The 288358-nt window shown below is 39.3% G+C and overlaps 10 protein-coding genes and 3 long non-coding RNA genes across 28 annotated transcripts; 6 read left to right on the top strand and 7 right to left on the bottom strand.

Moving 5' to 3' along the window:
* Window positions 1-33236: 33236 nt before the first annotated feature.
* LOC124876862 (protein sprouty homolog 3) lies at window positions 33237-69792 on the bottom strand. Of its 3 annotated transcripts, XM_047379884.1 has the most exons (4): window positions 68096-69792; window positions 67359-67849; window positions 64354-64727; window positions 33237-39450 (listed from the first exon to the last, which is right to left on the bottom strand). In XM_047379884.1, exon 4 carries the CDS (start codon window positions 39363-39365, stop codon window positions 38484-38486), a length of 882 nt encoding a protein of 293 aa, XP_047235840.1. In that variant the 5' UTR covers window positions 39366-39450; window positions 64354-64727; window positions 67359-67849; window positions 68096-69792; the 3' UTR covers window positions 33237-38483. The 3 variants fall into 3 exon arrangements, with proteins under 3 accessions (XP_047235840.1, XP_047235839.1, XP_047235841.1); XM_047379883.1 differs by having other exon boundaries at window positions 67359-69792; XM_047379885.1 differs by lacking the exons at window positions 67359-67849; window positions 68096-69792 and having other exon boundaries at window positions 64354-65515.
* A 20947-nt stretch (window positions 69793-90739) lies between these two features.
* Window positions 90740-146137, bottom strand: pof1b (POF1B actin binding protein). 2 transcript variants are annotated; one of them, XM_047379080.1, is made up of 13 exons: window positions 144997-146137; window positions 138818-138907; window positions 112697-112947; window positions 107789-107825; window positions 107461-107541; window positions 106776-106868; window positions 105448-105561; window positions 99586-99738; window positions 99101-99220; window positions 98590-98736; window positions 96918-96988; window positions 96474-96588; window positions 90740-94676 (listed from the first exon to the last, which is right to left on the bottom strand). In XM_047379080.1, exons 1-13 carry the CDS (start codon window positions 145543-145545, stop codon window positions 94656-94658), a joined length of 1842 nt encoding a protein of 613 aa, XP_047235036.1. In that variant the 5' UTR covers window positions 145546-146137; the 3' UTR covers window positions 90740-94655. The 2 variants fall into 2 exon arrangements, with proteins under 2 accessions (XP_047235036.1, XP_047235038.1); XM_047379082.1 differs by having other exon boundaries at window positions 90740-94631; window positions 144997-146134.
* Window positions 146138-151216: 5079 nt separating this feature from the next.
* Window positions 151217-163434, top strand: LOC124876544 (putative monooxygenase p33MONOX). 3 transcript variants are annotated; one of them, XM_047379430.1, is made up of 9 exons: window positions 151217-151371; window positions 153528-153649; window positions 154198-154263; window positions 156085-156260; window positions 156373-156487; window positions 156650-156777; window positions 158049-158149; window positions 158253-158443; window positions 162681-163434. In XM_047379430.1, the coding sequence occupies exons 3-9, from the start codon at window positions 154239-154241 to the stop codon at window positions 162884-162886; spliced, it is 942 nt and encodes a 313-aa protein (XP_047235386.1). In that variant the 5' UTR covers window positions 151217-151371; window positions 153528-153649; window positions 154198-154238; the 3' UTR covers window positions 162887-163434. The 3 variants fall into 3 exon arrangements, with proteins under 3 accessions (XP_047235386.1, XP_047235383.1, XP_047235384.1); XM_047379427.1 differs by having other exon boundaries at window positions 162678-163434; XM_047379428.1 differs by lacking the exon at window positions 151217-151371 and adding an exon at window positions 151739-151836 and having other exon boundaries at window positions 162678-163434.
* A 442-nt stretch (window positions 163435-163876) lies between these two features.
* On the bottom strand, window positions 163877-173757 carry LOC124876543. Its single transcript, XM_047379426.1, has 3 exons — window positions 173537-173757; window positions 169891-170823; window positions 163877-166731 (listed from the first exon to the last, which is right to left on the bottom strand). Exons 1-3 carry the CDS (start codon window positions 173740-173742, stop codon window positions 166491-166493), a joined length of 1380 nt encoding a protein of 459 aa, XP_047235382.1. The 5' UTR covers window positions 173743-173757; the 3' UTR covers window positions 163877-166490.
* An 11083-nt stretch (window positions 173758-184840) lies between these two features.
* On the bottom strand, window positions 184841-212191 carry LOC124876040. The gene is made up of 3 exons (XR_007040196.1): window positions 212061-212191; window positions 186720-186831; window positions 184841-186604 (listed from the first exon to the last, which is right to left on the bottom strand). It is a non-coding gene; the product is annotated as an uncharacterized LOC124876040 (long non-coding RNA).
* On the bottom strand, window positions 188903-190381 carry LOC124876041. Its single transcript, XR_007040197.1, has 4 exons — window positions 190105-190381; window positions 189582-189852; window positions 189305-189449; window positions 188903-189200 (listed from the first exon to the last, which is right to left on the bottom strand). It is a non-coding gene; the product is annotated as an uncharacterized LOC124876041 (long non-coding RNA).
* On the top strand, window positions 195244-212166 carry LOC124876039 (dual specificity protein kinase CLK1-like). 6 transcript variants are annotated; one of them, XM_047378518.1, is made up of 13 exons: window positions 195244-195328; window positions 199348-199448; window positions 201269-201351; window positions 203688-203847; window positions 207175-207241; window positions 207424-207537; window positions 209268-209434; window positions 209915-210009; window positions 210118-210247; window positions 210332-210414; window positions 210498-210577; window positions 211053-211143; window positions 212011-212166. In XM_047378518.1, the coding sequence occupies exons 2-13, from the start codon at window positions 199415-199417 to the stop codon at window positions 212164-212166; spliced, it is 1260 nt and encodes a 419-aa protein (XP_047234474.1). In that variant the 5' UTR covers window positions 195244-195328; window positions 199348-199414. The 6 variants fall into 6 exon arrangements, with proteins under 6 accessions (XP_047234474.1, XP_047234472.1, XP_047234476.1 ...); XM_047378516.1 differs by having other exon boundaries at window positions 212008-212166; XM_047378519.1 differs by having other exon boundaries at window positions 195265-195328; window positions 199348-199405; window positions 212008-212166.
* Window positions 212192-217246: 5055 nt separating the features above from the next.
* On the bottom strand, window positions 217247-221325 carry LOC124875885 (glucose-dependent insulinotropic receptor). Its single transcript, XM_047378288.1, has 2 exons — window positions 220866-221325; window positions 217247-217990 (listed from the first exon to the last, which is right to left on the bottom strand). The coding sequence occupies exons 1-2, from the start codon at window positions 221323-221325 to the stop codon at window positions 217302-217304; spliced, it is 1149 nt and encodes a 382-aa protein (XP_047234244.1). The 3' UTR covers window positions 217247-217301.
* Window positions 221326-238250: 16925 nt separating this feature from the next.
* Window positions 238251-258006, top strand: slc25a14 (solute carrier family 25 member 14). Of its 4 annotated transcripts, none has more exons than XM_047378976.1 (9): window positions 238251-238270; window positions 239054-239158; window positions 240939-241077; window positions 244247-244341; window positions 249597-249682; window positions 250009-250104; window positions 252214-252338; window positions 252440-252653; window positions 253802-258006. In XM_047378976.1, exons 2-9 carry the CDS (start codon window positions 239095-239097, stop codon window positions 253841-253843), a joined length of 861 nt encoding a protein of 286 aa, XP_047234932.1. In that variant the 5' UTR covers window positions 238251-238270; window positions 239054-239094; the 3' UTR covers window positions 253844-258006. The 4 variants fall into 4 exon arrangements, with proteins under 4 accessions (XP_047234932.1, XP_047234934.1, XP_047234931.1 ...); XM_047378978.1 differs by lacking the exon at window positions 238251-238270 and adding an exon at window positions 238339-238521; XM_047378979.1 differs by lacking the exon at window positions 238251-238270 and adding an exon at window positions 240269-240408 and having other exon boundaries at window positions 239042-239158.
* A 930-nt stretch (window positions 258007-258936) lies between these two features.
* Window positions 258937-263594, top strand: btg4 (B-cell translocation gene 4). 2 transcript variants are annotated; one of them, XM_047378981.1, is made up of 4 exons: window positions 258937-259363; window positions 261243-261362; window positions 262683-262944; window positions 263107-263594. In XM_047378981.1, exons 1-4 carry the CDS (start codon window positions 259191-259193, stop codon window positions 263308-263310), a joined length of 759 nt encoding a protein of 252 aa, XP_047234937.1. In that variant the 5' UTR covers window positions 258937-259190; the 3' UTR covers window positions 263311-263594. The 2 variants fall into 2 exon arrangements, with proteins under 2 accessions (XP_047234937.1, XP_047234936.1); XM_047378980.1 differs by having other exon boundaries at window positions 261225-261362.
* A 5494-nt stretch (window positions 263595-269088) lies between these two features.
* On the top strand, window positions 269089-274403 carry LOC124876876 (heterogeneous nuclear ribonucleoprotein A/B-like). Of its 2 annotated transcripts, none has more exons than XM_047379902.1 (9): window positions 269089-269235; window positions 271020-271203; window positions 271344-271512; window positions 271626-271784; window positions 272012-272143; window positions 272229-272316; window positions 272739-272885; window positions 273333-273423; window positions 273699-274403. In XM_047379902.1, the coding sequence occupies exons 2-8, from the start codon at window positions 271046-271048 to the stop codon at window positions 273401-273403; spliced, it is 924 nt and encodes a 307-aa protein (XP_047235858.1). In that variant the 5' UTR covers window positions 269089-269235; window positions 271020-271045; the 3' UTR covers window positions 273404-273423; window positions 273699-274403. The 2 variants fall into 2 exon arrangements, with proteins under 2 accessions (XP_047235858.1, XP_047235857.1); XM_047379901.1 differs by having other exon boundaries at window positions 272229-272331.
* A 994-nt stretch (window positions 274404-275397) lies between these two features.
* On the bottom strand, window positions 275398-282430 carry LOC124876877. The gene is made up of 3 exons (XR_007040391.1): window positions 282310-282430; window positions 277700-277790; window positions 275398-275986 (listed from the first exon to the last, which is right to left on the bottom strand). It is a non-coding gene; the product is annotated as an uncharacterized LOC124876877 (long non-coding RNA).
* A 4248-nt stretch (window positions 282431-286678) lies between these two features.
* Window positions 286679-287615, top strand: LOC124876887 (cornifelin homolog). Its single transcript, XM_047379915.1, has 3 exons — window positions 286679-286805; window positions 286952-287109; window positions 287217-287615. The coding sequence occupies exons 1-3, from the start codon at window positions 286700-286702 to the stop codon at window positions 287337-287339; spliced, it is 387 nt and encodes a 128-aa protein (XP_047235871.1). The 5' UTR covers window positions 286679-286699; the 3' UTR covers window positions 287340-287615.
* Window positions 287616-288358: the final 743 nt, after the last annotated feature.

The following is a 288358-nucleotide window of genomic DNA, read 5'->3' as shown; positions in this document are numbered from 1 at the left end:
TAATGTGATTATTTGGAAAGGACAGAAATTGTAGAGGTGAGAAATCAGCCCTTGACTACAGATGAAGATTTTGTTGACAATCTGAAGGCAGTTGGCACCACAGTCACCAAGACCACCATTGTTAACTTCATACAATATTTCATATTTTAATTTTACAGCCTCCTGCTATAAGCGGTACATGTAAGAACCTTGAACGGACTAAAACAGCACTTGGGACAAACTGATGTGGTTTTAGGAGAACAGGATTTGGTTTGGTTTGGCATAGACTTCATTGTATTTAAAGCCAAACACACAGGACCAAGAATCTTACAATCTTGCACAAGAGCCTTTTTCCTACATAGATAGGTCTTTGAGCAAGACCATGGCCCAAAATATTCCACCAAAGCAGCAAAGTTGTGGCTAAAAAATAATCATATTTAGGTCATGGAGTGAAACAACCAGTCTACATGTCTGTCTTTAAGAAATTAGATTTGAAGCTTTGAGTTGCCTACAACGAGTCAAAAAATGAAAGGATTCAGAATTTCTACTGAGGAATCAGCCAAAATCCCCCATGAGGTGTTTACAGAAAATGTCGCACTGGTATGATTGAAGTTCTAAATCATGTTTTGCCGAAGGGTCAAACAATTATTTTACACAGATTTATTTATTGATTAGAACAAGCAGAAATTAAAACTGAGTTTATGAAACCTGAAAATAATCTGCATTTCATAATATTAATCTAGTACGATAGCAGCAGGATTTAAATATCTCTGTTCCTTTTTTACTAACCAAACCTTTATTCAAACATTGCCTTTCAAAGAAAGACAACATATTTTTGTAAGATTTATACTTTAAAGTAAGGCAAGTTTATTTGTATAAAACATTTCAGCAACAAGACAATTCAAAGTGCTTTACATGATGAAAAAAGAACATTGCAGTGACAAAACAAAACATAAGGACAACATAATGGAAAGTACAGAAAAGTTAGACGGAAATCAATGAATGCACTTTTAGGCTCATATTTTCTTAACATAAAATCAAATATTTCTCTCTGGAGAGGAGGCAACTCTGTAACACTATATAGTTTTGCATTTTATGTAAATTAAAGTAAAATTTTAATAAACTTTAAAAAAAAAGCTATTAGTAGCTACTCACCTACTTTATGGGGAATATTTGCACTGTATGTGAGAGAAAACTAATGGTACCACCTTGATGTGATGTGATTATATTTCCTTATTTTTATAATTATTTCAGTTTTTTTAAACTTGAAATAAAAACCAGCAACACTTCATGTATGCGAAATGACTCTCTAACCTCTAAAAATGCAAGTAGAAAGTAAAACAAGTAATTGGTCATTAAGCCAGATTTGTTTTTAATAGTTAATATAAGCTGTTTTTTATTGTAATTATTTATGCTTCTCTTCTGCAAAGTCACTGGATGTTAGATTTAATTCTGGCTACTTATTGTCAAATAACGTTAGTCAAATTAGGAAATGTATGAGGTGCACAATTTTTGTTTGGTGCATGATGTCAAGCATTGTCAAGTCAAAAGGCTAAATTACAGGTGAAGTTATGAGTCACTAATGTTAAAGACCAAGTCAAGTTCCAAGCTTTTTATGATTTCTTCAAACACATCTAAATTGGGAAGTTTGATGTGTGAAGTCCGAGAAAAAGAATCTAGATGGTTTGATGAAAAAAAAAAAAAAGAAAAATGTGGAACTATTGAAACATCCAGAAACAATCTTCAGAAACTACAGAATCCTTCAGCCAAATTAGTCAAAAAGTGACTTAAGGACAGCAAAGCCTGTTTTAAAGTGGCCATCATAAAGCCCTGATCTGTGTCCCTTAGAACCTACTGGGAAGGCCTGAAAAGGTGTGTCTGAGCAAGGTGGAATATAAACCTGACCCGGTTTAACCAGTTCTGTCAGGAGGAATGGATCAGAACTATCTATGAAACACTAAGGAAATACTTGTAGACTTCTGAAAAAATGTAATAAAAAACTGATTAAAAACATCTGCAATCATTTTCAATATTCTTCTGTTTATCAGACAGAATAAATTTTAGGAATCCATCTGATTCCACCAGATACTGAGTGTGGAGCAGACCATTCCGGACTCCTTAATTATCGTCGTTGGCGACTTTAACAAAGGTAATCTCACCCACGAACTCCCCAAATATAGACAGTTTATAAAATGTCCGACCAGAGAAGACAACATTCTGGATCACTGTTACACCACCATCAGAGACGCTTATCCCGCCATCCCACGTGCTGCACTGGGCCAATCCGACCACATCATGGTCCACTTGATTCCTGCATACAGGCAGAAACTAAAGCTCTGCAAACCTGTTGTGAGGACGACAAGGAAGTGGAGCAGTGAGGCTGTGGAGAATCTCCAGGCGTGTTTAGGCTGTACGGACTGGGATGTGTTCAGGACTACTACCAACAGTCTGGATGAGTACACAGAGGCTGTGACTTCCTACATCAGCTTCTGTGAGGACAGCTGTGAACCATCATGCACCAGGGTGAGTTACAACAACGACAAACCCTGGTTCACAGCCAAACTCAGAAGGTTAAGACTGGATAAGGAAGAGGCCTTCAGGAGTGGGGACAAAGATATATACAGAGAGACAAAGTACAAGTTTGGCAAGGCAGTGAAAGAGGCCAAACGACTGTACTCTGAGAAGCTCCAAAACCAGTTCTCAGCCAACGACTCTGCGTCTGTGTGGAAAGGGCTCAGGCAGATCACCAATGACAAGCCGAAAGCCCCCCACTCCATCAACGACCGACGCCTCGCCAACGACCTGAACGAGTTCTACTGCCGCTTTGAAAGACAAAGGGACAGTCCTGCAACCATCCCCCACGACGCCCCCCAACAGCTGCAGCCACAATCCACCACCCCCATCTCTCCAACCTCGAGAGGGGCCTTGGCACCTCCAACCCCCACCCTGAAGTTCCCCCCCACCAGCCCCCTACCCACGCCGGGGACGGCTCTTTCCATCCAGGAGAGGGACGTCAACAAACTCTTCAGGAGAGGAGACAGAACCCCCGGAAAGCTGCTGGACCGGATTCTGTCTCACCAGCCAGCCTGAAGCACTGCGCTGATCAGCTGTCTCCAGTCTTCACAGATATTTTTAACTCTCACTGGAGAGTTAAGTCATTAAGCCAAGGACCACAGGGCTTAATGACTTCAGACCCGTCGCCCTAACCTCTGTGGTGATGAAGTTCTTTGAGCGCCTTGTGCTCTCACACCTAAAAGACATCACCGAACCCCTCCTGGACCCCCTGCAGTTTGCCTACAGAGCCAACAGGTCTGTAGACGATGCAGTCAACCTAGCCCTTCACTTCATCCTCCGGCACCTGGACTCCACAGGAACCTATGCCAGGATCCTGTTTGTGGATTTCAGCTCTGCCTTCAACACCATCGTCCCAGCTCTGCTCCAGGAGAAGCTCTCCCAGCTGAGTGTGCCCGACTCCACCTGCAGGTGGATCACTGACTTCCTGTCTGACAGGAAGCAACGTGTGAGGCTGGGGAAGCACATCTCTGACTCCCTGACCATCAGCACCGGTTCCCCACAAGGCTGTGTTCTCTCTCCTCTGCTCTTCTCCCTGTACACCAACAGCTGCACCTCCAGTCACCAGTCTGTCAAGCTTCTGAAGTTTGCGGACGACACCACCCTGATTGGACTCATCTCTGATGGTGACGAGTCCGTGTACAGATGGGAGGTGGACCATCTGTTGGACTGGTGCAGCCAGAACAACCTTGAGCTCAACGCTCTAAAGACAGTAGAGATGGTTGTGGACTTCAGGCAGAACCCAGCCCCACCTGCCCCCATCACCCTCTCTGACTCCACAATTGACACTGTGGAATCTTTCCGCTTCCTGGGAACCATCATCTCCCAGGATCTCAAGTGGGAGCCAAACATCAGCTCCCTCATCAAGAAAGCCCAGCAGAGGATGTTCTTCCTGCGGCAGCTGAAGAAATTCAACCTGCCAAAGACTATGATGGTGCACTTCTACACAGCCATCATTGAGTCCATCCTCACCTCCTCCATCACCATCTGGTACGCCGCTGCTACAGCCAAGGATAAGGGCAGGCTGCAGCGTGTCATTCGGTCTGCTGAGAAGGTGATTGGCTGCAGTCTACTGTCGCTCCAGGAACTGTACACCTCCAGGACCCTGAAGCGGGCAGGGAAGATTCTGGCTGATCCCTCCCACCCTGGTCACAGACTCTTTGAGACTCTCCCCTCTGGCTCGGACTCCTGCTTTACTTGCACTGCCATACCTTGCACAATGATCACCTGCACAGTTGTACCGCTCTGGCATCCTATACTGCTCTACATTTACTCTCACTCACTTAAAACTGTGCACATATATTTAGATTATATTGTAGATATGTTTATACTGTTTAATTTGTACTGTATTGCACCGACTACACCAAAACAAATTCCTTGTATGTCCAAAAACGTACTTGGCAATAAAGCTTTTCTGATTCTGATTCTGATTTAATGTCAGTGGGTAAAATAAAGTTTGTCTTTTTATGCAGTGTATGGACATATCTGGTTTCAGCTGTACAGAACATCTAAAGGAGATTTGACAAATCTTTCTTGTAATATTTTAACAGTGATCTATGCATATTTGTTACTTCCTTTGCCATACCGCTTACTATTTTTGATAGGAAGATTTGAAAAACTGTCTAAAAAGTTTCATCTTGCCATCATTATCGTTGAAAACTTCAGTCAACAGTCAGTCTCTTATCATTCTGCTCATCACTGAAACCATCCTCACCCTCTCCTGCTCCCTCTCTGCTTCCTCCTCCTTATTATGCCTCTTCCTTGTTGAGCCCTAAACCAAATTCACTTCGATTCCCGCTCTGACCTGGGAGTTATTGATCCGCCAGAGTGATAGAGGTGGGAGGTATGCTCACAATGCAGCGGGGGTCCAGCTGCCCGATCAATAACGGCTCCTTTTCTCCCCCTTCAAAGGTTTCCATTCATACAGACAAACACAGAGAGGTAGGAGGAGACATAAGGAGCAGGGAAAGGAGCGCGTAACGACGCGAGCTGCATTCCTTCTTTTCTTTCTCTTCGTTTCTCAACGGAATCGTCAGCTGGTCTGTGGGTCAGACCCAGGAGGGACATGAGGAAAAAAAGTGAAGGGCAAAGATTTTTAAGAGAGAAAACCAAAAAGTTAGGCAGAGGGTAGACAAGCAAGATCAAGATGTAAATGAAACTGAAACCGGTTCATAAATGACCAGAAGAGATAAAGGATGTAAAAGAAAGGGGGTAACAGATGGGGAAAATCCTAAGAAAGGAGGCATTGCAACGATTATTTCATGCAGTAAAGAAGAATCCTGAGGATGCTGAGGAACAGAAACATGGAGTGAGAGAAAGTTTGCCTTCAACGATGTGATAACCTTGAGAGTCTGCCACAACGTTATTACATCAGTTAGGCGATCTTTATCTTCCTGTATCATTCTATCATCTTTCAATGATTTCTCAACTTCTGCACCCTTCTTTAACACATGCATCTAGCCTTTTTCCTTCTACCTGCTCCCCTGTTGCTCCATTTTCATTTACATCTGTCATTCTAAGCTCGATAGGCACCGTTGCTGCTGTGTTGTCTGTGTCTGTATATATATATGTCTGTAAACACTAGTACTGTTATGCACGTGAAGTTTTAGACTGGTTCTGACAATAAAGGAATATTGTCATTGTATCGTGTTGGAATAATAAATGTCTTCAGCTATACATTTTCCTCTGACGATAAATATCAATAAACCCAAAACCGAGCTGGACAAGGTTACAGCTGCAAGGTTTAGAAGTTTGATCCATCCTTATCTTTGAGGCAAAGTTGTTTGTATTGATATATATTGATTAGATGATCCTTAAGCATCTGAATATAAATTTCTGTGTTGGCATATATAATGGTATAAACTCCATCTTCATTCAAACTTAAGCTAATTGACTGTGGTTTTCAAAATCCACAGATTTGTAAGTTAGTGGTTAAAGAAAAATACACTCAAAAATTCCTTGCAAATCAAGCGGAAAACAAGCAAATCTGTTAAAGAGAAAACCCTGATGTAGACCACATATTGCCTGACTTTATTAACAATTGGGCTTATATAAAAAATGTGTGTTTGCTGTGAAACAGATGCTACATTAGAGGTTGTTCATTTAAATTTTGCAGGAAAAAAGGTAAAGCTGAGGTATGATGCAGCATTATGCATAATTGAGCATATTAGTAATTATACACGTTTTACAGTCTCATGTATATACATTATTTTATTGACGTTGCTAAACATAGCCTTGACATGGAGTTACAGCAGAATGACAAGGAGTTCAGGTGATTTTGTGACAATAGTCATAAAGGGGTTAAAGTAGAACTGTTGAGAAAACTTTTTATTTACTTTCAGCATTCAGGTTTTTAGTAGGAATCTTTCAACATCTCTAACCTGGAGTTGGCAACATTTTCCTACTCTCCCTTGCAAAAGTTCTGCAAACCTCTTAGATATCTCTTATCCACTTCAGTCTTCAGTTAACCCCTTCAGTCAGATTTCATACTGTACTTAGGTCATTGCAAAACTTACATTTTCCTCTCAGTAATTATTTGTTGAAATCATCTTCATGCTCAGTGTTCCAGTTGACACTTGAAAGGTTTGAGTCAGAACTAACTGCTAATCCGACCTGGTCTTACTTTCATCCATCTTGACAAAAACCACAGTTTCATCTGAAGGAAACCCCACAGCATGATGCTTCCACTACCATCTTTCACCTGGAATTGATCTTATTCTTCTTGATTCAGTACTGTTTTTGTTCCAAAGGCTCAACTTTGTTTTCATCTGATCAAAACACAGCCTCCAAGGCTTTTAGTCACATTTTCCAAAGATGGTTGGAAAGGCTTCTGTCTTGCAACTCTACTCTTTAGTCCAGAAGTTTGGAGAATACAGGAGACTGTTGACACAAACAGGTTGAACACAACACTCTGGACGTTTGTGCATTACTGCTGCTATCTTTGCAGCTTCCATGACCAGTTTCCATCTTGTTGCAGTTTTATTAACCACTAGGCCACTGTGTATAAAGGCTGCTGAATTTTTTCTCCCTCTACCTTTTCTTTTTATACCTTTGTATAATAAGATCTCTATGATCCACTGTAACCTTTCTTCAAGCTGTGACTTTAGCTAATGGATAAAATTAAGAAAGAGTGAGGAAAATCCAACTAAGACAGCTGAACTTTGACTTATGTAGTCCACCTTTTATAATGTTCAATTGTTTCTCCAAAGAGATTTGATTTCTGTTGGATTGTACAAGATATACATCACATTAAAGGTGGAAAAGGTGTGGGAATTATTTATCATGACCTCTTTTATTACATCACAAAAAAACCTGGCATTTTAGCAGGGTGTGTAATTCCATTAGATCCACTATGTCTGAATGGAGGGTGTCTATCGAAGGCAAGGTTCTATCTGAACCAATGTACTTTGAAGCAAAAGGCTGGGATTTGTTAGGCTAAATCTTGCCCATTAACAAACAGGAAAAACAAAGCCTTGATTATTCAAACACTGATGCCACTCTGCAACCTCCTTTGGGAATTCTGATTCTGGGCATCAAAGACTTCCAGCTTGTTCACTGAGCTATTCTGCAGAGCACAACCTTTCTTCATCAGCTTCAGTGGATTTCTTAAACTATGACAGATCCAGAAAAGATGAAAACAATGCAGAGGAAACCATCTGGCCTCTCAAGCTGTTCTTCAATGGTGTAAATCAGTGGTATAGAAACAGGAATGTCAGTTGTTAGCTACAACAGTGTTGTCTGTAAACTTTCCATGAGAGCATCTCAGCTTGCAACGTTATCCAGGGCTCCAGGCATCACAGACAATTACACTTTGGTGATAGCGCTTCCTTTCTTCACCAGAGGTTTTTGCTAATTTGATGCTCTGGCGAGGAAGATTGTTGGCTTTAATACAAATCATGTTTCAATCGTTACTTGAAGACCTTAAGCCCCGGCGCCGGCTCTCCGGAGGGCCGTGGTAATGAGGCCTGCTGGGATTTCAATCATTTTTACATCCTTTGAAAAAAAGAGAAAAAGGAAAATAGCATAGAAAAATCAACTAACCCCACCCCCCTTCCCTTCATCTCCTCCCCTCTGTAGAAAAAAATATTTGTTTTGAGGATTGGTGATGAAAAAATTTTATAATAAGCTTCTTAAGCTTCTTTTTTCAAATTCCACTTTTGTTTTCTGCAAATTTACTTAGCCTCGAAATCTCCCAGCGCAGTACCTCAATGCTGAAAACTCCCCACACATTTCCTTAAAGCCCTCTTCTCTCCTTCCCTGTGTTCCTGAATAAATAAATCTTTCTGATACTTGGTTTCAGACACTTCTTTATCACACAAACCTCTCATTCTGAGGTTTATATGCTATTTTCCACCTCTGCATAGAAATATTAATTCACCCCTCCTTCTTTTCCTGAATTAACCCTGAGGTTTATTCTCCAACCCTACACTTATTTCTAGAACTACAACTCTAGCGAGGACCAAGAGAGAAAAAAAGAGCTAAAATGAACTAAGTTGTCTATAGGTGTTTGCATTCTGGGTTGACAAATTAACAATGTCCAAATTCTTTTGTCCATTTTTTCACAGTTGTGGAGTCTAACTTGGTCAGGGTGTCCCAGAGGATGAGAGTATCTAAGAAATCTACAGTCCTAAGCAGCCGAGAGGGGTCCCTGCAGCCTTACAGCTCTGATGTAAGGCTTGCAGGGTCAGCCGTGGTCTGTTTGATCACTTCTCCAAATGTCATCAGTTTTCTTTCATTTTTACTCAAGAAATACCATAAAGTTGTTAGAGGAGCCAATCAGATCTGTTTTTTTGAAGAGTTTTATGCCCAAAAATAATTTTTTTGTTTTCTGGAATTTGGTCATTCTTATTTGCACCTTTATACAGCTGGACTAATACGTTTGCATACCTGGTTGTTTGACCATTTTTCTACAAAAGGTTTTTGTAACTCATGGTTAGGAGTTGGGTGAAGACAACAGCAACTATCCAAATGACCCTGATCAAAAGTACCTATCCTGGTCCTTAACAGAATGTATTCTTCCTTTTTGTGGGAGTCCTGGATGAGACAGTTTATTTTCTCAGTTGGTAAAGCTGCCCCTTTTTGAAATAAAAAACCCTTCAGTTTCTATAACTTCTCTGTCTCTCTTGCATGAACTGCTGTTTGAGATCCATCCAAAGTGGCTTAATGATAGTGTGGTGAACAAGAAGGCCCGCTGCTGCAGAGGAGTTGATGAGCAGAAATTGAACTCACCTGTGGGGAAGGAGGTAAAAGGGAACAGGAGTAGAGACAGCTGAAGTTCATTTCTTGGTTGTAGGATCTCTGCTCCTCCCCTTCTGGTTGGTTCTGGCAGCTCATTGTCTGCATTCTCCTAATGAGCTCATGGGCTTCTTAAGGTAGCTGCTGATACAGACCTTTGCTGGAACATAACCTCAGTTATGTGGACTCCTGTCTGTCTGCCTATCCGTCTGCCTGCCTGTCTGCCTGTCGACCTGCCTATTGGCCTACCTGCCTGCCTGCCAACATCTGGTAATACTCCCTCCTAAGGACTGCACTGTAAATATTCTCATCACCAGTACTCTCTCTCTCTCCTTGGATTCCTGGGTTTACCTCCTCCTCCTCTGGCTTCTGGACAACTCCAACTCAAGATTCCTTAAACAAAGTCTACAGTAGAAATAAACCTCATTTAGCATCTTATCTTGTGTGCTGAGTCTGTTTCATCCTCTGGTTTTGTTCTACTTCGACTATTTAAGCAATTCATGATAGTATGTTCCAGCCATCTAACATGTCGAAGAACAATTCAGATGATGAACAGACTTCCTTAAAGGAACGGCTACAATCTACTGAAACCATGCTTCAACAGCTACTGCAACAACAAAGGACTACGGATTCTCATCTCACAGAACTTGGTGGTATGGTTCATGCTTTAAGCGAAATCATAACCAAACTCTCACCTGCCTCTTCCAATCCTCCAGCTCGTTTAGAGAATCCTCAGCCACCCACAATTCTATCTTCTGGGATCCGAGAGCCTGACTTCCGTCCGTCTGAACTGTTTGATGGTAATCCTAATAACTTTGGTGGTTTTTCTCTCCAGTGTGAATTAGCATTTAGTCGTTCACCCTCCCTTTTCCCTACTGCTGCCTCCAAGAAAACTTATATTGTTACCTCGCTAAAGGGATCTGCTCTGCGCTGGGCGCACGCCTATTTGGCATCTAACCCTGTTGAGTCTTTTAGTTATGATATTTTTTTCAGTCACTTCAAGAGAGTCTTCGATCAACCACTCCAGCAGGAGGCAGCGGCTAAGAAGATACTCACCCTCAAACAGGGAAGGAGAGCGTTGGCGGAGTTCGCCGTCGACTTCCGGGTGACAGCGCAGGAGGTGGGTTGGGATGAAGCGACACTCAAGGGTATTTTTGTTAATTCACTTGCAGATCAAGTAAAGGACCAGTTGGTTTTGAGAGATGAACCCGAAAGACTGGATGAATTAATCAACCTATCGATCCGCATTGACAACCGTCTAAGAGAGAGACAAACAGAAAGGAACTACAATTCACAGTGGCAGCACTCTCTGGCGCCTCGAACCACTTTCCTCGACGCACCCACTTCCTCTTCAGAGGGATCTGCGGAACCGGAGCCGATGCAGATTGGTCACACTCGACTCTCCCCAGAGGAACGACAACGTCGCTTTGAGGGTGGTCTTTGCCTATATTGTGGACGAGGAGGACATTTTATCGCAAATGCCCCAAGAAGGGAAAAGAGAGGGCTCGTCAATAGGTCAGGGGACTTTGGTGAGCATATCCCATTCTTCCCCTGTCTCTCGTCTGTGTTTTCCAGTCACTATTATTGTTGGCCAAGAGAAGTTTCTTATTGACACTTTTATTGATTCTGGTGCTGAACAGAATCTAATGTCCTCGGATCTGGTTGATAAACTTCAAATACCCTCTCAGCCTCTCAACCATTCCCTTTCTGTCACTGGCATCACTGGTCAAACCATGTCTCAAGTGAGATTTAAAGTGCCTCAGCTTCACATCATTACCTCTGGTAACCATCATGAATCCGTCTGCCTGCCTGTCTGCCTGTCTGCCTGTCGACCTGCCTATCGGCCTACCTGCCTGCCAACATCTAGTAATACTCCCTCCTAAGGACTGCACTGTAAATATTCTCATCACCAGTACTCTCTCTCCTTGGATTCCTGGGTTTACCTCCTCCTCCTCTGGCTTCTGGACAACTCCAACTCAAGATTCCTTAAACAAAGTCTACAGTAGAAATAAACCTCATTTACCGTCTTATCCTGTGTGCTGAGTCTGTTCCATCCTCTGGTTTTGTTCTACTTCGACTATTTAAGCAATTCATGATATTGGTTTTGTGTTGCTTGGCTTATTCTTCTTAGGAATAATACTACTCACCTTGGACATACTGTATGCCCACCTCCTGGTGTACCCTCACTATAAATGTGACTTCTTGGGCTAATGTTGGCACTCTGTCCATAGCTTGAGCTGATTTATTTTGTTACTGTGAAAGTAAAAATTTTTTAAATATTTTACCACCCTCCTGGAGTGGAGTTTACACATTAGTGAGGTTAGTCATTCCCATCACTTTGCTTGGACCAAATCCACTTTCCTCCACTAGGGTTCATCATCTTTCGAAGCGTTCATCTGATTTTGATTTGACGTGAAATACTCCCACTTACATAGATGCAATAGGCATTCCTCGTGGGGTACTGGATGAGTTTAAACTGGCCAGTCCTATTGCTAATGGATTTTAATAAATTTTTTTGTGGGTTACTCCTAATAAGAATGTTGACCGCATACAGTATGTTCACTATAATGTACAACATCTGGCCAACCTGTCTCAGGATCCCATAGCTAGGCTGTCTGAACAACTGGCTTCCATTTCTTTGATGTCAGTACAAAATCATATGGCTCTGGACATGTTTTTGGCAGAAAAGGGTGGTGTTTGTGTGATGTTTGGCCCAATGTGTATGTTTATTCCAAAAAATACTGCCCCTGATGGTTCTGTAACCCGTGCTCTAGATGGCCTTCGAACTCCGTCAAGTTCTATGACTAAATATTCTGGCATCGAGGATCCTCTTGGCGATTGGTTTACAGGTATGCTAGGCAGATACAAGGCTTTAGTTTTAGCAGCTCTGACTTCCCTTGCTGTGTTTGCAGCAAATTTAACCTGTTGTGGCTGATGTCTCATTTCTTGCCTGATAAATAGACTTATTACGACTGCTCTATCAAAAGAAAACAATCCTCCACCTTTCCAGATGCCGTTGCTAATGGGCTCCCACTTTGACAGCGAAACTGACTCTGAGGAGGAAATCACAGATGCGTTTATCTCACTTTTATGTTTATTGTTTGATATCTATCATTATGGTGTTATTACAAATTTGAAATGCGTTCATTTCCACAGTTTAGCTGGACTATGGAAGCCTAACTTCCACAAAGTTAGAGTTCCTGTTATAAAACATATTTCTGAAGGTGGTTCCTTATGGCCCGATGACTCTGGCAGCTTCAATAACTCATTATGATGATTTTTATTTCACCACTTTTTAATCTCCATTTCTTCAAACGATGATTTCCTTACTGTTTAACGAACATTACATTCATCATATTTGTTTTTTGTTTGTTTCTTGATTCTGATGTTGCTTCTGTAGGAGTAATAAACACACAGAGCATTAATGATTTGGGTATCATGTTTTTTATTGCATTTTTTTGTTGTTTCTTTTATTTCTGGTCATTCCTTTACCATGTTGGTGACCGCCTTGGTGGAGGCGTCATGTGAGTATTTTCCTGCCTGTTTGTTTGTTAATATAGAAATGTGTTTTAATTTCCATCTGACAGGTTTTATGTTCACACAGAGGATGACTGTATTTTTTTTTCTTATTATATTATTCAGTTTCTTCCTTTTATTCATTGCCTTTTTTATTATTATTATTTTTATTTTTCATGTTTCCTTTAATCAGTGTCGATCACACATTAAACGCGTTTCATTTATATCGAAAGGGTGAAATGTGATAGAAAAAGTTAAAATGCTTTTGTCCTTCTGAGGAGATGATCCATCTGACCTGACAATAGCTACCACCTTCCTTCCTGCTCCCTCCTGTTGGTCATCACCACTGCATTTACAAGCTAAAAGGAAATGTTTATCAGAGGAGTCGAGGTTGATTCTCACCTTTGCTCTTCCTGGAGGGGGGGCTGCATTGGGATTTTACAATTCTGAAATAAGTAGGTGTTTCCTCCTTGTCTTGTCAGAACGGTCTCAGCTCAGTAGCACGTCTGAGGCTGAAAACCTGTCTCCCTTATAAGGCTAAATTAATAAAGCTGATTGAATGGTTATCATCATTCTTTCTTTAGAAAATACACATTTTCTTCAACAGGTGTTTACTGTGTAAGACCGTGTAGTATAGCGGTCCGTTTGGGTGGTGGTGGTGTGCTGTGTAATAGCATGTGTGGGTCCCCTTTTTGCAGTGACTGTGTATAGTGATTCTGGAGAGGAATCCTGACCTGGGTTTACCTTGGGTGTCTGTTCTTTATGATTGCCATGCTGAGTTCCTCTTAAAAGATCTTAAATCCTTGTGTATGAAAAAAGATTTTATTCTTTTGATAATATCTGCTGCTTTTCTTCTCTTTCAGCTTGTGTTTGGTATCATTTCCGAACGTCCGAGTATATCCCGAGCACAGCTTTGAGGCTGAGATTAAATTCTCCTGCAGTATTTCCGGAAAACTTGCTGCATTTATGTTGCTGTCAATTTTGAACAAGTTCCCTTTGCCTTTGTTTCCCAAACAGTTTTGAGTCGTTTCATGCCCGACTTATTCCAGGTATAAAACGGTGTTATGTGCTGTTGTTTCATACCAGCTAAGCATCAGTGTGATGCTGCTGCTCTCCTCCCTATTTTCTGCCATCTTTACCTGTGCTGACTTTTCAAAAAGCAAGAACATGCGGTTTAGCCCACGAACACGACTGAGAGGTACGCGAGTCGGGAAACATTACACTGTAAGAGCTTTCTTGCAAGGCGGAATATGACAAAATTAAAGATGAAATCAGCATCAGTGTGACCACCCTCAATTAGAGCAGATGTTTCTATGGTGGATTCTATATAAGCTTTCCATATCCTGGTGATGGAAATAAACCCAGACCATGACACTTCCAGCTCCTTGCTTCACAGCTAATTTTTTTTTTTTTTTCTCTTGGAATGCTGTATTTGGGTAAAGCTAAACAAACGCGGTTTTCTTGTGTCAAACTAATTCAGTTTCAGACTCATCTGTTCAAAGAATATGATGCAGATGTCCGGATCTTTCTGTTTTTTTCTGGCAAGCTTTAGCCTGGCCTTCATGTTCCTCTTAGAGGAGAAGTTTCTTCTTGCCCACCAGAAACTGCAGGAAGAGCCTGCTGTGGCTTCCATGATGACATGTTGGGGTTTTTGCTTACAGTATGAACATGTCAGACCTGGGCATGTTGGTCATTCTCAGACTCATAAGCTGCTAGAACCTTCCTTTAAAATGTTCACATCTTGTGTACGATATGCCTGTGTGTGAATTCAGCCATTTTTGAAATAAATGTGGAAATGTACAACTTTATTCCTCACCTGAAATTTAAATGTTTCATTACATTAACATATTGGTTTTATAAGATTTATTTGTTCAGTTTTATAAGAACTTATATTACTAGGATATCTTATGATTGTAGTGAAATGAATAAATATCCATATGTCTAAATATGTTAAAACATACAGGCTTTTATAGGGTGTCCTGATTTTAATCCTGACTTTAACACACAACCTGGCAACAAGTCTTTCTTCATCTAAAATTAAATGTTCCAGCAAACAAACACATAAAAGTCCATTTAAAAAAAAAACGAATGTGGTTATTCCATAAAGTGTTTTTACATTAATTAAAGCTGTTTTTCTTGCATTCTTGAGCTAAATGTAATATTCTTTTAAATCGCTCCATCTTGGCAAGATCTCAGTGAAACCTGGCTGCTGGAGCAGCCTCTGAAGCCTATCTGCTGAGCAACACCAGGTAGCTCAGCTCTGGCTGCAGCCTCGTTTTGGATGAACTGAAGTTTGTGTTAACACTCGACCTCTACGGTGGATCAGAAGCTTCCTGCGGGGAGATAGCTTACCTCGACTCCGCACCATCAGAGCTGTTTCGCGCCTCCCTGGGAGCGCATGGCGGCCCTCTCCTTCCATCAGGATCCGACGGCTGCTCTCTGTTCAACTGATTTCTCTTGTGTTTGTTTTTTAGCTGCATCTCCTGCATCAGCTATTGACAGTCTGCTGGCTCTGCTTGTCACTTAGACCTCTTTTTCTATTTCATTGGTTCTCTTGGTTCACAACTGAGAAGTGTGTCTACTCCAGCTTCATATCTCAGTTGTCAGTTTGGTGTGACATCTCAACCCACTTGAGTTGCTTCTCTTTCCCATCTCCTACTGTTTTCCTTTAGCTTGACAGTAAAATCTCTCTTTCTGTTGCAATTGCACAGAAACAGATATTTCATAAGGGAAGTACACAGCTTCAACGTTGTTGTTACTTGGTTTGAGCCAAAATGACAAGGCTGCATGTGAAAACTAAGTGCACCCCTTGACTGATTAGCTTATAGGACCACCTTTACACCAATAACTCATTCTTCTCAAATCCAAGTCTCTGGTCTTTTGGATACAAGTTAAAATCAGTTAAATGTTACTTTACGTTATTTTGAAAATTAAAGCACAATTTATTTTTCATTGAGTAAATAAAAGAATTTGCTTTTAAAACCAAATGGTAGAAAGAGATTACATCTGATAGTGGTGGATTGCTGAATGAGGCAAGCAAAGCATTTTTCATTGTGACTTTAGGATTTTAACAGCTGTTAATCCCTGTGTCCTTATTGTCCAATCCTTCACTTTATACTTAATTGTACTGAGTTTTGGAGACATAAGATTTAGTCTGAAACTCAAGTCTTCATCTTTGGTTTCTGCACACTTCTTTTAATGTCTCAGCAAAGCATTTCAATCAGGTTTAGGTCCAAACTTTGACTGGGCCATTGCAACACCTTTATGCTGTTCTTTTACAGCCACTATGTTGTGTATTTGATTCTGTGTTCGAGATCATTGTCCTGTTGATGACACAATTCAGGCCAAGCTTCAGCTGTTAAACAGATGGCCTCATATTTGACTCTACAATGTTTGGTATACTTAGGAGTTCATGGTCAATTAAATGGGGTTCAGGTTGGACTAATTTTAGAAGTTGGTAAAGACCAGATATCATAACATCATAGAATTGCAAGAGGGTTCACCTTCTTTTAATTTTTTAGAACAACACTCTGTATCAACTTCACTGCATGCATGCACTTTGACCCAGCTGACCCAGCTCTCACAACATCTGGTGGAATTCCATTTATGGTTGCTTCTTGGTTCTGAAGGGTTTGTGGGTTTAATGTGATTTATTGCCTAAATAAATGTTAATGAGATAACCACAGACGCAAAAAATTATGAATATTTAAAAATAATAAACATGTCCTAAAGAGAACAATAAAAACCCAAAATGGCAACAACAACAAAAAAGAATAACAAAACAATATACAAATTGAATGAGCTGTAGGCCAAAAGAAATCAAATGTGACACGGCGAATAATTACCAGGGGAAAACTAGAAGCAACAGGACCTATGTGGGAGACTCTAAATGGAAAAAATAAAAGGACCAGGTTTAGAAAATAAATTGGGACATAAAGCAAAACAGCAAAAACAATAAAAAAGGACCAGAAACAAGAATAATACCAAGACAAGACAGAACACAAGAAAACAAAGAAATCAAACTAAAATCTTCACCAAATTCACAGATTAAGAAAAGAAACATGGGTAATAAAGGAGGGACACAAATAAACTGTGCTGCATCTCAAATAAATAGATGATTCTGCAAGCATGACCCCTCATCTGACAACATGTTATAAAGTTCAGTCAGTTAAGCAACGCTGTGACGAATCAACCAGGAGGAAGTCATGGAGAAGAGGTGTGGGAGGATTTATCACAGCAAAGCGTCAAACATTATTTGAATCTTTGCACCAAAACAACAATTTGCTTTTTTCAGCTCAGTCGCTTGGAAGAAGGTGATCACTACTCTCATCAGGTACCTTCAGGCAGCTGCCCTGTTTGAAACGATGTGCAAACTATGCCTACCTGGTGCACCAGTTTCCTGTCTGAATAACCAGTGGTCCACACCCTGCCAATCAAAAGTAAATTAAAAGTGTTACAGTTTAAAAGTGACTTGGAACGTCATCAAAAATGTCATTGTTCAGTCCATCGAAGCTGTAAGCAATCAGTGAAATAAACAGATAAGCAGACAGAAAAATACACTCTGTCAGTCAGTTCTGGTCTCGCAGGTTCTCTGCTTCCCCTCTGCAGTAGTAAGACTATGCAGGAGTGACAGCTAACCTCCCTCAGTGCTACTTATTGATCCGCCCTCGATGCTGCTGCTGCAGTGCATTCACGCTTCGCATGACATGCATCACTTTGGGTTCAGAGGTTGTAGTTTGTTTACCCATATTTGAACACCATGGTCAGCTCAACTGGTTGGTCTGCTGCAGAGCTGAAACTGATTTAAGTTTAAAAGTGTTTTCACCTTCAGGAATAACATTTTCATCTTGGTTAAAGTTGGGTTTTAGCTGTACAGAAAAGAATGAAATGCAAATATAGTTTTGATGTAATACAATGTACTGTCACTCGAATAGCTGAAAAAGTGCTCTAAATTAGATTTTTCTTAAAATAGTTTGGAAATGTGTTTTGACATGGTGCATTAGGTGATGATGGGATGAAAACACAACGGAAAATACTGGAAAGCCCAACCAGATGTTGTTAATTGCATCTTGAAATAAAAATAACCCTAGTTGTGTCGAATTCTTAAAGGATGATTAAATACCTTCATGTTAAAATGTTCAACGTTTGGTGATCTCTTCCTGAGCAAACTGATAAAGCTGTCTCAGGTTCGAAAGGTGGCGTCTCCATTTGCATTCTTCAGATTTTTCCATAGATGTTTAAGAGGATGAGGATCTGGACTGATGAAGGGCCATTTAAGAATATTTAAGCCATTTCTGAGTTCTGTTAGCGGTATGCTTTGAATATTTGTTTTGTTAGAGGACCGGTGAGCTGTCTAACGCTGGGCAGTATGTTTCACTGCAAGAGTTCTTGGTAGTTTAGAGACTTCATTGTTCCCTGCACATATTCAACCTTCAACAAAACAAAGCTGGTTCACAGTACCCATGGTTGTGTTAATTTTCAGTCTGGAAACATAGAGCTAGAATATTCCCCCAGAAACGTTTGGTCATACCAACTTGTATTTTGACAAATTCCAGTCTGTCTTTTATTTGTTTTATGATTCTAAATGGGACAGATGGTGCTGTCAGAAAGTGGGGTACCTTGAACTTGGAGTGGATTTTTCTCATAGGAATGTTAACCTATTAAAAGGTATGTCCATATTCGGTACAGTATAGGCATTCAATATTTGAGTGACCTCAAGCAGCTTGGATTCTGTAAGTACCCACTCTTTTTACAGACTCTGTGACTTTGACTTCCAAGTGAATGTCAAAATGTATTTTCATCTCAATGGAATCTCAGGACTTTGGACCACTGAACATTGGCAGAGTAATTTTTCTCCTTATCTCAGGTAAGAAATGTCTGTTTTTTGTAGTTCAGGAGTGCTTTAAGATAGACATGTGACAGCTGTAGCCTGGATAAGTCTGTGTGGGAATCTTATGTCTGTAAATGGTTTTTATTGAGGTATGTTTTTATTATTCTGTGTATGATGGTGTTTAGTCCTGCTGCTAGTCTTGGCCAGGTTTCTCTTGTAAAAGAGATACTTAATCTCAGTGAGATTTTCCTGTTAAAATAAAGGTTAATAATAATATAAATAAACTGAGTGTGTGTGTGGTTCTTGAAGCTCCAACTCCAGCTGCAGTCTACATCTTTGAAACTCCCCAAACTCTTGAAAAGGCTTTGGCTCACAATTCTCTAAAGGCTGTGATTAAATCTGCTGCTCTGCATCTTTTTTAAACACACTTTTCCTTCCACTTAATTTTACATTTACGTTCCTTGATACAGCTCCATGTGATCAGCAAGCATTTTTAACAATGACCTTTAGATGCTTAAACTCCTTTTGGAAGATGGCAGTGACTGTCTGCTGCACAATTGAAATGTCAGGAGCCTTTCCTATAATTATGTAAGCTAAACCATAACATTTTTGTATTAAAACTGTAAAACTCAAACATAAGTGCATTCATTCAAACTTTAAAAAATAACTTTCAATTCAATTCAATTCAAAAATACTTTATTAATCCCAAAGGGAAATTAAATGTTTTTGTAGCTCATTATTAAGGTTTCTTCAAAGAGCCGTTGTAGATGCTGATGGCTGTGGGCAGGAAGGATCTCCTGTAACGCTCCGTCTTACAGCAGATCTGAAGAAGCCTCTGACTGAAGACACTCTGTTGTTGTAGGACAGTCTGATGAAGAGAATGCTCAGGGTTCTCCATAATATTCTTCATTTTATGTAGAATCTGTCTTTCCACAATGATCTCCAGAGGTTCCAGAGGAGTCCCCAGAACAGAACCAGCCTTTTTTATCAGCTTGTTGAGCTTTTTTAAGTCCCTGGCTCTGATGCTGCTTCCCCAGCAGATGATGGCAGAAGAGATCACACTTTCCACAACAGATTTATAGAAGATATGCAGCATCTTGCTGCAAACACCAAAGGACCTAAGTTTCCTCAAGAAGTACAGTCTGCTCTGTCCCTTCTTGTAGATGGCTTCACAGTTGCATCTCCACTCTAGTCTGTTATCCAGGTGAACACCGAGGTATTTATACTCCTCCACCACCTCCACTTCTTCTCCCATGATAGAAATAGTTTAGATTTGTTTGGTTTTTTTAGATTTGTTTTTTGTTTTTGTTTTAGATTTGCTATAAGCAAAAATCTTAAAAATTATAGAAACAAAAGCTTGAAATAAACCACTCTTCATATAATCAGTTTACATATGTTCACTTTTTATATTGAACTACTGAAGTAAATTAGCTTTTCAATTACATTTGAATGTATTGAGATGCACCTGCATTATCTGCTTTCTGAGCTCTTCAGACAGTTCTCTGCTTTCCTTTTTCTGATCTAAGTTCACACAGCAATGCCAAACTTCCCAGCTACATGTTTGTTCTTTTAAAAAGGCTAATTGGCTGATGAAAAACTTGAAAACAGCTAGTCTAAGCATGACTCTAATATAAACATTATTAGTCTCAATAGGACCACAAACAAATCTGTCCATATTATTTTAGCTTATGTGACATAATATTGTTTCCCAATGTATTTCTTTCTTTAAAACTATCAACAATGTAGCACACAATGAAACTTGTTAAGCACCTTGTTTATTTTGTTTCCAGGATACTTCTCACTCATTTTTGCGTCATTGGGAGCATGTTCAAAAGTGTCATGCGTCCTCTGCAAAGTTTATATAATGGCTCAATACTGTCACCTTGTGTTCACTGAGAGTATTGCAGCTTCACTAATTTTTAACCTCACGCTTCCTCCACCTACCTTTTCACTCTGTGTTCCTCACCAAAGGTCGTTGGTCACCAACAATTCTACTTAAGACTTTCGTTATTTATTTATCAAATAATAAAATAAAAAATGAGTGGACATCCTTACAAAATAACAGATTAAGGCAAAGAAGCCATTATCTCCATGTGATGGACCAAGTTGAAAAGCAGGAGGAGTCACAGGATTTCTTTTATTTTAACCCAAAATGTTATACTTGAGCTCATAAAAGAGATCAAAGAAACAAAATTTTACTCAGGCAAATGTGAATAAACAAACCAACTGACTGCACAAACAGAGTCTTACTGACCTAAGAAAGAAATGACACATAATGGCTGATCAGACCATTACAACACAATAGGGGTAATTAAACAATACAATCACTAACTGCAAGAAACAACACAGTACAGTCAAAAATATTAAACTGTAAATATAAATCTTTAGTTAAATATAAAAAGAGACTTGAACTAAAGAAAATATAAATTCCCCCTCTCCAACAGAAGCTGGTGGTGTGGTCCAATTATTCCCTCCATGTATTTAGCGGCTCTGAGCTATTGCCGCCATCTTTTGTCTGGGCAAACACCCAAGTCAAGTCAAGTTTATTTATATAGCGCTATTCAGCAACAAGGCACTCAAAGCGCATATCATAAAAGGTAAGAAACCAGTAAAAGACACAAGAACACTAACCACAGGTGAGAAATTAGTTGATAAGGCATAAATAAGTTAGCTAAGAGGGCACGCTTACAAATAGAACAAATGTTTTTAACCCAATCAATAAGCTTGCAAACTAAAGTGTCAATAAATGAACAATAAATGAAGGTGCATGAGAGTTACCGACTTTACTGAAGTGCTGTGACTATGAATATGAATATATTATTTAATATTAATACCTTAATATTTTTTCAAATAATATGTCGGTCTGTTAAAGGTTGTCCTGTGAATACCAGCCCAGTAAGGCGATGGCATTAGGACAAAATAGAAAGGGATGAGCTGAGCTCTGACATTATTGAACAGCATAAACTCTGCACACATGGAATGAACTCACACAATTTCTTAAAATACAAGAATTTATTAACAAAAATAAGTCAGAATTAAAGAATAACGAAGACTAATGGGCTATGTACAATATAAACAAGTTGATAAAAGATTAATGGAAATCATGACTAAAAGAGTGATGCAACATTACCATGCAATGTTTATGTTTGAGAACCAAGGATTATCTTGAAGAATCTGGAAATGAAGTTAAGTTAGTCTTGGAACCAACTTAGACAACCATTCACAATGCAAGATCAGATAAAATATTATTTTAGCAAAATAATGTTTTAAAGAATGATCTGCTGAATAAAACCTACCTTCTGGATGACTAATTCTCAATGGTGTCTCATTAGCTGCCTTTGTTTATTAAAATAATATTTAAAGAAATATTATTAAGGAAATGGTCAAATATTTAAGGGAATATTTTGGAAAAGAGCCAAATCTTTCTGGAGAAATGGGTGTTAATGGTGTTTACTTAGTTATCAAGTTTAGTGAAATAATGTTAAGGGAACTATTATTTACTGGATTGAAAACTAACAACCTTCCTGGGTAGATTATCTTTAGTATGCAAGCACGTTTTCTTAGCTGTTAGCAGTTAAAGTTAACAAAAGAAGCTGATAGCTTAGCACCAGAATCAAACACATACCTTTAAAATACCGTTAATAAAAGGGTTAAAATGCATAAGCGTGGACGGCGCGTTATGATCAATCTTCTGTGTTTAAAATCACCATTTAAATAAAGTTTGTCTTAACTTTAAAAAACACACAAACACAGAACACAACCTGAACACGTGCTGAGCAGATAGCCTACTTGCACCAAGATAGCTGAGTTCAACACAAACAAAACCAAACTTCATAAAATGAAAAACGTTTAGATTATTTCATTCTAAATATCGCTCTATTACTCTGCCCAAACATCTAACCTTGTATGAACCATGCTGAGGAGTTGTCCGGGCAACGACGAAGTTTGAAGAAAGCTCTGTGAACAAACCGTAGCTGTGAGGAAGGCGGCTCGCTCTGCCGGCCGACCAAACTGCACAGTTGCTACGATAACCATGGTGACGCAGTCCCTGTTGTCCTCCTGTAAGACCGGGAAACTGCTTCAATGGGTGTCGTAGCGACAGCGTCTCTGCTGGGAAACTCTCTGGAAACAAAGTTTGCCTCTGTAGACCTCAGAGAGAAAGTCAAGCAACGCTTGTACCTTAATTATCCCCGTTCTTGAATGAAATACCAGATACACAAGCAATTCATTCGTACTTAACTTAGTGCATATGACCGCCTGATCCTGACACTCTTGGATTCAGTTTGAAGAGTTATGTCTGTTTGCCTGCAAAGAGACATTAGCGCAATGTGCCTCTCCTGCCAGCTCCGCAGAGGGTCTGGGTGGAAGAGATTGATTCATTGGAAAGGTGGGGGTTTTATACGGGCAGTGACCTCACGGGAAGTCCACTGTTACCCCCGCTTCCTAAGTTGTGCTGGAAGTCAGTTAATGCAATTTATTCTGAAAGTTCCAGAAAAGTTTATACCGGATTTCATGTTGTAATCCATGGCTGCGGGTCCCAACAGAAGTCTGTTGGTTGATGTTTGAATCTGCACCTGTTCGGTTAAAATGTGCCTCCTCTTCCCTCAGTATTCTGAGCAGAAGTGGGTAAAGTAGCCAAAAAAGTAGTAAAAGTAAAAGGTATGGTGCAGTAAAACTACTCTAAAAAGTAATGGGTTGTTTTTTCAACATTAACTGAAGAAAATGTGAGTAAATGCAACTCATAACTCTGTTCTTCACTGGGAATATTTTCTCTTTTCCTACCACACTTCCTACCTTGTTACTTGCTTCCAGAATGACCAGTTGGTCTGTGTTGGAGCTCTTTCCAGTGATGCAGTAAAATATGCTCAGGAACCAATCTAGGTTTTCCTCCCACCTCTGTTTCCATTGCAGGAAACCAGGGACAAATCAGACAAAGTTTTGTCTCTCAACCAGAAAAAGGTGGACTGTTCCCTACAGGTCAGGGGTCAATCTCTGCCTCAATTGGTGGAGTTTAAGTATCTTATCTTGTTCATGAGTGATGGACTGAACAGAACTTGCATAGCACTTTTCTAGTCATACCAACCACTCAAAGCACTTTTACACTAGAATCTAACATGAACATGCAAATTTGTAAGCAACTGGGGTTAAATACCTTGCCCAAGGTACACATTAACATAGGGTGGGGGGAAGCTGGAATTAAACTCTCCACCTTGTAATTGACAGATAACTAGTCTTTTCTCTGAGCCACCTCAGACTTTTTCTTATTGTAAAATCATGAACTCTGACCTTAACAAAGGCAAGTGAGGCCTGTGGTGTCTTAGAAGTTCAAGGTTTTCTTGTAACCTCTTAGAGTAATTGCACTTGGTCAACCACTCCTGTTCCATGTTTTCTACAATTGTGGAGAGTGGCTCTCCCTGTGGTTCATCGGAGCCCCAAATGCCTTAGAAATGATAGATGTTGCTGACTTTGTTTCTCATCTGTTCTTGAATTTCTAAAGACCGGGGCGTGATATGTTGTTTCCTGAGATCTTTTGGTCTACTTCATGTGGTCAGACAGGTTATGTTTAAGCAATTTCTTCCTTCTACAGGTCTGTAAAAAGGCTAGTAGAAAAGAACATACAGTATGTATAAACTCACACAGAACAATACAAAACTACTTAAATACATTGTCGCAATGTTTAAAATACAAAATAATTAAGAAAAAAATAAAATTTGGAACAAGAGCAAGAACTTTCTGTCATTGTTGCAAGAATTTTTAAACGAGTAATAAAATCACCCAGAGAAATTTGATCCAACGATTTTAGCTCCTGTTGAAGATGATTCCAGGTTGGAGGTGCAGAGTAAGAGAAGGTTGTTTTTCCTAACTCTACATACGAGGGAACACAAGGAGTCATGGCATCCTGGGATTGTAGACTGTAACTGGACATGTAAGAGAACAAATACAGAGACTATTAAACAAGAAAGGATTTATAGACAAAAATCTTCCAATGAAAAACTACATTGATGGGTAAGATAGGTAAGTAGGTACACATGTAGAAGGGATATGATGCTGCATTTAAGTAACCTTTGGAAACAAAATACTCTAGACTAAATTTGGCTACTAAGGTTTTATCTGTCACTGGTATCCCTGCAGTCTTGCTCAACAACTCATAAATGTGACCAATTGTTATTTTATAGTTGTATAGTTGTGTTGAATTTATTAAGTATTGAAATCTGAAAGTTAGTTGTACCTGGTTCCAAGAATGCATTTATGCTTGAGTCAAGTAGAGGGAGGTAGAACATCACAAATAAAGATGGGGCGTATCTTATCTCAGCCTCATGGTGAAATAACAGACTTCCTGCAGGCTTCAACCAACATTATGCATCAAATAGGTTTTATGGATACATAAAGTGCATTTTACTGAGGTCATATCATCCACATTTTAGTGTAAAATCTCCAACTATGGATGGATGGAATTATATATTTTTATAGACTTTTTCAGACTTCAAATGACCCCTTTCTTGCTGCTGCTAATATAATTTGGCATAATTCAAACCAAAATATCTCACTGCTGATGTTGCATTCAACCCCAGGAGTTGGCATTGAAAGAGCTTTACATGACTTTTTACATATGCCTTCTTTAGATTTATGAGATGCCAGAATAATTTATATTTCTGCCAAACCGATTGACTGAATTTGAGCTTCTTTAGCTTGTTTTGTGGTAAATATCTGCTGTTTGAGGGGATGTTTATAGTTGTCTGTGTTTTTTGGTGGGTTTATTACAGCCAAACCAGTTGCTTATGTTATTGACATTATAAACGGAAAAAGCCACAATCATCAATATTACAAGAAAATAAAGACTGTGTAATGAATCTATATAATATGTACAATTCACTTTCTGAAATGAGTGACAAAAGATAGTGAACTTTTTCACGATGTTCTGGTTTTTTTGAGCTGGACATACTATTTCCATGTCCGTTATAAGAAATATTTCTGATTGGCTTTGGGTATTTTTCCGAGAAATTGAACCTTGGGTTTTCATTAGCTGTAAGCCAGAATCATCAAAATGAACTGAAATATTTGAAATATATCCCAACGAATCTATAGAACATACTGCATGAACTTCTGTTTTCTTTTTAAAACCCAACTCAGATCAAGCAGAGATGTGTATGTTTAATTGAAAGAAGCTGTCCTCTATTTGTTCCCAGTGTTGCAGAAGTCTGGAGGTCCTTGTAGTTTTTCCTCTCCAGAATGGTGGGTGGTAAGTACTCAGAGTATGTTGATTAGTCCAACTGGATCATCCTTTCTTTATCTGTCAACTGAGCTCAACAGTTGAACATCTGGGCTTAAGTTTTAAACCATTTTGGCCTCCAAAAGCCTGGAGAACTATTGATGAAGACCCCTTTAAAAGATTATCTGAAGGAAAATCTGGCTGATTGGAAAAGAAATATAAAGAAATGATTGATGGCTCAAGACTTGCATTTGTTTAATACAGACCAGCAGAATAAATGTAGACAAGAAGGCCTTGGTATTTTTAGACAGGCCTGTCTGTGTGTTGAGAAGATATGGCGTTCGTGTGTGTGTTTGACCTCTACTTCCTGTGGAGTCTGTGGGTAGTCTGTTACCCAGAGTCCCTGGCGGGGCCAGCTGTCAGGGCCTTCGTCCAGAGTTGTCCAGCTCAGACTGTGGGAAAGTTGGAACTCTGGTTTGTCCCACAAGTCTCTCTAAGTCACATATCTTAACAACAACCTCCCCTTTTTCACCCTGCTTCCTGAACTAAGCATCTGAACATAACACTACCAGGGCTGTGAATTCCCCGTTTTGTCCCAAAATACGCAAGCTTTCACCATTGAGATTTTTGTTCCTTTTGTCAGCTGTTGTAGTAGCGTTTCTGGAGTATCCTTTAAAGGACTTCTGCAGATGGATCTACTGCATTTTCCAGGATATTTTCCCAGGTTACATGATTGTGAATTTAAGTAATCTAACAACATACCCAACCCTGATGGATCGACGGACAGATGATTGGTTGACTGGTTGCATGAATGGCTGAGCACACAAAGCACTTAACCCCATTGCTCAATACCTCAGCACCATGAGCCATTACTGTTCAGGAAATATGTTGAATTATTCAGTCACTTCCTCTCTGCATTCTCCAGAGGATGCAAACCTTCACAGGAAAATCCCAGAAAGCGTTTTGGCCTGTGTTTGTGCTTTTGTATCAATGATGCTCAGAATGGTGGTGACTGAGCTCTACAGCTCTGGTCATGATGTATATTAGGGTTGAAAATGTTGTACACTTCAAAGAAATATCTTTTTTATATCTAAAACCCATATATGATTATTTGTATTATTAAATATTAGCCTATATAAGGTGCTTTGCAAAAGGTTTTTCACCCCTTGAACTTATTTCACATTTTGTCTCATTACATTCACAATAGTCCTTGCATTTTAATTAAGATTATATGCGATTGAAACTAATGGGCCAGACAACAAGATTATTAGACAGAGAAGCAGCCAAGAAACTGACGTTAACTTTGGAGGAGCTGTGGAGATCCATTGCTCAGGTGGGAGAATCTGTTGGCAAGCTGAATCTGACCTTAATGGATGAGTGGGAGTTAAAAAAAAAGCCATAAAAAGTACTGGATCCACTTTTCCACAAGCCATGCAGGGGGACAACGGTGGCAACATGTGGAAGAAGGTTCTCTAGTCAGCTGCTTCTTGAGTTTTTGTTGATGTCTTTTTGTCTCACTGCATTAATTTGAAGCTTTTATTTCTTTGTAACTTCAAAGTCAGCAATGAATGCTTTTTTTCTCATTGTATATGTCAAAACTATATGAGCCATTTTTTAATGAATGGAGGGGAGAATATTTGATTCACTTGGTTTTTATAAGTCCCTAAACTAAGCTTTGTGCACTCCTAGCATCTGTGAAACCAATAGACTTGAGCATAGGAGGTTTTTATCATTTCATGTTTCAGAAGAGTAAATAAAATCCATTTTTAGTTAACCAAATTTGAAAACACAGATTTGTTAAAATCAAAGTATTTTCAATAAATTTTTCTTTTGTGCCTTAAATTCTGAAATATCCGAATTTGTGCTGGAAAAGAAGAAGACAGAAGTTTGAGAGGAATGAATGGGATGAAAGGGGGAGGATTGATGTGTTTTGCAGAGGGTAGGGAGATGAGATTTTTGTCATCCCAGCAGAAGAAACAGGAAGTGAGTCACAACCACTCTCCTGACCTTTTGACCTCAGCAGATAGCATTCCCACTCTCCCCCATCTGTGCGAGATGCACTAGGCCTTCCTTTGTTTCCTGGATGTCTTTTTGAGGTCCATCTCCCTGCCTCAGAATCTTCTAAAGGCCCACTGCTAAAGCTGAGGCTAAAATATTTTAGGCATCTTAATTGGTATTACTGAGGCTGTTCAAATTGTATTTCTTCTTCTCTTTGTCTTGCTTGCAACATCTTGGATGATGCCAGTTTTTTGGAGGTAGTGTGATTGTGTGGGGCGGCATCTCATTCACTGGAAAAATAAGGCTCTTCATTGACAGCAATTTCAAAGCGGAAAGATATTTGGATGGAATTCTGCAACCACACGTTTTCCCATATCTCCTTTGGAACCAAACTCTAAGATTCTTCTCAAGATCTAAATGCTTGCCCTCTGCAGAGTGGGATTTCATTTGGGAGTGGAGAGAATAAAATGTCTTGCCTGCAATCCTGATCTCAACCCCATTAAAAATGAAATGATCCACTTGGGCATGCTGTTTGTGCCAAAAGGACAAACAAAGCCACACTGGCTGACTTACAACAAATGGTGGTTGAAGAATGGGATGCCATCCCACAGCAGTGTGTGACCAAGCTGGTGACCAGCACAAGGAAGAAGGTGCCAGATCGATGGATTATCTGCAGTTCTTCCATGGACTGTTTGTTAAATGAATAGACTGTTAAATTGCCAGCAGGTCAAACTTCAATCATTCAGTCTTCTTATATTAACTCTTTTAGCCATAATACCTACTGGATGCAAAAAAAAACTGAGCTTCCTCCATAGGGTGGCAGGGCACTCCTTTGAAGATAGGGCTAGGAGCTCAGCCATCCAGAAGGGACTCGGAGTAGAGCCGCTTCTCCTCCACATCGATAGGAGCCAGTTGCGGTGGCTCAGGCATCTATACCAGATGGCTCCTGGATGCTTTCCTCGGGAGGTGTTCCAGGCACGTTCCACCGGGAGGAGGCCCAGGGGACGGCCCAGGACACGCTGGAGGGACTATGTGTCTCGGCTGGCCCGGGAAATGCCTTGGGCTCCCCCCGGAGGAGCTGTAGGAGGTGTCTGGGGAGAGGAAAGTCTGGGTGTCGCTACTGAGTCTGCTGCCCCCGGTCCCGGATGAAGCAGAAGACAACGAGTACGAGTATGATGAAGCTGGATTCTTTTGCACATGCTCATTATCAGTTTCTGCAATAGAAACCATGACAACAATGAAGACAGTTCTACTGGTTTTTCTACATCCTCCCCAGTTTGTCTTAAAATGTGTGCTGAAAAATGTGATGGAGGGAAAGTTTCAAATATTAAAAAGGAAGAAGCTAGCAATTGTGATTTTTGTCTTTCATTATGCTAACAAATTTGTGTTTATTTCAGAGGAAACAAAATATGGACTTAAAAAATACCAGTTGTGTAGTCAAGGCTGGGATCCACAGAAAATTGGTTCCATGGAAATCTAGATTAAGTTCAATGTTGTTAATAAAGAAAATAAATAATGTTGTCTCATCTGTGTTTGAAATAAAAATACTTACTTTATTGTTTTAACACTTTAAAAATGCAATATCTGCAAAATAGATATTTTTACCATTTGATTTGGGGAGAAAATGCATATGAAGTCCCAGCAATGGTTTGTGAACTAAAATTTCATTTGCTCATATCCAAGTAGAAAGACTTGAATTTCAGTATAAGGCTATAAGAAAAAGGTAAGAGAAACTAAACTGTCCCGTGAAGCACTTTGATTTTAGGTCATGAGCAAAGACTCTCAGGCTATAAGTTTGAATGAAAAACACAACAAACTCTTGTGTAATCCCATGTAAATGTAATTCTTCTATGACTTTTTGTGTTTCTGTAACACCCATCAATTTATATTCACTGCTTTAGGACGCCATTAGTCTGAGCCAGCCATGATTACTTATTTATGGGCCCAACAGAGCACCAGGATGGGGGAGCAAACTGTTGTTTGAATCCTCCCTTAGATTTTAACTGCAGATTAAATTTGTTCCCAACAGTGCCAGCAAAAACACCAACACACTCAATCCACATTGTATACAAATCTATAATTATTAGTAGAGCTGTCTTCATAAGTAGTCATTGCTTCAACTAGGCATGGGCAGGTTTTAATTTCTCACTCAACTTTCAACTTTGAGTAAAAATATAATTGTAAAACATATACAAAAAACACAATAATGCTTTATTTGAACAAACTGCTTTCAGTAAAAACAAAAAAAATCAACAGTTATTCCTATGGCTGCTAACTAGTTTCACATATTACATAAAATAACTTAAAAAACATTATATAAAATATTTAGTTTTACTGATTACATATAGGTTCTTGTTGAGCAAATAATTACACGTTTTTGCTGTTCTGCTCTATACATGAGCAGGGGTCAGCAACCTGCGTCTCTGGAGCTGCCTGTGGCCTTTTAGACCCTCTACTGTAGCTGTTGATAACTTTGGCCAGTAATGCTAAAGAAGTGAGCAATGTTTTAAATGTAAAGTTAGCAGGCTAAGAATACTAGCTTTAGCTTTACCTTTTTTCCTAGGTGTTTTTATGCAATATAGCCAAAACAGTATTACAAAGAACAAAACTAATGTAAGTAATATCCTTTTTTATGAAGTAATGCTGTATTTTTGTCATTGCAAACTACGTGCTTTTTTGTACTGAGGTACAAAAGTCAAAAAATTGAATGTCCTATTGAAGAAAGTATATTGAACCTTAAAACAAAAATCAAATTATTCTTTAATTTAAAAATCTAAACAAATTTCATAGAGTAGGTATTATAAAAACAAGCTATTTTGTTCAGATGAGTTATGTTGCTTTTGTAGCTCTAAACAAATGTTGTTTAGCTGAACCGAGGACATAACTGACTCTCAGGCTTGTAAAGGTTGCTTAGCCCTGGTATAGAGTAACATGTTTAATAAGTTGATATTGCTTGGGGAATTTGCTTGGGTTGCCAGCCTGTAGTCTGGTGTTATTTTAAAACAGTGTTACCTTAATGTAAATGATAGTTTGTTCAAATGTAAAAAGAAAAACATTGTCTTTCTTTTGAGCAACAGAAAAGTACAGCAGAATGTTTTTCAGTCAGATGACTAGCAGTGTGCAGCAGCATGTGGGGAAGGGGCAGTGGTCACCACAACACTTTCACAGGTATCACATTAAAAAGCACTGTGAAGCGTTGAACCATGATGCAACATTTTTGTGGTTTCGTAGCTGCAACCACTGTTCAAAAAATCTAGCCTGGATCCCACTGATATCCACCTTTAGCCATATTTTCAAGTTTTTCTTTTTCTCTTAGAAGTCTGAAGAAAATTCTGCCTATTTCTCAGTCTATCTGCGTTGCTGAAGGTTTTTAATGACATCCTGCTGGCTGCAGATCCTGTAATCCTAGGTAGGTATCTATATAACAGCTGCCTTTGTCAAAGTGGCTTGTAGTATTCTAGTATCTTTCTTAGAGCCTTTTGTAAGTAGTTGTGGGACCCCAGTCAAGTAGATTAGATTATGCCTGGCATTTTTTGTGTTAGCCTTGATGTGTTCTTATCCCGTTTCATGTGGGTTCCCTCAGGGCTCGGTTCTCGGGCATCTTATAGCGATTTTGTATTCCTACACTGAAGTTCTTTTCGCTGAAAGCAAAACATTGCTTTCTATTGTCACACAGATGAGACCCAGGTTTAAACAGAAGAATGTGCCGTGTACTACTGAATGATTATCTTGCAGAACAGAAAGCGTGGATGGGTCTTAACTTTAAATTTCAAATGAAAGAAGTGGGTTGTCTGGCATGACACATTGTAGCTAACCTGGGTTTTAAATGGACAGTGAATTTAAGTGGATGATTGCAGTGGTAAAATCCTTTTTTTTTCAGCTGAGGTAACTGGCCTAAATAAACAAAAAACATCCTGCCATAATTGGGATTGTTTCATCAGACCTGAGGGGTTATGTGTTGGATATCCAGGTGAAGAGAGAGGCAGACTTGTCAGTTGATAACCACCTGGTAATTCATTGGATCCAGTGACGGACAATGTTGCCAGACTGATCTGGTAAACCCAAACAAGAAGTACATGTGAACTGGGAGCATCTGGTGGGGCACCCTATTTGGGAGATGTTTAACTCAAAGCTCCTGGAAAGTTGCTCCCCTGTCTTGGGATAGATTAAGGACATGGGATCTGAATGTACCATGTTTGGGATCTTCATGGCAAATTAGTCTTCCAGGGGCTGTTGTCTAAAGGTAGCTAATTGTTGCAGGGTCAACCAAAGAACCTGCTGATTGACACCAACAGGGATGAAAGCTGTGAAGCTGAAGAAAGAGACTTTAAGGGCTTGAGTTCTTTTCTAGAGCAGGCAGCATTTGACCAGGGCTGACCCGTGTTAGTGATCCTGTCTGTTGTTTTCATGGACAGGATCTCAAGGAGTAGTTCAGGGGAGTAGGGTATGTGGTTTGGCAACTTCAGGCTCTCATCTTTACAGATGATGTGATTTAATAGAATGTAGTTCTGTTTATTTTATTTATATAGTGCCAATTCAAATCAAAAATAATCTCAAAGCATTTCACAAGACAAACAAACACAGATTCACATTTAACTATGTATATTCCAGTTCAATCATAGTAATAACAACTAAGGTGAAATTCAGTTCAATATGCAAATTGGTTAAAAGTTTTTAATCTAAGAGTCATTAATATTGCAGCAATCCCTCATACTGAGCAAGCATGTAGCGACAGTGGAAAGGAAAACTCCCCTTTAAAAAGAAAAGAACCTGACTCATTTTAGTAGCTCCATCTTAGGGGGTGTCAAACTCCAGTCCTTGAGGGCCGGTGTCCTGTAGCGTTTTGTGTTCCTGGTACAACACTTAAATCAAATGGCCTAATTATATACTCAGTATGCAGTCAAATTCCCAAGAGTCCTGCTAATGACCTAATTGTTTGATTCAGATGTGTTGACGCAGAGACACATCTAAAAGTTGCAGGACACCAGACCTTGATAAACAAGACACAACTGAACAAATACGCTTTAACCAGTGGTATAGTTTATGGGACTGGAGTGGTAGCAGTGCTTGTTTTGTAGACCTTTACCATGCATGTGAAAGGTTTGCAGCAAAGTGGCCAGGATGCGAATAACCCAAAAGCCAGACTCCTTTTCTTGCCTCGCCTGCAACTGTCTTGAGATCCCCCAGAATGTGCTGGAGGCACACCTGTTGCTGAGCATAGGGACCTCTGGGTTTCCCTACCACACCTCTTACCTCCATGACCCTATCTCAGATAAGAAAGGATCAATGAAAGTTATTTCAACATAGAGTCTGGCCTCATTGTTTGTATGGAACTGGTGTCTCCATTACTGGTAAGATGGAACAGCTGCATGATAAATCAGACCACATGAACTACACTTTTGTTTGAAAACTGTTCTTTTATTGGTTCGTCTTTTGCCAGGAGGGCAGCAGCAGCCACACCACACTGAGAGGAACAAATAAACTCAAAATACAAACAACATTGATGCTCTTTGCTTTCACTGAGTGCTGTAAAATAAATACAACATGGTTATTGTTAGCACAATCATTGCAACCTTTTAAATAAATGTAGATGAAGCGAAAACAGCAGTGGAACCATGTGTGAAATGCATATTGTTTTATATATAATATATTTATTTTAGATATATTTCTATATATATTTGTTCTATATACTCTCCCTAAATTCCTTTACAACTTACAAGATGCCAATTAGCACCAGAAATGATGCTTGCTATGACCAGAGGAAAAGTGGAGTGGTTACTGTGGTAGCCTTTGAACATATAGCAGCAAACAGATTCCTGACACGAGCGCAGGTCCTGGAGGTGACAATGTAGACAATGCAAAGGAGTTGAACTTGCTGATTCATACAGACACAGACAGAATCATCAGGTAAAGTGAGCCGTGGAGGATGAAGAGCAGTAATGCATGTCAACCAAAGCTCTTAAACTCAAAATTAGCAGAGTTTTTAGTCAATGCTTGGCCATTTTTAATTGTAAATTGAAACGTTCTTCATGAATTTACAGAAGATATTTGTATTCAGGTCAGGATTTAAATACAATACCTACAAATAGCAAAATCAGCAAAGAATGGAAGGAGGGAGGGAGGAAGGGAAAGGCAAGAAAGAAAGGAAAGAAGGAAGGAAGGAATAAAAAAAGAGTAAAAAGGATTTGTGGAGGAAAGAGAGAGGGAGAAAATTAGAGAGGAGGCAGGAAGCTATGATCAGGATGAGAGAAAGAAAAATGAAAAAAGAGGGAGGAAAAAGAGAAAGAAAATAGGGATACAGGGGGATTAGGAAGGGAAGAGGGTGAAAAAAGTCAAAAAAAGCAGGGAGGAAAGATGGTGGAAGAAGGAATAAAGTGTGAGTAAAAAAGAAACTGGGAAAAGGATAGAAAGATGCAGGAAAGCAGGAGAGAGAAAAAGGGAAAAAATAGAGGGCGATAGGAAGGGTGGAGGGATGGTGGAATGAAAGCTGGAGGGTGGAAGATTAGAAAAAGGAGGGTACGAGCAAGGGATGGAGGAAGCACAAAGAAAGGGAGAAAATAACAAAAAAAGAAAGAAATTAAGTAAGGAATGGATTAGGATGGAAAGAGTGCATAGGATTCAGACTTCATAGCATAATTATAAATTATTTTATATTCAATGATAACAATAGGTCACATCATCATATCAGCTTTTTAACCCACTAGTTTATGTTTAAGAACACAAACATTAGTTTGACAACTTTTCTGCCACGATGGAAGAAATATCTCTTAAAATTGTTGATTTAAATCGAGTTAATCTGGAGTTAAGTTTAGCTTTTCCTCCATATTTTACCTTTCTGTATGTTTCTGTACATAAAAAAACAGCTAAATAGTTCAAGCTAAAATGTATCCAGTGTGAAACAATTGTTCCTCACATGGTCTTCACAAGCACCAAGGTTTGACTGCAGGTATTCTGCCAGTGCAGGAGATTCTGTGCAGAATCCATCTGGGTCCACAATAATGAAGATGCATTTGAAAACAATTTAACCCAACATTCTTGTTTGCTTAATCAGGCACCCAAGCTGTTCTGCTGCTTTTGAAGCGTAGTCATTCACGGTTTCATGCATGTGCCAGCAAAGTATCGAAAAGTATGAGGAACCTTTTTTTATTTTCATAAAGCATGGTTTTATGTGTCTAGCATCTGAAAAATGGGTTCTCAAACTTATCTTCATTAATGTGGACATAACATTTAAGGATTAGATTGCCTTACTGAGCATCTGATTATGTTTTTGGTGGAGTATTTGCAATGCTTTTGCCATAGACAACACTAAAAGCAGAAAAAAGTTGCAATATTTTGATTAAGAAACCATACAAAAACATTTAATTAGTTGCCAACTCAACTTTCAGTGTAGGATCAGTGATGCACAGAAAAATCTAGGGCAACTCTCACACACAGCAAACCAGTCATGGTTTACTCCAGTATGGACCTTTCACTGGATCTGCATACTTCCTAGGTTTCACCCGCTAGATGCCATAATTGGTTAACAATCTCTCTTTTGTTACTGGACCTTGTCTGGGAAACTGATTTTACATTTAAGGAAATTCCAAAATTGTGAAAACACATCCTCTGATGTCCACAATTATATTTTTTAAATATCTCCAGTAGATCTAGGTTGTTTTGATATTGTCACTGGATGGTAGCCCTGATATTGGTGTTTACACAAAATTGAAACGATGATCTACCATCGTGTTTTTATAACAGAAAACCAACAATTACACATCAATCCATCAAGTGTCTATACCAGCTTGTCTGCTTTGATTCACAGATTAGAGCAAAAGTATAGAATAAACACATGCTAAATTTAGTTGAAGTTTTTGTGTGCTAAATGCACAGAATATTATCCCTGATGCTGTCTGCTATGGTAGCTGGGTTACAACTGGTTTGCCAACAGATATGCCTCTTGCAGCTTGCCAAATTTTTAAAACAGCATTACCTTAATAGGACTGATTTGAGGTGTTTGTTTAGTTTCTGCAGCATGAGTGTGGATGGCAAGAAATATTTTCAAAAAGAGGAATTTGTCTTTTTGTAAATGAGAGAAAATTGTACCACGCTAACATGTACATGTGGGGTCCACACAGCTGGAACATGGCTGAAAATGGGCCTCAGAAGAGACTGTCCACAGCTTACACACAATGGCTTCATCATAACTGCGTATATTGTAGAAAAGTATTTACTTCCTTAAGGTTTCTTTTGTTTTTGCTTTTGTGCCATACCAAAATGTTTGAGATAATTTTAATATCAGACTAAGATCACCTGAGTGAATGCAAAAAGTAGTTTTTAAACACTGATTTCAATTATCAATGGAAAAAAAAAACTTTACCAACATAGCCCTGTGTGAAAATATAATTGTCCCCATGTTAAATCATTACTTTACTGTTTTTTATCAAAGTTTTGGGGTTTAATTTCACTAGCCTGACATGTGCAACCATAAAATCAATAAACCTGCCTGACAACATGAAGTAGGCTAAAAATCACAAACATTAACACATCATGTCTTTGGGACTCTAGCCATAATCCACAAATGGGGGAAAGATGGAATTGCAGTAATCTTTCCCAGGAGTGTCCGGGATAATAAAACTACTAAAAAGTGCTTTAACGACTCATCCTGGAGGTCACAAAAACAACAAAGAAAGCTCTCTTTCAAAAGAACATGCACTTTTTAAAAAAGCCATGCCTTTCTGACAAGAGATCTGTGCAGCAAAAAGCTGGAAAAAAAAAAATTTTACATCATGGTGTGGAAATGAATAACTTGTGAGAGTTGCCCTAAACATTTCTGAAAAGATCACATGTGTAATAAAACAGGAAATGACTCTAATGGAAAACAATATCAGTGTCAGAAAATAAAACAGAATAAAATAGCTATACAGTCGAAGGTCCACAATTACATAAAAAAATGTAGCAAAGTAATATTTAACATATCAGGTCGGTGTGTATGTCTGTGCTTACACAAGTGCACAGACAAGCTGAAATGCATTCATCCCCCCCCCCCACACACACACACACAAACACAGAAAAACATATGCACACAATCCAACCTTCATACACATCCACACCCAAAATCACGTGACTGTTGTATTCATTTGCTTTTGATGCTCCCTTTTTTGAGACCGATTGTTGCATTTCTCCTGCACAGAAGCCTGAAGTGCTGAAATTAAAAAAGGATGACCTCATTGCAACATCAACCACCTCTTTCTTCCCCTCTTAGCATCCCTCGCTCCATCTGCCAAACACCACAACTCCTCACATCCTGCCCGCCCTCCTCACTCCCACACTCCGGTCTTCTATGCCCCATTAAGAGCTATCGTGAAGCTAATTGCCTGTTTGATCAACCCTCTGTGGACCTGGAGCTGGAGGCTTTTAGCCGTCTGAGCTTTAGAGGGAAGACAGAGGAGGCAGGAGGGAGATACAATATAAAAACCTTGTATCTACTTTCTAGCTGGATTGTTTCAGTCCTCTTTCATTTGTTTGTGTTGAGCCTTCGTCAGACGTCATTTCTACCAAAAACTTTTATTCACTCAGATCTAAAAGCATGCTCTTCCTAGGGTAATGTTGGTTATTCACAAAGCTAACCCTATCCTTCATGCACCAAGGTATTACCTGATTGGCGATTGAGTAGATTGAAAAGAAAAAGAGGAGTGGAGAAGGAAGATGGAGGTCAGTCAGCCGGGTGTGGCTGGCGACAGACTGACTTCAAGAGGAAACCCGACCAGACCCCTGGAACTTGAGTAAAGCAGCACAGCTAAAAATATGGACAAGGGAGGCTTCTTCTGCTGACAAAACAACACACACGCACGCACAGGTTGTTCAGTAGGAGGACACACAAACCCAATCGCACACTGCCTTGACACAATGGATGCATCCTCTCTGGTTAAATAATCCCCAGTTTAGTTCTGGGCAAAAAACATCATCCATCCACCTCACAGTGCTTGTCTTTTACGAATGAGCTTAATAGCATTTGAATTCACTTAGTCAGTACATGGTCCCATTTTTTGGTTTCAGATTTCGGCAACAGTCACTTTATGCCCTTTATGCTTTGCTTAGCCCTAGTCAAGCATTCGACGTAGCAAAAAGATTTTCTTTTTTCCCCTTTTCTCCTTAGATCATAATAAGTGCTCAGAACAGCATCGTAGGACTGATTTCAGTACTTGCTCTGAATTTCTGTTTCTGGAGGACAGAGCGCCTGTTGGCAAAGACTGTACACAGCGCCACGGGCCTCTTTCCTTCCTCTCTTGATCAGTCACTCCTGTCTGTGCTCTGCTCGAACTTTCTGAAAAGGGTGGGGAGGAAGGAGGTTTAACAATAAATAAATACATTTTATCACTCTGAGATAACGCGACAGAAGGCAAAGAGAGGATGTTCCTGTTTGAGAGTCTTATTTGAAGGTTAAACAAATTGTTTCTCCTTCTTAGAGCTCTTGTTTTCTGGCATTTAGTCTCCAACATGGACAGGCACAGTAAATTGTAGGTCCACCCTGAGCTGGAGATGTAAATTCAAAGTATATTAGGGAGAACAAAACTTCATGGTGGGTTTGTTGGGTTGGTATTTGTAAGCAGGTCAATCACAATGTCTAGACTTTGGTTTGGCTTTTTCTCAACTCTAAACGTGTCATAGTGATTGTTCCAGGTCTTTGCTTCGTAGCGGGGGATGACCGGCATTAGGATTGGAGGCAGAAATTTTGCGGCACACCGTGTTGGTGTTGCTGCACCTGCAGCCAGGCCGTGTTGCCCGGTCATGTGCACACTGGCATAGTGCAAGACACATCCTGGCAGGGGGGTAGCAGCAGAGGCAGGGCAGACAGAGCGCCAGCAGGGCCATGGTGCTCCAGCGAGCACAGGCATTAGCTGGAGTGCAGGAACATGGCCGATCGGCGCAGTTATCCTCATCATCTTGGGCAGAACAGTGATAGAAGAGGCCTTTAACACAACACAGGCATGTACAGTACTCCACGACACTCTCGGCAGAGCAAAGACAACGTTGTCCGCAGGCCCAGCATGAAGGGAGGCGGCGGGGGCTGCAGCACTCTTGACACTTACAGCGAGCACACCGCTCACAGATGAACAAATGTTCAGTCTCCTCATCCGTCAGCCCTTTACCAAAGAAACTATCGGACTTCAGTTCCCCTTTAGGCTGAGTGTGAACAACTGAACTAAAGCCAGAGTGAGATGGTGTCAAACCTGCCAGAAGCCGCTGGTTGGATGTGGCACTGGTCCGAGAAATTGAGGAACTTACGGTGCTGGAGCGGCTCAGGTGGGCCAAATGAGCATGCTGCTGCTGACTTTGACTGTGGGACAGAGCAGAGAAAGAAGAAGTCTGGGGTTGATGGCCGTATACTATGCGGTCCTCGTGGGCATAATAGAACCCAGACTGGGATGCTGGTTCCAGTGCCACCGGTCTCTCCACATAGTCATTGTTGGCCCGGATGGCACGGATCTCCTCAAGTGAGAGTACTGAGTCCAGCTCATTTCTCAGGGAATGAGTGTGTTCCATCCTGGTGAGCCAGCGATGTGGCACCAGGGCCGGGTGCCAGGGCCGAGGCAAGGGGCTCCCTAATCTCACGGGACGTCAGACATATCTGCAAACAGAAGAGAAGAGAAAGCTGCTTCAGTTTGTGGTGTTTACGCTATGTGAAAACATTTTACTCAACATTTAAAACAATGAACCCAAACATTTTTAATAACCACCACCTGTTGATGTTACTTTTGTTCACATAGCGAGTCCAAGTATAAACCGTAAACAGGAACCTAAATACTATCTTCAGAAATGTTTAAACAACATTTGAACAACAAAAATTCGTTTTGGCAGCAGAAGCTACAAACAATCATCCACCGTGTCACCATGACCGCAGAGGCTCTCCTCTTCTCAAACTAACAGTGTTATTAGCTTGCCAGAACCAGAGAGACACGACCCAGTAATTCAGCATCTGTTAAACACAGCTGCTGCTGCAGGAGAAGACTCCCATCTGCAGACTGAGGCCCAGTTCACACAAATTCAGGCACTCTCCAGGCGGTTCTCTTCAACTGGCTTTAAGTTCTCTTTCAATAGATAAGTGCTATTTGTCCTTATGCTGAGGTGTTTTCTGTAAAAATCTAAAGTGTAAGGGGTATTTTTATTTTTCTACCTTTGTATGAAACTGTGGTAAATGTTATGCAGGATCACTTGGGAAAAGTACTACTGGTTTTACTAGTAGTACAATGACACAAAGCTTAATTTTAGAGATACAATCCTGATAACTGCAGCTAATAAAATTGAAATATTTGGCATCAATAAATGTACAGGCAATTGTAAATATGTAGGCTTCTTTATGTTTAAATTTGTAGAACAAACAAGATGCACAACTTCTGTTTTTTTGTTTCCTTTCCTGGCAACTTTGGCAAACAGTAAAGTGGGTCTGGTTGCCTTGCAGTGTCACAGATTTTTTCTAAAAACTGGAGAACATGAAATATTCCTCCTGTTGCACTGTTGAGTTTATTGAATGAATGTCCTGAGAAGCCTTTTGGACATCATATACTGGCTTTGACTACCGATGACTTAAAGATTTAAAGAAATCTTCAGGGATCATGATGTCACATATTTTAATATCCAATGGGCCAAATTGGGATCAGGACCACAATTTGCAGAAACATGTTTAGAATAAAGTCATCAGAAAATGATAAGAAATTAAATCAAATTATACATTAGATTTGAGAATTTTAATTATCATTGTCATATATCTCCATAATTCATCAAAATTAACAGAGCTTCTGACGAAATGGCAACATGTGGGAACAAAGTTTTACAGTATCTGCCACTTCTGCTTCTTGGTGCACATCTGTATCTTCAGTTAGAAGTGACTGATTTTTTTCGCAACTTACCAATTTTGGTCATGTTTTCATTGTTTTCAGGGTGGACAAAGAACTTCAAATAGTTTATGGGACTTTTGGGTGTATTTTGTCAGCTAGTTTTGAAGGTAGATGACATTTGAGTGCAAACGTATATGGGACTAGTAAGCTAAACACACGTAATCAAGACCTGGCCTCTAGAAAAGGTTATGCAAAGTAACAAGAGTAGATCAAAGAGAATTGTGTGTATGTTTATGCATTTGGCAGACGCTCTTATTTAAACCAACTTAATTTTTTTTTTTTTTTTTGTGGTCCAACTATATTTCTAGAATGAAGGATTTTGGAAGTATTTTGGGAATTAGGGAAGTGGATGAAACTAGGGGTGAACCGATTGCAGTTTTCTGGCCGATCACTGATTACAGATCCAAAAACAGCCTGACCTGCCGATTCCGATTTTGGCCAATACCATTTTCTTTTATAACTGACACTGTCAGGTGTGACCTTCAACATTTCAATCTTACTTTGTTCAAAAACATTGAACAATATCCCTGGAACTATACAAACTTGTTTTAACTGCACATGAGGCAGTGCTCTCAAATATAAATGAAACGTTTAGAGCACTGCAGTTCCTTTAGTCTTTCATTTTCATATTTTAAAAAGAAACAAAACTTGCACAATAGGTTAGACAAGTAGATTAGACTGGTGAATAAGATTGGTTTCACATGTAAATATCAGCCGATCACCGATCTCCCAAAATTAAAGAAATCTGGGTCGATCGATCGGTGCACCCCTAGATGAAACCTAAGAACAGCAACTCATCACTGGAAAAGGAGGGTGAATAATTCATTAGCAGACTTGGGGACAAAAATACTGTTAAAAACTCTTCATTTAACCTGCTGTATTCAAAGACATACAGAACAAATTGCAGCATTAAAGTTTTTCTGTCATTCTGACTGGGTGTGCACAGTCTACTCCTTTGTTTTCTCCTTCCACAGGGCCAGCCATAAAGCAGCAAATACGGAGAGACTGTGCTGGTTGGACAAAGATGCATTTTTCATATTAGTTTGAGAGGAGAGGTCCTGGTCACTAATCTCATCAGACAGAGCGGTGGCTGCGGCTCACTAATAATCTGCTCACCTATCAGACCATCTAATTGTTAAAAGGGAAGAGGCCTGTCGTTCATTTTCATGACCTCATGTTTACTTACAACTGCTGCCACCCCTGAACATGGCTCAGATCCTGGAAGTCACGTGAGATGGTTCGACAAATTAGAAACAAACTCTTTTCAAGCTCTAAACTAAATGAGTGCTAATAGTTTGTGTTTTCACAATGAGTAATAGACTAAAGTAGGGTCTTGACTACACTTCTGCAATTTTGTTTGAAATATTTTTTTTTTAACCTAATGTTTGAAAAAAAAAAAAAAACTAATGACCACTGAGAAATGACAAAAAAGCTAACCATGAATAACCATGTCAGGCCAGGAGGGGGTGACAATTTTATCTCATTAATAAAACGTTTCTGCACAACCACAGTATAATAATGACACTTTTATCACAAAGATAGCTAGATGTATGAACAAATTGTAAAAAAGCTCTACTGCTGTTGTGGTCTGTAGCACATGTTCAATACTTTATTTCATTTAATCCATCCCTTTTAATCTGACTCAAAAATCCGACGCAAACAGCTGCCTTTAGAGTAAGGAAATAGAGTCCACCTGTGTGAAATTTAAGATGAGTATAAATCCATCTGTTCTTTGATTTGTTCTTTCGAGGTTTCTTAGGAAACATTAGTGAACAAACAGCATCACAAAGATCAAGGAACACAACGGACAGGTCAGATGTGGAGAAGTTTAAAGCAGGATTCATCTCACAGGGCACTGTTCCATTTATAATTCAAGATTACACAACTGCTAACCGTTTTTGTACATGACATCCTTTTCAACTGAGAGGTTGGGCATGGAGAGCATTAATCAAAAAAAAACATCCCATGGATACTGTGGAGGAGCTGCAGAGATTCATAACAGGTGGGAGAATCTTTTGACAGGACAACTATTTCATTGTTGCACTTGTCAAATCTGATCTTTATGGAGCACTTGAAAGTAGAATATCATTGAAGTCCCATTTGTAGTGTACTACAAGCCCAGATGGGCAGAGCCCCATCTTTATAATGAGCCCCAAAATGTAATGTTTCAGACAAAATGCAAAACACTATGTGGAGAGGAAAACCTACACTACACATCACCTTGAACACACCAGCCACTTGGTAAAACATGATGGTGGGGATGCTTTTCTTCAGCACTGCTGAGACAGCTAGACAGAGTTGATAGGAAGATGGATGGAGGTAAATACTAATGGAGGCTGCAAAAGACTTGAGGCTTGGGAAGAGGTTCACCTTCCACAAAGACAAACCGCAAACATTCAGCCTACAATGGAGTTGTGTAGTGTTCATATGGTATAGTCAAAGTCCATACCTGAAGCCAATTGAGAATTTGTGTAATTTAATAAAAAATGATGTTCACAGACATTCTCCATCCTATCTGACAGAGCTACAGCCATTTTGTAAAAGATGAATGGGCCAAAATTTCAGTCTCAGTCTTGTAAAACTGACAGAGTTGCAGCTATAACTACAGCAACGGTGGTTCAACATGGTACTCACTAAGGGGAGCTAAATACAATCTCTTTAAGGTTGTTTTTTCTTCCACGTCACAATTATGTGAGTATGCTTTGTGGTTGTAATCCAGTGGTTTCCAAACAACCCCAAAATAACAGTGTCAGAGATTGGTGACCCCTTAAAAAATACATTAGAAAAAAATACAAAAGCTGTTAAAGACTTGAATGCAACAGCAGGACACAGAATTTTATCAGAATGTTTAGGGGTGGCTAATAAGTGTTAAACAAATAACCAATAATTTTACAGTTTGTTTTTTTTCTCACTTAATAAAGTTTGGTCAAATGTATGTTAATACATTTATTTTAATAAGTCTGGAGTGTTTGTACAAAACAATAAACTAGACAGATTTTATTTTGTTTTAGTCATAATTTTGACTTTTTTGTCTGTAACCATATGGAAAGTTGTTTACAGTAACAATATACAGAATTCTACTTTTTATTTAAAATAAATTGTGATTAAAAACTCTTAATTATGAGGGGTCAAAGTAACAAAAATTAACTTGAAATGAATTGAAGGTGTGAAATATTGAACATGGTAAAACTGAGTGCTGTAAAAATCAACTTGTAATTAATATTGCCTTTGTGAAAATTAGAATGTGTGAATTTGGAGGTCATTAAAATGATAACATGGTGAATATTAATGTTATAAATATTCAGGTTATCAAATTTAACATTGCCTGTTTTCATTCACTGCCTTGATTTTAGCTCCTCCACTTTCACCACTTCAGATTTATCATTAAGTGTATTAGATGTAATGTTGCCCTTTTTCATTCACTGCCTTGATTTTAGCGCCCCCGTTTTTACCACTTCAGTTTTATCATTCATTGCGTTCACAGTGTAATTTTTGTTACTTCTGGTAGAAACAGCGGAGTACTTGTAGTCCATAGTCATTCGCATGCATTTTCAGTAGTAGGCACTGATGTCGCTTGCCCTTGTATGGGAATGGGACAATAAATTATTTTCTGGAAGTTCACCAGGGTCCACAACTCGGCACACAGCACTCTCAAAAATTGCCAATATAAGTGGAATGCTGTAGGATTATTTTCAGACAATGTGTGGTGACTATTTGTCAAAGGAAACAAATCAACCAAACTGAGGACTTAACTCAAATAATCACTGTTGTGCACGATGGGTTTGTGGTTTAGGCAGAAGCCTGTTATTCAAAAGAGTCCAATATACAAACAAAAGTATATATTTTCAAAGGTTTATTTCCAGGGAAAAAGGAAAAAGACATTCCACCCTTCCATCCAGTAGTAAAACCCAGTGGTAGGTTCAACACGATGAGCCGGGAATCAGGCGCCTTATCTTTTTTTTTTTTATTATTAACAAAGTACAAAACAATACAGAGCATATATAAACAAACATTAGAATACAAGCTAGGGGTGTGAAATAATGCTAAAAGAAATTAATAATTACACAAGAGAAGAGCAAGGCAGCTTAGAACAAAAGGTTCATAGGAATCTGTTGTGAGATGATTCTTGCAGTTTTCCATTTTTTAACTTAACTTAATGAATAATATTGTTTTAATTTGTTAATAAAACAGGGGAACAAGGGCTTATTACCTTTCCACTTACTGCAATGAATGGTATTTAATGAATGGTGGTATCTAGCTAAAAGAACAAAGCTGCGGGCTGCACACTGGCGCAGTTGGTAGCCCTGTTGCCTTGCAGCAAGAAGGTCCTGGGTTTGACTCCCAGCCAGGGGTCTTTCTGCATGGAGTTTGCATGTTCTCCCCGTGCATGAGTGGGTTCTCACAAGGTACTCTGGCTCCCTCCCACAGTCCAAAGACATGCCTGTTAGGTTAATTGGTCTCTCTAAATTGCCCTTAGGTGTGAACTGGTGTGTGCATGGTTGTTTGTCCTGTGTGTCTCTATGTTGCCCTATAATGGACTGGCGACCTGTCCAGGGTGTACCCTGCCTCTCGCCCGTAGACTGCTGGAGATAGACACCAGCTCCCCCGTGACCCACTATGGAATAAGCAGTGTAGAAGATGAATGAATGAACAATAACATTTATAGCATCTGAGAAAGCTGGACTTAAGTAATCCGCATAAAGTAAAATATCACAAACATCAAACGAAGAATGTTAAGTTTGAGATAAATCCAGTTTCTAATGTCCATCCAAAAACCTTGTGAAAAATTACATAGAAAAAACAGATGTTCCAGGGATTCCTCTGTTCATTTACAGAAAACACATAAATCAACATAAAAATTTAATTTTCTTTCAAGAAACACAGCTACAGGATAAATTGTATGTATTATTTTAAAATGGATCTCCTTCACTTTAGGAGAAATAGGCCATTATAAGAATTTGAAATGAGCAAAAGTCCTGGTTTTGTAATTTGTCTTCAGAGGTTTCTTGAAAGGATTTCTATTATAATCAAAGTAAATCTTTTGTCTCCTGCCATCATTAATAATCTTGTTACATTTAAAGTCAACTAAGCTACAGTCTTTTTTTTAAAGTGGGGATTGAAAAAGTTACTTTTGAATACCCCATGACATTTCTAATTAATTGAATCAACGCTATTGGGATTGCTTTACATATCTTCTTAAACTCTTAATAGCAACAAATAAGATTGAACTTCTAACAAAAGATGAAAAATCCAAGAGATCTCCGTGATAATCTAAAATATCCTTCACAAATATGACACCATTTTCATACCAGTTTTTTATAAATATTGACTTCCTACCAACTGTAATCGCCCGATTATTCCACAGAACTGATAGATGATATTTCAACATAACTTCTCATCCCATTTTCCAGAACTGGAGAACTTGTTTGTGGAAGTTAGATAGTTTTATTGGAATTTCAATCTGAAAAGACTCTCAAAGAGAGGGTTGGCAATTAGAAAAGTTTTAATGATGTGAAATTACATAATTATATCTTTTGCGCTCAGACCTGGGAGGAAGACAAGAATGCTGTGAATGATATGAGCTAAGATGAACATTTGTAAGGCTTATATTTAGAGATGTCTTCCCCCCGATCCGACACAGGTGATGGATTGGCGGCCATGGAGCGAGGAAGCCAGGAGTAGATGTGAAGGAAGATGGTGGAGATGGGGTGGAGGAGGGATGAGCTCAGTTGACAAGCGAGGAGGAACACAGCCGAAGGTCTTTTAAAAACCAGGTGTCGGAAGGTGATTGGATGATGAATCAGACGGACAGGATGCTGATTGGAAGGCCGGGAGACGCACGGGGAAGTAATTGGACGGTGGAGACAGCGAGGGTGAGTCTATCATTCTGAATTTTTGTTTAAACTCCATTTTACTGATCTCAAAATCACACTTAGCAAGGCATTCAATTCCTTCCAGCTGCTTAAGGATGAAATTAGGAATATGAAACCATATAGAATTTTGTTGCAGCTGGAACATTTTAAGCCATTTAGTCCTAAATGCACCGATCATGGCTTCAAAGTCCATTGCATTAATACCACCATTTTCATAGGTTTTAACTAATTGGGAGCTTTTAATGTAATGAGTCCTGTTTCTCTACAAAAACTGAAAAATAAAAGGATCAGTTTTCCTCATATTTTGAGGTGATATATACATAGAATGACATGGATAAATAACCTTTGAAATGCCATCTGCTTTAATTAACAAATTTCTTCCAAAACTGGTCAAGTCCCTTGACAACCAACGGCTAAGACTTTTTTTCAGTTCAACTAAACGATCTGAAATGTTAGCACCTTCTCTTCTTAATACATTTTTAGATACTAGTATTCCCAAATATTTGACTTCATTTTCAACTCTAATTGAAGAAATGCTTTGATGTGTACAATTATTAATGGGTAGAATCTCTCATTTTTATCAAGCACCTTCTCTGGAAGAAGGAGGGAACACTGCTCCGTTGGACAGCTGCTGAAGCGAGCTGGCGCCAAGAAACGCTGAACCTCTTTTTTTAAATTAAATAGAATCTTAATTAACCTAGTAGATATTTGAGTTAAAAAAAATCTACATTCTCGCCTAAAAACATCTTAAAAGTTTATGTGGGGTCACAGAAAGCGTATTATTTACAGTTTTTATTCACAATTTTTGCGACTATCACCTGCCATTGTTGCCCGAGCTCAACCAATGCGCTTTGATCCGCAATGACTCATGGGAAATTGTGAGTCACAAACTACAAAACTCCACGGTCGCGCCAGGGCTGCTGCTGTATTCCGATCTACCGGAAATAACAATTACACTGTGAACGCGATGAATAATAAAACTGAAGTGGTACAAGTTGATGCGCTAAAATCAAGGCAGTGAATGAAAACGGGCAATGTTAAATTTGATAACCTTTATACTTATAACATAAGTATTTACCATGTTATCATTTTAATGACCTCCAAATTCACGGATTCTAATTTTCACAGAGGCAATATTAATCACATGTTGGTTTTTACGGCACTCAATTTTACCATGTTCAGTATTTCACACTCACATTCAGTTCATTTCAAGTTCATTTTTGTCAGTTTGACCCCTCATACTTAATGGCCCTAGCTGCAGCATGAACACACAACTTCAGTCTGGCTTCAGTGATGGACTACGCCGAGTGTTACTGTTGTTTTGGCTGGTGCTGCTCAGTCTGGCTCTGCTGGGGAGTGTCTGTTATCAATCCTTGGTCCACAGCAGCTGGGAGAAGAGTTTGGGTGTGTATGTGTATGTGTGTGTGTGTGTGTGTGTGTTTGTTAAAGGATGTAGAAGGGTGGGGCAGGCAGCATCCTCCCTCTCATGTTACCAGTAGAGCTGAAGGATGTGTGTTTTTTGAGTCACATGTTTGTTATTGTCCGAGGATTCTGGAAAGCTGACTTCCCAAACATGTTTTCCATAAACACATCTTCCAGTAAAAGGGTGTGGGGTGCAGTCTGCAGCAGTCACTTAAATTAGGGTTTTGTGTAAACTTGTAACCAATTCTGGAAGTGAAAAGATTTTACTTTAATGTTTGACCTCTGAATAAAGATTTACCAATTATATTTTAATTAACATTTATGTTTTCCCCTGCCTGTAATTATAGACCTTACAAAATAAATAATTCTAGTTAGTTACTCTTGTATGCAGCAGGTAGCACTATAAAGGAAGACAGAACCTTGCTAACTATAGTACTCTGCAGCAATATATGTATACAGGCTGTTAACCACCCTTAATTTAGTATAAGATGCTTTATGAATCAGGTATGCTGAATAGTTTTTAATTTTACCCATTTCAGGAAAAAACCTGATGGGTGAGGTCCGTAGAAAATGTTTGCTGTTGCATTCATACCTACTTATACAGGTGCATCTCAAGAGTGTTTTAAGCACTGTTTCCTTTCACTCAACTTTCCATTGATATGTTTGGATACAGCACTCTGTGAACAGACATCTTTAGCATCAACGTTTTGTAGCTTACCCACAGCGTAAAGGGTCTAATTGACTGTCTGCTGGACAACTTTAAAGTTTGCAGTCTCCCCAACAACATGACCATTACATTGCTTCCCTGTGTTAAAAAGAATTTTTTCTTCATCTTCTTTATTTATCGTCTTTTGTAGAAATGTTTGGTCTGCTAGCTATAAGCTATAATCTTCAAATTTAACAAAAATAAACATCTGAAATATGGGTGGTGCCAATATATCCTGTCACTCTGTATGCAATGAATCCATATAAAATATAAGTTTCAGTTTTTGAATTGAATTACAGAAGAGCTACCTAAGCTTCACAAAATTGCCAAGAAACAAATTGGGATCAGTGTCACTCAGTAAAAATCTCATCAAAGACTTGAACTTGCATCAAGTCTTGAACTTGTAAGTTGCAAGTTTGCAACGATGGGTTCACTGGGGCTGCAGCTAATGATTAATTAGGTGAGTTGATTACTCAAAAATGATTTTAATCCATCACTGCTTTCTGTAAGGCGCACTTTCTTCGGATGTTTTGCTGCAGCTTTTCGAGTCTGTACTGATGTGCGGGTCTTTTCATTATCATAGAAATTGTCACAATAAAATGGAGATACTGACTAATGATTTTAAACTACTTTTAATTCTTATTTGATCAGCTCCACTTTACAATCTAAACTCAAACCTTAACTGAATTATTCATGTTATTTATTTTCCAGAATTGATGGTGGGTGTTGGTATCCTATTAAATGAGCTTCACACTGAACTGTGCTAGTAAACTTATGGTGAATGAATGGTTAAAATACAGATAGAAACAATTTATTAGCTTGACACTACAAGTCAGATACTAACTACTCCCAATATCAGCATGATCCTCAGTGGTAGACTTTTACACAAGAGGTGGCCGGAGGTTTTATCGGTGGAGAGGTCCATATTCTAACACAGTAAAATATTCTCTTTCTCTAACCTGGTACCTAAAGAATATACCTTTTTGACAACTCTCTATCTCTATTTGGCATTGCTGTGTGCATCTAACCTTCTCTCAGTTAGAGAGGACAGGCTTTGAGATTTGATCCAAAATGGTCAGAAAAATTGCCCTTATTGGTAGTTCTCAGATTCCCGATGAGCCCTCTGTGCAATGTTTTAAGTTGCAAAGTAGCACCTCTGCATGTTTTTCTTTTTTAAGCTCGAATTTTCCTCAATTTCTTTTTTCTACTTGCATTTAGAGAGTAACAAAATAACAGTAATTTGTTACTCTCTAAGGTCCGTTTGTAGTCACCCCAGGTATAAATGGCATTAATATGTTCTCATATAAATTCTCCATGTTTTTGCTCTAGCTGTCCTTGAGGCGCAGCTGAAGCACTGAAGTTCTTATGTTGAACAGTGGACGGTGCTGCAAATAAAATCTGAGGTGGGGGGACATGTAAATCCCCTTGTGACACCTGAGGTGCCCAATAAGGTTCCAGAGGTAGCCAGTCGTACCCTGGCCACCCCTCTAGCTCCACCGCCTCTGATGCTGTGTTCAGTTTGTACTTGAAGTCAAATTCTCTGAGTTCCTATTTTAAAATAAAAGAAGAAAGCCACCTGAAATTGGAATTCTGAGTTATAAAATCACAGATCTCCAAGTAACCGTCTGGCACGTATCGCACAGAACAACCTCAATTTGTGAAATTAGATTGTTATGGTCTTTTATGTCTACTTCTAGTTAGAAATTTATCAATGACCAAATCCCACTGTATTATCAGACATGGGACCAGAACATGCTCCACTCGGGTGTGATGCAATCCCTAAAAGTAAAATCATCCTGGTTTTCCAACCTGCACTTTGACCATGGTTTGACTGGGAATTACGTCATTCTGGGATCCAACAGAACACAAAAATCTAAGTTCAGAAATACGTTACTTTACATTGATGAAGGTTATGTACATGACGCATGTAACGTGAAAATAAATGGCACCGAACTAAGAGGAAAACTGTGACAGAGAGAGAGAGCTGATGGTTTCAGAAGCTGTCAGCAGTAATCTGATGATGGAGCTCTGGGGGAGTATCAGTAATGACTGAGCCTCTACCCTGGGACACCCTGACACACACTCTCCTCCATCACTTCTTGCCATAAAAACACCGTGTACACTCTCTCTTTGCTGCAACATCACTATTTGACACATCAGATTTAAAATCATTCTTCAGTGTGCGATATTTATTAACATGTATGTGTTAAAATAAAAAATACAAATATTTCCTGTTAATTCAGTGTGTCTTCTCTTTTGTCCTTTGTGTGTTCTGTAGTTTAATGTTATTGTTATTATTATTATTATTACTATTATTGCTACGTTATTCCTTTTCATCTGTAAGCTGAACAAACACATTTTCTGTCAGATGTGTGCTTGTTATGATGTTGTCTTTGAGACTACAGTTTATACTGCGCCTTTCCATTACATGCATCTTTGGAATTTATTCTCATATAATGAATTTGTGGTGGAATTTAGGATATTCTCACAATACAATTAAACATTAATGATTTTTTTGCATCTTTTATCATATCACTGTCAGGTTTGGTGTAGCGATCCTAGAATGCAGACGGGCAGGAAGCATAGTAGTGAGGTAGAACAAAAGATTTAATAACTTAAACTCACTTCAGCAGGTGGTGGCAAAAACAGGCATGGACAGGCAGGCAAGACAGTCTTGGCATAAACTTGACATGAGTCAAGATAATAATAGAGTGAAGTGATCCGTAATGTTTCCATGAGGAATGAACAGAATGAAGGTTTATAAATGGAGCATGGTACAGGTGAAAAACTGATTAACATGGTACAGGTGGACTGAATGAAGCTAATTGCAAACAGACAGGATAGAACCAAACGTGGCTGGTGCAAAACGGAAATTCAAGGATACAAACTGATCGGGAAAAACTGAAACACAGCCAGGAAAATAATAAACAGAAACAAGATCCAAAACGTAAACTAGAAATAAGAAAACCTAGAACCCAAACAAAAACCCAAATCCCCTCAAATCATGACAGTCACACCAGTTCTGGCCTCCCTATGCTGGGTTTATGATGATTTTAAGATCCAGTTTAAAATTTTATTGCTTGTCTTTAAGAATCTAAATGTTGTAGCACCAGAACGTTAACCCGTTACTCTTCAGCTGGAGCCTGGTGATCCAAGAATCTGCTACTTTTGGAAATTCCTAGATGAACAGATCAGCATAGTGTTGAAATCAAGCATTATTTAGTTATAGCAAGGGTAAATTATACCCTAGCAAACGTTAATTGCTCTTGACGTTTTTGGAAAAATATTGTAATAGTGTAAGAAATTTGACACTCCACAAACTAAAATTATCAGTCAAATGGTTCCCACAGTTAAAAGTCCATTTTAATTAAATGCTACAAAAACTGCCAGATTGACTGGGGTTTGGACAGAAAGGTATAATCTGATGTCTTGTTTTGCCTTGATTGAAAAACAGACAAATTCAAAAAGGTAATGCAATTAGAAAACAGCTACCAGCTAATAGCGGCTGGTAAAGCAGTGGACTGTGGACTGCGGGCTGTCTACCTGAGCAAATTTAAGCTATTAACAAGCTAATATCAGCTTGTTGGGCACTCTTCCTCTGCAAAAAGCAAAAAGGACAATATTATGCGCAATAAGAACTTAAAAACTACTACTAAATTAACATACTGCAAAAACGAAATGTTGATGTGGCTACAGTCAATAGGGCTATTAGGCCTTCTGACATCAAGGTCTTGAAACTCATCACCAAAGATAAACCATCAAAATTTCTGTGGAAACATGCAAATGGCTGGTCTATTATAAGAGGAATTGGATTGCTGCAATGCCAATAAAAATTTGCCCACTGATTTCTTAGAAGACTTGTTGTATTTGGCCAAATGGGGAAGTGGGACTCACAGACGTCAGGATTCAGCTGGTGCTTGGTTTTATTTGCTTTCTCACCAACAGGAAAAGTGAATTGAGCAACAATGGATTGCAGAGAAAACTATTTGCAAGACAAAAGTCTCCAAATCAATCAAACTGAGCTCATATCTACATTACAAAGACAGCACCAAGCCCCTGGCAGAGGAACTCTAGCACTTCCAGTTGACCGCCAAGCTGCGCAACTGGGACCTTCTACTTCAGGCTTTATACTAGAAGCTCCTCCTATAACATAAATACCCATTAATTTGTATTTAATCAACATAGCACAATTACAGACAGTGACAAATACACAAAATATTTAACAAAATACCAGTCTATTAGAACAACTTTTGTGTACTCAAATTTATTTGTTGCATCTAAATGCATTTGTCCTGCCACCTATAAGCAGTGCATTCCAAATGAAACATCCCATTATCAGCTTCTCTATGTAAGGCTTTGCAGACCTCCTGCTTTGGTCTGAAAGATGTTCATATTCATCTGTATTAGGTATGCTTATATGCTGCAGTGAGACTCTAGAGACAATGAGCTGAACATCTCATTACCAAGCAAAGTCTGTATTCATGACAACTGAAAATAAAGAACAAATATGTCATTTCAGAGTCTTTCATAATATTCAAAATCATAATATATTGTGCAATCAGGCATTGTTAAAAACACAAAATTAACAGATTTAACATTTTGAATTTTCTAATGACCACTGCATGCCAGTACAGGTCATCTGAAGGGCTGCTTCCAAATGCCCAAGTTTGCCCTAAAATATCTGAACTTCAACTTTAAAGCCACCAGAATCATTTGTTTACTTGCTTGTCCTTTAATTTTTGGAACTGCATAGTTTATACAGATGACAAAGTAACAGTAAAAGCAAATAATAAAGATTGAGTTTTATGTGCCTAAAATTTAGTCAGATTCTCTGAATATGACCTTAAGTAATTTGGGCATCATTAAACGAATGAGCTATATCTATCCTGCATTTACTAATACTAATTCAATTTAGCGGACAGAAATGATGAAAAAGAATCTCACTCCTCCAACAAAAAGGGGATCGCTTGTCTGACTTCCTCACTTTCGCTGAATCTGAACTCAACCTGCTGGACTGAAGTATCTCTCGCGGATGACATCATGGTTTTAGGCTATTTTAAAACCAACAGCAGTGACCGTTTGGAATGAGGAGGGGTTCTCCTCTCCTCTCCCATCTTTCTTTCCTCCCTTTCACTTTACCCTCAACTGCTTTTCTTCACATTCCCTTTTCAGCCATTCACTGCTGTTTACCTTTCCTTTACTGTAGCTTTTCTGGCCATTCTGTCCTGTTGTGGCTCCAGTTGTCTCTTTATCAAGAGGGAATAAATGAAATCTTGTAAATTCCAATGTTTTTCAGGAGTGAAGGTCGATATTACTTATATTTCAATGCCAGCACACCGCTGAGCCTAAACTGCACTGTCCAACATATTACATTACAGTAAGAAAATGTTCAGTTTTTACATTTCAGCTGTCTGCATTTTTCTTAGTTGCGGATTTCAAAATGTAGAAAACCTTTCTGTTAAACTTTATGTAGACATAGATAACCCAAAGTGTTTCAAATCAGCAGAGTTCATCAGGTCAAACAAACCCCATCAGTTCTGATTTTGCTGGTCTCAGTTTTAGTTGCTGGCTGTGTGACAGAAAGTAACACAGCCAACTAAGACTAAGACCAGTCTGGCGCTAAGACCCAGGGGCCTTCCTCCCAACGGCCTGAGGGAGCACAGCAGAATTCAATGACAATAAACTGGACAAGATACCGGATGTGCCGAATCTGACCCCAACGGAAAGACTGAAATAGACACTGCAGACCAGAGAGTCCAGGCAGAGGAAGAAGGAAACGAGGAAGAGGGAAGAGCCAGAGAATGAGACTATATGATACATGATGTTTATAATGATGAAAATGAGAGAAGTAGAGACCATTTAGATTCAAGTAAGTTAGAAGTATTGCACATAATTTTTTTAATAGAAATAAATAAAAGCTGGAATCAAAATACAACAATTGACCTATAGGAAAGAGGGAGACCCTGTTAGCCATCATCTGATTTTTGTGACTCAGATCACCAACTTTTTACAAGTCAAAAGCAGGAATATGGAATACCTTTTTATTTTAGTAATTTCTATTTCATTTTTGTTTAACCAGGTGAGACAACTGAGAACTTGTTCCCATTTACAAAAACATTTCTCTAGGCGGTCTAATTCTGAGATTTTACTTCAGCAGAACAATTTCACCATGAGGCTGTTTTTTTAAACATGCCAGATTAACTGGACGTTTAGGCTGAACTTTGTAAAATCCTGAAAGAAGGATGGTAAAGATGGATGTTATCAAACTAGTCAGCCCAAGTAGGAGATTGATTTTAGAGATGGAACCTGAAAATAATTATACATCATTTTACAAATTTAATCAAAACCTTTAGCGTCATACACCACTGACTTAATTGAACTCTTCTGAGCTCCTGGACATACAGAAAATAATAGGCAGCTAAGGAAGCTTTGTGAAGGTCAACAAATAACAACTAAGATAAAATTAGCCTCTCCCATACAAGGTTCCTAGATGGATCATTTGCTTCACATAAACAATGGTACGTTCTATGTCTACTCAAAGATGGATTATCTGAGTTACTCATCAGAAGTACCATAAGAACAAACCCATTAGACATTGAATTCTGACAGAGAAAGTTAGGGGGTCTCTCACCAACGCCGAGTTCGATATCCAATATGGCTGCCATGCATATAAAATGTAGTGAAAATAGTTAGCTGTAGCATCTCTGCATTTGGGGCCAGTAGGGCCTGGCCCCACCAGATGTCGCTGTGGAGCTCTATGCTCTCAATAATCAGCAGAGCAGGATCGTTTTTTATTGAGTAATATTTTATAAAGACTGACTCCTTTACCAAAGTTATATCCAAGTCTTTGCCAGAATACTGACAAGCTCAGCAGGCTAAATCCTCTTGAGGCACTCTGAAATTCGGGCCAGCCCATCAACGTTTGTTTAAATAAGGAACAAATTAATTCAATGTACGCATGCCCAACACGCTCTCAGTAGACAGCTGTGGGGCCAGAATACTATGGCCCTAAAGCTCAGATCATCCAAATAAAATACTGGAATTGCACGTTTATGTTCTGACGAATAGGGTGCAGCCATCTAGTGTTGGTTATCTTTGCTAGATACCAAGACAAAAAAAATTAACGAGGTACATTTTTTTGATTAAGGCTAAATTTAGCACTTTGCCACTTGAACAAAGATGAGAAATTAAACGTTTAGGACCTCATCAACCAGAGGATTTTAGCATTGTTCAAGCTGGAAAGGACAAAATATCCTCTTTCAACGAGTGGTTTAGGAGGAAAACATGGCTAACGGCAAGTGTTTGTAGAAAATTGCTGTTCTGCTTTCCTTGCCTGCTCTTTGGAGGGGATACTACATGGACTAATTCAGGATTCAAAGATTTGAAACATCTTTCAGAATGTCTGGCCAAACATGAGAGCAGTGGTTCACATGTTGAAAATGCTCCTAAACTGGGCTTGCTTGGCAGCGCTAACATCGCGGCACAGATAGATTCCACCCACAAACGTGCCATTGACCTACACAATCAACAGACTGAAGAAAACAGATATCCGGTTGGAAGACTTATCACATGCATAAAACTTTGTGGTAAATGTGAAATTGCTTTATGGGGACAAATCTGCTGCTTCAGTGAACCCCAGGATTTTCAGGAGCATTTTTGAGATTATATGTGAGGGTGAAATCGGCTCACAGCCCTACTGCAGAGGGACCTCAGCCACAATTCAAAATGAACGTCTGGAGTGTATGTTTAGTGTATATCAGGAAGAAGTTGCGAAGCAGGTTTTAGAGGCTCCCTTCATCGCTGTCCAAGCAGACGAAACAACAGATGTCTCCTGTAAATCGCAGATGGTAATTGTACTGCATTACATGACAGGGACAACAGTGAAAGAGAAGTTTTGGAGATTCATTAAAGTGAAGGATAAAACTGCACCTGGTCTTGCTAGTGTAATAAAAGAAGCCCTCGAGACGTTAAGTTTAAAAGATAAATTGCTCAAACTTATGATTAATGAAAGAGGTGTACCCAAATGCACAATTTTTGCAATGCTATGCACATCAGTTAAATCTGGTTCTCCAACAAGTTTGCTCCACAAGAATTTCTGATCTGAAAATATTCTTTGCTGATTTGTCTGCTTTGGTATTTTTTTCTCCAACTCCCCAAAAAGAACTGCCGCACTGTCTAAGATATCTGATCGGAGCATCCCAAGGCTACCAGCCACCCATTGGAGTTTCAGAAGCTGAACTGTGAATGCTGTTTGGGAGAACTTTGCAGATATCAAGAACTGTCTGGACAAAATACAAATAGAACCTGGATGGCCCAGCATTACCATTCGTGAGGAGGATGAGACGTTTTTATAGTTTTTGCAGTTTTTCTACCAGCTGATGCCCGAAGTGGACATTTTGTATAACATGCTACAAAAACGAAATGTCGATGTGGCTACAGTCAATTGGGCCATGGGCAGCTTCAAACACTGCACAGGCAACTAAGAGAGAAAGTGGATGACGTCGCAATAGAGAGAGAGGCAGCGCCATTGAAACAGAGGAAAAAAACATGGCTGCGATAATGAAAGGAGCCTGCAATACCGTGGTAGCTTAGTTGGAGGAGCGATTTTGCAAGAGTGATCACCTTAAAGCAGCACAACTTGTGGACTTGCACACTCTTCAGTAAGTTAGGGCAAATCATTTCCAAGTGATGAATTTGAATATGTAACCAAAATCTGGCCAACTGGAAATAACGTGACGCTCAAAACTGAACTGAAGTCACTGTACAGTCACTCAGAGTTGCATGCAGAAAGTGCCCAGTCTCAGCTGTAGTTGAGATTGATAACAACCTATAGGATGCTTTATCTGAGACTGTCACTGCTCAAAATTGTCATCACAACAACAATGACCAGTGCTGCGTCAGAGAGGAGCTTTTCAAAACTAAAACAGGATCAAGACATTTATACGGAGCACCATGGGGCAACAAAGGTTAAATGCACTGGCTATGCTGTCCATTGAAAACAAATTCATTCATGGATTATTGGACTTCAACAGAAGAGTAATGGAAAAGTTTGCCCTTTTAAAGTTGTAATGTCATGTATATAAAAGGTTTGATTTTTGAATTGTATTTATGTAAAATGGCATTTCTACAGTGTGTCAATTTGTGCTATTTTTATCTGGTTCATTGATCAGAGGCAGATTAACAGAAAAATTTATTGCTGCAAATAGGTTTCGAGTTTTGCGCCCCACCTAACTTATCATGCCAGAGATGCCACTGGTAGTTAGCATAAACCATTTATTAGGACTTCTGACAGTTGCATCCAGTTAGTGCTGAACAATCTGACTGCGAAAAATGTTTGAATGTACAGGTCCTTCTCAAAATATTAGCATATTGTGATAAAGTTCATTATTTTCCATAATGTCATGATGAAAATTTAACATTCATATATTTTAGATTCATTGCACATTAACTGAAATATTTCAGGTCTTTTATTGTCTTAATACGGATGATTTTGGCATACAGCTCATGAAAACCCAAAATTCCTATCTCACAAAATTAGCATATTTCATCCGACCAATAAAAGAAAAGTGTTTTTAATACAAAAAACGTCAACCTTCAAATAATCATGTACAGTTATGCACTCAATACTTGGTCGGGAATCCTTTTGCAGAAATGACTGCTTCAATGCGGCGTGGCATGGAGGCAATCAGCCTGTGGCACTGCTGAGGTCTTATGGAGGCCCAGGATGCTTTGATAGCGGCCTTTAGCTCATCCAGAGTGTTGGGTCTTGAGTCTCTCAATGTTCTCTTCACAATATTCCACAGATTGTCTATGGGGTTCAGGTCAGGAGAGTTGGCAGGCCAATTGAGCACAGTGATACCATGGTCAGTAAACCATTTACCAGTGGTTTTGGCACTGTGAGCAGGTGCCAGGTCGTGCTGAAAAATGAAATCTTCATCTCAATAAAGCTTTTCAGCAGATGGAAGCATGAAGTGCTCCAAAATCTCCTGATAGCTAGCTGCATTGACCCTGCCCTCGATAAAACACAGTGGACCAACACCAGCAGCTGACACGGCACCCCAGACCATCACTGACTGTGGGTACTTGACACTGGACTTCTGGCATTTTGGCATTTCCTTCTCCCCAGTCTTCCTCCAGACTCTGGCACCTTGATTTCCGAATGACATGCAGAATTTGCTTTTATCCGAAAAAAGTACTTTGGACCACTGAGCAACAGTCCAGTGCTGCTTCTCTGTAGCCCAGGTCAGGCGCTTCTGCTGCTGTTTCTGGTTCAAAAGTGGCTTGACCTGGGGAATGCGGCACCTGTAGCCCATTTCCTGCACACGCCTGCGCACGGTGGCTCTGGGTGTTTCTACTCCAGACTCAGTCCACTGCTTCCGCAGGTCCCCCAAGGTCTGGAATCGGCCCTTCTCCACAATCTTCCTCAGGGTCCGGTCACCTCTTCTTGTTGTGCAGTGTTTTCTGCCACACTTTTTCCTTCCCACAGACTTCCCACTGAGGTGCCTTGATACAGCACTTTGGGAACAGCCTATTCGTTCAGAAATTTCTTTCTGTTTCTTACCCTCTTGCGTGAGGGTGTCAATAGTGGCCTTCTGGACAGCAGTCAGGTCGGCAGTCTTACCCATGATTGGGGTTTTGAGTGATGAACCAGGCTGGGAGTTTTAAAGGCCTCAGGAATCTTTTGCAGGTGTTTAGAGTTAACTCGTTGATTCAGATGATTAGGTTCATAGCTCGTTTAGAGACCCTTTTAAAGATATGCTAATTTTGTGAGATAGGAATTTTGGGTTTTCATGAGCTGTATGCCAAAATCATCTGTATTAAGACAATAAAAGACCTGAAATATTTCAGTTAGTGTGCAATGAATCTAAAATATATGAATGTTACATTTTCATCATGACATTATGGAAAATAATGAACTTTATCACAATATGCTAATATTTTGAGATGGACCTGTATTAAATGGAGAGAAATGCAATGTTAAATGTGTTGCAACAAGTAGTTGCATCACAACAATTAACACATCTCAGATAATACTTTAATAGATTCAAGACCTAATCTGCAAGACAAATTGAACCCAGCTTAAGAGTAAGCAGCGTCCCCCAGAATGAGAAGGTACACAGGCATGACTAATAAAAGATGCTAGCCAAGATAAGGCTCGCTAAGATCAGGGGCTGGCATAACACCTTCAAAGCTCCCTACATAGAAAAATCAGCTGGGATACTTCCAGAGGTCCAAATTTTTTGTTTGAAACTTGGAGACTTCTCACTAACCTGACCTCAAAGTCCATTGTGGCTGCCTTATATCTAGAGTGCACAAATTCAATGTTCATTTCCACCTCAGTTTGTATCTTAATAAATCAGCCACACAACCTAAAGTATTGTTTCAGCTTTTAAACGCCTACAGTGCACAGAAATATGAGGCTGTTGTCTTTCAATAGAAATTGTAATTAGCACAACAGTTTCCAATTCTCTCTAGTTTACCAACCTGCAACTGGAACCACGGTAAGGTCGCAGTAGCGTCATTACCAGTTTTGAGTTCCAGTATCGAATAGCTAGCATAATATATTAGCTAAGGCAAAGATAGCTAGACCTTCACTCATTTTGGCTGCCATTTAATAAGTTAAAATATAAAAATGAATTTCAAATCCACATGTGTAGGTGAAAGGTAAACCACAATATTGCAGGATTTTACTGATGTTTTTCTTGCATAAGTAGTTTTTAACGTTTTTTTCCTACCTGTGGTTTCAGCTCCTGCACCAAACAGTTGAAAGGAAACTAAAAGGGAAGTGTAAAACAATGTCAACTCAAGTGTACTGAACTGGATGGACAAAGTTGACATTTCTGTGTTTATGCTATTCCACCTCCACTTTCTTCAGCCACCAAATATTGCCGTTGTTAATACTGTACCTGTGTAAATGTGCAGAGAACATCATAATGTGCCATTAACTTATTCCTGTAGATATTTCATTCCACATATTCTTATTATAGCTAAAAGCATTATCTTTAGTAAGATGCCTGTCTAATTTCCCAACAGAAGCAAAGTACTATTACATTTAAATCTGCGTTTTACGGTATATAATCCCTAAAGCGTTATATTATACTTATAATTATTCATCCATAAATACACAAATGTTAAAAAAAAAGTATGAGAATGAAAAACGAGTAAAGATGAATATTGCTAAAATGTCACAGAACATGTAAAACTTACTAAATACAGAATGGAATACCAATATACACTCACACAAACACACACTCTTGTCTTACTATGTTTTGAGGACCTCTCATTGACTGTCATTGCCTTCCATTGATTTCCATTCTTTTTCAACCCTTTCTATGGCCTACCCCTAAACCTAACCATTACCAGTACATATCTAACCCTAACCTAAACTCAATTCACACCTTAGTCCTAAACCTAACCTATAGTAAAAAACAAAGTTAGGACCATGAAAATGTCCTCCCTTTGAAACAAACGTTCCTCGTCATGCTGGTGAAACACGAAAAATGGTCCTCACTCAGATGCACAAACAGTAGCACACACACACCCACACACACATGCTCACACACAAACACCTGTTGACACATATAGCAAATGAATGCATTATACAAGTGGTGAAGACAACTTACTGAAGTTGAAACTGAGCATCATAATGGAGAAGAAAGAAAATTTAAATGACTTTGAACATGTCAAGGTTATTGGTAGCAGACAGGCTGGTCTGAGTATTTCAGATATGCTGGTCTACTGGAATTTTCATGCACACCCATCCCTCAGGCTTACAGTGGATGATCCAAAAAAGAGAAAATATCCAGTAAACTGCATTTGTGTGGACAAAAAGGCCTTGTTGATATCAGAGGACAATGGGCAGACACAGGAGGTAATAAGGCAACAGCAGCTCATTACAACCAAGGTATGCTGAACAACACCTCTGAACACAAAACACGTCAAACCTTAAAGCAGATGCAGCTATAGCAGCAGAAGACCAATGTGGCTTCCATTACTGTCAGCTGAGAAAAAGAAATTCTCAAAGGCTCACCAAACATATGTTTGAATCAGAAATATGCCACCAGTGGTCATTATTTTTCAGATTTTAGGAAGATCATCTCAAGATAACACAGACATTTTCAATCTACGCTTGGAAGTTGAAGATGTTGCCCCACAATTTTGTTTTCAGCAAAACAAAAATATAACTGGACAAGGATAAGTAAAATAGAGTAAATGGGACACACATACAGTGGGGGAAATAACTATTTGCCCTTCTGGTGATTTTCTAACTTTTCTCACTTACAAAAAGAGGCATGCTCTTTAAAGTTTTGTTTTAACGTGGATAGACAGAATATCAAGAAAAATGGATAATTGCACAACATAAAAGTTGAAAATTGGTTTGCACCTCATTAGGTGGAAGAAAGTATTTGACCATCTAGAATTCTGGCTCGCACAGATTAGTTAGGTGCCAAAGATTTATTTCTGACCTTGACTTGGTATGTGATGAAAACACAACTGTCCAAGATGGGGTGAGAATGATCAAGACAAAGTTGATGGATCAGCCCACAGCTGATAGCCTGTCTTAGTTTTCTCAGTGAACATCTAAATATTTCAAAGAATGTTAGGGAGAAAATGTAACTCTTTGCATTCAACTCAGCACACCTTGTTTGGAGGAAGACCTGAAGAGCATCATTATTAGAGCAGCAACTAACGATTATTTTGCTAATCAATTAATCTGTCGACTATCTTTTTTTTGATTAATCAATTAATAATTGAATAACAAAAGGTGCTTAATAAGATAGTTTTTAAAAGATTTGTACCTGGTGAATTTAAAGCTATATGCCATTTGAGGAGTTCTGGATAGACCTTTACAAATCTTGTCCTTTACAGACAAAGGAGAGTTTCAATTAAATGCAAATAGTATGTATTATTTGTAAAATATTTGCCTAATTACTGCTATGAGTGGGTTGTTCTTTCGGCAAATGGCATCTTTTAGAGTCTGTGTACTCCAGTTAACAAATATTCAATTACTAAAGTAGTTGATTATTTCAATAATTTATTAAAAATGATTAATCCAATTAATTGCTTCAGCCCTAATCATCTCTGCTGTCAAGCACAGTGGTGGAAACATTATGTTTAAGGGCTTTTTTCTGCTAGGGGTACAGAGTGACTTCATCGCATTGAGGAGCCATTAAAATGAGCCGTTTACTGTGAGATCTAGGATGAGAGAACCAAAGAGTCATGGATGAATCATTCAAGATGAAACCTGCTCAAGAAACACTTCAAAAACAGCAAAGAAGAAGCACTTTAAGGTCAAATCTCCAGAAAACTGTAGATAGAGCTGAAGGTCCGAGTTGCCAAGCAGCAGCCAAAAAATCTAAAACATTCAAAGTTTCTGTAAGAGCAGTGGGTCAAAATCCCTCCTGAAATGCATTAAAATCTGGTGACCAGCTGCTGAAAATGTCTCTTTGATTAGTTGCAATACTAACTTTACTCAATAACATGCAACCGAACATTTAACGTTTATGATCCACATTTATTCTTGAAATGTTTGTTAAAATTTGCTCTCTCTGCATAAATGAGAAGAGATCAAATATTTTTTGTTCTCCCAATGTAATTTTTGCTAGAACAAGGTGAGTTATGGAAGGAATGTTTTCTTCAGCACCTCCCAAAACAGTGGTGCTGCTATTTTTATTTCTGCCCTAGATCCATGTTCCATGCTTGCTGAATGAAATGTTGCCATCTCATATTTATGTTTTATTGTTGAACTTCCACTTCCAAACATCTGTCCATTTGTCCAACTATGGTGAATGCTTCTTCCCAACGTCCAAACAACCCCCTCCCTGCATCCGGTTCACTTTCTTTCTTTCCCTTCTTCCCATCAGTCCATCCCATCCTTTTCTCATCCACCCACCCCTCCAGTCCCAACCCAGTATAGATGGGTATTGACGTTCCACTTTCGACCTTGAGGACAATCAATCCCAGCCTCGCATGTCCCCAATACAGTTACATATATATTGCTCTGAAGTTTTGGTTTTAGAAGTGGTAAACCTGGAATAAAGACACCCTAACTTTATCCCAAAGTCCCTGAGCAGACACACATGAAAGCATTTCTGAAATGACAATAATATTTTGAGGAAACATTAAATTCATCTCATCATTAGCTTCCAATTCCAATCCATCCATCTGATTTTTAAGCCTTTTTCATTATTCATTAAGCCCATGTCAGATGAACAATATCAGAATCATGTTTAAGAAGTAAAATGGGCTTTTGCCCAAAAAGATTGCCCAAAACACAGACATGAGCAGGGTGTTACATTACAGAATAATGCAACTAGTTGTTTATCACCAAATAAAACAGTACATGCTTGTAGTTATGTCATTTTGGTTATTAAAAGTGTTGTAGATTTAAGCAGATATACTGTTATTTTAATTATTAAAAACTAAAAACTCTGAGACGTGCTGAAATATGCAAAGATAAACTTTAAACAAAGAGTAGATATTAAGATGCAAACTGTGCTTACACAATTATAACAAGGAGCTTAAATGACTGAATTTCCTGAAACATCCTAATTTAATTCTATCATTACAAGGTCAGGCAAATCACCAATAGATCCTGATGAGATCGAATGGCAACAGGATGAATTTATGCTTACCTCTGATTGGAGGGAGATCCATTCTGCAGCGGTGTTTTGGTGCCTCCCGGATGTGAGCGAGCAGTATCCCTACAGTGTGGGGAGTTTTAATGTCACAGCTGGGGTTTCTTTTTGAAAAATACCACTGTTGTTGTAGTCCTATTGGTATATGTTTCTTGGCTGGAAGGATGCTCTTTCCCTGTTCGAAGAACCCTCCTCTTTCCTGAAGCTTTTCTGGAAGCACTCTGATCCTGGAGGCTTCCTCTTCAGGTCGTCCCGCTCTTCACCTTCCAAAAATAAGCCAACCAGTCCTTTTGTGCAAAGTGCATAAAAGAGAGCTCCCCCCTCTCTGTCTCTGGTCAACAGAGATTCACTTTGGAACGGTGCTCCTGATGCTGGAATTGTGTCACACAAACAGGCACAGTTATGGCTTCAGTATATTTTATCTGTAGTTCTAAGAGCAGGAAAAGAAAATAGTTCTGAGATGCCTGAGAGAGAATCAGAAGTATCTCCACACAGCAGCTGAGGTTGGAGCAGCAGAGTAAGTGTGAGAAGAATTGATTGCAAAGAAAACAATGCAGCTTTTAAGTCTGAATGAGAGCAGATGAAGTCAGGATCGATAGTTAAAACATTGTCCTCTTTGGTTTTTATAAAAACTCTTCCTGCCTTTCTGTTGTTGTTTCCGCTCCTCTCTCTAAGAGATGAATGACTGAGAGCTGCATGCAGTCTCTCTTTCACACACACACATTCACTTCGGTCAGCCTTTCTCCTCCGCCTCCTCCCCTCCTGTCTCCAGCTCCTCCCTCTTCCATCACTGAGTTCAGCTCAATTCACCTAAGCTGTTTTAACATGACAGAGCAGAAGCTGAACTTAAACAAGCATGGGAAACACGTCACAGCGCAGAGGATGAACACTTCTGATTTCATTTAAACACAAAAATGTTTCATCAAAATTTCCAAATGTCAGTGGACCTGTTCCAAGGAAGGTTCAGAACATGTAATGTGAATAGATCCACTGTGGATGTGGGTTGCAGGAGCCGTGGCCTGAAGCTTGTTTGTGTTTGGCAGACCAGGAGCAACCTGGAATTCAGTCTTGCTCAAGGACACATCGACATTTGAAAGCTGGAATCAAGCTCACAACCTCCCTATTCCCAGAGTATCAATCTCTCCTGCTGAGCCCCAGAAAACAGACGAGTTTGAGAATCACAGGACTAGTCATATTGTGCTTATTCTATAAAAGCTTCTTGTTAGTGAAATAAAGATTATTCATCCACAGTTGTTTAGATTGTATAATATAGATAGCAGCTTCCCAATATTATTAATGATTACAGAAAAAATCCACTGGAATGTCCCATGAATAAATTCTGACTGAAAAAGTTTCATGTTTGGCTTCATCACCAAATTAGAAATGCAACATGGCTTATATTATATCACAAACAATTGAAACCGCATTGCTGAGCTATTTTTAATGCATTTCTGCTTTTCTACAGTGTTCACATAAAACAATTCATTATCAGCTATCCTGGTCACTGAGAATTAAGAGATCCCACTGGTTGTCCAACTTGAATTATAAAGAATTGAAGTTGGGTCTGACGACATTCACAGATCCGACCAGAACCAACTGCAATGCAGCAGAGCAGCATAATGGACTAAAGGCGTTTTGTTCAAGGCACCTGATTGAGTTTAAGTTTGTTTGTGATCATTTTTGCTGAGAATTTTCCCAAAGCTACTTTTCTGGTAGTAAAGAAATGATCACAGTGGTTGTTTTTACATGAGGTGTTATGGTCCATCAGTCCGTAGTAATAAGCCAAAACTGAGTGAAACTAAAATTTTTATTTTGTAGGTAAAACACGCATTTGCGGTGAACCCCGCCTTTTGTGTGTGCAGCTGTGTGAGAAAACTCATTCATGTATATGTTTGGGTGTGAATGTGAATCTAATTTAGCTTTTTTTGGCTTCTTTTAGTCTCTGTCCTTACTCAGCAAGACCTGAGCTACAAAAACATACACTATGTGCAGGTGCATGAACACACACACGCACACACAAATGAATGTAACTGGACACTGGTCCCTAATGGGGTTGAGGGGGAGCTCTGTTTCCTGTTGAGGAAAGTATCTGAGATGAAACAAACTGCTGATAGAGAGACATTAAGATGGGAAAAAGACAGAGACAATGAGATTATCTAAAAGAAACCAAATCCACCTTCAGTGAAGAAGTGCTCTGTCTTCCCAAGAAGTATGAGGCATCTTCTTAAAAAGACAGCTCGCAAAATTCTCGTTAACTCACCAGTTTAACAGAAATACTTTATAAACTTACATAATCTCGTTATCAATAAAATTTTAATACCCACTTATGCATCCATCCATCTTCTATACCTGCATCTTCCATACAGAGTTGTGGGACCCTGAGACACACAAGACAAACAACCATGCACACACCCATTCACAATTAAGTCATGGTTTTTCAACTGTGGGAGGAAGTACCTAGAGAGAACCCACGCATGCATGGAGAGAACATGCAAACTGCATGCAGAAAGACCCGCAGTCGGGAGTCAAACCCAGGACCTTCTTGCTGCAAGGCAACAGTGGTCTACCGTGTAGCCCTCAACTGAAGCTTCTCTCAAATACAAACATTTTCCATAAGTTTAATTCTGGTTTTAGATCAGACTAGAGCTGCACAACACATCAAACCCTGATAGTTTTTGCAATTTCAGTATGTTTAATATCACAATCATGAAGGCCTGCTTGGATACAATATTTGGTATAAGTGCTGTGCATTCACACCCTCTATGTCAATAATATATTGGGCCAGGTAAATGGACCTCAACTTTCTTTTATGCCCACACCTGATACATTGGTAAGCCCAAAATAATTCAGACCCCTAAATGGTTTAGATTTAAAATTGTTTTGATCAAACCAAAAAGTTTGTTTCCAATAGGAAAAGTAACAGGCATCTCAAAAACAATGTGAAAGTCTTTGGGGTAGGAACGCCTCCATATCACCCTAAAGTGGGAAAGAAAATGATTTACCGTGATTTTCCATCGAATCATCTGCTGCTTGGTTGTCCATTAGTGAATCACCATTTGGTCCACCTAATATAAAAAAAAAAAAAAAAACAATGACAGCCATCTGTTACAGGTAGTTCAAAGGACCCGAAATTTCAGCCGGACACAACTGATACGATTCAAAAGATTTATTGAGATCCCTGGAAGGTGTTTGACAGGAAACCACCAGCGGTAGGCACAGGAACCTCTGAGGACAAACAGATTAGTTAGTGGCTGAGCAGATAACTGAGAATAATGTCAAACTCAGATAAAGCCACTAACCTTTTCAAAAACCGTGGGAGACTCAGGAAACTTAATTTCAGCTCCTCAGTGTAGTCCCCTGGTGACAGCAGGTTTGCGTCACACCGGTTATCAGGTTTGCAAACCCAGTGAATGTGTGGAATGCAGTGGTCAGGAGACAGAAACAGGGTCAGAGCCGGGAGGACAGGATCAGGCAACAGGATCCGAGGGAGAGGCTTGAATCATTGGTCAAGGCACAAAAGCAAGGTCATGAACAGGGAGGCAGATTCAGGCAGACGGATCCAGGGGTTAGGCAGAGGACGGTAGTCAGGAGGCAGAGGCAAGGTCGATGTCCACAAATCAGAAGCCAAGAGAATATCCATCGTGGGCAGAGCAGAGAAATCCAGGGGGCAAAAACGAGATCAGAATCAGGCAGGCGGGCAAGCAAGGAAGGAAGGAAGGAACGCTGGACATTTACTCACACAAGGCTTTCGATAATCTGGCACTGGTTGTCTGTCAGAGAGCAGTATATACAGGCAGAAGCACAGGTAGAGTAGATGAGGAGTAAGTAGGGAGCTGGCTGGGAAGGAGCAGGTAAAACCAATCCTCCTAAAAGCTGCTGCACAGAGCAGACAGACAAGATGATGCAGACAACCAGTGCAGAATCATAACACCATCATTGTTACAATGCTGCGCTCTCCACTGACACAGAGTACCCGCCCCCTTCTCTCATATTGTCTCTGTTAGGTTTTATAGTTAAGTCCACCGAGAGTTAATTGGAAAGTTAACTGGTCAATTAATCTGAATCTGCCAGGATCCATGTTAATTCCAGGTCTATGCAGGGCCTTAAGCTCTGATATGTGAAGCTGACGTCGTCAAAAGTAGCCAAATTGGGTTAGAGGAAGCTGATCACCAGTGCCCCCTGACAAGACTTCCAAATCACTGGCGTCTAACCACTTTCACTCACTGACTGTCTGACGAGAAAATGAAGATGTTGAAGACTATCTTAGAATGTGTCCGGGCCCTGTGTCTTCTTGCTCTACACAAGTCACAACCAAGAATTTCCCTTGAGGTGGTGAGCAAATGAAGGACAGTGAAGCTGGCTGATTGGCACTGGGAATTAAGTTGGGTATTTTACCAGACAATAAAAGTGCAAAGTGAAGAATGCTGAGAAAATGTGACACCTAGGCATGATTATCTTTACTCTCTATTCCAGCCTTCAAGGAGTGAATAGTAATACGAAGGTGACCATGAGCCAGGTACTTATGGATAAATGGAAGGTTCATGCAAAAGAGAATTCAGTTTGGCCACATACCACCAAGGCGAACATCATATCCCATCTGCAAGAAAGTTATGAACTGTATCTAAAAAAGAACAACAACCTTAGGTTGAATAGTTTCAGGAGTTCAAACATCTGGTAATATTGTTAACAGCAGATCCACAACCAAACACAACTTCAGTTTTGAGAGGATCTCCACAGTAGTTGACCACTGAAGAACAAGTCCAGAAATGAGCACTGACTGATTACTGCGCTAACTCACGTGTCTGCCATAATCCATGTATTGGAGAATACAGTGCAAAGAACTGAGGAAGACTACGGCAAAATGAGGATGACCTGAACTGTTGGCACCTCAACCATGGTCAAATTAAGGTAAACTCCAAAAGAGCTGTAAAGTTTGCAACCACGTCACTGAAAGCCTCCAACATCCAGTGGAAACCACTGCAAGATATCAGCTGTGTGGAGGACTTTACTAACCAATTGTCAACAAGGGATCAAGAAGGGGAACCATGTGGAGCAAAAACTAGCTAATTGTCAAGTCAGTGGTGATTTATCATTCTGTTGTTTGCAACAGCACAGATGTAAGATTACTCGTAATCAAAATTTGGTAATCCACTTCTGATCAAACATTCTTTCTGTTGTTAACTTAAAATTACTTTTGTAACATTTAAAAACCTGTTACCTTCTGTAGATTGTCAATCATGGGTGCCAAGTAAGCAAAACTAATTTGACAGAGATGAAAGTAGTAGATGTGGAGAAATGTTCTAGGTCATACAGGGATCAATGACACGTGGCCTGATTAAGAGGATCCAGCTGACAAAGTCATTTATTTCTGCCGGCTCTCCTCTCTGCACACTGTACACGCTCAGTGTTTTTGTGTATCTGCATATGATGGAGTATGGAGGCCCGATCCTGACATAATTTTTAAAAAAAGCATATATATATATATATATATATATATATATATATATATATATATATATATATTGTTTTACCTTTTCCTTAGACATGCATTTTCATCAAGAAATTTATATATTTTCTTTTTCTTTTTCCTTAAACATGCGTTTTCATCAAGAAATATATATATTTTCTTTTTCCTTTTCCTTAAACACGCGTTTTCATCAAGAAATGTATATATTTTCTTTTTCCTTTGTTCTTTTTATATTTCCTCGTCTCTCTTTTTCCTTTATCGTATGCATTTCTCCTTCATTATGCAAATGAGGAGGGCTGCCTTCTTCTCTCCAGCTCCTCTACTATTGGTCAATAAACAGGAAGGAGGAGGGTCCATGTGCAGGCCGAGGGTGTGTCCCAATTCAGGGGCTGGATCCTTCCAAGTGCGTACTTGTGGGCTGATTACATCACAGCGCGGCGCGGAAGGTCTGTCAAATGCGGCAGACAAATGTGTCCTTCCTTTGCCCGATTTGAAGGATGCATTGTAAGTTTCCTTCGCTGTCCATCTTTTCCCATGACTCATTCCGGGTCGAAGTGAATTGGTCAACCAGGGGCAGCTATGGGGGCCCACAGTGGCAAAAGCTGTGAGTAAACTGTGAAAATTACACTTTCTGTGACACAAATGAACTTTTACAATGTTTTTAGTGCGGGAATATAACTGTGTAGACGTGAAAAATCTGCTTGATTCTGCTTCAAATGTGCTCCGACATGTTCGGAGTTTTCCGATCCGATAGTAACTGCCCGCTTGCCTCCGCCAGCGAACTAGACCCGGAGAGATCTGACCAGACTGTCGGCACTGAGCTCTCGCTGGCAGTCAGGATGCTTGGCATTTGCCAGAGAACACCAAGATTGGCAAATTCGCCACTGGTTCCCTGTGCTCTTCACAGATGAAAGCAAGTTCACACTGAGCACATGTGACAGACGTGACTGAGTCTGGAGACACTGTGGAGAGCGATCTGCTGCCTTTTGAATGTTGGTAGTGCTTTCACACTCGTGGTAGCATGAGACGGACTCTACAACCCACACAAGTGGCTCAGGTAGTGCAGCTCATCCAGGATGGCACATCAATGCAAGCAGTGTCAAGAAGGTTTGCTGTGTCTGTCAGTGTAGTGTCCAGAGCCTGAAGGTGCTACCAGGAGACAGGCCAGTACACCAGGAGACGTGGAGGAGGCCGTAGGAGGGCAACAACCCAGCAGCAGGACCACTACCTGCGCCTTTGTGCAAGGAGGAACAGGAGAGGCACTGCCAGAGCCCTGCAAAATGACCTCCAGCAGGCCACAAATGTGCATGTGTCTGCACAAACGGTTAGAAACCAACTCCATGAGGATGGTACGAGGGCCCGATGTCCACAAATGGGGGTTGTGCTCGAGGCCCAACACCGTGCAGGACGCTTGGCATTTGCCAGAGAACACCAGGATTGGCAAATTCGCCACTGGCCCCCTGTGCTCTTCACAGATGAAAGCAGGTTCACACTGAGCACATGTGACAGACGTGACAGAGTCTGGAGACACCGTGGAGAACAATCTGCTGCCTGCAACATCCTTCAGCATGACCGGTTTGGCAGTGGGTCAGTAATGGTGTGGGGTGGCATTTCTTTGGAGGGCCGCACAGCCCTCCATTGCTCGCCAGAGGTAGCCTGACTGCCATTAGGTCATTATAAGATCCTCAGACCCCTTGTGAAACCATATGCTTGTGCGGTTGGCCCTGGGTTCCTCCTAATGCTAGACCTCATGTGGCTGGAGTATGTCAGCAGTTCCTGCAAGATGAAGACATTGAAGCTATGGACTGGTCCACCCGTTCCCCAGACCTGAATCAGATTGAGCACATCTGGGACATCATGTCTCACTCCATCCACCAATGTCACATTGCACCACAGACTGTCCAGGAGTTGGCGGATGCTTTAGTCCAGGTCTGGGAGTAGATCCCTCAGGAGACCATCCGCCATCTCATCAGGATGCCCAGGTGTTGTAGGTAGGTCATACAGGCATGTGGAGGCCACACACAATACTGAGCCTCATTTTGACTTGTTTTAAGGACATTACATCAAAGTTGGATCAGCCTGTAGTGTGTTTTTCCACTTAAATTTTGTGTGTGTCTCCAAATCCAGGCCTCTATTGGTTAATAAATTTGATTTCCATTGATGATTTTTGTTTGATTTTGATATATATATATATATGTAGATATATAGATAACGAGAGAGAAAAATAAGTATTTGAACATCGTGCGACTTTGCAAGTTCTCCAACTTAGAAATCATGGAGGGGTCTGAAACTTTCATCTTAGGTGCACTTAGGTCCACTGTGAGAGACATAATCTAAAAAAAGCAATGATTTTTTAAATAATTTATTTGTGTGTTAATGCTGCAAATAAGAATTTGAACACCTGCCAATCAGCAAAAATTCTGCCCCTCAAAGACCTGTTAGTCCGCCTCTAAAAAGTCCACCTCCACTCCACTTATTATTCTAAATTAGAAGCGCCTGTTTGAGGTCGTTAGCTGCATGAAGACACCTGTTGGCCCATCTTCTACAGAATTGTCCTAAACAAGCAAAAGGAAAGAGGGAAAACCAAAAGAAGTATGTTAATCACTGGTTGGATATTTATGAAAGTTAGAAAGATAGGAGTTTTTGAAACTGGACAGAAACTGACTGCAAAGAATGTTGTTATTGTACCTCCAAGCCACGGTGGCTGAGTTTTTAGCTCCAGTAAAAAGGTGGTCATTCTCACCCCGTCTGCTCCTTTGTACCTAAACAACAAAAACATCAAAAAGAAACCATCTTGCTTAATATCAGTGTAAAAAAAAGTTTTTTTTTATTTTATATTTGTCTTAATTGGCAGAACATATTAAAATATTTCTATGCAAATGCCTAAAACAAGCTCTTTCCAACTTTTCACTTCTTTTCTGAGATTTGCTTGCATTTGAAAGTGTATTTCTCTTCAGCTGTACCTGGAATCACAAATTATAATGCTAGCTGAATTATAAACATCCTTTTAAAAACACATATAGCACATTTCTTCATCAAAAATGAATATTTAAAAGCTTATTTATTCTCAATCACACTCTCCAGCGATACGTTAGGAATACATAAAATCGTCCATTTATTCAGGTTAACTTTAATATCACCTGTAATGTCAAATTGACTTACATGAACAAATGACACAATACATTAAAATAATACTAACACAAACTGTTAGAAATTACTTGTGTTTAACGTTCACTGTGATGACTGCCAGCGGGAGCTCAATGCCGATAGTCCGGTCAGATCTCTCCGGGTCTAGCTTGCTGGTGGAGGCAGGCGGGCAGTTACTATCAGATTGGAAAACTCCGAACACGTCGGAGCACGTTTGAAATTAAGCGATGTCTTGATAAATCAAGAAGATTTTTCACGTCTACATAGTTATATTCCTGCACTAAAAACATTGTAAAAGTTCATTTGTGTCACAGAAAATGTAATTTTTCACGGTTTACTCACAGCTTTTGTCAATGTGGTCCGCCATGGCTGCCCCTGCTTGACCAAACAGCTTTGACCCGCAATGAATCATGGGAAAAGATGGACCGTGAAGGATACTCACAAAGCATCCTTCAAATCGGGCAAAAGAAGGACACATTTGTCTGCCGCATTTGACAGACCTTCTGCGCTGCGGACTTGGAAGGAACCAGCCCCTGAATTGAGACACACCCTCGGCCTGCACATGGATCCTCCTCCTTCCTGTTTATTGACCAATAGTAGAGGAGCTGGAGAGAAGAAGGCAGCCCTCCTCATTTGCATAATGAAGGAGAAATGCATATGGTAAAGGAAAAAGAGAGACGAGGCAATGCAAAAAGAACAAAGGCATGTGTAAGGAAAAGGAAAAAGAAAATATATACATTTCTTGATGAAAAAGCATGTCTAAGGAAAAGGAAAAACACAATATATATATTTCTGCTTTTATTTTTAATTTTGTCAGGATCGGTCCTCCATAACAGAGTTGCTTGTTATTTTGAGCAAGCAACCCTGCCATGGAGCAAACAACCGTCAACTTAAACAACACAGAATAGTGTCTATGTCATGTGACCAGAACTGCTCATATATTTTTGCACATACACAAACATTGTATTACTGGATGGTTTTATCTGGAGTGCCTAAATAAACTGTTTGACAGGAGGTATGGGTGAAAGTTAACCTTGTTAGGTGTGTCCCAATGTCTGTCATCAAATGTTGATGATGACAGGTTTGATGACTCGATAAATGTTTGGCAACTTGGTTAAACATTTTTTTAAACCAAGAAAATATTGCACAAGTTTGAAGTTAATGTGTTTTTTTTTACCAAATTATGCATGTCACCTTTAACATACACACGCGTACAATACATTTGGTTAAGTTGCACCTTGACCACAAACCTTTTGTAGCAATCAATTCTGCCTGGACTCGTTGGTGGAATTAGTTATGTTAAATGAAACTGGTTGGTTTCCTGGCACCGAGCCAGCTTTAAGGCATAGCTCACAAATGTTCAATACAGCTAAGGTTTGTCTGTTAAGACAGCCATTCCAAAGTCTTACTGTTAGCCTGGCAAAACCAGTTTTGAGGTGTGTTTGAGATCTTTGTCCTTTTGGAACACCTAGTTGTGTCCAGATTTCAACCATCCACTGTTGGATTTCGAATGAAGTTGAAGAAGTAGGAGGTTCTCCTCCTTCTTCATTATTCCAGCCACTTTCTTCAGCGAACCAGTAGCCCATGCATCTAAACAACAGCAGAATGCTGGCACCACCATGCTTCACACCAGTGTTCTTAGGTTTGAAATACCTACTTTGGATCTTGTGACCAAATAGTTCAGTTTTTGTTTCATCTCACTATATAACTTCGCTTGGTGAGGCATTTTGCTAAGTTTATGTGGTGGGCGTCAAATTCCAGTCCAATTTGAAAGTGTAAATTTTGAAAGAAGAGTTTTTTTTTTGTTTTTTTTTCTCAGCAACCTCTCAGCCAATGGCAACAATGCTGGAACACTGCTACCGGTGTTCAAGCTTTTGTGGTTTCAGGGTTATTCCTGGACATCCTAATCAGTTTCCTTTCATGTGAGGAAAACAATTCTGGCCTTTTTCCAGAGCTTGAGAAAGCAGTGACGCATCCAAATAACTTCCCCTCTGCCTGCTGTTCTTTTGCTGTATCTGTCCCATAAAATCTATTAGTGGCTCAACAACTTGTAAGAATTAAGGATGTAATCAGAAGGATACCAAAAGCTGATGATTTTATACATTTAGTGCACAGTGAAGTGAGGTATGTTATTTTTAGATGGCTGTATTTTTAGATGGCACCAGTATGTTTGTATGATTCACAGGATGTGCAACTTTGTTCTTCCAGTATGCGTTTACCCAACTCTTTCCAGTGATATCACCGTTGCAGTTAGTCCTACAGATAAAGTTTATCTCCCCAATGCCTGAATTTAATATCAATTAACAGTGCTTCCAAGACATTCATAGGAAACATATGCCAACTATGCTGCATTAGGACCATAAGCAGTTTGAGGCAAATTTGTAACAATAGTCTACGAGGAGTTAAAGTATTTACAAAATATCAGTCTTTCTTTGCTGAGACTTGTAATTGCCAGTTTATGACATCTATAATTTTTAACACAAAGATTTTGTGATTCTGTCAAAGTGCCAATCCAAGAATCCACATAATGTCCATTTTAAAACCTCCATGACCCTAAATATATCACAGTTTGAACCATCTCTAAATTGTTTTCATGATGCTTACAGCCCACCAGACATTCTTGAATCTTTTTAAGTAGTTTTGAACACTGGTTATTTAAGATTTCTTAAGATTTTCTTTGAATTTCGACTGCTTTGCACTTATTTTCTATCCAATCCTGGTATCTGACGATGACTGCATAATCTGTGCTCAAAGTAATGTGAAAAATGAACGTGTAAAGGAATGCAAAACCACCTACAGTCCATTAATGAAATCTCTCAGTCATGTCTTTGAGAAACAGAAAAAGCCCATCAAACATCTAATATATGACTTGAAATGGTAATTTGTCTGTCAAACTCTGTTACTTGTTACTAAGTGACTTAAACACAAAACACTTCTGATAATATTCCTATACTGAGATTAATTACAAAAGCAGCTGGAGCAAAAACTTTAAAGACCATTTAAACAAAACGAAAGCAGCATCTTTGTTAAACTGGGTTTTATTAACCAAATTAAGAGATGTTGTTTCCTTTATGTTTCCAACCCACTGATCTGTCTGTAGAAAGTTAGGTGAAAAAGAAGCTGGAGAGACTGAACCAGAACAAAGTTGCAGGTCCAAATGATCTCTATTTGAGAATTATGAGGGCTATTGCAGACCTGTGGGATTGTGCAGCATCTCTTTAACCTTAGCCTGACCCAGGAGAAGGTTCCACGGCTGTAGAAGACAACCTGCCTTATTCCAGTACCTAAAAAAGTTCCTGCATCAGCCCTTTACTCTCTTGTAGCTGTTTATTGTAGGATGGGTACCGAACTAATCTAGCAGACAACTAGATTGTTTCATTTTTTTTGCATGCATGCAGCTTACCACACATCATCTAACTGCTTCTGATATTTAGGTGTAGAGAAGAGCAGAGCCACTTATCCATTAACTGGCCAAGCAAAGCTTGATTGGCTCCGGACAATCCCCTTGAAATAGCATGATTGGCTGTCGGCCAACCGTCCATTTCCTGTGCGTCTGAGAGGAGCTCCAGCCACCGAGGCTCAAATGCATTTCCTGACAGTATAAAAGTTTTATTAATGACCTGGAGTGCATCAGCGGTAACACCCGCTCGTCCGTACTTATTCGCTCAGCTTCTCATTCACTAGCTCATCAAGGGAAAGAGAGAAAGAGGATGGAGAGAGGACAGGGTGTGTGAGAGGAGAGAAACAACAGACACTGATGGATGGTTTAGGAGATAGAATTAGGTAAGATAAACTAGGGTTGAGACATACAGGAGATACATGGAGAAGGAGAGATGGGGAGGGGATTTTCTTTAGGCTCATAATTTATTTTCCTACAGTTCATCAATTACTCTGGATGTTTCTGAGTTCACTTTTCTTCCACATGTGACAGACTGAAAAAAAATACATAAGTCATATGAAAGAATTTCGACACCCTATGAGAACCAATTTGTTAACATTATAGGATATTTGGAAATTTCTTGAAACATTTAAGTAATATAACCAAATCATTAAAACTAAAGAAAGAAAAGGTAAAACGTTTCTGAAAATGTAATAAAAAGGCAAATTTCTGATGAAGAATAAATTACGAATCACTAAGAATTTGCACTATTTCTCTCTGACTGTTGACATCGGAGTGAGCACCATGATCAGATCAAATAAGCTTTCAAAGACCTTCAGTAACAGCTCATGAGTCTGATAATAATTTCAAGAGGTCTCAAAGGAATTTCAAATCACTTATTCCACTGTACAAAAAGTAATGTACAAGTAGAGGACATTCAAACAAACTGCCAAATTTCCCAGGTCTGGCCGTCTGAGCAAGTTCATAATGAGAGCAGATTACAAGATGCTAAAAGAAGTCTCCAACGAATCTTAAAATCTCATCAGACCTACAGAAAGTTCTTGATACTACTAATATGAACATGCATGCCTATGCAATAAGAAACTGCACATGCTAAACTTCTATAGGAGATGTGAAACCTTTGCTTTCTAAGAAAAAGAGGAAGGTCAGACTAAGGTTTGCCAGAGAGAAAATGGACAAAGGGCAGGACTTCTGCAATAATGTTCTTTGGACAGATGGATCTAAAGTTCAATAATTATGACAGAGAAAACACGGCATTCCAGGAACAGAACCTCATACCAACAGTGAAGAATAGAGATGGACGTGTCATGGTTTGTGAAACCATCACTGAAACAGACTTGACCATCTCGCTATCAAAGAATTGACCAATTCTACCGTGTAACAGAAGGTATTTGGGGAAAATGTCTGTACAAAATTAAAGCTAAAGCAGAACTGGACCATGCAATTGCTATTAGGGTGCAGGGTGTCCTAACACTGCCACAGCTAAAAAAAAAATTTAGACATCAACATGTGAAGAAATGATTTCACATTGGGGATAGCTGTAGCCCTTATTTAGATCTGAGCATGTAAAAATAAATCTAAATCACAGGTCTTAAAAGTAGTTATCTGGGTGCCTCAGTACTGGATGAACTAGCCCAAATCTATCATAAAGGTAATATGGGCACATGATGAGGTCAGCTTCACTCATAGGAGAGCTCTACGATGGGCAACAACAAAATACTTTAAGAGCTGTAAGCTTGGAACATTCAACTGATCTGAATTTAATAAACAGAAATTCAGCTGATTTACAGGTCTCTGGCCCATCTAGAACCAGTTCCTCTGTATCAGTAAGGGGTCGGTCAAAAGGTACAGTATGTACAGCTAAGGCTAAAGAAGTTTCTGTAAGAATTATTGGTAATGAAGCAACTTTGTGTGATATAAGAGGATTGAGAGCCAACTTGCAGCAATGAGGTGTCATTTGAGGAGGAGTTGACTGAGGGCCAAGACAGAACAACCTCTAAAAGTAAGAACTATTGTGACGTTTAAGCATTATTATTTATTAATTGTGATAACTATGCTTTGCTGTTCTATTGGCATAATAACTTTATCACTGCTGTTGGGTTAATTAGAAATGTTCTTTTTACTCTGAAACTGACAAACATTTAAAACCTTCAAAATATCCCAGGTTGATTGACCAACTCCATCAGATGCTCTAACAATTGGTTTGTCTGTACAGTCAGAGGTTTTGTAAGCCATCATCTAAAAACCATAGATGTACCAGAGGTTTATGTTGCAGCAGGAAGAGCTGAGCTCATCCCACAATAAAATGTGAATGGAAAGCTTCAAATGTGTAGAGAGGAGGCTAATTACATCAAATGGATGAAAGATGAGAGCTGTCAACACTTTCCTGGCAGGGTGGGGAGAAAGAGGAAGAGGAAGAGGAAGAGAGTGAGGCAGAGAAAGTCGCGATGGCTCTGACTAAGGGAAAACTGAAAATGTGCAGACAGATTACATGCAGAGCACTGCCACAGTCTAATTTTAGACATCAACATGTGAAGAAATGATTTCACATTAGGGATAGCTGTAGCCCTAAGACAGATTACACACATAGCAGTGTAAAGTAGAAAACAGGTTTTAAAAAGTTTGGCTGTTTCTTTTTTCTGTATCTCTATACCATGATGCATAAGAAGATACAATCCAACAATTCTGTCAACCAAACAACTTCCGTGTTGCTATGCTAACTGCTAGCACACGTGTCAGTATGCAGCCACTGATGAGCTGACTCTACTTATCCTTTTTGTAATCTGGCTGTGAGGCTGGACAGTGGCCATAAGCTTGATGCTCAGGTCAGATCACTGGTCAAGTCCAGCTTCTTTTCAGTTAAGACAACTGATCCAGGGTTAAACCATTTCTGTTTAGGCATCACTTTGAGATTTTGATCCATGCTTTTATCTCAAACCATTTAGTCTACTTCGAAGCACTTTATGTCGGCCTGAGCCAGTCTTCACTCACTCTACTCCAGCTGGCTCAAAATGCTGCTGGCCGGCTTTTAATTGGTACTAGAAAACAAGAGTGTGTCACTCCAGTTTTAGGGTCAATACATTGGTTCCCAGTTTGTTTTTGGCTTGATTTTTAAGTTATTTCATTTGTTTTTAAATGCCTGCATGGTAAAGGCTATGGGAGTCAATGGTTTATTACATCCAATCTAATTCCAAATCAGTTTCATTAATAAAGCCCTTTAAAAAAACACTGTAAGGAAGAAATTTGCCATACAGTGCAAAACAATCAGCCAGACAACAATATCATATAAATATAATAGTAAAATCAACAAAAAAGGAGCTAAAAAGGCAATACAATAAAAAAATGCATTAATATAAAACACATATTTAAGATAAAATGGAAGCAATAACCATAAAGTCAACAAATTTAAAGGTAGCAAAAGCCATAGGGTATAAATGGGTCTTGAGATAAGTTTTAAAGCAGCTAATGAAGAGGCTTTTCTGTTAAGAGACAATAGGTCATTCCATAACTTAGGCCCCAACACAGGCTTAAAACGCCTCTGAGCTTAGACCCGGTTCATAGCATAAACTCATAGCATTTTTCCACCAAAGGAACTCTCGTTCTTGAACCGGTTCAGTTTGCGTGTCTTCAACTTTAGTATTTGGTGTTTCCACCCATTTTGGGAACCAAGCATGAGTTATCAATAGTGGTGCTTTGTACAAAGCGGGGGGAAACCATGGTAGAGAGACAGCAGAGCTTGCTGAACTACACGCAATGTTTGTGAGGACATTCTTTACAAAGGGCAGGAGAATGCTTAAAGTGAGACTGAGGGACCCGAAGAGCTGAATCAATGGCATTAAAAATAACTCTTGGGTTATGGTGGTTTTCCCAAATAAAGTCAGAAAAATATTTACTTTTAGCCTCTTTTATAGTTTCTGAAACTGATGCCATATGTCTCTTAGAGTAGAAAATGAGGTCTGTAGTTTATCCTTCTTCCACCTGCGCTCAGCTCTACGGCATCGAGTCAGGTCATTTAGCCATGGCTCAAGTCTTGCTTTAGGCTTCCTGAATTTCAGAGGAGCCACCAGATCTAAGACAGATCAGCAAGTTGAATCAAGCCAGGAACTATGCTTTTTAGTATCAAGGCCTTTGGGAACACCAATCCGTGTGAAAGCAGCTGGAAATCAAACAGCAGTGGAGGAGTTAATAACTCGTCAGAGACAAGCAGCAGCGTCTCCTTACACTGCACCCTGGCCCAACGTTGCCTGAAACAGCACTGGCTGATCGGAAAACACCACATCATGTATTTCAATGTTAAAAACAGGCAGAGCATGCAATAAAACAAGATCTAGAGTGTGTCCTCGCTCCTGTGTAGGACTAGAAACAAACTGCACAAAATTAAAGGATTCAAGAAGGTCTAGAAAGTCCTTCACAAGAGGCATATCAGGACAACAGACAGGAACATTAAAATCACTAGTCTGTGGAATCAGACTAGTGGGTTGTTTATCTCAGTCTTTGGACTGTGAACCATTTCTGTATTAAATTTGGCCGTTTGTTTTGGATCACTATCGTGCTGAAAGAGTCACAATAACCCATTTGCAGTGTTAGATGCCATCAGCTTTTTAATTTCTCCTGGTATTCAAAGTTATACGTGGCAATGCACTCTATCAGGATTCCACGGCCTTTGAAAGAGACACAACCCCACTACATCACCGACCCTCCACCACATACTTATTTGTTTCCATACCAGACCCACCTGGAGTGTTTGCTGGCATACAGTTCAATTGAAGTCCCATCTAACCAAAGTACACAGTTCCAGTTAAAGTCACAGCAGAGTCTAACAAACTCCATGTTTATCTTTGCGCTGGTAGGACAGAAAAGGCCTTTCCCAAGCATCACTTTCAAACAATTGCTTGTCATGTAAACATGATTGTTTACTGGTTGTTTTGGAGACCCCAAGATGCCACTGCTGGTGTTGTTTCCTGTGCATTGAAAACAAGCCTTCCCTCCTCCAGACAGGCTTTCCAATCAGAACCCCGACACAAAGTAAAACCCAGTTTAAACATGGGTCCCTGTTTGATTTAAGCGACGAGACACAAAATACCTGACTTTGTGTCCACTGTAAATTATGGAGAAAATGTGTTTTTGAAAAATCCGAAAATATTCTTCCCGATTCTCCAAACGAAGATCACTCTGACTGCTGTTTACAACTTCTAACTTCTCCATACAACCCCATTTAAAAAAAAAAAGCTATCCTTCTAACACACTGCTTTGTTACTAAGCACCAGTGTATAGGTTTCATCCTCTGCCTCCTCCTTGCTTGACTGACATCATCATGAGATTTAGCGCTGGCAGTGACGGTGACGAGTGGTTGTTTGATGTTTTACATTAATAGAGTCAATTAACAAAGTATAAACTTTAATGGAGTTATTAAGTTTGAAGTTGTGCTAATGTTACCTTGGGTCTGAACTTTCACTCTTTTAATTGTCCTTTTAAGAGCAATGCACATAGTTGACAAATTGTTCCTTTTTTTTCTCCAATACCCATATCACACTCTTATTCATGCCAATAAAACATATTGATCTCATTAGAGAGCGAGTGTAAGCGAGTGCGGCCGACTGGAGTGCGTAATGGGACAGCATTGATTATGCCTGATAACTCTCGCTGTTTGATGTGGATAATGCAGTCTCTCTCTTCCTGCCTACATGCTGCCTTTACACTCTAAAACCCCCGGGGCTCAGAGGATATTAGGTTTACTGAGAGCGAGACACAATAAGAGGAGTGCATGTGTTTGTGCATGGTGCATAAGCCCAAGCATGACATAAAGAGGTCCTGGAAAGTGGAAGGTAGGATGCAAGGCCACGCGTCCATATGTAAAAGACCTGCGTGTGAAAAAGCAATTAAAGTAAGAGAAATGCAACTTTTTCCTCAGTAGTAATAAAACATGCAATTGGGTCGTAAAAAGAGGGGACTCCTTGTTTGGGATCAGGGACATTTTTGTTCCAAGTCAAGTCAAGTTTATTTATAGAGCGCTTTTCAGCAACAAGGCAATCAAGGCGCTGTACATAAGGAAAAACATTACAATGATACAGAAAATCAAACAGAGGTAATTAAATAAAATAAAGAGAATAGAATAGAATGATGGATAAGAAAACGAAAGAAAAATTGGACTGTGTTTAGATAACACATTCAAAGGCCACTCTAAATAAATAAGTTTTTAATCTTGATTTAAAGCAATTTAGGATTTCAGCGCTTTTACAGTTTTCTGGGAGTTTATTCCAGATTAGTGGAGCATAAGAACTATGCTTCTCCATGTTTGGTTCTGGTTCTGGGTATGCAGAGTAGATTTGAGCCAGAAGACCTGAGAGGTCTGGGTGGTTGAAACAGAGTTCCAGAGTCATCTCCTCTGGAAATTAAGGGGAATATAGTCTGATCTACTAAATTTGCACAAAGAGGTCTAAATGGATGGAAGGGTCTTCAATTTTTTATGTCGGTCAGTTGTTGAAAAGCCTCTAATAGTTCAATAGTTCAATCCACATTTTTGTTTCACCATACAGAACCTCCTGCAGGTGGTGGGTCCAAAGGAGGGTGATCCCGTGTGGCTCATTTAGCCACAGTCAGTCACTAAAGGCCTGGTTTAAAACTGTGCTTCTGTCCTCCATGTTCTTTCATATTGGTCAGTCATGCACAACCCCATTTTTGTAACTATCTGTGTACAGGATGAGTGGCGCTCACAATACAGAGAGAGCAGCAGCATCAAGTCTGAAAGCATATGTATGACTGACTTTGAATGCAAACGAAATATTTATTGCAAGATGTTGAAAAAAACTGACCCTATTCAGCGCAACGTGTGTAGTTAAAATTGTACATTTATATACAGGGGTTGGACAATGAAACTGAAACACCTGTCATTTTAGTGTGGGAGGTTTCATGGCCAAATTGGACCAGCCTGGTAGCCAGTCTTCATTGATTGCACATTGCACCAGTAAGAGCAGAGGGTGAAGGTTCAATTAGCAGAGTAAGAGCACAGTTTTGCTCAAAATATTGAAATGCACACAACATTATGGGTGACATACCAGAGTTCAAAAGAGGACAAATTGTTGGTGCACGTCTTGCTGGCGCATCTGTGACCAAGACAGCAAGTCTTTGTGATGTATCAAGAGCCACGGTATCCAGGGTAATGTCAGCATACCACCAAGAAGGACGAACCACATCCAACAGGATTAACTGTGGACGCAAGAGGAAGCTGTCTGAAAGGGATGTTCGGGTGCTAACCTGGATTGTATCCAAAAAACATAAAACCACGGCTGCCCAAATCATGGCAGAATTAAATGTGCACCTCAACTCTCCTGTTTCCACCAGAACTGTCCGTCAGGAGCTCCACAGGGTCAATATACAGGTCCTTCTCAAAATATTAGCATATTGTGATAAAGTTCATTATTTTCCATAATGTCATGATGAAAATTTAACAGTCATATATTTTAGATTCATTGCACACTAACTGAAATATTTCAGGTCTTTTATTGTCTTAATACGGATGATTTTGGCATACAGCTCATGAAAACCCAAAATTCCTATCTCACAAAATTAGCATATCATTAAAAGGGTCTCTAAACGAGCTATGAACCTAATCATCTGAATCAACGCGTTAACTCTAAACACCTGCAAAAGATTCCTGAGGCATTTAAAACTCCCAGCCTGGTTCATCACTCAAAACCCCAATCATGGGTAAGACTGCCGACCTGACTGCTGTCCAGAAGGCCACTATTGACACCCTCAAGCAAGAGGGTAAGACACAGAAAGAAATTTCTGAACGAATAGGCTGTTCCCAGAGTGCTGTATCAAGGCACCTCAGTGGGAAGTCTGTGGGAAGGAAAAAGTGTGGCAGAAAACGCTGCACAACGAGAAGAGGTGACCGGACCCTGAGGAAGATTGTGGAGAAGGGCCGATTCCAGACCTTGGGGGACCTGCGGAAGCAGTGGACTGAGTCTGGAGTAGAAACATCCAGAGCCACCGTGCACAGGCGTGTGCAGGAAATGGGTGCCGCATTCCCCAGGTCAAGCCACTTTTGAACCAGAAACAGCGGCAGAAGCGCCTGACCTGGGCTACAGAGAAGCAGCACTGGACTGTTGCTCATTGGTCCAAAGTACTTTTTTCGGATGAAAGCAAATTCTGCATGTCATTCGGAAATCAAGGTGCCAGAGTCTGGAGGAAGACTGGGGAGAAGGAAATGCCAAAATGCAAGAAGTCCAGTGTCAAGTACCCACAGTCAGTGATGGTCTGGGGTGCCGTGTCAGCTGCTGGTGTTGGTCCACTGTGTTTTATCAAGGGCAGGGTCAATGCAGCTAGCTATCAGGAGATTTTGGAGCACTTCATGCTTCCATCTGCTGTAAAGCTTTATGGAGATGAAGATTTCATTTTTCAGCACGACCTGGCACCTGCTCACAGTGCCAAAACCACTGGTAAATGGTTTACTGACCACGGTATCACTGTGCTCAATTGGCCTGCCAACTCTCCTGACCTGAACACCATAGAGAATCTGTGGGATATTGTGAAGAGAACGTTGAGAGTCTCAAGACCCAACACTCTGGATGAGCTAAAGGCCGCTATCGAAGCATCCTGGGCCTCCATAAGACCTCAGCAGTGCCACAGGCTGATTGCCTCCATGCCACGCCGCATTGAAGCAGTCATTTATGCAAAAGGATTCCCGACCAAGTATTGAGTGCATAACTGTACATGATTATTTGAAGGTTGACGTTTTTTGTATTAAAAACACTTTTCTTTTATTGGTCGGATGAAATATGCTAATTTTGTGAGATAGGAATTTTGGGTTTTCATGAGCTGTATGCCAAAATCATCCGTATTAAGACAATAAAATACTTGAAATATTTCAGTTAGTGTGCAATGAATCTAAAATATACGAATGTCAAATTTTCATCATGACATTATGGAAAATAATGAACTTTATCACAATATGCTAATATTTTGAGAAGGACCTGTACACGGCCGGGCTGCTATAGCCAAACCTTTGGTCACTCATACCAATGCCAAACGTCGGTTTCAATGGTGCATGGAGCACAAATCTTAGGCTGTGGACAATGTGAAACATGTATTGTTCTCTGATGAGTCCACCTTTACTGTTTTCCCCACATCCGGGAGAGTTACGGTGTGGAGAAGCCCCAAAGAAGCGTACCACCCAGACTGTTGCATGCCCAGAGTGAAGCATGGGGGTGGATCAGTGATGGTTTGGGCTGCCATATCATGGCATTCCCTTGGCCCAATACTTGTGCTAGATGGGCGCGTCACTGCCAAGGACTACCGAACCATTCTTGAGGACCATATGCATCCAATGGTTCAAACATTGTATCCTGAAGGCGGTGCCGTGTATCAGGATGACAATGCACCAATACACACAGCAAGACTGGTGAAAGATTGGTTTGATGAACATGAAAGTGAAGTTGAACATCTCCCATGGTTAGCACAGTCACCAGATCTAAATATTATTGAGCCACTTTGGGGTGTTTTGGAGGAGCGAGTCAGGAAACGTTTTCCTCCACCAGTATCACGTAGTGACCTGGCCACTATCCTGCAAGAAGAATGGCTTAAAATCCCTCTGACCACTGTGCAGGACTTGTATATGTCATTCCCAAGACGAATTGACGCTGTATTGGCTGCAAAAGGAGGCCCTACCCCATACTAATAAATTATTGTGGTCTAAAACCAGGTGTTTCAGTTTCATTGTCCAACCCCTGTATATTCTGCTTCTGCTACCAGTGATAAATACAGACAGATTTCAGATTTATCTGCAACAATATCAGCTATTTAAAATGAGAATTGCCTGGGTTCAATTCCCGACCTTAAGACCTTTGCTGCATGCCCCCCCCCCCCCTTTACTGGCAATTTCCTGTCTGGTAACGGTCAATAAAGGCCACTAGTGCCAAAAAAAAGACAATTGCAGTGAGTGCTGTGTGCCTTAAGCAAAACTATAAACTTCAGAAGGACATTTTTGCAACCATCTGTTGTGCAAAGATATACCTCAGCCTTAAGAGTTCCCCCAGACCTGGCACCAGGATTAGGTTCTGGAATCACATGTTCAAGCAAGGTTGCTTAGTTGCTTTAATACCAAATTCATCAAAATGGTTTTTGGATCACATTAAGTTTAGGTTTTGACCACGAACCAGTTTTTCATAGAACACTTCACAAGGGCCAAAAGTGCCCTTGGTACTATTGCTTCCATGCTTTTGCAGCACCTCTACATCAGAAGTCTCCTACCACTGAGTCAAGGATCAATAAAAGTTCTTGGGGCTTTTAGTACCAGGCAACTGAGAAAGAAACATTATTTTTATTTCTGTTTTACTGAAAATCAAAGTCTAAAAGCTGATTTGTTTTGAAAAAATAAAACAAAAACAAACAAAAAAAACAGATAATCTTATTAAAATCAGTCTTTGACTCTTGTCCTGCTTGACATATCCCTCTGGGAGGTTGCTTCAGGAAAACCAAGGACTCCCTGGAGAGGATTCAAAATCCCCCCAGGTCAACTGATAGATGTAGCTGGGAAGGTGAAGGTCTGGAGGATGTCTGCTAAAGCTGTTTCTGCCCTCGACCCAGTTTCGGATAAGTAATAGAACATGGATGGTTGATTGGAAGGAACTTAAAATGCAGTTTGGAACATTTGTATCACAGATAAATATTACATACAAAACTACAGCTGAGCTCTACAAAAAACAGTTTGGTTTGGTAATTTTTAGGGGTGTAATGAAACTGAGTTAAACGAGATCACCTGAAGCTCTACAATATTTCTCATCAAAACAAAGACTTGTGGTAGTGGATTTGGTAGCAAGTGAAAAAAAGAACTGATGACAGAGTGGCAGACAAGCTACAAATGACTTGGAAATGCTGTATATATACTTTGACCAGCAGACTTTTAGCTGTTAATGATGCGAGGGCTATTTTACAGTTTTTAAGAAATCTAGGCTAAAGTTGTCCCCATCTAGTTTAAAATCTGAAATATTTAGATTGATTAAACTTGAATCTGATTTATAAAAACTTTCATTCTACATGTAAATACAAAAAGGCAGCCAAAAAGCATTAATTGTCTTTTAGCATCCTTTTTTGTCTCATGGAATATGACAAAAAAGCATAAAACTATAACTGGAGTAGTCAAACCTGCACTAAATTATCAAACTATTGATTCTTTAAAACGCAATTTGTAGTCTGTCAAACCATTAGCTATTTGTGAAAACAAAGCACAACAAATAGATTCTTATTTTTACAAATATATTATTAAAATATTGTCTCGACTTAATCTCAGTAACCCAATGTCATCTTTTGTATCGCCTCAGGAGCTCTATGCTGCTACAAGCTTAGGCTGTTGGAGGACATACTGATGACTTTTCCTTACTCTGCTAGTTTCTCCTACTGCTCTCCATCTGTAATTACTGGTGACATTAACTTTATGTTATCACTCCGTTTATTCACTGCAGAGAGGTTACATATGGGGAGGCATTGCTTAATGTGCTCTCAGTATACAATTTGAATTTGTCCTTCTGTATTTAACCTTGTCTATCTTGTGGACAAAACCATTAAAGAAGCTAATATGTGCTTTTCTTTATTCCAAAGATTGTACCAATGGTTCTGTTTAGCTGTGTTTCTCTCCTACATAAAGCAATTAAAAACTACTGCTGCCTTTACTGTGTTCAACATACAATGGAAAGTATTCTTAGACCAGTGCATCTTTGTATGTTTGCATATATGCTCTGTCTTCTCAAATCCCCAGTTGTCAGATGGCTGCTCCCACTGAGTTGGGTTCTGCTGGAGGTTTTTTACTGTTAAAAGGGAGTTGTTCCTTTCAAATGTCACCATACGCTTATTTATGAGTCACTGAGTCAATGCAATTGGCTGGATAGACACGTTTTTACTGTTTTGTATAATAAACTAAACCTAATTGCATGGTGTTATAACTAGGATTTAATCGGAGTGTATGTAATTTAATTTAAATCTGTGCATATGACTGCTGTTTTGGACTGGCGCTATATAAATTTTGATTGGTTTATGTCTGGTTACATCTATAGTAACTTTACAATGGAGATCCAAACCAAATATTTTAACAGTTCCTGAGATTTTTGTTAGAAACCCTACTTAGTAGTTACAAAATATTGTTTGCGAGTGTAGAACAATTTTTAATTCTTCAATTTCATCACATTTTATTACAGTCTTAAATTATCCAACACAAAATGTCAAAATGAGCTAATCTTTATATTTTCACTTAGTTATAAAAAAACAATCTGGCTGTGTCTGTCGACTTAAATATTTTCTCATGTAATCTGTTCGTTCTCAGTTCTGTCTTGCTGCACTTTGCAATGGTTTTTGCTGTCTATGCTCATGAGGGCTTTGAGAAATTTTGCTGAAGTCAAAATGGTTGACAAGCAGCCAACTGAGCCAAGCCCTACAGAGCTGCAATGACCTCATTCCCTGTCTCTTCGCTCCATCAGCTTCACTCGATGACCCCGAGATGAGAGTGAGCTGTAGAGTGAAGCTGGCTCCCTCCCTCTGCTGGAGAAATATGAGCAATTAGTAAAATTTTTTTGTATATGTAAGGTGTGTAGCACATTTAAAAGACTGCAAAGAGGCAAAATCTCAGGAGTGCATCCACACAATGTTCCCAAGATCGTCTGTGGTCCATGACATTTCTTGTGTTAACATAATAATGTCTCTGTAGAAGCAGCATGCACTCATCTGATATATGCAGAGTTGTTCTTTAATTCTCTTAATACAGCTCTGTTCATGGAGAACAAAGATGTTTCCATCTACGTGTTGTAAAACTGAAATGCATCCAGCTTCACCCTCTTTAGGTGTATTTCTCCATTAAGAGAGACCAAAAAGGCACCTGGGGTAAAATGGGAGAATAATTGTTTAAGCATGTTCAACAGACATATCTCTTTTGTTTAATCATCTTGTTCTTGTGCATACATAGGTTTTTACTGTTTTACTGTCAAAAATACAAATTCTTGTCTCCAAACTGCTCGTGTGTGCATGCATGGATGTCTTTTGATGGACTGGCAAACTAGTTGCTGATGACGGATTCCCGAACCTTTAACACCATGTGCTGCCAAAAAACAAACATTTACTGCTTTAAGAAGTGCACTTCTTTTTAGCAAAGAATTAAAAATGTTCATATTTAAGTCTCTTTTGTGATTCTGTTTTCAATCACTGAAATCAAGAACTGTTGCCCAAAAACACTTTTGAACCCTCCCAAGCTGATAGAAAAGTTTCATTTCAAAAAGTAATTAGTTAATTTGGATGTTCATTTTTTTAGGGAAGGGGGTCACTGGTAATAATGACCAACCTGAGAACCAGTAATGGTGTAGAAATAGTAGAGTTTTATTTGAGTGAAATCAAGGTCAATTTTGTTTGTTTTGCTATTTTTAAATTGAGTTCTAATCTAAGTTTGAGCCAGTGTCATTTGTCTTTGATAAATATGTTTGGACGCAGTTTGATGCATGTGGGATTTAATATTGTGAATGTCAGCATGCTTTACTGTGTTTCACACTGTCGTTCACAAAGACTGGTGCAGAACAACAAAAAAAATAGAAATGTTGCATTTAACAGTAATAAAAGTTTTTTTTTTAAATCTATTTAAATCAGCAAAGTCAATCTGAAACACACTCATAAGTAAGAAACATAAGTAGATATATTATCCTCTTTGCAACACAGACGTTGTGTGCATATTAAAATAAATGACAATCATATCCAAAAAAAAAAAAGACTGAACTAATGTGGTACAATCTGAAGTTTTTCTCAAAGCAATGCAAGAATGTCTGGCAAAGATCAGTATGGAAGCAAAATGTGTCAGAAGATTTCTGCTTCAGAAACGCTTGGCAACATCTAATAAACTGTTAAATTAACCCTACCCGACATTAGTGTCACCAGTGTAGTCCACATCAATGGTGACAGTTTAACAATTTACTTGCTTGTTTTTTATAAGTTATGAAACTCTGCATTGCCTTTTGTCTAAATAAGGAACAGCCAAATAGGTTTAGGATTATTTTCATAACAAGAGATACCTTTCCACTTTGGATTTAAATCAGAAAAACCTTTTATATGATTTTATTTTAAACTGAATTGCCCAAAAGATTGTGCTTTGCAATACATAGCTACTACCTTAGAGCCTCCTCCAACAAGGGTGGTTTGTTTTTCTGTCTGTTTTGGTAGGACCAACATTTAGCAGATGTTTCTTTTTTTTTTTTTTTTGTACTGAACTGTTACACCATTACACTTCTTATGTTCACATAAACCATAAAACTAAAATGTTCCAATGAGAATTAAGTCATTCTTGTATCTGTGCATTTATTGGGCAAATGTCTTTTAATGTAAAAACACAACAAGACATCTTGCAAAGATAGATTATTTTTAATAATTCATCATCAGCTGTCACATTTCTAAATGGAGAACAGCAGCTGCTGATCCTCAATTTAAGCTTTAAATTCTCCTTAAAAAAATAAAGAAAATTATATTTTATGTACTCTTTTTACCTATTAGCTACATCCAGTTAGCTTAGCTAAGCATACAGTATGCAGGAAAAATAAGAAGCAGGATTTTGTCTTCTTAAAGTTAAGTGTGATAACATGGAAGTAAAAACTTTTCTGTTTGCCCCGATAAATGATAATGTTGATTATGTAGATATTTTCTCCACCAACAGTTCCAGCAATTATGCTACCCTCATATTAGCTTGCTTACACAGCTAGAACATTAACAATTATCGGTTTAAAGGCTTTGTGTCCATTGAGTAGCTCTTCTTTTCTTAATGTTTATGGAAAAGTATTTTGAGTGAACTGAAACTTTAATGTCCTTTTTTATATTCAAAAGACATGAAAATATGATTCGTTGAACAATTATTAAAAAAATTCCACTTTTTAGAAAAGAAATAAGAAATATTGCCGTAATCCTGAATATTTTTGTTTTTTTCCAAACTTATTTAAACCAGGAAAAGAACGGGAATATTTTGTTACTTGAAATGGTTTCCTTCAGGCTTGGAACTGTTCTTTGTTGTTGCTCAGGGGTCGGAGTTTCAAACCTTCAATCGTTTGGAGCCTTATCCTACTGCATACATTTGTAACATTGCAATGATGCCAAGGTGGAAATTTTTTTATCCATTTACCTTTTTTTTTTTTAACATCACCTTGGGGCGCTGGTTTAGTCAAAGCATACTCCCAACCAAGCAGGTTGCATCCTGACATCTAAAGCTAATGAAGTTGTATGAGACCAAGGACTGAAGACTGACCTGAAAAAGGAAATCTTCAGAAAGACTTTTTCAAAGTTTGCTATTAAATCTGAATTTTGCAATAAAAATCATTAACCCTATAACCTCCTGATAATTCTTAGGTTTTAATCAGTTGACATATTTGTATTCTGAATGTTCATTTTCTATTCCAATTTAGTTCATCAGTAGTAATTTTAATTATTCTCTTTTTTTTTTAGTATTAATTAATCGTTTTGATTGATTTTAAATAAAGTTTGAATTCCTGGAATTGTTGACGGTTTGAGGACGATAACGGCACAGAGTGTATAGTTATTTCTATCTTTACTCAAGAAAGACTTTGAGGTGTTTGATTTTCAACCAACAGCTATTTACTCATTTTTTCGGCTGACACCAAATAACAATAGGCAAAAATGATACATAATAGTGTATGAAAACGTAACATAAAATATATATAAATTTGTTACCATAAGCCACAAAATAAGAACTGTACAGCAGAAGATGATGATTTAGATAACATTGATCACAGCCCATGTTCTACAGGATTCCGGTTACACAACCCCACCATATGTGCTTTCAATGCTGTGACTGATTGAGTGTAAAGCTTTTATACATTTATTATGTATACAATTCAGAAAATGCAGAAACTAATTCTTGTCAAATTCTTGGAAATTATGCCTTCAGAATCAGGTTTAGTGTATTTCTTACTGAAGTCTGTATGCGTTTAACGGATGGAGGAGACTGACACCTAGTGGACACAAAGCCTTCAACATGCTTGCAAAACAAAAACAAAATGATCATCATAGAGAACCAGGAAATATTAGTTTACAGTTTATATTATATTGTGCTTGAAAATTATTTCTTCCACCATCCTAAGTCTCCCCGAAAATGATGCCCAGTTCCACAACATTCACCCACATTATTGGTTCGCATCCATGCGGGTCTCATTCCCTCTCATGGATGATTGACATCACAAACTTAGATCCCACAGTGATTTACAAACACATCAAAGCTACATGAGAAGCCATGCTTGTTTGACTCAAATAAAACCTCAAAATAAAACAGAATTAAAGTAGAACTATCACACAGACGAAAATAAAAGCAAAACACCCAATGAGAACATTTATGATCAAAACCACATTTAGGATGGGATGCTCCACAGTCAAAACATTCACTGAGCATGCCCATCATTGTACAAATACACAAGAATATTTACATGCAGCAAGCAATCACAATGAGCTATCTACTTCCTTCTCCCCTGGGCAAAGCACGGCAGTGGTGGCTTAGTTATATGTTCATTTGCATTTGTGACAACTGGGAGATGAGCTCATTCGTTTGGTTTGCTCTTTAGCTCGACTGATAACTAGAATTAACAAATATTGGAGCGCCACTGTTTCAATGGTCAATGTAATAAAAATATTTAGATGCTTTTTTGCAGAACTAATAATGCAGAGGTAGAGATAAGCATTTAAGGGTTTGTGTTAAATTGAAATCCTATTTATATTATATGCATGTCCCGGCATATTATTCTGAATTGTTTGGCAGTACACCAAAGAGATAACTTGTTTAGTAATTCAGTAGCTTTCTCTGAACCGTCCAACTGTTATGAAATCTTTTACCAATATATTGTTTATATGATTTTACTTGCAACTACCAATAGACTGACTGCACTTTTCAAAGCCCATACAGATTTTTAAAGCCATTTTTCCAACAATATACTGTATGTATCCATATTTTATATATATATTTTTTTAATTTCTGTTTACATTTTTTTTATTTGACCTGTAACAGGCGTTTCCATCACCAACATTCTGTTTATGAACTGTATCTACCACCGTAGTTTTACACTAACCAGTCTACCAGCTGCACCACTCAAAAACACAATCCGTCCTTTTCCTGACCAGATGGACGAATTGGTCAACAATTAATCTGGCGAAAAGTTTCATAGTTATCTTCAGTTCAAGACAGCCTCCTATGTTTTAGTGTTTTGTACAACTTTAAACAGCAGACAGTCTATAAGAATTTCTAGCTACACAGCAGCAAGATGATCTAAGATCCAAAGCAGTTAACCTGAAAAGGACTAAAAAATCCAGGGTTGAAAGAGCTCTGGGTGTTTTTGACACAGGTGACAATAGTAGTCTAACTTTTTGATTTCTTTGATGCTGTTTGATCAGTTTTTTATTAAATAAAATAAAAATAAAAGGATTTATGAAATGATTGAAGTAAAACATGTCTCTGGGTCCAGTAAGGCTCCTCTCTAAAGGCACTGCAGTTTAGGCATTTGGGTGAAAAACAACTTGCAATCTATTGACTATAACTAAATTAGTTCTTCATGCAAATGATCACTTTAAAAAATATAGGTGGAATTAAAATTGGTCACTTGTACATGGTACTATCAAAAATTAAAATCTGTAGACAGCTAACCAGCAGACATATTTACCTACTATCAATGCAAAATTCATGTTTTCCTTTAAGGGTCTTTCATGCATCTTGCACTTCCTCTGACTTCCTTTAAACACCTTGTAGATTTGACACCCTGTGCCTTCTTCACTCAGTAAAACTACGGCAAAAAATATGTTTTGCTGTTGATCAATCCTTGCATCTCTTTTTATTTAAAATTATCTGGTAGTAAAATTCATCAATGAATCATGATGTAAAAACTCATTACACAGAGTTTAATTTCTCTTACTCTTTGGATTAGAAATCCCAAACGAAATCTCACCCAGTTCCCAGATGTCATGAGTTTTTAACCAATTGATATTTGGAATGGCTGTTGCATGATGTAACTTTTACATAGGTATAAGTAAAAACAATAATAATAGAAGCCAATAGAAAGCCTAACTAGATTTTAACCCCAACCAAACTGGCTTTGACTGAACCAAAGAACCAAATCTTAGTGGGAAGAAAGGGAGTGATTCCAAATTTTAACCACCAACAACCTTGGGATGCCCGAGGGGAGGGGGAGGAGCATGCACAGGGGTGAGAAGGGTGGGTGACATCAGGGTCTTCTCCACGTTCAATCATTCCTGTCGGAGAGAAGCAGTGTGTCTTTAAGGAGTAATAATGATTTCCTGTTTTAAAATAAAACACAGGTACAGGTGTTACTATCTGCAGGATTTTCCATCCAAATAAAGATTATATTTAGAATTTAGAAACTAGATTTGAACACAATTTAGGAGAGAAACTGTTATATTCTTCATTCTATTAATTGTCATTCTAAAGATATGTGTTCTAACAGTGGCAGAAGACTAATGAGACAGTTTGGTCCAGTTTGTTTGTTTATAAAAACGAGTTGATTTTGAGGAGCTATTTATGCTATTGGTTCAGGTATGTGACAGTGATAGTGTTGCAGTGCAGGACTGCAGGGTGTTTAACTGGAGCAGAGAAGCAATGTCAGTGGTGTGGTCGTTTTTTCACACTGTTGTAGTAGGGTAGTGAGATATATTTGATACAAAATATTGCTAAATAATTTTTTATTTTAATATCGGTGCATCCCTGATTACAATGTTTATCAGAATACTGCCAGAATATTTGTTTTTGAGAATTGTCACAAGCGATCAGTCTTTACTATGGAAAAAATGGTTGACCCCGAGTGCTTTTAAATCTTTTAAATGGATAGTGTGTCAGGTTGTTAGGTCTCCAAGCTACTGCTCTCACAAAACACTTCTGCTGACTTCCTCCTCCTCACTTGATAAATCACCAGATAAATTGTAAGGAAGTCACATTCAGGGTACTACTTTCTTCTTGGGTGGCCATTATGTCATGCATTAATGCCCAGGTTCAGTGTTTTGTAATTAATAACTTTTAGCAACTTTCTCATGCCTTGTGCTTACTTGCTTGTTTTTCATTTTTCTTTTCCATTTACATATTTCTCAATTTTGCACAGGGAAATGAATACAACTATCATGAGCAACAAGCCTGAACATAACAGAAAATGAAACTCAGTAGAAATGATGATATAGACCTTTTAATGTGATTTAAGGTCTACAGAGCGCTATATTTGAACAATTAAAAAATGTGATTATTGGTGAGTTCTAGAGGGGATTTTCCTATATCAATAATATGCTGGATCGTCAGATCATATGTAGTTTTTTGTCCACTTTATTGTCATTACATCTATTGACCAAAATCTCTTAACAAAAGGTCTGGCTGCTATGACACAAAATACAATAAATAGACAACGCTATATTAAGATATTTGTGTAATACAGTAAATGCCCTGAAAGTATTATTCATTTTTTTTCAAATTCAAGTTATCATTAGATTACACTAACAAAAGTGGGAATGGAACCATCCATTTGGATGATCATGCCATAGAAACTCAGACTTTCTGCAGTAGCAAGCTTCCGCCACAACGTGGAACCATAAAAGGTTTTTCTTAAATTCTAATAATGAAGCTGTCATTACCCTGACGTGTAGATCTATTGTGAATTAATAAGGCATACATCATTTCATAAAAGCATTGATTTGGGTTTAGGGCTAACAGAGGAAGATCTGTAGTGTTAAACATGCTCTCTGTTGCTCACATTTGGCTTGTTTAAAGATTCTGTGATCTTTCAAATTGTGCAGCCAAACTTTATTTTTAAGCTTAACTGCAAATTCATATACCTTAGCAACAATTCAAGAATCTTTTTTTTTTTTTTACTTAAAAAGGGTCATGGTTCTGTATACATTGTAGAATGTCCTTTATTTATTTCTATTAAAAATCCAGCCTTTAAAAAAGGTCTAATTAGAGCTTCCTTTCAGTACAGAAAAAACTGAGCCAAGCTAAGGGGAGTTTTCTGTTGTATCTACGAACTAAAACAGAATATAGCTTCATGCCTCAAAGTCTGCAGGTTTCTCAGTAGGCATCTCAGTACAACCTTATACCTGCTTGATTATCTGTCCTGTTCTCTCGATGATGATGGTTTTGTCTTCTTTAACAGGTGAAGTGACCTGGTAGTCGTCGCCAAGTAGGCCGAGCAATGGGTACTGGTTCCGGTACCTACAGATCCAAACAAATGGAAAGGTGTCTCATTATGGTGCGCTTAAGGTGTCAAACCATTATCAGGGACCTTAGACTATTTTCTAACATGTAATGAAAATAATATCTGCAATAAACATATTAACCTAGACTGTTAAATATGGCATAAAACTCCTGAACTTTAAAATGATTTAAGAGGCATTTAGGGTTTTGGTTTGAAGAAATTATTTCAGCGTTTGTCATCTTTGCTCAAGTCACTTTAGAAAAGGATAAAATACATCAGATGCACACTGTATGACGGGCCCGAACAACTGATTTCAGGTCAGCAGCGTGATGTGTAACCGCTGTACCTCTTGGTGATAATAGTCTTGGTGACGTTCTTGGAGCTGTCGTTCCTCTCCTTCATCAGTTTTTGGATCTCCTGAGGGCCGACAGAGCTCAAAGTCAGCTAAGTTCAATTAGTTTCAGAAAAATATGGCTGCACAAGAAACTCCCCCCACAGTAAATAACACAGGACACAGATGGCATTTGACTCTTGTATGTTTAAAAAAATCCCTCCTTATTTTCCAGTCACTTGTTTTCTAATTAATGTTTAGTGTGAGAAACCATAGAGCAGATAACTGCAGCCACTGCCTCGATAAGACAAATATTCATGCACTTTCATTGGCTAACAGAAACAAACAGAAACAATCAGTTGATGCTGTGCAGAATGGAGAAAGAATGCAGTTGGACCAGAGAAGCAGCAACAAATCTCTGAAATAATAAAAAACAAACCAGCTCACAGGTGTTACATTTATTTATCCAAGGTGGTAAGTTTTACTTCCTGCATTCCAGTCTGTTTATCAGCCTGCAGGTTTTTCTCCTATTTGTCTTATTGACATTAATATTGCACGTTGGTACAAAGACAGTAATCCTCACCAGATCTGTTTTAACATGAAATTTCCCTCCGCAGTAAACGTTTTACCCCCCATTCCAGAGGCAACTCCTCCATACTCTAGCGGGCTCCTGTGCCGGCAAGCAGCAGTTGAGTGGATCTAGTTGCGAAGTTCCATCAAGTTCACGATAATTCTGGTTTATTACAGCTATCTTTCTAAGGATTCACATTGTTGAATCTATAAGAGTATCAGAGAATTTGTGATTAAAATGAAAAAAATACCCTATAAATTCCAAAAAAGCACAATAACTAGGAAACTTCTGTGTTTGCTTTGTGTACATCAAGCCTATTTGTTCCAATGGGCCATTTTTCACCTGTTAAACGCAGCATTATTTAGCTGTAAATGGGGAAACTCCATTTTCGTTTTTTTTGTTGAAAAACGTAGGACTTCCTACAGCTAAAGCATTCACAATGAGACAACTTAGGTGCACACAGCAGCACAGTTTCTATTAGCCCACTTTACCTGAACAGCTTCTGCCGCTTTAAACAACAAGTACTGGTGAACAATTTACTTGCCAACGTAGAATGAGTGTGTTGCATTTATAAAATGAGGTATAATTTATTGTTGTCTAAGTAGCTCAGGACAATGATTCCAAACACACATTAGAACGGGTTTTGGAGTGGATGAAGCAGATTAACATTAAGCTCCAACCTCAACCCTACTGAAACATTGAAGAATTTGGCCTGGAAAGCAAATTTATATGAATGCTACTAATTCAAGATAACACTGGTGGAAATTTCAACTAGATTGGTAAAGCCTGCAGATACATCATATGGTTAGATAGAAAAATCCTTTGGAAAATTTTACCAAATATTAGTAGCGGTGTATGTATATATTCCACTTTTAGAGAACATTTTTGAAATAAAACTGATTTTAGAAATCAGGGTTTTAGCCAAACTCCTTTTCAAAGTTCCAAAGTGAGTCAAAAATGCATCCAATTCAGCCTTAGATATGTTTAAATGCTTCTAAGAAAAAAAAATCCTTGTTTTACAAGGTTGATCTCCAGTAGATTAGTTCAGTCCTCATTCTTTGAGGTGAAATATTAAAGTGAAAGAGGTGTTGCACAGAGAGGTGTAATGTTTCAAACCTCCTCCTTTTGATTGATGGTGATCTCCCGCTGCTCCAGCTTAGCAAGCAGCTCTGAGATCTTCAGCTGGAGAGTGCTGTCTGAGGATGACTTGGTAGTTGTGGTGGTGGTCGTGGTGATCTGCGTCTGCAACTTCGATATTTGGGACTGAGGCCCATCAAGGTAAGAAAGAAAGGACAAATAAGCAAAAATTTACAAATCTTATTCAAAGGTATAAAGAGCAAAAATTTTTTAATCCTTATTCCCTAACCCTATTCCAAGTACTTTTAAGTCCAAAGAAAGAAAGAAAGAACAGAAGGAAATTGTCCAACTTTTTAATTTGCTACTAAAAGTTGTAGATCTATTATGTTTTGTAGAGTTTCAACGAACTGTGACCCTAAATAATAAATCTATCTTCTAATCTAATAAATCTAACTTCTACACAAGTCTTCTAAGGAAGCTTCAGAGTTTAAACTGCTGTGACCTTTTAATAAGATGTTTACGTGTCTGCGTTGGTTTTGTTGCATCTTACTCTCAGTTTCTCTATCTCCATGTCTCTTTCTGTTTTCAAGGTCTGCAGCTGATCATTGTAGTGTTGCGCCAGCGCCTCCGTTTTGAGCTGCAGGTTGCCGTTGCTGGCTTGTCCAGCCAGCTGAAGGACAGATGGACGGAAACATGAGAAGGATACAGAAGAATAGTAAATCACCATCATCATTTACATACTACACCCCAGAAAACGTCCAGCACTGCTTGGATTAAACTTTATTTCAGTTGGTGCTTTCAATAAGGAAATAAAGCTGGTTTCACCAAATTTTTTTCAACACTGGCTTACCTTCCCTTTAGAGCACCATGAGATGACTTCTGTTGTGAATTTTATCTAAATATAATGAATCCGAATTATCTGAAAGGTAATTTTGGGATTTTCTGATGTCCTTCACAAGTGATGTGTCCACATTTAAACCAATGACATTTCCTTCCAGAATGATATTCCATATTCTGGAGCAGGTTGTTCTCTACCTTCTGTTTAAGCATCTCGTTTTCCTTCTCCAGCGCTCTCATTCTTCCATCCAGCTCTTTGATCTTGAAGCTGCTGGCCGAGTCGTTGTCTCGGCTGCTGATGACCTGACTCTCCAGGGAACGCTGGGCGGTGCTGGCTTCCCTCAGAGACAGCTGCACAGAGAAAGAAACACAAGAAAGCACAAAAATTCAGTCTCTTCGCTGTCAAATGTTATTAACACTTTATTTAGAAAGGTTACAGTTTAAATACAACTACATTAAATAAAACATTGCTTCAGGTCATTGAGATCTGCAGACACTCCTGCCTGCACAGCTCTCTGAAGGTCCCACTACAGGATTTCAAACATGTTGGGATGTGGACTTTGACAGGGTCATTGCATTATTCTTCCCATGCTTAATAGTTGATGTGAGGTTTATCTGTCCAAAGGTCAGTGTCCCAGTCTTATGGTTCATTGGGATGTTTTCCGCCCTCCGCCTCTCTGCCTGCTCAGACACTTTTCTCCTGAGCTCCCTGCTTGCTTGTATTCTTTTACTCCTAACTTTTTATCTCTTAGCCAAAATTACAGAAATATTGGACTTAAACATCTTCTTACCAGCGACTCCCAAGGATTATTATTATTATTATTTTATGCTTTTATTGTTTTTTATAGGAGTTTGATTTTTTCATAATCGAACTCGAAAGCAGGACAAGTTGATGCCAGCTAATCAGCACAAAATGCCTCCCTTCACCACAGAGGACTTCGGCAAACTTCTACAAAAATTGGCTGTTTTGGAGATGAAAATCCACCGACTAGAAGTGAATGTGGAGGTGAATATGGGATACAGCAATGATTCAACTCTGTCTGTGATCCCAAACAGTGACAGCCAGCTCAACAACTCAGCCGGCAATCAGAACACTTAGAATAAACCTACCGGCAGACCCCCCTGGCATGTTTTAGGGGCATGCCCAAAAAATCAAGGTGGACAACTCACTGGAAGATCTCAGCAATTAAATAAATTAGAATGGCCAGAATTACAGAGAAATGCCTCCGTTTCCCCTGGGAAAAGGAGACTTCGACAGCGAGCTGCTGTCACAACAACTGATAGGAGTGAGACAGCTGGAAATAATGGTATTCTCCTCCAAAACAGATTTGCTCCACTACAGAATGAAAACCAGGAAAATGATCCATCTTCTGAGAACAATAAAAGGTTTAAGAACAACTTTCATTATAAACAGTCTTCTCCTAAGCTGCCAGAGAAAAAGCGCCCCACCAGACCAAGAACCACAGCTGTGGATGGTATTAAAAACTTCTGCAACAAGAAAAACACAGAAGTTATGATTGGTTCCAGTAACGTCGTGTCCGATATCTCAGAGAATATTCTTGCAATCACAGAAAAGCGCCCGTCTCTAGAAAACCTTATTATACACTGTGGAGCCATGGATAACGTGGCTAAGAAAAAATCAGAAGGACTGAAGGAGGATTTCACTCGTCTTCTGAATATTGTTGGAGGTCTCAATATCAAGGTGTTTCTCAGCGGACCCTTTGCACCGATTTTCTGTGGAGATGAGATTTTTTCCAGACTTCTGATGATTAATAAGTGGTTGAAAAAAACATGTGCCACCACACCTGTGAACTTCATCGACAACATTAATATTTTTTGGGAAAAAAGACAACTCTTCAAGCAAGATGGTTTCTGTTTGAACAAGCCAGGAGCCAGACGTCTCACATCTAATCTCTTCTATTCAGTAAATAATCTGCCAGCAGCTTCGACCTTCAGCAGAGAACATGGAGTATCAACAGCAATGATAACGCTGCCTCCAACAGCTCCAGCAGAAACAATCAGCCAGTTGGCTGAGAAAGAGAGGTCATCACAAAAGATCTCCCCGTCAAAATCCCATCTCCCCACTGAGCCCGCTTTTTGCTTTACTGGATTCTGATAACATGAAAGGAGCTCTTAAAATCGGGACCCAAATGGCTCTCCATTCAACACCCCCTGTGGCCGAGGCCCTGCTACTAAACCAACATCTTCCAAATGCCGCAGAGCCCCACCACCTCCTAATCTATCTCCTCCTAATCAGGACCTTCAAATCACTTCTCTGTGATACAGTCTGGGCCCCAGTGGTAACTCTATCAGAAATGAGCATGTCCAGGAAAAACTTGGGTCCCTAATAGGAGATAGTTGTAAAATCTCTGTGCTTATACCTAACAGAAAGAACAAAGTCAAAAGGATAAGAGACAGTAATAAACAATCAACAAAAGCCATAAACTGTCAGGTACAACCAGACACAGTTAATATCAACAACTAAGTCACATAAACTGGCTTCATTGAACATTAGATCTCTGTCAGGAAAATCATTTTTAATCAATGACTTCATTACTGACCACGATCTTGATGTTCTGTTTTTAACAGAAACATGGTTTCATGAATTTAATGAAGCTGACATTCTGATAGAGGCGACGCCTCCGAACTACAATTTTCTTTGTGAGAGCAGACAGCAAAGAAAAGGTGGAGGGGTGGCCACTTTGTTTAAAGATTTATTAGAATGTAAAAAAGTATTTCTGGGCAGATCTGACTCTTTTGAATATTTGGCTCTCCAGGTAAAGAGCCCGGTCCTAACAATGTTCTTGAATATTTACAGGCCTCCTAAGTCCAAAACAAACTTTATCAGTGATTTTGATGAGTTTTTATCTGTGATATGTGTTGATTATGACTGTTTAATTATTGTGGGAGACTTCAACATTCACATGGACAATCCTGAAGACAGAAGTACAATAGATCTATGTGACACTCTTAGAAATGTTGGTTTGACTTAAACAGCAAACGCACAAACAGGGACATATTTTGGACTTGATCATCATTAAGCGTCTAACCATTTCCAAGGTGTCTGTAACTGATGTTGCCCTATCTGACCACTTTTCTGTTATTTTTGAGTCATCTGCAATGACTCAGTTTGCCAAAGAGACATTATAAGAAAAGGCATCTTTAAGGACAGTGCTGCTGAAACCTTTAACCAGATTTACTCTTCTACCTCCACTTTGCCCTGTAACACTGTAGATGAGCTGGTAAATAACTTTCATTCTAAAATCTCGGACATCATTGATTCAATTGCTCCAATTAAAGCGAAAGTCGTTTCAGGGAAGAAAATGTCTCCATCTAGAAGTGCTCTACCAGTCAGAAGTGAAAAAAAGGATTGTCGAAAAGCTGAACGCAGGTGGCGAAAGACTGGACTCCAGGTTCACTATATTTTCTATAAAGAGAGAGTATACAGATATAACCTACAACTGAAAAATGCAAGGGAATCTTTCTTTTCTGAGATCATCAGCAAAAACATTAACAATGCTCATGCATTATTTGCCACGGTTGACAGGTTAACAAACCCTCCTGTAACTGTAGCATCTGAACTCCACTCTAACAGGGCCTGCAATGAATTTGCTAAATTCTTTACTGAAAAAAACCAAAAGATCAGAGAGGCAGTCAGCACATCCACATCAACTCCAGTACCAATGTTGTCTCCAACTAGAACTGATTTTGACAAAATTTCCCAATTTCATCAAATAAACTACAAAAACTTAGAAGAAATCGTACAGCAACTAAGCTCTTCTTCCTGCTGTCTCGATTTTTTACCCACAGCTTTCCTTCAGAAAGCTTTGCCTGTAATAACATCTGATTTAACACAAATAATAAACACGTCCCTTTTGTCAGGCGTTTTCCCCCAGGCCCTAAAAACAGCAATTATCAAACCTCTATTTAAAAAGAGTAACTTGGACAAGCTGCTACTACAGAACTACTGGCCTATATCAAACCTCCCCATCATCAGTAAGATTATTGAAAAAGCTGTGTTTCAACAGTTAAACAACTTCCTAACAACGACCAACCGCTTCGATGTCTTCCAGTCAGGCTTCCTGCTCACCACAGTACAGAGACTGCTCTTGTCAAGGTGTTCAATGACATCCGTATAAATGCAGACTGTGGAAGAACCACAGTGCTGGTATTATTGGACCTTAGTGCAGCATTCGACACTGTTGATCACTCCAATTTATTAGAGCGCCTGGAAAACTGGGTCGGCCTTTCTGGTACAGCACTCAACTGGTTTAAATCCTACTTGAAGGACAGGGACTTTTTTGTGTCAGTAGGTAACTTTACATCAGAGACCACAAAAATCATCAGAGAGCACAAAAATGTGACGTTCCCCAAGGGTCCATCTTAGGGCCCCTCCTATTCAATATCTACATGCTCCCCTTAACTCAAGATTTTAATAAACAACAACGTAAGTTATCATAACTATGCAGACGACACACAGCTATACGTTACGATGTCACCAGGTGACCATGAACCCATTCAAGCGCTGGGTAAATGCTTAGAAGAAATCAATGCTTGGATGTGCCAGAATTTTCTTCAGCTGAATCAAAACAAAACTGAAGTAATAATCTTTGGACCAAAGGAAGAGCGTTTAAAAGTTAGCACACAGCTTCAGTTAATAGAGCTAGAAACCACCAGTCAGGCTCGAAAACCTGGGTGTAGTGATGGACTCAGACCTGAACCTTCAGAGGCACATAAAGGTAGTAACTAGGTCAGCTTTCTATCACCTAAAGAACATTTCCAGGATTAAAGGACTAATGTCTCAGCAGGACCTTGAAAAACTAATTCATGCGTTCATCTTTAGTAGAATTGATTACTGCAACGGTGTCTTCACAGGTCTGCCTAAAAAGTCGATCAGACAGCTGCAGTTGATCCAGAACGCTGCTGCCCGCATCCTCACTAGAACTAAGAAAGTGGAGAACATCACCCCGGTTCTAAAGTCCTTACACTGGCTCCCTGTAGCTCAGAGAATAGAGTTTAAAATACTTCTGTTAGTCTATAAATCACTGAATGGCTTAGCACCAAAATACATTACAGACTTGTTGTCAGTGTATCAACCACCCAGACCTCTCAGGTCTTCTGGCTCAAATCTACTCTGCGTACACAGAACCAGAACCAAACATGGAGAAGCAGCTTTTAGTTCTTATGCTCCACTAATCTGGAATAAACTGCCAGAAAACTGTAAAAGCGCCGAAACCCTAAGTTGCTTTAAATCAAGATTAAAAACTTATTTGTTTAGAGTGGCCTTTGACTGGGCCATTTAGGCATGATTGGTTGTTTTCAGTCCAATTTTCCTTTCATTTTCTTGTCCATCATTCTATTCTGTTTATTTTATTTTACTTTTTTAAATTACCTCTGTTTAATTTTATCATTTGATTTGTTTTTCTGTGTCTGTATCTGTGTTTATTTGCTTTGTGATTGTATTGTAATTGTATGTACAGCGCTTTGAGTGTCTCATTGCTGAAAAGCGCTATATAAATAAACTTACCTTACCTTACTATAAGAACCATCCTGCTATATTGAAGCTCTCCTTAATGACTGCTGTAGGACACTGCTGATGTCTTTCCATCTCGGCATTGTGCTAACACACACATCTTCTTGAGATATGTCTGTATCCACGCATTTACCAAATTGTTTTTGAAGTTTTATTTCCTTTAACCAGACAGGAAAAAATGTTTCTCTGAGGTCATTGCTGATGTCTTCCTGCCCTGGAAATATTTTAACACCTGTACGCTTCCAGCTCCTGGCTGCTATGCTCTTTCTGGAATCTTATTGAAGGACATTGAGATGGACTATTTTTTCCACAAGCTAGAACTTCTTTCATAGTAAGACCTTGTATGGACCACAGGATGATTGATTATGACGATTACATCGACGAACTCAAGCGCGCTATATTTGATATGACTTGAGTTTTATAAATTTGAACTTACTGAAAAAACTAAAAGAAAAACAAAACCAAAGCAAACTCTGACCTCTGATAAGTTTTTAAGGAAAAGATACAGCACTTAAATGACACAGTACCTGCAGCTGCCTGTTGTTCTCTCTAACGGCCTCTAGGAGGGAGTCATACTGCCGAGCCTGGTCTGCTTTGAAATTCAGATCTCTTTCCAAAGACTCCTTTTCGATTTCCAGACGCTGTGAACACACACACACACACACACGTATCAGTTTTTCAGCACATAAATGCACTTTGCTTTATAATCTAAATAAGCTGTAAAATTTTTATGTAATTCAGCATGATCAGTCACACTGCAGACAATCAGTTTCCTTGTTTGAAACAGAGATATTGAAGAAAAATATCGGCACACACTTCCACCCACACTAGTGTTGATTGGGTGACATGTTAACATGAGCTATATGAGGCTTCTGAGTCTGGCCTGAGGCGTGTACAAGCCTCGAACCTCCAACACTGAAGCTCTTATAGAAAAGCTCACAGCATAGAGGACATAATGTTCGGACTTCATACAAGCTTCTGCAAAGAGTTTTTTTTTTTTCCTTTAAATTTTGTGTTGCAAAACTTGATTAGCTGAAAATAAAACTGAACCAACAGTCAAAAAAGAAAAAATGTAAGGTTATACCCATTAAGGAGGATTTAGGCAAGTTAATGTTTTTATTTCCAGCTTTAGGGTAAAAAAAATTAAATAAGAATAAGAAATAAGTTTTAGCTGCACAGGTTTAAACACAACCTTTAGCATATTTGACAGTATGTCAAACATTTGCATTCAGATTTGCAATATTTTTTAAATTGGAGAACAAGTCATCTTAAAACATTGCATCTAATGTGCAACTTTGGATGAGTTTTGGATCAGTGTCATCATCACCATCATCACTTTCTTTTATGAAACTTAACTTTAGCGTTGTTTGTTTTGACGACCCATCCCGTACAAAAATAAAATATTACATTTTGCGCATCAACCTTCAGCATGCTACTAGGTATTATTAGTACAGTATAATTGTGTTTTATGTTAAGCTCAAATGTCTTCCACTAAATGTATACAATCTTGGGAATTTTAACCCTATGTCATTTCAGACCTTTCTAGTTACTAGTCACCAGAAGCAACATTGGTAGAAATTATCCTGCCACACTTTTAAACGCGCCTAGTTTTCTTCTTCTACCTACATGTTTGCCGGTTACTGCTCAAAAAATAAATCAAACATGAAGCTGGTTCTTTGTAAGGCTCAATTATGGCTGAGATTAGCAACCACAATCCTGATACTTAAAAATCTGCTTAACCAGCTCCTGAGTCCCGCTTTGCAGAGCATATGGTTTAGAATCTGCTGACTAAGGTCTCTCAGCACCTCTCAACCACGCAGCGAGGTTTGCTGTGCCTGACAATGATAGCTCTTACCCGCATGTCCTCAGACATCTGCATCAGTTCCTCTCTCAGACTGCTGAAGGTGGAGAGCAGCAGACGCATGCTCTTCTCTGCAGTGAAACGTGTCTGAAACAGAAACAGAGAGGAGAGTTAATAATGCAGACAGATCCTTTTAATTATTCTGCCCTGATGGAGAGCAAGACACTGACAGGAGTCTTTTTTCAGATAGAGGAATCAAGCCCCTAGCTATCCATGAAAATGAGTTATGTCTGTTAAATATATAGGATTTTGTCACAAGAGGTCATTCCCCACTTTGGCAAATTACAATCAGCTTGGGCTTGTCAGAGAGAGCATTTAAATCCAATTATAGGGTGCTGGTTTGTTGGGTCTCCAAGGCAGACGTTCCTCTCCTGAGCAAATAAATAGACATGTAATACTTCACCTTATTGACTCAAATTTAAGCTGCAGACTTTGTTTTTTTACTTATACAATTGATTTGACTTTTTTACACATTTAAAAATAAAACTTGCAAAAATTATATATGATATTTGAACAACTTCAAAAGGGCTGTATTTTCTTTTTACTCGGACTACATTTAAATAACTCACCTCTGACCCAAAATCTATGGAATAACTGGCTAAAGTGCAGTGCTCCCTTCATGTAAACCCAACAGCTTAGTATTTCTAAAATTTACTGGAATTATTTCCTTGTATCTCACCTGCAGCAGGTAGCGCATCTGTTGTTTGGTCAGTTCAGTGGCTCCTTTGGGAATCAGGGACTCTACATCCTGATTTTCCCCCTGCAAACGAACAATAATGAAACAAGGGACAAACAGAAGGTGACAAAACTGAACACACATCTTCATTGCCTCATACAAACAGAAGATTACATCACTATGGAAAGGATCCGATCAGATAAGGTCTAGAAGAGCTGTGTTGTTTAATATAACTGACGGATTGTCTTCTGTTAGCTATATAAATTCATCTTTATGGTATTTAACTTTCATCTCCTTACATCTGAAGGCTCAGTTCAGACTTGTCTCTCACCTTTGTGATCTCACTGGAGAGATTCCAACTGTGTTTCCTGTAACACACAGAGAGGATAAACGAATATTGAGGTAGGCAGCATAACCTGGGGTGTCAAAGTGAACGCCTGCACAGAAAACTGAGACTATTTCTCACAGCAGTCCGTGAACGTTTGTTAAACACAGAAGGGTGAAGATGATCATCTTTAACAGACTCTTATTGAAACGAAATAAAACAACTTGGTGTTAACGATATTAGCACTTTACAGGAAAACTGAAAACAAATAAGGTTTAAGACAAAACTGCACCACAGCTACATCTTGGAAGCATGCTTATGGGGAATTAAATATTATTTGACAGAATCAGAATCTAACTTTCTTGTTCATTTTATGAACAGACAAATTGTCATGATTTTATTTTATTTTTTTAACCAGAGGCAGCTAGAAAGAATCCATAAAACATTGGTGGTTATCCAGATGATGATCCAGAGCACATGTAACAGCCTGGTCTCTCTGCTAAGGTAACACTCCGAGTGTTTAACCTGAGTAGTCAAACATATTGTAACTGTAAGTAGTTTGTAGTTTTTGAAGTTGGAACACACATCCCCTGCCTGGATTGTTTTATGTTTGATTTCTTGTAACTTTACATGGATGGCTAAAGATATGGACTTATAAGTCAAATGATGCTGTAGATACAAGTCTTACCTACTACAGGTTCAAATTTGATAACAACACAAAACAAATTGTATTCTGGAGGTTTTTCTGTGCGTATGTACAGGTGTTTTCTCTTTCAATTTCTCAAATATCTTTTACAATTACCACTGGTGTGATTGGGTCTAGAGAGTCCATGGGGGGACAGAATTTGTTGAAAGAGTTGTCAATCGAAAGAAGAGAAGTTGGCAGCCATTTTGGCATATACCTATACAAGAACAAAGGTCAAAGACTAGAAAAAAAAAGGTAAATCATATTTATAAGTTCTATTGTATGGCAAGGTTTCTTGACGATTGCAGTAGAATTCCAGATCTAATAATCAAGAATGTGGAAAAAGAAAGGGGCCAATAAAAAATGTGTTAGTGTAAGGTAACAAATAAAGCTAGATATGTAAGACTAACTCCAAATTGTAGCTGAAGATCTACTGGTTCTGTAAGGTGCTAACAGATTTGTAGCATTTAAGTAATAGTGATACAAATGTGAATCTAAGTGCTGGTGGTATGTTCTCACAGTCAAAGAAATCAAATATCATAAAAGCGTTTGATAGTGTAGTATTGAAACTTTTTCATTCTTTACCTGAATTAGAGTAGCTCACTTTGTCAAGTAGCAATCTCTTGCATCAGTGACCCTATGTTGGGTGGTGGAGGTATACAGTCTTCATTGTCTTGGTCAAAATAAGACCATGAGGACTCTGCATTCTTCCTATTGCCTAACTCAGTACATTACAACAATCTAACTTGTGTGTACACTAGGGTGTGTTGAAGCTGAGTGATTCAGAGACTCATTTGATTCTCAGAGAGGTGAAAAGTTGAAAGGCATTTATGATCTTATGACTTCATTCCTCACAGACTCTCTTAGAAGTTAAATGGCACCACAGGAATCTAGGTGGTCATATAAAGTACAGCTACCACTCCCTGGCTGTCATTGGCTGCCAGAGATCACCTGACCAACAATTACTGAATGTTGCAATGATAATATCGACTACAAGTAACCCACATTTTCTGATTCATATCTTCCTTTTTATCATTTATTCCAATCTCCCCACAACTCCTTTTGAGTTTTAGCATAATGACTGCTAAAAAAATGCATCAAGGGCAGAGAAAGTCTTTCCAAGAGGCCAAATATATTATTGGCATGCACTTGAAATGTAGCATCCTTGTAACTACAATATTGTAAACATGTATATTGCAATGATAATGGCAATTCTATATATTGTGTATCTTTAACATAAAAAAAGAAAGACTTCTTGAAGAGTAGTTTTCCTAGGTTTTATCAGCTAAAGCCCTAAAAGACACAGATTAAGTCGTTTTTTTCTATTTTTGACAGGGCCAACAAAGCAATCAAATACAGTTTGTCATCAGAGCTCTTCCTTTTATAGATGATTTTGGGGGACATTTTACTTCACTCCTTTGCTCTATTTTGTAGGATGCATGTGCTTTGAGATGGTTGCATGCATACAATTTATCCATACCATTGAAGAGGGCTTTTAGTGTTCAATTTAAAGGCATAACCCTAGTCTAATAACCATTAGACTCAGCAAACTCTCAAACCTTCTTATTTCCAACATCTGTAGGTTGTCCATTGAAATAGACTTTATAGAGGAAAGTAAAATTTAGATATTTCCTTAGTTTGTTTGCTTTTCTTGTGATGATTTTTTTCTTAAGTGCATATAAATACTTTCTAGACTAGATTTTGCCATAGCTATAAGTAGAGAAAAATGCATAAGGAAAAGAAATCCAGAAACATTATCTGTAGACGTTCAGGAACGATATTGATGCAACAGCTAAGTAGAAATGCAGAAACAAATCTGTTTGGTGACAAATCAAAATAAACAAATATTATATTTGCATCACCCCAAGCATCACCAGGTGTCACTGACAACAACACTCTTCAGGGTGGAAGCTGTTACTGAGAGAAGGGGGCTAAAAGTTTAAATTCGTAGCTTTATTAATGAGTTTTAAAATAAAGTGTTTGAATTTAGGAGAAAGCTGTATTTTCTGCAACATGTTGAGACATATCTGCTTTTTATTCAGGCTGGAAGGGAGCAAGAGAGAGTGAGACTTTCAGTATATACCAGGAAGGCCTAATGTAGTACAGCATAGTTAATTTGTTTTATCCCTTTGAGATTTCAGTCACTCTGTTAGTCAACATGCTGAATTCATGTCGGCATCCTTTTGGAAATCTCAGTTGAGGTAAGGATCTACATTCTCCCTGGAAAACACACAGACTCTGATTTTAGTAATACTCCCTGATCCATGGTAACCATGGTAATTACCTAAATATGATGCTAAAGACAGAAAACAATGTCAACTCATTTTGTCTTTGTTGTAAATGGTAAATGGACTGAACTTATATAGCGCTTTTCCAGTCACCGACCGCTCAAAGCGCTTTACACTAGAGCCACATTCACCCAATTGCACTCACTAACACTCACACATTCATACACCGATACGCAGATCGGTAGGCAACTTGAGGGGTTAAGTGCCTTGCCCAGGGGCACATCGACCAGGAGGAAGCTGGAATCGAACCCACAACCTTCCGATTGCAAGACTGATTGCTACTCTTCCTACTGAGCCACAGTCGCCTATATATAATAGTATAATAGTAAAAATACTGTTTTCAGAGCAGCTGCTCGCATACACACAGCGCGATTTGCCACTACTTCTAACATATAACTAATGACCATTCAAGGCAAGATGCTGTTTTTATGTCTTATATTATTGTTCTTAACCTGGAGAATGGAAATCAATTACAAAACTATGATTGAGGCCTTTCTACAGTAAGGTCATTTATAACTATAAAGATGACCTCAAAATAGATCTCTGTGGTACTTCACATCTTATATTAGCACTTTTGTTGCTTAAAAGGCTTTGCTGTAGAGTGCAAAAGTTGCTGAAGTAGAATGTTGTGTTTGACTAAAGCAAATTATCCTCACTGACCTGTTTTCTTTTTTGCATAGTTTAAGTTTGCCAATGAATTCAATTGTAGCCATTTCTGTTAAAATATGTTTGTGATTTATTATTTGGAAATGATTGTAAAAACTAGTCTCTCAAGTATTGAGAGGAACCTTTTCAACACAAATCTGAACACATTACTGAACAAGATGCAGTGCCAGCGTTGTGGTTTTTTAGCTATTTAGTTGACTTTACGTACCCAAACCAATCAAAGCAAAACTGTAGCTTTCCTCAATATACCTCTAAGTTTCCCACACATCTCTTAGCAGCGGACTACTTGCTGAGTGTGCAGAAGAAGCCTCACGTAATGGCGGAATTTGACTCCAGCCCGTTTGAACAAGCTCCAGCTGAAACTAGTGCAGGCAACCATCCAAACCCACAGTCTGTCTAAAAGAAAGCTTCTATGGTTTTTACTTGGAAACGACTCAATTAGATGTCAACAAAATTAAACCATGATGTCAATGATTTTATCTGATCTCTAAGGTCACAAGGATTCTCTGCAGTGAATTAGATTTAAAAAAGAAAATGTCGTACCACAGAGGAAAGGCCGTATCTTGTAAGCTTGAGAACATTAGTTAAATTTATAGTTTCATGTGAAATATGTATAATGTCCTATTAAAGTTATTTAATAGAGCACACCAAAGGTTTTTTTTTCATTTTATTCTATTATTTATCGATTACTGAAATAATTGTCAACTATTTTAGTAATCGAACAATTGTTCACTGAAGTATACAGACTCTAAAACATGCCATTTGCTAAAAGAACAACCCATTCAGAGCAATGTTGTTAAGTGTTTTTTTTTTTGGTATGGTCACTTTTTTTAAATGTTATCTTAATATAAAAAGATTTCAAGCTTGTTTTTGGCGCAGTAACATCATCTAACTTTGTAGAAATGTTTTAAGCTTGTCTTGTAATGACCATTAAACTATCTTGTTATCTAAATATAAGAAATTCCAGTTGCTTTGCTGCGATCCCTGTTTAATTATCTTGTTATCTTGAGATATCAAGATTTGAATTCTTGAGATAACAGGGTAGTGTATTTATTTCAAACCAAACAAATGATGATGGCAGCAGCTAAAACAAAAAGAAAACAAAAGACCTTTCATAGACCAATGCATCATTAATATTCTAAAGATTATCCAAAACCCTCACAATTTCTTTTGTTTCTCAAAATAAAGTTTAGTTTATGGATTTATATTATTTTCTTGCTGATGGAAATTCTGAAATACATTTTTTGCAAACATAATCCTAATTTATGCACTTACTGTCCCCGGATCTTGGACACGTTTTCGGAGATGTAGGAGTGGATATCACAGTTCTTCCTGTAGATATCCGCCAGCAGTTCGCCAAAATAACGTGTGTCCAGCTTTGTTGGCTCCAGCACCTCCTTCTGCTCCGTCAATGAGACCCTATGCCTCACCGACGGGGCCTTCTGCTGAAAAACATTGACAATCTCCACTTCTTCAATCTCCACTGTTCCATGCTGGTCATCCTCCAGTTCCACTTGCTCTTCCTCCTGGAAAACACAAAACTGTGATCAACACCCCAGCAACGGTTCTCTGCAAACCAGAGAATAAATGTTGCCATGTATCATCCCTTTGCCATGGTTTGGAGGAAGACAAACTACAACTCTCAGATTAAACAAAGTTGGTTAGGACATTCAGGTGCAAGCTAGGAGCCATCAAAGATAGCACCTGCCATGAACTGGACATTGCTGGTATTTGACGTCACTGTTGACTGAGAAGGTGCAGACCCCGAAAAGAAGCCAGTGGAAGCTTCAGGCTCTACTGAAGTTTGAAGCTGCCTACATGCACAAGAAAAAAAGTAATCTGGAATAAACGTTTTAACAAATACAGAGATATTTAGCAAAAATGACTAGAAGTTAGTTTGGAGGAGTCAAGGAAAGACTTTTAAACCTAAGTATGCTATCCCCACTGTAAAGCATGGTGATGGTAGCATCATGATGTTGGGGAAGTTAACTTAATCAAGGAACTATTAAGTTGTTCCAGGAGTTATAATCATTAATGAATACTCTAGCTACACTAGGCAAAGCAAATTCATATGTATAGCAGTTTTTATCAACATGTAATTCAAAGAGCTCAACAGGAAAATAGAGGTACAGGGATAAGATGCATTAAAAACACAAAATAAATCAAAATCAGAATTAGCTTTATTGCCAAGTTTGTACAAACAAACAAGAAATTTGCCCCTGGTTCACTTTGCTCTCAGTGAGGATTTTTATTTGTTTTTTTTTTGGTTATTTGTTGGAATATATAATAGTGAAAATAAAGAAAATCTTTTAAATTTACATTTACACACAATTGACTTTGCAGCAGAATATGTGAGATCAGTCCAAATATGCATGGTGTTATTCTGGAACTCTGTCAAGTGTTCATCAGAGAAACAGCGTAAGGAAAGAAACGGTCTATGTGGCAGCTGGTTTTAGCAGACAGCGCTGACCTGAAGATAGAAGCCTAAACAGTTTATGTGCAGGGTGTGTGAGGTCTGCAGAGGTTTTAGCTGCCCTTTTCTTGACCCTAGACCTGTATAAGTCCTGGATAGAGGGAAGGTCAGCCCTGATGATTCTCTCTGCAGCCCTGATTGTTCGTTGCAGTCTGGACCTGTCCTGTCTAGTGGATGAGCCAAACCACACCGAGATGGATGAAGACATAACAGATTGAATTATGGCAGTGTAGAAGATGAAATGTAGCTCCTGTGGAAGGTTGTACTTCTTGAGTTGCCCCAGGAAGTACAGTCTCTGCAGGACTGTTGAGAATATTGTCTGTGTGAGGTGTCGAGAAATGGTGGTTCCTAGGAACTGGAAGTGGTCCACAGCAGACCCAGTGTTGTTGAAAATGGTTGTGGGGTGGTGTTCTCCAAAAGTCCACCATCATCTCCACAGTCTTGAGTGGGTTGAGTTCCAGGTGGAACTTAAACCACTCAACATTACAAGAAACATTACATATATGAAATACATCAAAAGAACAAGTTTAAAAGTTCAAGCATCTGCTCTCCTGTTTGTCTGTGTCAAACTCAGAGACACCACTCAGCTCTCAGCAGCCAGTTTGCAGGTAAGGAGTCAGCAGGAGGGCCTGATTAGCCAATCAAAAGCATACTTGGAGAAACATGGGCCACAAGTTGATAGGAACAAAATAAATTATGAGACAATAATGACAATTTTAATGTAGGAAAAGTTACAACTGTATAAAAGAAAAATACTTATTTTCAAAGTAGCTTTGTATTCGCTGGAGGATGGTCTAGTGGTTAACTTAGAATTCAGCTGGCAATCTGAAGGGAAGGTAGAACACAATCTCAGGATATGAAAGGCCAAATGCTTCATCCATGCCTGCTCATTTGGACTCTTTTGGACCTTTTGTCCACAAAAAGGTCAGAGTCAAGCTACTGAAATTTGCATCTACGGTTTCACTAGAGCAATACTAAGCAATCACTAATGTGTAGTCTTGACTAGCAGTCTGCATTCCTGGTCATCCCCCGAGCTAGCTATTCCAGAGGTTAAAGGTCGAAGCTTTAACCAATTAATTTCTTGCTTGCAAGTTACTCTGTGAAAGTCAGAGCAAAGGGAGAAATATCTATGGAAGGTCAGCCAACAACATAAATAGTTAGTGGAGGACTGATAAAGAAGATCTGTAAGGCTGATACAGATCCAGATTGGTTTCTATAAAAATTGGCACCCTCTAGTTCTTCTAGCGAATCATGGACTTGGCATGTGCATTGTGCATTGTAATGATGTAATTATAAAGGGCTTTTCCAAAACTGCTGAAGTAATACTGGAAGCAAAATGTTACATTGGAAGGAACATAAGTAGGAGAAAAAGAGTCCAAACCCTGAAAAAGACGACCAGCACGTAGAAGGATACGTTTTTCAGCGATTTACTGTGTAACCTTGAATCCAGACATTAGCCACATCCTACGCTTCACATAAAAACTGAAATCTAGAGACAAGAGAAAAACAGGCTTCAGCTCCCATTTAACAAGTAGCAACAGAGCTGAGTGAAACGGTCAGCTCTTATAATTGCTTTTACACTGCTCAAAAGAATAAAGGGAACACTCAAATAACACATCCTAGATCTGAATGAATGAAATATTCTCATTTAATACTTTGTTTTGTACAAAGTTGAATGTGCTGACAACAAAATCACACAAAAATCATCAATGGAAATCACATTTTTTAACCAATTGAGGCCTGGATTTGGAGCCACACACAAAATTAAAGTGGAAAAACAAACTACAGGCTGATCCAACTTTGATGTAATGTCCTTAAAACAAGTCAAAATGAGGCTCAGTATTGTGTGTGGCCTCCACGTGCCTGTATGACCTCCCTACAACGCCTGGGCATGCTCCTGATGAGACGGCGGATGGTTTCCTGAGGGATCTCCTCCCAGACCTGGACTAAAGCATCCGCCAACTCCTGGACAGTCTGTGGTGCAACGTGACGTTGGTGGATGGAGGTGAGACATGATGTCCCAGATGTGCTCAATCGGATTCAGGTCTGGGGAACGGGCGGGCCAGTCCATAGCTTCAATGTCTTCATCTTGCAGGAACTGCTGACACACTCCCGCCACATGAGATCTAGCATTGTCCTGCTTTAGGAGGAACCCAGGGCCAGCCGCACCGGCATATGGTCTCACAAGGGGTCTGAGGATCTCATCTCGGTACCTAATGGCAGTCAGGCTACCTCTGGCGAGCAAAAAGAAATGCCACCCCACACCATTACTGACCCACTGCCAAACCGGTCATGCTGAAGGATGTTGCAGGCAGCAGATCGCTCTCCACGGTGTCTCCAGACTCTGTCACGTCTGTCACATGTGCACAGTGTGAACCTGCTTTCATCTGTGAAGAGCACAGGCCGCCAGTGGCGAATTTGCCAATCCTGGTGTTCTCTGGCAAATGCCAAGCGTCCTGCACGGTGTTGGGCAGTGAGCACAACCCCCATTTGTGGACGTCGGGTCCTCATACCATCCTCATGGAGTTGGTTTCTAACCGTTTGTGCAGACACATGCACATTTGTGGCCTTATGGAGGTCATTTTGCAGGGCTCTGGCAGTGCTCCTCCTGTTCCTCCTTGCACAAAGGTGGAGGTAGCGGTCCTGCTGCTGGGTTGTTGACCTCCTACGGCCTCCTCCATGTCTCCTGGTGTACTGGCCTGTCTCCTGGTACCGCCTCCAGGCTCTGGACTCTACACTGACCGACACAGCAAACCTTCTTGCCACAGCCCGCATTGATGTGCCATCCTGGATGAGCTGCACTACCTGAGCCACTTGTGTGGGTTGTAGAGTCCGTCTCATGCTACCACGAGTGTGAAAGCACCACCAACATTCAAAAGTGACCAAAATATCAGCCAGAAAGCATCGGTACTGAGAAGTGGTCTGTGGTCCCCACCTGCAGAACCACTCCTTTATTGAGTGTCTTGCTAATCGCCAAATATTTCCCCCTGTTGTCTTTTCCATTTGAACAACAGCATGTGAAATTGATTGTCAATCAGTGTTGCTTCCTAAGTGGACAGTTTGATTTCACAGAAGTTTGATTTACTTGGAGTTATATTGTGTTATTTAAGTGTTCCCTTTATTTTTTTGGGCAGTGTATAATGTTGCATGAGCCGAGCTGCAGGCTGTAAAGACCCTTCCCACAAAAAGCACAGTGACTCTGTAAAAACAAACACTCTGACACCCTAAACTCACGGTTTTTACAATTCTTTCTCTCATCAAGTTTCTTTATTAAACCTGCAAATTTTTAATGTTTATCGGCAGGACACCAAGAATTACAACTTGAAATGTTTGTCTGCACGTCCTCACAAACCAGGGTTGCCAAGTTTTGAATGGAACTTGGGAGGGAGACGATTGCATGGGTGGGGGTTTGAAATAAAAAGGTGTATTGATATAAATGGCCACTTATTTTTAGGAAACAAGAAAATAAATTTCTGATCATTTCAGTTTGTCTTGAAAGCTCTCAGTTCTTTGCGGTTGGGTTTAACAGACTAATTCCACATAGTCTATTAGTACTGCAATCTAACCAGACAAAAAAGGAGTTTACTAAGATTTCTCTAACTGTCCTTATTTGAAAAGAAAATGATCCAGGCCAAGCAAGAGAGTTAGAAAGTGATCAAAAGCTAAAATGGTGCTTCAGTATGAATTCAGAAGTTGTTGTGGAGGACATAAATTCAAGCAGGAGCCAAGCAAAAGCATTAGCTAGTATTTATTAAATGATAAGGGGAAATATAAACTAACATGAAACTGGAGGCAACATTGCAAAAAACAATAAACAGGGAGCTAAACCAGTAAAATACAAGAAGCTGGATCTAAAAAAGGCTGCAAGCAAACCAGGAGAATAGGTACAAAAGACAGTGATGAGCACAACCATGAGCAGGTGAGTCTGATTAAATCAATGAGAAACAGCTGACGAGGAACATGGCCTGAGATGTTAAGAAAGGCGCAAACACTATTCTAAAAGCTCCCACATAGCCGAGCTCACTGTAAGCGGCGCGGAACCCGCTCGCACTGTCCGCGGATGTTTGAGGTTTTGTAGTCAAGCGTACCAAATTCCTACATTTCCCACACTTCGTGCCATGGTGTCATCACGCGAGAAGGAAGAGCTACTTTGCCTTGTGGCTTTGGAAAAACAAAAACAAAAGAAGGTGACATATAAGGCCATCAAACCAGACTAGGGACAAAGAAGGGGAACTGTGGCCTTGACACTACGTGTCCTTTCGACCAGTTGCTTTGAGTAGTGTGTCACATATTAAACAGTCTGACGTGCAGACTTTTTCTCTCTCTTTACGTCTCTTTTGAGTAGCTTCTGTTGGAAGCCAAGATTATTCTGCTTCTACAATTCACCTTTATGTCTTAATTAGGTTTATGTGTATCTTATAAATGTCTGATACCCAAATGTCTGCTGGGTACCAATAAAGACAACCCATTTAACAATTGTTCCATGACCCTGTTTAGTATTAATTCTAATTTTTTTGCATGTATGATGCAACAACAAGAAAGAATTTAGATGTGACTTCTTAAACATTCAAACTGTCTGCCCGAAGCGGTTCAACAGGATTCCACATGAGCTTGTTGGAAGATGACCTTTCTGAAGGGGATTTTCACACTCCATGGAGCCCTGCAGTGAGCAGATATCATGGTACGTTTTAGCTGAATACCGACATCTTTTCAGATGGATGCATCTAATTGCTCTTAAATAGAAAATAAGTTGTTGTTAACCTGGAAATTCAGAGATTGGAAGAGATGAGCTTCAGCTGTGCTGGGTTTTGACTATTTGAGTCAGGCATGTCCTTTAGTCATTGTTCATGGGGAAGACAGAACAATAATAACACTCTAGGAGTTTCCACAGACGTGAGTTACAAACCATTCATCCAGGTGGCTAAAATACCTGAGTGATTACATGTTTTGTTACAACACTGAAGCCAAACAAGCTATTAGTCTTGTGCTATACATCACCTAAAAGCCTTAAAATACATTCATCTTTTATTGCAGAGGCATAATCTCACACTAAAACTTCTAGAAAAATCCAAACTTTAATATGAGTACAATTATTCAATGAAGAAAAAAATTACCCATTAAGAAATCATCCACAATTGCTGTCGCCACTAAGAAGTCATATAAATTCTTAAAAATGGGAAAGACAAGAGAATGTGCATAGACGTAAGCAAGATATGTTGTGTGCTTCACAGAAAATGAATGATACAATAAAACAGACGGTGGCCTAAACTTGCCCATCTAGACCATCACACCTTGTGAAGTGCAGTTATTGCAATTTCAATACATGCAATATCTAAACTGCAAATTACAGTCTGGTAGCATTATGTGGTAGCCTATTATATGCCAAGTGCAAGTACACAATAATATACTTGAGCTATTGGATGGATTTTCTTGGCTTTCAATACCTTAACAGGATATAGATATAGTGACAAAGGGATCAAAATGCCAAAAGCTCAGGGACTGTCAGGGACACAATGATAGTGCACAAGACAGAAGGATAAGGACAGTCTGGCTTAATCAAAACCAATATATTTAGGGTAATTTTCAAAAGTAAGGCAATTGCATACTTTCCTCATATTGTGCAGGTCTAGTCAGAGCCAAAATTAAAAAGCGACAAACAACGCTGGACAAAGATCCAAGTTTGTCCTCCCACTATTGACGGTAGGAGGATAGAGCAGGGCAAAAAAGTTTCAAAGGTTACTGTTAGAGAACCGGTATCTCAGGGCTGCCATGTGTCCATAACAACCATTAAAGGCCTTAGACATGCAAACTGATTGTTTGGGAGCCATGTCAAGAAAAAGGCATTTGTGTACTACAGTCACATACATAAAATACACTACAATAAGATAAAGGATGCATATGTGGGAAAGCACCTTACGCTCACTATTAAGCCTGGTGGAGAATAGGTGATGCTGTGGACCTGATTCTTTTCCAAAGACCTTCTTGGAGCACATGACATAATGCACTACTTGAACTACCAGAGCAATTTAAATAAAAAATGTGGTACCCTTTGCCAGAAAACTAAAACAATGGGTCATCACAGGGTCTTTCACCAAGACAGAGGTCCCAAACTTATGACCAAATCAACACAAATGGTTCACAAATCAACCATCTTCTATGGCGTATCAGTGCCAAGATCTAAATCCAATAAGGAAACTGTACGATGTACTGAAGAACAGGGCCCATCTGATGTAGATCTAGAGATATTATCCGAAGTGAAAGTAAAGCCAAGACTGTAACGAGACACCAAATCTGCCGAAAAAAATGGACGACTTTTTATCAACTATCTGGTTGTTTGTATTTCTCTATTTTATATATTTCTATTGTTAGCTGTTAATGCCACAGTTAAATGTCTAAAAGGTAAGACTTCATCCCACTGGGAAACCATGTTTCTTTCATTTAAGACAAAACTTCTTCCTCGCTGTAAATCCTAACTACAGAAGACTTCATGAGTCTGCACACCTGTAAGGACCATGCCCACCTATTTGAATTCCCATGTCCTCCAACTAAATTCAAACAAAAACACGATGCTGATTGGTTGGCACTGCCTGCCTAGCTGTGGCTATCCAATCAGAGCAGACTGGGCTCCATACTATGTTGTGCTCTGAAACATGCTGATAGTAAAAGTTCTTAAAGCTATTTTCATTCATGGTGAACTACGTGCACATTAGCAACTCATTTATAAATTATGCAACCTCTTAAAAGTCCAGTTTACCTGAAGGTCATCATGGAAAGTTGACTCAATTGCCCATTTATGGCGCATCTGATTAGCGCAAACCAAAAACCCCCCTCAAAGGTCTGAATGAACTTTTTATGGAGATGAATATAAATAATTGACCACATATAAAAAAAATATTTTACAAACAGACTCCTGCACAGTGGAAGGTATCTGTATCAAGCTATCAAAACAGAACCTGTTCCCAGTGTTTCAACAAGTGCTTGGAACCAATGGTAAAAACTCCAATGACACATAGCTTTGGTATCTGACAGCTTACAGAGTCTTAACTCTGACTGACTGCAGAGAACATGGTGTGAAACCTGCTGCCTGCTTTAAAATCCTACAGAGCTCAAAGGTCGCGGCGTCAGGTTTAAAAACGAACACCTCTGTGATGCTTTGGAGTAAATGCAAACAGCAGAAGTGTAAAAAAACAAAGCCTATTTAAATGGATAAGCAGCATACATGGAGGTGGGTGCATCTTCTACACCAACATGCCTGTCATTCTCTCAGAAAAATGGAGAATAGAGATAAAAAAAGACACATGAACCAGTTTGCACACAAAATAGCTATAGGTTTAGAGCTTATTATCCAACCAGACAAACCAGTAGGTATCACAGTGACAATAGTAGGCGTTGTAAGTTTGTTTTTCACATTTATCCTAACTTTAAGGTCAACAGGATAAAAATAAAAAAATTCTGAAATGAAAACTATTATTGTAATTTTAGGCTTAGCTTGTCACAAAAAACAATTCTCGTCATCACTAGACACAATCTCAATGCAAAGAGAAATCAAGATGAAATTCTGCAATCAGTGGCAATCACATATACCAACTCTTAGGGGCCGACCTCTATTCTCTAAAATGTTAATTAACTGTGGAGAGCAAGGGATGGTCTACATAGAATCCCAACCTTAACTCCACTGAACCGCTTTTGCCAAAGTGACAAAGACACCAACATCGGGTGAGTCGCAACAAATGCTGGTCACAGAATGGGATGATATCCCACAGCAGTGTGTAACCAAGTTGGTGATAAGCATGAGAAGGTACCAGGTTGTTGTGATTGTCTACAGCTAAACCACACTCTAATGTCGCTCCCGTTTGTGAAATGAATGAAATCTGACATTACCAATATGTCTCGTTTCTTCAAACTTCAATCATCTAGTCTGATAAACTACACCAAACAAGAGTCAATAGCATAAATTCAATTCAATTTCAATTCAATTCAATTCAGTTTTATTTATATAGCACCAATTCACAACACATGTCGTCTCAAGGCACTTTACAACAGTCAGGTACATACATTCCAATTAATCCTAACCATTGAACAGTGCAGTCAAAGTTAGTTATTTATTCAAATTGGATAAAAAAAATGTCTAACTAAGGAAACCTAGCAGATTGCATCCAGTCAGTGACTTGCAGCATTCCCTCCTCCTGGATGAGCATGTAGAGACAGTGGACAGTGACTGGCGTTGACTTTGCAGCAATCCCTCATACTGAGCATGCATGTAGCGACAGTGGAGAGGAAAAACTCCCTTTTAACAGGAAGAAACCTCCTCCAGCAGAACCAGGCTCAGTGTGAGCGGCCATCTGCCACGACCGACTGGGGGTTTGAGAGAACAGAGCAGAGACACAAAGAGAACAAAGAAGCACTGATCGAGGAGTACTTTCTATGGGAAGGAAAAGTAAATGTTAGTGGATGTAGCTCCTTTAGTTGTTTCATCTAGGAAGAAAGAACAAATAAACTCTGAGCCAGTTTTCAAGGTTAGAGTCTGAAAGAGAGCACATAGAGTTTGTTACAATTAAGCTCAGTCAATCGCCATGTCTAGGAGAGAGAAAGGGTTAAACACTAAAAGACAGGGCTATGTGGATCATCGGTAGAGGGTGAACATTAAGTTGTTGCCAGCAGAAGCTCGGACGATTCCCCTCTCCAGAAAGGTGTCACAGGTAGACACAGAGCGAGGCCAGGTGTAGCTTCTAGGAAGAGAAAAGAGAGAACAAAGTTAAAAGCTGAAATAACAGCAAATAATGCAAAATTGGAGAGTAGTGTGAGAATGTAGCGAAGAGGGTGAAAGTGGTCGTAAAGTCCTCCAGCAGCCTAAGCCTATAGCAGCATAACTACACAGATAGTTTCAGTTCAGATTATTTAGTTAAACAGCGCTTATTTACGACAATGTCGTCTCGAGGAACCCCACAAAGGGTCCCACTGATGGTCATTGTTATACTAAAAACCACAAGGATTGGGATACCTCTCTCTGTCAGACTGAATATAACCATTGGAAAAGAGAAGGAGGTCATACAGGTAGCAGAAATGGAGGGTGTGTTTGCACCTCAACCATAACTGAGCCGGTTTAGGCTAAACCTGACTCCCCCTTACTCCAACCAACAAGGAGGGAGAAAGGCTCCCTCCCTGATAACCTAAGCCACTCTAACTATAAGCTTTATCAAAAAGGAAAGTTTTAAGCCTAGCCTTAAAAGTAGACAGGGTGTCTGCCTCACGGACCAAAAATAGCTTTTCGTCATTGGCAGAGAGGATCTGGCAAGTTCTTCATGGGCACAATCCACACATTCAACTCCGCTGCTGAACCACAAATGCATTTTCCTCACAGTTATGGCACCATTAAACTAAAACAGATAGGTTTTCCAACAGAATAAGATTTATTGCCTAGAAGATTTTTGTGCAAGTAGTTTTTTTTATTATTTTCTTTAAAAAAAATATATATATATATAGATATATATATCTATATATATATATATATACTTATATCAATTCTAGATGATTTAGGAAGTTGACTGTCCTTGTTTTAGAAATATAATCATGTCCGTATGGTCAGGATGAAGAATTTCACAGCATGTTGGATATTTACTAAAAAATCCTCCGGCAGAAAACGGATTTTGCACATTTTTCACCAGTCCAATGAATCAAAGTAAGAGGAGTTTTGGAAAAGAGGGTGAACCTCACCGGTGGTCAGGTTTCAACTTTTTATTTCTGTCAGTCAGTCATTTTCTACCGCTTATTCCATAGTGGGTCGCGGGGGAGCTGGTGCCTATTTCCAGCAGTCTATATATATATGAAAGCAGAAATCGAGTTGTTTCATATTTCTTTGTAGGTTAGTGTTATGGAAAGTCCTCGTCATTTCATCCCTTTCATCATTTTGCAGTTACAGTCATTTACAATGTGGCTTATTTTTTCTTTTAGGTAAAATAAGATTTTAGGGTGACTTTGGAACCATTCATTCCCACGATAAAGATGATTCATATGTGTTTTAACAACATATGCTTACAAGAACATTTTCTACATTATTTTACCATAAGAAAATGTTAAGCATCTCCAATCCACCAGGAGGGTGCTCAGTTGTTTTGCATTGATTAGAAATGCATAATCTCTAACAATTCATTATATTCCATCAGTAACCAATACCCATGTGAAATATCAAAACCTAGATGGGAAATTGCTTGCTGGAGGCTAAAATCAGACAAGTTTTAGCCTGATGGGCATTACTAGTGACCATCTGGTTCAACACTTAAAAAACATTTTAAATTGTTTTTTCTTTCCAGTTTGTGAACAAACCATAGCTAAGAACTCAAACATCAGATTTTCTTTCCCAGTCTTTGGGACGGGAGACTTGGGGTGTGATTCTGGCTCTCTGGACTTTGTGTGATCAAGTAACACTAGAGGTTGTTATGGAAGAGGAGTTCTCTTTCCACACATGCTCTTTGTTCAGGTCTCTGTGCGCTTCTTTGTCCTGGGGTTCAGTAAAACATCTCACTCTCATTGAGCTGTTTCAGTGAGGGTGGTCTTAATAGTTCCTCAAAGCTTTTTAAGCAAAATAAATTCTCCTTTCTACATTCTGTTACAGTTTTATCATCAATATGTAGTCTCACTGCTCTAACTTCAACTGCTTTTCTGCCAAAATCAAACGGGGATGAGAGGAAGACTCACCACAAATAAAAATATAGAAAACCTGAAGTCTTTCAGATTTCTTATTAAACGTTTTGGAGGTCAGAGGATAAAAAGTGAAATCACCCTTTAAAACCAGGCAGCCTGTCTGCTGTAATGATCATCTTTCCAGGAATTACATAGTGTGACTGCATGTTGCAGCCTCAGGCCTTTAACCTGCTCCTAAGCTACTACACAGTGAAGACATGCAGTGATCTGAGTAACATAGATATGACCCATTTGACTTGCAAAGCACATTTATAAAAACACATTTATTTAGTGACACTATAAAGCAAGGCCTTTGAGCTACAAACAAGTCCGAGTCTGTGTCGTAAAGTGGAGGAAAATCAACAAAAAACTTTTCAAACTGCACTTGATTTTAGGTTTTAGATATCGTTTTCACAGACCTATTTAGCTACTCAAGTATGTCCAATCTGAGTCAGCTGTTTATGATGCCATAAAATTAATAATGTAATTTTTGCACAGGTAAAATGGATCCAGTCCAAGGAGAGGCTCCGAGCCAAGTTCGGCACCTCTCACATCTGCAGATCTCCACTGTCAACAAAGCAAAACTTTGCTGATGGATCAATTATTAATGCACTAACTGTAAACAAAATAATTATCCACAATTACAAAACACAGCATTTAGTAAGTAGAGATTAAAAAGCCAAGATACAAAGATAGTGAAAGCAGATTAAACTAATTAACAGGCCAACAAATACATAATTACCCCACTAGCTTTAAGGGTGTGGCAGCAAGAAAACCAAATTTTAGGAGATCAAACTAATTCCAAATCAGTTGTCAATACTTTGAGTGTCTGAGAAATGCACCATTATCTGTTTGCAGAATAGGATTAAGTAACCAGTTTACTTAATGCAGCTGCAAAGGGACACAACGAGCAACAATGATGCATTTTAGAAGGAAAAACTGTTAATTCAGCAAATACTATTTAGACTGGCAAGCTTTTAATTATTGTATTCATTAGCAAAAGGTGAGTTTGTAGAGTTACACAACAACTTGATTGGGTGCAGAAGAAATGTTTAAAAAGAAGCTGTAAAAATCATTACGTTCTGCTAACTGAAGCAAAGCAGTACATTTAAAAGCAGAATCCTTGTTGGTTAAAAATAAATGAATACACTGGAAAGATTTATTTCCTGAGAGTAAACACTACAAACATGGCATTCAGTGTTCCCTTCCTCCCCACAAAGTCACACCCTCCTTTACTGTCCTATAATTTAGCCTGAATACTCTGCATACCCTCCAGAGGAATGTGAAAAAAACAGCTGAGCAGGTTAATGAAAGAAGCAAATGCCACTGTGGATCTCAGTTTACGAAACCCAAATAATCCTGGAATCTGAACGATGGGAGTGAAATCCCCGCAGGGTACTTCTCACTGCCGCAGAGAGAAAATCAAAGAGAAACAGTCAGCAGCCATCATTCTCAATTCCTATTAAAGTGACTTATTTGTCAGCAGAGGAATTTAAACAAAGTGTGACAGCTTTAAGCGGACCCCCCTAAAAACCGACGAGGACGTTCTCAAAAACATTCACAGGCTGCTGAGGTGCATCATCTGCCTTCAGGTGAGTTCTGCCTACAAGCAGGACAGCTACTCATCTTTTATCAGTAGTTCATCTGATTATTAAAAAAATGAACAAGGCCTTTATAAGCTATAGAAGAGAAAAAACAATCTAGAGCAGCGATTCTCAAAGACCAGATCAGATTAGAAGGCAAGCCAATCTGGAACTAGATCACACCTAATTTTAGGCCAAACTCTGCTGAGAAGAAACCTTAGCACAGAACGCTGCTATACCACTAGTCTATGGTCTTATATTTATGCCACCAACCTGAGCACGCAGTGAGACTGATGTGAGCGCATCTATCTGTGAACAAAAAATTAATTGTCGTCTTTGCGTTTAAATCTCGCAAGCCTCCTCGAGATGTGCTCTGGCACGTGCTCAACTCTGACAAACTCTTGCTACTCCTGCTCTGTGCTCCAAAAATCAACAGTGAAATAATGAAATATTTATTCTTGTTATAGTATATGTGTTCCTTTGGTAAAAACTAATGAGAATTTTGCATCACCTCTCAGGGGCTGGAAGAAATAAAGTCCTGAAAATGAGACAAAAGCATTTTAAACACGTCAGTAGCTCAAGAAATGTAGAAATATTACTTAAAATGCACAATGTAAGTCAGCATTTTTTATACTTAACTCAACATTCTTAGTCTACAAAATTCAATTGTTTATTTTATTATTTTCTCTTTTGTTTTTCTTAAATCCTACCATTAGTTTTGTATTTTCTGCTGCTTGAAGCACTATTTTGATTTGCTGGTTTTAATTGCTCGTTTTTCATTCAACCAAGAACAATATTTGCGAGGAATACTCCGATTGGTTGAAAAAGACCTGTCTGTGATTGGCTGTTGATGTGGTTCATTTACATACCCTTTGTCAACTTGCAAGCGCAGAGCAGGCGGAGCATGAGTTTGTCAGAGCTAAGCTCGTAACTGAACACGTATTGAGTGAGCGTGTGTGAGATTTAAACGCACACACCACAAATTCGTTTCTTCACACAGATTTATGTGCTCACATAAGTCTCGATGCACGCTTAGATAGGTGGCACAAATATAACGCCATACTAGTAAATAGTGTTCAGAGCCTAGTTCATAAAACAGGAAAGCACCTCCTTCTCTACCTGGAACTGTAAAAAACATATTTGCCAAATTATCAGCGAGAAACAGCCAAATAGGAAGAAGCTGTTGTATAATGGGAGTTTCTACTCTCTTTCCTCCCTGTGCACCACCGGGTCCGTTTCTCTCCAGTTCCGAGACCCAACCAGTAAAACCAGCAAAGTATTTACCTTGTGAAATAATGAGAAGTGGTTAATTATAAAATCAAGATTTAATGGCAAAATGATCAGTGTACAGAGTATACAATTGAACAGATACAGAGTGACATTCACCTTCGGTACCGGGCCCCCCTCAGCCCATCTTAGGGATGAACCGAGAGGAGCAAAGAATGGAGCATGAGTCCTGCTTTCATCTATGCCTGTTCTTAACCCCCCTAAAGGGTGTCATCCTCTTGTATCAGTTTATCCTTGACTATGTGTTGTGTCTTATGTGATATCAACAGTTATGTTGTGTAAGCTGTAGCAGTGAGCGGTGCTGCAGATAAGCAACAAGGGCAGATATATTTAATTAGGGCAGCAAAGAGATGATTAGAAAAGGCTTCAGAATCATACATCCATAAACAAGCTAACATTAAGCTCACACCTTATCAAAGATCCTCAGCAGAGCAAGATGAGAGTTTACTAAACACATTTTCAAGCCATATGTTCCAAGTCAATACGATGCTAGAGAAACTTTCAAAGTGAGCCAAGTTTGCTTCATCTGTATAGGCAACGCACCCCTCCCTTTCATGTTTTAGCACACTAACAGTCAGTCAGTCATTTTCTACCGCTTCTTCCATAGGGGGTCGCAGGGGACCTGGTGCCTATCTCTAGCAGTCTACGAGCGCCAGGCGGGGTACACCCTGGACAGGTCGCCAGTCCTTTGCAGGGCAACACAGACACACACAGGACAAACAACCATGCACACAATCATTCACGCCTAAGGGCAATTTAGAGAAACCAATTAACCTAAACAGTCAAGTTTTTGAACTGTGGGAGGAAGCCGGAGTACCTGGAGAGAACCCACGCATAAACGGGGAGAACATGCAAACTCAATGCAGAAAGACCCGTGGCCGGGAGTCAAATCCAGGACCTTCTTGCTGCAGACAACAGTCCTACCAACTGCGCCACCGTTCAGCCCAACCAAACTAACAGTCCTCTTCAGATTTTTCTTGTTTAGAGGACAAAAAGCCAGGTGTTTAATTAAGTTAATGGTATTCTGAGAGTACTTTTGGCCTGCCAAAAGGCTGGAGTGGCTGGAGTGTGTTAAGCAGCAAAGTGCAGGCTAGCTACCCAAGCCAATCGCCAGTTATTAATCAGCTAACATCAGTTTGTTAGATTCTCATTGTCGCTCTCTAAGAAGCAGAACAAAAAGCAACAATTCTGCACAATCAGCACATTCACCTATTTACATTCACCAAAACTAAATGTCTCGGAAAACAATATTATGACGCCAATAATTTAGTAGCAGCCCTTTGGCTTTAAATAAAAGCAATTGGACCACATTAAACATGTATGTTTAATATTGTTGTGTTAATACTTTTATACAGTCGTTCAGTTTTTACTTTCCTTTCTGTCAAACAGTATACATTTTCTGGTTAAAGAATGTATTTATTTTGTAAGACATGAAATTAAAAAAACAAAATAAAATTGACAAAACATAAAATGTATTTTGATAGAAACCAAGGATTAAGGAGCTAATTAATGGCAGACTGTGCAATTTTCCAAACCAGGCATTTTGTCTCTTAGTATCTGTAACTTTCATCTTGGTTGCTTGGATGACTTAGGATCACGAAAAAAAATGATTAGACACGTTAATCAGAAGAGATTTACTATCGCTAGATGTTCCTGACCTTTGACCTTATCTAGAAATTAGATTTGGACCTAGTTGTAAATGTTTGGTGTGCAGCAAAAAATAAAGGTGGAAATCCAGATGTATGACCATTTATGTTTAATTTGCTGCAAGTTATCGTGAGAACAGGCTGCTGAGACATAAAATCATCTAACAAAATAAATAAATGTCTCACCTTGTCAGGGTGTTCATTTGGGCTTTTGAGAAAAGACAGCAAAAGGGTTCAATGGATTTAAAATACAAGTCCAAACAAGAAAACAGCACCATAAAAGACAAACTAGGGCCTGCATTATTGTGTGTGAGCAATGGGATTTCTTCTTATGTATATGTGCTGACTTGTTTGTAATCTATATCCACCCTAAAGCTGAGTCTTCTTCAACAATAACATGCTTTTACTGCATGAGGTCCACATTTAACTGCACCAAAATCCATAATCAAGCCCTTCATAAATGACATAACTCATGCAGGTGTGCCGCTGGCATGTATCAACCTGATGGCAACGTATAACTGCAGGCCAAGTAACAGTACAAATTGATCAGCCTGTAATCTCAATCTGTCACAGTTTCATCTGCTCTACCAGGTGAAGAATTAGAAGTCAGAACTGGATTTTCAAGGAGGTGCTTTTCTATGGGAGAAGTTAAACCTTAGTGTCATATTTACTAATCATCACTTACAGCTGTTATTTACTTACAAAGCTGAGGAAATACGATTACTTTGTGTCAAATTACACTTATACTAGTTTTATGTTTCACAAACTCTGGATGCATCTCATATGGAGCAGCCTTTGGTAAAAGTCAGTTATTCAGAGTATCCTTTTGACTTTGCTACTTCACCACACCTTCCATTTAGAGATCACTCATCATTGTGAGTCTGGCATATGTTGATTTAGGACAGATTTTCCATTGCTGTCAGAGACTATGAACGAAGGCTTCATTTGAACTATGATGACAACTTGTTCTTATTGCTTTAAACTGTTCTGCAAACGCCGCTCTAAAGCTGTGACTGTTGTTCCTAAAACAATCCAAACACACATCTGCAAATGTGAAGACAATCTGAATAATAGCAAGATTTTATTAGACTACTTCACATTTTAAAAATTGTAGCTCTCAAACTGCATAGTTTGAAAAGTTCTGTTATCGATGGCACCCTTTAGCTCAAACCGTATTCTGTAGAGATGCAGCTCTGTCCCTCTTTTACCTGCTGCTGCACACTGCTGCTCGGCAGTCTGAAGGCAGGTACCCCACATTTTCTTATACATACAGAAAGATCATTTTGGTGGTTTGGAAACATTTGATGGAAAGTCATGGCAACACTGCAGGAAACATGGGATGCATGTTTGTCATGCCATCAAATTGTGATGCTTTGACTGTAGGTTATCATACCATAAGGATCTGTTCTGGCCCATATCTGGTATACAAACACACTAGGGCTGCACGATATTAGTAAAACAGGCATTATTGGATAATATTGGTGAGTGTTGTAATAACTACATAATTTGAAATAAATAACAACAAATAATTAAAAAGTGTTAATGTCTTTCTGTTTTTGGTCCCAAAGAAAAAATACACCCCAGATAATGAATAGTCTATAGCTACTGGAAAAAAAAATCCTTATTTCCATCTCAACAACAAGGTTTATTTGAAAACATTGCTTCTAGCCCATCTGCTGGTTTGACTTGATCACCTTACCCCCTCATAACCTCCTAAGCCATTTTATGCTGCATTAATTAAGTGTCACCAAATATATAACAGGCATAGAGTCTGAATGCATTCTGCTCAGATAATTACTTGACACTTGTCGAAGTTCAGGCAGTTCGTCGTGTGTACTTTGCACACACAAATATTGCAACAACAATAAATTTGCGATATCACACACCTGCACACACACACCCCAACACACACACACACACACACACACACACACACACAACCCAAAGTGCAGCCGGATAATGATCCAACAGCAGTAGGTACACCTTTCACAGACTTAAGAAACAATATTTTTCAAGTGGCCTAGTCAAAGTCTAGTTGTAAATCCAATAGAGATGCTGGTGCAAGTCCTTAAACAGACCGCTAATCCTCAAAAACACTCCAATGTGGCTAAAAAAACAATTTTCGATGAAGCTTGATAGCAGTTGTTGCCACAAAGGTTGGCACATCCAGTTATTGGGTTTAGGGGCATTACGTTTTCACGTAGTATCAGGTTGGTTTGGACAGCTTTTTTAATGAATAAAATCACCGTTTCAAATCATTAGGTGTGACAAAAAGAGAAGAAACAGAAGAAATCTTAAAGGGGAGAAATACTTTTTCACAGCACTGTACATCCAAACCAAGAAGCAAATTAAAGTCTTACAATGGTCTAGCCAAAGTCCAGAAGGAAATCTGACAGAAAATCTGTAGGATCAAATGAAAAGCGCTTTGGACCACAGATGTCCTCCCAATCTGTATAATGTGTGGAACTTTTGGAAGGTTGACTGGGTAAAGATCACTTTGTCAAGATGTAGGATTCTGATAGACGTTTAACAAAGAAGATCGATTGCTAAAACTGAATTATTAGTACTTTCACAGTTTAAGGTTGTGCCCACTATGCAACCTTTTAATGGATTTCCCTCTCCCAGATATGTATTTTTCTAGGTAAATTGTATCCAGTATGTTGCATTAAAGATGGGAAATGGCTTTAAAATGATTCATCATGGTCTCATTGTCTTGCATCACACAACCCTGGGGTGTGTACACCTTTTAAATCCACTGTATTTGTCCATCGTCTATACCCGCTTATCCTTGAATGGTCGTAGGGGGCTGGCATCTACCTACCAATCTGCAGCCAAATGTATTACACTTTTGAAAATCTGTTTCTCCATTTCTTTTTACTGTCTGTTGCCTCACACTTTGACATAGCACCTAAATAAGTCACAAATCTCAATAAAACTAACTCAACACCAGCAGTAAATGACTTTGTAGGTGTTAGTCTGTGTTTGTCATGTCTGACTATGAATCACAGGTGTTCTTACACACCACCAGCGATAAAGCAGCTGAGGGCAAAACCCAAATCCTCCCTGACATTAAACACCTCCGCTCTAACTGGAATCTCATTTCATACACAAACACGAGTTTCAGCCCTCCAAACCTGCCAGTCCCTTTGTTTTTATCACAAACACACGCTGAGCGACTAGACACTTCCACGTTTTCAGGTTAAAAAAAAGCATCAAAACAGCAATACTGGACTACGAAGTAGTTTCAGACGTTTTCAATGATAACATTGTGAAAAGGTAAAAATAAAACAAATAAAATCAAGACTGGATTGACAAACAGTCCCCATTTCTGTTCCTTAACAAACCACCAAGAGGTGTGGCTGCGCGATTTGAACAATTTTCTATGTCGCCGTTCAAAAATAATTAAAAAATACTTGGTTGAAGGGATCTAATTAGGGGACAGGTGCCTGAGGCCTGATAGAACAAATCACTTTCTGAAGTCGTAGTTAACAAACTTCAGACAGGTAACGTGAAACTCTAAACAATCAGCATAATGGGAGATTGAGTTCAATATTTTTTTGTTTATCAATAAAAATAATAATAACAATTTTTTTTGACCTGCAAGTAATTCCTTTTTTGGCCTCAGTGAAAGTGCTGCAATCCAACGCTGCACCAGTAAGTGGCAATAACATTCACATTACTGACATCAAAAGTCTAAAGAAGAACATTATGAGTGGTGCAAGGCTCCCAGAAAGTACCTTGTTACATGTTACTGTTATTGCAGCATGATTTCAGCCATGTGGGAAGTAATCCGCTACATCAAGCATTTATATACTGATTATATGCAAGCACGACATAAGCAGAGTTTTTAAATTTCCTTTTTTTTCTCTCATCCCAAAAGCTTGTAAACGAGAAGTACCAATACAGCAGGAAATCTGTGTTTTAGTGCAGAGGACCTTAGCCATTTAATATATAACCACAGGATAAGAATCAAAATGACAAAATTATCATAAATAATACTGCAACAGGTATGAATTGTAGTGATCCACCAATCAGTCGGCCTGTTATCAAAATTAGACAGTTGTTTTCCTCAATGATCTCAAATTTGCACACTTTTTTCCTATCATTAAAAGCATGAAAACTAAAACATCTCACTTTCTTCAGTCTGCAAATGCACCAACAAAAGTCATGGTCTTTGATGCATTTTTATCTTGAATTTAGCTAAATAAAGCCAAATACAAGTTGGGGAGATATGTTTTAAAGCATTGTGGAAAAAATCTATGATCCCTTTATTAATTGTTGATATTAGTAACATTTAAATATTGAATTAAAACCTTTTGAGTAATATTACCATAGAAACAAACTGCCAGCCACCTAAGCTCCTATGTGAAGTCTGGCTAGATTATAGCTTTGTTTTCTGTTTCGTGAGCAAACCTCAGGATTTCCATTGAATGGAAACTCTCAACAGCCACTTGGTCTGGTGGTGAATGTGCCTTTTTCTGACCAGACGTTGCCTCTTCTGCAGCTAGACAGCAGTTTAGAGGACCAAACTGACACAACAGTGATAATTACTCCTCTGTTCATGTGAACACACTTTAGACTTTTTTTCAGGCAATGCCAAGTCAGATGACACAGAGGTACCATAAATCCTCCCTGTTATGACAAAAGCTAAAAGGAGGACGCTGTGGGTTCACATCAAAAGAATGTCCCCCGCCTACTGCAAAGGCTTCTGGGAAGCAGCCAGACACGGCCCAGTTTAACACTTGCCTTGCAACAGTAGGAGTTCCTGTGATTGTGAGCAAAGTGGTGTTCAGTGTGTGAATGTGGAGGAAGGAGGGTGAGGCTGCACACACAGCTGCTGCTGGAGCAGCTCTGAAGTTTCAAACAAAGAGAAGAAAGCAGTTTGGTTGTGCAGCATAACTGTCACACCTCAGTGTGCTGTCACACTAGGGATTCATGTTAATCTCTGTTTTAGTTAACAGTTTCCTCTGGAGTCCTTTCTCCTGCTTCTTCTGCAAAATCTCAGTTAGGTTTCCACAGACCCAGACTTCTGATTCCTGATCATATTGAATCCAATTCATTAATAATTCATCTATTCAACAATTAGGTAGAACAGATTTGTTTTCCCTTTGAAATAAACCTTAACATTTTTGAGGTTGGGCAACGTTTAATATTAAACTAGATTAACTCTCCACCCCCAGAGCTCATGTTGACTGAAATTCTAAGTAATTCCAGGGTGAATTTCAAATTACCTGCTTGGTTTCGTGAGAGTGGCATGTAAATAATGGTGCAATATCAGTTCCCAACTTCATTAAAACAGATTTTTTCACTCATCACATTCTTTCTCTGAGCAGCTGCAGCTCAGACATAAAAAGACACCCGTTTCAGTTTCTGTTTTCTATGACCCAAGAGATTTTTATCTGAAAAAAACCTAAATTGAACTTGTTCCAACAAGCTGCAGGCTCATGTGCCTGCAGGACTGTAGAGTGCTCACCTGAACTCATTAACATGAAGCATCTGTTGGTGGAGTTTCAACTTGTAGAAACAGCGTTGGCGTCAAATTCCTCTTGGATTTGAAACCTAGCTTATATTGAAATTATTTTCGTAACTTTCAGTATTTCTACCCAGGTTTTACCATAACAATGAAGAGGACTAGAAAATTGTGCAATTTGGCAAAAATATGCCAAATGCCTCTCATTTCATCTCAAACAATTGGAATACCATTAAAAAGAAAATTGTTTCAGTAACTTAGTTCAAAACATGAAATTCATATTGTAAAAATTTGTTACACACAGAATGATAGATTTTAACCAATTATTTCTACATCATTTTGATGAGTACGGCTTACAGCTAATGAAAAACCAAATTTCAGGCTCTCAGAAAATTTGAATACTACATAAGATCAATCCTCTTTGCACCATTATTCTGCTGGGGGACTTCAACGCCCACGTGGGAAATGACAATGACACCTGGAGAGGCGTGATTGGGAGGAATGGCCTCCCCGATCTGAATCCAAGCGGTGTTTTGTTATTGGACTTCTGTGCTAGTCACGGATTGTCCATAATGAACACCATGTTCAAACATAAGGGTGTCCATCAGTGCACTTGGCACCAGGACACCCTAGGCAGGAGGCCAATGATCGACTTTGTTGTCGTATCATCAGACCTTCGGCCGCATGTTTTGGACACTCGGGTGAAGAGAGGGGCTGAGCTGTCCACTGATCACCACCTGGTGGTGAGTTGGGTCCGCTGGAGGAGGAGAAAGCCAGACAGACTTGGCAGGCCCAAGCGCATAGTGAGGGTCTGCTGGGAACGCCTGGCGGACCCCTTGGCCAGGGATGTATTCAACTCCCACCTCCGGGAGAGCTTTGACCAGATTCCGAGGGATGTTGGAGACATAAAGTCCGAGTGGACCATGTTCTCCACATCTGTTGTCGATGCTGCAGCCCGTAGCTGCGGCCGTAAGGTCTGCGGTGCCTGTCGCGGCGGCAATCCCCGAACCCGGTGGTGGACACCGGCAGTAAGGGACGCTGTCAAGCTGAAGAAGGAGTCCTATCGGCTGTGGTTGGCTTGTGGGACTCCTGAGGCGGCTGATTGGTACCGTGGGGCCAAGCGTGCCACGGCCCGGGCTGTGGCAGAGGCAAAAACTCGGACCTGGGAGGAGTTCGGTGAGGCCATGGAGAAGGACTACCGGTTGGCCCCAAAGCGATTCTGGCAAACCGTCCGGCGCCTCAGGAGGGGGAAGCAGTGCTTTGCCAACACTGTTTATCATGGGGGTGGGGAGCTGCTGACCTCGACTGGGGACATTATCGGCCGGTGGAAGGAGTACTTCGAGGATCTCCTCAATCCTGCCATCACACATTCCCTGGTGGAAACAGAGGCTGGGGACTCGGGGTTGGACTCTTTCATCACCTAGGCTGAAGTCACCGAGGTGGTTAAAAAGCTCCGCGGTGGCAAGGCTTCGGGGTTGGATGAAATCCGCCCTGAGTACCTCAAGTCTTTGGATGTTGTGGGGCCGTCATGGTTGACACGCCTCTTCAACATTGCGTGGCGGACGGGGACAGTGCCTTTGGATTGGCAGACTGGGGTGGTGGTCCCCCTTCATAAGAAGGGTGACCGGAGGGTGTGTTCCAACTACAGGGGGATCACACTCCTCAGCCTCTCTGGTAAGGCCTACGCCAGGGTATTGGAGAGGAGAGTCCGGCCGATAGTCGAACCTCGGCTTCAGGAGGAGCAGTGTGGTTTTCATCCCGGCTGTGGAACACTGGACCAGCTCTATACCCTCTACAGGGTACTCGAGGGTTCATGGGAGTTTGCCCAACTGGTCCACATGTGTTTTGTGGACCTGGAGAAAGCATTCGACTGTGTCCCTCGTGATGCCCCGTGGGGGGTGCTCCAGGAGTATGGAATCGGTGGCCCTTTACTAGGGGCCATCCGGTCTCTGTACGAGCGGAGCAGGAGTTTGGTTCGCATTGCCGGCACTAAGTCGGACCTGTTCCCAGTGCATGTTGGACTCCGGCAGGGCTGCCCTTTGTCACCGGTCCTGTTCATAACTTTTATGGACAGGATTTCTAGGGCCGGAGGGGGTCTGGTTTGAGGACCAGAGGATTTCGTCTCTTCTTTTTGCAGATGACGTGGTCCTGCTGGCCCCCTCTAGCCAAGACCTACAGCATGCACTGGGGCGGTTTGCAGCCGAGTGTGAAGCGGCTGGGATGAAGATCAGCTCCTCCAAGTCCGAGGCCATGGTTCTCGACCGGAAAAGGGTGGCTTGTCCTCTTCAGGCTGGAGGGGAGTTCCTGCCTCAAGTGGAGGAGTTTAAGTATCTCGGGGTCTTGTTCACGAGTGAGGGAAGAATGGAGCGGGAGATCGACAGACGGATCGGTGCGGCTGCCACAGTAATGGGGGCACTGTGCTGGTCCGTTGTGGTGAAGAGAGAGCTGAGCCGAAAAGCGAAGCTCTCGATTTACTGGTCGGTCTACGTTCCTACCCTCACCTATGGCCATGAACTTTGGGTCATAACCGAAAGAACGAGATCTCGGATACAAGCGGCTGAAATGAGCTTCCTCTGTAGGGTGGCCGGGCACTCCCTTAGAGATAGGGTGAGGAGCTCGGCCATCCGGGAGGGGCTCGGAGTAGAGCCGCTGCTCCTCCACATCAAGAGGAGCCAGTTGAGGTGGCTCGGGCATCTATACCGGATGCCTCCTGGACGCCTTCCTCGGGAGGTGTTCCAGGCACGTCCCACAGGGAGGAGGCCCAGGGGACGACCCAGGACACGCTGGAGGGACTATGTCTCTCGGCTGGCCTGGGTACGCCTTGGGCTCCACCCGGAGGAGCTGGAGGAGGTGTCTGGGGAGAGGGACGTCTGGGTGTCTCTGCTGAATCTGCTGCCCCCGCGACCCGGTCCCGGATAAGCGGAAGACGACGAGTACGAGTATGAGTACATAAGATCAATCAAAAAGGATTTCTTAACAAGGAATTTGGCCTTCTGAATATTATGTCAATGTAATGTACATTATATGCTCTCAATAGGTGGTTTGTGGATTTTTATTCATGAATTACTGCATTAATTCGGTGTGGAGTGGAGGTGATCAGCATGTGGCTCTGCTGAGGTGTTCAGGAAGCCCAGGTTGCTTTACTAGCAGCCTTCATCCCATCTTCATTGTTGGCTCTGGTGTCTCTTAACTTCTCCCTGACAATACTCCATAGGTTCTCTGTGGGGTTTAGGTCAGGTCTGAGACATCAGTGAAATCAGGGTCATTAAAGCAGGTATTTGTAATTTTGGCAGTGTGGGCAGGTGCCAAGACCTGCTGAATAATGAAATCAGCATCTCCACAAAGCTCATCAGCAGAGGGAAGAATGAAGTGCCCTAAAATATTCTGATAGACAGCTGCACTGACTTTGGACTTGATAAAACAGAGTGGACCAACACCAACAGAGGACATGGCTGCTTACTGACCGTGGAAATGTCACACTGGACTTGAGGCAGCTGGCATTCTGGGCCTCTCCAGTCTTCCTCAAAACTCTGGAAACATGATATTTTTTCTCCAAAAAGTTCAAAACTTCCTTTCAATGAAAAATAGTACTTTTAACCACTGAGCCCAATTCTATTCCAGTGTTTCTCCTTAGCCCAGGACGGACAATTCTGACATCTCTGGTTCTGTAGGGGATTAACACAAAGGATGGGATATTTGCAGCTCAAGTCCTGGATATGTCTGTGTGAGGCACTGCTTGTTGTGTTTTTCTATCACACCTTTTCCTTCCACTTAACTTTCCAAATATATGCTTGGATACAGCCAGCTTCTATAGCAATGATGTTTTGTGGCTACTCTCCTATGGAGGGAGCCAAAGATCGTCTGCTGGACAACAAGTCAACAGTCTTCCCTATGATTGTGTAGGCCATTATATAACATTTCTGTAAAAACAATCCTTTTTTAATTACAGCAATGTTATTATTAGGTCATTTTCTATTTTTTCATTTGCTGTAAGCCATAATCAACAGTAAAGAATAACAAAAAGAGAAAAGGAAGGATAGAATTAAGAATAGGAATGACAAAGAAGGAAGAAAAGAAGGAAATACAGTCTGGAAATGTAAACATTTTCCATATTCCTATTTTCCTATCCTCTACTTTTCCATACATGAAAAATACTTCACGTTGTAGACTGCATACCCCTTTATCAGCCATCAGATGGTTTTTCAGTGAGTTAAATGATGCAGTTTACACATTTTCATGCGTTGTTAGCCTCCTCACCTCCTGCTGCTGCTCCTCCTGAAGACTTGCCTCGCTTCTGCTGGGACTGGATGACTGGCTGAACACTGAATGTGTGCTTTGACTGTCGTGCTGAAACAAACAACCAGCAGAAGAAAACATAAGAGACTCAGAGTGTCTCTTTCTCGACAGCAGACCCAGAATTTATGGCTTCACTGGTTTCTAGTTAAAGGAAAATGCCCAAAAGGCAACGTTAATGAAAGCAGCTTAAAAGGTATACTTGTGACTCACACACACACAAAAGATTATTACATTCAATTATCTTAATTATATAGTTAATTACAAGATTAATGGACTGTGACATAACACAGATTACAAGCAGAGATTGATTTCATTTTAATTCCTTGAGATTAGGTAGAAGATATGCTAACAGAAAGGTAACAATTCAAATAATATTGACTATTTCATGTTTTCTTTATACACCAGATCTCGAACATTCTTCATAATTTATCCAATCCTTACAAATATATCAGTCGGAGCATTTTTAGGTCAAAGTAAAGCTGAAGGTTGATTTTTGCTGACCAGGTCACCCTGGTTGCATCTAACCAATGAGAACGTTGGAACAATATACAGACAAAGGCGTGTTTGCCGCCCGTGAAGCAGGTTTCAGTGCCCGTCCTTTTGCTATGATGTCCCTCTGAAGGCATGAGCTGAATATAAGACAGACACTGCTGCAGACCGCAGAATTCTTACGGAATACCACTTTTCTCTTTTTCACATTATTAATCTATCTGATGACACTAGAAATACTGATGAACGCAGGCGTTGGTTTGAAGATTTTCAATAAACAAAACAAAAGATCATCCTCAGGTTTAGTGTCGACCAAGACCACCTCAGATTGGTGAAGAAAATCAGGTTTAGGATCAAACATCAACATCCTGTGTTTAAAGGTATTGTTAAGAGAAACAGAAATATAAAAACTAAACATTTCTACCATTTCCAGGGTTGCAAAAGACAACTGGCAACAGCACGAATTGAAATATATTGAAACCTGACATTACAGTAGCTGTGCGTCAGACATTTGGGAGTGTATTGTATAGTGTAGCTGCTCCCCCTTCGTTTCCAAGTTTGCTGCTTGTCTCCTTTTTAAGAAGGCCGTGGCACTTCGCCCACACACAACAGAAAGCCCTGGGATGCCCCACACCTAGACATGATCGTGCAATAGGGAGGGTAAGCATTAAACATGAAAGGGACAGACTTTTAATGTGTTCAAACAACTCTCTGAGCAGACATTAGGTATTAATGTAATATGGTGATGTCATTAGGTAGATGAAGTAAAGCCTGTTTTATGAATCTCTAAGCCTCAGCGAGGAAAATGGGGGTCAAAGGGTTTGAGGACGTTGCATTAAAATTGACTCTTGATGAAAGGTTTTGAGCAATGATTTGTATGTTCCCATTGAGCTGGTTTGGACATGGTAAAGCGTGGCAGGCATGGCCCAGTGCCAGTTTCAAGGTAAACCAAGCTTTGAAAAAATGTAGTATCAAAACGGCAAAAAACATTTTTTAATCATACTATTCCTACAGTTTAAATTTATTTTACTGAAATGCCAAAGTGAACAGTCCCCACCTGCTGCTGTGAACTGCTGGTTAGCTTGCTGAAAGAACATCCACAACAGGTTTTCCTCGCTTATAAAAGGGAAACGACAGATCTAACACGTTTGAACTAAATTCGTATAGACATGGGCCAGTTTAGTTTTATACATTTATGGCTCAAAATCTATAATATTCTAATAAGGTGGCAGAGAAGGCACCTCAGTGACTGGAGTTTTCGCCATTGCCCTTTCCCCATGTGAGAAATCAGGAAATGCTACTTTACTTAATGTTCCCTGGACCAGAACTTAAGAAGGTGACACGCATCTAGTTTCTATGCTCCTTGGCTCTAGAACTAACTCTCAGAAAACCCAAGATGTGCAGAACCTGTTGGTTCCTTTAAATCAAGACATAAAACATTTTGTTTGCAGCAGCTTTTGATAAAATAATTAAATAAACTAATGAACTGTTAGTTTATTTTACTCCTTTAATATCTGCATTTAACATCTTTTTTATGCAAAGCTTTTATGATTTGATTTATGTTTGTTTTGCCTTTGATGTCCTTTTAATGCAATTTGGATTGCCTTTTGTATGAATGGTGATATATAAATAAATTTGTCTAAGCTTTGCCTTAGTTGAGACATGTCTGTTAATAATTACGTTTATACAGTATCATTTATAAATGTAATCATTATCACTATATTTAGGAATGCACCCATAATGCTGATTTGGGCCAATGTTAATATTTTTGATATTGCTCCAGATAAACATCCCCCACAATCTTGTGGTGGTGTTCTAACATACTCTACCATCTAACATACTCCGATACCAATGTTAATGCCGATATATTGTGCTTCAATGGTTATATTAGGTATGTATTTAGGAAAAAAATAAGCAAATTCTATTGTTTTTACACTGGAGAGGTGGGGTCAGATTTGATTGCAACTTTGGAAACAGTCTTTATCCCATTAAAACTAAACTGAGACAGAAAACGATTTCACGTGCATAAAAATCCATACAATCAAAAAGAAAGGAGCTGAAAACACAGAAAGCAGAGCTAATGACTACTGACTGGATGCAATCTGCTGGGTTTCCTTAGATAGAAAAGCTTTTGTCCAATTTGAATAAATAACTGAATCTGACTGCACTGTTCAATGGTTACGATTAATTGGAATGTATGTACCTGACTTTTGTGAAGTGCCTTGAGACGACATGTGTTGTGAATTGGAACTATATAAATAAACTGAATTGAATTGAATTGATGTAATACGGCAAGCTGGAGCTATGTGTGTTACAAATGTAAGACGCAGCACAGTCAGACAGGTTGTGGTACGGGCCTCTTATTAAACATGCTAGGAGCATTTCGCTCTAAATCCAAGGATTCAAACAGCACAACCCTCCTTAAAATTTCAGCAGCCAAATCAAAACACCTTGAATGCCTCGATAATAGTCTGCGGCACTGAAAACCAAAGACAAACAAATCAGTAACTAGGGAAGTGCGTAGAAAGCCTAATTATACAGCAAGGTGAAAAAGGAACACATGGATAAACTGATGATTCATTCAAATGTTTCACAGCCTGCAGCAGGAACCTTCTATAAACCTCTGTGGGCAAACAGACCAACATGTTTGGAAAATCATTACGAGAGACGGAACAAGTTAACTGGCAAGAACTTACATTCAGGGACAGACTGGTGCCATTTACGGGGAAAAAAAAGTCAGGAAAGCAAGCAGAAACTCTGAGACCTGCAGCACAGTCAATGGAAGTTTATATGATTAAAGTTACAGTTTATTTTTGGCAGTGATACGGACTTTTGAGCTGTTAATCAACAGGCATTTCCAAAATATTAAAAAGGTACATTTGCTTCTCCTTGGAAGCCTGTAAAAGAGTACCATTCTAACAAAAGTATTCACAGCCCATTTCACTTTTTGCCACCTTAAAACAACAAACAATATATTTTTTTTAGGTTGTATGTGATAGACCACCAGAAAGTACTATATAATTGTAAAGCAGAATGAGGTGGATGCATGGTTTTCAATTTTTTACAAATAAAAATGTGAGACATATGCAGAGGCATTCTGCCCCCTTCACTCTTAAACCCCTAAACAAAATCCAGTGCAACCAATGCATTTAGAAGTCACCTAATAGAGTCCACCTTTGTGTAATTTACTTTTAGTATTAATGCAGCTGTTCTGTGAAGGCCTCAGAGGTTTTTTAAAGAACATCTGGAGGAGCAGCAGAGATGCAAAAAGATGCTAAAATTAAAGAATCTGTTTCCATGACAACTGTTAGTTGGACACTCCAAAATCTGGCCTTTATGGAGGAGTGGCAAGAAGAACGCCCATTTGAAGTTTGCTGTAAACCATGTAAAAGACAGAGCAAACATGTGGAAGACTGTGCTGTGGTGAGATGTTTACGAGTGAACATTTTGCCTAGATGCAAAACTACATGTGGCGCAAAAGTAAAAACTACACATCACCCTTAGCACATTGCCCTATAGCAAAACATGGAGGTAGCAGCATCATGCTCTGGGGGTATGCATCTGCAGCAAGGATGAACAGGGAAGCTGGTCAGAGATTATGGGAAGATGGATGGAGCTAAATACCGGACAATCTTGCAGGAAAACACGTAAAACGCTGCAATAGACTTGAGACTGGGGCAGAGGTTCAACTTCCAACAGGATTACAACCTTAAACACATGAGCTACAATAATAATTTGGATTAAAGTATATTCATGTGTCAGAATGGCCCAGTCAAAGTCCAGACATATAAATCAAACTGAGAATCTGTGGGAAGGCATATGTTACTGTTCATAGAACTTTCCAATCTGACTGAGGTTGAGCTTTTCTCCAAAGAATAAACGGGCAAGGATTTAAGATGGTGATCTAATACATAACCCCAAAAAACTGCAGCTGTAACTGCGACAAAAGGTATTAAACTGCACCATGTCACAGGTTACTGGAAAGAGTGTTTCAGTTTGAATTCCAGCATTTCCTACTTTATGTCAAAGACAGGAATGAGACAACTCAGCGTAGAGACTAAACACTTGTTGCTCCCTTATTATCAAGACAGGCGGCATGTCTTTAACAATGTTTTACCTGCGAATAATAAAACCCGGAAATTCAAACCTGCAAGGCTCACGCTGCGTACTGTACCCCAAGAAAATGGCTGCTCTGTCTGGAGCGGAGTACATCTAACATGCAAAACATCTGCAGGTATGTAGAGCTTCACGTCATCATACAGCTCACTCCTATGTGCGAGGCTGTGATGTCAGTGTTAACCAATCACCAGATTAAAGCTTTGTATCACAAAAACACGCAGAGGATTTCCAATTTGATCGACTGAACTCAAATAAAACATTCAAACAAGTGCTCTGCTTTCGCTTCACCATATTCACCACTGATACTCCTGGCTGTGAAAATCCTGAGCAAAGTGTGAGAACTGAGAAGCTGGTGCCACATGGGGAAAAATGCCCACAACGCCGCCGTCTGTCTGAAGGTTCCACCTTGTGCCGCAGCCCTGTCTCGATCTGACATCTGTGACGGATCACGACTGGCAAACTAATAAACAGAGATGTTTGACAGCTCAGTGTGAGCCCACACTGATTTATGAAGAACACAAGGGATCAGGCTGGAGTCAGACCTGACATAATGGCTCTGCAGCACAATCAGCGCTTAACACGAGCTATTTTCCTTGTTATTTATCCAGTTGTTGAACTAAAGTAGAACAGAGAAACCCGTCCATCAGGAAGCCTTGCAAACATTTGTTTCTAAGAATAGGAGAAAGTCATGCTGATTAACAAGCACAGTTTCTACTTCTACTTGGATGGTTGCCGACATAGACTAGATTAGATGCTGGTTATCAATTAAGTGTATTTAACATTAGAAAAAACGACTTATGGAAAATCAGCAGCTCTTTTTTATCTGAAAAGAACCATTTCACTGCCCATATTGATATGGTTTTAACCAGGAAGGCTGTTATGGCCAATAACCGATATTTACTGATGATATATATACTGTAAATATTTCCATACCCTTTCGACATGTGAAAAATCGACCACAGAACAGACATTGCTTCTGTGCTTCAGCTAAACACCCCACAGTCCTGGGCTGCATCACTATGACGTGATTGAACATATACCACATGGCCTACCCCTTCCCATCTCCTTCCTGAAACACACACACAGAAGGCAACAAGACCTAAAAACAAACATTGGTCATTAAAATGGACCTGGTTTTACTTATGGGACGGATGCAACATCGGCCAATACCAATACCCAAACATTGTGCATCCCTGGCAAAAAACATGACAGGGAGCTTCGATTCCCCACTTTTGAAGTATAGGAAAGGCATGTGATGTGAAAGTCTTCAGCATTTCTTAAACTGCTCATTGAATTAGGTGAAAGTCCAAGGTGGTAAAATAGTGTTGAAGTTGTGTTACCTTTGAGTTTTTGAGTTGATGATAATTTTCCATACCCAAATACATGCTCTAAATCATTTCCTTATTATTTCCTTTAAACGTTTGCACGATTTAACAAATATTTGCCATGATGTTTTAAAGTTTTAACCGTGAATTCTATTGTTTATTGATTTTACTATGTCCTTAGAGGCAGATGCTGACAAAGGGTCTCACCTCTACAGAGAAACGCTGCTGTTGCTGCTGCTGGAGCAAGATTTCAGTCTCATGGTTGCTGTTGGTACTCTGGCGGGGAAGAGTCTGCAGGTACACCTGGGACATCATGGGCTGCACCGTGGCCTGCTGCATCATGGGCTGCATCATGGCCTGCTGCATCATGGGCTGCATCATGGCCTGCTGCATCATGGGCTGCATCCTGGCCTGCAGCATCCTGGCCTGCTGCATCATGGGCTGCATCATGGCCTGCTGCATCATGGGCTGCTGCATCATGACGTAGGACTGCTGGGGCAAGGACTGCTGTACCGGAACCATGTACCTCATCGACTCGTAGGACCCGTTCACCGTAGTGACCGGCAGCCCAGTTGAGACCGAAGACACCTGTGTGAGCGGAGACACCGGTGACACCTGTGTGAGCGGAGACACCGGTGACACCTGTGTGAGCGGAGACACCGGAGACATTGACCTAGTGGTGAACATCTGCGTGGCCACCGGCTCGGGTGTCAGCGTTCTGTACGTCCGAACCTGCTGGGTCGTGTGGACAGACATGTTGACTCAAAACGGAGCAGCTCAGGCCGAGAGGAAAACCACAGCAGCGGCAGCAGAAAGCTTGGAGAGTCCACGAAGTCGAGAAGAAAAACAAACAAAAAACACGCAGGATTCTCAGATCGCCTCCGTGGTTGTCTGTCAGTAGAAAAGCGATCCTCCACAGGCTGATTTCCTGCTCATCTGGAAAACTGCAGAGGAAAGTCCGGTTGGAGGAGTGACTTGTGAAGGATAAAACCTGAGGGAGGAGCTCTGCTGCTCTGAATGCAAATTGTGTGAAAGGTGGGAGGGCTCAGAGACACATTTTACTGTCAACCCCAGCGCACAACTTCAGACATGTTGGTCTAATTATTGCCACCGCCCTGAAACACTGTTTTTGAAGGGTGTGACTCCATTTTCCTTCCCTAACTGGAAAAAAAACCTGCATCAGAGGCTAAGCACATAACAGCATGTTATTTTCTTTACCCCCTCTCAATCCCGGAAGTGAAATAACGAACTCACATCAAAAGTCACAAACAGAAACTGCAAATAGACAGAAAACTTATCAGTGGTGGTGAAAAATAAACCTGCACAATGTGATTCAGCCGCTAGGTGGATACAAAAACCAGTTAATGATTATTGAATATCGCATTTTTTCCCAACAAAACCCACTAATATTAATATTTATTATTTTGTAATTCATCAGAAACATTAATATCTAGAAATATCTATCTAAGATAGATAGATAGATAGATAGATAGATAGATAGATAGATAGATAGATAGATAGATAGATAGATAGATAGATAGATAGATAGATAGATAGATAGATAGATAGATAGATAGATAGATAAAAATCCAACTTTTTGTTTTCTTGTAAATATGTATATGTATTTTACAAAGTACCATTGGTGCTACTTTGGTGCTACTTTAGTGGTACTAAAGTAGCACCAAAGTAGTGGCTTGTTTGTTCCATGTTACAGTTCTTCAGCAGGGTCACACATATATACTTATACTCACACCAACAGGTGACAGCTGCCAGTATCTTGATAACTCCACTCCATTTCCATAAAACTATACTTGATGAGGATTTTAATAATTGCTTATTATTTTGAGGAGTAGTATCAATTTATATTTAGATGACTAAAGAACAATCAAGGTAATCTAAAATGTATCAAAAATTTTATTCTTAACTGATTCTTTTGTCTTGATCCTTACTGTTTTGTGTTTCCTATACAGCTGATGTTTAGTTTAAAGGTTTCCTATTGAAGCAACTTAAAGGTTTTGTGTGTTTTGTATCTCAAGTTATGAAAAAATACAACCAGATTTCAACATTAAACTCCGGTACAGACTCTTCTGGAACTTTCAAAATAAATTGCATTTAACTGACTTCCAGCAACTGAGGAAATGGGGGTAGCAGCAGACCTCCCATGATGCCACTGTCTGAATAAGAGCACCCCCTCTCCAACAAGCCGACCTCTTCCACACTGGTGTTCATGGGATAGGAGGGAGACAAAGCACGCTGATGTCTCTTTGTTGGCAAACAAACATAAACTCTTCAACTGGATCCAAGGGTGTCATAAGATCATGCGATCATATGCACAATATAAGTAGAAATGAATCACTGTCTGCGTATCTGGTGATTTTCATTCATGAACGGGGTAATCAAGGTACAAGCATTGCTTGACTGTTCTCTCTGAGGCCTGCAGAAGCAAACGGGTTCTCAGAGAAGTCCCTGCAGAGACGCTGTCTCTACAAGCCGAGTGAAGCGGTTTCCTTGCCTGAGAGGAGGACAAACAATGGAGGCCGCATCACCGTGGTAACGTGCAGTGTGGTTGATGGACACAACGAGCCATCTTTCATCCACAGCTACGGAAGTTAGCTGGAAGCTAACAGTTTGTTGACTAGACGTTTCTTCAAACTTCATCGTCGCTTGGACAACGTTCCTCACCACAGTTCATGAGGTTAAGTGTTTGGGCAGAATAATATAGATGTGATTTAGATTAAAATGATCTAAACATTTTTCATTTTATGAAGTTTGGTTTTGTTTGTGTTGAACTCAGCTATCTTGGTGCTAGCAGAATATCTGCAGCACACATGCTCAGGTTGTGTTCTTTGTGTGTTTTTAAAGTTAAGACAAACTTTATTTAAAGGTATGTGTTTGTTTCTGGTGCTAAGCTATCAGCTTCTTTTGTTAGCTCAACGGCTAACCGGTAAGAACACGTGCTTGTTCCTAAAGAGTATTTAACAGAAAGGTTGTTAGTTTTCAAGATAGTGAATAATAGTCCCTAAACAATACTTTACTAAATTTGATAACTAAATAAACACCATTAAGCCCCATTTCTCCAGAAAGATTTGTCTCTTTTCCAAAATACTCCCTTAATAATATTTCTTTAAACATTATTTCAATAAATAAAGGCAGTTAATTAGACACCATTGAGAATTAGTCATCCAGAAGGTTGGTTTTATTCAGCAGATCATTCTTTAAAACATTATTTTATTAAATAATATTTTATCTGATCTTGCATTGTGAAGGGTGGTCTAAAGGTATGCTGATTATTTCCTAAGTTAGTTCCAAGACTAACTTAACTTCACTTCCAGATTCTTCAAGATAATCATTGGTTCTCAAACATGAACATTGCATGGTAATGTTGCATCACTCTTTTTGGTCATGATTTCTAATCATCTTTAATCAACTTGTTTATATTGTACATAGCCCATTAGTCTTCGTTATTCTTTAATTCTGCTTGGTAGTTTAGTTGGATTGTTTTAGCATAGTAAAGAGTTTGTTGATTGAAATATGTTTGACTTTGAGTTGACTTATTTTTGTTAATAAATTCTTGTATTTTAAGAAATTGTGTGAATTCATTCCATATATGTGCAGAGTTTATGCTGTTCAATAATGTCAGAGCTCGTCTCACACCTTTCTATTTTGTCCTTAATACCATCGCCTTACTGGGTTGGTATTCACAGGACAACCCTTAACAGACTGAAATATTATTTGATAAAATATTAAAATAGTAATATTAAATATTAAATAATATTCTCAGATTCATAATCCCAACAAAAAACAATCTTAATATGATTGTAAAAACTGATTATAGGGGACATATCATCAGAATCAGAATCAGAAAAGCTTTATTGCCAAGTACGTTTATGGACATACAAGGAATTTGTTTTGGCGTAGTCGGTGCAATACAATACAAATTAAACAGTATAAACATATCTACAATATAATATAAATATATGTGCACAGTTTTAAGTGAGTGAGAGTAAGTATAGAGCAGTATAAGATGCAAGAGCAATACAACAGTGCAGGTGATCATTGTGCAAGTATGGCAGTGCAAGTAAAGCAGGAGTCCAAGCTGAGCGTTAATGTAACGCATAGAGTTACAGGTTACAGGTGTCCTGTCAGCAAAAACAGGGGGGGTGTGGGGGAAAGGGAGAGTGTCAGGGTGGTTTCCGGGCTTTGTTAACCAGGCTGGTGGCAGATGGGAAAAAACAGTTCTTGTGGCGTGAGGTTTTGGTCCGGATGGACCGCAGCCTCCTGCCAGAGGGGAGAGTCTCAAAGAGTCTGTGACCAGGGTGGGAGGGATCAGCCAGAGTCTTCCCTGCCCGCTTCAGGGTCCTGGAGGTGTACAGTTCCTGGAGCGACAGTAGACTGCAGCCAATCACCTTCTCAGCAGACCGAATGACACGCTGCAGCCTGCCCTTATCCTTGGCTGTAGCAGCGGCGTACCAGATGGTGATGGAGGAGGTGAGGATGGACTCAATGATGGCTTTGTAGAAGTGCACCATCATAGTCTTTGGCAGGTTGAATTTCTTCAGCTGACGCAGGAAGAACATCCTCTGCTGGGCTTTCTTGATGAGGGAGCTGATGTTTGGCTCCCACTTGAGATCCTGGGAGATGATGGTTCCCAGGAAGCGGAAAGATTCCACAGTGTCAATTGTGGAGTCACAGAGGGTGATGGGGGCAGGTGGGGCTGGGTTCTGCCTGAAGTCCACAACCATCTCCACTGTCTTTAGAGCAGATCATGCTTTTAAATACTTCCTTTTCACCCTTAAATCATTCCATTGTGGTGTATATAAAGTGGAGCTGCAATGCTTTGGTCTGAGCTCCTAGCTATTGAAGCTCCATTGCTCCTCTTTTACCCCTCTTCTGAGGTGCGTCTGAGAGCAACTCGTATTGGTGCTGTTGCTTTAAATGTTACTGAGGCACTTCACACCCTGCCCCCATCGAGGTCTAAGAGCACTGAACTTTAACCCATTCGGCCATTTTTGTAGTTTTAAAACAATTACCTAGCTCCGCAGAAACAACACAAAAATGGCAAAAACAATGCAAAACTGTTAATGTAATAATACTATTCAAAACACAGCATGGTTCTGTCCTCAACGAGCTAATAGCAGCATACAGCGCTAACATAAGCAGAAGCCACAATGCTACTGCAATCAGAACCAAGGCATATCAACACACAATAAATTCATGTCTAAAATAAAGTTTTTTGTCATTTTAGCATTATTTTCAGCTTTGCTGTATCCGTCTTTTCCATAGAAAGGGGTAACTGACCCCTTAATCAGATGAAGTCTTTTAGCAAATCCTTCTTAATACTGGTGGAGGTTGCTGAAGGCACTTGTCCTTGAAGTGGGGGAAATAGGATTGTCCCCACTAATGTGGGAACATTTCCATGAAAATTTTATTTAACCAGGCACTTCAAAGAGGTTCTGTTGCTGAGGGACGATGTAATAAATTGTGTGGGTTAATACACCTGACAACCAAACCGAATTTATCCTCTTTCAGAGTAGCATTCTTGAGCTTGGACTAAATCGCAGTGAGACATAAATATGGCGGATATGCGAAATTGATCAGCCGGACGTCCATGACCTTATTTAGCTGTTCCGCAGCGAATACTGATGATAGAGAAAACTGAACGGACTGAAAAATATGACCCAAACAGAATATAAAGATATCTACACAGCACCCGGAGAGACTAAATTCAACATTTCTGCACTCCTAAAGTAGGAGTGCAGAAAAGTGGAATTTACTCAACAAAATGTATTTAAAGGCTAAATAGGTGGATTTTGCATGATATATCCCCTTTAAAGGTCAAGCCACAACATGGAATCACAAAGCTTTGAAATGGCTTTTCTAACACTTTCCAGACTGATAGATGTCAGTGACTTTGTTTCTTGTTTGTTGTTGAAGTAAATGTTGCTTTTTCTGATGTTTTATTTTACTTTATGTTGTTGCCCCTTTATGTTGACTGGTTCTATTTAAGTGATTTCTTGATTCTATGAGTCAACCAGCAATCAGACTTCAGTGTGGCAAACGAAACTGGTTAAAACAAGATTAATTACAGTTAATTAATCATTAAACAAGAGGGAGATTTTACTTTCCCATAGGACTAGGCTGTTTTAGGTACTAAGTCATCATTTGAAAATGTTATCTTTGTCTGTGGTCTGTATTGCAAATGCTTTTTCACAGCATTGTAAAACTATTTGCACACACATATAACTTTCTAAGATGTTTGTGTTACATGAACTCTTTTAAAAATGTCGTCAAAATGAATACTTGTAATAATTTGCTAATTAATTCATATCCTATATGTCTTCATATAGAGCAGTTTACCATTTTATTATCAATTTTCTGGCAAACACGTAAAAGACACGCATACATATTTTGTTTTCTCGCGATGTTTTACGAGATCAACCAAACCTGCAGTGATGAGGAAGCTTTTCCCGCTAGACACACAATAATGGCTACTTCCCAGTTGCCCTGTTGTTCGAGTCTACGAGTCGAAACTGGAGTTTTAACGACGTTTCCGTCTTTGCTTTGATACATCTGTTACTCCAGGTGAGAGAAAACGGGACAGAAAGCGTCTAAACACCGCTTTCAGACATTTAGCTGTTCGGCGTCTTTACAATTTAATGCACAGGCTGGCGGAGGTTCCGCTATTCTCTGCGCAAAGCAACCACAAAGCTGCTATCAGAAGCGACTTTTTAAACATAATATTGCTGTAAAAGGTCAGCAGTTGGCCTTGTAAGGCTTTGGCAGTTATTCTTCATTTTTGGATTAGATAAAATATGGTTATCGTGTCTGATTTTACTGTTTTAGCGGATGCTTCCTAGAAGCTAGCGACTGGCATTATGTTAACGTCAAATTGACTCATCTCAGCTGCTTTAGACGGAATATAAATTTAAAACTGATTTTTAACGGGCGTCCTAAAGCAGTCATGGTGATGCTTCTTCTTTTGAGTGCCGTCTGGTTGTCGTATTCTAATGCGGCTAACCCTGTCGGAACCTTCACCTAAACCCGCCGGTTGGTTGTTTTTCTGTGTCGAATATTTAATTTCTTTTAGCAACTATAGGTCCTAAAGGTGTCTATTATGTCTGTGAGTGTATGCGTAGCTCCGATTATAATTTATTGTGCCGTTTTAGCTTACAAATATTAGCTTTGAAGGCTTCTTGAAGCAAACGTGATGTTTTTAGCCCGAGGTGCGCCTGGCTGCAGTGGTCCTGTTTTATAACAGCACAAGCTTCCCTTGTGATGTCGTGCTTTATTGGATCTGTTAACTGTAATCAGTGTTGCTATGATGGGTTTCACCCCTTTCTTTACACGCAAACACTCTGCCTGAAGGAATGGGACCATTTGGATGCATGCAAACCAGTGATTGTTCGGTGCAAAACCAGTGCTTTTTCTGTGGGCTGGAAGAGCCACCAAAATAAGTGGTGCCTAATGAATAAACACTTAGTTTTTACAGGCAGATACTGGATAATTATACTATACAACAACCCTTAAATATTTTACTGAAGTTAAAAACCACCGAACAAGAATGGAAGCAACAAGTATGAAAGACCTGTGGATCAAAATAAAATGGGCAATTTAGATGTAAGATTGTATCATATTTTGGCGAATTTAGTGTGACAACGAAAAATGATTTACTACTTCTGTGCCGTCTTTCTAGGTAACAGTATAGCTGTGCATGCCACTGCAGCCAGAGCCCAACAAACACAAATACTGCTCTTAGAAAATAAACCTATTTTAAATCAGGATTCTTCAGGACACCAGTTACAAAGTGTGCTTTTTTTTTTTCCATCTCTAAACTGCTCATAGCCACACTAACCATATTTTCTAATATATTCAAATTTATTGATGCTCTCATGGAACTAAATGGCAACTGGTAGGTATGAAAGATGAGGACTACCTCAGAGCCTCTAATAACACTGATCACTTGGCTTATGATAACAACACTTACGTCCTTGGGTGTGTTTTAGATGGTCCCACTGTTTGCAAAGCAGATCCTTGACATGCCATCACTGCTCCGCATGTTTACCAGAACATGTGCTAATTGGACCAGTCCTTCTGCCAGTGAGGACATTTTGCATTCAACGTACTAAACTTTGATCTAATCGTTTAAAAGAGAAGAAACTAACCTGAAAATCAGCCTTGTTTGAAGGGATTGAGGCGAGTTAAAACATTTACACGGTATTTTATGTTTATATGGAGATTGGGGCTGCATGCCATTAGGAAAGCCAGTCAGTCATCATTGTCAGTCATTTTCTACCACTTCTTCCATAATGGGTCGCAGGGGTAACATTTTGTTGAGCAAAATCTTTGCATCAAGGCTATTGGAAGGCCATCCAACTAGCCAAATATATTATTTCTATTCAAAGCATTAATGCACGTCCCTTAAACTATATAACAACCTACCAAATGTTCCAAGCAGTTTGTAGCAATTTAGTTATTGCCCTCATTTTTTTCTAAAGAGGTCAGACACTTAATCTTTGCTTTTACGGTTTATTTGGTAAAACCATTTTTGACCAGTCCTCGGTTTTAAATGCAGACTCTGTCCTTTTGTCTGATTTGTGTGCCGAGGCTGAGCTGGGACAGAGGAAACTCATTTCCACTTCCTCCATCTGCTTTCTTAGTGTTTTTCTATATTAAGTGATAGTTAGCATGGAGATTGTGTTAATGGAATAGCTTACTTTTGTTCTCTGCTGTCTCCTCAGTTGTCAGTGGCATTGGTGCTCATCCAGAATGCATTGCCAGAGGCGTCTGTGTTCATCTGACAGACCGATATAACCATTACCTCCACTCCTTCTAGCCCAAACCAGAGCAACCAAACAGGAAGGTAGGAGTCTTACACACAATATCTCTGCAGATTTTCTCAATTAGACAAGTCAATTCCAACAAAAGAAGATCAATAGTATGTTAACGACTGTTTGATTACTAAATTAGTTGACGATTATTTCAATAATCGATTAATCACAATTAATCGGATTAAGTGTTTCAGCCCTTCTATGATAGACCTAAATCCTATAGAGAACCTGTGAGGTGAGCTGAGGAGACGGTAGCTTAGGAACCTGGTCTCTGAACAACATAGAGAGCTTGTAGAAAGGTCAACGATCCCTGTCTCTGAATTCTCCAACCTGGTAAAATGTTATAGGAAAATGCAGCAGAGGTGTTAATAATTGTCACCAGCAATGTTTTTTTAACTAACTATACTTAAATAAATGGCTGTTTTTCAGGTGTAAGATTGTACTGCTGTAACAAATACTGACGTTTCTTATTAATTGATCTGCTTCTCATTCTACTTATTATAAGCCTGTTTTGTCATATTTCTGTTTAGAAATCAAACAGCTGAAGCTTCTCACTCTGTTTTCCTTTTATTCCTTTCAGGTTCTCCTCTGAGTGAACTTGATTATCATCTGACTGCAGTTATGGCTGGTTCTGGTGACTTACCAGGTGAGTATTAGGTTAGGATAGCAGTCGGTTCTTTTTCTGAAAGCTTTAAATTGACTTATCATAAGGTCTGTTTGAGTAGCTTTAGTTTTAAAAAGTAAAATTTAACAAATGCTAAACAGAAGGCTTATTTAATCGTCTATAATGAGAACAGGAAATATTTAAATCATGGAACATTATAAAAGATGTGAGTCGGATATGAGGCATAAAAAACAAAAATGAATTAGAAAAACAAGTTTTTAATTGACTGCACTTGACGCCTTCACTCTGTGACCTTCAGAGAGACTCTCCACCGGTCGTTCACTCCTCTGTTCATATTTGTAGCTGCTGGCTGCAGGAATATTCTGACCCTAACCTGAACAGAACCAAAGTCCTTCGGTCAGTCACTTTGCTGTCAGAAATACCGGCTCAGACTGCATCTTCTAAACATGGCGACTGGTTCAATGCCTTATGGAAACCTACAGCTGCAGGTGGAGACGAGAAAAACTAACTCTTAGGTTTATTCTACTGCGACTGAACAATATTTATGTCCCAGAACCTGGGAACGTATACATGTCACCATATATATTTAATAATTCCACTTTAAATTGTTCTGCAGTCTGCGCAACTAATAAATCGAGCTAAATGATGAGTTTTTAGAAGGATAACGTCTTTCAGCTGTTCTCCATGTCAGGAACATTAAACGAAATATTCTGTGTGCACAAAGATGTAGAGACATCATTTCTATGTTGGACTTTTCTAAACTTCACTTTATTTCATCCATTGAATGTCTGAAAGTTTTGTTAAATTATTTTTATAGAACAAAGTGATTAAAAAAAGGATTGTAGCACTTCTTGCATTTTCCAGTTATTTTGAATACATTCATTTAAAATCTAGAAAAAAAGTCATATATATTTTAAGATTTTATTGTCTTAGAATTATTTTAAATATATTTATTTTTAAATAAACCAATGCAAAGACACGAATCTTTTACATAAAAATAAAAATCTTTTCAGAAAATAAATGAAATCCTTCTTATGAATTTCTTTGTCAGTGACACATGTCCGGTCAGTTCAGGTCCGTGAAGCCCAGGCTTATTCAGTCTGCTTGTTTTTATTTCATATTTTGTTGCTCTGGTTTCAGCTTAGCTAAATCAAGAAAATATACATTTTTCTATTTGTCTTTCTTCAAGTGGTTTTCCTTTCAAATGATTCCATTCCTTTAAATAATTCATTTCTTTATTTAAAACGACTCCAAGCATGGAAGACTGCCTTCAGATAGCCAGGTTGCTTCAGTGAAATATCCTTAGTTATCCTGAAGCTAAAGTGATAACACTGTCACTTAACTGCCTTTCTCTCCTAGATGAAGCCTCGAAAGGAGCTACCACCATTAATGTTTTACTTTTCCGTCCCATAGAAAGTACTCCTGGATCAGTGCTTCTGTGTTCTCTTTGTGTCTCTGCTCTGTTCTATCAAGCCCCCAGTGGGTCGTGGCAGATGGCCGCTCACACTGAGCCTGGTTCTGGTTCTGCTGGAGGTTTCTTCCTGTTAAAAGGGAGTTTTCCTCTCTACTGTGGCTACATGCTCATCCAGGAGGAGTGAATGCTGCAAGTCACTGACTGGATGCAATCTAAAAAAACGTTTTAACCAGTTTGAATATTAAACTGAACTGTTCAGTTGGGATCAGTGTGAATGTATGCACCTGACTTGAAATCTCAAGGCACTTTACAAAGTCAATTCACTCAAACCATACAGTTTTCATGTGTTGTGAATTAGCGCTATAGAAATAAAACTGATTGAATTGAAGAGGGTAACATGTTAACTTTTACCCTGGCTGTGTCTGCAGCCATCGAGGGTTGTGGGATGGGCGGGATGAAACTTCCAGTTGGAATGACTCGACGGGCCCTCAGCTATGACGATAATCTGGAGGCCCCCATGTCCACACCGCCCCACGACATCAGCATCAACAACCTGTGGAGGCGGCCCATAATACCGGAGAGGAAGTTCTCACAGCTGGCTGAGGTAAATGCACAGCAAAACACGGTTTCCATTTTCACACCTATTATTAGCCGAGAGCAGGATAGTCTCCTTGCGGTTCTGCAGATACTTCTGGTCTAATTGTTTTCCCTTACAGGAGGATGAAGGTGGTCCAGCCAAACAGGCTGCAGTGCAGGACGGTGCCCTCTTCAAGGCACCAGCTGTGGTGAAAACTAAGGCTTCATCCATCATCATGAATTCTCTCATCACCAGTATGTTAGAGCTCCTGATCTACATAACGAACCTTTTTAATTAGGGAGAAAAGTTCTCCATGTTGTCTGAATGGCTTGTGTAAAAAGCATCAGTGCATTTCTCTGGAGGTAATCAATTCTTGATATGAAAGCCTGTAGTGATTAATAACTGTCCACCCTCAGAGCAAACTCAGGAAAGTATGTACAAGTTTGAGCAGACAGCAGGACTCACCGACACCAGTTACACTCCACACAAAGGTCTGACAGCTGAGGAGACAAGACACCACCACCGCATGCCTGAGTCCCTCCAGGTGAGATTAACACGTTGGCAATAAAACGGTGACCAGATTCTCAAAGGCAACCAATAGTCTAATTAGTAAATGGTCTACCTCTGTAATTTTGGTTTGTTAGGACATTTATGAACAGACAGCACCATGGAGACCAAGAAACACAGCAGATGGTCTAGAATGAAGGTGTAGAGAAGTTTAAAGCAGGTTTAGGTTCTAAAACAACATCCCAAGCTGTAAACGTCTAACAGACGACTGTTCAATCCATCAACCGATCATGGAAATGGTATGGGACAGCTGCTAACCTACCATAACATGACCCTCCACTGTGCAGGGAGAGCATTAATCAGAGAAGCAGCTAGGAGTCCTATGGTAACTCTGGAGGAGTGGCAGAAATCCACAGCTCAGGTGGGAGGATCTGTTGACAGAATAACTGCTACTTATGAACTCCACAAACTCGAGCTTACTGAAAGAGTGGCAAGAAGATTTATTTATTTTTTAATCTATTAGAAATCAGTTTCCATCAAATCATGAAGGAGATACAGAAAACATGTGGCCTACATGCAAAACACCATGACTTCAGACATCTCCCTGTAACATGCCGTTAGCTGCATGATGCTGTCGCTCTATAATGGTGACTACATCATTCTCTGGTGATGCTTTTCTTCAGCAGTTACAGAAAGGCTGGTCAGAGTTGATGGGAAGATCGGTGGAGCTAATTACAGCACAATATGGAAGAAAAGCTGGTAGAGGCTGCAGAAGCCTCGAGACTGGGGTAGAAATCGCCTCCCAGGAGCACAACAGCCCTAACCATACAGCCAGAGATACTGTGGAATGGTTTAGATCCAAGCATATTCATGTGTTTAGAATGGCCTAGTTAAAGTTCACACCTAAATCAAATTTAGAAACTGAAAAGACCTGCAAAATGGCTCTCCACTGAGTGTAAGATCTCTTTTTTAATCTTAAGCTGATGGATACCTCACAGATCTAGAAGTTTTAATTATAACAGAAGCTTTTTGTGCAGAGCATCAATATGGAGACTGAAAGGAAATGCATGCCACCCTTCTCAGATTATTTATTCAAAGAATTTTGAAAACACAGTTATGCTCTTCTTGTTGCTGCTGTCATAAACTCCAAATCATTTTCCAAAAATATCCCAATAAAGAAAATGTGGAAAAGTCCAAAGGGTATAAGTGCGTTTACAAGGCTCTGTATTGGATGTACCTGTGTTTCTTAAAAGAGCTGTTCATTTTTATAATAAATACGTCCAAACTGGCCTTTCTGTGTTTGTTTAGAAACTGCACATCCAAAGCCTGGAGGCCAGAGAAGAAAAGAGCTCCTCTGCCCAGTCGACTCCATCAAACACGCCCCACAGCTCGCCTAAACTACAACGCAGGTACACGTGCAGAAGGTTCTGGCGGTCGGAATCCTGTTTCAGCTCGTCTGTGTTGCCTAAATATAGGACGTAAAGCAAGCATGCTGTTTGTGTTTGTGTGCAGGGGCTGGTTCGGCAGTACGAGCTCAGAGATCAGCATCAGCTCCTCTAACAGCAGCGTGGACATGGGAGGAGGAGGAGGAGTTCCTGGAGAGCCAGTGGCGGGTGGTGCGGTTGAACGCTGGGGCGTGTTTGGGCCACGGCTGCCTGTCCAGAGTTCAACCCCTGATTTGGGATCAGACGGTTCTGCTGCAGGTAATGGCTTTTCCCTTTTATATGTAAGCCTCAGCAATTTTTTAAATATGAGCAAAAACAAGAATTTCAACAACACAAACTTTTATTCAGCATTAAAAAAAATGACCCCAACTCAGAATGCGACATTAAAAACTTCAGCATGTGTGATCCATTTAGCAGCCGACTGAGGTTCCGTCCCAGGCCAACAGTCACATTGTGGATTTGGATTAAAGAATGAAAACACGGAAGAACACTCACCCTGAGCCTCTTCTCTCATTGGCTTCTGGACAGAGTGACGCAGAACTTCTCACATAAAAACAGCAGAGAAAGCTGCTCAGGAACTGCTGTTAGATGTTAACATGGAATGGTTCTCACTGAACTGGAGACCTTTAAAATCTTTTTTCCAGGATGACTCTCGGTAGGTTGCCCCAGACACATGAATTTCATCAAGCTAGAAGAATTGTTCTGTTTGGGTTTAAAATAATCTGACACCTGATGTCTTTTTATCTTCCTGAGGTCATCTTAAGGGATCTGCGAAGATCTGTGTTTTTTTTTTCAAATTGGCTTGAGACTTAAATCAATTTAAAAACGTTTAATTGCAGCAAAAAACTAAGCAAATGGAAGTGAGTAATAACATAACTGAAAAATAGTAGGATTTAAAATAAGACAACATTTTGTCTTTTCATAAATCATTTCCCAGGTTTACAGAGAGATGGATCCTGGTCTGCTCCTCTTAGTACAGTCTCCAGATTATTTGGAGTCCTGGGTCCTCTCTAATGCTCTCTGTTCTTCTGTTCACCTCAGAGGTTTTCTATAGGATAGATCTCTGTAGACTGAGATTGACTTTGTGTTTGCTGAACAGTTTGTCTTGATTTGGCCAGATGCTTTGGATCGTTACACTCCTGAAAGCCATACTGATGATCCATTTTAATTTGATGCTCTCGTAACAAGATGCTGAGATACCTTTGGAAGAGGAAAAAGGCCCAGAGCATCACTCAATCACACTTTACAGTGGGTGTTGGATACTTTTCATTATCCTTTGTTTAACGACAGACCAACGTGGAGTGATTGTTGCAGAAATGCTCACTCTCTTCATGTCCAACGGAGTTCCAGTTTAAGTCCCAGTAGCGTTCAGCAAACTGCACATTTGTTTGTAATTGTAGAACAAAGAAGGCTTTTTTTTCTGGCATTATTCCCATACCACCAATCAGCATGTAGATGGCATCCAGTGGTTGTTATGGAAACGTTGTGACTCCAGGATCATTGATGTATATTACCGGACTGGACATCACGTGACTACATTCAAGTACACAACACTGGTTCTTTCTGAAGGCCAATAAAGTTCTCTGAGTAGAATGACATGTTGCCCTGATGGTTTGACTGGAAGTGAGATGTATTTGACATAATATTTTCTAGATTTATTTGGAAATTACATTTTAAGTGATGTACACAGGTATGCCATGAAAACTAGAAGATTGTTTAAAATACTTCAAACATTTTACCTGGTTAAATAAGATAATACAAGGATTTCAATTTCAGCTTTTTTTTTTAGCATTAAACAGATTTTTTTTTCCAGATTTTGTTTATTAACCATATTCTAAAATTTGCAATATTCATTGTAAAACTTAACATTTGTTTTGGCCCACTTTTGTTCCTCAAAGTGAAACTAACCTCCTCATTAAGTTCGTCCTGCTGGAGAGGCTATGCTAGCGTTTTCACTCTTCACCACCAGTGTTCATCTTACCTGCTTCCTTACTATTTACAGCGTATTAATTTACCACACCTTGTTGCATCGACGGCAAAATCCAGCATCGAGACCAGAAACCAACAAACTGTGATACAATAATTACAACTATGCAGCTTGAGCTGATAAAAACAATTAACATGGTAATCTTTGTACCACAGTAGGTATATCTGTCAACATTATAATGCACAGTTCCCAACCTGCTTATAGATTTAGGTTTAGGGAGAGGACATACAGGTCCTTCTCAAAATATTAGCATATTGTGATAAAGTTCATTATTTTCCATAATGTCATGATGAAAATTTAACATTCATATATTTTAGATTCATTGCACACTAACTGAAATATTTCAGGTCTTTTATTGTCTTAATACGGATGATTTTGGCATACAGCTCATGAAAACCCAAAATTCCTATCTCACAAAATTAGCATATCATTAAAAGGGTCTCTAAACGAGCTATGAACCTAATCATCTGAATCAACGAGTTAACTCTAAACACCTGTAAAAGACTCCTGAGGCCTTTAAAACTCCCAGCCTGGTTCATCACTCAAAACCCCAATCATGGGTAAGACTGCCGACCTGACTGTTGTCCAGAAGGCCACTATTGACACCCTCAAGCAAGAGGGTAAGACACAGAAAGACATTTCTGAACGAATAGGCTGTTCCCAGAGTGCTGTATCAAGGCACCTCAGTGGGAAGTCTGTGGGAAGGAAAAAGTGGCAGAAAATGCTGCACAATGAGAAGAGGTGACCGGACCCTGAGGAAGATTGTGGAGAAGGGCCGATTCCAGACCTTGGGGGACCTGCGGAAGCAGTGGACTGAGTCTGGAGTAGAAACATCCAGAGCCACCGTGCACAGGCGTGTGCAGGAAATGGGCTACAGGTGCCGCATTCCCCAGGTCAAGCCACTTTTGAACCAGAAACAGCGGCAGAAGCACCTGACGTGGGCTACAGAGAAGCAGCACTGGACTGTTGCTCAGTGGTCCAAAGTACTTTTTTCGGATGAAAGCAAATTCTGCATGTCATTCAGAAATCAAGGTGCCAGAGTCTGGAGGAAGACTGGGGAGAAGGAAATGCCAAAATGCCAGAAGTCCAGTGTCAAGTACCCACAGTCAGTGATGGTCTGGGGTGCCGTGTCAGCTGCTGGTGTTGGTCCACTGTGTTTTATCAAGGGCAGGGTCAATGCAGCTAGCTATCAGGAGATTTGGAGCACTTCATGCTTCCATCTGCTGAAAAGCTTTATGGAGATGAAGATTTCATTTTCAGCACGACCTGGCACCTGCTCACAGTGCCAAAACCACTGGTAAATGGTTTACTGACCATGGTATCACTGTGTTCAATTGGCCTGCCAACTCTCCTGACCTGAACCCCATAGAAAATCTGTGGGATATTGTGAAGAGAACGTTGAGAGACTCAAGACCCAACACTCTGGATGAGCTAAAGGCCGCTATCGAAGCATCCTGGGCCTCCATAAGACCTCAGCAGTGCCACAGGCTGATTGCCTCCATGCCACGCCGCATTGAAGCAGTCATTTCTGCCAAAGGATTCCTGACCAAGTATTGAGTGCATAACTGTACATGATTATTTGAAGGTTGACGTTTTTTGTATTAAAAACACTTTTCTTTTATTGGTCGGATGAAATATGCTAATTTTGTGAGATAGGAATTTTGGGTTTTCATGAGCTGTATGCCAAAATCATCCGTATTAAGACAATAAAAGACCTGAAGTATTTCAGTTAGTGTGCAATGAATCTAAAATATATGAATGTTAAATTTTCATCATGACATTATGGAAAATAATGAACTTTATCACAATATGCTAATATTTTAAGAAGGACCTGTATTTCTATGTATCATAACATCTGCAATTTTCTCAGCTTTAATTTGAGCCATGTTTGACAAAAAAGTTGAAATAAGGGTGCTACGACTGGTAGCATGCCACATCAGAACAGTTTGGTTTAATTGACATGACTCCATGCATAGCAGTAGCGGCTGCGTTCGGACATCGCTATCTATAACCGCTAACAGACGATGTCCAATCCAGTAATTTATATCGGTGTCCAGGATGCAGCTCTTCACTGCAGTTCTCTAGCTCGAGCTTTAGAGACTTTCATACCTGCCATACCACCCGGCTCACTGGGTGTGATTGTAAGATAACCTCTGACTAGTTTAAGGCCAGTAGATAGTTTTCTATCATTACTTGCTGGTTTATGAAGATTAACACACATCTGCTTGTCTTAAATGGCATGTTTTCTTGTGTTTCCCATCTTGAAGAGTGGCTTAAAGAGGTTTTAACCTGTGCGTAAAACAGGTTTTTTACCTTTTTAGTTTTGTGTAAGTCACTTTTAAAGAATTTTTTTTCAGTCTGGGATTATGCTACTGCGCTAAAAGATTCATTAAATTTAGCTTTTTATATATATCTAGCTGTGGCACCAATAAGTGAGGCCAGAACTGTAGCTGAAACATTTAATCTGTGACACCAGAGGCTGACTTGCAGCGTCTTCCCCCCCAGCAGGCTTTGCCATTCAGGCGTACCGTGGAGCCCAGAAACCGACCCCCATGGAGGTGATGAAGTCGCAGGCTACACGACTGGCTGACAACCCCCAGAGGGTGTCCCCGCCCAAAATGGAGATCCCCACGGTGGAGGGTCGGCGGCAGGGAGCGCGGCCACACAAGCTCAAACCCCGAGACATGAACATCCTGACACCCTCTGGCTTCTGAGACGATGACCTTCAAAGCTGCAAAGGTCCCATGAAATGGAAAAAGCTCCCGGTGTCCTGGCCAGGGTCCTTCATCTTACTGTCCAGTCCTTTAACGTTCAGGTTAAACTGTCTTCTCAACTTACATCCACGTGAACATCTCAGTTTGACCTTTCTCCAAAGAGAACGTTTGTTACAGCTTGTGCTCATTTCATGTTTAGGTTTACGTAAAATAAACTCTAGTCAGACTGAAGGGGCTTATAAACAGCCCCCTGGGTTAGATTTATTTATTTAGAAGCAAAACAAACTAAATTTAGTGAAATCCACAAGAGTCTGTAACTTGCTGTGTGAACTGGGACCAAAAATTAAACTGTATGTCAAACAAGTGTTTAGCTAAACCCCAGCTAAAGGTTTTTCTGGACAAAGCACTAAAGTTCAGACCATTCGGCAGCTCAAACTGGGTTTTATGTTAGAAATCAGCTAATGATGCATCTCTGTCTTCCCGCAGCTGTTCTTGCAGCACTTCTGTTATCGCATTTGTTCATATAATTATTAAACGCGTTGACTATTTTCTTTTCCTGCATGTTTTTGCTTAATGTTACCTTGTTTATCATGTTGAATATTTTCCCCCAACTTGTTTTTTTTTTTTTTTTTTGTAGCCAGGTATTGTCAAGAATTATGCAGAAAAATGCTCATAAAATCGTTAAATACCATAATATACTTTTTATTTCATTCTATTTCCATTGATATAAAATATGTCAGATTAGGGCCTCTGATCAAACCGAAATAACTCTGAGCGACCTTCTGTTGCTAGGTATTATGTATTTGAGTCACATTTCCTTCCAGTAATCTGAAAACTGTCAATTTAGATAGATTTCCTATTTTCTCTGAGTCCAAAACTACAAAGCTCTGAAATAGTCTTCACCCAATAGTGTCACTGAAGGATTTCCTGCATGCAACATTTATCATGATCTATTTTTTCCATCCCATTGACTTTGTTTTACTGATTTCATTAGTTTGTTGGATACCAAAAAAAAAAAAAAAACAGTTTTCATGGGACCTTTGACAGCAGGCATAATCACTTCATATAAACTTTCCAACATGTCCTCCACTGATAGAAAAAAGTAAAACGCTTCCATTTGTGCTGATATCATGCGTGTAAAATGTTGTTTGGCTATCAAATCATTTCTGTAATTTATCACTTTGAGTTTATACTGGTCCCAGTTTAAAATGGTCCTATGTGAATGCACTTTAATCCCATTAGAAACGGTTCTCATTTGACTTCTTGAGGAGGCACCAAGCAGGATGAGACGAAGAAGTGGAACCAGTTAAGTGTTGACCAAACCAATAAAGCGGAAATATTCCAGATTTATTGTAAAAAATGGCAGGCTTCTGGAAGGTGAAACTGAAATGCTCTTTTTTTTTTTTTTTTTTTTTTGATGTTTGTACAAAGTTAACATATTCCAGTTTTACAGACATCATTCCAGTTAGAAATCAGACGAATAAACATGCTCCATACAGTCCTTAAAACACCACAGTGTTTTTGTCTCCTGAGCTCAAACTTACTGTAATTTAAAGAGAAGTTGTCAGAGTTTGAACTCTCATCTCCATTGTTTTTACTGACGGCTACGTCACAGTTTTAACAACTGCTGTGTGTAAATGAACTGAAATGAACAAAGGTTCGTCCTAATGGGCCGTGTCTCGCAGAAACCTTTTCTCTGACTGAAAAACCAACAGTTGCATTTTTACAGTAGATCTTTTTTTTCAGCTGCCTGAGAAAACACCGCCTTAATGCCGAGTTCATCACCAGGTCTTATTTTAGGCAACGCTTGATGCTGTGCTTGTTTGTGTATGATCGCTAGCGTTTTATAAAAGGTTTCTGCAAGGTGAAACGTGCACAGCATCTTCAGTTAGGCACCTTGGTTTTTGTTCCGGCTCTTGGTTTCTACTTTGCACCTGTACCATGAAGCGAACCATTTATGTTCTGGTAATGAAAGTAGAAATTCCTGAAAGTTTACCACTCGTAACTGCTGTGATGATATTCATATGCTGTCATTCTGTCACTAACGGTTGATATTTTAATGTATGTGTCCCTCTGTTAGAAGTTAGCTTAAAAAACTCGTGTTTACTGGTGGTCGGCGTGACGTCACTCTCCCTCTTTAATCGGACTGAACCATCGCAGCTAAACGTGACTCAGTCCTGATAGAAACTGTCAGTTTGATGATTTCTGATATTTCCTTTCGATTTACTGTTTGTACAGTTTATTTTACGTTGCTGGCACAGATTGATAATAAATATTTCATTCTCCTCTTGGGGAAAAAAAAAAAAAAAAGCCTGAGCTTTATTGTTAAGGGTTTAAAAATGTTATTTTAACAAATTTCATTGGCACTTAATGACGAAGATTGACGGTTAATTTCCACCTTGATCACAATAGATAACATCATATCCTCCCGCTCTCAGTTTTCATTTAGATAGCATCAAATTAAGTGGCAATAACAGGTAAAAGGAGGTGGATTAAAACACGTTTCATTTGAAACGTTTTATCATGCAAAGAGAATCGTACTTTCAGGTTTCAGATGATTTTACAGATTTCTATCATTAAAAAAAAAAAAAAAAGGTAAAGCTCTGACATCAAAACTGAGCCTCCAGCCGCACATGATTTAATGTGTGCATGTCTGAAGCATCTTCGTAAATCAGAATGTCATCGACTTTATAATCGATTTCAATCATCGGTCCACTAAAATTGGGTTTTCTTAGGCAACAATCATCAAAATCTGTAATGAATCTATAAAATTAGTTCCACTCATTGAAATGAACTTGTGAAATAATGAGCTATTCAGTGATATTCTGATTTGAGATGCGTCGTAATTTGCGATGAGTCAGTCACCTCATTCAATAAGCCGCCATGTGGGGTGTACAGATCGGACCTTATGGGTATGTAACCCTGTCCTTAACTGCATTTAGTTAATAAATACATTTAGAATTTTTAATTTATAAAAAAATGATAACATTTTCAGTTTTATTTAAATTATTATTCCCACAACATCACCACCACCAACAGGAACTGTAAAAACTATCCAGTTCTTGTGTCCTTAAAGCAACTGTCTTTGATGCCAATATGCTGTTTAATAAAATAGAGATATATTAAATCTGTTGCTGATCATCAAGTCTGGGGATTTTGGAGGGAATAAAGGAGTAAGGTATTTGTTTCAAATGGAAACAGCTGGGTTTATCACTGCCTATAGCAGGATACATGTGAGGTAATCTGAGACAGCAGAAGGATTGGCAAGATAATAATCGAAGGCCAAAACTGATTCCTTTAACTCCTGGACACAGCTGGAATTAAACTGATATTACATCATAACAGGCTTCAGTGTGGTGACTGAGTTGCCTTGGAAGAGAGGTAAGATTTTAATTTGAAGGCAAATAAAATAATCTCATCAGATCTAAACTCTGAAAAATTGAACCATGACTAATGCAATGTTCTTATTTCTTTAGAGCTCATTCTAAAACACATGATGCAATAAACTGTCTGCTCATCTTGACAAAATGCATCTGCTGCTAACTGAAGCTCCATTCTTCCCTTCACACCTGCTGAGAAAGACTTCAAATCTGTCTTTCAGCCTTCAGATACTTCCTCCGCCCCTTCTTCCCAGGTCTTCTCCTCTTCTCCGGATTTCTCCGTAGGTCCTGAAGAAGAGCTCCATCTCTCTCTGTAGGGTCGTGTTCCGGCGGTCTGCGTCTGCTTTGGCTCGCTCCATGTTTCTGATCTTGATCTCTGCAACGCTCTGACTTCGCCTCTGCTGCTCCAGACTGAGCCGCAGAACGGCAACTTGTCGTTCGAGGACGACATTGCATCGCTCCAGCCTGCAATGCACAAATAAAGGACATGGAGTGTGGAAGGTGTTGCACCGGTTCAAATTTTACATATTTTCAAATCAGTGAAACTGATAAAACCACCCAAAGTAGTGAATAACTGTAAAGGAGGGAGAAAAAGCTTGGGTCGGGGAATATGACAATTATGCAAGGCACAAATCTTCCATTTATGGAAGAGTGGAAAGAAAGAAAGCCACTGTTGAAAGGCATGCAGACAACACAGAAATATTAAAGCTTTTGCTCAACATGTTGAACACTGAAGCAGAAAACATTTTACATCCCCCGGAACACGCCAACCCCACCAAGAAACATGGTGATGGCAGCATCATGCTGCAGAGAGGCATGTGTTCATCAGGGAACAACCACTGAACCGTTGTTAGCATTGGGCCTTTCTGTGTGAAGTTTGAAAGTTCTCCCCTTGCATGGCTGGGTTTTCTCCGGGTACTCTGTGCTTGCATACTTTCTCTGTTACAGTGTGATGGACTGGCGACACGATAAGGGCGCCCACTGACCACGGGAGATAGGTGACCCTAAAGGGGCTTCCACTTCTGTGTTGAGGTGTGTGCAGCTCTATTGAGCTTGTGCTGCACTGTGCTCTGGTTAAAGTTGAACTTTGACTGCGATACACTGTGACAGATACAGGTCCTTCTCAAAAGTAGCATATTGTGATAAAGTTCATTATTTTCTATAATGTAATGATGAAAATTTAATATTCATATATTTTAGATTCATTGCACATTAACTGAAATATTTCAGGTCCTTTATTGTCTTAATACGGATGATTTTGGCATACAGCTCATGAAAACCCAAAATTCCTATCTCACAAAATTTGCATATTTCATCCGACCAATAAAAGAAAAGTGTTTTTAATACAAAAAACGTCAACCTTCAAATAATCATGTACAGTTATGCACTCAATACTTGGTCGGGAATCCTTTGGCAGAAATGACTGCTTCAATGCGGTGTGGCATGGAGGCAATCAGCCTGTGGCACTGCTGAGGTCTTATGGAGGCCCAGGATGCTTCGATAGCGGCCTTTAGCTCATCCAGAGTGTTGGGTCTTGAGTCTCTCAACGTTCTCTTCACAATATCCCACAGATTCTCTATGGGGTTCAGGTCAGGAGAGTTGGCAGGCCAATTGAGCACAGTGATACCATGGTCAGTAAACCATTTACCAGTGGTTTTGGCACTGTGAGCAGATGCCAGGTCGTGCTGAAAAATGAAATCTTCATCTCCATAAAGCTTTTCAGCAGATGGAAGCATGAAGTGCTCCAAAATCTTCTGATAGCTAGCTGCATTGACCCTGCCCTTGATAAAACACAGTGGACCAACACCAGCAGCTGACACGGTACCCCAGACCATCACTGACTGTGGGTACTTGACACTGGACTTCTGGCATTTTGGCATTTCCTTCTCCCCAGTCTTCCTCCAGACTCTGGCACCTTGATTTCCGAATGACATGCAGAATTTGCTTTCATCCGAAAAAAGTACTTTGGACCACTGAGCAACAGTCCAGTGCTGCTTCTCTGTAGCCCAGGTCTGGGGAATGCGGCACCTGTAGCCCATTTCCTGCACACGCCTGTGCACGGTGGCTCTGGATGTTTCTACTCCAGACTCAGTCCACTGCTTCCGCAGGTCCCCCAAGGTCTGGAATCGGCCCTTCTCCACAATCTTCCTCAGGGTCCGGTCACCTCTTCTCATTGTGCAGCGTTTTCTGCCACACTTTTTCCTTCCCACAGACTTCCCACTGAGGTGCCTTGATACAGCACTCTGGGAACAGCCTATTCGTTCAGAAATGTCTTTCTGTGTCTTACCCTCTTGCTTGAGGGTGTCAATAGTGGCCTTCTGGACAGCAGTCAGGTCGGCAGTCTTACCCATGATTGGGGTTTTGAGTGATGAACCGGGCTGGGAGTTTTAAAGGCCTCAGAAATCTTTTGCAGGTGTTTAGAGTTAACTCGTTGATTCAGATGATTAGGTTCATAGCTCGTTTAGAGACCCTTTAATGATATGCTAATTTTGTGAGATAGGAATTTTGGGTTTTCATGAGCTGTATGCCAAAATCATCCGTATTAAGACAATAAAAGACCTGAAATATTTCAGTTAGTGTGCAATGAATCTAAAATATATGAATGTTAAATTTTCATCATGACATTATGGAAAATAATGAACTTTATCACAATATGCTAATTTTTTGAGAAGGACCTGTACACGTGCAGCCAATAGAGTCAGGATAACTATCAAATTGCTCCAAACCGAGCAGAAAGCAGCTGGTGAATGTGGAAACAGAAGCGTCTTCACCAACTCTACACTGCTCTGTCTCGTCATAACGTTTCTCTCTGGTTTTTTATCTCTTCTCCTCTGTCTCACAATAGCAGATTTAGTTCTATTGTTGGTTTTAGCACAAGAAAAAAATGAAAGCTTTGCACAGGAAAAACTGCTATTATTTTTGAAAGCGAGGACTCAGTTTAATCTGACTAAGCTTGAGTTATTTTGCAAAGAATGGACCAAACGTTATGTCTCTAGAGGTGAAGCCTGGTGGAGACGTACTTAAAAGACAGCAGTAGGTGCAGCGACTTTGTTTCACAAAGTGCCCTGCGTATGTATTCAGGGGGCTGAATATAAATGGACTGCACAATGTTTAAATTTGTTTTCATAAAACATTCTGAAAACCATTTTTCTTTTCTTCCACCTCATAATTATGTGCTACTTTATATTGGTCGCTAACATAAACTCTAAAGGAAGAACATCAAAGCTTATGGGTTGCAACATACCAAAAAAAATAATAATTCAAGAGGCATGAATGCTTTTGCAAATGCTGTACATATGTGAGTTTTGTTGGCATCACTTCCAAAACAGTTCAGATATATGACATGCTCCTCTTTAGGCTGCCTCTGGCCATTCAGGTCACACACTGTAAGCTTTCATAAACAATACCAGCAATGCAGAACCAAAAGAGGCTTGGTGTAGCCTTAATGTGGAGCTCATAAAACGCATGTCGAACACCTCCCTCATACCAGACTTTTCATGGAGGATGAACACAGTGTGATTGAAAAGCTGTTGTCCTCACTTGAGTTTTGAAACTGGCCCACTCCTTTATATGTTGACTTTAAAAGTGCATATACAGCAAGAAGGTAATGTGCTGATATCCTACCTCTCAATCTTGCTTTGGTACTCTGCCTTCTGCTGGGCCATCTGCTGCCTCAGTGTGGCCACCAGTGAAGGAGTGCCCCTCAACTCTAAGTGAGACTCTTGAAGCTGGAGATCTGGAGGCCCAGAGGGGAGGAAGACCTCTGAACTCCCTGTGCTGAGAGGGCTGATGCTAATGACCGAACACGAAGCCCAGGACTTTGGCTGGTGCATGCCACCATTGCCAGAACCTCCACTGTCTTCATTGTCATCTTCATCATGGCTTTTCTTTTTAGTTTTCAAACTCAAAGGACACATTTTGGATCTCTTTGGTGGAATAGGACTAACTGCTCCCGGGTCATCATTGTTCTCATCTAATGGCAGAAGCTCACAGGAAGACCATGAAGAAGAGGAGTCTCCTGTCCTTCCCAGTTCCACTTGATCTAGCTCTGCTTCACACATTCCAGCATTTGTTCCTGGTGAATCTGAATCAAACTTCTCAGTAGGAACATTCTCCATAATGTGAGACAGAGAGGCTCTGTCTAGGTTGTCGTAGGCAGAGGGCGTACTGTCCTCCTGTGCCTGACTGCTGCCTCCACTGGCTGCTCCAGGAGCGTCGCCCTTTTCCTCTGCTCCATTACAGCTCCAGTAAACAAAGGCTGCCTTTTCAGTGTGTTGCCATCCTTTGGCCCATTCTATGATTGTCCCCTGCTGTGAAATTTCAGCCTGTAGCTGGGAGTTGGTTGTTGTGGCTTGAGCATTTGCAGAAGATGGCCCTTGGCTAACATGGTACTTGTAATAATCTCCTCTGTGCTCATCAGTGTGGTGGTTAATGGACTCACTGGAGAAGGGCAAGGGATAGAAGCAGTTCTCCGGGTGGGAGGAGGTGTAGCGATGGCCAAGGTGTCTCTTCTGACCGGAGAACAAGTCTGATTTACCAGTAGCAGAGAAGATACAACTGCAGGGAAGAAACTTAGAGGTTTAACATAATAAACTTCAAACACTTTCAAAATAATTCCCACTGACCTTGGACTCTTAAGTGTTGCACTAAGGGTCTCTTAAGGTTTTATTTTGGATCTTTAAAGTTAACTTGAACATCAAAAGCGAGAAACTCTGGCCTCCTAATATACAGATGCATCTCATTGAATTTGAATATCAAAATGTTAGCTTGTCTGAGTAATTTAGTTTAAAAGGCACACTCATGTATTATATAGTTACATTACACAGTGTTATATTTCAAGTGTTTATTTCTATTCGTTTTTGTAATGGCTTACAGAAAAATAAATGAAATAATGAATAACAGTAGCACCTTTAGGAAAATCAAATTTTACTTTTTAATTGTTATTGTTTTCTGAGTTATTGTTTAGGCAATGTTACAGCCTACACCAAAGACTGCTCACTTGACAGTTGTCCAAAGAGAACAGCAATGGTAAGCCACAAGAGATCAGGTTTTTCCCAGAATGATGTATCAAAGTATATTTATGGAAAGTTAAGTGGAAGGAAAACATTTTGTAGAAAATGGAGCAGAGAACCAGGGATGAGTGCAACCCTAAGAATATTTTAAAGCAAAGGTCCTACTAGAGTTTGGTTGAGGTTAACGAGGTGTGGGCTGCAGCTGGAGTCAGAGCTTCAAGAGCCACCACACACATACAGGGGTTGGACAATGAAATTTAAACACCTGTCATTTTAGTGTGGGAGGTTTCATGGCTAAATTGGACCAGCCTGGTAGCCAGTCTTCATTGATTGCACATTGCACCAGTAAGAGCAGAGTGTGAAGGTTCAATTAGCAGGGTAAGAGCACAGTTTTGCTCAAAATATTGAAATGCACACAACATTATGGGTGACACCAGAGGTCAAAAGAGGACAAATTGTTGGTGCACGTCTTGCTGGTGCATTATGTGACCAAGACAGCAAGTCTTTGTGATGTATCAAGAGCCACGGTATCCAGGGTAATGTCAGCATACCACCAAGAAGGACGAACCACATCCAACAGAATTAACTGTGGACACAAGAGGAAGCTGTCTGAAAGGGATGTTCGGGTGCTAACCCGGATTGTATCCAAAAAACATAAAACCACGGCTGCCCAAATCACGGCCGAATTAAATGTGCACCTCAACTCTATTGTTACCACCAGAACTGTCCGTCGGGACCTCCACAGGGTCAATATACACGGCCGGGCTGCTATAGCCAAACCTTTGGTCACTCGTGCCAATGCCAAACGTCGGTTTCAATGGTGCAAGGAGCGCAAATCTTGGGCTGTGGACAATGTGAAACATGTATTGTTCTCTGATGACTCCACCGTTACTGTTTTCCCCACATCTGGGAGAGTTACGGTGTGGAGAAGCCCCAAAGAAGCGTACCACCCAGACTGTTGCATGCCCAGAGTGAAGCATGGGGGTGGATCAGTGATGGTTTGAGCTGCCATATCATGGCATTCCCTTGGCCCAATACTTGCGCTAGATGGGCGCGTCACTGCCAAGGACTACTGAACCATTCTTGAGGACCATGTGCATCCAATGGTTCAAACATTGTATCCTGAAGGCGGTGCCGTGTATCAGGATGACAATGCACCAATACACACAGCAAGACTGGTGAAAGATTGGTTTGATGAACATGAAAGTGAAGTTGAACATCTCCCATGGCCTGCACAGTCACCAGATTTAAATATTATTGAGCCACTTTGGGGTGTTTTGGAGGAGCGAGTCAGGAAACATTTTCCTCCACCAGTATCACGTAGTGACCTGGCCACTATCCTGCAAGAAGAATGGCTTAAAATCCCTCTGACCACTGTGCAGGACTTGTATATGTCATTCCCAAGACGAATTGATACTGTATTGGCCGCAAAAGGAGGCCCTACACCATAGTAATAAATTATTGTGGTCTAAAACCAGGTGTTTCACTTTCATTGTCCAACCCCTGTAGTTATCCGTGACTTGAGCTACAACTGTTTCATTTACAGTATTGTGTTAGGACACCCCTGGAGCATATACAACATCAGAAGCATCTTACCCAGGAAAAGAAGAAAAAGTACTAAAATGTTGATTAGTGGTCCAAAATACTTTTTTCAGATAACTTTAATTTTTAATTTCAGTTGAAAATCCGAACCAAGCAGCTTGAAGTCCTATGTGACGTTTCCAGTCAGGGATGGTTTGTGGAGCCATATCATATGTTTGTGTTGGTGAACTTTGTTTTATCAGGTCTAAAGTCCGAGCAGCCATCTGGACCTGGTACCTGTCCACAGTCGAATGTTCCAATACCTGTTTTAAGGACCATGGTATCACTGTGGTTGATTGGCCAGCAAACTACTAAGACCTAAATTCAGTAGAGAAACTATGGGGTATCGTCAGGCAGAAGATGAGAGACACTGGAACCAACAATGCAGATGAGCTGACCAGCTAACAACTTTATACATTATACAGTACATGGACATACCTTTCAGCATCTGTAAGCCACAATGATCCAACTTAACATAAATAAAAGCTTGGGTTATAACACACCTTGTAAGATTTTTCAGTGTATGGGTTTCACGTTTTGAACTCAATTACTTAAATAAATTAACTTTTTGATTGAATTCAATTTTTTTTAGATGCATTTATTACTCCTTTCGTTTGTGAGTGTCCCGCAATGACTAATCACCAACTGACTCTTCATTCCTAGCCCCTGTACCTTACCTGCCGTGGTCTGAATGTGCAGCCGGTTGTCCTAATTCATCAGAGTGGTCAGCAATTAGAGGCAAAGACAGGTGACGAAGGCAGGGCAATGGCTGGAGATGAGGTTGCTTCAAAGGTGTTGCATGTAAACTTCCAGAAGGATGAGCGCAGACTGAAGCAGGAAACTTGGCAAACAGAGATTCATGTTCTCTGATCAGCTCCAACATGAGCACCTGGACCAGTTTTGCACCTTGGAGAGTAAAATAGACCAAAGCTAGAAAACGCTGTTGGTTGCGTGAAAAATTGTCACATCATCATGAGCCATATAGCTCTGTCGGCTCAGGACAACCTTGGAAAACTTATCTCACCTTACACAGGCTGCTACTACACCGGGATGTGTAACCTGAAACTGTAACATGCAAGGAGGAAGCTATATATTAACTCTCCAGAAATGTTCTGAATTCATCTCAGGCATATATATATAAAGACAGTGTAGGCATGTGTTGTGGTCAGTGGAGTCCATTTATGAGCTTGCTTTTAAAAAAAATTGTGTTGGGCTCAAGTTGCTGAAGATGACAAAGTCTGAAGTTATTAGCTAAAACGTTAAATGAGTGCAACCACATTAGGAGTAAGTCTGCAAAACCAGACAAATAAAATAGATGAACACTTGATTGAATCAGTTCTAGATTTTAATTCAGGGGTTTAAAAATGTGAAAGATTATTGACTAGTTCTAGAGCATTAAAAAAGCTGAAGAAATGATTGGCGCTATGCAGCATCCTAGGTCCTTCTTTTAGTTTTAACGAATCATAATTTTAAAACAAGCAAAAATCTGAAATAAATTGGGGCGAATTTACCTCCCATGATGCTTTGTGGGTCTTCGGCTTTGGCTTGTAGGATATTTGGTCCAAACACAGTTGCCAAGTTCTGAACGTTCATCTTATTACTGCTGGAGCAACTCTGAACCTCATTCAGAAACCTGCACACACACATCCATTACTCATGAGCAGCATAAAATAGATGCTGGTCCCAACTTTGAAAAATCTAGCTTGATTTAATCACCAAAAATGTCAAAACTAATGAAGTCAGACAGATCATACTGGCAGATAAAGTTGAGTAGGTTGAAGTTTGCAACAGGTAACTCATGAAGAAGATTCTTCAACTCCTCCAGTCCCTGAGGGAAGAAATCATGTTGTATATAAGAATCAAACAGGCAGAAGGAAACTTCCTAAAAATATTTGTTAAAACCAAAGTCATTAAGCCTTGTTTGCATCTAATCTCAGCTCAGGTCTGTTTTTCATCATTCTTTGTGGTGTGGTGCACAGAGCAGTGATTACCACTGTACGGTCACTTATCAGCTTCTGACCGCAGAGCAGAAAGTCCTGGTAATGGCTGTAAGGAACCAGAGGTTCTGGTAGCTGCCTGAGGTAGAGCTTCAGCAGTGACGCCACTGTGTGGACGTCTGTGCTGCTGCAAGTAAAACAAACAACCCATTAGATTCTTTAACTAAATGTGATCTGAAATCCGTAAAGGGAAAAGACAAGGGGCTGTACCTGTCAAATGACGGCCTTTCTCCAGAATCAAAAGCCTCTTGGAGCTCTTTCACAAGACTGGTACGTCCAGGTTGGCGAAACAAGCCAACCTCGTGCAGACCACGTTCCCGGATGAAGTTCACACACTGCTCCACCACCAGAGGAACCAAACGGACCCCATAGCGTCGCTCATACACCACCGTCTCCTCTAGACGTTGCCCGAAAACCCCTGCAATAGAAGCATAAATCTTGCTCAGGTAAATCCATAAATCAGACTCTCTTTAAAGTCATCTTGGAGTGAGATACATGACTGTTCTGTAACATCATGAGTGTCTTCTTGGGTTTTCTACATCTAATCTGGGTTATTATTTAATTTGTCTGCTAATTAATATCTTTTGAACTCATTGACTGAGCAACATGTTTTACTTATTCAGGATATTAAGTTGTTTCTGTTCAATTTGAGGTTTATGAGCTGATAAATGTACAGTGTAAGGTCTCCAAGTTAAACCAACAATCACATGAACCATTTTTTTGTGTGTTTTAATGAGTTTCCACCTGTGAAAGGGATCCAGACTCCCTTGTTAAGGCTCTTCAACCACTCGTCACCCTGACCGGCGCTGTTAGATAGGAAGAAATACGAGCCTGGGCTGGCCAGCACATCTCTGTTACCTACAAATACACAATCATGGATTTGGAGTAAATATGAACTCAATATATTGTCCTTTCAGTGGGGATCATTATAAATGAAGTCCTCCTACCTGGTATTTAACATAATAATGATTAGAAGTAAAATGTTTACACTGCCAAGCTAATGACAGTATGTCAATCCGAAGAAGTTTGGTTTTAAAATGTGACATGAAACAATGCATTGCATATAATTTGAAGTACCTGCCAGGTTTTATCCAGTGACTTTGGTAAATATATCATAGGCCTAATGTTCCCTGATACTTCCTCTAATATCACTGAACAGCTACTGGATCCTGAATGAGGAATTCCTGTCCAGGAATTCAAGTTAATATTCATTCAGGTTAGTTTTAGGAAATTTTACTGGATGACTCCACTTTTTTATTCTTTAATCATCAGCTGACTGTGTTCACCACCTTTACAAACAAATTAATGTCAGCTACTAAATAAATAAATGTCGTTAATAAAGTTGTCATGTTCTATTTAGCCCCATCCTTTAAATTTAGCTTGCTTTAGCTAAGTTCAAGTTATTTAGATTGTACAATTGCCCTTTAAAAAATAAACTTGTTTTTTATTAAAACGTTATTTACAAATTTCTGATGGGAAACTCTTTTGCTTTACTGACATTACCTCAATACAGCGTGTTTTAACTGCTGAGCTGCTTTGTGCATGTTTCCACTAATATTTGGAATATTTCTCTTCAAAAGGGGCCCATGCTAGGCTGGAAGGCCTAGTTGCCATCACCCTAATGTTTAGCTCCCTCCACTGATAATCAAATTATTTCCAGACAGAAGAAACATATTGGTAAAATTAAAAGATTACTTTGATCCAAAGTTTGCCAGAGTTATGAATAATTTTGGGCTTAATTGTATTTAGCTGGCATTCTGGCTAAAAAGCAATCTTCATTTAACCAGCATAACACTGCATTTTATTATCTGTAGAAACTCAATTAATGACTAAATATGGTTATTGTTAAATTAAACTAAATTCATCATGCTTAGTTTTAGTTTTCTGGCTTTTACCAGAACAAATAAAGCTAATGTCAAGAATTAAATCAAATTGTGTCTACATTTAAACCTCACATAGGTTTGTTATTCAGCTTGTTAAAGAGCAAGTTGGTTTTCATCATCAACACCTGGTATTTTGGGAGAAAATATTGATTGCATTTTTGACAGCTGGTAGACTAGATAGTTATTGTTGAAGATACTGTTCAACTATTTGTAGCCTTTCTCAGGGCCACTTCAACGTTGTTTTCTCCATTTATGAACAACGGTTCTCACTGTTGGGCTGTTGGCTTTGCAACCCTCTCCAGACTTATGGATGTCTCATTGTTCTTGAATTGTTTTAGATCAGGGCATGATGCACTGCTTTTTGAGATCTTTTAGCCTACTTCATATTGTTAGACACGTTCAACCTTTGTGAGTGATTTTTGGATTCTACAGTTCTGGCAGTAATCAGGCATGGTTGTGGCTAGAGAAACCGAACTGAAATGTGGTAAATATATTGAATTCATGATTTAACAAAATTACTGTTTTACATAAGTCCAGGTCAGTTTGATTAGCTTTTTCCACTTAACTAATAAAATCATTATTTGAAAACTGCATTTTGTATCTTCTAGGTTATCTTGGTTTGATATTAAACATGTTTGTTGGTCTGAAGGAAGTAAGTTTGACATAAAAGCAAAAACAAAAAAAATCTGTAAAGGGCAAACCCCTTTTTCACAGTACATTTAACCTTTATACGACCTCATTGCCTTCACTCATTTACACAATGTCCTCGTTCTCATCATTTCCCATCATCCTTAGCTTTCTGTTCCTCTCAATGTCAATGTACACACGTATGACAGGACACACAGTTTGTCACCTCAGCGAGAATCTAAGCATCTAACATGTCTCCCTGTCGGATGAAACACATGCAGCTGGAGTTTGGGAGGGATCGGGAAGTAATGTGCTAATAGACTGTATATGTGTCTCTTACCTTTGTGGCCCGTGCTGTCATATTTCCAAGACTTAAAGCAGCTGAGTCCCATGCTGCAACCACTGCCAGCCTGGTTGTAGATGATCAACACGAAGTGAGGACGTATTTTACCGAGTTATGAAGGAATTAAAAAAATAAAATAAGTCACACGTCCCTTAAGGAATCCTTCTTAATTTCTATAAGTGAGACTGTACATTTGACAAAAAAGACCTATTTCTGGTTAAAAAGAGATGCATCATAGAGTGGATGCTGGACATTCATGGAAAGGAATGTGGTCCTCCTGGCATACAAGCATACAGAGGTCTCTATTTACTGAGAAAAGCTGAGGTTGATGTAAAAACTTCAGAAATTATACAGAAAAACAAAATCTCTAATTTAAATCCACAGACTGTAGAAAGTCCCACAAGATGTTTAGAAGAAGTCTGTATATTTTCCAGGTGAAGATGCATAACTCAATGACAAGACATACACTTCAGGAATTGAGACTTTTGACAGACGTTCTATCACTGAAAGAAGCCTCAATATTTCTTTACCAAAATGTTGGTCTGGAGATGTGTCCCTCAAGGGAAAGTTTTGTGGATACAGATTCTCACATTAGAAATTCCTAGTGATAATCAGCTCTTTGATAAAGGTTTCATCTTTAAAAACATTGTCAAGAGAAGTTCCTGTAGGATGAAATGGAAAATCTTGGAAAAATCTTAGGTGAAAAGGAATCCTATAGAGGTCGTGGCACTGTTGCACAACTCTGCAGAGCTTTTATAGGTGTAAAAATGCTCTTCCTTTGAAATCTGTGTTTATAATACCGTCTGTTGAGTAGAATTTCCCAGCCTCTTTCTCCAAAGCCATCTCTTCAAAACCAAATGCGTTCAAATGGTTTCATAAATATTCCTGACAGAAACTGCAGAGAAACCGCCAGAAGAGTGCTGATCCTGGACAAGCACACTGGAATACTGAAAACGGCTTGCTGTGTTGTTTCCTTTTTGCAGAATGTTTTCGGATTGACATTTGTTCATAAAGCCAACACAGACTGTCTTCATTTATCACCTTGATCCTGTGATTGTGGAGACCACATATTTGCAGAAACTACATCTAAAACTGTCCTAGGTCTAGCCGGAGCAGCAGGAGAGAGATTTCTCACTTTGCTTCTTATCTTTGGAGCATCTTCTGACCGATACGCTGTCTTTCTTCTTGATATCCTCCTTTAGCCCTTGACACCAGCTAAAAGTAGGTAAAGGCATCCCAAAGGAACTTTTACTTCCTGTCCCGTTTCTTCACCGTCTCATCCTCTCTTCATGTACCCTGAATACTTCATCCTCCACACTGAAAATACACCATATTAGTATTCCTTCCTTCCTTCACCCCCCCCCCCTTCCTTGTCTCCCTCTCTATGTCATCCGCTTTATTACCTCTTTAACTGGACGTCCTGCACCACTTTCAGAACGCAGTTTACATGTCTGGCTGTCCATATCTTCGCCAGGCCCTCTTCTCCCTCTCTTCCTTCATTCCATCTCTTCCCTCTCCGTTTTTCTCTTGCTGTCCCTGTCTTTGTCCACATCCAACTCATCTCATACTATCCCCTTCTCTCTTTCTCTCTTTTTCCCAGCCGTATGTGTGCCCCTTGTTGCCCCCCTCCCCATTTACCTCATCAATAACCATGCTGTGTATGTGCGTGAAGGCTGTGCATTAGGAAAATTGGTTCTCTGCGACGCTGAGCTGTTTTACCAAAGTAATCACAGCTGATGGCAAGAGAGGGAGGGAGATGATCTGGCTGAAATTCTGCTGCAGCTGAAGTATGGCCATCTGCAGGGGGCACACACTCTTACTATCACCATCATTCAAGTGGACATAAAAGCAAGAGAGGCCGCTCAGCTAGATCAACTTTTGAACCCAATTAAAGTATGAACCTCCAGACAGCCAAATTCAATAAGCTTCTTTGGCTCAAAATACAATACTATGTACAGTGAATTGCAAAAATCTGGTTGCTTATCAATACAATTAAACATTAAGAGCTGAACTTTGCTGCCAACTCACTGTGGTGTTTCTTCACAGTTCAACCTCCAGAATTTAGAGAATACAGGTCCTTCTCAAAATATTAGCATATTGTGATAAAGTTCATTATTTTCCATAATGTCATGATGAAAATTTAACATTCATATATTTTAGATTCATTGCACACTAACTGAAATATTTCAGGTTTTTTATTGTCTTAATACGGATGATTTTGGCATACAGCTCATGAAAACCTAAAATTCCTATCTCACAAAATTAGCATATTTCATCCGACCAATAAAAGAAAAGTGTTTTTAATACAAAAAACGTCAACCTCCAAATAATCATGTACAGTTATGCACTCAATACTTGGTCAGGAATCCTTTGGCAGAAATGACTGCTTCAATGCGGCGTGGCATGGAGGCAATCAGCCTGTGGCACTGCTGAGGTCTTATGGAGGCCCAGGATGCTTCGATAGCGGCCTTTAGCTCATCCAGAGTGTTGGGTCTTGAGTCTCTCAACGTTCTCTTCACAATATCCCACAGATTCTCTATGGGGTTCAGGTCAGGAGAGTTGGCAGGCCAATTGAGCACAGTGATACCATGGTCAGTAAACCATTTACCAGTGGTTTTGGCACTGTGAGCAGGTGCCAGGTCGTGCTGAAAAATGAAATCTTCATCTCCATAAAGCTTTTCAGCAGATGGAAGCATGAAGTGCTCCAAAATCTCCTGATAGCTAGCTGCATTGACCCTGCCCTTGATAAAACACAGTGGACCAACACCAGCAGCTGACACGGCACCCCAGACCATCACTGACTGTGGGTACTTGACACTGGACTTCTGGCATTTTGGCATTTCTTTCTCCCCAGTCTTCCTCCAGACTCTGGCACCTTGATTTCCGAATGACTTCAGAATTTGCTTTCATCCGAAAAAAGTACTTTGGACCACTGAGCAACAGTCCAGTGCTGCTTCTTTGTAGCCCAGGTCAGGCGCTTCTGCCCATTTCCTGCACACCCTGGGCACGGTGGCTCTGGATGTTTCTACTCCAGACTCAGTCCACTGCTTCCACAGGTCCCCCAAGGTCTGGAATCGGCCCTTCTCCACAATCTTCCTCAGTGTCCGGTCACCTCTTCTCGTTGTGCAGCGTTTTCTGCCACACTTTTTCCTTCCCACAGACTTCCCACTGAGGTGCCTTGATACAGCACTCTGGGAACAGCCTATTCGTTCAGAAATTTCTTTCTGTGTCTTACCCTCTTGCTTGAGGGTGTCAATAGTGGCCTTCTGGACAGCAGTCAGGTCGGCAGTCTTACCCATGATTGGGGTTTTGAGTGATGAACCAGGCTGGGAGTTTTAAAGGCCTCAGGAATCTTTTGCAGGTGTTTAGAGTTAACTCGTTGATTCAGATGATTAGGTTCATAGCTCGTTTAGAGACCCTTTTAATGATATGCTAATTTTGTGAGATAGGAATTTTGGGTTTTCATGAGCTGTATGCCAAAATCATCTGTATTAAGACAATAAAAGACCTGAAATATTTCAGTTAGTGTGCAATGAATCTAAAATATATAAATGTTAAATTTTCATCATGACATTGTGGAAAATAATGAACTTTATCACAATATGCTAATATTTTGAGAAGGACCTGTATGTGTTGTATCAATTTCTTTAAATATTCATAAATAAACGTTGTGATATTGAGCTACAATACATTATATTAAAACCAGTTTCATAAGCATGAGAAGATGTCTGTATAAGAACTCTTTCATTTATTCAGGATCAGTGCAAAGATTAATTCAAATTTCAACAACAGATAATAACACACAGCAAACATGTTGAAGGTGGTGCTCTGGTTGGATGAGACCAAAACAGAACGGTCTGGCCTTTATGCAGATACTGGTGTGTGGTGGAAAACTAAACAGTACATTAGCCACCATTACACACACCATTACCATGGTGAAACATGGTGGTGGCAGCATCATACTTAGGGTTAGAGTTTGCTGCTTTCCTTCCAGTAGGACAACTGCCCTAAATATACAGCCAAAACCACTGTGGAGTGGCTTAAGTCACAGTACACACGTGGTAGAATGGTTCAGTTGACGTTCAGGCCAAAATCAATGTGAATATGAAAACGTTTTGTAAACCATGCATCATTTTCCTTCTACTTCACAATTATCAAGTTATATGTGTTGATCTGTCACATAAAATTCCAATGCTAGGATTTGTGGTTATAACAAGAAAATATGAAAAAATTAAACTTTTTACCAGGGACTGTACTTATGTTTTGTCATTAACCAAAACGGTTTAGTATAATAATAGTTTGGTGTAAAATGCCGCTTTTTAAACCCTAATTATACCTCATAAAATGGAATAAACTCCTATTTGTGTAAAATTTAAATAACAACTCTCTTTGTCCATTGAACTAATACTACATTATATATTTTTTCTGATTATTCATCTTCACTTTAAATTCTAAACTTATTTAAAGATAACAGACATATATTTATAAAATGGATGCACATCAGTTATTTATGCTGAGAGCTATTTATTTAATCACTGGTTAGTATGTTTCAATTATTAATGAGATGCAGCAAGTGATGAAGACAGAGAGAGGCTTTTTATTAGGCTTAGTGGTTGACTGATTTATGAAGCTTGCTTTTTTTCCTGATAAAACTATTCATGCTGGCTTTTTGGCTACAAACCAGTTAGTGAAAATGCAGATGATGCACATTTAATGTTTTAGTGGCATTTCGAAGCTCATTCCAAATTTGTTTGTAAATTTGGAAGGTCAGCTGGAGTTACTTTCTGAAGCATGTGACAAAACCATGTGGTGTTGGACAAATGGCTGCAAAGAGATTTATGTTAGAACCCAACCTTGAAAAAAGTGCAGAATTAATTTAAATTCTAAATGAAAAAGGCTTTTAAGTATACAAATATGGACAATATTCAACGTGCCAAAAAACAGCAGATTTTTAGCTGAACAGTTCACCCCTTGTCATTTCATTCTAACCACTCCCATACATATCGACACTCTGTGGTCTGTGCTAGCTGGTGTGTCTGATTGAATAATTTCTAATCTCAGCTGAAAGCTTTGGCATCCATATGTCATTACAAATGGAAATTGACAGCATATTCTCACAACAATGTGCTCTGTGTAAAGGTGAAAATTAAATTAGTCCCCAGCTCTCCTTTTCACTTTCAATGTATCCCTGCATTGATTCACATATGCGGAAATATTTGCAATAAATTCAGTTCAGGACTGTATTTTTACTGTACATATGGCTAATCTACAACAAATGCCATCTTAATGTACTTTACAAAACATACAGGTCAAATCCATGTCTAGTTTTACTGTCCAAATTCAGCTGACACAAATACAATTAATTCTTCTACAATCCAGTCAGATTCAGTTCCAATTGCAAACGATTAATTTCACTTTAGTTATAAGACAGTACATTTGCATTAATATCATCACAAAATGCTAATACTAAACCGGCTCAGTTATGGTTGAGGTGCAAACACACCCTCCATTTCTGCTACTTGTATGACCCCTTCTCTTTTCCAAGGGTTATAATCAGTCTGACAGAGAGAGGTATCCCCAATCCTTGTGGTTTTTAGTATAACAATGACCATCAGTGGGCTCTAGATGGACAAACTGTCTACTTTTAAGTCTAGGCTTAAAACTTTCCTTTTTAATAAAGCTTATAGTTAGAGTGGCTTAGTTTATCCTGAGCTATCTGTGTAGTTATGCTGCTATAGGGTTAGGCTGCTGGAGGACATAATGACCACTTTCACCCCCTTTGCTACATTCTCACACTACTCTCCAATTTTGCATTATTTGCTGTTATTTCAGCTTTTAACCTTTTTCTCTCTCTTTTCTCTTCCTAGAAGCTACACCTGGCCTGACTCTGTGTCTACCTGTGACACCTTTCTGGAGAGGGGCATCGTCCAAGCTTCTGCTGGCAACAACTTAATGCTCACCCTCTACCGATGATCCACATAGCCCTGTCTTTCAGTGTTTAACCCTTTCTCTCTCTTAGACATGGCGATTGACTGAGCTTAACTGTAACTAACTGTATGTGCTCTCTTTCAGACTCTAACCTTGAAAACTGGCTGTGAGTTTATCTGTTCTTTCTTTCTAGGTGAAATGACTAAAGGAGCTACATCCATTAACATTTACTTTTCCTTCCCATAGAAAGGACTCCTGGATCAGTGCTTCTTTGTTCTCTTTGTGTCTCTGCTCTGTTCTCTAAAACCCCCAGTCGGTCGTGGCAGATGGCCGCTCACACTGAGCCAGGTTCTGGTTCTGCTGGAGGTTTCTTCCTGTTAAAAGGGAGTTTTTCCTCTCCACTGTCGCTACATGCATGCTCAGTATGAGGGATTGCTGCAAAGTCAACGCCAGTGACTGTTCACTGTCTCTACATGCTCATCCAGGAGGAGTGAATGCTGCAAGTCACTGACTGGATGCAATCTGCTGGGTTTCCTTAGATAGAAAAACTTTTTATCCAATTTGAATAAATAACTCAATCTGACTGCACTGTTCAATGGTTACGATTAATTGGAATGTATGAACCTGACTGTTGTGAAGTGCCTTGAGACAACATGTGTTGTGAATTGGCGCTATATAAATAAACTGAATTGAATTGAATTAATTAGCAATATGTTGTCTGAAAACGCCAAGATGATTGCATCAGCCGATTGACTTTGCAGCAATCTGTCATCCTGAGCAAGCATGTGGCGATAATGAAGAAGAAACACTCCTTTTTAACAAGAAGAAACCTTAAGGCAGGCCCGAACCAGTCTCAGTAGTAGATGCCATTTGCCACGACTGGCTGAGATTTGAGATGTGAGCAACTAGACAGAGAAACACAGAACCACTGAGCAAGGACTAATTTCTATAGGAAAGAAAAACCAGTACATAGAGTACATAGAGTTAATGTATGGAAGCAAATGTGTCCTAATACTAAAATTAAAATTATTAGTATTAATAAAATGCTTTTTCATTTTAAAAATGAAGCTGCATTTTGTGACTCATAAATAAAATTAAAAATAAATCATTCAAACTGCATTTTCATTTTCTTCTCCTAGACTGCTCAATTTGTAAATTAATTAAAATGATAAATAAAATAACAAAAACACTCAGGAGACAGGGGAAAATTTAACAAGTTTATTGAAAGAATGTGAAACGTAGAACCAGAAAACTGCAGGAACCAGGAACTAGCCACTGTGTGGAAGGAGGGGAGTAACGGTGAGTTGATTGTTCCGGAATGTGAATATTTCAGAAGATAATAAATTATTCTTCTGCTTACGGGAAGGTAGGAGATGATGGTCCGGGGGGGAGTCACAGCTGGGTTCAGGAGTTCTAGGCAGGAGATAGGGTCTAGTCTGGAAGTATGTGATCTTATATTTTCGCGGATGGAACTAACCATTTTCTTTTTCTTATTGTAGGTCTGCCTTGATGGGTCTGAGTTTGATCCGGGTAAGTTGTCTTTCTTTGATTGGTGATGGTTTTTGGCACCTGGTAGATGTTCTTGGAGGGGAGCACATTGGACGGTGAGCAAGGTTCGTTCATAGGAGAGCCAAGGGAGCTATTAACCAGCGACAGCCAACTGGAAGTGACATGCGAAGATAATCATCTTGAGGAGGATGAGCCAGGATGAGCCACGAAGCACTCGTGATATAAGGTTTGATCTGGGAAACGTTGAACGTGGGGTGGATGCAGAGATTAGATGGCAGCTTATACTGAATAGCTGTAGAACTGATCACTCTCTGAATCTTGTAGGGGCCAACAAATCTGGGAGCGAGCTTCCTGGAGACGGATTTTAAGGGAATATCTCATGAAGAGACCCAAACCTTTTGTTCAGGCTATTACTGAGGAGCCAGGATACACCTTCTGTCTGCGAACCTCTTATTTTGAGTGGCAGTGCGTTAGAGGGCTTGTCTGGTAGCGTCCCAAATGTGTCGGCATCTACGGATGTGGTGGCAAATGGAGGTGACAGATATTTCCTGTTCGTCTGCTGAAAACACAGGGGGTTGATAGCCTAAGGAAGCCTCGAACAGGGAAACTCCAGTGGCTGCAGATGTGTGCTATGGGCATACTCAATCCAGGGAAGAAACTGGCTCAAATCAGTGGGGTTGGTTGAGACGAGACATCTCAAAGCTGATTCAAGCTCTTGGTTCATTCTTTCAGTTTGACCATTAGACTGTGGATGATATCCAGAGGTTAGAGAAACCTTAGCCCCTAAGGCAGAACAGAATTGTCGCCAAACCTGTGCGGTGAATTGTGGCCCCCGATTGGAGAGGATCTCCTGTGGTATCCCATGTAGTCGGAACACATGTTTGACCATAAGTTGAGCAGTCTGGAGAACTTAATGCTGTCTTCTGAGGGGGATAAGGTGACGGGTCTTGGAGAAACGATCAATGATGGTGAGTATGGTGGTCATTCCTAGAGTTAGGCAGTGCAGTGACGAAGTCGAGAGTGATGTGTGACCAGGGACGTTTGGGGATGCTAAGGGGCTGTAGCAGGCCGGCTGGAGGCTGGTTAGTAGATTTGTTTCTTGCACAGATCGTGCAGGCTTGTACATACTCTCGTACATCCCTATGTAATGAAGGCCACCAATATCTTCTGGAGATGAGAGCAATGGTTCAGTTGGGACCAGGGTGAGCGGAGAATCTTGCTGAGTGGAACCAGTGAATCAGGCGCAATCTTACAGCGGAGGGAACGTAGGTTCGGTTCGGGGGTCCAGTTCCAGGGTCAGGTTCATTCTCTAGGGCTCGAGACACCAAATCCTCAACCTCCCATGTGAGAGCTCCTACTGTGCAACTAGGGGGTAAGATAGGAGCGGGCTCTCTTTCTGAATCAACAGAGGAAAATTGTCGAGAGAGGGCATCTGGTTTTAAGTTCTTTGATCCGAGTCTGTGTGAAATGGATAGATTGAAATGAGAGATGAAAAAAGAGACCAGTGGGCCTGGCGAGAGTTAAGACGTTTGGCTGACTGAAGGTAGGCTAAATTTTTGTGATCAGTCCATACCACTACTGGGTGTTCCGCGCCTTCCAGCCAGTGACGCCATTCTTCTAAGGCCAGTTAAATCGCCAAAAGCTTTCGATCTCCCACATCATAGTTCTTTTCAGCTGGGCTTAGTCTGTGGGAGAAAAAAAACACAGGGGTTTACCATCAGATTCAGACACTTGTGATAATACAGTTTACTCATTTCCTGAGTAAGCAAACAATAAACTATCAGGACCCCTTTCAGTTTGCTTATCACCGTGGAGTTGAAGATGCCATCATACACCTGTTTCAACAAACCCACTGTCATCTGGACAAAGCCAGGAGCACTGTGAGTATCATGTTCTTTGATTTCTCCAGTGCATTTAACACAATTCAACCTGATTTGCTTTGTCAGAAACTCCAGAAGACTCAGGTGGAGGCCTCAACAATCTCCTGGATCAGAGACTACCTGACAAACAGACCACAGTTTATGAGACTGAAGGGTTGTGAGTCTAACCAGGTAGTCAGCAGCACAGGAGCACCAGAGGGGACGGTACTCTCACCATTCCTTTTCACTCTGTACACCTCAGACTTCCAGGACAAGACAGACTCCTGTCATCTGCAAAAATACTCGGATGATTCTGCAGTCGTGGGGTGGATCAGAGATGGACAAGAAGCTGAGTACAGGAAGGTGGTGGACCGCTTTGTGGCATGGTGTGGAAACAATCATCTCATTTTGAACGTGACTAAAACAAAGGAGATGATTGTAGATTTCAGGAGAAACAGGAATAAGTCAAAAACTATTTCCATCATGGGAGAAGAGGTGGAGGTGGTGGAGGAGTATAAATACCTCGGTGTTCACCTGGACAACAGACTAGAGTGGAGATGCAACTGTGAAGCCATCTACAAGAAGGAACAGAGCAGACTGTACTTCTTGAGGAAGCTTAGGTCCTTTGGTGTTTGCAGCAAGATGCTGCATATCTTCAATAAGTCTGTTGTGGAAAGTGTGATCTCTTCTGCCATCATCTGCTGGGGAAGCAGCATCAGAGCCAGGGACTTAAAAAAGCTCAACAAGTTGATAGAGAAGGCTGGTTCTGTTCTGGGGACTCCTCTAGAACCTCTGGAGATCATTGTGCAAAGAAGGATTCTTCATAAAATGAAGAACATTATGGAGAACTCTGAGCATCCTCTTCATGAGACTGTCCTACAACAACAGAGTGTCTTCCGTCAGAGGCTTCTTCAGATCTGCTGTAAGACAGACCTGCAGGAGATGCTTCCTGTCCAGAGCCATCAGCATCTACAACGGCACTTTGAAGAAACCCTCATAATGAGCTACAACAACATTTAATTTCCCTTTGGGATTAATAAAGTATTTTTGAATTTTTAATTGAATTTTAAAGTCATAGCTGCATTTTTTGACTCATAAATGAAATTGCTAATAGATCTTTCAAACTGCATTTTCATTTTCTTCTTCAGGACTGCTCATTGTGTAACACAACTAAAGAAATAACTAGGAGGAAAATGCTTTTTCGTTTTCATGCCCGCGCCCTTAAAAAGTGTTCCATAAATCAATTTGACTTCGCAATTCCTAGCGGTGGAGAGTGACATCAGTGGCAACTCTTCTTCTCCTGCCCCAGACTGCACCTTTACACATCTTGTACATTAGGGAGTGGTGTGCATTGCTCCCGAGATGAAATGAGAGCGCGAAGATTGTGTTCAGAGACAGTGGGAAATCACCATGTCCAAATCTGTACCAGAGCTGCTAAGGGAGGCCGCAGCTGCCCTGAAAGGGCAAGAAAATCTAATATGTCTCTGCAGACCGGAAACCGCAGTTTCAGTCCTACACGTTCAGACATGCAGTTCTAGACCGCTTGTTTTTGCAACTGAAATAACAATTTCCCTTTTTTTTCTCCACACAAATAAATATAAAGAATTTCCCTTTGGGTATCAATAGGCTACTTCTGATTTCAATTTAGCCTGAGGTCTTTTTCAGCAACAGCTATTAAAGCTAATGAAAGCACAGATTGTAATAGTTTAGAGATTTAGTGCACCCCAATACCAAACAATTTGAAAGTTTATTACATTAAACTACTAAATAGTAATTAATACTTTATGCTTACACAGAAATATGTAATGTGTAATAATGTATACATAAAAAAGTTCACGTAGTTCAGCTGATAGCAGGAAAGTCAAGTCCTGAGAAATGTGAGAAATTCAGCAAACGATTTTAATAATACTTGTATACACATCTATTACATGTAGTCACACCCACAGCTAATACAAGTCCTGATTAACTTTGTATTATAATAACATCATTACTTCATAAAATTCAAACATGACTTCAGATGTGTGTCCCTGATGGAGCCAGAGGGAGGTGATGGAGAGATTGAGCATTCTCAGGTCATCTGCTTCATGGCGCCTTGATGGATCGGAACACAGTGGTGGACGGCTTCTCCCTGTTCAATGCAGTATTTTGACACAGAGATTTTGAAGATCCTTCATTCCTGCAGCCAACAGGCTTCCCTTTTAAAAGCAAAAAGTAAAATGCAAATGAAGTTTGCTCGGTGCCTCAAAACTTTGAATACACTAGCTTAAAACTGAACTTTAACAATTTCTGGTCTGCTTACTTGTGTTTGCCCAGTTGCTGTTCAGACCCAACTGTGTGGGGTTAAATAAACTTGAACTGCAAAAGGGACAGTGAAAGTTTGTGCAGCAGGTCCTGCATCTATCCAATATGGGCAAGGTTTTTCCGTTCTGGTCAGTTATATACAACTGAAAAAGAAAGAGCCTAGTTAGTCCAAGTTAATATTTTTCTAAAATACATTCTCAAAATATAGGTAAAAGAGTGATATCAATTTAAATAGTTTAAAACATAGTAACATAAATATTGACTGAAATAATAACCTTTGGTCGTCTCTCAATGAGTCTCTGGGAAGTTCTTTCAAGGTTGTTTGGAAAACCAGTTCAGGTGACCACCTAATGAAGCTCATGGAGAGAATACCAAGACATCAAATCAGTAGAGGCAACTCTGGCTCAGGTTGTAAGAGTTCGTCATGTAACCGGTGGGTTGTCCGTTCGAACCGTCGTTCCATCTGTCTCAGTCGTTGGGTCCTTAAGCAAGACCCTTAGCCCCAGAAAGCTCCCTGGGCGCTGCACAGTGGCAGCCCACTGTTCCCTAAAGTGATGGGATAAAATGTAGATGTCGATTTCTCCATTGTGAGATCAGTAAAGTCTAAATTACTTCACACTTTTTGTTTAGAATATAATTCCATATGTGTTCAGTCACAGTTGTGTTGCCTGTGGTGAGATTCTACAATGTAAATAGTCATGTAAATAAAGAGACCCATTAAGTAAGAAAGTTTAAATATATACACAACAATAGTTTGACGGTATTAAAAAAGCAATTTGATTCACGTTCAATACTTACTTTCCGTTCGTCATCCAAGTTGACTCGGACAAGGAAATCGATGGCGCTGTCGTGGAAGAGAAGAGAACTGCAGGTCTGAAACTGCGGTCTTCGAGTCTGCAGACACATGCTTCTCACCAAATCAGCCTCAAACACAAGGCTTGTGCGATGGCATGAGGGAGCGCCATGTTGCATGCAGTCTCCGCCACGTAACGTACAAGATGCATAATGGTGTGGTCTGGGGCAGGAGAAGAAGTGTTGCCACTGACGTTACTCTCCGGCGCTAGGAATTGCGAAGTCAAATTGATTTATGGAACACATTTTACGGTCGCAAGCATTAAAACGAAAATGCATTTTCTTCTTACTTTTCTCTTTAGTTGTGCTACACAATGAGCAGTCTTGAAGAAGAAAATGAAAACGCAGTTTGAAAGATCTATTAGGAATTTCATTTATGACTCAAAAAATGCAGCTATGACTATAACATGAAAACAGCATTTCTGTTAATACATTCTAATTTTCAAATTTGACATTTCAAAATGAATTTTGGTCACGTTTTGCTGAGACTTCTTTTGAAAATAAAATGTTAAACTTTTTTATCATTTTAATTAATTTACAAATTGAGCAGTCTTGGAGAGGAAAATGAAAATGCAGTTTGAATGATTTATTTTATTTATTTATGAGCCAAAAAATGCAGCTTCATTTTGAAAATGAAAAAGCATTTTATGAATCCATTTTAATTTGAATATTGGGACATATTTGCTTCCATATTAATGACAGCAAAAGATCAGTCAATTTCTCTGTCCAGGAAGAAGATGCAGCTAAGCACGGAAGCACTGAGTCAGCAGTACTTTCTATGGGAAAGAAAAACAAGTAAAGTACATAGAGTTAATGGCAGCAATTCCTCTGTCCAGGAAAGAGGTACTTTCTATCGAAGAAAAGGAGAAAAACCACAAAAAAGTACTCAAAATGAGTAGGGGCAATAGTTTAGTTAATTACTTCACGTGGGAAGGAGTTACAGCTAAACACAAGAACACTGAGCCGAAAGTACTTTCTATAGAGGAAAAAGAGTGCAGAATGTTTTGTTTGGAAAGGCCTCATCAGCAACAGGAGTAAGCTCTGCCAAGTTTCTGTGAGGAAGGTCAATCAATCCTTGTTCCCCGAATTTTTAAAATAAACACCACCAGTATGATCTAACTGATCGAAAACAATGTGGAATCTAAATCTGGTAAACAATTCAGTGGTTCATTTAACAGAAGTTCTTTCACAAAATAGTTTTATAGAAGGAGAATCCCACTTGGAGAACATTAGAATGAATCATTATTAGTTGTGTTTGGATTTATATGAAAACATTTTAAAGGACTAAACTGGATTATACTTTGATCTTCCTAAAGGGTGACTGCATGCTTTAACAGTGATTAACCTCACAGCTGGAAGCTGGAAAGTTAATGTAGTGGTTTCACTAGCTGGAAACCATAAACATAACAGAAATAAATATTTTAATCTATATAATATACAAATTTCACTTTTTGAATTGAATTACAAATCTACACAAATTTTTCAAAGGTACTATAGTTTAATGAAATGCACACATACACTTGCTTCAAGCACTAACTGCAACAAGTCATTGTTGGCATGCCTGGGTTTGATTTCTATAGTTCACATTTAAAATATTCCTGGTGTTGTTTAAATTACAAGAAGTTAGAAGTCACCACTTGTCAAACACAGCAACTGTCATGCTGACTTTTGTCCATAATATTAAGCTGCACTTAAAATCTATGTGAATACCGGTAACAGTTATGGCCATATTGAGAACTGAGGTCATAACATGGCAATTAAACTGTGTTAACTCAAGAAAACCTCACAAATAGCTTCACAGTGGTTTGAAACTACAGTACAGACTAAAAGTTTGGACACACCTTCTCATTCAAAGAGTTGTCTTTATTTTCATGACGATGAATATTGTAGCTTCACACTGAAGGCATCAAAACTATGAATTAACACATGTGGAATTATATACTGAACAAAAAAGTGTGAAACAACTGAAAATATGTCTTATATTCTAGGTTCTTCAAAGTAGCCACCTTTTGCTTTGATTACTGCTACGTACACTCTTGGCATTCTGTTGATGAGCTTCAAGAGATAGTCACCTGAAATGGTTTTCACTTCACAGGTGTGCCCTGTCAGGTTTAATAAGTGGGATTTCAAGCCTTATAAATGGGGTTGGGGCCATCAGTTGTGTTGTGCAGGAGGTGGATACAGTACACAGCTGATAGTCCTACAGAATAGACTGTTAGAAGTTGTATTATGGCAAGAAAAAAGCAGCTAAGTAAAGAAAAACGAGTGGCCATCATTACTTTAAGAAATGAAGGTCAGTCAGTCTGAACAATTGGGAAAACTTTGAAAGTGTCCTCAAGTGCAGTCGCAAAAACCATCAAGCGCTACAAAGAAACTGGCTCACATGAGGACCGCCCCAGGAAAGGAAGACCAAGAGTCACCTCTGCTGCGGACGATAAGTTCATCCGAGTCACCAGCCTCAGAAATCGCAGGTTAACAGCAGCTCAGATTAGAGAACAGGTCAATGCCACACAGAGTTCTAGCAGTAGACACATCTCTAGAACAACTGTTAAGAGGAGACTGTGAATCAGGCCTTCATGGTAAAATAGCTGCTAGGAAACCACTGCTGAGGACAGGCAACAAGCAGAAGAGACTTGTTTGGGCTAAAGAACACAAAGAATGGACATTAGACCAGTGGAAATCTGTGCTTTGGTCTGAAGAGTCCAAGTTTGAGATCTTTGGTTCCAACCACCGTGTCTTTGTGCGGCGCAGAAGAGGTGAACGGATGGACTCTACATGCCTGGTTCCCACCGTGAAGCATGGAGGAGGAGGTGTGATGGTGTGGGGGTGCTTTGCAGATGACACTGTTGGGGATTTATTCAAAATTGAAGGCATACTGAACCAGCATGGCTACCACAGCATCTTGCAGCGGCATGTTATTCCATCCTTTTTGTGTTTAGTTGGACCATCAATTATTTTTCAACAGGACAATGACCCCAAACACACCTCCAGGCTGTGTAAGGGCTATTTGACCAAGAAGGAGAGTGATGGGGTGCTGCGCCAGATGACCTGGCCTCCACAGTCACCGGACCTGAACCCAATCGAGATGGTTTGGGGTGAGCTGGACCGCAGAGTGAAGGCAAAAGGGCCAACAAGTGCTAAGCATCTATGGGAACTCCTTCAAGACTGTTGGAAAACCATTTCAGGTGACTACCTCTTGAAGCTCATCAACAGAATGCCAAGAGTGTGCCGAGCAGTAATCAAAGCAAAAGGTGGCTACTTTGAAGAACCTAGAATATAAGACATATTTTCAGTTGTTTCACAATGTTTGTTCAGTGTATAATTCCACGTGTGTTAATTCATAGTTTTGATGCCTTCAGTGTGAAGCTACAATATTCATAGTCATGAAAATAAAGAAAACTCTTTGAATGAGAAGGTGTGTCCAAACTTTTGGTCGGTACTGTATGTGACGTTTTGTTACCTGTCTATCTGCTCGCCACAACTACTTCTGGACGCTCAGCCAGTTTTGACGTTACGGTCAGTTTTGACAGTACATTTTCTGTTGTTGTTAGATTTAAATTGGTTACTGGTTGTAAAACTAAAGATAGTTCATTAGAATGTTCTCTAGTAAAGAGAGACCTTTAAAAGTCAACCGCATGGAGTTTAACGAGAGGTCACAGATTAATCTATGAGTCATCGTGAAACATCGGAGGGAACAGAGATTGTGTTGCAAGGCGGGTTCTGTTTTGCCAAGCATGTTTTCTGAAAGTTGGTTTTAAAAAAATTGGACCAAATCAAGGACGGGAAAAAGTAAATGGGTCGAATAATTAATGTAATTTAGGAGCATACAGTGCCCCTTACAAATCATCAGAATAAATAAATCACTGAAATAGAACCCGTCTGACAACATGAAGTAGGCTAAAACATATTTTTTTTAAATCCAGTGTTTAAGCTCACTGGTTTTAAAAGTTCATTGGTGGACTCTTGCATTGTACTATTTCTCCGCCTGTGTTCCATGTCCTGTTTTGGTGTTATTATTAAACCTTTCTAGTCACCTTGCTGCTCCCTTGCTCCCAAGTTTCTGTCTGTACTTTGGTCCTGTTACAACCTCATAGCACCTGACAGTCATAGGCTTAGCCATCTCCAAACGTACCATAACAGGCCAGACTGCATTTCACACTAAGGGACAAAGGCTTTCATTTTTGGAGACATGTCCTGTGATCTGATGAGATTAAAATGATATTGTTTGGCCATAATGATCATTGTTACATTTAGAGGAAGACTGCAAGCCTGAGAGCATCAGTGGTTTTCATACTGTCCTGCAGGTGTTCTGCTGATGGAGGGACTGATGCACTTCAGAACATAAATGGTATCACAAGGAAATAGCATTATGTGGCAATATTGAAGCAACATCAGACAGAAAGTTCAAGCTCGGGCTACAATGGGTCTTCCAAATGGCTAAATTAGTTTAAATGTGGCTATGACAAAGCTCTAACCTGGTCTCCCACTTTTGCTTTTTTTTTAACGACAGAACTGAGAAGGTGTATGTTAACAAGGTGGCTTGCATACCTGACCCAGTTATACATTTTCTTTCAAGAGGAAACCATTGTGAGAAGCTTGTGGAAGTAGACAGAATGTTTGACCCAAAATTAAAACACAATTTGATCAAATACTAAGGAAATGTAAACTTAGTGCATCTATGTGGTTTCATGTGAAATGCGATAATTTGTTTTAGCATTTATAACCTTTTTTGTTTTTTTTGCATAATGTCCAACGTTATTCATGAAATACATCTTACAATATGCCTGCATCACGAGTTCCAGATCAACTTCAGTACACTGTGTTTTCTCCTGCCTCATGAAAGAAGAGCCCATGGAGACCCAGGCCAGGGGTCAAGACAGGATCAGCTCTCTTTTCACTGCACTTGGCAGAGGATTTTACTGCCCTTGAAGGAGACAGGAATGTCCATGACTTGGTTTTCCATAGGCAGCTTGATATTTTATTGCACCACCATGAGCGCCATATCTGTGTCTCCCTGTTTGGTAGCTGAACAGCATGGCAACAAGCGGCTGCATGGCTGCTGGGAGGAGGAGGAGGAGGAGGAAGCTGAACTACACGAAGGAAAATGTTTCAAATAGACAGACCAGAAGAGGAGAAGCAGACTGGAACAAATCTCCAGGAGCAAAGTTAGGTAAGCAAGAAAATCCTTTTTTCTGAGCTCAAGAAAATGAGTCATAGTTATGTAGCATAGCTAGAAGTCTTATTTAAAAGCTTTCACCACTTTGTTGTGTCAAAATATCAGTTTATTTGGGTTATAAGCTAGATTTCAATGTCATGCATGTTTTACTGCAAGCAAGGCAGTGAAATTTAATCATTAATAATACCTTAAGGAAGTAAAAGTTACTAATTCAATAATATATATCTTAATGTGAGTTATGATATGTTTATCAATGGACATTGACAGTATTTGGCCACCAAATCCATGGAAAGATTTTATTCATTGGACCAGAATTGTTTTAACTCTTTAAAGTCAGTTACAAGACATAATCATCAGAAATAAAAAATTTTAACACTTAAACTGTTCATTAAATACTTTTTAACAACAATAAACAAAGACACATTAAATGGTTTTCACATTTTTTGCATCAACTAATATACACATTTGTGATTAAACAATTATCATCAAGTACTAACTTTGTCAAAGAAGCAAAGATCTACAAACTATTATTAAATGGTATCTTTTTTTTTAAACTTTTTGTACGGTCTTCTTACTTTTTGATCTTTATAGTTTTTTACATTTGTTCGTACCTATATGCTTCCATTATTCTATTATATTCTATTCTATTCTATTCTATTCTATTCTATTCTATTCTATTCTATTCTAATTACTTAAATTATACATTTCCCATTACAGGATTGGTTCATATAAGCGCATAAAAACATTTAATCCTCTCTCAAAGTGCCAAGGCATTAATATAACTATAAGCCTTGTTTTGAAAGATTTTCTTATGTTTTTTTTCCAGAAGTCTCAGTAATACTTGTATCAAAAATTATACTTTGGGGCTTCCACGATATAGGGTTATACTTATTTCATTTTGGCAGACCAACTGCAGTGTGTCATGCACTGCCTCCTATAATTACATCATTTTTAGGCTGTCACAATAGGTCTACTGGCTCAGCATAATATACTTGTGCACTCAAGCTTTTAGCAAAGTCCAATCTCAGGAACATACTTACTAGGTCATGACAGATTTATACACTTATTGGCATCCTAGGTAAAGTTTTTAAAAACCCTTTTTTTAAAAATCATACAGCACATTTTAGAAAAATCCAACCATTAATTTTAGCACCTTAATTCAGAGGGGTGAACATTTCCACAGTTAACAAATAGAGGATTTGTTTTACAAAATCGACAGTGTCACAGTTATGGAATACCTGTAGCAATGCCCATAAAATATGTGTAACAGAAGCATCTTTTAATTTTGAGTTTGTTAAGTTCATCAGAGTTTCTAGTACCTTTATTTGTAATCTGTGACTTCCTGTTTTCCAGGTTTTCTGTAGTATTTAGGTCTGGGAACCTAAATGGCCAAGAAAGAAAGTTGATTCTGTTGATTTGGGCAGATGCTTTAGTTCACTATCCCTTTATTTCAAAGAGTTCATGATACTATGCATTCTAACTGGGCCTTTGGAAGAGAAACAAGCACACAGCATTACAGATCATCCAACATACTTAACAGTAGGCGTGAAGTGCTTTTCAACATATTTAGATTTTCCTTCCCAGAGTGTTTGTAATGGAAAAGCTCAATCTTAGCCTGGTCTGACCAAAGGACAAGTTTTTACAAAACATCTCAGTTTTGTGATCTTTTGGGCTGGTGTTTTAAGTTTACATCTTTCTGTATTTTAGTGATTTCTTGTGTTGGCTTGGATCACTTGCGGTTTACTGAGTTTTGTTTTTGTGGCTGCTTGCTGTTCTGTCATTTCCATCAATTTCCTTTGGGTCCCTCAGTTTATTCTCCTCCACAGCTGTTCCACATTTAGTTAATCAGACTCACCAGTTCATTGTCTCAGTAATCTCCCTCCCTCCCTTCCTACATATGCAATCCTCCCAGTTCACGCAGTCTTTGTCAGATCCTCCTGTTGCTCTTTATGTTGTTGTGATGGTGGTTTCCTGTGTAGCTTCCTGATTCACCACCATCTGTAGGTTTCTTGTTACTCAGTTTTATATGCAAGAAACACCTTTCAGAATAATCCTGCCAGCCTCCAGTCTAAAATTCAGTTCTCCACCACAACAAACTATGAAACCCACCAAGCATTTGATGCCACTATTTGCCACTGGTCTCTAGCAGTGATCTTTGGAGATGTTTTTTTCTTGGTATTGTCTTTCTTACCTCAAATCACATATTCACTTATCTGTTCCATTTTTAAGAATGTATTCAAGAAATTGGACTTTGTGTTGCATCATATGTGTAGCCCAGGGAAACAGGAAGCCATGAATCAAAAGGTCCTAGACAATCTGATGAATTTAGAAAAGTAAAGAGCAGCCACTAATTGCAGGACTATGTAGCACTGACAGCATCAGTGTGCTTAGCAGGCATGGTGCTGATTGTTGGTGCTGTTAAGACCGATCGGCTTTCAGAGCTCAGACTCTTATTAGGTCTAACTCAAGTTTATTTTTAGGGAATACATGGATTTATGCAGAGATTAAATTACACACAGGTGGACTCTTTACTTATTAAGTGACTGCTGAGGACTATTGGTCACACTGGATTTTATTGAGAGATTAAGATATTAAAAGGGGCCCGAGCTCAACTGCACACTTACTTCTTAGGTGTTAAAACTATACATCATTCTCCTTTCATCGTTTAATAGTGATCCACACTGTTGGTACACCAGATAAATCTCCATAAAATACAACCACAATGAAGTTTGTGGTTGTATTGGGACAAAATTTTAACAGGTCGAAGGGGGGCATGAATACTTTTCCTAGGATTGGTTAGTTATAAAGAGGAGACCTATTTATCTGCAGAATACCACAGTTGGGGTAAAATAACAAATGAGTGTTTTTATCTAGCAAAGTGGCTGGTTATGGTGTTGACAGTCAGACTTTTAACTGCAGTCCTGTTCTGCTCATCAAGCTGTAAACACAGTGACATGGAGCTCCTGGCACTGGGTGGTGTCTCGTGAGTGTTGGAAGAACTAAAGTGAGTGACAAAAATTCTACATGTTGTCAGGGGGGCCGAGTCTTCCTCGCTGCTGATTTACAGCCCATCAGAGACGACCGGGACAGCCCGGGCACGGAGACACAGATCCATTTCCAGGAGAGGGAAGAAGAGAAACCTTTCCAGGGAATGTCCAACACTCCTTTACATTATCATCTATAAAAAGCTAAGCCTCTCTCCATCTCAGAGGCTGCTCAGCCAAATCTTAAAAATACTTTATTAGACATCACAGCAATGTCAAAGTTTTAAAGTAAAAGTATTAGAATGCCACTAAGGCACGTAAGAGTAATGCAGAGGTGGCGAGGGAGGTGACGAAAGGCAGAAGAGAAACAACATGTTGAAAGAAACCTCTGCTCTGACAGGCATGTGTGCTATTTGTGGAAGAGGGACGGAGGAAGGTTTTAATTGCATGAAATTACATTAGAAGTACTGACAGGGGTAACACTGATAGACCAGTGAGCACCATGAATTTGCTCCAGCTCACAAGTATGTCAAATTCAATTAAATAAAATACTTTCAAATGACTTCAAATTAAACAGAATTAAACAATTATTATATCTGTAAGCTCCCAGTCAGAAATACAACAAGCATGTCCCATGAAATCAGATGTCTGATTGGAAAAGTCAGCGACTGCCAAGAAGCATCCAAAATGGCATCCGCACATATAAAATCAAAGTTACAGATATAAAAGATTTATTAGCACCTTGAAAGCTTGCATCTCCATAAGAGGTGACACACCTATCACTGTAAAATATTCCTTAATGAATATGTTTGTTTGGAGTTTGAATGCATACAATTTTGAGAAATGTTATCAAACTGTATGGCTGTTGGTTGCTAGTACCGTAACAACCCAATTATTGCACTGATTTTCCTACTTGCAACTAGAACTCACTCATTTTGGATGTTTCAAAAGGGGAATCTTGATATAAAAATGGTTTAAACACACAGGCATGAAATTGAGACACATTTAAAGTTTTTTTCTGTTTTCCAGTTATTATTCTACCTCTCAGTACTGGAGAAAAGGGAGTAAAGTGGGACAAAGAGCTTGGGTAAGAGCTATGGGAAAAAACGGTGACTGTGATTCGTGGAAAGGTAAAGATTTTCTTTGTCAAAACTACTTACACTCAGAACTAGCATTGACATGACTACAATCCCAACGCACAGCTTAGCTTTAAGCCTGAATGTTCCCACCTGGCAATACAACCCAACCTTAACGATGAAGATACATGCAAACTCATACAAACCCATGTCACCCACAGGCTGTTAGCAACACCAATTATAAAGACCACAGATTTTTTTCTGTGACATGGCAGCTTTTTGCCTGGCCATTGAACATGTTTACATTTTGTCACAATACAGTTAATGACTGTGTTTTATTGGGATGTGAAAGTACTCCTGGATCAGTGCTTTTTGTGTTCTCTTTGTGTCTCTGCTCTGTTCTCTCAAACAACCAGTCGGTCGTGGCAGATGGCCGCTCACACCGAGCCTGGTTCTGCTGGAGGTTTCTTCCTGTTAAAGGGGAGTTTCCCTCTCCACTGTCGCTACATGCATGCACAGTATGAGGGATTGCTGCAAAGTCAATTTGAGCAACTGGCCACTGTCGCTACATGCTCATCCAGGAGGAGTGAATGCAAGTTACTGACTCGATGCAATCTGCTGGGTTTCCTTAGATAGAAATACTTCTTAACCAATTTGAATAATAAAGCTGAATAATAAAATTTCACTGCACTGTTTGATAATTATCATCAGTTGGGATGTTTGTACCTGACATGAAATCTGTATGATTCGAATGAATTTGTTAAGTGCCTTGAGGCGACATGTGTTGTGAATTGGTGCTATACATAAATAAATTGAATTAAGTTGAATTGAAGACCAATACAAAGTAGTGCATGGATTTGAAGTGGAGGAAAAATTATACACGAGCTACAAATCTGAAAGGTGTGGTGTGCATTGATCAGAAAAGCAGCTCAGAGGCTGATGGTAACTCTGGAGGATCTGCAGAGATCCACAGGCCAAGTGGGAGTATCTGTTAACAGGATATTTGTCGTGTACTTTATAAAAGAGTGACAAAGACATAGCCATTGTTGAAAGAAAATCTAACTTTACATTCATGTGTCATGCAGGGGATATACCAAACATATGAAAGAAGAAGGTTTATTTTGGCATGGACACAGAAACTGGTCAGTGTTGACAGGAAGATTCTTCACATAAAATACAGGGCAATCCTGGAAGAAAACCTGTTGCAAAAGACTTTAGACTAGAGGAGGGCTTCCACTTTCAGCAGGACAATGACATTAAACTTACAGCGAGAGCTACAGTGGAGTGATTCAGATCAATGTGTTAGAATGGCCTAGACCTAAATCTTATTGAGAACTTTTAGCAAAACCTGAAAATTGATGCTTAAGGACATTTTCCATCCAATATGACTGAGTTTGAGCAATTTTGAAAAGAAAAAGGGACAAAACGTTTTGTCTTCAAATGTGCAAAGCTGGTAGAGGCACCTCAAAAGACAGTTCTACTAAACATTGTCTCAGCAAGCCTGACAACACACCACATTTTTCTGATTTTTAGAAAATGTTTCTTCCTCTTCACAATTGCTTTCTACTTTGCCTTGGTTTAGCACATAAAATCCCAATAAAACATATGGACTTCAAGCGGTATAAATACTTTTGTAAGGCACTGTGCTAAGAATCAACTGATTCAAAATTATGTGCAGATATTTATGCTACAAAACTCTAGATGAGCTTAATTATATGGCCTAAAAGACACATTATGAGAGATGGATGTTAGTTGCAAGTCAGAATGGTCCCAGAACTCTGATAAAGATCACATTCTGAAATGTGTTAACAGTATTTTTAAGTTATTATTTTCCATGTATTTAACTTTCTCAAACTGACTTTTCTGTCTTGTAGGCATCAATAAGTTCAAATCTGACTCAAAGTCTGGAAGCTTCAAGCAAAGAAAACAACGTCCCATCCTGGATATCAGTAAATTGGTAAAAACGTTTTTTTTACATTGAATTCATGAGTCACGAATGTCATAAGACTGACAGGAGGGTCTTTTATAGTTTTTTGTGATTTTATTCAGTCAGTACTTCTACTACAGCTCTAGGTGCCTTTTTATAACCAAGTGTATCATCAGCATCAGTCTAATTTTATTAGGTGACTGCTTCAATGGAAATAATTTTACTGATTTTCTATGAAAAAAAAAAAAAAAAAACGTCTTCTCAGCAGATGGATTCTTGTTTTAATAACTGGCATTTACTTTTTTCCCACTTATACATTTCAAACTAAAACATACTAAACCAAATAGTACCTTTTGGTATTTTCAGAATACATTTATTTTACGAAGATTGTCTTTCTGAATTTACCAAGAAAACATTATACAGGTCCTTCTCAAAATATTAGCATATTGTGGTAAAGTTAATTATTTTCCATAATGTAATGATGAAAATTTAACATTCATATATTTTAGATTCATTGCACACTAACTGAAATATTTCAGGTCTTTTATTGTCTTAATACGGAGGATTTAGGCATACAGCTCATAAAAACCCAAAATTCATATCTCACAAAAGTAGCACATTTCATCTGACCAATAAAAGAAAAGTGTTTTTAATACAAAAAACGTCAACCTTCAAATAATCATGTACAGTTATGCACTCAATACTTGGTCAGGAATCCTTTGGCAGAAATGACTGCTTCAATGCGGCGTGGCATGGAGGCAATCAGCCTGTGGCACTGCTGAGGTCTTATGGAGGCCCAGGATGCTTCGATAGCGGCCTTTAGCTCATCCAGAGTGTTGGGTCTTGAGTCTCTCAACGTTCTCTTCACAATATCCCACAGATTCTCTATGGGGTTCAGGTCAGGAGAGTTGGCAGGCCAATTGAGCACAGTGATACCATGGTCAGTAAACCATTTACCAGTGGTTTTGGCACTGTGAGCAGGTGCCAGGTCGTGCTGAAAAATGAAATCTTCATCTCCATAAAGCTTTTCAGCAGATGGAAGCATGAAGTGCTCCAAAATCTCCTGATAGCTAGCTGCATTGACCCTGCCCTTGATAAAACACAGTGGACCAACACCAGCAGCTGACACGGCACCCCAGACCATCACTGACTGTGGGTACTTGACACTGGACTTCTGGCATTTTGGCATTTCTTTCTCCCCAGTCTTCCTCCAGACTCTGGCACCTTGATTTCCGAATGACATGCAGAATTTGCTTTCATCCGAAAAAAGTACTTTGGACCACTGAGCAACAGTCCAGTGCTGCTTCTCTGTAGCCCAGGTCAGGCGCTTCTGCCGCTGTTTCTGGTTCAAAAGTGGCTTGACCTGGGGAATGCGGCACCTGTAGCCCATTTCCTGCACACGCCTGTGCACGGTGGCTCTGGATGTTTCTACTCCAGACTCAGTCCACTGCTTCCGCAGGTCCCCCAAGGTCTGGAATCGGCCCTTCTCCACAATCTTCCTCAGGGTCCGGTCACCTCTTCTCGTTGTGCAGCGTTTTCTGCCACACTTTTTCCTTCCCACAGACTTCCCACTGAGGTGCCTTGATACAGCACTCTGGGAACAGCCTATTCGTTCAGAAATTTCTTTCTGTGTCTTACCCTCTTGCTTGAGGGTGTCAATAGTGGCCTTCTGGACAGCAGTCAGGTCGGCAGTCTTACCCATGATTGGGGTTTTGAGTGATGAACCAGGCTGGGAGTTTTAAAGGCCTCAGGAATCTTTTGCAGGTGTTTAGAGTTAACTCGTTGATTCAGATGATTAGGTTCATAGCTTGTTTAGAGACCCTTTTAATGATATGCTAATTTTGTGAGATAGGAATTTTGGGTTTTCATGAGCTGTATGCCAAAATCATCCGTATTAAGACAATAAAAGACCTGAAATATTTCAGTTAGTGTGCAATGAATCTAAAATATATGAATGTTAAATTTTCATCATTACATTATGGAAAATAATGAACTTTATCACAATATGCTAATTTTTTGAGAAGGACCTGTATTACATACGTTAAAAAGACAAAGGTTTAAAAATACTAAACTGTTTCAGCTGCTAAAAAGTAAAAACAAATCATTTGATATTCTGTTTCAGTTGCTCTTATGTTTCCAAATCAAGAAGATGCTATGTCAGTGGAACAAAATTTGGCCACAGTTAAAAACAACATTTCATTCATATTTTACTTTGCAAAATAATTTTTGTGGATTATCTATAATGAATATTAGATAAACTGCCATGTGGAAAGACTATAAAGCACCTTATTGGGAATTAAATAACGTTTTCTGATGAGAAAACATGCGCTCACAAAAATCTTCCTCTTGTTACGTTTGTCCAACAGTCTAAAGATGTCTCGCTCCATCTTGAATCAGCCTCTTTTGATGAAAACAATCTGAGTGCTGCTGACAAGGGACCAAAGGAAACTCAGCAAGGAGGCATCAGACAAAATAATGATGATGGAAACATGGACTATCGCAATGGTCTTGTGTTGGAAGACAGATGTACACAGCACTGACTTTCGTCTTTAAATCACTTCTTTGTAGTTTCAGCTTGAGTTTATAAAATTACGAAGCCATACTTGTAGTCAAGATTTCATCCACTCATCCTGGTAATGAATGTCATTTAATGATTTAATTAATGATTAATTTGGAATGGTGACACTGCATTAAAAAAATATTTAAAAAAACAGGAATTGGTTGCTCAAGTTAGAATTTGTGTAGCTTTTCCTCAAACTAACTCAATCAAAATGATCCGTACAGCCTCAAAGCTTGACATACAGGGGGTGGACAATGAAACTGAAACACCTGGTTTTAGACCACAATAATTTATTAGTATGGTGTAGGGCCTCCTTTTGCGGCCAATACAGCGTCAATTCGTTTTGGGAATGACATATACAAGTCTTGCACAGTGGTCAGAGGGATTTTAAGCTATTCTTCTTGCAGGATAGTGGCCAGGTCACTACGTGATACTGGTGGAGGAAAACGTTTCCTGACTCGTTCCTCCAAAACACCCTAAAGTGGCTCAATAATATTTAGATCTGGTGACTGTGCAGGCCATGGGAGATGTTCAACTTCACTTTCATGTTCATCAAACCAATCTTTCACCAGTCTCGCTGTGTGTATTGGTGCATTGTCATCCTGATACACGGCACCGCCTTCAGGATACAATGTTTGAACCATTGGATGCACATGGTCTTCAAGAATGGTTCGGTAGTCCTTGGCAGTGACGCGCACATCTAGCACAAGTATTGGGCCAAGGGAATGCCATGATATGGCAGCCCAAACCATCACTGATCCACCCCCATGCTTCACTCTGGGCATGCAACAGTCTGGGTGGTACGCTTCTTTGGGGCTTCTCCACACCATGTAACTCTCCTGGATGTGGGGAAAACAGTAAAGGTGGACTCATCAGAGAACAATACATGTTTCACATTGTCCACAGCCCAAGATTTCAGAATCAGAATCAGAAAAGCTTTATTGCCAAGTACGTTTTTGGACATACAAGGAATTTGTTTTGGCGTAGTCGGTGCAATACAATACAAATTAAAAAGTATAAACATATCTACAATATAATATAAATATATGTGCACAGTTTTAAGTGAGTGAGAGTAAGTATAGAGCAGTATAAGATGCAAGAGCAATACAACAGTGCAGATGATCATTGTGCAAGTATGGCAGTGCAAGTAAAGCAGGAGTCCAAGCTGAGCGTTAATGTAACGCATAGTTACAGGTTACGGGTGTCCTGTCAGCAAAAACAGGGGGGGTGTGGGGGAAAGGGAGAGTGTCAGGGTGGTTTCCAGGGTTTGTTAACAAGGCTGGTGGCAGATGGGAACAAACTGTTCTTGTGGCGTGAGGTTTTGGTCCGGATGGACCGCAGCCTCCTGCCAGAGGGGAGAGTTTCAAAGAGTCTGTGACCGGGGTGGGAGGGATCAGCCAGAATCTTCCCTGCCCGCTTCAGGGTCCTGGAGGTGTACAGTTTCTGGAGCGACAGTAGACTGCAGCCAATCACCTTCTCAGCAGACCGAATGACACGCTGCAGCCTGCCCTTATCCTTGGCTGTAGCAGCTCCTTGCACCATTGAAACCGACGTTTGGCATTGGCGTGAGTGACCAAAGGTTTGGCTATGGCAGCCCGACCGTGTATATTGACCCTGTGGAGCTCCTGACGGACAGTTCTGGTGGAAACAGGAGAGTTGAGGTGCACATTTAATTCTGCCGTGATTTGGGCAGCCGTGGTTTTATGTTTTTTGGATACAATCCGGGTTAGCACCAGAACAACCCTTTCAGACAGCTTCCTCTTGCGTCCACAGTTAATCCTGTTGGATGTGGTTCATCCTTCTTGGTGGTATGCTGACATTACCCTGGATACCGTGGCTCTTGATACATCACAAAGACTTGCTGTCTTGGTCACAGATGCGCCAGCAAGACGTGCACCAATAATTTGTCTTCTTTTGAACTCTGGTATGTCACCCATAATGTTGTGTGCATTTCGATATTTTGAGCAAAACTGTGCTCTTACCCTGCTAATTGAACCTTCACACTCTGCTCTTACTGGTGCAATGTGCAATCAATGAAGACTGGCTACCAGGCTGGTCCAATTTAGCCATGAAACCTCCCACACTAAAATGACAGGAGTTTCAGTTTCATTGTCCAACCTCTGTACATTCACCTATATTTTCTAATATGTGGTGGCTGAAGATTCCATAATGTCTTTCCACTTGTCAAGATCAAGACCTGGTAGCTTCTGGTTAGTAATCATGACAGACTGCCTATTATGATAACCTCGATTAAAGCTGAGGCTTGCAAGAACACTATACCAACTGTCAAGCATAGTGTTGGCAGCATCATGTTATGAGACTGTTTCACTGCCAATGAATCTCATCCATAAAGTGTAAACAGAACATTCATCCAAACAGGTTTTAGAATAGATAAAGGCTTTTATTAAACTTCTGGAATAGCTTTCCCCAAAGCCCTGACCTAAACTCCACTGAAAACACTGTGGACTGAACTGTAATTTCAGGGTTGTGCAAAGAAACCAACCAGTTTTAATGATCTCCAACAAGAAGAGTGTTCAAAGATCCAGCTAAAATTATGTCTGAACCTTGATGGCTGCAAAAGATGGTTGAGGTGCAACCAACTAAGAGACATTGAAACAAAAAGTAGAGATTTATGCATATGTGAGGCTCTTTGTATTAGGGAAAATTTTACATCGCTGAAGCTGTTTAATATCCATTATAGATAATGCTTAAAATAAATTATTAAAGACACAAATTACTGACATTCATGCCTGTGATGAGTGGATTTAAATGTCCGATCTCTGCTGTAAAATGATTGCTACCACTAGCAGCTCCTCATAAAGTTCCCCATATTGACATCAATGTCTCTGACAGAGCAGAAATGTGACTGGATCTGAGGTTTCACATTTTTATCTATCAAATCTATATAATTAAGTAATGTTTATGTCTGATTTGTTTAAATTAAGCTAAACTCAAAGCCACAGTTTGAATGATTGCATCTTAACTTCTAGATGTTAGCTAAAATACTTTTATACATGAGCAAAAATGCCCCAAGGTTTCCAGATTGATGGAAGAAAACTTGACAAAAAAGTATGAAAAGCAGTGTGGCATACACTTTAAAAAATTAGTATACATATAAATGCATGGGAGAACAATACAATACATAAAGGCTGTTGTGGAGAAACAAATTAGCACAAATAAAGCAGAAAATATCTACTTTGCATGCCCCAGAGATAAATGCATAAAATGAAAACTTAAGAAAACAAAACAAAGAAACTAAAAATCTGCTGTCATTCTCTGGCTGTCCTTACCAGATGAGATTTTGTCCACACTGGGAGAAGGAGCCTTTGGAAAAGTAGTGGAGTGCATTGACCGACACAGGTAAGCATGCATGCTGATCAGGGCTCAACAATGCAAATGCATCCCATGTTGGCAGTTCTGTTTCCTACTCTCCAACCAAGAGCAACATGAAAATAATTTAATCAGTGCCAAAACCACTGCAGGAGAAATGCAAACTATATTTTATATATCTTTATATCTGTCTATTCATATTTTTCTTTCAGAGGTCAACATGTAGCTGTAAAGATTGTGAAGAAATTTGAGAGTTTTTGTAAAGTTGCGAGGTCAGAGATTGCTGTACTTGAGGAGATCAACAGCCTGGATGACGACAACAGATTGTGAGGAACTCTTCATGAACCATGAGATGTTTTTTTTTTGTTTTTTTGTATCTTAGATTATTGACTTTATTCCAGTATTACAGGTTTGTAGCAAGATTCCTAAACCTTTCTGCATAATTTCGAGTTCTTAATGGAGTAAAAGACACATCAAGAACTGCATATAGTACTGTCAGTTTTGTTAGCTGATACCACGTTTAATATACTGTTACATTAAGAAACTGCTAAATTGTAGTTTAAAGTTACCCTCAGTAAGTCTGCAAAACAATTAAGCCTTACATTTGATGACATCAACTTCTTGGGTGTAAGTCATGTAAAAAAGACCATGACAGAGGAAACCTGTGCTGTGGTCAGATATTTTGGTTTTGCGGCTCTTATTTTTGGGAAAAAAATGATGCCAGACTCTTTAGATGGTCAGTGTTCTGGGAAAAGATTAATTTAATCTCCTCAGCAGATTTTAGGGCAATTTAAATTTTCACCATATGAGAAAAACTGCAATCTACACAGAGGCATGGGTGAGGAAGAAGAGGGTATGGGGATATGACTGCAGTTCTGGCCTTTCTTCAAATGAGGCTTACTGGTGAATTTTGAGATGGAAAAAGAAACAACATAAACCCATTACTGTCAGAAATCTAAAGAAGTGCTTACAAAGAGAATGGGATAAAATAACACCTAAATCACTGGTTGCTCTGTGTCATCACATTAGATGGCATTTTTTTTCTTTAAGGCTCTGTGAAGAAGTTGAACCATTACAAAATATTAAATCTTTAATGTCTAAACAAATGTTTGGAAAGAGGAATGGAAACATTGTGCCTCATTGTTCCATTAATACACTGCCCTTCGGTTATGTTCATTTATACATCGGCCACATAATCAATCCAATTCAGTCTGTCTCACAGGTAATCTAGCAAAATCAGGCTGAAGGATGAAATGTTTCTTAGTATTAATACATTTTTTTAGATTAAACCTAAAATTTACACTTCAGCCAAATAATATAAGAATAATCTATGAGGGTTTTATAACAAGGGTATTTAGGATAAAAAAACTATCAGCATCAGTATCTCAGAAGTCTAAATAAATGATTAGATTAAATTAATCCTGGAGGAGAAAGTAAAAATAAACGAGGATAAATTCAAACTCTTGGACCCACCTGGACATGCCAGCTTTCAACACCAGAACTGCTGACAGAGAAAGAATTGAGTGCCTTACTGTGGTCCAAAACAAGTTGTACCACTACTCACAGAACAACTGGATCGCTTCATTTGTGCAAGTCTGAACCCCTTATCTCTTGCCTTGGCTAATTAGGAAACCTTGACCCAAAAGCTGTTTGAATTGGGTGGAAGGTCTCCATGAAGCAGGCAGACTGGCTCAAATGTCTGTGGTTCCTTATTTTGGATTTAAAAATGAGTTTTCCTTGTCACACAAACGAAAGTTTGTTTGTGCAAAGCTCTGCTCTTGTGTGTGAAAGGACACATCTGAAGAGTGTATATGCATTATGTGAGATTCCAAGTCCAAGAACATTACCATCTTTTCATACGTTTCCAACTTCTGTTTAAGAATTAAATTGCTCATTGAAAGAAGGCAGTTTTTGTTTAAGATATTTTTTAAACTAGGGGCTGCAGGTAATGCTAATTACTATTGCTAATCCTAACTCCTAAGCCTTTTAGACAATTGAGGTCTTTCAGTTGTAAAGACAGTAAGGGTCATATGTATCGATCCCTCTCACCTCGTAGCGCCTGTGTGAGGATGTTGGACTGGTTCAAGCACAAAGCCCACATCTGCATTGTGATGGAGCTTCTCGGTCCGAGCACCTTCGAGTTCCTGCAACAGAACAACTTTGTCCCTTTCAACATGGAGCAGATCCGGCACATAGCCTTCCAGATATTCAAAGCTGTCAGCTGTAAGTCAAGATTATAAAACCTGTAACCTCAGACCACTTTATGCACATTTAGCCCTGTAACAACAAAATGGCATCTCTAAATTGGCCTAAGATGTGAGACTGTACATTAATGGCTGCTATGTGTGTTTTTTGGCAACTAATGGATGGAAGTTTCATTGTATTCGAAAAAGCTCTGACCCACATACAGAGAACACTCAGGAGGAGGAAGTAAAATAAAGACTGTTTTATTGATGAGCTCCAGCACCGTCTGAAACAGACCACATGTAGCAACACCAAAACACAAACACAGCCCAGATCCTGACAGGAAGGACAGAAGTACAGTACAAGTAAATAAGGGAAAGAAACTGTCAGTTCTTAGTTAAGATGTACAAGTTTTCCATTCTTTGAAGGGACGACTCCATTTCAGCAGTTTAGCTCAGTAAAACTAGAAACATTAGAGGTAGGATATAAGCACAGTTTTTCTTCTTTTTTGTTCCACAGTTCTGCACCGTAACAAGTTGACCCACACAGACCTGAAGCCGGAGAACATTTTGTTTGTCAGCTCTGACTGCGACACAGAGTATAACCAACAGATGGTAAAGAGTTCTCTAAAAACACCACAACAGTAATACTCATATAAAGACTGGCCAATCTGTAACATTTAAGTCTGCCGGTGTGTGTGTGTGTGTGTGTGTGTGTGTCAGAACTATAGGCACAAAAAGCCAAGCTGTTTAGACATAAAAGTTGTGGATTTTGGCACTGCTACATTTGACCACCAACATCATGAGACCCTGGTGTCAACACGGCACTACAGAGCACCAGAGGTCATACTGGGTATACTCACAACCCAAATTCTTAATTGTTAAATTACTTCAGCTGTAAACTTTTTTTAATATCAGTCTTTGTGTTTGCCTTCAGATCTGGGCTGGAACCAGTCATGTGACGTATGGAGTCTGGGTTGTGTTCTCATCGAGTATTACCTCGGACAAACACTGTTCCCTGTAAATACCAGCAAACACACAAACTCAGGTATACTCCTGAACAGCAGAAAGTTTTATCCGAACTGTTGGTTTTATTATTTCAGAGTCATGACTGTAGAGAACATCTGGCCATGATGGAGAATGTTCTGGGACCCATTCCACCACATCTTCTGAAACAGACTAGGTATAGTAAACATCCTGTCCAGTTTAACACAATTTGCAAAACAAACTTGTTCTCTGCTGTGTTTAAACATCTCATCAACAGGCAAAATGGCATTGAAATGTTCAAAATCACGCTGGATATGATTTTAGTATATCTATGTAGCGATTTTGGGAAGTTATTGATTTAACATGCACACTCAATTTTCAACAATGTTCTTGTTTTGGCAGAAGCTTTTCCCTGTTGTGTTACTTAATGCAGATGATAACCACTTTTAAATGCACAAATTTCAACAAGATAAATATACTTATAATACAGCTTGTCTGTAACAGCTGCTTAGTAATAGTTGCTAAGACCAGCAAACATGTTTTACAATTACATTATTCCCATGATGTAGTCATGCTAGCTGATACTTGAGAAGTACTGGCAGGAATTATTAACTGACGTTTTTCTGTTATTGTTGCTAAATTACTACAAATGATGTCTGTGTGCTGTGTAGGAAGAAGCACTTTGTAAAGCATGAGCGTCTGAACTGGGAGGAGCAGAGTTGCTCTGACGATGATATTCGGAAACACTGCCAACCTCTTATGGTAAAACAAATATGGGGCGCCCAAGTCCAGTCCTCAAGAGCTAATATCCTGCAACCTTTAGATGCATTCCATCTTCAACACACCTGAATGAAATTTACAGCTCATTACCAGGCCTCTGCAAAGCTGAATGCTGATGAGGGAATTCAGCCATTTGATTCAGGTGTGTTGGAGCAGGGATTTATCTAAAAGTTGCAGGATAGTAGCTCTCAAGGACTGGACCTATAGGCAACCCTGGCTTAATCTAAGCTGTTTCCACACTGTGTTTTGTACCCCCATCACACTGTTGCATATCAGATATATATTTTGACAAATGTTTTTAAGATATCAAAATATTCTACTACATGAGCACTGCACCCCTCAAACTTAATCTATACCACACATATGCACCATGGGTAATAACAGTTACCTAATTTCAGTCTATGCCAGGGGTGTCCAAAGTGCGGCCCGGGGGCCATTTATGACCCTTGGAATTCTTTTGTGTAGACCCCAACCACAATTCCAGCAAATGGATCTGACACAGATAGGCAGTTTTTGTACTTCTGTTAGGATGAGTTCCTGCTTGAACCATTAATTACTTTTTTCCCACTTGGTTGAGAAACCAGACCAGTGGTGACATGAAGTTTGTTTGCACAAAAATAAGTTAAAACTTGTGATGTATTTTAATTGAATTGAATTTTCCTGCACTGATCAAACATCAGAAGAAAATGTTTTTTGGCTGTGGGGAATCCTGCCATTTTCTGGCTGGACGTAGAACCGGCTTTAAACTAACTGTAAAAGCTTTGTTTAAAAAGATCTGCACACGTCAACTAATTAGCTGCAACGTTAATCTACGAGAAATAGATTAAAGTATTTCTTTTTTTTTAGCAGTACATGAGAACAAACAGCGAGGAGGAGAAGCAGCTGTTCGACTTGCTCACCTGTATGCTGGAGTATGATGTCAGCAGACGGATCACTCTGGAAGAAGCACTGTGGCATCCATTCTTCTGCCCACTGAGAATGCAGCAGCAACCACAGTGCAGCTAACACCAACACAGTCCTGGTCTACATCACCCTGTCACTCACCCTGGACATTTTTTTTTTACATGTGGCTTTGTTGTGTTTGTAAGAGCATTCCTGTTTATAGCCTGGTAAAAATATTTCTTAACTCATCTCCCCCCCAGCTGTTGCACATTTATTTAATCAGTCTCACCAGTGCCTACTCCAGCAATCACCTCAACCCAGCATGTATACTGATGTGGGTTCTACAGTCATGTGACAGACTCTCTTGTTACCATACCCATTTTTCTTCTACCATTTTCCCGATCTGGTCTTGTTTTCCCTCTATGTATTCAGCAGTTTAATAAGTTTTCTCTCCTTTTTATTACTCATTAAAATTCATTTCCACTTCAACCCTGGCTGCCTCCTGCTTCCTTTTAGGTCCTTCCAAATAAAAAAAGATCAAAATGTTATTTTTAATGTTAAAGAAAACCAGCAAAACAGTTTCTAAAAGTTTTAAATGTTTGCAAGGGAGAACAGATACTGCACGCCTCCTGAACTGTTCTGCCTGTTCTCCCTGTCAAGGATATTAATATAATAAGGATATTACTAAAAATCTGATTGAGTGATCTCTATCTTTATTAAATACAAATTTTACCACAAATTTGTACCAGGTCCTCTGATAATCAGTCAGAGGAAAGGAGCCAGGCAAGTTTCAGGATACCGTGCAGAGATTTGGACCAGAGAAGCGTATTCCAAGACATTTTGGATCTCATTCACAGTACTGAAATGTCATTGGACACTGAAAAAGGTGCAACAGTAGACACAGGACCATTTTTATACAATGTATTTGGATTGGGACCAATCCAAATAAATTATATTTAGAAGTTTTAAACTGTAGTAGGTGTTTATGAGAAACAACTTTGGTAATTTACCAAATGAATCTGTTTAAAAGACATCAGTAGTCAATTGAACTATTAAAAACCTTTTTTAATTTGGATAAACAGTGTTTTGTTACAGAGGATTCTTTAGAAAAGGTGATTATTTAAAGAATTTGTATATATATATATATATATATATATATATATACACAATGCTCCATTGAAATCTGCCTGACTATCAGAGGACCTCTATATTGCGTAAAATTGTTTCAACAAATAAAAAAATACCTTGGGCAATCCTACAGAGCGGATTGGTAACTCAACATATCAGTCCTTGGTAAATATTGGTCAACCCGCTGTAAAAATCCATGACATCAACTAGTTTAAGTGTTTTGTTGATCCAGACCTCTGGCAGGTGAAGTGCAGGATAATTATCGTGGTTCAATCAGCTGAGGAAGTTTCCATGAGCAAACGGTTATCCAGGTGGAAAATATTACACGCTCAACTGCAGTCCGCCAGATAAACAGACGGCTTGTTTTCTCTGACAGCTATCAGTTTAGATTACATGGACGTAATAAAGCACAATGACACAAAGTGGGTCCCATGCTGATGTTTGTGGTCTGTTCTGCTTCAGTTCACTGAGCCCATCACAAATTGAGAGGCAAAGGCTATGCCTTTTAGAGAAAAATGGAAAGAAACTGGTTCTTTTCTTGTCTTACGTTATCAGTCTGGGATATTTGTCAACATCTCTGTATGTCAAGGCAGATGTGCATTTGTCTCACCACAAATTAACTAAGTTTTTTTTTTTTTTTTTACCACCTCTACTTAATAAACAGACCTCTCATTTTATGGAAGCATCTAATCTAAAGAAAAATATTTTGGAAGGAGAAGCTTTCACAGTTTACCTATTGCTTTTTGGAGAACAAGATACAAACAAGACAATGCAGTCAATTTATTACAAAAATATCCGACTTTTTCTGTACCTTATTATAGTATTTATACCTCTTTTAGGGGTGTCAAACTCCAGTCCTCGAGGGCCGGTGTCCCGCAGCTTTTACGTGTGTCCTTGTTCCAACACATCTAAATCAAACAGTTGAATTACCTCCGCAGTATGCCATCAGCTTCTACAAAACTTTGCTGATTACCTAATTATCTGACTGAGGTGTGTTAAGCAGGATGCTGGCCCCGAGGACTGGAGTTTGACACCTGTGCTTTTCAAAATTTAAGAAGTTGCAACCATAAATATCATTTTATTTCAATGAGATTTCAGTATAGAATGCACACAATTGTGAAATGGAAGGAAACTTATTCAGCCCCCTTTACTTTAATACCCATAAATGAATCCCAATACTACCAAGTCTTCACAAGTCACCTAATTATTGAAGAGTCTAAATGTGAGTAATTTATTTGGAGTATAAATCCAGCTGTTCTGTGAAGACCTTGGAGGTTTGTTAGACAACATTAGCAAACAAGCAACATTATGAGGACAAAGGAACCCAGCAGTCAGATGAGGGAGAAAATTGGTGAGATGTTTCAAGCAGGATTCATTCAAAATTTCACAGACCTCAGTTTAATCTATCGACTGAAGATGAAAAGAGTGCGGCACAAAGCAAACCTGGTGGCAAACCTACCGAGGCATGGCCTTGCAAGGAGAGCCTTAATCAGAGAAGCAGCCAGGTGGCCCTAGGTAACTCTGTAGGAGCCACAGTTCAGGTTTTGCTCTGGTTCAGAATTATACTTGTCCTCTTCCAAAAATGCTGTGTGTTAAAGAGCTAACACAGCAAATCTCCCTGAACTCTCCATTACCACAGTGAAATGCAGTGGTGGCATTATGCTGTGGGGATTCATTTCTTTAATGCGAAGAGGCAAGCTGGCCAGGGCTGATAGGAAGATGAATGGAGCTAAAAACAGGACAATGATTGAAGAAGACATGCTAGGAGATTTTTTAATATTTTATAGACACTTTTAATTTTTTTATTTCTGAAAACTTTAAGTCATGTCATTTTTCTTTAACTTCAAAATTATTAGCTAATTTGTTTTGGTCTTACATATAAAATCACAATAAAATAAATTTGCCCAGCACTGTCTTTTCTTATTTTTTAACTCTATTGGTTGCTGTTTTGGCTAACCTTTGCAACAGTTTTAGCTGCAGTCATGATACATGATGCAAACCTGTTTTAAGTTATTTGCCCCATTCAAGGGAAATCCATAAAATAACAAAACACTCAGAACACACAGAAAAACTAAAGACACAATCACTTGTCTGTCCAACATTTGCTGATTTTGTTGTCTGGTGAAAATGCATTTCATGCTTTTAACAGGAGTTTATCCGAGAACAGTGGATGTTTGGACTTGAGAGAGTGAGGAACATTTTTCCATTCCTGTAGCTGTGCATGCTGGTTGTTCGGCATCATGCATTATATCTGCAAAATCAAACAATACTTTATGGGGGAAGTTGCTTTCATTAATGAACCTGTTCATTCTGCACTATATCACAGCTCAGGGAGCTGTATATCCACATAGCTGGATGCTTCTTCTCAATGATAGTCTTTTCCCACTGTGTAATTTCTCCTAGTTTTTCTATTGCAAGGTATTGAGATTAAACAAAAGCTGAATTTCCATAGCTGCAGTTGGTGCAAAAAAAACAAAAAATTTAAAATCATAAAACAAAGAAAACACAAGCAATGTTTAACCGGGTTCTTCAGAAAATATTTATTCTAAATCTTGTTCAGAATTTTTATTCTTTCATCATCTGTGTTTCACTCCAAACTGGCATTCCTGCTCTTCTGTGGAATTTCCCTTTAGCTGAATGTAAGGAGAGTTTAGATATAAGGCCTGGCGTTAGTGTGCACAAGGGGCCTAAGAAAGTTTCTCACTGGGATGGGTCTGAGGCCCCTGTGGAGTTACCCAGAGCGCCTGTCAAAGACTTTAAGGATACATCACTGAACTTCCTGCCTTCTGCTACCACTAACCTCTGACCACTCATGTTCCCCTGAGAGTGACTTCTATTAGTCTTCTTCCTAATCTGAGCAGAGTCAAAATGAACTTATTGCTCATGTAGTACAAAAAATTGTCCAAAAAAGAAATCAGGGTTTTGACTTTAACTTTAAAGGTATGATAACCAGAGTAAACATTTCCACTTCTGAGTCAAAAATAACCGTACATAGTTTTAATAAATAATTAAGTAGTTAATGACCTAAAAAGTAACTTTACTTCTTGCAATCACACTGCTATTTTTGACACTCTGTATAAGGACATTTTTGTTTAGGAGCTTTTATTTTCTAAGTTGGTCTCTGCGATTCATCAGGACTGATTTTTTTAGGTAGACTTTAGTTCTCATGAAATTACCACAAAGTTAAATAATCTTCTGTGGCGTTCCACAAGGTGCGTTCTTAGAGCTGGTCTTGTTACCTGTTTATACTATGTTCAATATCCACAAATGATTCTGATTTACCCATTCATTTGATGATGATAGAGACATGCGTTTCTCTTCTGTGATGTCAATCATCTCATTTTATATATTATTTATATCAAAGGGTCAACTGTAGGGGTTGAGCGCGCGACCATATGCAGAGGCTATAGTCCTCAACATGGCTGTCCTGTGTCCTGAGTCCTGGACCTGACCTTTGCCGAATGTCTCCCTCACTCTGTCCTTTGTCTTGTCTGCCTACTGTCAAAAAATAGGCAGTTGGGTTTAGCTTTCTGTTTCAAGCATCTAGTGTCTGAGGGGAGTGAACTGTCTGAATAGGCTAGTGTGAGATTAAGAGATGTTAATATTGGGTCACTGATGTAACATCCCAAGTTGCATTATGTGCACTATACAAAGAGGGCTAGAGAGCTGTGGCAGTCAGAACTTTTCACCTTATCCAAAAAGTCAGTGGTAGCCTGGCTGAAATTAATTAATTAGGACAATTTCAGTTTATTCATAAAACGCTGCTGCCACCGTTGCCATACAGGCTATTATATTTTAACATATATACAACGTTTGTGTATATATATATATATATCTATAAATATATAGATATACATACACCAACGTTAGATCCATATCTGCTGAAGATGCTTCCAGTTGCTTTCATGGTTCTTCTGTCTTGAAATAGCTGACACCTACTGAAATATTTAAATGCCGTTGGAGAAAACAAGAGAACCTTAGATAGCTCTACAAGTTGTGCACAAAAGCTCATCAGTTCTATATTTTGCTTGCTTGTTGAAAAACATCTTTGGAACAGTAATCAATAAGTTGCTGACTTTGTTTGTGAAATTTGAATATATGCACTGTTTCCCAGAGTTTCGCTCTTTCTTTCACAAATTGGTTGTGTCGGATTGGTGAACAGCATGAGCATCCAAGCTGCTGATTGGTAGCATAATTGAGGGGCTGAGGGTATATCCTTCAGAAACACAAGCATTAGTCTGCACAGGCGGAGACGAGTGGCATCTCTCAGTGATGTTTGGTGGTGCAGCAGACAGCAACCTGCTCGTGATGCAGGAAAACATGGCTGACAGCTGCAGTCGCACTTCTCCTTGCCAGCAGGCATAAACCAGTGGGTTTATCAGAGAGTTGAGGAGCCCCAGTAGCCACAGGTAGTTCTCCAGCACATTCTTAAGACCACACGTCCTACACAAAAGGTGCACAATGCACACCACAAAGAAAGGGCTCCAGAGCACCAAGAAGCAGCCAACAAGCACCGCCACCGTCCTCAATGCCTTAACATGACCCCAGCTCCTCAGTAGGTGATGCTGCGGATGATGATGGTACTGGGATGGTCCGTGATGGTTGTCATCAGGTCTTGACCTCATTTGCCTAATATGAGAGATCTGCTTGTGGTGGACGCATGCAATCTTCAGGATGTCCAGGTACATGTAGGTGAACAGGGAGAGCACAGGGAAGAAGAGCAGGCAGTACATTACGATAATGGCGATATCATGGTTGACAGTAAAGAAAGCACAGAAGCCGTCGTAGGGTTCCACTGCTTGCAGCTGGCGTACCATCACTGAGGAGCAGAGGATATGGGTTATTTACTCTTTAATGCTCCATGTATAACAATACAAAAAAAAAATTATGGCATAGGTGCAAAAAATCACAACAGGATCAAGGCCTTTCCTGTCTTTGTTTAGCTATAAAACAGGAGATCTGCAACAAAACAGGCAGTCACTGAAGTAAGAGTTTTACCAACAACTGCACATGCACTTTATTCATTGCCTCCTGCATACTTATGGGACTTTTGTCACTTTACAACCACAAACCTCAGAGTATTTAATTTGGATATTTTTAAGTTTTTTGCTACCATCACAAAGTAGTGCATAAAGGAAAAATATTCTTTTTCGAACTTTGTATAAATAAAAATTTGAAAAGTGTCATGATTTGGGGTTGTTTGGTTTTTGGTTTCGGGGTTTTTCCTTATGTTTTTCACTGTTCAAGTTTTGAATCATGTTTCTGTTTATTTTACTGGTCATGCTTTTGTTTTGTCGTCTTGATCATGTTTTGTCAAGTTTGGTTTTCGGATCTGGTTATGCTTTTGCTTCATGTTTTTCTAGTTTGTGTTCATGAGTCTCTGTTTTGCTCCAGTCACGTTTTGTTCTGTTAAGTTTATTCAGTTCACCTGCTTCAAGTCAATCTGTCTCCTTGCTCCACCTGGTTTTCACGCCATATATTCACACCTGTTCTGTTAGTCTTCGCGGAAACATCTTTCACTCTCATGCTCATGTCTTGTTTTCAAATCAAGTTTTGTTTTTTTGATCATGCCATGCCTGTCTTGCCTGCCAGTTTGTGTTGTTCCTGCCTCCTGCTGAGTGCGAGTTTTTGTTATTAAAACCTTTTTTCACTTACCATCACGCTGCCTGCTCATCTGCATTCTGAGGTCCAATTCCAAGTAAACCCTGACAGAACCGTGACAAAAAGTGAGCCGTGCATTTGTATTCAGCCCTTTTTACTCTAATACCTCTACATAAAATCCATTGCAACCAGCTTGCCTTCAGAAGTAATCTGATTACACTGTTAACATTTTTCTGTTGTTTTAACAGTACAATGTTAAAAGGAAAAATGTTTATTTAGCATGTCATTGCAGTGTTTACAATATAACTAATGCATTCTTGTTATGATCCTGAGGTGTTTGGGTTTTGAATTTTGTATTTTGATGATTTCTTTGTTATGTTTTAATTCAGTCTCCTTCCGGCTTTCCTTCTACCACTGCTGCTCCCATTTCCAGCTGATTAGCTCTTAGTTTGCTTGTCATTTTTCCTTTCCTACCTCACTATAGTATAGGCTCCAATTTTCTCATTGTTCTCTGCTGGTTTCTTCTGTTGCCTCTGTTCACTACCATGTTCTTCATTTCTCCACTGACCTGCTGTAAGTTTTCCTTGTTTTTATTATTAAAGAACTCCGTTTCACCTTCAGTCAGTCTTTACTCTTGGGTCCTTTACAATACAAATTATGACACATCTTAGCAGCTCTCAGCTTTTAAACTGTTTACACCATGTTACTTTATATTTGCAATGTATTCAGTGGAAATAATTACACACTCCTCCTTTAATTACAGTCATATTAACCAGCTGAAATAAGTCAAACAATGGCCTACCCCATCAAAAAATTAAGTAGCTGTTCTTAATTTAAGTGGAATATTTTCTTCTGGGACTTTTGTTCCAGTTCTGGTGTTTTAAGATCTTTTCTGTTTTATCTAACAATTCACAGTGTCATCTAAGTTCTATAGATCACAAATAGGAGCTTGTATGTAATAAAGTAAAGTATAAATATCCTGCTCGTTTGCATCAACCGTTTGCCCTCTACAAATACCGGGTTCACCTTTCAGCAGGACAGCAACCCTGAACATAAAGCCATAGATTCAATGGAATGGTTCAGAGCAAAGTGTAGTCATGTGTTAGAATGGCCTAGTCAAAATCCAGGCCTGAATCCAATAAAGTACCTATGTTAAAACTGCAACATTTATGTTCACTTATGCTCTCCATCCAATCCAAATGAACCTGGGTTGTTTTACAAAGAAGAATTGATAAATATATTAGTCTTTAGATGTGCGAAGCTGGTAGAGCCATATACCAAAAGGCTTGCAGCTGTAATTGCAGTGAAGGTGATTCTGCAAACAATGCACTCAGAGGGGCTAAATATAAATGCATGACCTACTTTTCAGATTTTAATTGTAAAAAAATTGCTTTTCATTGACTTAAAATTATGCATCACTTTTGTGATGGAGTTTCATAAAATAAAATGTTACAAATATAACTAGTATGACTACTTTTTCACGACACTTAAGATGCAAGTATTTGTCTAAATGTGATATATTGGAAACTTTATTTGTAAAAATTTTTATTTTTATGTATGGCAAGCATTCCATCAATAATTTCAAAGTTAGTTGAAAGTTAAGAGTGTTTGTTAGTTTATTTTGCCCTGTAAACAGATAACTCTTAATAATTATATTAAATGAAACATTAACCATACTGGTATCCTCTAGATTACAGCTGAAAGTCACAAAGGAAGTGCATTCTTCATGCTCAGTGACAATGGTATATATCATTTGCCTTAGAATATAAATGTTATGACATGTTAGCTGCAATTCAGAAAACTGTTGCTATTTTTGTGCTCAGTGGCAAAGCTAACTATTTTTAACAATACAATTCGATAAGAGTATTATGGGACACCATGCCAGGCACAAATTTACCAGACACAAATTTAACATCTTTCAATGACCATTTTAGCTCCCCAACCTAATTTATATAGAAAACACTTAAGGTGAGATGAAGAGAAGAGTTCATAACAATGGACCCAAGACTCTGGGTGATATAGACTGAAAAGAAATGGTCAAAGATCCATCCGTCTTTGTGGCCGGTAAATAACTAATGATTGCTGAGCCTCACCTGGTAAAAATCCCATAGTGAAGGAGCTAATCCATACAGCCAGTAAAGATCCGGCTGTCATCCCTTTCCCAGACATCAGAGAGTAACGCAGGGGCATCTTGATGGCTACATAACGGTCCAGCGAGATCAGGAACATAGACAAGATGGATACCATGCAGGGGGACGAGAGAAAGGCCATTCGCAGCAAACACCTGGTCTTACCTTGTGGAGCAAGAGGCGTTGCGTTTGTGGGAGGATAAATTTCAAAGTGACCATTGCGTTGCATGGGTAAATTGTTGTTCAAGTCCTCTGTAGCCAGCCCAGTGATGGCTACGCCCACCAAAGTGTCAGCTAAAGCCAAGTTAAGGACAAAACACCAGCTCTGACCTCCCCGCTTCAGGAGAACCTTCAGTAGAGCAACAGCCACCAGCAAATTGGTGGAGATAATGAAGGTGGCAGAGATGCTCAGGATCACGCCCATCACCCGAGGCCTAATGTAACTTTGCACAGTTGGCTGGCTGGAGTCAATGGATACAGAAGTGATGCTGGCAGCAGACTCTGTGCTGGTTTGTCCCGTTATATATGACATTTTGATTTAAAATTAAGGAAAAACCCCAAAGCCAATTGACATTTTTTTAGATTAATAATTTTCAGTCACATCAAGCTTTAAATGATTGATTTGTTCAGATGAGTCAAAGACCAAAGATTTCAAGAAATTGCTGAAAAATGATGAATCTGAGAGTATCCCTAACGTTAATCCAGTTTTGTAGTCCGTGGACCAAACCCAAAATATCCAAGTTAACTTTGTCCTAAAACATCCTTCCGATCTCACTGTGGATTGCAGCATCGGGGTTCTTGACGTCCCTTCAACAAATGCCAGAAGGACAGAGATGGTCCTAACTTTATCAGCAGATCCTTGTTATGCCCTCCTCTCTCAAACACAGAGTCCTACAGGCGAATGAAAACACACCCCTCTGCCGATGCTGCCTCTCTGAGACTGAGTCTTGAGCGTCTGCTTTCTGGCTCTCTGCCATATGTGGGGATGTCTATTTTTATAGTGAGCTGTAAGTGTGTTCATAACTGTTAATCTGGATCAATCATTTTTCTTCTTTTTTACCAGGGCTGGTTAAAATTTATACCTTGTGTAAACAAATGAAATCAATGCAAACTGCTGTTATGAGCTGAAGGAAAAGAATAAAGCTGTGTCTGAATTCTGGTTTGTCATCTTCAGAGCCCTGAAACAGTGCATACTGGCCAACAAATACTGTCATTGCTTATTAAGACAACTGATTGTTACCTAAAGGTCTCATGGGTTTAACATGTCAGACAAAATATGTTTTTTATGGATAAACAATGACCCCAGGTTCCTTACTGGACTGAATTTGCAATGCATATTTATTTTACTTTGCATGCTGTTGTCTGTCTGAGTGAAGATCTGACCAAGTTTTTGGACACACATCCAAGATATGGGTTTAAAACACACTTGTGAGCCCATGTTGACCTCACAGCCCGAATTCAATGTAATCCAAATTGAGGAACCTCGTGGACATACCAAAATTTAGTGCGGTAGAGAAGCCTATAGCACTGTACTCCCTCCTAAAGGAACCTTCTTTGCTGGCCAAGTAGCTGCTTGTGCAGAAGAATATACGGTTCCACACCTGTCATTGGGGAGGGTTTCAAACCATACATTTAGAAAAACCTGCCTGGTTACAAGAAGAGAGATAAACAACAGAATTGCTTGGACAAAGTGAGGCATGTTTTCTTTATCCCATTGCCAGCAGCCTGATATCGAATTCTAATGGATAACCCTGGTGCACTCAAAACACTGACCCTGTGTTGTTTAGCTTTCTTCCCATATTTAATCTCCCCTCTTTGAATAAAATAGGTCATCACAGTGCAAAAGCCTTCCTTTTCACATCTTAAAGTCGAACAGATCCTGATAACATTAAACAGTGTTGATCCTAAGAGACTTGATCTTTTCTTTTTTGATTGACTTGTCAGATTTGTATGTCTAGTGCATTAAAACTGGGGTTGTGGCTGGGGTGTACCAAACCCCACTGCTTGTTGACAGCAGAGTTTCCCCACCCAAACCCCAAACCCCTGAGTGTCTCTAGTGAATTGAAGTTGAGGTGCAGGTCAGGGCCAAATATAGCAGGGGGCTCATAACAAAGTACCCCCCCCATGCCCACAAGGCTCATCATCCCACACCCCAAGAGCGTTTTTGCTGTGTGGTGCATGTGTGAAAGGAGAGGGTGGACACCAAGGCACCACCATGAGGCCCAGCTCTACAACTGAATCCCCCCCTTGTCCGCCAGCAACTACAGCAGCCCAGTGCCAACAAAGGCCAGGGACCTCCACAAAGACACCACGGGTAGACCCCCACAGCACCCCCACACCCCCAGTGGGAGCAGTCTGGCAGAACCCCCGCCAGCCAAGAGAAGCAAGCTCAACGCCGGCAGTCCGGGACCCTCTTTTTTTTGCTCACCATGTCTTGGTAGGTTAGCAGTTGTGCCATACTTGTTCCATTTTTAGATGAGATTTATAAGCTAACCATGCTTCCAACATCTCCACAGCTTTATGTCGGACCTGTCTGCTCACTAATTTTCTCTAACAAAACTGTAAAGCTACAAGTGCGATTGCAAAATACTTTTGTGAAGCTGTTGGATTCTTGTTGCTAAGGTGGCACAATTTAAAAAGTCCCAGCCATGTTGAAGTCACAGTTCTTCATTGTTTTGTTAAACGTGGAAAATGTATATTAATTTAAATCCTAATCGACAGATCAGAAAAAATCCCAGTAAGGGATTAAAAAAACTGTTTTTGGAGTAAGACTGTTTGATTTCTCTATTACTCTATTAGCAAATATGCTATAAAGGAAGGATGAATTACAGTGGGAACGAAAAGACTGGAATGTCCCACTACTCCCACACATTTCAAACATGTTTTACTGTACTTTGCTGGAACTGGGGTGCATCACATCAACAACTGTAATTAAACAGAAGCTCGCATGAGAACATGCTATAGTTACTGAAACATGCTCTGCTAAAAGTAATCTTGTTCCCAATTAAGTCAAATCATCTCAAACTGATTCTATTGAACATAACAATTCCTTCACTGTACTCCATCCCAGAGAGCACCTTTAGGATGTGGTGGAGATTTACTTCATGAATGTGCAAAAAATATGTGAAAATGGACCAAAATCTCTGTGGAGTGTTTCAGATATATTGGAGAATGTGAGCCACAAGGAATAGACTCATTTCTAAAGGCAACAAGGCTCCAACCCAGAAATAGTAACGTGTATTTATTATTATTATTTAACACAAAGATCCTGCTTAGCACAAACTCAGATTTCCTTCAGTGTGCTAATTTTTTTATAATATCTGTCTATAACAGTTACTCTGGTATGGGGTTGGACAGAAACCATCTTAAATCTTGTCCAAATGTTTTTCTTGTTGAAATAATTTATTTAATTTATTTCCAGTAGGTGGGTAGACTACCCTTTAGCTGGGGGCTTATTTAGACGAATCAAAGAAAAATGGGGCTTACTACGTATGAACACTGCACTTTTCAGAAAAACAGGTATAATTTCTTTGCACTGTGCATGGGTGTATCACTTAACATCCTAATAAATTTTAAAGTGTGAAACTGTAAAGTCACTAAATGTGAAGAAGTTCTAGGGGTGTGGATACTTTTGCAAGGCACCTTAATACGTGGTATAGAACCATGGTAGCTGATGCCTACACCTACATTAGGTCAAACCAGGGCAAATTTGTTTGACATTACCCTGTGAGGTGGGGTCTCAACTGCCATAGTGACCTGAGGGGCTGCAGTCGTCTCAGCAAGCTTGAGCTTCTACACTTTTACACCAAAATTTCAATTTAGCTATGAATTGTACTGATCAAAAATAAATCCAGAGATGACTGTAATAGCTAAAACTTCATAATTACTACATATATTTTTTATACATATAGTTATCAAAACCAAATTTGGATCATCTTTTTAAAAAAATGCCAACAGAAACATAGTATATATTGGTATCAATTAACAATATGAATGCAAAAAAGACCTAATTCTTTTATGGTTGAGGGTCAGTCAGAATGACAACATCCAGCAACAAATCAAACTGACTCTGACAGGACATTTTCAAGCTTTGTAATATGTGGTGCTTTCAGACTGCTCAGCATAATTAATCAAACTGTAATAAAATATATTGATTAATGTAAAGCAACTGTAATACATAGCCAGGAAAAGTGTGGCATGCAGGGCTGAATGAGTTAAAGTGTAACCGCTGACTGCTGTCTTATTTTGGCCCCAGGGCCCTCAGGAGAGACATCTGGGATAATGGGACCATTTTCCACTAGGATTCACACACAAATAGACCCAGCTAATGATGCTTCCTCTCTGCACACATTTGTTACATTATCTGACATCAGTCCTCCTCAAGGTACAGCAGAAAGCCACCATGGTTGGTGAAAAACAAAACGCCGTAATCAGCAAAATTCTTATCAAGACGAGGGGTCTTTATCAGCCATATGCCGACTCTAAGCATAAACATTCATGTTTCTATTTATGCAATAATTATGGTTCTGTGTAAACTGGATGATGAGAGTTGAAGAAAAGTGTGTTATATTTGTTTCTATTATTACATCTTCAGAAAAAGAGACGTTTTTACTCAAATATAAGTCATTAATCACCACTGGCTCTTTCAGCAGTCATTAAACTGAAATTGTTTTAAGATTCAAAATTCAGTGTGACCCAGTGCGGCTGTGGCTACGTTGTAGCTCACCTCTGTCAGCGAGTGAATGTGTGAATGAATGGGTGAGTGACTGAATGTAGTGTAAAGCACTTTGGGGTCTCTGGGGACTTGATAAGGTGGTATACAAGTTCAGGCCATTTACCATTTACCATACAGGGCAACACAAAAGTCTTAATTCATTGCGAATTTCTTTAAATGCTACCAAGACAGATTTTTCTGTAATATTTTAAAGTGGTCTTTGTCAATAGGTCTCCAGGCTTCCTGAAGGTCTCTGACCTGTATGATCCAGCCCTAAGAGGTTACAGTATGCACCAGTATTTTCTCTTTACATGAAAGGTGCTTTTTAAACCTTAATTTTACCAGGTAAAATGTTTGAAAGATGGTTCTCAGTTACAGGTTGGCAAAGAAGGATTGTTAAATTGGACATTTAGAAGTGGAAAGAAGTTCTGGGGTAGTAAGAACAAGTCTCAGGTCTTTCTCCAGCCTCTAACAGGTCTAACTCACTTTTGGCATTGTATTTTCAGGGTGATATGTGTTATAGTTTTCTGTCACATGTAGCATTTTGCATCTAGACCAAAGAGGTCTATTCTGGTCTCATCTGTCCAGAGAACCTTCTTTCACAGATTTGCTGTTTACCCTACTTGTTGCAGACTTGAAACAGAACTTGGCTTTCTAATGGGGCGACATTGAAGACAGTGGTAGTTGTTTGTTCTGTAACCGGTGGGTTGCCATTTCGAATCCCTGCTCTGTCTCAGTCATGTCCTTGAGCAAGACACTGATAGTGGTCAGAGGGCTTGGTGGTGCCAATTGTATGGCAGCCTTACTTCTGTCATCTACAATGTAGCTTACCACTGTCAGTGTGTGAATGGGTGGATGACTGATTGTAGTGTAAAGTGCTTTGGGGTCTCTGGGGACTTGAGAAATACCATTCTTTTTGCCACTTTGTGGAGGGCACATTGTATAGTTGTCCTGTCAACATATTCTCCCAACTGAGCTGCTGTACTCCATGTACACCATGGGAGTTTTGGTTAATTCTCTGATTAATGCTCCTTGTTGGTTTAGGTGGACAGCAATGTCTTGGAAGGTTTGCAGCTGTGCTCATTCAGTTTTAAGATGATGCCTTGGAAAGTGTTCAGTGAGATGTTCAAAGCTCGGGATATTGATTTACAACCTAAGCTTGGTTTAAACTTCTCACCTGTCTGCTGTGTTCCTTGATCTTCATTGTGCTGTAACAAAATGTGAAAAACTTTAAAGGGCCAGAATACTTTTGCAAGATACTGTATTTTTCTTTTACATATGTAGCATAACTCCGAGGTGGGTGAGTGGTAAGCTCTGGTCATCTGGGCCCCCTGTTCTGCAAGCTTTAGATGTGTCGTCTCTCCAACAATCCTCATCCAAACAACTGAAGTTCTGCAGATGCATGACCCATTTGTTTAAAGTATGTTGTAGCAGGAGCACCCCTCTCCCCCACCACCACCATCATTATGTTCATTGATAAAGATTTAAAAAACCTAACACCTATCTCCCAAAGACCAGAGGTTAGGAATTTCTACAACAAATGGAACTTATTTTTGCATGGTTGGCTGAAACGATCAGACTTTTACTCAAGCTCCAATAAAACCTCAAAGTTATGGCCATAAAACTTAAAAACCACAGTTATTTGTCCTGTGGATTATTCGCAAGTTCCCATTCAAATGTTGTAATGCCTTCACTAAGGTAGAAAACAGTCTTAGCAACCCATGTTAGTTGGGTTGCTGCTTGCACCTGGTTTAACTTGGTATTAAGAGCCTCAGCATCTCTGATGTGGGTCATGACAGGCAGGTCTGGTGGTCTGTGTGAAACTTCAGATAACTATGTAGGTCAGACTGTTAAAATTGTTTTAATTTAACTTTAAACATTTAATTTTAGAAGACTCATCAGAAAGCAAATCCAACAAACCAAAATAGCTCCGACAGACACACAATGTGGGAAGGTCGTTCACCCCTGCTAGACCTTTCAGGAGCTTTCAAAGCAATAGCATGTGTCAGCATTATTTGTGCCCGGTCCCTAGCATCAACCCAGGGGACCCAGGTTCTGTTTACACCTCTGTTGGTACCAAAATTCAGCCTCTGTGAGGGGTTCTGGTGGTTTTATCTGGTCCTGGGATTTGGTTTCTGGAGTTTTGTTCAGCCAATGTGAAAAATCCCATCATTTTGGAAAATCAGTCTGTGAGGAATTTATTTCTGGACTGGATTGTTAAGGTGATGATGATTTTCTGTGATAAGGTCCAATTGTTTTTTTACACATTAACCCAAAGTTAAATTCTGTTTCATGTTGTAGTTGCGTCTTAAATTTGACCATGTAGCACATTTTATTTTTCTTTCTTCAGTTTCCTTTCAAACCCGCCACACTTGGTTACTTGGTTGTATGGTAGAAAGGTTAGTTTTCTATTTATTTAATATTGCTGTCTCACCTTTTATCATTACTTAATCATATTGTTGGTTCTTTATGCTTGTTATTGTGACATTAGTGATTAGTAATGCGCTGGGATGTGTGATAGTTCCTATTTATTTATCCTTTTATTGTCAGTTTACTGTCCCATGCTTCGATGCCTGCTTCAGTACGGCTGTTTTGTTTCATTGTTATTTGTCTGTACTGCGACATGACTTTTTTTTGGTCTGGTCTCATACCATGTCTGTATGTTTTTTGCAGTTTCGCTGTACTACTGCCCACAACAAATTTTCCTTAGGGGACAATAAAGTATATCTTATCTTATCTTAAAAGCAAAAGGAAGATAAACTAATAATATCTGTTTTCACATAAAGGTTACAAAGAAGCATTGCATAAGACACACAATGCTTTGAAAAACTGTTTGTATCCCTGGAACAATTTTCACATTTTGTCACATTACAGCCACAAACTTCACAAACTGTCATTTTGGAAGGACTTTATTTGACAGACCAACATAGATTCATGCAAAACTCTAAATTCAATTGGAATAATTTATTATCTAATACCCCTAAATATAATAAATCCATGGCAAGAAATTGCCTTCAGAAATAATTTGAGCTGATTTTGGAGGTGTAGATCTGCAGATCAACAGCTTAGGTGGAAAAGTCTGTTGATACCACTCTAATTAGTCATTCTCTCCACAAATCTGCCTTTCATGATGGAATGGTGAAAATAGAGCCATTGCTGAAGGAGTCAGATTTAAAGTTGGTCATAAACCATGTAAGGGAAAAAGCAAACATGTGGACATTCTTTATGTCAACCATGGTAGTGGCAGTTTTATGATGTGGGGACAGATGGGTCAAAAGACAGGAAAATCCGAAAGAAAACCGGTTAGAGGCTACAAAAAGTTTGAGACTCAGGCAGAGGCTCACCTTCCAGCATGACAATGACCGTAAGCATAAAGTCAAAGCTACGATAGAATTGCTTATCCTAGAGCTGCACACCATGTTGAATCGTAATTTCAGTATCAATGTGTTCAATATTTTACCCACAGAGGACATGTTGGCTCCGATATTTGGTAAATTATAGTATTCCATGTTCCATGCAGTAAAACTCTGCTTGCCAATGTATATTTGGTCAATTTAATAGACTCACTGTCGTTTATGTCCACACCTAACATAGACCTTAATGACTATAATCAGAAACGTCACACTTTTTGGGAAAATAATGCTGAAAACCATATATCTTATAGCTTTGACATCAAAATTATGAATTACTTTCCATTGGTCTAACTCATAAAATCCCATTAAATTACATTGACGTTTGTGGTTGTAATGTGACAAAATATGAAAAAGTTTACTAGGTATGATCGTGTTTACAATCCATCTGACAGTGGAAGACAGTAAGAACAGCATTGAACAATCTGTGATTGAATTATACATTATTTATCTGTAAGCAACTGGGTTTAAGCTTGAGACTGATTGCAGCGAAACTTGTTGCATTTATGCTTCTGCCAGGTGAAAGATGTCTTTAAAGCGCCGACTGCTCTCCATGTTCTTGTGCTGTGTTTCCTGCATGGCCTCATTCTTTTGCCACCATCCGAACCGCAGCAACACCGTTTCTATGGGAGCGCGGTGAGTTTGTCAGTTTGTCTTCTGTTGAATCTCACCGAGACAAAAAAAAAACTACAAAAGGCTGTCTAGATGTTATCGCTGTTAATATATTTGCAGTTGGTTTTGTAAATCTCAGATAGATCAAAACTGATAAGCCAGTTGAAAATGGTAGCAAGTTGTTAATAAAACAGATGTATCATGTTGGTGTTCTTCTATGATGTATTTGTTTTTCAATGACAAGAAAATGTATTAAGACTTTGGGAAGTATAAATACCCAGATAAGATGAGTATACACTGCAGTAACACTTTCCAAAAAGTTAAATGTGGATTGGTAAAAAAGATACTACAGTGCTTTGTTCATTTAGTTCCCTAACCATTTAAAGCTTGACACAAGAGATAATATTCAAGGAATTTCATTGTTAAAACATTTAACATTTTTTTAAATACTTTTATTAAAATAGCAAAAATGAAACAGACTTTCTGAATTATTTATGTCATAATACGAATACAGGGCTGCACTGTGGCAAAGTTGGTAGCACTGTTGCCTTGCAGCAAGACGATTCTGAGTTTGAATCCCAAAGTTATTTAAGTCTGGGTTCTTCTATATGGAGTTGGCATATTCTATCCATCCATCCGTCTCTCTGGCTTTCTCCCACAGTCCAAAAACATGACTGAGGTTAATTGGTCTCCCTAAATTCCCCTTGGGTATGACTGTGTGCATACATGGTTGTTTGTGGATGGATGGCATTCCTTACTTTTTGTGCAGTAGTTTTGATACAATTTCCCGTTGTTTTTCTGAAAATATGAGGAAATTATTTGCCATTTTATATGTTCCGTGTAAAATATTAAACAATAAATGTATTCTCACTAATCTGGTGGTACATTTTGAATTTAAAAGAGCAACATATACAGAAATTAGGTTTGCATGGATGTTTCCTCATTGAGGAAAATTGAAATACAAACATAAGTGGTAAAACAAAATCCTAAGCTCTTCTTAAACTTCAGGTCTATAAAACCAACCTGTAGGTATTTCACTGATTTCTAAAGAACCGTTTCTCCTTTTTTTCCAAGGAGTCTGGCATCTGTCGTCCAACAACTTTACCAGCGCGTCATTCGGATGCTGAGAACCACACTGTAAATTCACACCACTTCCTGTGTTTGAAAGAGCTACCCTGGACCTTTTGTCACTGTGGCTGTGACCGAGCATACCTCCCAACAGAGCCAGAACAAATGAATAAAAGAAGAAAGTATGTGGGGCTGCAGAGTTTGAATCTCAAATTTAGCTAAACAATGTTACAAGAGGATTAAAACAGATTTAATTTTCTACATCTGGAGGTTAACAATGTTGATATTTGCTGTATGAGATATTAGTGCATCTCCAGTTAGACTTATAATTGTTGGAAAGATAATTTGGTAAGAATACAAAATAATTTTTTGAACTAGTGTTTTATGTATATTGCAGAAAAACATGTAGTGTTGAAAGGTTACCCAGATCAGAAGTAAATCAAAACAAGTAAATGCAAGGGAAGAAAGAATGTAAAACAATTTCACTGAAAACATACAGTACCCTGCAATATTCATACATCTTCAGCTTTTTCCTACAAAAACCAACCGACAGAATTTCATTGATATGCAAAGTGTGCCTGAAGGCTTTCTCACAAATTTGGAGGTTTCGTCCAACAGCTGTCCTAGCAGAAGCTTATACCAAGGTTAGGTTATACGATGACATCCCAAGCTTTGAACATCTTAGTGAGGACTGTTCAATCCATCGTCTGAAAATGGAAAGAGTATGGCACAACTCCAAAACTGCCAAGATGTTGCTGTTCAAATAACTATGGGCCAAGCAAAGGGTCATAGTTTTCTTAATGGTTTTGACCCACATGCAGAGAGACACTCAGGAGGCAGGAGAACAATTAAAAAAGGTTTATTTTTATTGGGATGAACATTGGAACAGGAACCGGGACTGTTCACCAAACCGTTCAGGAGAGATGAAAGAGGAACGTGTGAAGACAGCAGCAGAATGATTTTAATTAGCTTACTGGAGCTGGGGTTGAGGAAGAATGATGTGGAGCCTGGGAGAACGGTAATGTTGCGGCTGAGTCTGCAAGTCAGTCCAAGTAGGTGGTGAATTATCAAGGGGAATGTTCAGGTCTTGACAGTTTAATTTTTATGTGTGTTACCTGGTGAGGTTTCCGGAAAGTAATAGTTGGAGGGTGAGCAGGGTTCGCTTACTGAAGGAAGTAGGCTTGAGGTGTCAGCTAGTACTTGAGCCAGGTAAGTTTATATTTGGAGCTCTGACTGAGGCAGGATCCAAAGCTGAGACTTTGAGCCAAGGCTGAAGGTTGCAGGAGCTATGAGGCTTGGACTTGATAGTCACCTAGGAAGGAGCACACGAAAAGGTAAATAACTATGAACTTTGGCATGAACACAGACCTTTGAGCTTGGCCAGATGACATTACCACATAGGCAAACACTCAAGCACTGGAGTGCTGACAGCTCCACCTTCTTATACTCCTCCAGGTGAGTGAAGACGAGGAACACCTGCTACCTTCAGCACCAGGGGATCTTGGCGGCATCTAGTGGTGAGTAAGTGTTAGCAGCAGACAAAAACAATACATGAAAACTTCCAGACTCCAACAAAGAGAGCATTAAACAGAGAATGTGAACTCTGTTTTGGAGGTGCGATTACTTTTGCAAAACAACCAAAAAAAAACCACAAAGGTTCTATTTGTTCAAGCAAAAACATTTATTTTTAGGCTTTAGTAGGACACATGTTTCTTGTATCTAGCACACTGCAGTCACTAATCCAGAAAAATCTAATTTTGAAGAGTTACAGTGTAATTTCATCTAGTTTATTGCAATGTATAGTGTTCTTCCAACTCTAAAGATATAATTTTTAATATGTAATGAACATCATAATATTTTTGACTTACAGCATTTTTCATAGTCTAAACTTAATAGAGGTGTGTGAAACGGTATAAAAGTGAAATAAAATTGTTGTAAAAAGCAAAGTTACTTTTAAAACAAGATGTCTTGGTGAGAACTGAACCGCATTCTGTCCCTTTTCGTTCAAATCTAAAGCAAATTTTTTTAGACAACATTAATCCAAAAAACAGCAGACAATGTGTCTTAAAGGTTCTTGGTAAAAGACAAGAATTAGTGATGTGAAACTGGTTTGGATAGTCAGAAAGACATGATGAAAGATGGCGAGGAAGATATTTTTTAGGACAATAAGAAGGATAATCTATAAGTCAAAAAGAAAGGACAAAGAGGAAGTCAGAAGGAAAGAATGTAAAACAGATCAAATGACAAACCAGCTAAATGGCATAGAATTGGATGGTTCACAAAGATGAAACATGACCTCTATAACTCTTGTTCTTATATCAGTGACACTCAAAGGGATGTTCGTCTGTAGATTTATGTTTCACTGCATATAGAAGGTAACAGATGAACAATAGGTCCCTGAAACCCCTTTCCATTTTGTGCAAGAAAACCTAAAAAGCATTAATGGAGGTCATTGTAGTTATATTGGTGCATGAAAGAGTGAGCAAAATCAGTTTCACTGTGCACTAACATGCCATGCCAATGATGTTTATTTGTTACAAGCAATCCAGACTAGATGGTAGTTTTCATTCCTAATAAACTAAATACGTACATTTTATTTCAAAAACGTGTAATAACAAGGGTTTTTTTAAGTTGCATTAATGGAAAATGTGTTTTCATTTTTTTGGAAAAATAAAACTTGTTAGAAAAATAAAAAATGGTGGATCATTTCAAACAGTTCATTTTGGAGGAACAAAAATGTTCTTGTTGTAGTGATGGATGTTTTAACACATGTATGGAAAAGTGTCTCTGAAGGATTATCAAATGTGAAGTAAAGACAAACTTAGTTTTCTTGAACAAATATGTTGATGGCTGATGTTTCCCACAAAGAAAAATAGATAAAAATCCGATAATGCTGTGTCTCGTTACAAATAAATGTACAGTACTGTGTGTGCCATTGATTTCATGAAATACAAACTGTCATGAGTGCAAATAAACAATTTATCACTGTTATTTTAGCTTTGTTTCACTCAAGGTTTTAATACTGTGAGATTCTCATACCTGGGGAAATGCATCTCGACACACACACCAGTCAGGATGTGTTTCCTCTTCTGCTTCCTGCAGTTCTAACTACTGTTTTGTAGCCACACGTGAGAAGCTTGTGGGCGATGCAGCACACCTGGTGGACAGCATCAGTGGTTCCCAAACTTTTCAGCTTCTGACCCACAAATCAACAGTGGAAGTGATTTCAATTCAATTCAATTCAGTTTATTTATATAGCGCCAATTCACAACACATGTCTCAAGACACTTCACAACGGTCAGGTACATACATTCCATTTAATACTAACAATTGAACAGTGCAGTTGGAGTTAGCTTTTTATTCAAATTGGATAAAAAAGTTTTTCTATCTAAGGAAACCCAGCCGATTGCATCCAGTCAGTGACTTGCAGCGTTCACTCCTCCTGGATGAGCATGTAGAGACAGTGGACAGTCACTGGCGTTAACTTTGCAGCAATCCCTCATACTGAGCATGCATATAGCGACAGTGGAGAGGAAAAACTCCCTTTTAACAGGAAGAAACCTCCAGCAGAACCAGGCTCAGTGTGAGCGGCCATCTGCCACGACCGACTGGGGGTTTGAGAGAACAGAGCAGAGACACAAAGAGAACAAAGAAGCACTGATCCAGGAGTCCTTTCTATGGGAAGGAAAAGTAAATGTTAATGGATGTAGCTCCTTTAGTCATTTCACCTATAAAGAAAGAACCGATAAACTCTGAGCCAGTTTTCAAGTTAGAGTCTGAAAGAGAGGACATAGAGTTTGTTACAGTTAAGCTCAGTCAATTTCCATGTCTAGGAGAGAGAAAGGGTTAAACACTAAAAGACAGGGCTATGTGGATCATCGGTAGAGGGTGAGCATTAAGTTGTTGCCAGCAGAAGCTCGGACGATTCCCCTTTCCAGAAAGGTGTCACAGGCAGACACAGAGCCAGGCCAGGTGTAGCTTCTAGGAAGAGAAAAGAGAGAACAAAGTTAAAAGCTGAAATAACAGCAAATAATGCAAAATTGGAGAGTAGTGTGAGAATGTAGCGAAGAGGGTGAAAGTGGTCATTGTGTCCTCCAGCAGCCTAAACCTATAGCAGCATAACTACACAGATAGTTTCAGTTCAGATTATTTAGTTAAACGGCGCTTATTTACAACAATGTCATCTCAAGGAACCCCACAAAGGGTCCCACTGATGGTCATTGTTATACTAAAAACCACAAGGATTGGGATACCTCCCTCTGTCAGACTGATTATAACCACTGGAAAAGAGAAGGGGTCATACAGGTAGCAGAAATGGAGGGTGTGTTTGCACCTCAACCATAACTGAGCCGGTTTAGGCTAAACCTGACTCCCCCTTACTCCAACCAACAAGGAGGGAGAAAAGCTCCCTCCCTGATAAACTAAGCCACTCTAACTATAAGCTTTATCAAAAAGGAAAGTTTTAAGCCTAGCCTTAAATGTAGACAGGGTGTCTGCCTCACGGACTAAAACTGGGAGCTGGTTCCACATTAGAGGAGCCTGATAACTAAAAGATCTGCCTCCCATTCTACTTCTAGAGACTCTAGGAACCACCAGTAAACCTGCAGTCTGAGAACGAAGTGCTCTGTTAGGAACGTATGGACCAATCAGATCTCTGATGTATGATGGAGCTAGATCATTAAGGGCTTTATATGTGAGGAGGAGAATTTTAAATTCTATTCTGGATTTAACAGGGAGCCAATGAAGGGAAGCTAAAATAGGAGAAATATGATCGAAATGGTAAATGGACTGAACTTATATAGTGCTTTTCCAGTCACACAGACCGCTCAAAGCACTTTACACTAGAGCCACATTCACCCAATCGCACTCACTAACGCTCACACATTCATACACCAATACGCAGATGCAGAGGTTAAGTGCCTTGACCAGGGGCACATCGACATATGGCAGGAGGACGCTGGAATCGAACCCACAAGACGATTGCAAGACGACAACTCTTCCTACTGAGCCACAGCCACAGCCGATACCTCTTTTTAATTTTCATCAGAACTCTTGCTGCAGCATTTTGAATCAGCTGAAGGCTTTTAACTGCATTTTGTGGACATCCTGATAGTAAAGAATTACAATAGTCCAGCCTTGAAGTAACAAATGCATGGACTAGTTTTTCAGCGTCACTCCTGGACAGGATATTTCTAATTTTGGAAATGTTCTGGAGATGAAAGAAGGAAGTCCTACAAACCTGTTTAATATAGGATTTAAATGACATGTCCTGGTTAAAAGTAACACCAAGGTTTTTTACTTTATTACCAGAGGTCAATTTAATGCCATCCAGGTTAAGTGATTGACTAAGCAGATTCTTTTTTAAAGACTCCAGTCCAAAGACAACAACTTGTCTGAATTTAGAAGCAAAAAATTTAAAGTCATCCAAGTTTTTATATCTTCAAGACATGCTTGTAGTCTATCTGACTGGTGGGGCTCATCAGGATTTATGGATAAATAAAGCTGCATATCATCAGCGTAACAGTGAAGATTTATCCCATGCTGCCTAATAATTTGACCTATTGGAAGGATATATATAGTAAAGAGAATTGGCCCAAGTACTGAACCCTGTGGTACTCCACAATTAACCCTGGAGTTTAAAGATGATTTATCATTTACATGAACAAACTGGAATCTGTCAGACAGATAAGATTTAAACCAGCCTAGCGCTGTTCCCCTGATCCCTACAGCATATTCCAGCTTTTCTAAGAGAATATTATGGTCGACTGTATCAAATGCAGCACTGAGAACTAACAGAACCAGAACAGACACAAGTCCATTACCTGAGGCCATAAGAATATCATTAGTGACTTTCAGCAGAGCTGTTTCAGTGCTATGATGAGCTCTGAAACCTGACTGAAACTCTTCAAACAGGTCATTGCTGTATAAATGCTCACACATTTGATTAGCAACTATTTTCTCAAGAATTTTAGATAAGAATGGAAGATTGGATATAGGTCTGTAATTTATTAAGTCATCTCGATCAAGCGAAGGTTTCTTAAGTAAAGGTTTAATTACAGCTAACTTAAAAGCTTGTGGTACATATCCATTTACTAAAGATAGATTAATCATATCTAAAATGGGGCTGGTAATCAGAGGGAACACTTCCTTAAATAATTTGGTTGGGATTGGGTCTAACATACAAGTTGAAGGTTTAGATGAAGCTAATATTTCTGATAACTCAGGAAGCTCCACAAGATCAAAACAGTCCAAACACAAATCAGGTTCTGCAGTCATTTCCAATGTTGTCTCACTTGCTGAGGATGAAGTAATCATCTTCGGGAGTATGTCAAAGATTTTCTTTTTAATAGAATCAATTTTATTTAAGAAGAATCCCATAAAGTCATGGCTGCTAAGAGCTAAGGGAATGGATGGCTCAACAGAGCTATGACTCTGTGTAAGTTTAACAACTGTACTAAAGAGAAACCTAGGAATATTCTTGTTCTCTTTTATTAATGATGAGAAATAAGCTGTTCTAGCTTGGCAAAGTGTCTTTTTATACAACAGTAGGCTATTTTTCCAGATTAAGTAGGAATCCTGTAGGTGTGTAGAGTGCCATTTTCTCTCCAATTTTCTAACATTGTGCTTTAAAGTACGCAGATCTAAATTAAACCAAGGAGCTAGCCTCCTATGAATGATTACCTTCTTTTTCAACGGGGCTGCATTGTCTAATGCATCACGCAATGATGAAGAAACACTATGAACAAAATAATCAATTTGTGAACGGGAAGAAACAGAATTATTGCCCTCCACTGTGCTTTTCAGTGATAATGAGGAAATTAAAAGTGGAACAGATTATTTAAAGGTTGTTACTGCATCGCCTGATAATGATCTACTATAATGAAATTTTCTTTCAGGTGTGGAGTACTCGGTTAAATTAAACTCAAAGGTTATTAAGATGTGACCCAATTGTTGGAGTATAGACACATTTCTACTAAAATAATTAAACATTTGTACAGTGACAACACAAACAGAAACACCAACTTATATATATTGCTTTTGTTTATATAAGTGTGGCCATTGGTGGTTCTGGACAGGAGCCAACAGCAACAGGTGCCAGTAGAACTGGTCCTGACCCGTGTCATGGCCCCTGTTCTGAGGACACAATACTAAATCAGTTTCTTATGATGATTTGAGCTAGCACCGCAACCGTAGCTGAATGGTCCATTGGACCAATTTAATTTTTTCCCTTTACAGTTTTATTTTATCAATGAATTAAAAATGAAGGTGTTGCACTTTTAGCTTCAGCTGTATTGAGATAGGGATCAAAGTTTTTATCTGCTAGATCAGGGGTCTGCAACCTGCAGCTCCAGAGCCTCAACGCCTCAAGTGCCTCTTTGGCTCCCTTAAAAACGATTTGTTCAGGTTTGTGTCATTTGATCATTAAAAAGTGATTTTATTATCTTAAAGGAAAAGTATTTCAGTAATGCACCAGTGGACGAGTTGACTGGAATGCACCATGGACCTAAATTTTGGAGTAAAACGCCGTTAAGAAGCGCAGGTTATGACGAAAATACAGCTCGAAGGTACTGTAGATCTCGGCTCGATACATCAGCCTCGTATCGGCTCAATTCCTGTTTTCCGGAAAACGGTTTTATTTTGGAAGTTTAAACGGAAGTCGAGTTTGTATTGTTTCGATAGACCTTGGCACAAGAAGCTAACGATAGACGAGAAGTTTCCTGCTTACAGTGTGTTAAAGTCACTACACGGGATTGCATTGAGCCATGGGAAACAAAGATAAATAATACCGTGGGTTGGGGATTTTTCGACGCAACAGGTAGGGGACATTTTGGCTCAAAGTGGTGCCTAACTGTCAGCCGGTAACCTCGAAGTGTTAGCTGAATTGTCGTTAGCCTATTGACACTAGCAACCATCTGTTGAAGCTGTGTTCCAGATAACCTTCAGTGTAATAAATAATGTTCAGAAAAACATTTGTGTTTTTTAAAATTGTATTCGAAAACATAAAAGTAAGTAAAGTAAAACTTCAGTTGTGATTATTTCAGTTATTATTCAATAGCTCGTGATACTTGCTGTCATTCAACCTTCTCGTTCATGTTATACTCAAACAACCAATAGAATCGCTGGACCGCTTGACTGATTGAGCTCACAGCCAATAGAAACACGACCAAAGATAAGGACCTCCTAGGACAGCGTTCGCTGTCTCTTTCCGGCGCAGTATGCTGGGATGCTGATGCTGAGGAGCCTTTCTGATCTGTAGCATCACTAGAGTTCAATGTTTGTCGACATGCTGTATTGTCAGAGGCTGCAGCATTGCGTTGACCTCTGTCTGGGTTTTTTCTTATTTATAGCGGGGCTGCAGCAGGTGGAAGCGGCCGCCGCCGACTCGGAGATGGCCAACTTAAACTGGAAACCGTTCATCTATGGAGGGATGGCCTCGATTGTCGCAGAATTCGGTACGTGATGCACCAAAACACAAGAACCTCGCTTTTATCTATTTTGATTGAAGTAAAATGTAAAACAATTGCTCATTTGTACAGGATTTAGGTATACATGGTTACCAGCTTATGAAATCTGTGGTTATATTCTGCAGCAGCACCTGCAGAGTGATGATGACTCTGGTCTCACAGGGGAACTGATGCTCCTAAATAGATTTGAAGACCATCCAGAAAAAAACCTTGTGTCGACAGTAGAAGATGTGCACAGTTCACAAAGTCAAAGATACAGCAGAGTGGCTGTTAGCCTCAATTTGCATCTCTCATTTAAATATCAGCAGGTTTTAGTCAGAGCTAGGCTCTAGCTATTCCTAGAAATTACTCTAATACAAATATGTGTGTATAAAAACTAGCATCTTGTTATGTGGGGATGACTAGAAATGGTAAGAAATAAGCATTTGATTAAACCGATTAGCATACAAGAGTTGTAAAAAGTGCAGGGATTTGACTGGAGAAGATATATATATATATATATATATATATATATATATATAATATAAAACAAAATATAGAGTGCCTTGCAAAAGTAACCATACTCCTCGAATTATTCTACATTACATTTACAAATTTCATTGTAGTTAATTGGATTTTTCTTTTTGCACAAAGCTGTGTATGACTGTGAAGTGGAAAGTAAATGATACATTGTTTTAAATTGTTTTACAGGCAAAAATCTGAAAAGTGGGCATGTATGGATTCAGCTCCCATTAGAACAACTATTATTGCAGCACTTCTCCAAGTTTTCCCTTAATTAAAGATTGGCAAAAAGAAACGAATTGCTGAAAATAAAAAATAAGTCAAATTTTAAATTTTTCATAAGCCATGTAGGGAACACAGCAAAACACGTGGAAGTAGTTGCTCTGGTCAGATATGACAATTATTAAACTTTTTAGCAGACATGCGAAGTGCTTTACGGCAGAAAACTAACACTGCTTATCACCCTGAGCACACCATCCTGTTAGGATTATGAATCTGAGAATATTATTTAATATTAAATAATATTCTCAGATTCATAATCCCAACAGCAAAACGTGGTGGCAGCATCATGTGGTACAGATGCTTTTTTTTTTGCAGGAACAGAGAAGCCAGTAGATGGAAAGATGGATGGACCTAAAAACTGGGCTGGCTGGAAAAAAACGTCTTCTTAAACGGGCTAAAGACTTGGGGCAGAAATTCACCTTCCAGTGGAGCAACAGCCTAAACATACAGATAAAGTTACAAAAGAATGGTTTAGATCAAAGTGCACACATGTGTTAGAATGGACCAGTCAAAGTTTTACCTAAATCAAACTCAACTACGTTTAAGCTATTTTGCAAAGAAGAACAAAATCCCAGTTTCTTGATGTGCAAAGCTGATAGACATACCTCTAAAGACATGCAGCTGTAACTGCAGCAAATGTCGTTCTACAAAGTATTAAACTAGAAACTGTTATAACAAATGCATGCCACAAATTTCTGAATTTCACCTATAAAACATTTTAAAGCTGTGCACTTTTCCACTTCACCATTATGCACTATTTTTTTCTTGGTCTCAGATAAAATGAGAAAAAAACTCTACAAAATGTAAAAAAAGGATTAAGATAGCTTTATTATTCCTTCTAGGGGAAATTAGTTTTAGTTGGCGTAAAATATTAAAAGGGTGTTAATAGATTGCAAGTTAATGTAACTTGCTTGCGCTTTTTTAGGGTCAACACTCCTCAAAATTCAGCTTCATTTTAGTCTATGTTGTTATTTTCCATCTTCAGGGACATTTCCCATCGATCTGACTAAGACCCGGTTACAGGTCCAGGGTCAGTCCCAGTACATGGAGGTGCGCTACAAGGGCATGTTCCATGCTCTCTTCAGGATCGGCAAGGAGGAGGGTATCCGGGCGCTCTACTCTGGGTACGCTGCGGGTATTCCTGCTCATGTTCTATTCTTGATTTTTGGCCACTTCATCGTTTTTTTTGGTTACAAATAATCTTCTTCAAAATAAACATTTTTTGAGGGATTAAGGTTCAGATATATTCTGAGGAGAACACAAAAATGTTTGTTTACATTTGTGAGAAATTAGTTTAATGAGACCTTCGATGATGTATCATAGTGTATCAGTAGTTCAGATCTTACATAACCTCAAAAATGCTGTTCTATTGTGCTTAAATAAAGGTTCAAAAGTCACTGGTAGATTATCATCACTGCTTTTCCTATCCAGTTAACTGGTAAACTGTTAGTTTTAGATTTGTCTGTAAGTCTTGGTTTCTGTAGTGTTCAGAGATGTCGGGACACCTGGGAATATGGTGGAAATCATTCATTTCAGAGCATTCCAGTTCTTCAGATTTCTCAGCTTCGTTTCCAGAAGATTGTTTTTTTTATCTCAATGAATGTTTGTGTTGAATAATTCATCTCCATCTGAACCATAATGTCTGAGACTCTGATCTTTGTTTGTCTAAGGATTATAAAACATGCCAACCAAAACGGTGTTGCAGGTTGTTTAATAGAAGCAGTAGTTTTGAATTCAACAAAAAAATGATGGAATTACAAGATGTTCTTCATTTATGCATCAAACCATACATCCCTAATATTTATATTTTCACTAAACTAAAAAAAACAAAACTAATAACATACTGTTGGCTGATGCATTTATACACTGTAAAAGGTTCAGTTAGTAGGGATAATATTCAGTATTTGACCCGTCAAACTTGGATCAGAGCCGATCAAGAAAAAATTTGCACCTCTAATATTAGAACCCAAAGTGTTTAAAAGAATGTAAAAATAGTCCCAATTCAGATTTTTCTTGATTGTACTTTGTAGTAGTGGTGTTACAATGCATCCAGCCCTGGAGGAAAGATGTTACACAATATTGGGTGTTACAAGACGAGGACTTAATGTTTTGGGAACATTTTTTGTCCCCAAAGAAAGCAAATCAGAAACTGTGTTCTGAAGCAGATGTTGTAATTATGAATATGAATATATTATTTAATATTCATATTTTATTAAATAATATATGGGTCTGTTAAAGGTTGTCTTGTGAATACCAGCCCATTAAGGCGATGGTATTAGGACAGAATAGAAAGGTGTGAGACGAGCTCTGACATTATTGAACAGCATAAACTCTGCACATATATGGAATAAATTCACACAATTTCTTAAAATACAAGAATTTAACAAAAATAAGTCAACTCAAAGTCAAACATATTTCAATCAACAAACTCTTTACTATGTTAAAACAATCCAACTAAACTACCAAGCAGAATGAAAGAATAATGAAGTCTAATGGACTATGTACAATATAAACAAGTTGATTAAAGATGATTAGAAATCATGACCAAAAAGAGTGATGCAACATTACCATGCAATGTTCATGTTTGAGAACCAAGGATTATCTTGAAGAATCTGGAAGTGAAGTTAAGTTAAGTCTTGGAACCAACTTAGGAAATAATCAGCAAACATTTAGACAACCATTCACAATGCAAGATCAGATAAAATATTATTTTAATAAAATAATATTTAAAAAAATGATTTGCTGAATAAAATCAACCTTCTGGATGAATTCTCAACGGTGTCTAATTAGCTGCCTTTATTTATTAAAATAATATTTAAAGAAATATTATTTTGATTAAGAACCAAATGTTTGAGAAATGGGCTTAATTGTGTTGTTTAGTTATCAAGTTTAGTAAAATAATATTTCCCTAAATATTATTTTACTAGATTGAAAACACAACCTTTTTGGGTAAATGACCTTTAGCTGACTCTTAGTAGGCAAGCACCTGTTCTTAGCTGTTAGCAGTTAAAGCTAACAAAAGAAGCTGATGGCTTATCATCAGAATCAAACACATACCTTTAAAATACCGTTAATAAAAGGGTTAAAATGCATAAGCGCGGACGGCGTTATGGTCGATCTTCTGTGTTTAAAATCACCCTTTAAATAAAATTTGCCTTAACTTAAAAAAAAAAAACCCAAACACAGAACACACAAACTGAGCACATGTGCTGAGCAGATAATCTGCTAGCTCTAAGATGGTTGTGTTTTCAACATAAACCAAACGTCATAATACGAAAAATGTTTAGATTATTTCATTCTAAATTACTTCTCTCTGCCCAAAACACAACCTCTTACGTGAACCGTGCTCAGGGAAAGTTGTCCAGGGGGACGAAGTTGAAGAAACATCCACAGTGAACAAAGGGTTAACTTGCAGCTAACCTACGTAGCTGTGGGGAGGGGGGGGGTTCGTTCTGTCGGGGCGGCCAAACTGCACGTTACTGCTGTAACCACGGTGATGCGGTCACGTTGTCCTTCCTTCAGACCAGGAAAAACTTCTCCACTCGGCGTCGTAGAGACAGGGTCTCTGCTGGGAACTCTCTGGACCACAGTTCGCTTCTGTAGACCTCAGAGAGAAAAGTCAAGCCACGCTTGTACTTTAATTACCCCGTTCATGAATGAATGAATACCGGATACACAAACAGCAATTCATTCCTACTTAATGTAGTGCATATGATCGCCTGATCGTATGACACTCTTGGATCCAGTTTGAAGAGTTATGTCTGATTGCCAGCAAAGAGGCGTAACTCCTTTCATTTTGTACCCATGGCTGGGTCCCAACACAGAGCTGCAGGATACGTCAGGTCAAAGTTGTCATCTCCATGGCTATGTCTTCAATAAGAGTCTTACATTTGAAGTGCCATTCATTAATTCATGCAAATAATACATTTGACCAACTGGATGAACTTTCAGTGTCCTTAAAGTCCAAACGTCTTGTAGATTTTAATGACAGAGATGCTAAAGCTCAGAGAATGGTGGAAACAGTGTGATGATGTGATAGAAAGAGAAGAGTGTGGAAATTGTAAATTAATCTTAGTCAACATTAATGTTCGACGCAGGTGTTGCGCTGCCTTATTTTGAATTTTCTGTTATCAGTGCAAAATGCTTCAGGTCAGGTTTGATTAGTCTGTATGTTGCAGTCTTTTATTCTTGGCTATTTCAAAGGTGATCCTAATGCAAATGTTTCAGTTAGATTGACGTATTTCACTTGCTTGAGTGTAGACCTCATCGAAGTAATTTTACCACTCTGCACAGGATTTCACCGGCGCTTCTGAGACAAGCTTCATACGGCACAATCAAAATAGGAACGTACAACTCTCTGAAGAGGCTATTCGTCAGTCGTCCAGAAGGTAAGTGTCGCTATTACTGCCTTTGATGTCCTGCTAAAAAACTAACACATTTCAGAAAACAAATCATCATACCTGTTGTAGTAGTAGTAGTAGTAGTAGTAGTAGTAGTAAACATAGCGGTGGTAATGTGATGGTCTGGAACTGTAGTGCTTATTCAAGACATTGATGACTGGCCGTAATGGATGGAACCATGAATTCTGATCTCTAGCAGGAAATTCTGAAGGTGAATGTCTGGCCATCAGCTTGTAACCTTGAGTTAAAGCACACCTGGGTTAACCAGCAGGACAATGATCCAAAGCACACCCAGCAAGTCCACCTCAAAATGGCTCATAGTAGTGGCCTAGTCAAAGTCTGGACTTGCATCCAATTCAGATGTGTGGTGCTAAACAGGTCATTCATGCAGGAAACCCTTCCAATGTGGCTGAATTTCAACAATTCTGCAAAGAAGAGTAAATCAAAATTCCTCCACAGGGATGTAAAAGACTCATATCCAGTTGGTACAAATGCCAGTTATTAGGTTAAAAGCCTTTTTCCCATTAATAAATTCAGTCATCATTTAAAAACTGCATTTTTATGGTTATCTTGTCTTATATTAAAGTTAGTTTGATCAGAAATATTAAGGTGTAAAAGAAACGGGAAAAAAAAGAAAAGAAATGGGATCTCAAACCTGGTATTCTACAACAATTAGAGTCTTTAAAAGTTAATTTACTCTCTTTTACATAATAAATTTAAATAATAAATAAATTTGCTATATTTGCAATAAACTGAAAAAGGTTCTTAGCTTTTTGGTTTAGTTTGAAATCGTGTGTTATGAGCCTAATGTAGGGTTACAGCCCTGCTTAATAGATCTATTCTCAGCAGCAGCAAAGCAGTAAACTTTAAATAAAGAAGGAATGGGGTTGACTTTTAAGACTATTTTGTTTTACTTGGAGCATTGTCAGCATATTAACCTGCCTGCAGTAATTTACAAGTTAAATAAGATTGAAACAAGTTCCAGAAAGAGGTTTTCTAGGAAATGTATTAAAAGAAAGGAAGTGCAGTAATAATCAAAGGTGTGATGTGCTTTTTTTTCCAAGATTAGATATTTTTAAACAATAAATTTACTAATTTCAGTGAAAGACTGACATCTTTTAGCCACAGATGGGCATTATGTTCGGAAGAGTTAGAATAAAAACGTATTATAATTTTGAAGCTTGGATAAAGAGATTGAGGTACTTGAGTTATTGCTTTATCTCCAGATAAAGTGACTTCAGTTGACATCCAAATTACTTTCAGCTTCACTTAGCCGTAAATAAGCGGCGCCACAATGTTTTTCAGACACTCAGGATGTTTATGGCCGCTCTTTGTTTTTTTTTCCCTCTCTGATTGCTTCATTAAATGACTTTATCCTCCTGACTGGTTCCTTCTTTATCTGTCACCACTACCTGCAGTTGCCAACAACATTCCCTCCTCCCCCGTGTCTCTTTATCATCGTAGGCTGCAGTTCAGTTTCCGAGTAAAGTTCCTGGAGATCTGTGGAAACACTGCAGCGCTACAACAACAGTAATGCATTCATGTATTCAGCTCCAAGCAATTATTTAAAATGTAATCTTCATTCACTTCACTTTTTATCCCCGTTTTAATGACGTGATTTTCCTGAGTCTAAAGCAAAAAGGAAAAGTTGAATAAAACTATTTGGCCTTGTTGGCCTGTACTCATTTTGTTTTGTATAACTGGTCTCACCTAAGTACCCAAACCTCCTCTGACACTTGATGACTGAATACAGGTCCTTCTCAAAATATGAACATATTGTGATAAAGTTCATTATTTTCCATAATGTCATGATGAAAATTTAACATTCATATATTTTAGATTCATTGCACACTAACTGAAATATTTCAGGTCTTTTATTGTCTTAATACGGATGATTTTGGCATACAGCTCATGAAAACCCAAAATTCCTATCTCACAAAATTAGCATATTTCATCCGACCAATAAAAGAAAAGTGTTTTTAATACAATAAACGTCAACCTTCAAATAATCATGTACAGTTATGCATTCAATACTTGGTCAGGAATCCTTTGGCAGAAATGACTGCTTCAATGAGGCGTGGCATGGAGGCAATCAGCCTGTGGCACTGCTGAGGTCTTATGGAGGCCCAGGATGCTTCGATAGCGGCCTTTAGCTCATCCAGAGTGTTGGGTCTTGAGTCTCTCAACGTTCTCTTCACAATATCCCACAGATCTCGTTGTGCAGCGTTTTCTGCCACACTTTTTCCTTCCCACAGACTTCCCACTGAGGTGCCTTGATACAGCACTCTGGGAACAGCCTATTCATTCAGAAATTTCTTTCTGTGTCTTACCCTCTTGCTTGAGGGTGTCAATAGTGGCCTTCTGGACAGCAGTGAGGTCGGCAGTCTTACCCATGATTGGGGTTTTGAGTGATGAACCAGGCTGGGAGTTTTAAAGGCCTCAGGAATCTTTTGCAGGTGTTTAGAGTTAACTCATTGATTCAGATGATTAGGTTCATAGCTCGTTTAGAGACCCTTTTAATGATATGCTAATTTTGTGAGATAGGAATTTTGGGTTTTCATGAGCTGTATGCCAAAATCATCCGTATTAAGACAATAAAAGACCTGAAATATTTCAGTTAGTGTGCAATGAATCTAAAATATATGAATGTTACATTTTCATCATTACATTATGGAAAATAATGAACTTCATCACAATATGCTAATATTTTGAGAAGGACCTGTATGTCTGCAATGCTGGAATGTACATGGCTGAGGATCTGTCGAAGCAGGTAATGAAGGACCCAAACAATAATTGGACCACTGATAGCCCTGGATCTGTTTTTGTGTCTACTCGCTATTTCAAGGAAGAAATAGGCACTAAATTATTGAAGCAGCATCTAAATAAACTCTTTAGTCTGAGATCTGTACTTTTCTCCTTCCTTCGCCTCTAACCGTGTTCTACTTTAGAGCAGAATGAGTTGCAGGATTGCTTTTTTTTATTGGTATTATAAAAACAAATCTTTATTTTTGTCACTTTAAAACAAGGGGGTCACAAACCTTCAGTCAAAAGAGTCATTTTTGGCCTTGCTCACACCAGACAAACTCTTTCAGAAACTGCAAAGTTTACATGAGCCTTCAAAAAAACCAAACTTTTCAGATTTTATAGAGAACTTCTATAATATTTGTTTTTTTTTTTTGTTGTGGTGAAGTTTACAAGTCATAATTTCATCTAGTTTTGTTTGGTCTTTGGGTCCAACAAAAATGTTTAATTTTTTCTATTCCTAGACAAGTTATTTAAAATAATGAAAGTATATAAAAGTACAGCATGAATCCAGTGGACAGAAAGGCCTTTTTATTATTAGTACCATTCTGCTGATAAAATTCTATGCAGCTATTGCACGACGCTTTTTCTTATTGCCGTTTAAAACACGCGTTGGTTCTATATCATCTTTAGACAGTTATTAGGAGCCACAATAGATGAATTGGCAAAAGGGTTGAAATGCCTCTGAGCTGACTACTACTGATAACATCCTCTGCCTGTTAAGACTGATAAACTGTTTATTCACAATCTGTTCAGTAAATGGGCTGTTTTATCCTTATGTGGAGGCCTCCAAACAGTCTTAAACTAGAATTAATCAGAATTTTATTTCTAATTATAGATGTTATGTCTAAAGATGCAATGTTGTGGCCAATTTCCACTGGTTTTTCTACAGTCTCTATTACAGTTGATTCAGGTTTGTTTATAAGAACAGTAAGGTAAGCATGTATGAAAACAGCGTTCAAAGTATCTCCCTTCTGTGAGTTGCCATTATTTGGCCATTTATTTTTTAAAAGAGCAGAGACATCACACTGCATGCGTCTGAGAGCACTCAGTCTCCAACACAGCTTTGCTGTTTTAAAACAAAGACAAAATGATAATGGAATTAAGGTTTTAAATTGTCTTTATTAGTATCTTGTATTCGCAAATAGCACAACTAACCTTAGGAAAATATCAGTCTACCTGTGTATTCCTTAGAGAATCTATAACCATGCATTTATAAGACCTTCAAAAGGCTATTAACATCCATCCGTCCATGATCCATGGTCCATGAGGTAGCACAACACACAAAATGAATGTGGATCTGATAATGCATCAGGGAAATGTATCTGTTTAAAATATTCTTGGGTGTGCATTAGATTCAAATTCCATTGTAATCCAATTGTGCTGTTTGTAGGTTGACAAACATCGCTGCATCCATTTTCATTCTTCCATACAGGGTCACAGGGGTGCTGGTGCCTATCTCCAGCAGACTACGGGCGAGAGGCATGGTACACCCTGGACAGGTCGCCAGTACATCGCAGGGCTCATTGATATCCAGTTTGGAGCTAATCGGATCGTGTGTGATTTAGAGCTAACTGTATCCAAAAGGCGAGATATCGAAATTCGCCAGTAGGATTCAACATCACCTTGTTCTGTGTCAGAAGACACTACTTGAAACATGTAAAAATCTGATTGTAAAAGTAGGACATCCACCAGTAAAACGTGTGACTTCCTGTTGTAAGCGGGTGGATCTAAAGTGATGTCAGAAATTGAGCTGATAAATGTGTTGAGAGCTGGTTTATGATGACAAACACAAAGTTTGGTACAGTTTCAACCTTGTATGTGAAAGTTATTACACCTTCATCTTGTAAGGTGAGAAGGCTCATTTTGAGGCTTGGCCACGCCCACATGCAGCAAAAACTTTTTATAACATATGATGTCCAATGCCGTAAGACTATACTGACTCATTTTAAAGTCTGTAAGTTAAAAGCTGTTGGAGGCGTTAACTCACATGCGACATGTGTAAAAGAGACAAAATGGCGGCTTTGATCCAAAATGGCCGTCTTCCAGTGGGGTTTGGATTATGGCACCAAGTCTTTGGTAAGTCTTGGGAAATTACATATTTTTTATCAAATTTCATAATCCTGAGTCAAAGCATTTCTTGGGGCTGTTTGTTGTATTGCTTCTAGGCGGCATTGTGGAGGAATTAGGCCATGCCCACCAAATATTTGACTAAATAATTTTTATGTGTGGGATTGAGATCAATAATATTAAATTTGGTACAGATCAGTTGATAGATCTGTTTTTGTATATGTTAAGGGCTCCAAATAGCAAATACATTTTTATACTTGACCGTGGTTATGTTGTCTAAATAAAAAAAACATGAATATTTCTACTGAGACTTGTGTAAATGTTTAAACATCTGAATACCAGCAATGACACTGTGTGTCTCTGCTTCACAGATGAGACACTGATCATCAACGTCTTCTGTGGGGTCATATCCGGAGTGATGTCCTCCATGATGGCCAACCCCACTGATGTCCTCAAGGTGATAGTTAATGTCAACGTTAATCTGATGTATCTGTGAGCCGACACATAGAAGCAGTGCTTTGTTGGTAAGCTGGCATGGATGCACGTTGGTGTTGACTTCCAAGGATGTTGCATTCAGGCAGATCATGTCAGTATGTAGTACCTAATAAGAAAAAAATGAACACCATTTCTCAGTAAGTCGGTTATTACAGCTGGTAGCTAATAAGTCTCAGTTATTTCTGCTGTGCAGTCACCTGGGCAGTGGCTATAGCAATGGTAGTTTTTAAATATACATGTATGAGAATTATTGAAGGGAATACTAACTTTTTATTATTTTCATTCCAGATCAGAATGCAAGCACAGGGCAGCCTGTTACAAGGCAGCATGATGTCCAACTTCATCAACATCTACCAAACCGAGGGCACTAGAGGGCTGTGGAGAGTGAGTTCTGGACTGTTCTGACTCCACTGTGGCCATTGTGTTTGGATGAATACCGTTGTGGACCTTTTTATTGGGTCCAGAGATGACTGGGCAGGTCAGAGGGCAGTGTTGCACAGGGTGGAGCACCGCTCAAGTATTCATACTTCTTGTTTTTTCACAATTTGTCACATTACAGTAAAAGTTGTCCATAATTTCCTGACACATAAAAATCTTGAATGTGTGGCATGCTTTTGTATTTAGACTTCTTCACTCTAATGCAGTATTGGGCATGTCACTTTAAAAAAGCAATTACTTACAGTTACTAGTTACTTCTCCCAAAAAGTAACTTGGTTAGTAACTGAGTTACTCCACTGTAAAAGTAACTAGTTAACAGTTAAAGTAACTATTGTTACTTTTTTAGAAACTGCAAATAGTGTAAATATGTCTATGAATTGCGATGTGTTTCTAAGGTTTCACAAGCCAGTTCCATAAAGTGGAATTACATAGACAAGTACTTACACCGAACCTTTAATATTGACTTCACATGTACGTTCTTCCTTTTTACCTCAAGGAGAATAAAGTAGTGTCTGTACTTCCACTTTCAAAACACAATCTTTCCCTCCAGACCCACCGTTGTTGCAGCTTACATCTGCTAGCTTGTCTGAGAAGGGCTAATGTGTGCGTTTGTGGTTTGTGTGTAAACTGAACACTGCCTCTGATTGGCTTACCATGAAAGCTTACTCAACCTTAGCCAATCATCATCACTTATGCGATTGTTTTGCCCCTCATTCCTCCCTTCACCAAAGAAAAAAAACTAAGCTCCTGTGGCTGTGAGCCACGACAGATGACAAGAGCTTCAATGAGTAGCTTTAGTTTATAACGCGCCCCATTTAATTGTCCGTAACAGCGTTGTAACGATGGAAAAAGTAATTAGTTTGATTATTCGTTGCTGAAAAATATAACGCCGTTTATTTTAACGCAGCTATTCCCATCACTCTTTAAATCTAGTTCCCTGAATCAGTACTCACCTAAAAAGTAAGCACAGTCTGTCTTTGTGAAAAGGAGGCTCAGTATAAAGCATCCCTCCAGAATCTTTCAGAATCTCTTCTGGAAAGAAGGGTTTCCCAATAGAGTTTGACACAACTGTAAACCTACTAAGACACGACCAGCCACCTAAACTGTCAACCTGAACAAGAACAGCAATAATTAGAGAGGTGTGCAAGGGACCCCGGTTACTCTGGAGGAGCTGCAGAGATTCTCACTGCGGTGGGAGAATCTGTTGGCAGCACAACTATTTGTCTTGCAATCTAAAAATATTGCCTTTATAGAAGAAGAAAGCCATAAGAAGTCCTGTTTGCAGTTAGCCACAAGCCATGTAGAGGACACAGAAAAGATGTGGAGGAAGGTGCTCAGGTCTAATGAGGACACATATAACTTTTACTATCTGCAAAACATCAGGTGTGGCAGAAAAATCACACTGCTCATCACCCTGAATGCATCACCTATATAGTCTAACATGGTGGTGGCAGCATCATGCTATATGAATGCTCTTTCTTCATCAGGACCAGTGAAGCTGGTCAGAGTTGATGGAAGTATGGTAAACTGATCAATGCTAGAAGGGAACCTGTTAGAAGCTGCATAGGATTTGAGACTGGGTTGAGGGTTACCTTCCAGCAGGAAATCAACCTTAAACATCCAGCCTGAACTAGAATCATTTGTTAGCATGAACAAGAGAAAGTCCAAAACCGTCAGTCTTTGTGTGCCAGGCTGGTAAGACTTGCAAATGTTGATGGAGTTCAGCAAAGGATTGAGTCTGTGGGGCCATTTTAAGTTTGTGGTTTTAACAAGAAAACAAAAAGAAGTTGAAGATGTATGAATACGTTTATTGTAAGACATGACGTGTATGGCATTCATAACTATACATAGAACAAAATTCAAATCCCAGGCCTAAAGAAGAGGAAGAAAAGATTTTGACTTGAAATTTTGGTCTTTAGTTGTTTTGATTTTCAAACATAGAAATATTTTTTTTTAATATTGACCACTATTGAAGATTTACCAAACTGTTAGCTGCAGGACTAAGGGTTGTTCTGTGATAAGGCCACTGTCACACTTGTTGTGGTTCTTCTTCAGGGTGTGATCCCCACTGCACAGCGGGCAGCCATTGTGGTCGGAGTGGAACTTCCTGTCTATGATATTACAAAGAAGCACCTCCTTCGCTCTGGCCTCATGGGAGACACCATTTCAACACATTTCATGTCAGTCCCTTCTTGATAGCAATGTTTTGTTTGTTTTTGTGTGTATTAATTACTTTCAACATGTTTTTTGTTGTTCACACAGTTCTTGTTCTTGTTTACAGTTCCAGTTTTACCTGCGGGCTGGCCGGGGCACTGGCCTCCAATCCTGTGGATGTGGTCCGGACCCGTATGATGAACCAACGGTGTTTGTCTGGAAGCCCCATGTACAAAGGAACACTGGATGGAGTGATGCAGACATGGAAGAATGAGGGCTTCTTTGCTCTATATAAGGGATTTTGGCCAAACTGGCTGCGACTGGGGCCTTGGAATATCATTGTATCCTTTAACAACACTTGAAAAAACAAATTTCTCCAGAAAAATCAAGTGTCTTGTATGTGGGAAACTTGTCTAAAGTATGTTTGCAATACTCCATCTGTAGACTATGTTTTAAACTAGAACGTTGTCTCTTTTGTTACTTCTGTTTACAAAAGGTTTAGGTTGTTTAACTCACATGAAAGGATAGAAGTGCACAGAGTAAAGCACGATAGTTAACACCCAACCACTGTGATGAGATCTCAGCTACCCGCTAACACCTCCTGCAGTTTGGCTTTCTGCTGAGCAACAAACAGAACATCAGTAGGGTTGAAATAAATTCATCTGAATAATTTAGAAAAAATGTAACCTTTGCTTTAAAAACACGTATTCAGTGGGGAAGGTAACCCCCACTTTAAGAGATAATTATAATTTTCCAGGAGCACTTTTTGCACCGTTATTGCATTCCTAAAGAAGGATCTTTGACTATTTCTCTTTTACAAACTATAGATTGTTCTGAGACTTTTTTAGCACAGTTTCTGCAGATAAATACATTTTCAATTTAACCCATTTAGTAAAAATGGAATAATATACTATTGATTGTGATAAAAAACAAAAAAATGCAAAATGTTTTGCAACTTTAAAAATAAACGGGTGTGAATATGAGCATAAATATGTAAAATTATAAAGTATTGTAATACTGCATGCAGATATTTCCCTGAAAACCTTACTTTATTGGCTTTTTTTATCTTTTCAGCTGTGACTCTTTCAAAAAAAATAATAAAATAAACGTAGAAAATTGTCATATCTTTAATTTTACAAGATGTCGAACAAAAACTGGGAGTTTAAAATCAAAATTTCCATGAAGTTGACAGCACCACTCAAAGTGACTTTAATATGATCGTGATAATGGACTGCAGAGGGTTAAATGTTGGAAAACTTGTTAATGCCATGCACTCTTAGAAGGTCCAGGAGAAATAAGCCCACAGCATCACAGATCCACCACCTTACTTAGTCCCTCTCAGTCCAGGTTATGTAACTCCCTGCTTGTGTTTGAATACCAATCTTCTCTTTGCTAATAAAATGAAGGGCAAAATGAAGTGTCATTGTCTAAATTCCTGTAAGCTTCTCCTTTATGTAAACTCTTGAGCTTTTCCTCAACAACATTCCAGTTCTTCATCACGTTTGAGCAGCTGAAGAAGCTCCCGTTTTAAAACGGGCAGGATGTGGGACTGCGCTGGTCTGCTGGACCTTATCAGAGATAAGTGGAGTTTGAACACAGCAGAGCCAGAGTTTATGTGCACCAGCAAGCTCCCGATCTCTGTAAATAAGAAGGAACTTCACAGTCTGCCTGCACTCACATAAACCTTTGTTTTTAATGTTTCTTTTTTCATACCATTTTAATTTAACTCCATCACATTGGACACTCCTCGGGCAGCTAAGTGTTTGGAGAGCTGATGAATAATGGAGATTTAATCAAATAGGTCACTAGAGTCTTGTATAGCTAAGCAAATTATTAAAACCCAAACAGATTAGGGTCCTAATCGTGTGCTCAGGATTCCTACAGGTTTATGTATATTTATCTATTGAACTAAATGTTCTTTTATGTATCCAACATCATAAGATGAGTCTACGAATACTGGAATGTCATGGAATACATGATCTGATATGACTGCACATGGCTAATGGAAAAGAACAGGTTTTAGAGCCAAGGTGCTTAATGTAATATAGAAACATAACTGATTAATGGAACAAATGACCGTTACAGGGCTGGAGGTAAAGCAAATTTCCTAGCTGAAAGGAGTTAATGACGAACATGAAAACATCTCAGTTTTAATGTGTAAAAAATGTTACAGGTTGGGTGTTTGAGTTAGAAAATCCATCTATAGGAATATATTTATTCCTGAAGCCATTTTAGGAACCTTTTGGAAAAGAAACTGTCGTGCTCTGAACCAAAGAGAAAAAAGTGGCACATTTCCTTTATTTCATATATTTATACTTTATTTTAAAGAGCTGTTCATTTCATGAAGTTTTATAAGTTAGTTTTTCTTATTTTGCCTCAGTATCACGTATTCGTTTAACTTTATTCATCTCTGTTGTAAGATAGCCACGGGAAAAGGGTTGTAATCAGAGCGCTAGCATTTCTGTCCTGTTACATTAAATAATGTAAAAGTCAGAGCAGACTGATTGACCCGTTGGAGATGGATGTTCTTCCTGTAAATCGGCTGTACATTCAAAGCTTTGCGTCCAGTCACCTTCTTCTTTGTGCCAAACTGTGATTCTTTCAGGCTCGGTTACAAGACATCAAAATAACGTTCTGGAAACTTTGCTTATGTTGAGAAGACCAAATTTAATTTTAAACTGGCTTATTTGTAAAGGTCCAAATACATTACATCTTAATATTTGTTATCTGCATCACCAAACATGTTTAAAGGTCAGGTGTTTTAAAAGCTAGAGATGTGTATTTTCCTTAAACATGAGGTATGTTTAAAGCAGGACGTTTGTTAGGTTTTATGTCTAGAAATCATCTTGGGTCTGTGGACATTTTAGGCACGGGCCAGTAACCAATAAAAGGTATATTTTACACTGTTCCCATGGTTTGAAGTACTTTAAATCAGGACGTTAAATCAGTTGTTCTACTTTGTAGCAAAAACCATAAACCAGAGAAATGACACTGAAATTTTTATTCAACTTCTGAAAATTATTCCTGGAAGAAACGTAACTTGAAAAATAAATTGTTGCAATTGTTTATTTTATTTTTTTCAGATGAGAATAAGTTGCCCCTCTAGCTTTTCTCACAGTTTGATTTCTTTGAGGTATGGAGTGAAAGTTTTTCAGGATGAGGCCTTTTATGCAATATTTTATTAAATTCCCACCATAAATTCCCATTTAGAATAAGATCCTCACTTTCTGTGTTAGTGGTTTAGTCTGCCTCTGAAAATCTGAAAGGTTGTTGAATGTATACTGCTGTAACAATGCAGAGATGAAAGGGGAGCATTGTGATTGGTTGTTTCAAAATGAAGAGAATGTAAACAAAGTCTCTGTTTTATCTGTTGATGCACAGACAAATCACTTCTTTAGTTCTTTTAGTGTTTTTTTCTTTATCACTCAGATGATACGGGAAATTTTGTAATATCCAACAGAGTTCCAACATCGCCAACAATTTGTTTGTTTTACACCAAAACAAAGATGCACCTTAAAGTCACTTTGGTTTTGTGTTTAAAGCAAGCTACAATGAGCAACACAGGTCAGATGTTAAGAAGGTTGTCATCAGCATATAGGAGAACTCATGGATTCTTGTTAAACGAAGAAAACCAACTGGTTTTCTTCGTTTCTGATGGCCACATTTCAGGTATCAGCAATTAGTGTAAATCTTTATGTCCAGAAAAAATCTGTTCAAAAAACGTTAACAGTACTGGTCACTATGTCTTTGTTGCATGAGATGGGAAAACAGATTTATTCAAAGCATTTCAAATAATCTCTCATAAATCACAGCATGTAGCTACTAGCACCTTTGCACAATCTTGTAAATGTAAATGAAAAACGTTGTGATGCCTGACTGGAAATAAGTTAAAAATATTCTAATGGAAAAAAACAAAAAAGTTAAATCAATCTCCAATATTTGGTTCTTGTCAAATGTAATGTCATTTGGAGAGACTGTTCCTTAAATATGCAGCAGGGGATTTACTCCCAGCTCACTGTTAAATAAACTGAGAGGTCAAAATGTTCCCTGTTTCTAAAATCACGATGGGGAATAATTATATTTTGGGCATATTTTTAGCTGAAAGCGTCCTGTTTGGTCCATTGATTTACTGGACTGAGTAGAGTCACATTTCACTGAATAAGAACGTGATCAAGCAGTTAGTTCAGTTCCCTAGTAGAGGGCGTCTTACAGACAGTAGTCTTCCCTGTGATTGTGTTGGCCATAACATGGTCATGACAAAACATCTCTCTGTTCAATTTATTATTTCTTAGTCTTATGCAATATTCACATTTTCTGAGATAATGCATTTTAGCCATATTCATTAAAATAAACAAACCGAACCCTAAATTATACCACTCTGTGTGTAAAGATCTATTTAAAGTTGAGTTTCACTGTTTAAGCTTTTGATTATATTGTGATTTAATGAGCTTCTCCTGTATTATGTCACTTTTTTAAAAGCTGATCACTATGAGATCTTGATGTTTAGTCTGTGGCATGCTTTTTGCTCAGAGTTTAGCAAATGGTCCAAGTTTGCTTGGTAAAATCAAAAGTTGGATATTTCAGCATCTGAACTTGTGCAATAAAAACAGTTTGCATACATCGACATACCTGCACTATTCAGTGATCAGAAGTTTAAATCCTAGTGGATGGGTCTTATCACACATCTGGATACAATTGTTATCCCAACATTCCTACTTGGTTAACCTGGATGTTTTCTCTCTAAATGTCTGGAAACTCTCAGGAAGTTAAAGATAGTTGTATTTACAAAACCTGACCACTAGATGTCAGAAAGGTTTTCCACTTCTGAACGCATCTTGATGATTTAGCTGTTGCAAAGTCCTGAACAGAATAGGTTTAACCTTACATTTATGTGATTTTGGGAAAATTTGCAGCTTTTCATCAACTTTGTTCTCCTTTGAATGTTTTTTTTTTAAATGCACTTGGATATTATCTCTCTGAAAATACTTGAGTTTTACTATCTGCTTTGTGAAGCCTGATGAAAGCCTATTGTGTGGGGACAGTTATGTAATAAAACAAACAAGCTTTGTTTTTATTATTAACTGGTTATATATCTGTGAATTCACCTTTTTAATGGAAATGTGTGAAAATAGTTTTTTTTGTCCCATTTTTTGCGGCTGTTATATGGCTTGTGTTTTTTTTTTAAGTTTGATTTTGGAAGAATTGGGAGAATATTTTAAAATCTCAACACCTAGTTTCCCTACTGACGTGTGTCTTCCAACTCATACAGATTAAAATGTCAGTACTGTCGCATTAATCTATTTGGAAATATACCAACTGATTAGTTATTGTTGGATTTAAAGCATTTCATTTCTGCTTGGAGAAAAACTCTGCAAACCAGTGCATTAAACAATGCTTGTGTTTTTCTTGCCTACCTGCTGAGGCTTTGGTTAACAGTTTCCTTCTGATGTTTGAATTATTTAACAGAGGACATAATAAACTAAGAAATCAATCTGATTGGATAAAAAAACTACAGTAAATAGTTCACTGCCAATGATTATTTGCTCAGATTCTATCATTGCTATCTTTATTCTTCTCACTTGATGAATGTTGATGTTAAAGCTTTTATGTGAACCTTTTTCTGGCATAATGGTTTGATTTTATATATATATATATATATATTTACTGCTCACTCAAATAAATGACTTGCTCTGATTGTGTATGTATGATTTATTCCATAAACAAACTTGTATATTTTTGATTTTGCAAAGTGAGAAAAGCAGCAGCACTAAAATAGCTTTCAGAAGCACAAAATAACAGCAGTAAGTTTTGGTTCTTGCAGCTGGATATTCACATTTGGGTTTTACAGTACTGCAGGAAAGTAAAAGCCCTCATAGATTTATTCCTTTTTTTCCAAATATAAATGTTGCAGATCATCAAATCAGTGGTTATATCTGGAAAAGAAAATTAAAGTTTTCAAAATGATGATTTTAATTAAGGAAAAAAACCAACCAGGTTAGATAATATTCGCCCACCGCTTGTTAAGTCAACAATTAATTGGGATTTACCACAAAAGTATGGTTCAGTTTACTTGCCACACCCAGACCTGTTTACTGTCTGACCTGTAGAATCAAGAATTTACTCAAACAGAAGCTGTCTGTCAACAGGAAGTAGGCTGAAAGATCCCAAAGTCTAGATGCTGTGGGGCACCTTTGAACAGGCAGTTCATGCATGAAAAACCTCCTATGTGACTGAATTAAAAAAAATTCTGCAAAAACCAGATGGCCAAAATTCCTCCACAGTGATGTATACATTGTATTTTTAGGGATTTCATTTAAGCTGGAAAAAGTTATTTTAGCACAAACACAAAATGTGAATAAACTGATCTCTCCCCTTTATTTTCCTTATTTGTATTTTGTACTTATTCCTCATTACTGGTAATCCCCTGTGGATATTTCCCAGATGTTTTTTTAGGCTGCAACAGTTCAGCACTAAATGATGCATTGAAGGCATCATTTTGACGCTTGTTGAGGTCATCAAACCAACCAGATTCAGGTGTGCCAAGTTGTCACCCAGGTGAGATGTGTTTTCAATAAACAACGTAAAGCAGAAGGTGGCAAAGCTTTTTTAGTGTCCAAGTCTCTTAATTAATCCTCCTAATTAACACAGATTTATGGTTTTAGAGTTAGTTGTCCAACCAGAGCACTTCATGAAATTTCAGCAGCAAATATGTTTGCTTAATTTTTCTGTCTCGTTTATTTAATATTTCTATTACTTTAAGAGTTTGCTCTTCCTACCAGTCTTTTTTATGATCTGAGGTTGTTTTTTTTTTATTATTATTTAGCTGAACAGGATTTAGTTTTCTGTTTGTGAGCTCAAAGGTAAAGAGTGTGTAAACCATGAAAGAGGAAATTGCTGCAGCTGTGTTCTTTACTACTCGGCTGGTGAAAAGATACGGCTGTCTAGATAATGACCACAGGGAGCGTTTTGCTGCCGCCCTCACCTCGGTTTTGTTTGAGAATTATAAGAACCATTGGCATCCGAGTGCACCTACCAAAGGACAGGCCTACAGGTGAGTAATCTGTGGTCCCATGATGGGTTCAGTTTGACAGAGCTGGAGTTGTACAACAGGTTCAAAGTTGATGTTTATATCAAAGTAATTTACTGTTAAATTACTTGGTGTTGGCTCAAATTTTGGGCAGGAATTATGTTTTCATAAATATTAAATTGTGTAAAAGTAAAATATTTTATTTGAACGAGTTTGAATGAGATCATTTGTTAGGGTTAACATTTGGGTCACCTGAGACAAAGTCTTTGATTATGCTGCTAATTTAGGTCCTTCACATTTAAACAATGTTGGAATAATCTAAAGATTGTGATTTAATTTTTTTTCTTCAAACAAATTTTAAGCAAATGTTAAACATTTTTATTTTTAGGGGTTTTAATGATTAATCTAAATCCACTCTTTTTGAAAATGTCTGGAGAGTTAAAATCGAGATGTGCAATGCTGCTGAAACCACAGAAGGTTCACCTTCAGGGAGATTAGAGATGTGTGTGTGTGTGTGTGTGTGTGTGACCTGAAACGTTTATTTAAGCTATGCTTTCAACTTAAAACTGGAGGGTGAAATAAACTAACGAGCAATTCTCAATACGTCAACATGCTTGCAAATCCGAAGTATTTTTTGAAAGTACAGGCAGGTAGCAAAACTGCTAAACACAACAGCTGGAATCATCTGTGTAATGGCTGGTACCTGTTTTCAAGGTGAAACAGCTGGTCCTGGGGCATGTTCGTCCTAAGAAAAATGGTTGAACAAAAAAGCTCATTTCTTGCTCATGTATATCAGGTCAGAGGTTTCTAAAGTCATGTGAGTCAGAAATGTGCTCAAATGACCTTCTGTAACTTGGTGCTCTTTATTGGAATTTTATTTTATTTTTTTTGGCCTGTGTATAAAACGTACTCAACTTATACATTTTTTTTTTTTTATCAGGCCTTGTAAAACGGCAGTTTCTTTAGACAGTATGCTATCTTAAGATATGTGCGACAAAGGAATTTAATGGTGAAAAACTTATTAGGGGTATCCCTAATCTAAGGAAGTAAATGGAACAAATTTTGTAATAATGGGATGTAGCGACATAAAGGTAATTTACTTTAAATGAAGTGGGATTTTTTTTTTTTTCATTTAGTATCTCTTTGTAGTATTTTTTTTTTTTTTTTTACCAGTTAAAGCACTGCTTTTACCCCCAGCTACTTCCACAATGTCACAAAAGTCTCATCTACAGTTGCATTTTGCTACATCTAAGACATGAGCCCTGATTTCATCTTTCACAGTCTTGGTCTTTTAGACCCAACTTTGTGAAGAAGAAAACCTAAACCTGTGCCTGTTTTAACATGACCCATCTTTGTTCTCAAACTGACTTTTGCCACTGCTGGTAGTTCTGCAACCCCTAGTGTGAATCACAACTTTTTGGCATCAACTTTACAAAGTTAAAGAAGCTGCTCATAAGATCAACTGTGAGGTGACGCTAAAAAGAAGAATTGACCAAAATGTTAAGTGAAATGCATAATCTTGGCTACAACTAAAAGCTAATAGTGTGAAACTTGAGAATTCCTTGAGGAGAAAGTAGACGGCAACCACAAAGTACATGTAACTACAGGAGAAGACCTGCTAATCTGACTCCTGTATAGTGTCCTAGAGGTAAATATTGTAGAGTTTAACATTTAGATGATGTAAAGGCAAGGAAGTGATGGATTTCTATTCAGCAAGACCAGAACTGATAGTATTCGTCTGTCATAATAGAAACTTGGAGAGCTTTTTTTATGATATGTTATGAAAAGTTTAAAAGTCACGGGTGTATCAAAGTGTAGAAACCTGTCCTAGTTTTTTAGTTTATGACAGATGGGAGGTTTTTTTGTCTTCACCATCTGGTTCCAGATGTCTTCGTATGAACAGTGTTCAGCTCCAGGACCCAGTGTTGCAGCAGGCCTGTGAGCAGAGCGCCGTACGGTACCAGGATCTGGGCCTACCCCTCGAGATCACGGTGTGGGTCGACCCCGGAGAGGTTTCTTGCAGGTCTGTTTACCTGAGAGCCAGATGTGATGCTGGTTAATTACTAGTTTTTGTCACAAGTTAAAAACTTCACAAATGAAATGCAGCTGTCTTAAGACTGACCTTTTTGAATATGTGTTTTTGTCAATTTAGACGCCAAACTCTGATTCTAATAAGAATAAGCTTTGGCTTATCAGCACCACAAATCCTACTTGTGATATTTGGATGTTACTTTGAATAAAAAAGGGTTTAAGCATCAGTTTTAGATTATTTTCCTCGCTTTGAAACCAAACTTGTTAGCATGTTACTCAATAGCATGGTGGTGATATTCCCTTCTACATACGTTAAACACCATTAGTGTTAACAAAATGGGTTTTTACATTTTTTTTTTTTTTTTTTTGGCGAAATCAAAAAGGTAGAAGGTAGCGGTTATGTTCCAATAAACTGCGGATGCCAAAAACCTTTGAGAAGTTTGGAAAACCTTGTGTTAAGCTAGCTGTTTTCTCTCCATTCCCATGCTTTATGTTGAGTGTTAAATCTTTACTCCTTTGTCACCTCAGAGTGAACCTAAGCTGCCTTGAGCAGAGCTGAACCAAGGAAAACTAAGCTACTTCTCAAGCCTTCCCGAAACCTTCAGGGGACTCCCATAAATTCTCAGTTTTAACAGTCCTTAGAGCTAAAATTTATACATAAGAATGAGAATACTATCAAACTTGATTTGACAGTCTCAACACAAATTGTTTAAAATTATAATTCAAGATTAATCTCAGGAATTGACAGCTAGTTATCCCTGATTGCTTTTAAGCTTAGCCAAAAAAAACATATGCCTCTCTTTGGTTCCACCAAATCTGTCTTGAATGCTGCTGTTGTGGTGGTGGTATTCTTGAGTCAGGCCCTCAATCAAATTCTGCTTAAGGCCCCAATTGTAATTTGCATTTTTGAGCTTTTGCACCTCATTTAATCCATCACAAACAACTCTGTATAGTTAAGAACATGTTCCTTTGGTGTTTTAGTTACATGGAGAAAGGCCTATTATCCTAACCTAATGGTTCGCCTGGTCACTGCTCACAATAATGACATTCCCCTGGTTTTCTGACTTGGTACTAGGACTTGTCTTTTTATAATGAAGTAAAGTATAATTTCTGAAGCTGAGGTGTGTACTTAGCAGGTAATGGACGGGGTCAGACCAGCCTCTTTTCTGTATAAATGGCAACAGAAATTTGGACTAGCTTGAACATGACGAGCAACATCTGGGGGAAGCTTCAGCCTGTCTTAATTCATGGCATGTTCCATGATGAAAGGAGTCGGTGTGGCTCGGTCTGTTTTATGCTTTTCCTTCCAAAGGTACGGTGAGCATAGCACTCCATTCTGTGTCTCAGCGTTGGACAATCGGCGAGACGGGGAATTTTCCCGTCGCATCCATGATGCCGTGGAGCGAGCAAGCCTCGACATCCAGTCAGGAAGTTCTTCTGATGAAGAAGATGAGGTCATGGATAAGAGCATGAGCAGCAACAGCAGCCTCCGCAGTCTATCAGGTCCCTGCCCTACCACCAGCCTCGAGGCCAAAACCATCCCAACTGTCAGCAACCCCAACAGTGTTTACCGGGTGTGTTGATTTCATGAAGCTACAGTGCTCGGCAAAACTCTTAAGTTGTCTCTCATTTCTTTAGATTTAGCCTCAACATTACTAACCTTTCTTGTAATTCTTTTAAATAGGGTTTGATATGGATCTAGACTCTAGTAACTGTTGTACCCCACTTGTTCACAGTTCAGCGAGTTCTCTCCAGGAGCTCCTCAGACCTGGGTGAGGGAGAAGAGGAAAGGTTTTCCTGGAAATTCTTTCTCTTCCTCTACTGGCTGTCCACCATCTCAGTTCTCCAACCAGAAAGGCTTTAAAGCCTACCGGGCCGCATTTACTTTCACAGGGCCCCGTGTTGACAAGTACCACTGGGTCTGCAAATCTCGGTCTTGAAGTAGGCTGTGCCTTTCCAGTTGGTACTCAAAGTGGATTCCTTTAAGCTGAATGGAAGACTAGACTTTCTTTCAGAACATTTGTTAAAACTTGAAATGAGTTTATTTGAATTGGTTTAAAGTGGTAGTTTAAAATATTGCTGTTTAAGCAGGTTTTTATAAAAATTATTGTACTATTTTAATCCAAATTTTCTTTGTCTTTTAACTGAAATTAAATCAAGTGTAAATAAAGTGAGAATGAAATGTCGTTGAAAAGAAATAAATTTATTCGTGCTACCTTTTTAATTTTCATTTAAGCCTCATCTGTTCAACAACCCAGTGTGGAAGCATGACATGACCGGGGGAGGGGGGGTGGTTGTAATGGTATTGATGTTATTGATTGGTTTGAACAGCCAGCAATCACTGCAAATTCCCCTGTTGCTTTAACTCTTGGAATACAACAATATCCTGAGGTGCAATGACTTAAACGGAGTCTGATAAATTGTCAAAATGTGTTACTTTATTAATGGTGTAAGATGCCAAGTTAGGAGAAAGTCTGCAACCTTTAGTTGGAAAGCAGTGAAAGGTCAGATTGAACAGAATGCAGTGCAGAGTTATTCTATCAAACTATACACTTGTCACATTCAGAAACATAACATCTTATACAATCCCAGTATTTACAGTCTAAAAACTAAACATGAAAAGAACCCTTAAACTTGAATTTGGATACTTTCTAGTGAAACTTTACCATTGTAATAGAATCATATTACCAAAAGCATACATTTAGTTTTATTCCTTTTTATAAATGCTTTCAATGAACGAATTCATTCCCAGAACTAACATCCAGAAATATGTTTACACTGACCTGAACTAAGCTGAATCTCAAATGGTAAAAGTGAACCATTAAAGTCTACCCTAAAAAAAAAAAAAACCTATCTCATTTTATGTGAAATATTGTTGCTTCTCTAATGTGCTGCTCATACAGGTCCTTCTCAAAATATTAGCATATTGTGATAAAGTTCATTATTTTCCATAATGTCATGATGAAAATTTAACATTCATATATTTTAGATTCATTACACACTAACTGAAATATTTCAGGTCTTTTATTGTCTTAATACGGATGATTTTGGCATACAGCTCATGAAAACCCAAAATTCCTATCTTACAAAATTAGCATATCATTAAAAGGGTCTCTAAACGAGCTATGAACCTAATCATCTGAATCAACGAGTTAACTCTAAACACCTGCAAAAGATTCCTGAGGCCTTTAAAACTCCCAGCCTGGTTCATCACTCAAAACCCCAATCATGGGTAAGACTGCTGACCTGACTGCTGTCCAGAAGGCCACTATTGACACCCTCAAGCAAGAGGGTAAGACACAGAAAGAAATTTCTGAACGAATAGGCTGTTCCCAGAGTGCTGTATCAAGGCACCTCAGTGGGAAGTCTGTGGGAAGGAAAAAGTGTGGCAGAAAACGCTGCACAACGAGAAGAGGTGACCGGACCCTGAGGAAGATTGTGGAGAAGGGCCGATTCCAGACCTTGGGGGACCTGCGGAAGCAGTGGACTGAGTCTGGAGTAGAAACATCCAGAGCCACCGTGCACAGGCGTGTGCAGGAAATGGGCTACAGGTGCCGCATTCCCCAGGTCAAGCCACTTTTGAACCAGAAACAGCGGCAGAAGCGCCTGACCTGGGCTACAGAGAAGCAGCACTGGACTGTTGCTCAGTGGTCCAAAGTACTTTTTTCGGATGAAAGCAAATTCTGCATGTCATTCGGAAATCAAGGTGCCAGAGTCTGGAGGAAGACTGGGGAGAAGGAAATGCCAAAATGCCAGAAGTCCAGTGTCAAGTACCCACAGTCAGTGATGGTCTGGGGTGCCGTGTCAGCTGCTGGTGTTGGTCCACTGTGTTTTATCAAGGGCAGGGTCAATGCAGCTAGCTATCAGGAGATTTTGGAGCACTTCATGCTTCCATCTGCTGAAAAGCTTTATGGAGATGAAGATTTCATTTTTCAGCACGACCTGGCACCTGCTCACAGTGCCAAAACCACTGGTAAATGGTTTACTGACCATGGTATCACTGTGCTCAATTGGCCTGCCAACTCTCCTGACCTGAACCCCATAGAGAATCTGTGGGATATTGTGAAGAGAACGTTGAGAGACTCAAGACCCAACACTCTGGATGAGCTAAAGGCCGCTATCGAAGCATCCTGGGCCTCCATAAGACCTCAGCAGTGCCACAGGCTGATTGCCTCCATGCCACGCCGCATTGATGCAGTCATTTCTGCAAAAGGATTCCTGACCAAGTATTGAGTGCATAACTGTACATGATTATTTGAAGGTTGACGTTTTTGGTATTAAAAACACTTTTCTTTTATTGGTCGGATGAAATATGCTAATTTTGTGAGATAGGAATTTTAGGTTTTCATGAGCTGTATGCCACAATCATCCGTTTTAAGACAATAAAAGACCTGAAATATTTCAGTTAGTGTGCAATGAATCTAAAATATATGAATGTTAAATTTTCATCATGACATTATGGAAAATAATGAACTTTATCACAATATGCTAATATTTTGAGAAGGACCTGTACTTACTGAGCGCACTCCAGCTCTGAGGTCTGTCAAGTCAGAACCGATTGGGGAAACACAATGCGTCTTTCTGATGCGTTTGTGCCGAGGTCCTGTCACACCTTGCCTGGCTGAAAGGCCAGGCTGTTGTTGCCTGGTCAGTCGGTCATTGACAGCACTGAACGTTCACACTGAGATTTATGACTCGCCAGATTTATGTAATCTTTACATGTTCATATTTAAATTCAGTAAACGATTAAAACCCTGAATTATTTTACAATTTGTTGCCATGACGTCTACCAGTTAGAAAATTACTTAAGCATGCTTTGATGTTGGATTATTGCTGAAAATGTCCTGTTTTTCTGAAATGATTAACTCTTACTGCACAGGATGAAGTATGTTTGAAAGTTTAACAAAAACCTTTTTGTCATTACCAGGTAACATCTGATTTTGCTTGGTTTAAAACAACACATTACCATTCATCAATTAAACACCAAAAATATAACCAAAAAGGTGGATGTGATGACTCCTGGCTGCTTCTCAGGTATTGTACAGCAATCTGGTTTTAAGTTGTCCAAAACTCTTGTGAAGTCCCTCTGTGTTTTTAGTGGTAAGATTTGATTTAATTTTGTAAAAATAGATTGTAGAAGTTCAGTATGTGCATAACAAGGTGCTAAATATCTGCATTAACCTGGCATACTCGAGTTTTCAGTGCTTGTCAGATACATTGTAACACATCACTCCACTCATAATAGCACCACTTATGCCCTCTAGTGCCTTGTTCAGATGTACCAGGTTTTTGTATTGTATATCAGATCAATTTCATACCTCTCTAGTCTGCATGTACACCACATTTTGCCCAAATGAGACCATTCCTTCTGGAATCTTCTGGACACAGAGTTTATTTACATTTTCGCATATTCAGGAACTCTACATTAAGTAGGGAACTTATTTTTCAGAAAACATTTACTTGAATCCCCAGTTAAACACACGATGGTTATCTTTCTACTTTGCCAGTCTTCCAGCAGGTTTATCCGCATTCAGAAAAAAAACTGTCCTCAAACAATAAATTACAATGCTGCATTACTTTGAAGAATTGTCTTTTCTAAGGACATATCAACTTCCAAACATCTTATTTGCATATATCAAAAACAGCTTTAATAATATTAATTTTATTTATGAAGTGCTTTCAATCAAAGTGCTGTACAGGCAGCTTAAAATCTAATTAAAATAAACAAATAGAGCAGCTCAAAAATGCCCCCGTGACACATAGCAAAAGAAAAACAAGTGGGTGCTTGGCTTTACTTTAAAAACATCCACAGGGCATGTCTGTCTTACATCCAGAGGAAGACTGTTCCAAAGTTTAGGTACCCGAAAAGAGAAAGCTCGCTCACCAACAGTCTTTTTCCTGACTTTAGGAAACATCAAATGGCCAATTCACTGAGAACAAAGGGCAATGGAGGGGAAATATATGTTAAGATCATTTAAATAAGGAGGTAGAAGTCCATGAAGTGATTTATATGTTAGCAAGAGCATCTTGAAGTCAGCTCAAACTTGACAAGGAAGCCAATGAAGAGAGGCCAACACCAGGGCAATATGCTCATATTTCCATGCTTTGGTCAAAATACGAGCAGCAGCATTTTGTACCATCTGCAGAGCTCTAAAACTTTTTGAGACAGTCCAGACAGTAGGGCATTATAATAGTCCAAGTGAGATATTACAAAAGAATGGATGACGACTTCAGCATCCTTGGTAAGACAGGATAGACCTGGTCTTGGCAATTCTTCTGAGATGAAAAAAGGACACTCTAGACACCTCCTTAATATGCTGGTCAAATACAAGGGTCTGATCAAAAACAACACCATGGTTTTTCATTTTGTCTGTACATTGTACCACACAGTTATCAAAAGACAGAGAAACCTCATCAAAGACTTTAGTATAGTCACTTTCTGCCGTGTTTTGTTTGTTCTGTATTCTTTTCTGGCGATGAATTCCTGTTTAATGCTGAGCGTTAAACAGGAATTCTCTTACCTTCTTACTTATACTCAAGAGACTTTTTCTCTATGATTTTCTAAGTTTTTCTTTACCTTTCCTCCTGTTATGTTTTGCACATTGAAAACATGTTTTGGTTTGGTTATCAAGAAATAAGGTCGGGATTATTAATGTAATATCAAGCTCTGCAGCGTTTGGCAAATGGAAAGGTTTTTAAAACCAGTAAATGTGTTAAATTATATCAAATAACAGATCATATATGCATGTATGTTTCTTTTTTGTTTTGTTTTTTACATGCAGTTTAACTTTTTATCATAAGAATAATCAAAAGAGCTGTACAAGACCCAGGAAAGTAGGGGCCTTGAAATAATTGAGGAAAGGATGGATGGAGAAATGTACAGCAACATTGTTGACAAGAATGTGAAGATGAAAGTTGTGATGATGAGTGTGGATTTCCAAAAAAGACAATAGTTCCAAACATACAGCCAAGTAAAATCTTAATTGGTTGTATTGAAAAAAAGCAAAATGGATAGAATGGCCAAGTCAATACCCTGATGTGTATCTAACTGAAAAACCATGAAGATTAGAGTTCAAACCCATCAATATTTGAAGCCAGTTTTTATGGAAGACAGTTTTGATTGAAAAATGGGTCAAAGATGTGTCTTGCTTCTTGTCCAATGAACACTGGAAATAGTCACCAGCTCAACCCTGCATAGAAAAGTATAGACGATGGATGGATGGATAGTATTATGCTGTATATTTTTAAAAAAAATGTTAAAAGTAAAGAGGGCTAAAACTGTCTGTTATATGTTGAGTTATATGATAATACAGATGGATAATGCATTAATTATTCTGAAGTAAATGAAGGTAGCTTTAAGTGTCTTATTTTGTTTTGACGATGTTTATTTTTTTGTTCAACCATCACCTTTTTTAATACTAAAGCAAACATTACAAATACAACCTTTCCATCAAAAATTGGCTGATCAATAAATCAAGTGTTTCTTTTGTTCGGAAAACCTAGTTTCCATGACCTTGCCACTCATAATATGGCGGAGGCGCTTATGTATCGTGGGCAATGAAGCAGATGCGACCTTTTTTGTTTCATGTCAGTGTTGATATATAATATGAAACAGCAGCGTGAAAAGCACAGACAGTACAGGAAGAACATTAGCTTATCTTTTGTCGCAACCGTCACCCTCCCAGCCAATAAAACTACAGCTTTGATTTTGAAACACAAGCTTTTGTCCAATCACAGTCGTCGTCTTTGCGAGCTTCCTCTTTGCGAGCTCACATCCGGTCGTATATATTTTGCCACGAGTTAGCGGCGAATTTGGAGTGTCCATTTTGAGCGGCGTACGGCGACCCCCAGTTTATTCTCTCAAAGTAAGCAACACATTCAGTTGTTATTAGCTCGGTCAAACCTTCATGGGGTGGTTCAGTTCTACGTGGGGACTAATCTGTGCGTGATTGTTCTCAGAGGGGCGTTTTTATCTGCGGCGCGTCTTTACGTTAGCTTTTAGTTAGCCGAGGAAGCTAATGATCACGAACGCGGTTTTTAAAAAAAGATGAATGAAATGCCCGCTTGCTTATTTCCATGCTACGGAACAATACTTGCCTGTGTTTAGCTCTTGTCTATTGATATATAATTACGGACTACTTCTTGTAAACAGTTTAACGGTATTTTTAATCCTTAGCTGCTTGTGAGGCCTACTCTCTGTCCCGAGCGGGTATGAGGCAAAGCGCGGTCCACTCAAATGCTGAACAACATGGAGATTCACGGCGCTCCTGACCGTTTTGTCAATTAATTTGTGTTCTCCTGGGCCTCAGATATACACACACCCACTAAGTTTTACATTCTCATCTGGTGCATGCTCTTAGGTTGCACGATCCTGTTTAGTTTTAAATAAAACATTGTACCTAACAATCATCAGAAACGTGCTATGTTGCTGCGATGCCAAGAGGAAAAAGGCCATTCTTAGTCTAAGATCACTTAGGAGCTATACTACTTAGTTGATTACAATCTGGAGTTTGTTAAAGCAAAAAGGTTAACTGCTGTTGATCAAATTATACCTTCTGATATGTTAATTCCAATCTAATTGGTGAAAAAGCAGACAGAGGGCTCCGCCACTCATTTGGGTGCGAAGAATTGAGTTCTGTTTGAAGTGTACAAAGAAGTAGGTTTATTTCTTAGTGGAAGTTGATCCATTGGTGAACCTTCAGGCCCAGTTTCAAAAACTCAAGTGCAGCAGCTATAAAACTCTCATTAAACGTTCTAATCAAATTTTTTGCTAAAAATGGTGACCTTTAAAAAAATCAGCCATAGTAAACAAAAACAAAAAAAAAAGTACGCCCTTTATCAATAATAGACATTTTCAATATAAGGATTTCCATCTTTCAAATGGTATACAAGGTTTTCAATTTGGCAAAATGATGCACCTGATTCCAGACTGGTAGACACACAAAGGGTGAAGTTTCTGGAGCAAGATGTGGTTCAAGACATATAGTTTAGAATATAGTGGTGTAACTTTTCAGAACAAATGTTTGTATAAATGTGAAAAAATAATTATACATGCTTGCATAACATTTTACATTTTAATATCTGCTGAAGTGCAAATTAAACAAACATATAGGCGAACTCATTAAATCAGCTAATATTTGTTGTTTAGATAAATACGCCATCGGTTTTTAAAAGGTGATTTATTATAGGCCGTTATTTAGTTATTTCTAGAATCTCTAAAACAAATGAATCAGTGCAGTGGTTTTTAGAGCTAGTGATTATATTCATTTTTATCGACATACCAAAACACAAGCAACGTTAAATGTTCCAAATACTTTTTGGAGGGAACTGGATTTAAAGAGGAAGTTATGCATGATAACATTACCTGATTAATTCAGTTTCATCATATGAGAATAGTCTGGGTTTTTTTTCTGGAAGAAATGTTTTCATGTAGCTACATGAAGAAAAAACAAACTAGAGAGATCTGTGTTTCCCTCCAGAAATTGAAATCATTTTTTGATTTTGGGGGCATTTTATTGAAGTCTGAAGAAATATTTTCTCGGCCAAAAACACCTTGAACGTATTAGCATCTCTTTAAAAAGTTAAATATAAGTGACAGAAAGATGGTCATAATACATATAACTTGAACTTTGTGCTTGTGCCTATTCAGTCTCTTGAACAGAAACCGATTTCAGAATGGCAGACGCTGAGAATCTGCTCATGGAGACGTCAGAACAGAACGGAGACGAGGACCAGAATGGAGCTGAGCAGGAACTGATGGGCGGCGACGACAGCCAGGACAGCGGCACAGACGGTGGCAAGATCGACGCCAGCAAAGGAGAAGAGGATGCTGGGTAAGTGTTAAATATATTCATACTGTTGCTTGTTTCATTATAACCTGTGACTGAAATGAAACTATGGAGAACTGTCTCAGATAAAATGTTTCTTCCTCGTTTAGAAGATGGATTAAGTGCTTTGTGTCTTTGGTTTGCAGGAAAATGTTTGTTGGTGGCCTCAGCTGGGACACGAGTAAAAAAGACCTGAAGGATTACTTCAGCAAGTTTGGGGAGGTCTCGGACTGCACCATCAAAATGGACTCCAACACTGGCCGATCCCGAGGCTTTGGCTTCGTGCTCTTTAAAGACTCCTCCAGTGTAGACAAAGTGAGCCTCATTTTATTGCTCTTCCTTTAAACTAATTGGTTGCAGTATGTCTAAGATGCATTAGTTAGCTTTCTAGGTGTTGTGTGGTGTGCTGATAAAACGTGTTTCTGTAGGTGCTGGAACAGAAGGAACACAGACTTGACGGACGTCAGATCGACCCCAAGAGGGCGATGGCCATGAAGAAAGAGCCTGCTAAGAAGATCTTTGTTGGGGGGTTGAATCCTGAAGCAACAGAGGAAGCTATTAGGGAATATTTTGGCGCCTTTGGGGAGGTGAGTATAAAATCAACTGGAGGAAAAACCATGACAATACATGTGGGGCTTGCAGTTGGAATGTTGAAGGTGGATTATTTTTCTTTTTTTGTATAATTTGTATGTTTTTAATAAAGCATGTTTGATGGGAATTCATCTTGTAGCTCCTTAAGTACCTTTCCTTCTCTGTGAGCTGAAATTGTGTTGCACCAGGTTGCATTATTTATATCGACACCTTCTCCTTGTAGATCGAGACTATTGAGTTGCCCATCGACCCCAAATCCAAGAAAAGGAGGGGCTTCATTTTCATCACATATAAAGATGAAGCCAGTGTCAAGAAGTGTCTGGAGAAGAAATACCACACCATCGAGGGTGGTAGGGTGCGTACGCTCTTCCATCTTTCTACGTCCTTCAGCTCCAAGCTTGTTAGCAAAAGTCAAGAAATGGGTTTAATTTCTTCCACAGTGTGAGCTGAAGATCGCCCAGCCGAAGGAGGTGTACCAGCAGCAGCAGTATGGGACGGGACGTGGGGGAGGATATGGAGGCCGGGGAGGTAGGGGCCGAGGAGGTAAATATGCCTAAATCATAGGCATCCATTGAGTTGCTAAATTCAAAATGTATTTATTTTTTGTACAATTTCGGTTTAATTACTACTGAGTTGGTTGTTCTTTTAGCAAATGGCATGGTTTAGAGTCTGTAGACTCTTGTTAATGATTATTCAATTACTAAATTAGTTGAAGACTATTTCAATAATAGATTATTCCAATGAATTGTTAGTCAAATGTTGACTAACTTGCTTGGTTTTAGTTTTAGTTACTGGTTTAGTTTGTCACTCAAGTTTCCAAATTATTGTAAGCTTTAATGTTTTTGCAAAGTGGAGCACGTCACGGTATACCAGTCTTCTTTGGAAAGATGTAGGCCAGAGAGAGCCCGGTTCTGTATTGGGCCTGAACGAAATCAACTGTTCTGTCTCAGGTCAGAGCCAGAGTTGGAACCAGGGCTACGGAAACTACTGGAACCAGGGATACGGCGGTCAAGGCTATGGCTACGGTGGATACAGTGGCTACGGCAATTATGACTCCTCTTCTGGTTACTATGGATACGGCACCGGATATGACTACAGTAAGTGGACACGGTCAATTAACTCATTGGTTACTGTTCAAAGCTACAACAATCACGTGTTTTCATACATTCTGTGGAGTATTAAAATTCTAATAACTTGATGCTCCCAGTAGCTGGTTTTTAAAGTAAATAAGTTTCAGGAAATTTGGGATTTATAGAAAGGGGCTTGATTGGTATCAGCCAGGAAAACCCTGTCTATTCATTCAGTGTTATTCTCATTATTGGAGTTGTGCTCCTTTCCTTTTCCATTCCTTCTCTACCAATTAGTCCCAGTTTGGTTTGCAGGGATGTAATTTAAGATGCCAAAAAATGGCGACCGTTTAGAGATGGGGAGGGGGGTTTGGTGTTGGAGCTACGTTAATCTGTGCCCATAGATGTTTCATTTAGGAGACATGAGGAAATGCATGCCAAGGTGTCTCTAACTTGCATGTTTTGTCTCCATCTCAGACCAGGGGGATGCCAACTACGGTAAAACCCCAAGACGGGGGGCACACCAGACTGGCTACAAGCCGTACTGATGATCACTTGGTGGCAGAAGGTATGGTCTATCTCCTTCCAAAGATTCGTGATTATCTTGGGTCTTTTCCTGTGCTGTGCTGATTGCTTTAGATGTTTTACTGCTTTAAAAAAATCAAAGGGAGTTTATTCCTTTTTAAAGCTGTAATGCATACAGGACGTTGAGTTCAGGTTAACACAATTTGCTTGTGGGGAAGAAAGAAAAAACCTTTCTGTTCTGAGTTTTCCAGGCTGTGAGGAATGTTTTTTCACTTATTCAGATTTGTCAAGTTTACCTGAAACATTTTGTTTTCATAGGACTCCAGTGATCCAGTAACACAGACAGCAGGATGGACACACTGGGCTCACTAGACCTCTTTTATGACAGAAGACCATTTGTACAGAAAACATCTGAAATGTAACTTTTCCATGTTTTTTTCTTTTTTTTTTTTTTTCTTAGCCTTTTCATTTTAAGTTTTGCTTTTCCCTTTGGTGTGATTTATTATTTTTTTTTTTTTCCTCTCCACATTTCCACTGGAAGTGTAATTTTTACTGTACTTTTTGGTACCTGTTTTGATTCTAATGTATTGTAAGGGTTGTATTTTACACGTGTGCTGGCTTTACAGGTTGAAAATCGTTGCGCTGTAAAGGAGCTTTTTTTGACAAATAAAACCAGTTTTCAGTAATTTTTTTTTTTTTTCTTTTTGTTCTGATGCTTGCAGCTTTGAATCAAAATAGGGTTTCGGTTGAATTAACCATTTTCTTTTTGTTTTACTTGGAGGGCCTGTGACGTGTGTCAGAATATGTGAACCATTTTGAGTGAGGCTGGTGTGTGGAGACCTACAGCTGTGTAGGATGTAATGTGGGTGTTTTCTGTTTAGAGTATTTAAGTACCGCTGATTTTAGATTGTCCCCTGTTTTGTTTTTCTTTTTTTTTTTTGGACAGATTTAATCTTGCCAGTGTAGTCTTCTCAGCCAGTGTCTCTGGCCTTTATTAGTAATAAACCTTCACATTTGGTAAAATCTCTGTTCCATTTTGTTTAATGTTACTGTTAAAGAATATAACTGGCTTTGGTTTGATTTTTCAGTCCTAACTGGTTTAATACACTTCTATTAATCACCAATTAACAAGTGTCATCTCAAGGTACTTTAAATGACTAAAGTGCTCAACATATCTAGTTTTATTTACACCTGTATTACTAGTGTTTTAATTAAGATTGTGGCTTACAGCTAAAAACCTAGTGAATTGGCTTAAATATAGAAATGTTACAGCCTAACACAAGCCTGTTAACACTGACTTAACAGTTGTCCAGCAGACAGTCATCAACACGCCATCAGAAGCTTAGTCACAAAAGGGATTTTATTTGGAAGTTGAAGTCTGGAGGAAGGGTGCAGAGGAAGGCCTTTCTGTCTTTAATTCATGGGCAAATTAAATGGCTTTAGTTGTAGGCAAAATGATTAAAGGCCATTGAAGCCTTAAAATGAAAGTGAAACGCCCAATTCTAAATGAAGTTAAATTCAAGAGGTAGAAAAGAAACTGAATATATGCGAAGGTGTGTTTTGACATAATAGGAAATATTACATCAGAATCCACCAATCAGCTTTTCTCTGTCCTAAGTTGTACTTTTTCTGACCAGTGGTGCTGCTGTTCTAGATTGATGCAGGCGCATCATGCAAAGTTGGCTGAAACTGATTTAATTTGCGCTTGCAATTTCCTTGAATCTATGGACAATTTTCTGTGCCACCTTTTAAAAGGTTACTAGGTGAAGCAAGAGTCTTAATTAGGACACAACCAAGTAAACCTGTTGCTGATATCAGGTAATGTTATCTAGTTTAATAATAGGATGGATGCTGTCTCCTGTATTCTCAGTGCTTAATCTAATATAAACTCCATCTTTAACATGTTTGCTATAAATCTGATCTTACCATCCCATAACTCAAACACGGACCTTATTTTAAACAGGTCTCATGGTGTTGGTGCTGATGTTGGGTAGAAAGAACCACGCATCAGCTTTCATTTATTTGACTATTTCAAACCTTTTATTACAAATTTACCAGCAAATCTTGAAGCCTGATTATCTTTAGTGTTTGCTAAATCTCATCTATTACAGGTAAATTTGCAACTTGAAACCTTACAAGTTGTCTGCATGTGAAGCGACAGCCAGATGCACTAAAACACACCATGTATTTCTGTCTCTCTGCTTGTCTTTTGGCTGAGGAGGCGCCTTCAGGGGTCCGTTTCCCTTCCACATGGTCTGTTTTTCTGTCTGTATCTGTCTTCTTGCTGGAGATGATGGTGTACCGTCTGATCCTGATGTCCTTCAAGAAAACCTCACCACGAACGTCTTGTGAACTGGATGGAGAGGGTCTAAGTGTTGAAAACTGCCGTCCTGTCCTCCCGTCGACCAGCGGTCCTTCCCGCACCATCCGGGCTGCAGTTAGGAAAGAGTCAGTCGGGCTTTGCTTGGAGGGCAGAGGCCTTGGTTTGTCTGATGTCAAACTGTGGCTTGCAAGTAAGGCGTGTGGATCACCGTTGCCCTCCATCTATCCTGTTCAGAGTCAAGTCTTCTGCTGCTTAGGTCCAAGAAGTGCTGTGAGACTGAGTGCTGCAGATGACATGATAAAGAACACATTTACAGCTCGGCATGGGATGGCTCAGACACATGCAAGGATAATAAAAGGTACACAGAAAGGTCCTATCCAGTCTGTGGAGATCAGCTTCAGTTTCTTTTCTGTAATCAGTGAACTTTCCACCATTAAGTCAGCAACAACAGAACAGGTTTATCAGAATTGAGATGAATGGATGGAAAATATGATCTACCTTTTTGGTCAAACAGTCTCTAGTCTTCTAATGTAAACCCTGGTCATTATCACTTTGTTGATAAAAGATTGGGAATGCTTTATTTTGTTGCAGGTATTTTCTACTGTCAGGGTATGCAGGTATTAATATCTTAATACATGATGTATTACCTCAATTTAAAAGCAGATTTACTTAGACTTTCTGTCTTGGCTAATCTTATATAGTGTTTTATAATGTTTGAATGGCCTATCCAGGTACTCTTAATCAAATGCAGTACCTTATGAACTTCATGTGTGGGAATCTCTAAAAACCTCTATAAAAGGTGGAGTTTTATCACTTTGATTTACTGCTCTGTAGCACATGGATGTGCATTAACACAATGCCAAGGAGGAAAAACATCAGCAATGACCTTAGGGAAGCATCTGTTTTCACCCAGCAGTGTTGGGAAATATGAAGCCATTCTATAAATAGAAACATTATGTATAAATGGGAAATAGGAGTGGACATCCCAGCAAATTTATAGTTTAAGGTTAGAAGGTGCAACATTCAGAAAAATTGCATATTACCCCTAAAGCTGTGTCTCACACTTTACAGACATCAGTTAGCATTAGGTAAATGTTAGGTTTATGATGTGATACTTATAAAAAGACGGAGCATGTATGACTTTATTGGAAGGGTTTAAGATAAAAAACATTATTCTTTTAAAAACAATATGGTGGCACGACTTATCTCTGCAAAGTTACATTTAAATGAACTACAAGACTTTTGGAGAAATGTCCTGAAAGTAGAAACATCTGGGCATGATCCACGCCATCATGCATGACAAAAACCAAACCAGACATAGCATTAATACCCGATACCAACTGCCAAGCATGGTGGTGGAGGTCTGGCTGATGACTTGGGCTTGGTTTGCAGTCAAAGGACTTAGACATCATGAACCCTAAAGGGTTTTGTGTTGCCAGCTTAGATAATGTTAGCATTGCAACTTATGTAGTAAGATTGTCTCAGATTATGCTGTACAGTTGAGGGAATTTTCATACATGGTATCCTGTTTCCCTCCATCATAATGTCATCTTTGATCCCTTGTGTCTTTTAATTGTGTATTTATCAAAACGCCTTACCATCAAAGATCAGCCAGCTTGACCTCATTTTAGCTTTATATGTTTTAGAAAGTTCCTCAAAGCATCTCTAGAGTTTTTACCCAAGAAACCCCCTCAGGTTCATCTTTTTCTAGCTCTTTTGTCACTTCAATCCATTTGGCAACACTTCTGTGCTTATAACCATTCTAAAAGACTGTCTTCAAAATTCTGCATGATATGCAAAAACAATGGCAATGCTGTATGTTTCTCCATTACTCCTACCTATATTCTTATTTTATCATTTTCCATTTTTCATCCTACTGTGTTGCTTTCGGTTTTGGCAACATTTTTCTTTATTTAAGCCTCAAACACAACTTAAAAATTACATCGTATGTTTACTTATTCTCCAGTAGGGGGAGACGAAACACCTGATTTACTACCTTGGTTTGAGTCCTATTCTCGCTGTGGTTGTAGACTGCTTGCTGTCCCTGCTGGAGAATATAAGACCCTCAGCTGCAGGCTTCAGATGTTCTGGAAAAAAAGTTAAGACAGCTGAAGAGGTAGAAAAATGGTGAAATGGTCTCAACATTGTGCTTGCTGAATTGTTATGCTTTAATGGCACATATCTTGTTTTATAAGAACAACACACACACCTTTTTTAAAGCAAAGGTCTAAAACAATATTTACAGAGATTTTAATTGTAACTAAAACATGTTCAAGCAGATAAAAACTTTACAAAATATCTGACAGCTTAAACGTTTTACTAATAACATTTTAATGTCTTTGCCTTTATTAATATTTCTTGTAAATTTTTCTTCTAACCACTTTGCCACAACATATAAACATAGCTGTAGGCCTTAAAGCAAAACGAGCAAATGTTGTATTTGTTCTTTATTAAAAGATTGTAAAGTACAAACACATTGTATGTATTGTCTTATTAATTAAGATTGTATTGTTTTTTTGAAGTATTACAGATACAGTGGGTACAGAAAGTATTCAGACCCCTTTAAATTTTTCACTCTGTTTCATTCCAGCCATTTGTTAAAATCAAAAAGTTCATATTATTTCTCATTATGAACACTCAGCATCCAATCTTGACAGAAAAAAAACCAGAAATGCAGAAATTTCTGTAAATGTATTAAAAAAGAAAAACCGAAATATCACAGTCATAAGTAAGTATTCAGACCCTTTGCTGTGACACTCATATTTAACTCACATGCTGTCCATTTCTTCTGATCCTCTTTGAGATGGTTCTACTCCTTCATTGGAGTCCAGCTGTGTTTAATTAAACTGATTGGATTTGATTAGGAAAGGCACCCACCTGTCTATGTAAGACCTTACAGCTCACAGTGCATGTCAGAGCAAATGGGAATCATGAGGTCGAAGGAGCTGCTCGAGGAGCTCAGCGACAGAACTGTGGCAAGGTACAGATCTGGCTATGGTTACAAAACAATTTCTGCAGCACTCAAAGTTCCTAAGAGCACAGTGGCCTCCATAATCGTTAAATGGAAGATGTTTGGGATGACCAGAACTCTTCCTAGACCTGGCCTTCCAGCCAAACTGAGCAATCGTGCGAGAAGAGCCTTGGCGAGAGAGGTAAAGAAGAACCCAAAGATCACTCTGGCTGAGCTCCAGAGATGCAGTAGGGAGATGGTAGAAAGTTCCACAAAGTCAACTATCACTGCAGCCCTCCACCAGTCGGGGCTTTATGGCAGAGTGCCCGACGGAAGCCTCTCCGCAGTGCAAGACATATGAAAGCCCGAATAGAGTTTGCCAAAAAAACACTTGAAAGACTCTCAGACTATGAGAAATAAAATTCTCTGGTCTGTGAGACGAAGATTGAACTTTTTGGCGTTAATTCTAAGCGCAATGTGTGGAGAAAACCAGGCACTGCTCATCACCTGCCCAATACAATTCCAACAGTGAAATACGGTGGGGGCAGCATCATGCTATGGGGTGTTTTTGAGCTGCAGGGACACGACAACTGATTGCAACGAAGATAACACAAATTATTAATGCATCCATTTAATAGCAGTCATGCCAACACTGATGATTGTGATTTTACATTCCACGTCTTACACCCTCCCTTGTACCTCTGCTGTAAACCTGAGAGTAGCAATTTCCAATGATATTCCTACAGCACATGTCCATGACTGAGCCATGCCCCAGTCCAGAGCCTGGCACAACACTTTTACACCATGTCAGGATAGAAGTCATGCAAGAAGCACATAACCTTCAGGCCCAGACACTCTCAGGCCTTTCCATGTTCATGCATCACCGAAATGTTTGCTCTTTGATCTAAATCCATAATTCAAGTTACATCTAGAAAATGGAAATTTATAACATTAAATGTCAGAGTTCAGAGGATGATGAAGGTCTATAGCCAGATATTGTGTCAGCTCTATGGTCAGCATGATGAGGTTTTAGAGTATAAGTCCAGCATGGCCAGTCATGATCAAAATCTTCAAGCCACACTTATGCTCACAGGCTCCACATCATGTTTACACTTCCAACACCACAGACGTTTTGTGCATGCTCAGAACTCCAGTGTAGCTCTTTGTGCATTCCCAGATGTACTGGGAACCCTACTGTTCTTTAATACCACGGACATCCTGCAAAGACAATCAGCATTTTGGTAGATTTGTTTACGTTGTAGCTGGTTCTTCTACCAGAAACATCATAATTATAAACATGGCTTTGGTTAACAGTTGCAAAAGTGAGGATTCTTCTCAATTTCATGTACATTACAAGGTATAATTATGGATTTTAGTGGTAGACCAAACAGTGGACCAGATCTTTAGCTGCGAGGAGTTTGGGAGTCTGGTCTACATGCGGATCACAAGAAGGCTTCCCTCTCTGTCCTTTGAACAATTTTTGTGGGAGATTCAGTGGAGAAATGCAGTGCCAGAGATGCTTTTTAGGGCTATCTGGACCAAAGCAAGAGCACTGTCCTAATTGTCAGCATCAGGTGGATCTTTTTTCCAGTATGCGTTGGGCTCCACCAAGACATTCTCCATCACGAATCTTGTTCCATTAGCATTTTCAGGCCATGAACCGTGCTCTAGAGTGATATGCAGCTAAGTGTGAAGCTGCCAGGATGAAGGTCAGCTCCTCTAAATCTAAGGCCATGGAGCTCTAGAAAAGGATAGACTGCTCCCTCTGAGTCAGGTGGCGGTCTCTGCTTCAAAGCGAGGCGTTCAAGTATCTTGGTTGTAGTTGAGTGATAGTAGGATCCATGGGAGATGGACAGATGTACAGGGTTTGTAGTAATGTGGACACTCTGCTCCTGTCTGTCATGGTAAAGAGAAAGCTCAGCCTAAAAGCGAAGCTCTTGATTTACGTTTCATCACTCACCTACAGGATGGTCATGAACTAAGCTTCCTCTATAGGGTGTCTGGATTCAGTCTTCGACATAAGGTGAGGAGCCTTGCACTCTGGAAGTAGCCTGGGGTTTTGCTGTTGTTCCTCATTGAAAAGGCTTGGTTAAGGTGGTGCATCTCTTCAGGATGCCTTTTGGATGGCTCCTCTTGGAGGATTTTTGGGGACTTCCCATAGACACGAGTCCTTGAGGCAGGCCCTGAATTTGCTGAAGGAAGTCTGTCTCCCTTCTGACCTAGGAATGGCAAGAATTTCTCCCAGATTGAAGTGTAAAGCTCATTGTTTTGTCACTTTGTCCCTTCGCTCTCTTTTCAAAGACAAGAGTTCAAAAAAGGACATAAATGCACAGATTACTCAGTTAGCAGCTTGAAAAAGTATATATGTTCCATCCTTTTGAAGCTGAGGCTCTGACTTAAATGATGTAAGGATTCAAATTAATATGACTGGATAAAGCCAGAGAGGAGGGTCTATAAGGACAGGTAAAAATAAAGAACAAGAAAATTACTGAAAACAAAACCAAGTTTCTGCCAACAAAGAGAGTTTTTTCTCTCTCCTCCAAAACAAACAAATGTTTTGAACAAAAACATCCATCAGTCATGCATCCAGCTCACTGGAATGCGTATGACTACATTTTTTCAGCCGACTGTAAAGTATGAGACATCTGCAGCTACAAGAAAGGCCAGATTTCATGTGATGACATCTTTTCTCTGCTCCACCTCATCTTCTCAAAGTTCCTCAAATCGCTCTGGTTTTCAGGTTTTCATACACCTGTCGTCTCCTTGTTTCAACGTCCAAATAAATCTGAGCTCAGCTCTGAGAACTTGTTACTTGAAGTTGAAGATGCACCTAAAACAAACTGCCTGGAGTAAATGGGGGTTCCTTAGCTCGTTGTTTCAGTTTCAGGGCGCATTCACACTGCTGGATCGGTCCAGGGATCAGTAAAAGTGAGAAAATTCACATCTTCAGTTGGCTTTCACACAGCAATATTTTAGATCTTACCAAACAAAGTCATGCAGCTGCAACGGATCGTTTCAGAGGCTGCATGGCGCTGATTGACATAAAAAAAACACAAAACAAAGTACAAAGTCCATCTCATCTGGGTTTCTGTTGATACTTTGGTTTTCAAATGTAGTTGTGCACCTGCACCTCTTCACTACTCCATGCCCCAAAGGCCATTTTCTTCTTCTACTTCAATGTGCTGCTTTTATGTTGCATCCTCTCTTTCTGCTTTCGGTACGCTAGCCCAGCATGCATTCACACTGCAAGCGAACTGCTCCAGTGTCTGGATAAACTGTGCTGAGACCGGTGCAGTTCTCTGGCCCGTTTCAGGGTCCGGCGTGGGTTCACACCTGGGTGATCAGCTCCAGAAATTGTACTCTGGCGCAGTACACAGCGTTCCAGAGGTTCGGTGGGAAAGCACTGTTAGACTCTGTAATATTTTATGTTCAGTGTCAGATACCTTTAAATCCCACACACATACGCTTAGCATGAAAGGAATAAAAAATCCTATGTTTAACATTTATGTTTAATATTTTTTTGAAAAAGTGCAGGTTTAAACTTAAAATAATCTATTTTTTCTGAATTTAACTTTTTATTTATTACAGACAGGAACAATTAAAAGGTTAAGCTGCTGCATGCATCATTTGTTTGAAACAATCTTTGCTCTACTTACTTGTTTTCAGCTGATTTCAGATCAGTTTCCTGTAGCTCTTGTTGCATGGACTCTACCTTCTGCTTTGCTTCAATTCTTCTCTGTCTCTGCTCCTACCAGATATTAGCTGTCTGGACTTTCCCTGCAGAGTTCATCAGGTTCATCTGTGGTGGATGCAACAGGATTACTGCTGAACATGTGGCCTGGCTGTGTGTGTGTGTGTGTGTGTGTGTGTTTGTTCTTTTATTTGCAAGAGGACCGACATAAATTTTTAACCAACAAAGAGAGGTCATATTTGGAAAGTGAAGACATATTTCTGGTCCTCACCTTTTTTCAATGCTGTTTTTGGGGTAGGGGTCAGGTTTATGACTATGGTGTGAATTGAGTTGTGTGTGTGTGTGCGTGTGTGTGTGTGTGTTTATTTAATGACAGCATTTCCAAAAATCACTTCTTGGAAAAAGAAAACTAACAGCTTCAGGACACCATGTGATGAACATACAGTATAATGTCTTTCAGACACAAATAACATGACCTAGTTTCCCTCATCTTGTTCAGTACTTCATAGACATATTGATTCAATTTGCTGGTGCGCAGATCCTTTTACTACCTTGCTGAGTTGCCAGCTGTTTTTTTATTTCAAAGTCACGCTAGCTGCTTAGAGGGCCCTATTGCTGCTGAGTCAACTGAGAGCTGAACATTCTTGACTTAATTCGAAGCTTCTGACCAGACGGTTGTACAGAAAGGCTCAAAATGTTCATCGAGATGGTCATCATTAAATACTCATTCAATGACATTTTGCATTTACAAAAGTGTTTGTAATAGCTGTCTTTTACATCTCTGTGGAGGCCCACTCTTCTTTACAGAATTGTTTTAATTCAGCCAAACTCAAAGGTTTTCATGTAAAGGAGGTATGTTTAAGGTTGTGCCACAGCACCTCAATAGGGTCAAAAACGATGACTTTAATATTTTCTGAACTACGCTTGAACAATCCCAGCCCATCCACTCACTGATATTATGAACTTATTCGGTGACTGTAAAGGAATGTGGTTATGTGCTGACAGAAATACAATGTATATCATAAGCATATTGTAACAGATTGTTAGCTAAGGAAAATATGTAGGTAATAAAGAACTAATAGAGAAGCCATGAGGCACAACACAAACACTCTTTGTTTGCTCAGATTTTTTAAATTCCCAAATGACACAAATTCCATCTTAATGCTGTGATATGGTCAAAACACGACTGTACAGCACTGGGGATACTGTTTTTCCTCATGTAGTAGCACGTTTCACCTTTTTAAACATCTGACTTTTTGTCACCAAAACTCAATTTGGACAAGAGGTGCAAATGAGGCAGAACATGTTAAATATCAGTGTTGGTGTCCACTGGTCTAATGTTAGTGTTATTACACAACAAACAACTGGTCAAAAATCAACTCTCCATAAGGTTGACTTTAAATTCTTTCTTCTTTTTATGAGTGAATTATAAACTTCTTTAGTTTCCCAAAAATAGTTTTTTAGTCAAAATCAGATATTTGTAAAATCATTTTTCTCTGCTTTCAATATGAATCTTGTTTGACCCACTGCTTTTCTTCACCATGACTTGTCTGTCATTCAGCAGACCAGAAGCAGGTCCATGTTGTAGTCGCTGAGTACATTCAGTGCACTGCACTGTTTGCAAGTGTTGCACAATATTTAAAGAGTACACTTAATCATTTCATCATTCACCTCAAATCACTACTCCTCACATGTTCAACAGAAGCTTTCCCTCTGTTTTCTCTGGAGTAAAGTTCACAGAATGGAAGTTAGAACAAGATAAGACTCTGGATCAGTTATATTCAGTCCTATTTTGGCCACCAGCTGAGGTCACAGGCAGTGGGAAAGCTTGAAAAAGCATCTGTATCAGCAAAACTCACAGCTAGTGCTGTCAGCAGAGGACAGTACCTACAGATCTACTGCTGACACTGATAGAAGAAAATACAACTACACTATTTTCTGAGCACAAATTTTCTAGCTGTCCAAAATATTTCATCGAAATAACAAAAAGCCGTGTGAGAAAAATCCCAAAACATCTACAAGTACGTTCAAAATCATATCTTATATGACCTTGTTGTTTAGGCAACAGGTCTAGGAGGGAGACCCAGATATCCCTCTCCCCAGCGACACTCCCTAACTACCTCTGGGGGATTCCAAGGCATTTCCAGACCAGCAGGGAGCTATAGTCGCTCCAGGGAGTTCTGGGTCTGCAAGACTTTCCCAGAAAACCTCAAAATGAAGATGTCCTGGAAGCATGTAGATCAGAAGCCTGATTCACCTCAGCTGACTTCATTTCAACCTGGATGACACAGCTCCTCACCTTATCTCCAAGGCTGAGCTCAGCCCTCCTGCAAAGGAACATACTTTCAGCTGCTTGTATCTGGGATCTTGTTATTTAGGCCATGATCCTTATCTCATTTAATTTAATCTGAAGCAGCACTCAGGTACCGAGAAGCAGAGATATTTTGTTTAAAATCGCATGAAGCAAAATCCCAAATCTTTGGAAAATCATAAAGTTGAAGATCTTGACCAGAATGACTCTAAATTCATATTGCTGGGATGTCTGCATGTGATACTTGCTTGTTTCAGTCTTCAGACAAAAAGATGCAAATTGCCTAATATTTCCTTTCGATTTGAATTTGTAAAATAGCTGCAGATGTCTGGAAAAGGATTAAAAAATTTATTGAATAATGCAAGAAATAAACTCAGTGTAAATTACTTCTAGAAAACCTCATAAATCGTTACATCTGTTCAGGTTTCTTAGATCTATAGTTTCACTTCTTGTACAATCCTGGACAATCCTTTTTGTCTTTATGCATGAAGGTGAAGAAACCTCATAATAGAGGATATAAAAGCCAGCAAAGCACAAATGAGACAGGATTGATAAGCTTGTAAGTTTAGTTAAATATATTCACATAAATAGAATTAAAATATATATCTTTAAGGATCTTCTGTAAACAATGTCTGTTAAAGTAATGCTGAAAAATAATTAGAGCACTGCTTTCTTACTTTCCACTTTAAATGGAAACTTTACTTCATTTTTTCCAGATGTTCCAGTCAGTGACTGACCTGTGGTGGAAAAATAAGATTATCTAAGCACTGTTAAGACAAAAGTCACTCATTCAGGTTTATTAAAACATCTTGTAAAAGATGAGAGCAAACACAGAGTCCATAGGCAGAAAAAATAAAGACATAACAAGTTCAACACAGTCATGACAGTTTAGCAAGCAACATCATTTCCCAATACAGACTTAAGATGTTGAAAAGCAGGATGTCTCTGCACCATTTAATTGTCAAACCGGAATGCAGGCATGTAGTTTCTGTTGCTAGAAAGATGCAAATCTCACTTTTTTTGTTGAGTACTTTTTCTTTGTATGTGTCAATGTCATCTGATATTTTATTGATGGCTCTAGCTGGTAAAGAGACAGTAAAACCGTTCTCCCTTTTCCATCAGCAGTTTACAGTTTTGCTCATCCTGTGAAAGCTCTGTGTTATTTGTCTGGGCATTGTTTTCTAATGTTCGCAGTGGGTTTGATGAGGTCGTTTGGGGCCTGTGCTGTCACATTAACAGGTCTCTGGATGGTATTGGTTACATGGTGGGAGAGGTCTTTAAGGTTATGGGTCTGATTGTTGTACAGAAGAAGAAAGGGCTCAAAGATTTTGAGCTGGAAGTTCATTCACATGTTATCCTTTCAAGATGTCATTTTTATTTTATTTAACAAGGCAACACTGATTGAGATTGTCTCTCTGATAAAAGGGTGCTTGCCAAGACAGTTTTTCTAAGAGCCTTTTTTCTGACTGACAGTCCAAGGTGTAAGGAAAAGGACACATGTAATATAAAAGTCTCTGCAAATCATTTGGTGTATAAGAAAAGCAGAGTTACATCATTTAGAACCAGATGTGGCCCTACCTCTATTTCTTTCAGCACAAGTTAAAATAAATAAAACAGAAAGAACCAGTGTGTTCAGTTTGTTTCCTTCTGTGGCATCCTGGTGCCCACTTATGAGTTGACTCGAGACAAAGCAGAGATCAGCTGTGACAGGACGCCCAGCCCAGAGCTTAGGGACAAAAGGTGAGATGCCAACCTTGCGATTTGTTGCATTTAGCCACTGCAGGAAAATTGGACAAATACATTCCATCTCTCTTATATATATATATATATATATATATATTTATATATATATATATATATTTATATATATATACATACACACACACACAATACATATACCATGTATGTAATCTTATATAGAGAAAAAGAGCATTTCCTTGGATAGAGCAATCCATCTATTGTTTTCTGCTTATCCGGGTTGTAGGGGCAACAGGTCCCAAAGAAGATATTTATGTATTTTTTCTGTATTCTTTTAGACTTTATCATGGCGACTAATATGGTGGTTGAGCAACCTCAGCTGGCACAGGTGGTCCAAAACTCCCAGGAGTGGGGAACTGGGATATTTGACTGTCTCGATGATTTGCGATCGTGTAAGTAATGTTGGATAAAGAATAAGGTGTTAAAGGCAGATTCACATACTTTTTCATTTATGCTTGTTTTCTATAGCAGCAGTTTATGTTTGTGTTCATATTTGTGTCCTCTGGAATTTTTTCTGGATTTCTTTGCACACCCAAAGGCTGTTTTGCATACTGGTGCTTCCCCTGCTTCGCATGCATGACATCTAGAGACTTTGGCGAGCCTCTCTGTCTCCCACTCCTGGATGTATTTGGTGGTCTCATCCCGCCAATCACCTTGGCCATAAGGGTCTCCATGCGACACCGCTATGGCATCCAGGTAAGTTGTCAGTCTAAAATAAATGACTGGTTTATTCTCCTTTCTTTAGTTTATTCTTACTGTATTTTCTATGTATTTAATGACATTAAGAACACTCTGACCGTCAGGGTTCAATTCCTCTGGACTGTGTGTTCTCCACTTTCTGTGGCATCTGCTCCTGGTGTCAGATGTCCAGGGAGATAAAGAGACGGAAACTTCCAGTCGTCGTGATCACAACCAAAAACGCATAAACTCGCAGTCACCATCTGGCCTGAGATGTTCTGGTGCTGGGAATGCTGTAGATATTTTTCACTGATGAACATTTGTGTTTTCTGAATTAGCATGGAGAATCCTTGCATTATACAGATATGTAAGCCATAATAAGATTTTCATTTCAACTTTATAATTAAAGGCAAATAAATTTGGATACAATCTTGCAGTTAATATTGTTTCTAACATGGGGTTTGCTATGTAAAAACATTGCACCGCATAGCTTCTTTGTAGAATAAATGAAACAGAAAAGTAACTCTGCATATAAGAATCTTAATTCTTATTTTCTCTGACATCATTTTAATGTTAGGCTGCTTAAATCACTAAATACTTGCAGAAACGCTATAAAGAAAGAAATTAAATTTAAAAATGTTAAGAAGTAAAGCTTTAAAAAAAGTCGTAAATGAAATACAATGTGCAATAGTCACCTAACAACCTAATAAATATTTCTAAATACGTGTGGTGTGGCCTTTTTAAAATATTTTTTGAGTTTGTACTTTAGACATGTTTACATGTACATGACGGACAAACTGACATACAGTAATCTTGGATAAAAAGTAATCTCAAAGTATCGTCACAATGTGAAGGCTTTTTACTATTTAGTTGCTATGTTTTAATTTTTTAGTGACTGTCTCATGTGTTGCTGTTTGCAGCCACCAAATGTCCTTGGTCTTCCCTTTCTCCTTCTCTCCACACCTGCCATTCTGCCAGGGTTCTCTGTATTCATTCTCCTTGGTTTTTCTTTATTTAACCTACAACAGATGCATTTAAAACCTTTTCCAAAGAGGTTAAATAAATAATTCAAATCAGTATGGTTGCTACGTTTTTAACACTGAAGGCAAGTTTGATTTAGCTACCAATAGTTCACGGGAAGAGACTGGACATGATACTGGGTTCATGTATCATCTTCATTTGTTTTCTACAAATAGGGAAGCCTTCACAAATGGTGTTTTCAAAGAATCTCTAATCAGTTTAGAATAATCAATTCAATTCAGTTTTA

This window comes from Girardinichthys multiradiatus, chromosome 11 (assembly GCF_021462225.1).
Source record: "Girardinichthys multiradiatus isolate DD_20200921_A chromosome 11, DD_fGirMul_XY1, whole genome shotgun sequence".
Classification (NCBI taxonomy): domain Eukaryota; kingdom Metazoa; phylum Chordata; class Actinopteri; order Cyprinodontiformes; family Goodeidae; genus Girardinichthys; species Girardinichthys multiradiatus.
Note: the sequence above shows the minus strand (reverse complement) of the source record. Positions and strands in the feature narration are given on the sequence as shown.

Bases quoted from the DNA above. Each gene is read 5' to 3' on its own strand.
- LOC124876862 (XM_047379883.1), bottom strand. From the start codon at position 39,365: ATGGAACACACTCATTCCCTGAGAAATGAGCTGGACTCAGTACTCTCA.
- pof1b (XM_047379080.1), bottom strand. From the start codon at position 145,545: ATGTCTGTCCACACGACCCAGCAGGTTCGGACGTACAGAACGCTGACA. The intron at 107,542-107,788 runs GTGAGAGACAAG...GTTCGTTTGCAG, and splicing joins TCTCCAGTGAGATCACAAAG to GGGGAAAATCAGGATGTAGA. The intron at 96,989-98,589 runs GTTTGAAACATT...GTCGGCCCTCAG, and splicing joins CCATCAATCAAAAGGAGGAG to GAGATCCAAAAACTGATGAA.
- LOC124876544 (XM_047379427.1), top strand. From the start codon at position 154,239: ATGGCTGGTTCTGGTGACTTACCAG. The intron at 156,488-156,649 runs GTATGTTAGAGC...GTCCACCCTCAG, and splicing joins CATGAATTCTCTCATCACCA to AGCAAACTCAGGAAAGTATG. The intron at 156,778-158,048 runs GTGAGATTAACA...GTGTTTGTTTAG, and splicing joins GCATGCCTGAGTCCCTCCAG to AAACTGCACATCCAAAGCCT.
- LOC124876543 (XM_047379426.1), bottom strand. From the start codon at position 173,742: ATGTTGGAGCTGATCAGAGAACATGAATCTCTGTTTGCCAAGTTTCCT. The intron at 170,824-173,536 runs GTAAGGTACAGG...TCTTCCCTGCAG, and splicing joins GCACATTCAGACCACGGCAG to TTGTATCTTCTCTGCTACTG. The intron at 166,732-169,890 runs GTAGGATATCAG...TGTGCATTGCAG, and splicing joins TACCAAAGCAAGATTGAGAG to GCTGGAGCGATGCAATGTCG.
- LOC124876039 (XM_047378516.1), top strand. From the start codon at position 199,415: ATGGGAAAAAACGGTGACTGTGATTCGTGGAAAG. The intron at 207,242-207,423 runs GTAAGCATGCAT...TTTTTCTTTCAG, and splicing joins GAGTGCATTGACCGACACAG to AGGTCAACATGTAGCTGTAA. The intron at 210,415-210,497 runs GTAAATACCAGC...TTATTATTTCAG, and splicing joins TCGGACAAACACTGTTCCCT to AGTCATGACTGTAGAGAACA.
- LOC124875885 (XM_047378288.1), bottom strand. From the start codon at position 221,325: ATGGGCGTGATCCTGAGCATCTCTGCCACCTTCATTATCTCCACCAAT. The intron at 217,991-220,865 runs GTGAGGCTCAGC...TCTGCTCCTCAG, and splicing joins CACTATGGGATTTTTACCAG to TGATGGTACGCCAGCTGCAA.
- slc25a14 (XM_047378975.1), top strand. From the start codon at position 238,978: ATGTTTGTCGACATGCTGTATTGTCAGAGGCTGCAGCATTGCGTTGAC. The intron at 249,683-250,008 runs GTGATAGTTAAT...TTTTCATTCCAG, and splicing joins ACCCCACTGATGTCCTCAAG to ATCAGAATGCAAGCACAGGG. The intron at 252,654-253,801 runs GTATCCTTTAAC...ACAACATTCCAG, and splicing joins TGGGGCCTTGGAATATCATT to TTCTTCATCACGTTTGAGCA.
- btg4 (XM_047378980.1), top strand. From the start codon at position 259,191: ATGAAAGAGGAAATTGCTGCAGCTGTGTTCTTTACTACTCGGCTGGTG. The intron at 259,364-261,224 runs GTGAGTAATCTG...ATCTGGTTCCAG, and splicing joins ACCAAAGGACAGGCCTACAG to ATGTCTTCGTATGAACAGTG. The intron at 261,363-262,682 runs GTCTGTTTACCT...TTCCTTCCAAAG, and splicing joins CCCGGAGAGGTTTCTTGCAG to GTACGGTGAGCATAGCACTC.
- LOC124876876 (XM_047379901.1), top strand. From the start codon at position 271,046: ATGGCAGACGCTGAGAATCTGCTCATGGAGACGTCAGAACAGAACGGA. The intron at 271,204-271,343 runs GTAAGTGTTAAA...TTTGGTTTGCAG, and splicing joins AAAGGAGAAGAGGATGCTGG to GAAAATGTTTGTTGGTGGCC. The intron at 271,513-271,625 runs GTGAGCCTCATT...GTGTTTCTGTAG, and splicing joins ACTCCTCCAGTGTAGACAAA to GTGCTGGAACAGAAGGAACA.
- LOC124876887 (XM_047379915.1), top strand. From the start codon at position 286,700: ATGGCGACTAATATGGTGGTTGAGCAACCTCAGCTGGCACAGGTGGTC. The intron at 286,806-286,951 runs GTAAGTAATGTT...GCACACCCAAAG, and splicing joins TCTCGATGATTTGCGATCGT to GCTGTTTTGCATACTGGTGC. The intron at 287,110-287,216 runs GTAAGTTGTCAG...TCTGACCGTCAG, and splicing joins GACACCGCTATGGCATCCAG to GGTTCAATTCCTCTGGACTG.